Source organism: Acartia tonsa, chromosome 10 (assembly GCF_053477335.1).
Source record: "Acartia tonsa isolate MP-2025a chromosome 10, ASM5347733v1, whole genome shotgun sequence".
In the NCBI taxonomy this organism is placed as follows: Eukaryota; Metazoa; Arthropoda; class Copepoda; order Calanoida; family Acartiidae; genus Acartia; species Acartia tonsa.
Genome location: NC_137269.1, coordinates 46,458,931 through 46,747,288, shown reverse-complemented (window position 1 = coordinate 46,747,288; position 288,358 = coordinate 46,458,931). Strand labels below are relative to the sequence as shown.

The 288,358-nt window shown below is 33.5% G+C and overlaps 10 protein-coding genes and 1 long non-coding RNA gene across 20 annotated transcripts in view; 2 read left to right on the top strand and 9 right to left on the bottom strand.

Moving 5' to 3' along the window:
- Window positions 1-21,091: 21,091 nt before the first annotated feature.
- On the bottom strand, window positions 21,092-22,677 carry LOC145330836 (uncharacterized). Its single transcript, XM_080175500.1, has 3 exons — window positions 22,522-22,677; window positions 21,622-21,956; window positions 21,092-21,446 (listed from the first exon to the last, which is right to left on the bottom strand). The coding sequence occupies exons 1-3, from the start codon at window positions 22,675-22,677 to the stop codon at window positions 21,092-21,094; spliced, it is 846 nt and encodes a 281-aa protein (XP_080031626.1).
- Window positions 22,678-48,828: 26,151 nt separating this feature from the next.
- Window positions 48,829-107,564, top strand: LOC145330181 (lysyl oxidase homolog 2-like). Of its 3 annotated transcripts, none has more exons than XM_080174779.1 (28): window positions 48,829-48,930; window positions 49,110-49,178; window positions 51,529-51,585; window positions 52,692-52,751; window positions 53,957-54,055; window positions 54,190-54,252; window positions 55,913-55,958; window positions 56,404-56,498; window positions 58,303-58,432; window positions 61,467-61,517; window positions 72,134-72,235; window positions 73,435-73,474; window positions 73,831-73,921; window positions 85,944-86,013; window positions 89,706-89,746; window positions 90,687-90,764; window positions 91,261-91,306; window positions 91,886-92,003; window positions 92,428-92,514; window positions 93,900-93,977; window positions 96,645-96,745; window positions 99,275-99,366; window positions 99,631-99,718; window positions 102,035-102,112; window positions 103,223-103,297; window positions 104,023-104,101; window positions 105,045-105,138; window positions 106,257-107,564. In XM_080174779.1, the coding sequence occupies exons 1-28, from the start codon at window positions 48,851-48,853 to the stop codon at window positions 106,300-106,302; spliced, it is 2,154 nt and encodes a 717-aa protein (XP_080030905.1). In that variant the 5' UTR covers window positions 48,829-48,850; the 3' UTR covers window positions 106,303-107,564. The 3 variants fall into 3 exon arrangements, with proteins under 3 accessions (XP_080030905.1, XP_080030903.1, XP_080030906.1); XM_080174777.1 differs by having other exon boundaries at window positions 58,303-58,433; window positions 61,462-61,517; XM_080174780.1 differs by lacking the exon at window positions 51,529-51,585 and having other exon boundaries at window positions 58,303-58,433; window positions 61,462-61,517.
- Window positions 107,565-123,606: 16,042 nt separating this feature from the next.
- On the bottom strand, window positions 123,607-125,011 carry LOC145330180 (uncharacterized). The gene is made up of 2 exons (XR_013883295.1): window positions 124,807-125,011; window positions 123,607-123,711 (listed from the first exon to the last, which is right to left on the bottom strand). It is a non-coding gene; the product is annotated as an uncharacterized LOC145330180 (long non-coding RNA).
- Window positions 125,012-126,034: 1,023 nt separating this feature from the next.
- mats (MOB kinase activator-like 1) lies at window positions 126,035-155,946 on the bottom strand. 7 transcript variants are annotated; one of them, XR_013883289.1, is made up of 10 exons: window positions 155,878-155,946; window positions 142,666-142,862; window positions 141,694-141,779; window positions 141,241-141,321; window positions 140,680-140,766; window positions 132,937-133,014; window positions 132,507-132,563; window positions 132,265-132,333; window positions 126,561-127,299; window positions 126,035-126,409 (listed from the first exon to the last, which is right to left on the bottom strand). XR_013883289.1 is itself a non-coding variant. In XM_080174775.1 (9 exons), the coding sequence occupies exons 2-9, from the start codon at window positions 142,778-142,780 to the stop codon at window positions 127,222-127,224; spliced, it is 651 nt and encodes a 216-aa protein (XP_080030901.1). In that variant the 5' UTR covers window positions 142,781-142,862; window positions 155,878-155,946; the 3' UTR covers window positions 126,035-127,221. The 7 variants fall into 7 exon arrangements, 1 of the variants encoding a protein (XP_080030901.1); XR_013883290.1 differs by having other exon boundaries at window positions 126,035-126,376; XR_013883292.1 differs by having other exon boundaries at window positions 126,583-127,299.
- Window positions 155,947-157,820: 1,874 nt separating this feature from the next.
- On the bottom strand, window positions 157,821-190,024 carry Eogt (EGF-domain O-GlcNAc transferase). Its single transcript, XM_080174774.1, has 18 exons — window positions 189,887-190,024; window positions 188,228-188,378; window positions 187,665-187,729; window positions 187,227-187,336; window positions 186,648-186,701; window positions 185,161-185,249; window positions 184,731-184,796; window positions 184,101-184,172; window positions 183,491-183,602; window positions 182,530-182,672; window positions 181,686-181,820; window positions 180,998-181,096; window positions 180,568-180,628; window positions 180,204-180,313; window positions 178,446-178,550; window positions 174,944-175,001; window positions 171,393-171,481; window positions 157,821-158,345 (listed from the first exon to the last, which is right to left on the bottom strand). The coding sequence occupies exons 1-17, from the start codon at window positions 189,939-189,941 to the stop codon at window positions 171,401-171,403; spliced, it is 1,566 nt and encodes a 521-aa protein (XP_080030900.1). The 5' UTR covers window positions 189,942-190,024; the 3' UTR covers window positions 157,821-158,345; window positions 171,393-171,400.
- LOC145330179 (partner of xrn-2 protein 1-like) lies at window positions 190,019-198,910 on the bottom strand. Its single transcript, XM_080174776.1, has 7 exons — window positions 198,877-198,910; window positions 198,191-198,268; window positions 196,234-196,266; window positions 195,426-195,482; window positions 194,782-194,875; window positions 191,297-191,711; window positions 190,019-191,147 (listed from the first exon to the last, which is right to left on the bottom strand). The coding sequence occupies exons 1-6, from the start codon at window positions 198,892-198,894 to the stop codon at window positions 191,674-191,676; spliced, it is 318 nt and encodes a 105-aa protein (XP_080030902.1). The 5' UTR covers window positions 198,895-198,910; the 3' UTR covers window positions 190,019-191,147; window positions 191,297-191,673.
- Window positions 198,894-223,612, bottom strand: LOC145330175 (lysosomal cholesterol signaling protein-like). Its single transcript, XM_080174771.1, has 22 exons — window positions 223,308-223,612; window positions 222,906-223,007; window positions 222,324-222,381; window positions 221,625-221,761; window positions 220,966-221,069; window positions 220,351-220,504; window positions 219,696-219,823; window positions 219,134-219,257; window positions 218,505-218,631; window positions 218,131-218,233; window positions 217,635-217,744; window positions 217,298-217,363; window positions 216,726-216,828; window positions 216,222-216,347; window positions 211,001-211,130; window positions 210,357-210,578; window positions 208,702-208,768; window positions 208,265-208,411; window positions 203,093-203,224; window positions 201,792-201,869; window positions 201,285-201,421; window positions 198,894-201,176 (listed from the first exon to the last, which is right to left on the bottom strand). The coding sequence occupies exons 1-22, from the start codon at window positions 223,513-223,515 to the stop codon at window positions 201,040-201,042; spliced, it is 2,700 nt and encodes an 899-aa protein (XP_080030897.1). The 5' UTR covers window positions 223,516-223,612; the 3' UTR covers window positions 198,894-201,039.
- On the bottom strand, window positions 223,607-252,528 carry Arp5 (Actin-related protein 5). The gene is made up of 24 exons (XM_080174772.1): window positions 252,431-252,528; window positions 252,071-252,147; window positions 251,378-251,467; window positions 251,008-251,063; window positions 250,493-250,567; window positions 249,775-249,880; window positions 249,466-249,574; window positions 247,797-247,887; window positions 247,437-247,518; window positions 246,783-246,869; window positions 246,008-246,099; window positions 234,675-234,778; window positions 234,457-234,496; window positions 234,132-234,219; window positions 233,547-233,667; window positions 232,005-232,121; window positions 230,365-230,469; window positions 229,859-229,903; window positions 228,078-228,168; window positions 227,113-227,167; window positions 226,060-226,124; window positions 225,875-225,936; window positions 224,493-224,569; window positions 223,607-224,128 (listed from the first exon to the last, which is right to left on the bottom strand). Exons 1-24 carry the CDS (start codon window positions 252,437-252,439, stop codon window positions 224,011-224,013), a joined length of 1,962 nt encoding a protein of 653 aa, XP_080030898.1. The 5' UTR covers window positions 252,440-252,528; the 3' UTR covers window positions 223,607-224,010.
- A 9,692-nt stretch (window positions 252,529-262,220) lies between these two features.
- Window positions 262,221-266,943, top strand: LOC145329270 (uncharacterized). The gene is made up of 9 exons (XM_080173326.1): window positions 262,221-262,312; window positions 262,633-262,705; window positions 263,309-263,403; window positions 263,909-264,014; window positions 264,279-264,387; window positions 264,897-264,956; window positions 265,547-265,625; window positions 266,024-266,094; window positions 266,505-266,943. The coding sequence occupies exons 1-9, from the start codon at window positions 262,222-262,224 to the stop codon at window positions 266,658-266,660; spliced, it is 840 nt and encodes a 279-aa protein (XP_080029452.1). The 5' UTR covers window position 262,221; the 3' UTR covers window positions 266,661-266,943.
- Window positions 266,944-267,870: 927 nt separating this feature from the next.
- LOC145330174 (myosin-4-like) lies at window positions 267,871-280,170 on the bottom strand. 2 transcript variants are annotated; one of them, XM_080174769.1, is made up of 12 exons: window positions 280,034-280,170; window positions 279,020-279,106; window positions 278,071-278,197; window positions 276,960-277,088; window positions 276,134-276,233; window positions 270,959-275,730; window positions 270,757-270,851; window positions 270,572-270,644; window positions 270,123-270,193; window positions 269,870-269,974; window positions 268,910-269,041; window positions 267,871-268,560 (listed from the first exon to the last, which is right to left on the bottom strand). In XM_080174769.1, exons 2-12 carry the CDS (start codon window positions 279,103-279,105, stop codon window positions 268,449-268,451), a joined length of 5,802 nt encoding a protein of 1,933 aa, XP_080030895.1. In that variant the 5' UTR covers window position 279,106; window positions 280,034-280,170; the 3' UTR covers window positions 267,871-268,448. The 2 variants fall into 2 exon arrangements, with proteins under 2 accessions (XP_080030895.1, XP_080030896.1); XM_080174770.1 differs by lacking the exon at window positions 280,034-280,170 and having other exon boundaries at window positions 278,904-279,043.
- A 6,641-nt stretch (window positions 280,171-286,811) lies between these two features.
- The window catches only part of LOC145330173 (uncharacterized), a 4,608-nt gene continuing 3,061 nt past the window's right edge, over window positions 286,812-288,358 (bottom strand). Inside the window, exons 5-6 of the mRNA XM_080174768.1 lie at window positions 287,924-287,995; window positions 286,812-286,959 (exon numbers count right to left, since the gene is read on the bottom strand). Coding sequence (XP_080030894.1) covers window positions 286,878-286,959; window positions 287,924-287,995 — 154 coding nt within the window. The 3' untranslated portion in view covers window positions 286,812-286,877. The remainder of the gene's footprint in view (window positions 286,960-287,923; window positions 287,996-288,358) is intronic.

The following is a 288,358-nucleotide window of genomic DNA, read 5'->3' as shown; positions in this document are numbered from 1 at the left end:
AGTTTATATAAAAAGCTTACATTTACACCTTGTTAGAAGCAAATCTACTCTGAACCTATGGTCGGTCTGTTCACCCTTCCATCCGTCAGTTTTACTGAATAGTTATTTGATCTGCTGTTATGAACGTTTTATTCTAACTTAGCTAAAGTAAATTCCACTAATAATTTAAAAACTTAAATAATTTATAACTTCATAATACATTTAACCGTTTTTTCTTCTTTCTATAATTTCTCAGCTTTTTCAATTAAAAATTACTAGCAGCTTCACCCCTAGCCTCTAGGGGCTTTGCTCCAAAAGATTTGATCAACCTAATTTTTGGTGTTTTAAATTTAAAAAGAAAAAGTAAAAAAAATGATTGGGGGAGAAATTTTTGTTTTATGGAGGGGGGGGGGGAATGTTAGTCGACCTCCTTTTTTTATTTTAGTTTTTTTTTTTTTTTGGGGGGGGGGTTTCATTTTTGGGGGGTTTGGGGTGTCCCAACTCCCAAGAAAATAGCTTAAAACTATCACAGGACCAGTAGGTATATTTCCTGAAGAGTAGAGCCCAATCGGTTCAGTGGTTACTGAAATCTTAAGCTTCAGACAGACGGACAGACAGACAGTCATCGTTCTACTTTGTAGATTACGTGATAGATACTTAAACTATTTTTGTTGTTTCACCATAAAACAGATAGGAGGTTCAAACAATTATTATGAAAGCAGAAACATAATCTATGGTTATGGTTTATCCCTGAATTTAATTAAACTGGAATTGTACAATAATACCAAGAGAGGCCAAAATGGATGGTAGATTACAAAAATTATATCGGCTATGCTGATATCATTAATTGAGGGGAAAATGAAATTGGATGGTTGATTATAAAGATCATATCGGCTATGATACTATCATTAACAAGAGAGGGGAAAATGGAATTATGCATTACCCTTTTTAGAGGGGCAAAACCGTAATCATAGATTATTTTTGGGCTTCTATAATAATTGTTTCAACCTCCTAACTGTAAAATGGCTGCTTTTCCAACTCCTTAACAATGTCTAAAATTGGTTTGCCTTTTTTATCCCTTTTAAAAATAATGATTTTGAAAATGAATTATTACCGTGTGTATTAGGTGTGTGTAAATATCTCATTTTCTAGATATTGAATAATCTAATCTTGGATTAGAGGATTTATACAGCTCAAGTTGTTTGTATTAGACGTTATATTACATTGTTTTTCATTATTCAAATTAAACTATTTTTTACAGATTTCAGTAATGTAAAAAAAATTCTCCAGATTAATAAAATTTTTCTTCTCTTAATACCGTACAAAAGCTTTTACATTTATAAGGGATTTTCGGGGGCGGCTTAGTATCTGAGGGATGGCCAAAGCAGCCGCCGTTTTATGTAATCTTATCATTGATGATACTTTGTGTCTATTACATAACTGTTAAACTTAAAATAATATTTTTCAAAAACTTTAAATTTTACCTGAATTCATCTGGATTTTAAGATTGTTCGTGTTTCCGCTAGAGTTGAATGGATTGATTCAGCAATTATTAACCAAAAGATGCCTGCTTGTTTCATTTTAAAAAATTCATCAAATTTGGAGATACGAAATTGTCATGTGTAAAGTCATACAAATACGTAAAATCCATTTCTTTTTTTAGGGGTTTCCTTTCCCACCTCACCTATCATCCTTCCTTTTTAGGAGTATTTTTATGACGTCACAAATAACACTTTTCGTATTTCCATCAAATTTTGTAACTTATATAGCTTTCATAAGTTACTATAAATATTTTCTTCTGTGATTAACCTCTTTGCTAAAGTCCAAAATACACCAAATGACCAATATACCCTACTGTAAGTTATAAGTTTATGCTGGTTTCTCAATAAATTGGTTTATAAATATCCAATTTTTCAATTTATCATTTAAATCTTTTTAAACAATTTGCAAAATTCTTTTTCCTACACTCTAAAACAACAGTATTTATAATTTACAGCAGTATTCTAAATGCAGATTTGAAAAACTTTACAATCGTAATTAATTTCGTATTTGACCAAAATTGGTTGCATTTATAAAAGGTTCAGAAATAATATTTGTTGACGATACTAAGGGAATAGACAATGGCTGATTAAAATATTTGTATCCATAATGATGATAGTTAAAGTTACCCAACCTGTAGATTTCAATTAGTGGTTGAAACGTTTTGACATTCAACTTAATGAACCAACCAATCAAAATTCTCCAAAGTACCCAAAGTTGTAAATAAGATAAAAATCATAGAATTAAGACAAGTTTGTAAGTCCCTACGGCCACACGAGAATAATAAAACTAGTTTTAATATTACAATTTTTCATTTTAATATCCACAGAAAGTTGTCTATAATACCATGCGTTAAATTACTTATTTTATGTTTCTTATCTTTTATGTATATTATCCTTTAAATTTAGAAAAACAACTCTGTAAAAATGGTGCAGATAAAAGTCTTATACACAGCTTTAGATTAAATCTTCGAAACCGGTTATTGTCCGCTGGATTAGAACCGGTTCTCAACCATACTTAAAAATCATGTATTGTATTACAGACAATTTTCAACGAATATTAGGAAATTATAAGGTTAATACCAGTTTTGTTAGCCTTTTACCATTAGGGACTAACAAAACTAGTTTCTAATTTTTCATTTTGATATACGAGGAAACCTGTCTATAATACTTTGCGACTATATTATATCTTCATATATTTTTAAACATTTAAACCCAAGACCCTGGAAAAATCGAATTCCCTTTCAATGTATGTAAAAAAAATTATTTGACGGATTTTAAATGTTTCAAAATTTTAAGATATTAATGAAAAATGTTTTCATTTGCAATACTGTTCTACACTTAATGTATGGTTTAGAAGATTAAAACAAAACATTGCAATATCAACATAAAACAAAAACAAATACAAAAATGCTGTAATCTAAACATATTTATTTTTTCATTTCCTCTATTTTATGTTAGCAAAGCTTTTCTATTTTTATCATGGTTGATCTTATTGTTGATAATACAGTATTGAGGACAGTTTATTTGCTTAAAGCAACCAAAATTAACATTAATTAGTCAATGGTACAAATATATTGAAAATAGAACAGTACACAGCAATAGTGGTGAAAAGAGACTATCCACAAAAAAAACACCCAGCTCAAAGGAGGAATATATATCGATCAGTTACATCTATTCCTTGTCAACCTTCACCTTAACAGGTATTTCTGTTACCAGTAAACGGCCTTCTGACATCAAAAAGTGATTTATTAACGTTACTATGTGTTTAGAACAAAAAAGGCATAACGAATGTGTTAAAAATTTTATAAATATTCTTAGATTTTCACAAAAGTTGCATATTTGGGGTATAGTCCTTTTCACGACATCCCTCCATAAGGGGCGATGATTTTCTATAGCTCCTTCAAGGAGCTATAGCATAGCCTCTCATCATATGGAGCGATGTGAAAGCCCCTTTTAAGGAGCGTTCATATCGCCCCTTATGATAAGAGGCTATGCTATAGCTCCTTCATGGCCTCTTAATAGCTCCTTTAAAGGGGCGTTCATATCGCCTCTTATGATAAGAGGCTATGTTATAGCCCCATGATGGCTCCTTCATAGCCTTTCCATCGCCCCTCCGTAGTCTCTTACCTTAATTTATATAACAACCCACTTGATGGCCCCTACATTGCTCCTCCATCGCCCCTTTATCGCTCCTTCTCCAAATTTATATTACATTGTACTTTGATGGCCCCTACATTGCTCCTACATCGCCCCTTCATCGCTCCTTCTCCAAATTTATATTACATTGTACTTTGATAGCCCCTACATCGCCAATCCATCGCTCCTACATCGCCCCTTCATCGCTCCTTCTACAAATTTATATTACATTGTACTTTGATGGCCCCTACATCGCTCCTACATCGCCCCTTCATCGCTCCTTCTCCAAATTTATATTACATTGTACTTTGATGGCCCCTACATTGCTCCTCCATCGCCCCTTCATCGCTCCTTCTCCAAATTTATATTACATTGTACTTTGATGGCCCCTACATCGCCCATCCATCGCTCCTACATCGCCCCTTCATCGCTCCTTCTCCAAATTTATTTTACATTGTACTTTGATGGCCCCTACATCGCTCCTACATCGCCCCTTCATCGCTCCTTCTCCAAATTTATATTACATGTACACTTTGATGGCCCCTACATCGCCCCTCCATCGCTCCTACATCGCCCCTTCATCGCTCCTTCTCCAAATTTATATTACATTGTACTTTGATGGCCCCTACATCGCTCCTCTATTGCCCCTTCATCGCTCCTACATCGCCCCTTCATCGCTCCTTCTCCAAATTTATATTACATTGTACTTTGATGGCTCCTACATCGCCCCTTTATCGCTCCTCCATCGCCCCTTCATCGCTCCTTCTCCAAATTTATATTACATTGCAACTTGATGGCCCCTACATCGCCCCTACATCGCTCCTCCATCGCTCCTTTATCGCCCCTTCATCACTCCTTCTCCAAATTTATATTACATTGCAACTTGATGGCCCCTACATCGCTCCTACATCGCCCCTACATCGCTCCTACATCGCTCCTCCATCGCCCCTTCATCGCTCCTTCTCCAAATTTATATTACATTGCAACTTGATGGCCCCTACATCACTCCTACATCGCTCTTCTCCAAATTTATATTACATTGCAACTTGATGGCCCCTACATCGCTCCTTCATCGCTCCTACATCGCCCCTTCATCGCTCCTTCTCCAAATTTATATTACATTGCAACTTGATGGCCCCTACATCGCTCCTACATCGCCCCTACATCGCTTCTCCATTGCCCCTTCGTCGCTCCTCCATCGCTCCTTCTCCAAATTTATATTGCCCCTTAATAGCCCCTTACCTTAATTTATATAACATAGCCTCTACATAGCCTCTCCATTGCCCCTTAATAGCCCCTTACCTTAATTTATATAACATAGCCCCTACATAGCCTCTCCATCGCCCCTTAATAGCCCCTTACCTTAATTTATATAGCATAGCCCCTACATAGCCTCTCCATCGCCCCTTAATAGCCCCTTACCTTAATTTATATAGCATAGCCCCTACATAGCCTCTCCATCGCCCCTTAATAGCCTCTTACCTTAATTTATATAACATAGCCCCTACAGAGCCTCTCCATCGCCCCTTAATAGCCCCTTACCTTGATTTATATAACATAGCTCCAACATAGCCTCTCCATCGCCCCTTAATAGCTCCTTACCTTAATATATATAACATAGCCCCTACATAGCCTCTCCATCGTCCCTAAATAGCCCCTTACCTTAATTTATATAACATAGTCCCTACATAGCCTCTCCATCGCCCCTTAATAGCCTCTTACCTTAATTTATATAACGTAGCCCCTACAAAGCATCTCCATCGCCCCTTAATAGCCCCTTACCTTAATTATATAACATAGCCCCTACATAGCCTCTCCATCGCCCCTTAATAGCCTCTTACCTTAATTTATATAACATAGGCCCTTTTTGGCTCCTGTACAGCCTCTGTAATGGTATTGCCCCTTCATTATAGAAGGTAGGGCATTAAGGTAAGGAAGGAATGTGACCCTCTACAGTTTTAAATTTAAGTTTTAAAAGGATGACAACATTTATAAAAGAAAAGCTCTGAAACGGTAGAATAAAGTTTAATGAACATTAACAATGTAGAGTGTCAGAACTGAATAGTCAGAACATAAATTTAAAATTCGAAACAAAATTGTAAGTAAATTTATTGAGAAATTGCTTACATGCAGGAAAATGCTTAAGGACGTACTCACATTTTTTGGACTTGATTATAGATATGATTCGCTTATAACATTCTATTTTGTTGTCCTAGGAATCAGTATCCCAGAAATCTTATTAATCGGATAATTTTGATACATAAAAATTTGTTGTAAGTTAATAATTAGTATGCTTAAAATGGACGTACGGATATTCTGATAATGATTATAGACTTTCTAAATCGTACCTTTCTACTACAGGAATCTCATGCCTAAATTAACGAAAAGATCTAACCGTTACGGACGTACGGACTGATCCTTATTATAGAAAAGCTTTGCTTTTAAACAGTTAAAAAGATTTTTTGAGGGGATGGGGTAATATTTTTCTTGGGGTGAATTTTCTGGGAGGGTGGAGATACCCTCCCTCAAAATAATTATAAACCCTCTATGAACTTAAAAGAAGCTTCACTGTAAAGGAGAACCATATAGGTTCAGTGGTTAGCTTTTCTACAGACAAAAAAGATTACTTTATATAATAGGTTATGAAAAAGGAAAAAAAAGCAAGATAACAAGGATAACAACATTCATAAAAGCAAAGCTCTAAAATCAGGAGGTCAAACATAAATTTTGTTAAAATTAGCGTAAATCTATAATACAAAGTAGAATGATGTCTGTCCGTCCGTCTGTCTGTCTGTCCGTCTGTCTGTTCGTCTGTCCCTTAAGATCTCAGTAACCACTGAACCGATTGGATTCTACTCTTCAGGGAATATACCTACTGGTCCTGTGGTGGTTTTAGGCTATTTTCTAGGGGGGTGGGACACCCCCAACCCCCCCAAAAACAAATAAAATCCCCCCCCATTTTTTTTTTTGCTGAAGATTTCCTTGGTCCTATTACGAATTTCGCAAAAAAAAACTTTTATCACCTCTTGGGGCAAAGCCCCTAGAGGCTAGGGGCGAATCCGCTAGTATAGAATATAGTAAAAGGGCATAATTTTATTTTTAGTATTTGATTATAATACTAAACCTTGTTGTCCTAAGAAACATTACTCCAAAACCCAGATGAATGGGACAATGATATTATACAAAAAAATGGACGTACATACTTTCTAGTAATGAATATAGTATTGTACCCAACTGTTATAGAAATCATTCTGCAAAGTTTGAAATCGATAGGATATTTATAACATGTCTAAATTAAAGAAAATGTCGTCTAACCGTTTGGACGTACGGACAAACCAATCCTTACTATAGAAAAGTTTCGCATTTAAAAAGGAAAATTATAATGAAAATATAATGAATTAATGAAATAAATATAAATAATATAATAACATAATGAAATAAAGAAAAAAAAATAAACTAAGAGAATGAAATTTTTTTGTTAAATAGAATATTGAATACGGATCATATAATGGACAAACAGACAAAGTAAGTTATAGAGCAGACTTTAAGAGAATATGCTATTACTCAAAGATTATCACGAAACCTAAGTCTTTTGAAGCATAATTGAGAGACAGACAAAATAATTTATAGACTGGATGTACATATGTCATGGGAATATTCACTAAAAATCTCAACAGTCTATCTTTAACAATAGCAGAGAAAACCACATTCTCAACTTAATGAGAAGAGCAATGACGAAAGGACTAACCCTAATTGTAGAAAAGTTTCTCTTTTAACAAAAAAAGTATTTTTTTTGGTCTGAAGCTTAAAAATTTCATAAACTGACTAAATTCTCCATTTAAGGGAAGCTTCACATAGATCATGGGATGGTTTTTTGCTTTTTCAATTTCAGATTTAAGCCCCTAATTGGTTTAGGCTATTTTTCTGCCTCCTTACATTAAAAAGGGCGCAGCTGCAAGTAAATAAGAAAAGAGAAATATAAAAGAAGAATACATATTATCCTATTATATAAAGTAGTAAAACATAAACAAACGTTGGAGTGGACAAACCTAGGAATGGGACGATCGTCGGAGTGGACATTGCTTATGTAAAACGCAGGAGTGTCTTTTATTTTATTTATAAGATAAAAATCTTTCAAAACAAAAAAATAAATCTTGAATATCTTTTCTCACAGACTGAAATTTTAAAATCAGTCTGACAGTTTTCCAAAGTAGGTAAGTTCTATCGAAAGGCAAAGGTTTGAAACAGATAGAACATTTCATTAAACTAAAACATATTTTTTTCTCACATTGTTTACAACTGTCAAATATGTTTTTTATATGCCTAACCCCTGCAGGGGGCTTATTTGTATATTTATATCTTAACCTAACCTAACCTGTGTAGAAATAACTAAACAAATGTTGTTGAAACCTAATTTTTAAGATATTATAGACACTTCTGCGTTTTACATATATAATGTCCACTCCGACATTTGTCCGAAATATCCTGCGTTTGTCCACGTTAGTAAGGCTTTCTGTTCTGAAACTTAAGATCTCAATAACTACTAAACAGATTGGGCTTTCTATTTCAGGTAAGCTTAATAAAATTTGTCTTGTAATGGCTTTAGGCTATTTTATTTTAAGTCGAGGGATGGTTTTAGGCTATTCTATTTTAAGTCCTGGGAAGGTTTTAGGCTTTTATTCATTCCCCTTTGAATACAGAGCCAATAGATGCTGGGGGCGTAGCCGCTAGTCGATATACAAAGTTTTTTTTGTCTGTAGCAAAGGATCTCGTTTGCTGAACGATATGATGTATGTCTGTCTGTCTATACCGTAGGATCTTGCTAACCGCTGAGTCCTGAGATGATTTTAAGATAGTTTATTTTTTTTCCTTATAATAAAATAACAGGATATTTGTCCATAAAAAGCGAAGCAATATCTTAATTTTTGTTGTTGAAACTGTTATTCAGTTGATTATACCAAGGATCTAAAGGAATAAGACAATGGCCGATAAATTTTTATCCATCCCTAATAACGATACACAAAATTGCAACACTACAACCAAAATATGACAAAAGTCCCCAAAGTTTTGAGCCAACGAATAAGAAAACTTCATTATAAAACTTTGGAGACTATTGTAAAAATTGCCTAATGTTTCCTTTCTCCCTGAGATTATACAGACTATCCTTAAACTAATATTTACATTAAAGTAACAGGATGTTTATCAGTATCAACTGAACCGATATGCTTCTCCTTTACATTGAAGCTTATTTTACTCGCAGGAAAAGTTTTCATTTTGGGGAGGGGACCAACACTTTCAGCCCCCGGAAGGTATCACTTCCCTTAAATTCTTAACCTCCCCCCCCCCCTCTCCACCACATCTATTCATTAAAGACTCCTAGGGTCATCTATGGGATTAGCCGTTAGTGACTTAAAAATAAGTTTAATTCAAGTGCAATGATATATTTACCAAATTAATATGATAATTTTGTATACATTTTTTATGAAAAAAAATTATTTTATCAAAGGCAGCCAAAAAATAAGCAGCAAATATTTCAAAAATGCTCTGATAATCAGAGATCTACAGGGATAAGACGATTGTCGATAAAATGATATATATACATATATACAGTGTGTTTTTTTATGAGAACTTTTTTGAAAGCAATTTTACCTTACTTATAGTTATCAGAATTTAATGATTAATGGCTTATTCTCTTCTTTTTTTATAACCATTAATAGAAAAGCAAAAAATATTTCAGTTTTTATTCAAAAAGTACAGTAAATTAAAAAATTTTAAACTTAGGTGTCAACATCTAAAAATGGTTTTAGCGCATTTTTCTTATAATCAAATCTTCTACCTTTGCAAGAATGTCTACAAAACGCTTCAAAGATGAGATATAGAGCTAAAAATTTATATAGATACTATTTGTGACATGTACTAGAACATTTTAAAATTTGAAGGCCATATCTCAACCAGGGAGGGAATACTGGCCCCCCAATGTACTCCCTCCATTCTTGGAAAGGGTAGAAGATTTGAGCATAAGAAAAATGCGCTAAAACCATTTCTCGTATTCATGCGAATCCGGTGGATAGGAACCGGTTCTCATCCATACGAAAAAACTTTGTCTAGCATCGTATTATATCCAGCTTTCTACGAATATAGATATGTACAATCAAAAGATTAAACCCAGTTTTTTTAGCCAGTGCCTTCGGCACCTCGGGGCTAAAAAAACTAGTTTTAATCTCATAATTGTACTTTCTATATCCGCGGAAAGCCGTTTATAATACGATGCGAGAAATAACTATTTTAGATGTTGACACCCATGTTTTGAAATTTTGAATTTACTGTACTTTTTAAATAAAAACTGAAATATTTTTTTGCTTTTCTGTTAATGGTTATAAAAAACGAAGAGAATAAGCCATTAATCATTAAATTCTGATAACTATAAGTAGGGTAAAATTGCTTTCAAAAATGTTCTCATAAAAAAAACACTGTATATATATGTATGTTTATATATTAATTATTCCCATTGATGATTCACAAAATTATCCCTTCTTTAGTTTAGAATTAGTGGTTGAAACATTTAGACACTCAACTTAATGAACTAAACAATCACAAAACAATAAAAGTCCCCAAGGTTGTTAATCTAACGAATAAGAAAACGGTATTATAAAACTTTGGAGACTAGACAGCACTCTTGGATAAGCCAACTTATAACACTTTGGGAACTATCCCAATCCTCCCTGGCGAAATGACAATGAGATTTATTGGTAAATTTGTGGCAAACTTTATTCTTAATAAATTAGCACTTGCCAAAATTATACTGGAGATATATTTCATTGAAGAATAAATCTTTTTTTTGCCCAAACTTTTCGTCAGCCAATAATAACAGATAAGTTAAACATTGTAAAAATAATATAGTAACTTAACTCGAGTTGTCAACGGCAGAAATTAGGTCCTGAGATGGTTATAGGCTAAGTCCTGGAAAGGTTTATAACTATTTTATCTGTATTTCTTAAAATAAATTAACAGAATCTTTGTCTGTATGTATGAATGTCTGTCTGTACCGAAGGATCTTGCTAACCGCTGAACCAATATGGTTCTCCTTTACAGTGAAGATTCCTATAGGTCCTGAGATCGTTCTCCTTAATATGGTAGCTTCTCATAGGTCCTGGGGAGGTTAATAACTATTTTATTTTAATCCTTATAATAAAGTAACAGGATCTTTGTCTGTATGTATGTCTGTCTGTACCTTGCTAACCACTGAACCGACATGGTTCTCCTTTACAGTGAAGCTTCCTATGGGTAATGAGATGGCTTTAGGCCATTTTATTTTTAATCCTTATAAAAAGTAACAGGATCATTGTCTGTATGTATCAAAGAAGATCGCTAACTGCAGAACCGATATGGTTCTCCTTTATAGGGTAGCTTCCAATAGATCCTGGGAAGGTGTATAACTGTTTTGAAGGAGGATATAAGGGGCTATTAAGGGGCGATGGAGAGGCTATGTAGAGGCTATGTTATATAAATTAAGGTAAGGGGCTTTTAAGGGGCTTTTAAGTGGCGATGGAGGGCTATTAAGGGGCGATGGAGAGGCTATGTTATATAAATTAAGGTAAGGAGCTATTAAGGGGCGATGGAGAGGCTATGTAGCGGCTATGTTATATAAATTGGCTATTAAGGGGCGATGGAGAGGCTATATAGGGGCTATTTTATATAAATTAAGGTAAGGGACTATTAAGGGGCGATGGAGAGGCTATGTAGGGGCTATTTTATATAAATTAAGGTAAGGGGCTATTAAGGGGCGATGGAGAGGCTATTTAGGGGCTATGTTATATAAATTCGGGTAAGGGGCTATTAAGGGGCGATGGAGAGGCTATGTAGGAGCTATGTTATATAATTAAGGTAAGGGGATATTAAGGGGCGATGGAGAGGCTATGTAGGGGCTATGTTACATAATTAAGGTAAGAGGCTATTATGGGGCGATGGAGAGGCTATGTAGGAGCTTTGTTATAGAGATTAAGGTAAGGGGCTATTAAGGGGCGATGGAGAGGCTTTGTAGGGGCTATGTTATATAGATTAAGGTAAGGGGCTATTAAGGTGCGATGGAGAGGCTATGTAGGGGCTATGTTATATAAATTAAGGTAAGAGGCTATTAAGGGGCGATTGAGAGGCTATGTAGGGGCTATGTTATACAAATTAAGGTAAGGGGCTATTAAGGGGCGATGGAGAGGCTATATAGGAGCTTTGTTATATAAATTTAGGTAAGGGGCTATTAAGGGGCGATGGAGAGGCTATGTAGGGGCTATGTTATATAATTAAATTAAGTGGCTATTAAGGGGCGATGGAGAGGCTATATAGGAGCTTTGTTATATAAATTAAGGTAAGGGGCTATTAAGGGGCGATGGAGGAGCGATGTAGGGGCCATCAAAGTGCAATGTAATATAAATTTGGAGAAGGAGCGATGAAGGGGCGATGGAGGAGCGATGTAGGGGCCATCAAGTTGCAATGTAATATAAATTTGGAGAAGGAGCGATGAAGGGGCGATGTAGGAGCGATGAAGGAGCGATGGAGGAGCGATGTAGGAGCGATGTAGGGGCCATCAAGTTGCGATGTAATATAAATTTGGAGAAGGAGTGATGAAGGAGCGATGAAGGAGCGATGTAGGAGCGATGTAGCAGCGATGTAGGGGCCATCAAGTTGCAATGTAATATAAATTTGGAGAAGGAGCGATGAAGGGGCGATGTAGGAGCGATGTAGGAGCGATGTAGGGGCGATGTAGGAGCGATGTAGGGGCCATCAAGTTGCAATGTAATATAAATTTGGAGAAGGAGCGATGAAGGGGCGATGGAGGAGCGATGAAGGGGCGATGTAGGAGCGATGTAGGGGCCATCAAAGTACAATGAAATATAAATTTGGAGAAGGAGCGATGAAGGGGCGCTAGAGGAGCGATGTAGGGGCCATCAAAGTACAATATAATATAAATTTGGAGAAGGGGCGATGTAGGAGCGATGGAGGGGCGATGTATGGGCCATCAAAGTACAATGTAATATAAATTTGGAGAAGGAGCGATGGAGGAGCGATGGAGGAGCGATGTAGGGGCGATGTAGGAGCGATGTAGGGGCCATCAAAGTACAATGTAATATAAATTTGGAGAAGGAGCGATGAAGGGGCGATGTAGGAGCGATGGAGGGGCGATGTAGGGGCCATCAAAGTACAATGTAATATAAATTTGGAGGAGCGATGAAGTGGCAATGTAGGAGCGATGTAGGGGCCATCAAGGGACTAAGATATATATAATAGTGAAGGGGCCATGAAGAGGCGATATTTAATTAAATAGCCCCTTGGGATAAGAGGACATATCATCTCCTCTTTAGAAGGGGCGATAAAGGAGCGATAAAGGATCATTTAATCGCCTCTTAGGGCAAGGGGCTATTAAATCGCTCCTTTCAAGGAGTCATAACATCGCCTCTTGTTATAAGGGGCTATTAAATCGCCCCTTTCAAGGAGCCATTATATCGCCCCATGTCATAAGAGGCGATCAATTAAAATAATCGCTCCTTATGGAGGGATGTCGTGAAAAGGACTATACCCCATATTTGTTCTAATTGAAAAGTCAGGAAATTTGTAACCGTACCTTTTACACAATAAAAAAAAAGAGGCAAAACACTTGGGGCTCATTAGATCCCCCCCCCCCCCCCCACTGACATCAGGCTAGATGAGTTGCATGGTATAAAGAAACGTAAAATACAGTAAATTAGGTAATTAAATGGTAGCAGTGCTGGTAACAATATTGAAAAGACACTTGGTCTTTAGAGAATACCCTAATCCTTTGAACTAGGCAAGCTTACAACAGGGAACAGTGATTAATATACTGACTAAAATATAAGAATTTAAATCCAACTTTAATGAATTAAAATTAAAGATTTTTAATGTACACAGTAGCAAAGTCTAAAGATTTTTATTTCTTCAGTTGACGGAAACTTTTGAAGACGAGGAATTGAAAACGTCCAAACGTTTTAACTAAGTACAGTAATCTACAGCAGGGGTAATTCTATGCAAATTTATTGGACATGTACACTTATTTTTCGGCCATTGTCTTATCCCTTTAGAACCCTGATGTAACATAGTTTAAAGCCAAGGGAATGCATGGGTGAAATTATGCATCATATAGCTGCACTAGGGATAAAGGTATCACTATATTTGCCAATGATTAAGGTATCACAGTAGTTATTATAGGGATTAGTTGTAGCTAGTGTAATATATCGGATATACACTTTATTTCAGGGAAGGTGTACAAAGGTCTATAAAAATTTACATGTCCAAAGACTAAAAAACATTTATTTGCCTGTACAGAAAAAGACTAATTTTATGCGTGTTTTCTACGGTCAAAATTTCCATGTGCATTTTAGGATCTTGACTATGCTAGATTATTTATAACGATGTGTTGTGCAAAACATGAACGTTCAGCCATTTGGAAGATAGCAGCCTGTAAAGTTCCTAGATTTTTTGGAGATAATCGATCCTAGGAACATTTGGGTATAGTCCCTTTCGTAACATCGCACCTTATGAGGCTATTCTTCGTATTTTTTTACAGTAGCTTTTCTCCTATTTCTAGCCCCTGCGAGGGGCTCTAACCCTGCGGGGCCAATTACCTAACCCTATGGGGCAATCACCTAACCAAATATAACCTAACCTAACCTAAAATAACCTATGAAAAGCCATTTTAAAAATACGACGAATCGCCCCGTATGGGTCGATGTTACGAAAGGGACTATTCCCGAACATTTTACTGTGAACTGTACCAGATCCAATTTAGTTACCCCAATTGTAAAACTATCAGTTTGGTTTTACTATGTCTAATAAAATAGTGCATCCTAATTCCCTTAAAATCATTCATGTAATTAAAGATGTTTTAAAGATGGAGAAGAAATTGAAGCAAATTTTATGTTTGATCTATTTAGACAACCATTTACCCTTGCCCTTTATGATATAATTTGTTACATATCTGAAGAACTTGCATTTATACATTAAATGTACCTAGATAGTAGTTTACTTCAATTTTAGATTGGGAGAAAATGACTAACATATTTTTATATCTTTTTATTTTAGTTTATAAATACTTTCCACTTATAAAAGTTACTCACCTTTTACTCATAAAATAACATTATTATACAAGGTCTCGAAAATCCTTAAAGTAACAGGTTGTCCTTCTGTTTTTCTGTCTTTCTGTGTGTCTGACTGCCTAAGTACCAAAGGATCTCATCAACCTCTGAACTGATATGTTTCTCCTTGGCAATATAGCTACTCATAGGTCCTGGGAATTTTTTGAACTATTTGGGGGAGTGTACTACCACCATCAAAGAAAAATCGACCCTACAGAAAACGGATTATTCTGCCCAGATATTTTCAATTATTTTATTTTATTTTTAAAACTAAGATTAAAAAGGGTGGTGGAGGTGTCGACTTCACCTCCCCCCCCCCCTCTCCTTTCAGCACAAGTGTCCCTAGAAGCCCCAGGTCCGATAGTTTTAAAATAAATAAGCAATTAATTTTTGACAATTTCTTATATTTATATCAAATTTCATCTTTCAAAAAGTAAAAATTTATAATTCTACTTTCTTCTGTGCTGCTAGCCCAAAAAAGATCAACTGAAAATTGATTTCCCATTTGTTTCCTAATTTCCGAAGTTTTACGATAGATAACCCAACTATTGCAAAAGCTATTTTCAGCTACATCATCATTAATTTGAAAATAAATAATAAGACGATTTATTATACATTTAAAATTTTTTTTTAATTTTTTTTTTTTTTTTTGAAGTTTGAAGCATTTTTTTAGCTAGTAGTAAATATTGAGATAGGAAGAGGGTAATACGTAAAAAATTGGAAACTAAAATTCAGCTGACCCCAAAAAGATAAGAGATAGGATAAAAAATGAAAAGTTGCAGTTACTGAGTTTTGCTTACGTTGGCAAAATATGATTGATCCTGATTAGAGAAGGTTTCTATGGACCTTTAAATCAAGGTTTGCCAGCCATTTTTAACCTTAGAAGACATTAAACTTTCTTTGATAATCAAAAGAATATTTGTTCTTAAAAACCACGTCTTACTTTGTAGGAAAACAAACATTAAATAATTTTCAAACAATTGTTTTTCTTTTGTGGCAAGGCCTATTATAAATTATATGAATAAAGAATTTTTTTATAAACTTTATATCAAATTCAATTGGTATCAATATTACTGAAGTAGGGAATGCTTAAACACATTTTCATAATAAGATGCTTATGAATGATGTTCGAACCATCATTATAATAGAGTTACTACACTTTCGAAATTGTATCTCATTGATACAGTTTGAAATTAATAAAATGGTTCTAACATTAGCATTTGAATATTTATATTCATTTTTACGGAAGCAAATAAAAAAATAATAAAGGTAAAAGCTACAGACTACAAATATGTCCTTTTAATCAATATAATCCTTTTTGCAAATGTTTTTTTAAATCACCTAAAAATGCATTTGAAATTGGCAAATGGTTTAAATGCAACAGTTTTTCTCATTCGGTGGCTAGAAAATTCCCAATTCCTAACTAATTTAGACCAAGGCAATTGTATAAAAGTTGTCTGATCTCGTTTTCCACTGTCAAAATATTTCATACAGAACAGAACATGTTGACTAAGTCCCTGAATGATTCATCCACAGGGTTTACCCCACCACAACATTTATTTTGTTTTGAAAAAATAATTCCGTTTGGAGATTTTTTCTCAGCTTTGCCTATTTGGGGATCGTAAACCCGCGACCGTGGCTCAACACGTAGCGCATCCGCTCGTCGTCGGGAAGGTGATAGGTTCGAATCTCGGCCCGACACCGCGTCATAACTAAAGACGTTAAAAATTGTTCCCACTGCTACTATGTCAGATGCGCGACGTAAATAGTTAGAGTGGGGGGAATGCCTTGGCCCAAAACAGGCGCAACTCGCTACCGTGCACAGTTGGGACTTCTCAGACAAAGGTCGTGCATCTCAGAGAGTTGGTTGTCTGATGGGTGAATGGACGCTTTACACCGCAATCATTGCAATTGCAAGTATGTTCCAAGGTGCGTGGAGATATAGGTCTAGTACCCGAAGCGACACCTAGCCCCCTAGAGTCTTAACTCTCTTATTTGGGGATCGTCATCGCATAACCGCTGATTCAATATAGTTCTCTCTACAGGGTAGCTTATTATAGGTCCTGGGAAGGTTTATAACTATTTGGGGGAGGGTATTACAACCCTCCACAGAGAAATCGCACCTAAAAATAAAAATCCCCCACCCCTTTCAAGCGCCCCTAGAGGCCTTTAGAGTCGTAGCCGCTAGTAGAATATAATTCAAAAATCCTTCCATAATCAAATATGAAAGCTAACCTAAACAAGCCTGGAATCTCTATTATTATTTAACAACTTTGTTACAATAATTTTGCATAAATTGTGTAAGATAAAGTGGGCAGGATAAAAATAAATACAAAACACTGGCGGCACACACACACGCACACACACATACACACAAACACACGTACACACACACATCCTGGAAAATATTTGAAGTTTAAAGCATGTAAAATATCCAATATGGACTGAAAATATTGCAATATTGAATTCCTTCCCAGAAAAAAAAGGATTTGTACATCGAATTATTGGGAGGTGGAGAGAGAGTTAACCATACAATTTCATCCCATTATATTAAGTAGTAAGCTTTTATTGTCTGTAGCGAAGAATTTCGCTGACTGCTGAACTGATATGGATCCTTCACTGAGAAGCTTACAGGTCCTGAGATGGTTTTATGCTATTTTATTTTTATATGAATAAGTCCGGGTATGGTTTTAGGCTATTTTTCTACTCTTCTATATTACTCCCAACTTAGATCCCCTAGATACTAGGGGCACTGCCTTATATCCTTATATTTCTGATTACGACCCAATACCTTCACTTTACATCTTATAAAATTTCAATAATTTGGGGTTAACATTTTGTCACACAAAAGTCTAGTGAAAAAAAACAATAAATCTGCTAATATTATAAGAATTATATCAAATAAACCTTTTTACATTTGAATAAATTCAGTATTTCAAAGTAAAATTTTAACCTTTATTTGTCCTAAAAATGATACTATTAAATATTTGACATACTTATTTATCATTCATTCTTATTTGATACATAACACATTTCCTCTTAAATTTTCCTTCATATTTCAGTAGGGCAGACAAAAATTGTCTGTCAAAGTAAATTCATTGAAGTGTTAAAATGGGGTGATAAGACAATGGCCGATAAATTGGTGTATATCCCCTATGAGGATACACAAAATTACCCCTTCTCTAAATTACAATTAGTAGTTGAAACGTTTGGACATTCAACTAAATGAACCAACTAAATCAAATTCAATAAAAGTCCCCAAGGTTGTTAAGCCAACAAATAAGAAAACGTTATTGAGACTTTGGGGATTAGTGTAATAAACACTAAACAGCCCAATGCCCCCTTCCAACCTGCCTAGATCAAGTAACCGTAGTTATTTGTAATATGAATTGAGGATCATGAAAGAGATTTTTATAACTATTATTAAAAAATCTCCGGTCCGAAAGAAGGTTGCGTGATTAGTACTGTTGCATTTGCCTTTTTTTATTTGGACTTTTAGAGTGAAAATGGATGGACAGACAGATTAAGTTTTTATTTGTCGTATGGGTGAGTAGCGCCTGTACTGTCAACTTGTCAACTCAAGGCTAAACTCTTGTCATACCCGCGGTACAGTACATAGAAAACAAACAACTCTTTAATTGCACGACCTTTGCCTGAAGTCTTAACTGTGCATGGTAATAAGTTGTGCCTGTTAGGAACTATCTTTTAATGTTTATAGTTTTGACCCGATGTTAAGCCCAGATTTGAACCTTTCGCACCCGACGATGAGCCACGATGATATTAACATATCAAGTTTTGATTTACCTGACTCGTTTTATCAAATGTTATGCTAAAGTCTAACTGCTACAAAAACATTCCCATTTCCTTGGAAAAATGTGTGTGTACACATTTACAACCTGGGCAAAAAAACAACAACAACCGTAGTGGCAACTACAAGTTTGCAATTTTTAAAATAACAATAATATGCTTTGCACCAAGAGAATGTTGTGAAACATTTGAATTTAAATAATTTCTTAGTAAAGGAGGGATGGTAGTTTAGATGCCGGGGCCTATGCTTAGGCTAAAGTCTCGGGTAACATATTAATTTAAATTTTCATGGAAAATTGTCTGTAGTTGATGACATACGTAATTTTTTTTTTTGATAGGCTGCTCCATTCTGATACTTGCTTTTATTAGTAACATGACCTTTGACTGAAGTGTTCGACCTGTGACCTAATTTGTATAAAAATAGAATATGCCTTCACATAGAAAGGGCACAGTTGGTTAATTCTATATTGTGATATTTTAGACTTTCTTCTTTACTTTAATTTAAAAACATGATAAATTTTTTTTCACTAGCCTCTACGCCCTATGCCTCATAAAGCACTTGGATATTCCATATTTTAAATTTTAGATTTAATAAGAAAAAGTAAAAAAAATAGGTTTTTTTTGGAGGGGGGGAGGGATCGACCACCACCACCTAATTATTTCTTTATTTATTACAAATTTTAATTTTTTGGGGGGTGGTGTATAATTTATCTTGGAAGGGTATTTTTATATACCTCAAAAAAAGTTATAAATCTTCCCAGGATCTATAAGAATCTACCCTGTAAAAGAGAACCATAAGGGTTCACCAGTTAGCGTGATCCTTTAGTACAAACAAACATCCTGTTACTTTATTATAAGACCATTTAAGAATATGCAATATTTAAGTTGTGCTATGTGGGCTGGGAGAGGTAATTGAGTGACTGTTTACGATGTTATTGTCATATTTATGGTGAAGTCTTCTCCCTTAAGAGTTGGATATCAAGAGGATTTACTTACAAGTTACAATTATCAATTTAATATTAGCTTTTAATTTATGATGGATTCTTTTTGCGTCCGAAATGTTATTTTTAGGTCTGTGATAGTAAGGATTTCTGAACAAGATTAGTTTGACGATTTAAATAACATATAATGTTTGGCTAAAAAACCGCGAATGTGGCTCATCACGTAGAGCATGCACTTGTCGTCGGGAGGTAATGTCGAATCTCGGTCCAATACCACGTCATAACTAAAAAACATCAAAAACGGTGTCAACGGCTTCTATATAAGGTGCAACTGATTACCATGTACATTTAGTACTTCCTAGACAAAGATTGTGCAATCAAAAGGTTAGTTGTCTGTTGTTAGTTGTTACTTATCCTACAGTGGACTTTAGAGTATTGTATCCAAATGGATGATGCCCTTAGGTTCTCTAGATGATGAAAGTGAAGGAGAGGTAAAAGTAATTATTTTAAAACCTGTAAGTAAACAATCTCTGTTGAAATTGGGGCCTGTTATGTTTGCTTTTATCATTAGGATTTTGACAAAAAAAGTTACCGGTTTGTCACAAATAAACGTTTCAAAAAAATATTATCTAATAACAAAATGTTTATAAAACTAAATTATCTAGGAATTTTGTCAATTTTGAATTTTTAATAACTTCTTATAACACACAGTTAGTGTTGTAGAAAAGAGGAGTCACATTGGTCAGGGATCTAAAGAGATAAGACAATGACCAATAAATTTATGTAAATTCCCAATGGTGATACACAAAATTACCCCTTCTATTATTACAATTAATTAGTTGAAACGTTGGCACACTTATTTTAAAGAACCAGCCAATCAAAGTCCCCAAAGTTGTTAAGTTAACGAATTACAAATGTTATTATAAAACTTTGAGGAAAAGTAAACGAAACAGCTTAATATCCTATCTCCTTCCCAACAGTTTCGTAAAAAAAATTAATAACATCCATGAAAGAGAAACTCAAAAATGCAGAGAAACAAATATTAACACTTGTAGAGTGTCAGCCTTTTGAATTAAAATTGAAAAAAAAATTTAAACCTTTTAGTGCTTTGTGTATTTATGTTTAATTATTTTCTATTATGGAATTTATAGAGCAATACTCTTTTATTAAAACATTTATTAGGTGATAAATAGAAACTGTGCATACATAAATAGAAAAAGAAAAACTTTAATAATACATTTCATTAGATACAGAATTTTTTTTATATGTTGAACATTAAAATGTAAGACTTTTAAAACCATAGATTTAAGCTTAATGTATGATTAAATTTCAAACACATATATAGTCAGAATTAGATAAACATTGAACTTTAAGAGTTAATCAACATAACTACAAGATAAAAACAAAATAGTTCTCGTTAAGTTCTGTCGCTCATGTATTGGTCTCTCTCCATAACCTTAATGATTGTTCAATTATTTAATCATTATCTTATTAGCTATTAACATTTTATACTTTTTACAGAAAATATTTTATTATTACTTACCTATCCAAGAAAGCCTCTTAAATTTTCAGCAGCGTCCCATCCATAATCAAACAAATCAGGAACAGAAAGACCAATGAAAAGACCAACCCAACCACCAAATTCTCCAATGAAACTCCAGAAGTCATAGATCGGATTAGACTTGGTCAGCTTGTTTACAGGGTTAATCATGAATGTAAAAGTTCTAGTTGTATTCTCACTGGGAACAGCAGGAATGTGGTCCATGGTTAAAAAAGTGAACTGACATGGCACTAGACAATCATCTTGTTGGCGCAAGATTGTTGATGTAATGTTTAATAAATGCTGTCCAGCTTTATTAAACTCCTTTCTAGGGCAAATGTCTACTCCTTCAAGATCTCTAAATAACAGATAGTATACTGTGCAAGTATATATGATACATACTCAATGATTGTTTTAAACAGCCAAGAAAGTTTATAAGATATGGAGCTAGTGCTCAGTAAAGCTTAGCTCGGAATATGATCAAGACAGGAAAAAAAACCTCAGATAAATAAAATTTACTGAACTATACTAACCTTTTAAATGGGTATGCACATCCCATAGTTTTGTTGTATTCTTCTAAGATCTTAGAAAATTTGCATTCATCATAATTGATATCAGCAGCACATGGTACGTCAGGACTAGCAGAAAGTTCATATGATTCTATCTTCAGTTTAGCGTAACCATCATTGAACTGATGAAATATGTTGTTTGGATACTGTATGATAAATTCTTTAGCAGCAATCATGTTTCCTGGATGAATGAAGAGATGAAAGTTTTTGTTCAAATCAATTGCATCATGCTTTACCTCTATACTTTCAATTTTTAGTTGTGGCAACTTGAATTCTCTGCAAAGATAGGGTTCTGGTAGCTGTATTATAAAGTTGAAGTTAACTGGCTCATTTTCCAATTTCAAATAAAGTGTTGAATCATTGGTTTGAAGTTTAATCTCTTTCAAATGTTTAATATCTTGTTGAAAAAGTCTACCATTGGAATTTTGATTCAGGTTGTAGACAACTTCACAAAATGTAAATGAGATAGAAACATCATGTGTATCTATTATATCTAAACTTGCTCCTGTTGGCTTACTCAAGTATTTTTCCAGACACACATTAGATTGCCAAATGACACATCCATAGCAAAATCCATATATTCCAACTTTTAGAATTAATTTCAAAATTTGCTTTTTTTGTAGATATCCTGTCAGTGTGTTAAATTCCAGTGCACTAAAATACATTTGTATTACCTTAAACATAATGCTTAACTAGAATATATTTTTTTACCTCATGCCAATTAGAATTCCTACCCATCCTCCAAATTCAGAAAATAGTGAGGTAAGAGGATAGGCCAAATATGACTATAGAAAAAATTTGTTAACTTTAAATACTTTTATTAATAGTTTTAATGGTGCCTAAAATTAGATATTATATACTTACTTTTACAATTTTAGTAAATCTTGGAATGTTGAAAATTAATTTAGGCTTATTTCTTTGTTTTTCAAGCTCAAGATCTTCAGTGTACACAAAGTCAAAGTTTCCAAACTCTCTGTTGATTTTCAGGTTTCTTTTTTCTCTCATCATAGCTGGAATCATTTCATTCTTTATGGTTTCTGATGGATCTATGCAGAAATCATTAGAATAAGACATTACATCATAGATATGTTTTATATTGGAAATATTAAAAGGCAATATTCCAAATAGGTTTGAGCTATTTGCACTGGATTCAACAGAAGATTGTACCACATAATCTTTAATTGATGCAGATTTATCTACAGGCAAATTCAACACACAGTCATCATATGAAACTTTGTTATTATCAGGTAAGCCAATATACCTTTCCATCATAAAATTTACACTTAGATCATGCCATAGGACTTGTGTACTGTGAGGTTTAATTATCAATTTTGAAGAAGAAGAAATTATATTCTTTTCATCACGCCAAACATAGAAGAATTGTCCAGGACTATGAAGATATACATTGACTTCAGCTAGATATGTCATACTTATACTTTTGAGTTCAATTTCTTTGGGTAAATTTAGAGTAAAGCAACTATCTAGTGTATAGTTAGATGATGGAACTGCATAAACTTTAACATTATTAGCATTAAATAGCTCATCTTTCATGATATTTACTTGTTTAAAACCAAAATCCAGCTCTAGAGAATCTACTACAAGGGATATATTCTTCATATCATTCCAGAATCTTGATGTATTCAAATGATTGACCATACTGAATCCTGAAAAATGTGGAATTTTTAATAACATCATTTGGTTTATATCTTAAACTGCTCAAGAAAATACCTTTAAGATCACCCAAACTTCCTCCTCTTAAGAAGCCCACCAAAAATTTGGATGAACAAATTGTCATATCAAATTCAATCTTTGTATTTTTGAAATCTACCATGACTCCCTGAGGCTTGTTTACAAATTTCACTGTGCAAGTGTAGACAAGATACAACAAATAGAATAGTGATAATATCTTAACTACATTTGTTAGACTTTTTTGATCGATCTTTATTGAAGATACCCAAGAAAATAAAGATGTTATAATTCCAACAATCCAAAGTACAGAGGCCCCAACAAATATTCCTGACCATCCAGCAAATTCAGCAACATAAGATATAAAACCATAATCATAGCTTATAGATGTAAGACTAGCTGTAGAAGGAATGTTGATGTAATATCCTGGTGTCATTTTTGATACTTGCAACAATCCTACTTTAAAATTTTCATTTCTACTTAGAACTCCATAATTTTGAGGAATTTCCTCAATTCTTATATCTACTACTTGACAAGATGGCTTGCATTTGCTTGTCAGTTTAGACAATTCTTTCATGACTTTGTATCCTTCCTCATCAGTCTTGTAAATGGTATTATCATTGACATCAGTTTCAAATGGTACTTGACATGAAGTATTTAGCTCTTTTCTTTTAGTCTGGAGACAAGTTTCAAAAGAATCATAGCTGCAAGGATATTGAATCGATGGTTCTAACTTAGAGGACTTTACATGTATGTGCATATTGACCACATATATTAGTGGCTTCTCATACATTGGTTGAAGTGTAGGAATGTATTCACCAAGTTCTCCAGATGGATGGAAGGTATGGTATAGCCTGTCTTCAATGTAATTACATATTAATCTATATAACTCAATTATATAAGCACTAGCGGCTTCGCCCCTAGCCTCTAGGGGCTTTGCCCCAAGAGGTTTGATCAACCTAATTTTTAGTATTTTAGATTGAAAAAGAAAAAGTAAAAAAAAATATTTTTCATTTTTGGGGGAGTTGGGGGTGTCCCACCCCCCAATAAAATAGCTTAAAACCATCACAGGACCAGTAGGTATATTCCCTGAAGAGTAGAGCCCAATCGGTTCAGTGGTTACTGAGATCTTAAGCTTCAGAAGGACAGACAGACATCGATCTAATTTGTATTATAGATATTGTTTGCATTTGTTATACTTAACACACGTTATATACAGAACTTGTAAAATCAACTTTATTTGACAAAGTTTATCATGCATGAAATTGCGAAGAAAAAAAAATAAATTCAAAATTCCTGCTAAAAATACCAACTTACCATCCACACCACCACTTGTCAGTAAAATTCTAATTTCATCCATCAATTTGTTTTGAAGTGTATAGCAAATCAAGGTAGAATTAGAAGTTAAGACATAAGTTCCACTTCTAAAATAAATATCTCACATCTGTATTGGCATCAAAAAAGTCTTTTGTTTAAATCTCTTATGAAATTATTTGTGGTATTTAATATATAAATATTATTGAAAATCCAATTTATAGTTAATATATGTTTAACGCTTCTTTTTAATATTGCCATATGTTCATGTCAATAACCTAACTTTTGCTCAACTTTCACCCAATAAGGGCTTAGCTAGATGTTCAGTGTTCAAACATGAGTAATTCACCTGTGTGCAGTTTTGTTTCCTTTCCTTTTCTTACTTAAATTAAAGCTTACTTTTACTTTGGACAGTGGACTGCGTACATATAATTATCAATCTTCCTTGTGACTGGAGCAAAACGAGGAGAATATTTATTTTTATATTTCAAAGATTCTTTAAATTTAAGCAGATATTAAATTGATTTTCACCTCCTATTTTTTAAGTGAACACATTTTGTTGTTTTAATTGCATTTGCCTTTAGCGAATGAAATGGTAGTCTGTTTTGGGCACAAGTTATACTTGTGTTATTTTTTGTATTCGTTGAATTAATAATTTGAATTAGGGTTGGCAATCTGGATCCGGAATCTGGATATGGAATCCGCCCAATTTTTGGCCAATTTTGGAATCCGGATCTGGAATCTGTTTTTTAATAGCAGATTCCGGATTCTTATTTAGTAGGCTAAAATTAGCGTCTTGAGTTTTTTCTTCGATTCTCGGAAGTGAATTATAGAAAACACCAAGAACATTGAATTTTAGGACATATGTAGCACTTAATTTTTAAATTTTTTAAAAAATCCTTTTAAGATATTGCTAGAATCTGGAATCCGAATCCAGAATCCGCCAAAAATAAGAATCCGGAATCCACAAGGAATCCGCCACTTTTTTTGACGGATTCTTTAAGAATCTGGAATTCAAATCCGGCCCAAAAATTCAACAGATTGCCATCACTAATTTGAATCATATCATAAGTAATTGAATTATATAGACAATTTAAATTTTTTATTCATTTGTTGTTGCAAACACTAACGCTTAGCTTCCTTATAAGTTGAAATCTCATAAACAATTTTCTTGATTATGTTTTGTATAGAAATGTATGATATTTTTGATGATTTATTAATTATGTTTATTATTTTCAGCCTATCGATTTCAAGGTTAACACTTTTGATTAATAAAGTAATCCTTAAGAATCAGGTTTTTGTTTTTATTTTGATAACAGATTAGGTCATTTAAAGTTAAGTCGTCTAGCCCAGCTGGGCCTAATCAGACAACATCTTTAATTATTTGAATATTTAAACTTAACTATTTGATTAATTCAGCTACCTGAAAATATTTATATTGTCAGACATTTCTGTTCCATTGGCATACTTTAAAACATAAATTGGATCCCATGTAAAAGATGATCGGTTCCAAATATCAATTTCAGCAATAAAGCTAGTTATTCTATAATACTGGCTTCTTTCTGTTAGTTTATTCCAGAAGAAAGATGTTGTGTTAGAATGATTAGGGATTTGTTGATCATTATGATTGCACACATATTCAGTTTCAGTCTCATCATGTTCAGTATCAAATTCACCAAATAAACCACCAAAATCTCCACCACCATATCCATATTTGTCAAGAGGAGTATCTGTACAAGCCTTTACTACAAACTGTTTACAAATAGACCACTGTAGAGGGGGCAATTCATTTAATGGTACAGTTTCATCATTTACTGTTGCAGGATTAGACAGAAATTTTTCAGTACAACCATAGCCATGATAAACAGTTATGGATATACAGATGCTTACAACTCCAAGCCTATTAAATAAGCTAGTTAATTTTTAATACTATTTTGTTGGTAAACTTTCTTCATATTTCCAAATTGTACAGAACAACTGATTACCTTATGATGTTTCTAATATCTGCATGAAACCTTACTTTTTCCTTTTCTTTCATTATTCAGGAAATGGTCCTGAATATATGATAAAATGTTTAACTCTAAATAAGTATTTTAAATAGTTTAAAAGGCATTTTTAAATTCAACTGATTTTGAAAAATAAACATTTTCTCATCCTTGATAACTCATGATAAGAAAATTTTGCTCTTTTTTGTAATGAATTTTTATGGAAAACAAAGTATATAATAGATTCCAGGTTAAAGATTCTGCCTGGCAAGCCTGAAATAAGATTGGAACTTTTGAAAGACCCAAAAGGTACTATGGCATTTAGTAAAATCTCATGAATTCAGAAATAATTTAAATGTAATATTCAACATAAATGTCTTTTTTTGATAATTTAATTAAGCTATAGGACCTAGCATTTGGAAATCCAAAATGGATTTAAACTTTATATTATGTGCTAAGCCACAAAAAGATTTAATTTAAGACGTGAATTTTGTAAATATATAGATATATGAATAAAAGATTAAGGGAATAGTAGCTTAGGCAATAATCTGTAAAATTGTGAGCATTAAGTCAACATTAAGAACTGTTAGACTTAATAAGCGCATTTGACTGAAGCATTGCTCACGATGATTATTGCGTAATCTACTATTAATATTTGATCATTATATGTACATTTTATGATATCATAATTTGAAATAATTTCTTCATGAATGTGTATTCTAAACAATTTCTTAGAAAAATTGATATCTTATATTCATACAAATGGAATTTTTGCATATAGCACAATTATGTACTTTTATACAAATTTGTAGCTATGCCCATAAGGGCCCATACAAGCACTTGAGATGGGGGTAGGGGGAATATACTGACCCTTAACAATTTTGATTATGGTCAATTATACTTATCAGAACATTATACATGAGAAATCATAAAATGTGTCTTCTAGTTGTGTTAGACGACCAAGCAAATATTGCATATTTCACTTCTTTTAAAGGTGAGTATTAGCTGTGGATTTCTTAATCAGTCAATTCATTTTTCATGATTATAGAGTGCCCATTGATTATTGAGAATAAATTAGATGTATAGAATTAATAAAACTCTAATTTTTATATGAACTTTTAATGTAAATGCTTAAGGGTAATACATATATTTATCAGATTTAGAAACAAATCAAAATTTTCTTTTTGTCTAACCAGTCAATGTGATTTGTACTTTGGTATAATATTCTTTACTGCGCAAGTTTATCTTTCTTTCAAATTTCCAAGAAATATTTATTTATGATTTTCTATTTTATACTTTATCTTCTTTGTGAATTTTCTGGAAATATCTACTACCTATATGAGTACTAAAAAAAATCCAGAATTGTATTCTGTTTCCAAGACAGAGGGGAAAAAAGGTTTTTTAACTGTGGTTTAAAATTTTCATAAAACAAGAACAATATATCACATAGTGTTTAGGCTTTTTATTGAATTGAATCTTGGAATGATAAATTGAAACATTTTGCTAATTAGAGAAGAAAAAACAAAAAACAAAAACTTTTTGAAAAAATGTACAGAGAATTCGAAAATAAAGTTTTGATATTTTTTCTATTTTTTCTCAAAAGCTGCTAAATTAAATTTTGAATCTTTAACATTTTTGTTTAACTTTCATATATTTTCATTCAATAATATTTTGTAGCTTTCTTTGACAATAGAAATGGGAGTTTAGAAAATTTGTACCATTCAAAAAAGCAAATTGTTTACAGATTTGTACTTTCAAAGAAAATTTACAGAAAACAGTGGAAACTCTTGAAAAATACAATATGCTTTGTTGAGGTCACATCAATCAAAATCATAATCAAAAATCATTTTTTTATTCTAGTTTTAAAAGCATCAACAAAATAAACCTCTAATTGGCAATTTTTGCACCAAAAAAGTCTGTGGATGATTTCTTTAAATTAGAAACAATTTATTTAAATTTCACTTGAACAAAAAAAACATTTTTGCTCCTAATAATAAACCCATTTCCAAAATAATAGATATTAATGGTTCTTGTGATACTTAATATAAAAAGTGTATTCTGCCTACCTCTCTGTTTGCATGGGGTCGGAGTCCAATGATTATTAAATAACTGTGGGTACTTTAGGCATTACTCAAAACTCATACTTAATTGTGTTTACAAATTAACTGGTGCTGATACATAAGTTACAACAAAGAAATTAAAATTCAAAACTAGTATTCTATTTTTAAATTGTTTACATATATTCTTATTTTTTTATATTGACAGGTGATGTTTGGGACGAACTTTTCAAATTTTATCAATGTATTATCAATTTAAATATTAAAAGATATTTTTGTTCTAGTGCTTTCATGTTTCTACCATTTTACATAGAAAAATACTCTACAATTCATTTTGAATTTGTAATAAGTTTAATGTAGTAAAGTGTAATGTAATAACTATTAGAACAATCGAAGCTAACAATTCATATTTTAAATGTTTGGATATAAATCGCAAATTGCTGCTAAAAATTTATTAATTTTCTAGCAGCAGAAAAAGAGGTTAATCTTTCTGTTATCATTCAATGCGCTTAATAAGTCAAACTTTACTGAATTTCATCCATATAATTAATTACCCCCTTAAAATCTGTTGGCAGGGGTAAATTTTTTTTACTCCCCCCCCAAAAAAAAAAATTAACCCCGGGGTAAAATATTGGGGGGGGGGGGTAATTTAGTAATGTAAAAAAGTACCTACCTAATTATGAAATACTAATAAATATGTAGTAGTAAAAAATTGCTAGGGATTATTTGGTTTTTTTTGGGGGGGGGGGATTTACTCCCCCAAAATTGTTTGGAGGGGGTAAATGCCCCCTCCTAAATGATTTGTAGGGGTAAGTTTTAAATTGGGTGGGTAAAATGAAAAAAAATTTGGAGGACATGGCTATATTAGGAAAATAATATATAGTCTGGAAAGTTCGTCGCTAGTCATATTGAAATGAAACAAAAAGTTGGATGAATTATTGTGTCTGACAGAACATTTAGAATAATAATTCTATTTCATATTATTTGATATTTAATTCATCAAGAAAGCAAACATTCACTTGACGTAAGAAAACATCAAACAAAAATCAAGCTATTTAAAATATTATGTAAACTAGTTGTGAGGGCTTACATTATGAGAAGGAGAAGAACTGACAGACTTGATTAAGTAACATTTAACTTCACTACTAAATATAGATAGTTGTAATTCATAATTGGTAATAATCATTGAATTATAATTACAAAACTTAATGAACCAAACCAATTATATTATTATTTATTAACAAAAAAAATGCTTTAATTGTCGTGTAAAAGAATGTGCTAAAACTGTCAAATTAAAAAAAAAGTTCAATACATGCATTTAACAGTTATCAAAATTGACCGACTAAACCTAGTTAATTGTATAATAGATTCAATAATAAAAAAATTACATTATTTGCTTTTGTACCTATATAACTTATTAATTTAAAGTATTTACTCTTGTTTGATAAAGTATTCAAAAGTCGATAAGCTTAATGAACATTCTAATAGCAATGTCAATACTTTATATTCCATTACAATGTTTAATCATTCCAAAAATGAAATATTGAAACTCCTCTGAAAGTTTTTGTTGCCATGTGTCTACAATACCTTATTTTTCATCTAATATGGTTTATATTTACCAGTTGCTTCGCTAATAGCCTCTATGGATGCGCACTCTTTTTGTTCTGTGTGTTTTAATGTGCGTAGTTATCTTTCATACCTGTATTTGTGACAACTTTTACTTCAAAAAAACAGCAAATGTTCAATAATTACAAAAGGTTGCCCTCACTTTTTATTTTTGTAGAATGTTAGAGTTGTCCTATCAATTTCAAACTTTGCATGCTGATTAGGTACAATTTATAAACAGTTAAATCATGTTGATTTTTAACTTTTTTGACAAAAATTTTAAAAGTAATTTACCTAATTATCCTTTATATCTGATTTTTTAATTACTTATTCCAAGGACAACAAAGTACAATATTATTGGCAAAGCATCTATTATAATCAAGTCCAAAAATCTAAGTATGTCCTTTAAACAGTATTCTGTATTTAATTGTTTTGCAACAAATTTACATAAAATTTTGGTAATATGTATATTCTGCTTCTTATTTAGTTATGACACTCTACAAGAGTTAATGTTTGTTTGTCCTACCGTTATAGAGCTTCGCTTTTTTTGATGTTGTCACTATTGTTTAATGGCATCTTCATTATGAAACATTCTTTTTAAATATAATCTTGTTTTTTCTAAAGCAGATGAACATACATATGTAAATGTAAGTAAAGTAAGTAAATTAGAAAAGTTTATTCTAAAAGTTGTTTGTATGTGTATCTGTATTTGTCTGTGTGTAAATAAATGCTGGTACTTTCTTTCTAAATTAGCCTCATTAGATTTAATCTAAAACTTCACGTTAAATAAGAAAAGTTTATATACAACTAAATATCTGTTTGAAAAGGTTTTTATTTTATAGGTTTAGATTTAGGACTAGGATTTAGGATAAATGTATGTAAACCTATTATTATACAATACATTGGAAATTTACATTAGATTTATTAATAAGCCTGAAATTGGAAAATAACCAAACTTTTGAGATACATTTTGATACTTTTCTGTAGATTAAGTGTAAGATATGATAAAAAATATACAGGTGCTGGAAAAAAAAATTAAAATAATATGGTTCATAAAAAGTTTTTTAATAAATCACCAGCCAATTAATAGCCAAAACCTAGATCTATTATTTGAATTGAATTTAGATAATGTTAGATTTTTAAAAGGATTTATTTAATATCCTGGAGATTGTTGAACCCCCCTTTAAACTAATTGGTCAAGTAGTAAGTAAAATACTTTGCTTTAGAAAGGAACAAATAGATCAACAATAATTAACAAATTGAATGCTTTTTTTTGTCAAAAATATTGCAAGTAATAGTATTTACTTTTTAATTAAAATCGTCGTGATTCGGTTAGAATGTCATTTTAAAAAATTGTCAAATTGTAGATGTCCCATCCACAATATGTAAGCAACTTGGTTTTATCTCTCTGGTATTAAACAGAATCTTCTTTTCAAATTGTTAAAAAGAAACAGATTATTTGTACCTTAGCTATTTAAAAAAAAACTTAGCATAGGTCCCTTTTTCTAGTATTTAATAGTTACTTGTTTTTGTGTGTTTACCAGGGAGGGAGGGGACATCGGGCTGTTTATTACATTAGCCCCCAAAGTTTTATAATAGCGTGTTCTTATTCGTTGGACAAACAACTTTAGGGACTCTTTTTTACTTTTGATTTGTTGGTTTATTAAGTTGAGTGCCAAACGTTTCAACCAGTAATTGTAATTTACAGTGGAGATAATTTTGTATATCGTATTGGGGATGTTCATTAATTTATTGGGCTTTGTATTATCCCTTCAGATCCCTGAGGTGGATTCTTAAAAAAAATTGCCCCATTAATCGGTTAGTGGGGCAAAATTGTTTTCGTGAAAAATCCTCCAAAATCACATAAAAAATCTACAAAAATTTTAAAAAATCTTATGTTAATATCCCTTCTGTGATTTTGTTTAACTTTTGTAGATTTTTAATGTGATATTGGTGGATTTTTCACGAAAAAATTTTGCCCCACAAAGCGATTAGTGGGGCAAATTTTTTTTAAGAATCCACCTCTGATGTTTTCCCGTTTTAATTTTCTGTTTGTACATTGCAAACAATTTCTTTTCATTAAATTTGTTTAACTGTTTGCCTTGTAGTTCATTTTTCTTGTTCAATACTATTTCATTAAAACTATTAAATTAAAAATTAAAACTTTATAGATCCTCTGGATAAAAACCTTGTTTATGACTTTAAAGAATTAAAAGTTAATAAACTTCTATAGGTAATATCCTCATTTGGATCTCAAGCATGATTCTGCAAAATCTGATCATTCAGATCTCCAGAACGGCTTCTGTAGCATCTCTTTAAAATTGTATTTTGAACAAGAATTTCAGTCGTTCAAAGTTCTAACATTATTCGTTTCAAACCCTCGACATGGATAACACTATAAAATATAGAAAACATGAAATAAAAAATAGGGTTTTCACAGTTATTCATAATGCATAGAATATATCTAAGTGAGGATAATTACATTTACAGGTGAGTCAAAACAATCATTATTTATAGCTTGAATATTAAATGCAGGCAATGCAGAATACTTTTAGCATTTAAACATTACTAGGAGATTATAATACTGAATCTGATTACCTGTCAATGGCTTTTATATGTACTTTCAAATAAACCTGAATTCTTGAAGACCCCTGTGTCTGCAAGATAGGATGAACCCAGATATTTTTCACCAAAATGAATGCAATTTGAAAAAGTACGAGCATTTTGTAGCTGTGTCTTCGGGCAACAAAGTTAATGCTTAATAAGCCTTAAATATCTCCCCGCTCCATTCCTTCACACACAAAAAAATACATTTTGTTCAGAAACATTGGCACAACCCTATTGAATTTGAAACTAACTAACCCGCCCAAAGGTTTCCGATATTTGTGTCTATTATTGTATCCGTTAATTTCGTAGACAAACATGTTAAATTTAAGTCAATATATAAAACAAAATTAGATATAACACGTAAAGTTTATGTGATGTAAGCAAAAGCGAAAATAAGTTATGAAATTTATATTTTCTATGTTTGACGAATTTTATTATAAAGGTTTAATATAAATTTAATTGGGGCAAGTCTTTTGCCATTTACAAAAGACATGGCCAGAGCCCAGAGGAAAATATAACCTTAAATGCCCAGGCTAACAAAAGTGGTAAAAATTTATATTTTTTTATTCTTGGAAAATTGTATGTGATTCGATGCTATACATGATTTTTCAGTATAGCTAAGAACCGGTTCCAATCGAGCGGATTTTAATCAGTTTTAAAACAATACATATGTAGTTTTCAGTTTTGTTATCTTTGAATCATAAACATTAAACGTAATAGGGCCACGTTTAAATTTAGAAATAAATTATAAAGTGAAATTTCTAAAATTAACACGTCAACTCATTGAAACAAAAATTTGCAAAATTTGGGGTATGTCTAAAATGCAGCGTACTTTTACAATGTCGAAAGTGCACCTGCTTTTTAATAGAGTTTGTCGGTAAGTAGACACAATAATTACGTCTTATTTGTTAAACTATTCTATTTGCCAATGTCTTACGCTTGCATGCATATATACTTAAGATCTTGAAAATGGCTGGACTGATCGAACAGCAATTTTTTATGCAAGTTAGGTATAGGTCAGTAACAGGTTTATACCTATTCAGAGGGTTGTTGAATCACCCACCCCCCAACCCTCTTGAAGATATGGCTATTGAGACTAGAGCCGAAGCCCTAATAAGCAGTTCAATATTTCTGCACTACTTATGAAAAAGGCAATGGGATGTAGTTCAGATTGTAACGTACTTTTCAAGTTTTAGCAGCACAAAACAAAAATTCTAAATTTTAGTTTAGAAATTTAGAATTATTATGTCTTATAATGCTAAAAAGCCTCTAGAATCCATAAACCCTCCCATTTTTAATTTTAGTTTTAAAAAGGAACATGAAAATGTTTTGGGGGGGGGGAGGAGGGGGGGTAAAATTTTTCTAGGGTCGAATTCTCTTCTGAATGTGGTGTTACCCACCCCTAAATATAGTTATTATCATTTTCTAGCTACATTGTAAAGGAGAACTAAATCGGTTTAGCGATTACTGATATTACTTAGTACATCAATTATGTTAATCATTATTAGTTCATTTCCTATGGGCAAAATTGATCTTGTTTTGAATGACAATGTTTAGAAATGTCATGTTGAGTTATTTGATTGCAGGCGATAGGTGAAGATCCTAATACAAGCTAATCTATAAAACAATATGTCTGTCTCAAAAAAGGAATTGACATATTTGGGTTAGGTTTAGACTTCCAGCTGATTTATAAAATTGTAAAAGGATGATTTCCCTGAGGCTTACAGGCGGTTGTCGATCCCTGCGTTCTAGTCTTGTTTGCACTCTGTAGCACTTACTTTTTTCTAATTATTTCCTTTTATTTATTGATTACAGAAGGCCGAGGATATCCATCACATGTCTAAAAGTATAAGTTAAGGGGTAACAAACACTAAAATATCGCTTTAATGGGATAAATTAATATTGGGGTTTAAAAACATTTTTGTTTTATACATTTTGTAAAATTAACTGAGTGTACAAAATAGGACCTTGAATTTTGAATGTAAATTAAAGAATTATAAAAAGATTTATAAAAATCAAATCCCCTATTACCCCATCTTTTGCACCCCTATGAGTTGTAAACAGTGGCGTTCACGGGTTTTGCCAGGGGTGCAGACCTAACATTTTTAACCACCCTAAACCTAAATGGAGAGGGGTGTGAGCTTTGGGGGTGTGTAATACAGAGGGGTGTTATTTTATTGTCAAGCGGGTGTTTACCTATCTGTCAAAAGCACAAGATTTTTTATTACACCCCCCTTAAATTTTTATTTCCTTAATTTTTCCAGTGGGGTGGATACACCCCCGTGGCGTATGCCTCTGCTTGTTTAGATTTATTTTGACAAATTTATGATTTTTTAAGGAAAGGGGGAATTTTTTAAGTTCTTGCTTCCTTTCAGGATAATACTAGAAAGTACAAGTTTTGCCTTAACCTAAAAAAATATAAAGAAAACATTTTTTGCAGAAAAGCTTCTCTACAAGTTGATCACAATATCGATCTTTTTAATACATTCCTCTGTTTGTTTATAATTATTTTATTTTTGCTTATAATTCTTTTTATTAGCTTTAAACCTGACCTAAAATAACCTATCAAAAGCCATTTTGGGGCTAGAAATAGGAGAAAAGCAACTGTGAAACTACGATGAAACGCTTCTTAAGGGGCGTTGCCTCGAAAGGGACTATACCAAATTTTTCATACATTTGACTTTAATCTTCAAAAAGCATCACTCATATTTGGACAATAGAGAAGCAAAATCAGTCATGTGACGTCATAAAAATGAGGGATGGGAGGAGAAGTGGAGAAGAAGACCCCTAAAAAAGAAATGGATAATCTCTGCTTTTTGAAGAATAAAATAAAGCTTCGACAATTTATTGTTTTTAAAAGCGAAACTTTTATATAATTAGGGTCGGTCCGCGTACGTCCGTCCGTCCGAGATAGATAGCTTTTATTCGTTAATTTAGGCATGTTAGAATTGTCCTATCGATTTCAAACTTAGCATGATTATTCCTGTAGTAGTTAGGTACGATTTATAAAACGTAGCAACTCTATAATCATTACCAGAATGTCCGTACGTCCATTTTAAACATGTTGATTTTTCTACTTTTTTAACAACAAATTTTTAAGTGATCTAATTATCCGTTTGATCTGATTTTTGGTACATTGATTCCTGGGACAACAAAAAACAATAGTATAAGCAAAGCAACTCTATAATAAAGTCCTAAAAATGTAAGTATGTCCAAAACATTATACTGTATCAAGCAGTTTTTCAACAAATTTACTTACAATTTTGATTCGACTTTTTCGATACTTTTTTATTCTGATTATTTAGTTCAGACACTATACAAGTGTTAATGTCCGTTTGTCCTACCGCTTCAGTGTTTCGCTTTTATGGATGTTGTCATCCTTGTTATTTAACTTTTGTGTGTTAGAATAAACAATAGGTTTTGTTGAGATTTATATACATCAACTAGCGGCTTCGCATCAAGCCTCTAGGGGCTTTGCCCAAGAGGTGATAAAAAAAAATTTGGCGAAATTCGTAAAAGGACCAAGGAAATCTTCTACAGAAAAAAAAGGACCAAGGAAATCCTCTACAGAAAAAAATGCGGGGGGATTTTTTGGTTTTTGGGAGGGTTGGGGGTGTCCCATCCCCGAAGAATATAGCCTAAAACCACCACAAGACCAGTAGGTATATTCCCTGAAGAGTAGAATCCGATCGGTTCAGTGGTTACCGAGATCTTAAGCTTCAGACGGACGGACGGACACACATCAAGCTACTTTGTATTATAGATATCAAGAACATTTTGTTCCTTACAAGACAATAATAATTTGATACGATTAAATCCAATACAACAAGGATGACAACATCCATAAAAGCGAAGCACTGAAACGGTAGGACAAACGGACATTAACACTTGTATAGTGTCTAAACTGAATTATCAGAATATAAAAGTATAAGAGTCGAAGCAAAATTGTAAGTAAATTTGTTGAAAAACTGCTTGATACAGGATAATGTTTATTGAGTTTATGGACATACTTACATTTTTAGGATTTGATTATAGAGTTGCTTCGCTTAAAATATTGTTCTTTGTTGTCCCAGGAATCAATATACCAAAAATCAGATCAAACGGATAATTAGATCACATAAAAATTTGCTGTTAAAAAAATTAGAAAAATCAACATGTTTAAAATAGACTTACGGACATTCTAATTCGTACCTAACTACTACAGGAATCATCATGCAAAGTTTGATATTGATAGGACAATTCTAACATGCCTAAATTAACGAATAAAAGCTATCTATCTCGGACGGACGGACGTACGGACGGACGTACGGACGGACCGACCCTAATTATAGAAAAGCTTCGCTTTTAAAAAGCAAGCAATGAAAAACATATATCAATTAACGTCTGATAAGTATTTGAAATTTAAATGAACTTTTAAATTAAATTCTGACAAAACTATACTGTAGCTCCGCTGCTAACAATGAACGTTAACAAAGGTTATAACGTATCTATGGCGCAATAACTTAAAATAGAATTTACAATACGTGATATAATTTTAGTTATTACAAAATGAAAAGAAAAAGAGACCGATGAATAGAAACAAAGAAAGAGAGAGAGAGAGAGAGAGAGAGAGAGAGAGAGAGAGAGAGAGAGAGAGAGAGATTGAGGGAAAGAAGGAGAATTGAAAGAAAAAGTAAAAGAAGAAAGGAGGAGAGAGAGAGAGAGAGATTTAGTATTACAGAAGCAACCTTGTCAATTTTAGGGCAACACGATGGGAAACAATTAAAAATCTGGGACAAAACTTTTTATTGTGTATTTTAATTTGTTACAGTTTCATTTTTCCAATAATGGCAGTATTTATAAGTAGCAAAGCACAAAAAATCATGCTTGAATAACGGACAAAGTTAGTTATATAATATGTATTCTTATAATAAAGTAACAGGATGTCTTTTTGTCTTACTGTTTGTACCGAAGTTTATCGCCTACGCTAACTTTTGAAGGGGAGGTTGAACCCCCGTAAAAAATCTTTTTTAATCTAAAATAAAAAATGAGTTCTATAATTCAACCCCCCCCCCCCCCTCTCCTAAAAAAACTGCATTTTCTTTTGACCAAATTTTCCTTATTTTATCCCATAGTAGACAGGAGAATATATGTAAGTTTAGTTTGTGTTGACCCATTGTTTGAAAAGCATGGGCTGGTGAGCGTGCAGATAGTGTTTATATATTGCAGTTTAATACTTTCTTTCTTCAATTCTTTAAAAAACTTTATAGTTTAAATAATAAATTGTTTATCTTTATTTTTCTATTTACAAATTCCCAACGTATTTTTTTAATATTAAATTATTAAATTAAGTATTTTTATACTATTTCACATGAAATATATTAGCTTTTCGTCCAAAAAAAAATTAAGCTTTTAAACAAAAATAAATATGATTAATAATATAACAAGGATGACAACATCCATAAAAGCGAAGCACTGAAACGGACATCAACACTTGTATAGTGACAGAACTGAATATTTAGAATATAAATATATATGAGTCGAAGCAAAATTGCAAGTAAATTTGTTGAAAAACTCCTTGATACAGGATAATGTTTATGGACATACATACATTTATTGACATGATTATAGAGTTGCTTTGCTTATAATTTTTTACTTTGTTGTCCAAGGAATCAATATACGAAAAATCAGATCATTTGGATAATTAGATCACATTAAAATTTGTTGTTGAAATAGTACAAAAAATCAACAAGTTTAAAATGGTCGTACGGACATTCTGGTAATGATTATAGAGTTGCTACGCATTTTAAATCGTACCTAACTACTACAGGAATCACCATGCAAAGTTTTAAATCGATAGGAAAATTCTAACATGCCTAAACTAGCGAAAAAAGGTAGCTGCTCCGAACGGACGGACGTACGGACGGAACGACCCTAATTATAGAAAAACTTCGCTTTAAAAAATATAAAAAACGTAAAAAGATATATAGAAATATTTAAATCGATATAATCAATAATTATCTCATAGTAAACAGATAGGTATTTAGTTTAGAAAGTTACTTCATATTTGAAGAGTACATATATACTGTACAAATAAATCCTATTATATAAAATACTAGCGGCTTTGCCCCAAGAGGGGATAAAAAAATTAAGGTGAAATTCGTAAAAGGACCAAGGAAATCTCCTGCAAAAAAAAAATACAGGACCAAGGAAATCTTCTGCAATAAAAAGAAAAATAAATGAGAGGGAATTTTTTTGTTTTTAGAGGGGTTGGGGGTGTCCAACCCCCCAAGAAAATAGCTTAAAACCATCACAGGACCAGTATGTATAATCTCTGAAAAAAAGAGCCCAATCGGTTCAGCGGTTACAGAGATCTTAAGCTTCAGACGGACAGACATCGTTCTACTTTGTATTATAGATTAAGGTTTTTTGTCGGATGGTTAAAATTGCAATAATTCCTGAATTGAATGAGTTTTCCTTTCTAGTGGAGCTTCTCATGGGTCCCGGGAGGGTTTTAGGCTATTTCATTATTAGATTTAATCCTAAGGATGGATTTAGGCTACTTTTATGCCCAATTCTTACCTCTTGAATATAGATCCTTTAGGTACTAGGGTATGTGTGGTATTCGGCGACCCTGAGCCATGTTATGTGGCAACCCTGACCTTGGTTCGGAGAAGGGCCGAGGGCCCTCCCCCGAGTACCGGGGAAGGGGTCAGCCTGACCCCTCCCCATGCTTTAGAATTAATGATAGATTTTGACAGCCGTATTATGGCTAAGCTGCATTGTTTGGTTCCCCCACCCCTTTCCAGAGATGGGGGATCATTGTTGCCCATTTTGATTAATGTATATATAGTTATATTGATTTTGCTCTAGTATTATTTATTCCAATCTGTGTATTTATTATTTGTTGTATTATAAAGTAGTAACCTTTAGACCCTGAATAAAGTAACATCTGAATAGACTCTGTTTGTTATTTAGTGATAGCTAGAGAAGCCCAGCTTCTCTATAATTATACGTGTCCACGTCTGTTCGCACTGCCGTAGTCATTTGAACTTGGGTAACGGCCATTTAACCGAGGCGGTTACCACATATGCACTGATGCAGCCGCTAGTAAAAAATAAATTAATTAAAAATGTTTTTTTCTGTAACAAAGAAACACTAAATGAGATTAATGCTATTTTTATTGTTTATAAAAGCAGATAAAACTTTTATGAATCATAGACTATTATATCTAATCTAAGCTGAACTTTCTTTAATTATTCATTTTAAGGCCTTTAATAGATTCCTTTAATGATGAGGTATGATTTTAGAAACCCTTATATTTGTTTTGATTATTGATTATTTTAATTTTCATTTTTTTTAAAGAAGGTGTTCTAGCTTTTTGATATTATTTTAAACAGCTAGTCGGTGCTTTCAGTGATTAGTAGATGTAAAATGATTCATAGAATTTAAATATGCAATGGTTTTTTTGTAGACCTCTCATTTTTGAAGTAATTTTAAAAAATTAAGTTGGTTTTAAGGAACTAAAATGCAACAAAGAAAGAATCCAATTGCCATTATGAACAAAAATACTTTTTGAATTCTGTCGGGTAATTATTGAGAAAGAACAAATTACTTTTAAAAAAAGAGGTCTACAATAAAAAATAACGATTGCATATCTAAATTCTATGGATCATTTTGCATCTACTAATCACTGAAAGCACCAACTAGCTGTTTTAACAAAATATCAAAAAAGTTAGGACACCTTCTTTTAACCTTTTTATTTTTCTGTTTATAAACAAGATTTAACTCAATGTGTAGTAATTATCAAAGAAGATTAAAATACTATTAAAGATTAAATATTTATAATATTAGGCAAAAAAGCAATTACCCTAAAAATTTTGTATCTTTTTCACCATAACCAATAATATTGTGGGTAGAATGAGGTTTTATTAGCATATTAGCAGTAACAAATGGTTAGGCAAAATATATAATAGTTATTTATCGCATCATATTATGAATAATTGTATATTCCGCGGAAATGAATTTACAATTATAAGATTAAAACCCTTTTTGTCAGCCTCGAGATACCGATTTTAAAAAATTGATGTAATCCTGTTTGGTTAAAATTTTTCGTTCATCATACTTTAATATCAATTCTTCGTAATACCTCGATATGTCTTGTATGTGGTGTAGTATACCACTTCTTGTTATGGAGTAGCTGCGCTACTAAAAAGGATGTATTTACCTCATGAAACTGGAAACCTACCTACCTTACCTTATACGGGCGAGGATGCTGTCCATGACACTCAAACGTCAGGTCCAACAACCCATGATAACTAAGGGGAGCCATGTGTCTCATTTTCTGTCCAAACACCCTGGGTATTAGGTCAAGTAACACTCAACAGAATTGATTGCACGACCTTTGTCTGATAAGTCCTAACTGTGCATGGTAATGAGTTGTGCCTGTTTTGGGCCAAGGTATTCCCCCCACTCTAACTATATATGTCGCCCATCTGACAAAAAAGTGTACATAATAAATGTTTCTGTAGCTCAACTATCTTTTCCTTTATCCATGCATGATATTAGTGTAGCATATGTTGTTAACTGTATATATCAGAAAAGATAAAAGATTACCATATATACCTACATTTTTTTACACGTTTACAGGTAATTTATTAAATTATTATTATAGAAACTAGCGGCTACGCCCCTAGAGCATTTTGGGGGGGTGGGAAAATATATTTTTTTTTTGGGGGGGGGGGGGGTGGCCCCCACCTCATTTTTAATTTCAGTTATTTTTTTCTAAGGGTGATTTCTTTTGGGAGGGTGGTGGTACCCTCCCCCAAAATAGTTATAAACCTTCCCGGGACCTATGAGAAGCAACCCTGTAAAGGAGAACCCGATCGGTTCAGCGGTTAGCGAGATCCTTTGATACAGACTAACAGACAGACATCCTGTTACTTTATTATAAGGATTAATTGTACTAAAATACTTTGTAAGTTTCAAAAATAAATTAAACATCTTTAGAAAGAAAGATTATAATACTCTTGTATTTTCTTTTTCTTCTTTAAACTAAAATTTAAAGTTGGAGGATAGAATCCTCCACCCCCCTCTCCCAACTTTAAAAGCCCTTAAAGGCCTCTAGAAGCATAGCCGCTAGTAATATGAAAACTAGTAAAGGACTGAAAAGCAGGTTGCACAAAGACATAGCTTCTCACAACGTAATAAACATATAGAACATAAGACTTCATAAACATTCGAACTATAACTCAGTCATTTAAAAATAACAGCAACTGAATATTTTTAGCATATATTCTCTATTTTTATGAAATTATAGTTTATGATTTATAGTTACTTTTCTGCTTTTACTTGTTTTTCAGTAATGCCGGGGTTAGTTACAGAGAAGCTATGCATATTAAGCTTCAGAGCAAAAAATGTATACTGCACATAACAAATGAATGGATGGCATTATTTTCTTGTTTTAAACAGTCTAGATACAAAGTATTTTTTAGAAGGTTTGATAAAACAAGGATGACAACATCCATAAAAGCGAAGCTCTGAAAAGGAAGGACAAACGAACATTAACACGTGTATAGTGTCAGAACTGAATAAATAGAATATTAATGCTTAGGACTAAACAAAATTCTAAGTAAATTTGATGAAATGGAAGTACGGACTTTCTGGTAAAGAGTATAGAGTTTCTACTCTTTTTAAGTCGTACCCAACTGTTATAGGAATCATCATACAAAGTTTGAAATCCATAGACCAATTCTAACCTGTTTAAATTAACGAAAAAGCTAACCGTTACGGACGGACGTACCGACCCTAATTATAGAAAACTTCGCTTAAAACAAAACAGGAATAAAGTTATTTCAGACATGTACAATTAATTTTATGTTAAGTTTATTTAACCCCAGTTCAATTACATGTTATAGATAATAGAAATTAGCTTGATGTCTGTTCGTCTGAAGCTTAAGATCTCTGTATTTTTTTTATGATATCTCCATGGCTGTAAGAACGATTCTACAGAGAAAGAGGGGTTCCCAATTCCTCTTGGGGCGAAAAAAATTGTCTCAAATTATGAGTAAAAAGAAATCTAAAAGTTGAATACCCATTATAAAAGTTATTTATAAAAAAAGTAATTGTAAATTGAAGTAAGCAAAACTGGTATTCTTATGTTACCCATACCTATGTCTGTGAAAATCTGTGTCATATTGATCCTTCTATATAAAGCCTAATCCTATATCTAACCCCTCTATAATCTATTAGACAAAAGGGATGCCAAAATATATTTTTCTTTTTGTCAGGCTATTTTTAAGGAAAGGTCCAAAAGTATGTAATTCATTATAATAGCTATTTCTCGCATTGTATTATAAACAGCTTTTTAGCCCCGAGATGCCAAATCGTAGAAAATTTTATATACCACGGTGCTAGACAAAATTTTCAGTATGGCTGAGAACCGGTTCTAATCCACTGGATATTAATCGGTTTCGAGGCGATACGGGAAAAGACATTCTCTGTTTTATTTTAAGGATAACTTAACGAATCTTAATTTTCGATAGAAGGTTTTTCGTAGGGCTGTAAGCCTCGGGGAATTCAACCAATTACAATTTTAAGAAACAGTTGAAAGTCCAAACCTGACCTCTCTTTGGAAAAATATGTTTTAAGAATCTAAACTAGTTTAAATTTGAGTCTGATGCGGGGCTGCCGGGCCCTGGTTGTGCGACCAGCACACAAAAAAGTTTAAAAGCTTCGATTTAATTTTTTTAAATATGGAAACCATGTATGACGTCACTTTTATGTGCAAAAAAAAAACAATTTGGTTTGAAGATAAATTATTTTATCATTCTCCCTTCTTCATCGTTTAAGGGTTGATTGGTTTTTATATTAATTATAGACTTTCTAAAAAAGCTGCGCCCCTAAGCTCAATAAGGCGCGGGGGAAAGTATAAAAGGAAGAAAAAACATGATATTAAATGTTTATGGCTTGGGGATGATTTAACAAGGTAGAAAATAAGAAAAGGAGAACCTTACCGGTCCATCAGTTTGCAAGATTTTAATGAACAGGCAAAAAGAATTGTTAATTCTCTCATCATATTACAGACAGCTTTCCGAGGATATTAAAATGAAAAATAAAAAGATTAAAACCAGTTTTTAAAGCTTCGTGGGGCCGAAATCCAGGGCTAACAAAAATGTTTTTAATCTTATGATTTTTGAAAACTTGAAAATAATACGATGCCTTATGTGATTTTTCAGAAAACCGGTTATAATCCAGTGGATATTAAACGGTTATATTTTTATCAAACGCTTTACTAAAGTTAAACTGCTTATAACAAATAACATTTTATTTTTTTAAAACCAATGCTCCAAAAGGTTTTTTTATTGGCTTGTATTTTTTAATGTTTGTTCTTTATAATAAGATATTTATTTCTGTTTCAAGCAATATTATTTAAATTATTGTAAAAATCATGTTTACTGTCTTTTGGTGAAGTTGCATTTTTATTTTCATTTTAGAAAAAAAAATTTGTACTTTAAATTCTTAAAGTTAAGCATATTTAAGACAATAGTATAAAGATCGTAGATTATAGTCAATTTTTTAAGCCTAGAACGAAGTATTGAATTAAGTTCTATAGATTCTTTATGTGTGAAAAACATAATCTTTCTTCAAATGTACTATCCCGGAAAATATTTTGCCCTAAGGGTTGCGCAACTTGTTGCATCGTTGCAGTTTAGGAATTAGAGAGAGAGGGAGAGAGAGAAAGAGAGAGAGAGAGAAAGAGTTTAGGAATTAGAGAATAGCAACTGCACAACAAGAGAGAGAGAGAGAGAGATGGAGAGGGAGAGAGTAAGAGAGAGAGAAAGAGAAAGAGAGAGAGAAGGAGAGAGAGGGAGAGAGAGTTTAGGAAATAGAGAATAGCAACTGTACAACAAGAACGATTACGTCCAATTAGAGTACTAAAAGGAGAAAGAAGAGAGAGAGAGAGAGAGAGAGAGAGAGAGAGAGAGAGAGAGAGAGAGAGAGAGAGAGAGAGAAATCGAAGGAAACTAGCAGATACAATGAAAAGCTTTCTTGAAAAGTACAACTGAGCCGGATCAGTCATTTCTCTGATCTTTGGCTATAGACAAAAACCTTGCTACTTATAAAAATGAAAATAGAAAATTATTTATCAGTATATTCCATCTTTTATGTCGTGCATTTGGTAAAGGGATATAACCACCTCCTTAAAATTAAATTTTACATGATAAATCTTATTATTTAAAAATAATCAAAAAGCTAATTTATTCATAAAAAAAATATTAGAACACAAAAAATATACAATAAACTTTTTGAGTTAAAAATATATACTTTTATCACTGAAGATAAGGCAGAAAACTACAAATTTTTGCAACTATCTCTTGTTGAATCGAAAACATAAATTTTTTGAGTCAGGAAATTCTAGAAAATTCTTATTTTTGATGAAAAGATAATTAACATTTACGTATTTTGTTGTTGTTTTCGCATTCCTAAAATGTTTTTGGATTTGATAAAATAGGTGGGGTATTTCTTTTGTTAAAATCGAAGCTCTAAAATTCTAAAATTTGGGTCTGTCCGTTCGTCACACTTAGCTGTTTTAATTAATTAAGGCATGTTAGAATTGTCCTATCTATTTTAACTTTTGGAGATGATTTCTGACACTATTAGTACGAAAGCGTTTCAACTTAATAATCGTTACCAGAAAGTCCGCACGTCCTTTTAAAACATGTATTTACATACTTTGGACTTTCGCTTTTGTGGACGTGGTCAACCTTGTTTTTAGTACAAAGAAAGTCTTTTGTAATATTTTTAGCCATTAAATTATAATTAATAAGAATGATTATATCCATGAAAGCGAAATTTAGCAGATTAGACGGTCAAAAAAACGAACACATAAAGAGTATTTATACAATTTAAATATAACATTCTTTAGTGGAAGGCTAAACTAAATTCAGTACAAATCTATTACAATCAGGGAAAAAAACACAGATGCTTTTGTTGCAATATAGGGACATACTTACATTTTAAGACTTAGTTATAGATATTCATCGCTTATAAAATAGTGCCTTATCGTCCTAGTAATACATATATATATGTATATATTAGGGTGGGTCGATTTTGGACATTTTTTTTCTGAGGCCAAAGCGGGGATCTGCACTCCATTTATATAGATATAATACACCTCTGGATGATTTAAAATTTACCCTAAGTATTAAAACCGCTGACGACCAGACATTCAATTGTATAGCTATTTGTAAATGGGAGTCAAAAATTTATTGAATCAGAACTATGGCTTCATGGTGCTCCCTGGAAATGCCTTGAGGAGCTGAGTCAGGAACTTTTGTCCGTTTCAAAAATTCTCGTTCCTAGCCTGAGAAAATCTAAAAAACCTCTACAAATTGGACAATTCTCAATAAACCTTAAATTTTTTTGGTTTTTTAGTGATTTCTAAGGCTAGGAACGAGATATTTTGAAACGGACAAAAGTTCCTGATTCAGCTCCTCAAGGCCTTTCCAGGGAGCACCATGAAGCCATAGTACTGATTCAAAAAAAAATTTGAATGTCGTCTTTGCATACTAATAAGTAATGAATTATATTTTCAAGTGGTCGTGTTCTAAAACTCAATTTTTTAAAATTCTTTTTCGGTCAGAAATGTTTTTAAGGTTAATTTTATCTGTTGCATATCCCCGCTTTGTCTAATTCCGATATGAACCCACCCTAGTATATATTCCCAAAATCAAGTGACTGTGTCTAAAAAACGTCTTACTATTAAAAACATCTCTGGGAAAAAATGTCATTAATTGGCCTATCTCTGAAATTCTGACTTTATAAACAAACAAAAAACGTTCTTTTCACTTTATGTGCAACTTTTAGAATTACAAACAATCGCTCACACACACACACAAACTTACACGTATTAAACCAAACTTTTTGAATTTAAAAATATAAAGTTTTACTTGTATCATGATCCTTGAACTTTTTACTCCTAAGAGCCTTTTTGTTTTCTTTGGAGGGGGCTAATTTTTTTCTAGGGGCGATTTATATTGGGAGGGTGGTGGTACCCTCCCTAAAAACAGTTCTAAACCTTCCTAGGACTACCAGAAGCTACCCTTTAAAGAATATACATTCTGATTCAGCGCTTAGCGAGATATTTAGGTACAAACAGACATCATTTTACTTTATGATAATGTTACTATTAACTACATATATCATGTATCTATAAATGTATGCTCAATAATATCTCATCAACGAGTATTTAGCGGAGAAAACTCAGTCTTTGGAAGAAAAAAACCTAGCCTGCCCATTTTTTTTCTTTAAACAAAATAATGTAGTTTTAAACTTCTACCCTTACACACTCCACCTCCCCCCCCCCCCCCCACAACCAATCAACTTTTGGCCAAGAAAGGAATTATTAGATATTTTCTATACAAACTAAAGTTTTATTTATGTGTGCAGATGTGTTAATAAAGTATGTATCTAAAATCAGAATTCAGATATCGTAATTCTAAGACCATAGAAAAATTTTGTAATTGAGGAAAGTTGAGTTTTGGAGTTAGGGGGGGGGGGGAGGGAAGTCAGAGCTGAGATTTGGATTGGTACACACTAACAGTGTCCAAACTCTGAAACCAATATTTTCAAGATGAAGATGGGTAATTTTGTTTATCATAATTGAGGGTAAATCATTGTCTTATTCTTTAAGGTACCTGGGTCATGTAATATCTGGTTGGGAGGGGTAACACTCCCTAATTTAAATGAATTATGATAAAGTATGGTTGTTCTTTTTACTAAAGTTAAGTATATCCCATGTATACTCTGTACCGAAACAGCGTTAAGTGCCTCCAAAAAAAAGACGTCTTACAATAAAATGACCAATGATAGGCCAGTAAACATTGTAATTGGCAAATAGTAAATTTATACTGGCCTCTCATTTGGTCATTTCATTGTATTCATTCGCTTTTATTAAAACACAAATACCCTTTCGTTTTAACTTTTTTTCAAAATAAAAAGTGTAGGGTTATCTGATCGACTAGCCACTTTGAGGGAAACCACCGTATTAGATTCGTAGGATGAAACATTTTTTGATGGAAAAAAGCTACCTGACTTTTCATCTTTATTAGTCTGTGTCTCAGCCTTTTCACAACCTTTTGCGTAAAGTTTTATTTTGCACTTCCTTTTTGTGGAGAGTTGGAATAACTCCGCAATAGTTTACAATTTATATGGGTTGTGCGATTAACTCTGCAAAAAAAATGTTATGTCAAAATTTTTCTCCCATATTTTTAATTTTCAATCCTCATATGAAAGTAATAGGAGATCTATCTGTGTACAAAAGGATCAAGTCAACCGCTCAGCATTTTAGCTTTGCATATGTTCTGAAATAGAAAGGTACGACCAAGATATTGGGTAAGTATCCGGCATGTTTTGGTGTGCTAGAAAAAAAATAGGTAATGATTATCAATAAGAAAAAGACAATTATTGAAAAAAATAACCCAATTTGGCAGAAATTTTCATTATATTAGTCATCTTTTTTTCATTTGTACTTATAACCAGATTTTGCTACTTTATCCCCACACACCCTTCAGATGTATGCCATACGATAATAGAATATAAACATTATCAATAAAGCATAAAAAATCAACCAAACTATTTTTATATTTTATATTAATTCTTTCCTTTTTTTCCTTTAGAGAGTCAAAGCATAAAATGGTAATTTTGTTTTGTTTTTAACTCGAAAGCTATTGCTTACATAGAAAACAAGGTCAAAATGACCACAAAATTCTCAATTCAGTTGCTTTAAGCTGCAGGCGCCTTTTAAGATTTAAAAGCTGCATAAAAGCATTACTGTCTAATCTTTATTTGCTGTCTTTTTTGTGCATGATATTTATTATTATTATGTTGTTTACTTATTTAATTACAAAAAGGTGACTCAAATTAATTAAAATTCATTTCAGATTATTATAATAAAAAATGTTAAATTGTCGAACAGTTATAAGTATACTATTAGTGATTGATAACTTTAATAACATTCTAGCTAATCGATCAAGCAGGTATTTAAAAGTTTTTACCAGTATGGCTTCAAACCGATTAGAACCTATTTTCAGACATACTAAAAATCATGTATAGCATCGTATTATTGACAATTTCTACGAACAATAAATTAAAATCTAATATCAATTTTGTTAGTCCTGGTTTGGTTGCTCTGAATTTTTCCCCAATTTTTATTTAGACGACAACAAATCCAGTCCTTGTTAAATTCCCACCAACAGACTCTAACAGCTTCAGATACTAGATCAAGGTGGGTACATTTTAATCGATATATTTATATTTTCATGGTTTGAAAACTTTTGGTACTTTTAATTAATTTTGATACACAGTGAGATCTTTTGACAAAAATCGGGACATACAAAAAATTTCAAATCAATTTTTATCTATCCTATGATTTATAATGGCTGTAAGTAGACAGCTAGAAAAAAAAACAATTTTGAATATTAATTTTTGGCGGATTTATGCCATTTTTAAAAAAAGGTAGTGAAAAACTTGTTGTCAGTTTTCATGATTTTCCAGATTATTATACCCATTTTTTTCAAAGCAACAAAAAATACATTTATATTTAGCTTATGCAAATAACTTTTGATTGGTGTACTTTTCAGATACCTGTAAAAATATTTTTTTGGGGGGTGTAAAATTACTTTTTGTGAAAAAATTTCACCAAAAATATTAAGATTTTTAACCCAAAAAAATCAGTTTTCTTTATAAACAAACTGACCAATAAATGAAGGCCATGTTAGCAAATTAAATTGAAGACTACTTTTCCCCTGTCAATATTCTATATCGATTGTATAGTTTTAGCCATCTATCGCGCAAAATACGCAGGAATAATATTGAAATCATTATAAATAAAATTTCATTGTAATAAAAACTAGTAAATTACCAATAAGATGCTCTAATTACACCCGTACCCAAAGTGTAATAACAAAGTCATCTTATTTGTTGGCTTGAAAACTTTGGGTACTTTTAACGAATTTTGATTGGTTGGTTCCAAACTAGTAGTAACCAAATTTTGAGGTAATTTTTTTTAGATTAACCATTGTAATTTTCCTTAGGATTTTAAAAATTTAATGTAACAAATCTAAAGAAACAAAATAGGTCCAAGCAATTTGAAATTAAGGGAAAAAAATAGTATCCGCACTACAATAAAAAAAAACAGTCTACATATTCTATAAATATTACCTGTTAAATAAAAAATCATTTTGTTGACATACAAAGCTAGTTTTTGTCGACAGTACTGAGGCTGAAGTTATTTTACTTCTAGCTGGCTTAACGATTATTTATATTGGATGAACAAACTGACCAATAAATGAGTTCCCAATTAGCAAGTTAAATTGACGAAAATACTTTTTCCTGTCATAGTTATATTCTATTTGCATTCTAAAGTAGTCCCTAAAGTTGTTAAGCCAACAAAAAGAAAACGATACTAAAAAACTTTGGGGACTAGTGTAATAAACAGTTCATTGTCCCTTCCCTCTCTGATTATCATATTGCATAGTCATTCTAAACTTTTCTCTCTTCAAATTTGAACAGAATCAATATGTCAAAAACTTTTAACAAAATTTATGCATTTAAAGGAGTCTCTGGATTTTAATTTTTAATAAAAATAAATATAAATTTAGAAATTAGAGGGGATTTTAAACCAATTAATAAACTTTTTTGTAGATTCTTTATTCCCAACCCCTAAAGGGATGCCTAACTCTGTGGGGCTATCCTTAACCCACCTCTACCTAACCTATTAGATTGAGAGAAGCTCAACAAATTTTACAATCGAACAAGCAATAGAGAGTAATGAAAAAATTCTAAAGGTTTCCTTTTAAGATTTATTTTCTAACTTAGATTTGATAATATACCCAGTTCTTAAACTTTAAATTTAGCATACATTCAAACATTATGAAATCTACACTTTTATAAAGCAATAAAGATAGTAAAAGATTGTATCAACAAGGTTGATAACATCCTTGAAAGTTAAGCTCTAAAATCAGATACTAGGACAAACGAACATTAACACAATTAAAGCGTCAGAACATGATAAGTAGAATACTCATTTATAAGGCTAAACATAATATACTGTTTAAGGAAGTACTTACATTTTTAGGACTTATTTTTCCTATGCTTTTTAATACTAATAATACTAATACTTTCTAATACAGAAAAAAATTTATTTGATAAGACAATTCTTACATGCCTAAATTAACGAGCTATTCGCTACGGAGAGACGGGTCAGCCCTGATTATAGAAAAGTTTCTATTGTAAAAATATTTTTTTATCTTTATTGCAACATTTGATGCTATTTTTGCATTTCTGATGTACTGACAAACAAAGTTGTCATGTTGTGTAGCATTGCTTATAAATTATTTTGTAGCGAAGCTACTCTTCAAGCATTTGTATCTGTCTGTCTGGAACTTAACCTTTTCTGCAACTCCCCATCTATTCTCCGTACATTACATTGCCTTCGCCAAACCCTATATGAAACAAATAGTTAATTTAAATAATGTTTGATTGTTTATTTTGACGTTATTGGACGTTATTATTCTTGTTCAGAAATCAAAATTGTAAACAATATTCTCAAGGCATTTAATTTAAATTTTACTCAGATGGAGTTTTGAGAATCGACGGCCTACTCTTCCACCAGTTTTTAATACTTGGATGAGGTAATCAATACAAGAAATAAACACACGACTGGACAATGAAAACTACTCGTGTTATTACACTTAAAAATCACTTGTGGGTTTGAAAAATTTCTCATACACACATACTAATTTATACTACAAAAAATGATTGCCCAATGAAAAGACCTTGCTAATATTTTTAGGGAACGTTATACTGGGCAGTTTATATAGGGTTGGGCCGGATACTTTTATGGCCGGATACCGGATATCCGGCTTCTGTATAATGCCGGATATCCGGTTACGGCCGGATAATTTGCCAACGTTCGATATCCGGCAAATTACCGGATATCCGGCGTCAAAAATCAGCCGGATATCATGTAATCGGATAGTTTTATATCCGGTATCCGGCCCAACCCTAGTTTATAACTTAACTTTTGTGTGTGGTGGGGGATGGAAACAGGGGGTTTAGCACCCACTATAAAAAATTAAAGATACAGGAGGAGCATTCAACCCACCCAAAATAATTGCTTTCAAAAATGTTTGATTTTTGATGTTTATCTTGAATGCTTTGGTAAAGTCAAGCTAACTTAAATTTCTTTCATGCATATTAACATAATTTAATAAATGAGTGCTTATATAATTGTTACTTATCTTGCACCAGAATATCATGTATTCTAATAAAGTGAAACCTGTAGAAGACTAAAATAACAATCCACTTAACACCCCTCCCCCCCTTCCCTCCAACTGGATAAACGAACTGACCAATAAATAGCAACCGTAATTTTTTCCTGTCATAATATCCTCGTATATTATATCCATTGTGCTGATATTGATTTTTAGACAAAGCCCATTTTATGTTGTGTTTGCTTCTACATTTAATCAAAACTTATTATTATATAAATTACATTATTACTTTTTTAATATTCTTTTTTGTCGGTTGTACAGTTTACGTGTTTTAAATTAGCAGATTGTTTTTGTCAGTTATGGTTGTATTAATGGCAGTATACTTATTCTGCCATATGTATATTTGAAGTTAATTTAACAACGGAGATTTAATTTACCCAAAAATTAATTATATTTTTTAATGTAATGGCAGAAATGTTTGAATTTAGTCTCTCATTTCTTATTCTATTTTTTTTGTTTTTAAGATGGGATCCGAACTTGTTACCCAACACAACAACGACCACAACCGAAGCCCCTGTTATAAAGTAAGCATTTTTAAAAAAAAAAAGGTAGTTTCATTTTTTTTCCAGAAGTTGGTTTTTGAGTAGAGTCAAAGAATTATTCAGGAGATCATGTATACGTCATTAGCATCTTTGTTTGACTGAACATAGAGATTTTTTAATTATTTCATTTGGGTTTTTCATTTTAGGTAATTATGAATTATGCTATGGGGTGGTATTCAGCAATCTTTAAGCATTAAGGCCGTATAGATTCTAGAAACGAAGCAAAAAACTACATAAAAAAAAAACTAGACATATACTTACACTACATTTGGATGTAGTCAAGTCATCCTAGTTTTTATTTAACAAGGATGACAACATCCATAAAAGCAAAGCACTGAAACGGTAGGACATACGTACATTAACACTTGTATAGTGTCAGAAATGAATAATCAGAATATAAAAGTATAAGAGTCGAAGCAAAATTGTAAGTAAATCTGTTGAAAAACTGCTTGATATAGGATAATGTTTATGGACATACTTACATTTCTAGGACTTGATTATAGAGTTGCTACGCTTATGATATTGTACTTTGTTATCCAAGGAATCTTTATACTAAAAATCAGATCAAATGGATAATTAGATCACACAAAAATTTGTTGTTAAAAAAGTAAAAAAAATCAACATGTTTAAAATGGACGTACGGACATTCTGGTAATGATTATAGAGTTGCTAGGCTTTCTAAATCGTAACAAATTACTACAGGAATGACCTTGCAAAGTTTTAAATCGATAGGACAATTATAACATGCCTAAATTAACGAAAAAAGCTATCTATCTCGGACGGGCGGACCGACCCTAATTATAGAAAAGCTTCGCTTTTAACAATATTCAAAATAATGCATAAAGATATACACTGATACTGATATCTCTCTCATCTGTAATCCTGAATAAAAGTATAAAAGTAACAGTATGTCTCTCTGTCTGTGTGTACCGAAGAATCCCACTAACCGCTTAACTGATTTGGTTCTTTTTTACAATGAAGCTTTCCATAGATCCAGTGAAGATTTATAACTATTTTAGGGAAGACTACCAACACCCTCCCAAGATGAATAGCATAGAAAAATGCTCCTCCTCCTACTTTTTCTTCTTGAAATTACAAGTGGAATGTCCCCCTCCCACCTTTCCCTTTGCGTGCCCCTAGAGGCCTCTGGGTGATTATCCGCTATTAATAATATATACAATATTTAGTATTTATGATGAATGGTATTATCAAGATGACATGGAATATATACAGGGTCCTTTTTCTTCGGATACCATGCTGGAATGGTATAAAGCTGGATATTTCAGGTATAAAAGTGCAATTTTTATTAAAAATAAGCATTTTTTAAAAATAAATTGAACTTTTACTATAAACGATGGAGATTTCAAATCTTGCATCTGAAGTTATTTAATCTTTTGAATTATTTTTTTTTCTTTTTAAGGAACACATTAATGATAAGAAGAGAGGCAGATAATGTTTTTAATACTCTTGCCTTCTATCAAAGGTAGGTTTTTAATTTATAAATACTAATTTGATTCTATACTTTTGGCGGACAAGTGGATATGATACTATACATGTTTTTTTCAGCATGGCTCAGATCTCAGATTATAGCATATCAAAGTAGATAAGTTATTTTGATAAACCAGCGGGAGGTTGCCCCACGAATAAGGAATTGTAGCATCCCCTACTATTTATGGGGTTGATTAGAATTTATATTTATAAAATAATCAAATTTCGAATATTTACATAAGATCTTTCTTCATTAAAATTGTATAACCTTCTCCTATGTTTAGAAAGCAAACTTTAGCTTTAAAAAGGATTTTTTCATTATTGGTTAAAATTATGAAAGTTTTGGTACGTTTACACAAAATAACAATTAGCAGTAATAGCAAATAAGTAAATTTTATCATTTTGGTAATCCGTAAATAAAAAGGAAGTTAATCTCTTATTTAGATTTATAAATCTCATTAAAATTTACAGGGCTCTCCAGCCCCGATTCACCCGCATTTGAGCCTAAGGGGAATCAACCTTTTACAACATTAAAAATCAGCTGGAAGTCTATATCTGACCCAAATATGGCAATTTTTATTTTCAAACTATTTTCTAAAGCATCATAAATGGGTTTAAATTGTACGCTTATTCTCGGCTGCCGAGCCCTATAATTACTATTTTCTGAAAGAAGTATTCTAAAATACCTATCTGAGGCATTAAAATAAGATACCCTTGTGTGATTAACTACTATTTTTGAACAAAAACCTTTTGACTTTGTTAATTAAAATTATATCTAGATTTGAGAGCAGCACTACTTATGGTTAAATGCAGTTTATGTATGAATATGTATAATGAATAAAACTTTTACTTCTTACAGAAATCAAAGTATTAGTAAATTTCTTGATGAACAGACGTACTAACGTTTTAAGGAAGAAGACCAAACTGCATAACTTTTGCACCACTTTTGACGTCAAATTCTCCATCTCTTTTTTAGGGATTTTCTTTTCCACTTATCCTCTCATCTTTCTCATTATATGACGCCACAGGAATTATTAGTGACACAAAAGTTATGCAGTTTGGTCTTCGTCGTTATAAGTTTCATAACACCTTCTCTTTACTAGAAAAAGAGGATGACAACAGCCTTAAAAGCTAAGCTTTAAAACAAGACGGTATGACAGATGAACAAAACCACTTGTAGAGTGTCAGAACTTAATAAGCAGAATATTTATTTTTAGGTCTAAACAAATTGAATGTAAATGTGATAAAAAGTTGCTTAAATACAGGATGCTGTTTAAGAACGTACTTGCATTCATAAGTGAAGAAATCATCATGCAAATTCTAACATGCTTAAATAAATGATTAGAGCTAAACGTTTCATACTGAAGGACAGAACTATGGGGATACTCTAATTATAGAAAAGTTATTCTTTTAAATAGGTCGTCGGGATCAGATAAATGCCTTTAATACAACAACAAAAAGATAAAATCGCTGTAAAGTGTCATGTATGACGTCAGAAAAATACGTCTAAAATGAAGGGATGACTGAAGAAGAGGAAAAGAAACTTTTTAAAAGAGATGGATTTAGACGTCTTTTTATGACGTCACACATGAAACTTTTATGCCCTTCTAAAAATTTTCATGTTTTTACCTTTACCTTGATTTGTGTATGTTCAGGTTATATGGTCGGATACCCTTCACCAAGGTTGGTGGATACCCACAGGCAAACACCACAAAATACATTCAAACTTTTTTGTAGCATAGCTTCTCTATAATTTACTTTATTGGATGTCAGTATGTTTGTAAATCAGTAATAATAAGCCAAAAGGAATTATAATCATTAATAAACAAGGATGACTGTCAAACAGATGGACAGACAAAAGTAATACAGCAAGTGAATATTCATGATTATAGAATTGCCTATTCTTGTATAAGAGAAACAGTGTGGTAAAACTTTATGCAACACAACTTTTAATCCTTTTAAAAATAGTTTTACAAGAACAGCAAGGCACAAATCATTAATTAAATTGAGAAATGTACACATTATAGGCCTTGATTAACATATATTTACTTGTTTGACTTATGTAATATGTATATCTAAAAAGCCTTTGATGACTTTGAAACAGACTATTTTTGTTGAATAAATGTATTATATTTGTGGCTTGTAGGCAATATTAGTTGCTCCTCCAACAACAACTATCACAACCACCACTACAACAACAACTACTACAACAACCACAACAACTACAACTACTACTACAAGGTAAGAATATTAGTTGCTCCTTAAACAACAACTACTACAATAACCACTACAACCACAACTACTACAAAAAGGTAAGAATATTAGTTGCTACCCTAACAACAACTACCACAACCACCACTACAACAACAACTACTAAAACAACCACAACTACTACACCAAGGTAAGAATATTAGTCGCTCATCCAACAACAACTACCACAACAACCACTATAACTACAACTAATACTACAAGGTAAGAATATTAGATGCTCCTCGCAACAACAAATACCACAACTAAGACTACAACAACAACTACTACAACAAGGTAAGAATATTAGTTGCTCCTCCAACAACAACTACCACAACCACCACTACAACAACATCAACTACAACAATCACAACAACTACAACTACTAAAAGATAATTAAAATTATCTTTTTTGATTTGTTAAAACATAGATACAAAATGATATTTTTATTAATATTTGTTTTTTTCTAATTTATGAATTAAATAGATTTTTCTATGAATAGAACATTTTCTCTTACAGTTACATAAAAAATATATATTTTCATTATTGTAATGTAAAAATCGCATGATATTTAAATTCCTACGTCTTTTCTTCCAATATTGGATAAAATGTTTTAGTTATAAGGAAAAAATTGCTCTGAATTTTCTTTCATATATTGCGGCAGTCAGGGTTTAAGGTATTACTATTAAACAAAACAATGACAATCATGTCTAAAAAGTAGCGTAGTGAAAACATAAATGTAAAATGTAATTTTCGTTCTATGGTACCTATTTAGGCAGTAGATAATAACATATTGCAGGCTTATATTGTAAACTATTGCTGGCAACATAACCTTTAAATCCAAGGTCTTTGTCTGGAAGTCCTAAATCTAAATGGGACTACATCTATTTAGGCATTTTCCTGCTCTTTCTAATGTTATCGACCATCTTACATAGCAGCATTAAGAACAACGTTTAAACGTTTGAAAAGACTATAATTTAGAATATCTGCACTAATAAGAAACTACAAAGATGTGACGTATCATATTTAAACTAAGATTATAATAACAAGAATTTTCTTATGGTTTCTCAGGGGTTTAAAATTTTTTTCCAATTCTTTTTTCCATGTCGGTATGCGAGGAATTTATATTATTTAAAGCTGATCTATCTACCTACACAATGTTCAAACAAGAAATAATTTACCAAAATAAATTTTATAGTTGCCAGCAAGTTTGAAAATTTATTCAAAATAATTGCTCATTTTATAACATGTAATTTTAAAGACATTTTTAAAATTTGAATGTATTTTACTTTTTGGTGTAGAATTTCTCCGGCAGTTTAAAACTCTAATGCAATGGGGAGAATATGATTGTAATTAATTTATATTATATCTAAAAAAATTGATGTCTAAACCATTAAACTTAAAATACTGATCCTAGTATTTTTTCCTATTCTATGATATCATATGCAAATGAATTTATAAAGCAGATAGTTGAAGGAATTTAAAATTTATGAAGAATTGAATATTATAATTTTGTGATATATGTATCTTTCAAAGGTGTAATATTTCCTGCAAAAGAGAAAGGCAAAGGTTTTTATGGAGCCATATTGTTTGCTATTAACTTAGCTATGAAATATACTAGGAAATGGAAAACAGTATTCTTGTGATATATGTCTGTATTCATTTTCTGAATGGTAACCCTAACAAATTACAATCACAAATTAGACATTTTAGGTATTCTATTAAATATTTTACGGTTCCTACTCCAAATACCTCAACTTGGTAAATGCCCTTTTGCAATTATCCCTTTTACTTTCAGGCCTCCACACGTGAACTTTGAACTGTACCTGGACCAAGTGAATAATCGTGTTGGCGGCCAGGAACAGGTACAGACACCTGCTGGACTCTCCAGGACAACTAGACCTCCAACGGACAACTCAAGAAACCAGGCAAAATTGTCTACAAAAATTTAGTTAAAATTCAATATTTCACTTAAAACACTTTTAATTAAATGATTGAACTAAGAGCAGATATTTTTAAAACATTTACATTTTAAATATCATATCTTTATTACTTATTTATTTATTCTTAACCCAATGGTGATTAACAAAATAATTGTAATTTTGAATTACTGGTTGAAAAGTTTAGACACTTTTATTTAATAAACCAACCAAATAAGATTTAATAAAATAAACTAGGTAAAGATGATATAATTGGGTACAAGTGTAATTTACAGTCCAATATCCCCTCCCTCCATCCATTCATGCAAAATTTATAAAACTTATTATTCTCTTTCTTTCTTTTTATAGCAATAGATCATTGTAAATACTAAGGCTAAATCTATGCCAAGGATAAAGGATAATAAAACTTTCATGGAAAAAGGAAGATCTATAAAAAAAACTACATTTTTTCTAGACAGACATAAAATAAGTTTAGACTTAATTGAACTGAAATCGAAAAAAAAATATTTTAAATGAATGGATTGTAATCTTTTAGAAGTTTATCCTTATAACAAAGTAACAGGATGTGTGTTGTTCTGTGTGTCTGTTTGTCTGTACCGAAGGATCTCGCTAACCGCTGAACCGATCGGGTTCTCCTTAACAGGGTAGCTTCTTATAGGTCCCGGGAAGGCTATTTTGGGGGAGGGTACAATCGATTTTTTTAGCGTAGAGACTTAAACGCAACATAGAAATGTTATGTATTATTTTAAAAAGAAAACATTTGAAGTGCTACTAGAGGTCTCTAGGGGCGTAGCCACTAGTTAATACTAAATTTTTATCAAATAATTAAATGAATCAACAAATATAAGTAAAAATAGTTTATTCTTATTTGATTTCAGATTAACCACGTTCTAAATGATTTTAATATGATTTTAACATGCCTCATTTTATTACAGACTTAAGGACAGGCGGAAATACAAAAGCATTAGCCCTTATGTAATTATTAGCTTTTAATAAGATATTGATATTCTCGAAATTCCCCCCTCCAAAACATTTAAATCAATTAAAAAATCTTTTAAAAGACAGAATTTGTACCGAAATGACATTTAAGTGGGTTAACTTATTTTATTTTTTATTCACCTATCCCTGTAACCCTGAATTTTATTATGAAGAAATATAAAAAGATAGTTGTAAAGTTGAAATATATTTAAGCAAAAACAGACATTCAAAATTGATATACATGCACAGTTATACACAAATACATTGTAAACACATAAAAGAACAAGAATGGCAACACATATTGAAGCGAATTATAGTACATCAAATTTTAGATCAAGAATTCGAATTATCGCTAATTCGTTTTCTTACCATGATCCAAAATTTAGAAATTAACATGTTTCAAATGGGACATATGGACTTTCTGGTACCAATGATATAGTTCCTACGCTTTCTAAATCGTGCCTAACTGTTATAGGAATCACATTGCCAAGTTTTTAAATAGACTGGTTAATTCTAAAGGGTGAGCAAAAAAAATGCGTACCTTTTTAAAATTCAAATTGCACGGCTTGTGTTAATGGTAGAAAAATGTTATGCATATCGTTAGAACCGCTTTGAACTCTATTTTTTGGAAATATAAGAACGATTCCTCTGCTACGTATAGTTAGGGAGCTACGTGTTAAAATGTCCTAACTGATGTCAAACTTGACTTGCGAGTAAATTTTAAAATATTTCTAAAAATTAGAGAAGATATTTTGCAAAAAGAGATGCCTACATTTTTAAATTTCAAATTGCGCAGCTTGTGTTAATAGTAGGAAAATGTTACGCATACCGTTAGAACCGCTATGAACTCTATTTTTTGGAAATATAAGAACGGTTCCTGTGCTACGCATAGTTTAGGAGCCAGATGGTAAAATGTCCCAAAATTTACTCGCAAGCCAAGTTTTAAGTCAGTTGGGACATTTTAACACGTAGCTCCTAAACTATGCGTAGCACAAGAATCGTTTTTTATTAGCGGTTCTAACGATATGCATAACATTTTTCTACTATTAACACAAGCCGTGCAATTTCAATTTTAAAAAGGTACGCATTTTTTTGCTCACCCTTTAACATGCCTAAATTATCGATAGGAGCTATTCGTTATGTACATGAGGACAGATTATAATTATAGAAAATCTTCTCTGTTGAAAACTTACAATTTACTCTTTATTTAAATTTGATCTGATTTTCTACCACTCATATGTTTTTTAAGACGCACAAATAAGGTAGGGTGGGGGATATATTACACTGTAAATTAAAGTTCCCAAAGATTTCTAGATACGTTTTCTCATTCATAAGCTTTAAAACTTTGGAAACTTTAAATAAATCTTGTTTGGGTTGTACTATATTAAAAACTAGCGGCTGTGCTCCTAGCATTTAGGACCTCTGTATTCGAAGGAGTAAGAAAAAATAGGCAAATAGTCTAAAACTAAACTTAAATATAATAATTAGATAGACTAAAATGCTAGGGGCGCAGCCGCTAGTAACTATTATAAGATATAAAACCTAAAGTGTTTGAGAGTAAACAAAAGCTGCTAAATATCACCAATAAAACTTTTGTTTGCACAGGATAAATTTTTACAAAATATTTTAGTAGGGCAAACAATTTATTCTAAATGATTTTCAATCAATTTTGAACATTTAACAGATTTACTCTTAAGCATACACTCGGTGCTTTCCCTCAAAGTGCCTAGTATGCACAGAAACCATTCCCCCTATATTTTTTCAATTAAATTAAAGATTAAGGGAGGTAATATTTTCTTTATGTCTAAACTCTGCGGGAGGCATAACCCTTTGGGCCTATTTGTTCGGTGTCCTGAGCCTACGGTGCTACCCTTTACTCAATATAACCTCACCTAGGTAAAAACACTGAAATGCAGAACATCCAAGCTTTTTTGAGGGGCGTAAATTGATGGGTTTTAAAGTCTATTTTTAAATAAGAAGAGATTCAAGGGCCGCTGTTTGAAAAAAATGTAAATAGACAATTTCACCGTTAATGAATGGGCAGGTGGTTCGTGGAGATGGAGTAGAAATTGAAGATTATTCAAATGACGAAGAGGTGAGTGGACATTAGAATTATTCATCATGCTGGTGCCTAATGTTTTATAAAGATAGTCGCTCATTCGTTGGCTTCAAAACATTGGATACACTTTTACAACATCTTGAATTGTTCGGTTCAGACTCTATTGTCCAAACTTTTTAACCAAAATATGTTTAAGTTGTAATTTTGTTTATCAAAATCTGTAAGTCATTCTGCGAATGCAGCAACGGATTTTGATAGCTTGTATGCTTTAAGGCGAAATAATCACTATTTTTCAATCTAGTTATATTTAATGTTATTCATAGATTTAAGGTAAATCAGGTATAATCTCTTAAATAATGTCGACCTAATCTATTAAAAATGTATGTCAATAAAAGTTCAATTTGTTTGACAGGAAAGCTATAAGATGAATGGTTATAAAGTTTATGTTTTTATTTGTTATGCATTCTTAGAATCAGGGTTGTGCAGGAGGGGGTTTAAGCAGGGATCGGAAGCCGCGCGTAAGCCGCGTGTAAGCCTCAGTGAAATCGTCATTTTATCACTATAAAATTTAGCTGGATGTATAAAACTGTATCTTTAGTAGACAATCCTTCTTTCAAAAAAAAAAATTCTGCTCACAAGCAGGTTTAAAACTGAGGCTTATGCGCGGCTTCCGAACCCTGGGTTTAAGTAAAGTTTAACACCCCTGCACATCACCTAAAATAGCTTTACACACCACATATGAAACGATCTCTAACCCTTAACGGTCGGGGGGGGGGGGATGGGGCGTTCAACGGTTTTTTCTATAGCATTTTCTGTGTGTGACAGATAAAGAGCCTAAACTGCGTGACTTATTAAGTATGGATATGACACATAACTGAGAGTTGGAATTTTTTGAATATCTCCATCCTGGCGAGCACAGTTTGCCAGCAAACTGTGCCTAGTCATCCAAATAAAGAGCAAAAACATTTTTTTTGACTTAAACAAAGCATTTTATCTTACCAAAATACTAAAATATCCTCTAGTAGTACATCCTCATATTAAATACAGGTGTTCAAGTCAATTTCAGGTTCCAGGTATGATCCTGCAGGTCCTGATCTTTAAAAGGCTACTGTGGCCGCAATTTTTGACTTAAAGGACCTAAAAACAAAGGTTGTTAAATAAAAGGGTGAAGGAAGCGAAAATTGACTTTGACTTACTTAAGGTCGGAAATTCATTATCATACAGGGGACTTGCGTTGAAGGCCCCCCCCCCCCCCCCTCCGACCGATTAAGGTGCGGCAAAGGGCCCGACTGTTCAGGGTTAAAATCTTCAGTTAGCTCGGACACAAAGTTCATTATTTACAGTAGCGAAGCTACTCTATAATTCACGTTGTCTGTCTTTCCATCTGCTGCGCTATGGGGAAATTTGATTTTCTATCATTTAAAATATCATTCGTATTTCACTTTGCTTTGTTCGTCAATTCATGATTTTTTGTGTCTTTTTACTGATGGATGTTGGCATCCTTGTTATTTTCTAAACACTTCACATATTATTGCATCTTCATAAAAAATCTCATTATTCTGGATTTAGGAGGGGCTTAAAAATATTCCTTCTGTAAAAATCCGGTGCACGCACTTGTTTAAAATGCATCCATAAACATTGCATATAAGTCAAAAACTACAACATTAAAATTTGAAATATTACTTCCATCACATAAATAATCTGTATCTTTTCAATTGACATAGCGTTTCATAGTTCCTCACTTTCTGTATTTATTTTAGTTCTATTTAGATACTGTCATATTCTCTATATTTCTAAAAGTCATAGAACACTTAAATTTTTATGGTCAAAATAAATCAGTTACTAACTATACACTAGACTGGGCCAAAAAAACACGAATTTTTAAATCTTTACCATATCAATTTGCTGATACCTTGAAGTTGTTACCAACTCAAAAGTAGACCTATTAGTGAAAACTGACCTCGACATTTCAATCTTTAGCTTTTTATCAAAAACTTCATATTTTCATGATTTTAACTAAGAAATAATTAAAGAACTGGCAACCTAAAATAATATAACAAGAGTTCAAATATGAGGCAATTATAAAAAGTAGACAGAACAGCCATTCCTTCCTAATAATTCCGAAAAACGTCTCAAAACATTTTTTTATTTAAACTGATAATTTGTGTAAGAAATTGAACTAAAACAGTAGGTATTAGTCTTATTAGAAGAGAAATAATGAAAAACTCTAAAAAATCTACGTTTTAAAGACATAAAAAAGGAAAAAGTGTTTTTAATAAATTTCATGTCTCAACAGAAATTTTCGCCAATAAAGAGACAGTTTATGTAAATAAAAAAATAAATGAAGATAAAAAAATATGTATTATACTTCTTTTTATATTCAACTTTTAAAAAAAGGATACTAATAAAAAATTAATATTGCAAAAATTAATTTGATTGTTTATTATTAAACCAGGAATAAAGAGTAAGGCATATCTTTAATTATTTTTCTTCAATGATTTTGCATTATGAATTAGCTTTCCCAAATTATTGTAATTGTTCATAAATATATTTTTATACTTTCTTTCTTCATATGTTTATTCCTGGTGATTTTAATATTTAATTTCAATGTTTGTAAACAAACAGACAGAAAATTTGATGTTTTGATTTATACCTTGTGTAAGACTTTCTTAATTTGGGGAAGAAAAGGTGAAAAAAAATTCATTTACAAGGTAGCGATAGATTTTCTTTTAAAATCAATTATAGGGCTAAAATCTACAAACAATGCATAACCTATTTTAACTTTCAGTGCATTGAAAAGCGATTTAGACCTTCATTTGGGCCACACTACTATGCATATGTATCTATTGACCCCCCCCCCCCCCATGCTATATGTCAAAAAAACGCCTTTCACTAGGGGGGATAGTCTCTTATCATTTGGGTCCTCTATATCAATTTTAGATTTATTTTTTTTTGTTTGAATAAATTTACCCTATATACAGCAACCCATATATGCTAGCAACCCATGTCCCTATTTTATAGGGGTCTAGATACAATCTAGGGTTATCCGAATCATGCGATGCCAACCAAGACTTTTTTTCGAGATGGGGGGGAAATCTCTCTATCTTAAGATATGCTCTTATTCTATACCTATATGAGTGACAACTTTTTCAATTTTTTACCTTATGAAATATTTTTGACTGATTTTTTATAAAACAGCATGCTATATTGCATCATGATCCATGACAGATCTATATAGGAAATAAACGTCTATAAATGAGCTCGAGTCTTTCAATAGCAGAGGATTTAATACTCAAAGTGCTCTAATAATCCTCATTAAACTCTCATTGACCAAAGCGAAAAGGCCTTTATTTTATTTGTTTATGGAATGAATTAAGTTTTTCACTTCATGTTGATGTTTGAATTACATTAAAGTATTTAATCTTAATTTGATAACCAAAAAATATACATTCATAATATGGTAAATGGAAGAAAACTTTTTTTAAAAAGAATTTGATTGTGGCAACACTGTTCAAATATTTAAACTAAAATTTTAATCATATTAAACTGATTTTAACCTATTTTTATAACATATATCAAAAATATACTATGACACCAGTAGAATCAAACTGCAGAGCCTAAATTTGAATTAAGTCCCCAATAAACTTTTTTGGGGGGATTTAAAAATTAATTTTTACTGTTGCTGTGGTCCTTTTTGATCAGAGCAAAAGGTCTTTTTTAATTTGGTTAAAATTCATAGCTTTTAGAGTGTTTTGATTCATTATTATTGTATTCTGGTATAGAGTAAAATTAGGCCTTTTGATTTCATCTAAATTAATTCATTAAAAAGTTGATTCTTTACAACATATCAATGAATTAACATTATCATGTTTGTTTTCTATCACTTATTTAAAACATATAAAATAGGCTGTAAAGGGTTAAATAATGTAAGATGACAACAAACGTTTATGCAATATAACAAATTTATTTTTGTTACATATACAAATATGATATAATATAAGATTATTCAAACTTATTTTTTTTAATATTTTTAAAAAGTATGTATCTTTTATGTGTATGGTTTTCATTCTTTTCATTTTAATTAAATAAAAATTATTTAACATTGGAAATAAGTCACTTTGTGAAAACACTCTTTTTTTTAAATGTAAAGAATTGAAATGAAAGAAGACTTCTTATTGGTTCAGACTTCAGAAATATAAGTTTTATTGTATATGTTATATTTTTCAATGAAATTAATTGTTTTAGAAAAAAAAATATTTCCATTGAACAGAGTAATGTTTTTTTTATTGTGTCAATATAAAGTGAATTATATAAATTGTTCTAAAAGCCACAATATTACCCCAAGTAAAAAAGACCTTTTGCTCTAGTCAAAATGACCAGAGCAACATTAAGAATTAATCTTTAAATCCCCCAAAAAAAGTTTATGGGGGACTTAATTCAAATTTTGGCTCTGCAGTCTGATTCTATAGGTGCCCTAGTATATTTTTGACCATCCATTCAAAAATAGGTTAAAAACAGTTTAACACTTTGGTGATGGTAATGTGAAAAAAATAGAATTGAAAAAAATCTTTTAAAAATCAATTAAATTATTAAATATTTACTTCTTTCTTTTAGAAAGTAATGGCGGGGGAGGAAAATTGATTTATTGAGAAATAGATAAATAGATATGTACTTATAGAAAACTAGCCAATAGCAAGATAGTTATATCGAGCCAACTCTAGTGGTTCTATAATCTTGACATTACATAAATGAAAACGTACTTTTAAATATAATAAAGTTTATTTTATGTTTACATATTTGAAAACTTTTTTTGTCCCAACTAGTTTTAATTTGTCGGAAAGTTTGCACAAAGCATTTCTAAATTGAAAAAGAGAATATTTTATTCACATATTTTTGGTAGCGAAGTTGCTCTACAAGTATGTTTTTTTTAGTATTAGAGTAAAACAATAGAGGGAGAAGGGGTTAAATAACTATATCTCCCCATTGCAACCGTATTGTGCACCCTTCCTATTGGGGCATTGAAAATCAACCGATGGTATCGCTTATATTAACACAGCCAAGTAGCAGAAAATTATTTAGAAGCAGACGAAAGAGGTCTTTGAAAAATGAAGGTAGTTGTCTGTATACACATCTATACTTAGATCTGTAGTTTTAGTAAAGCTGTGCAACAAACAACACGCCTATACCACTCCCCTCCCCCCCCCCCCCCACCCACTTCTTTACCTTTAAAATAAATCATCACGGGCCTGGGGGTATTTTGTTGATTTATTATTTTAGGTCAAGTTAGGTTAGGTTATATTGGGTACTGCGTTGTATAGGAACCCCATTACCTCTAATTTTTAATTTATTTAAAACTAAGGGGCGGGGTTGTGTAAGTGCCGAACAGGCATTTTATGTAACGCCCATTTTTATTTTTAAACAACTCCACCTATTTTTAACCTACCCTTGCTTGTTAAGGGTTAAATTAAAACGGAAAATGTACATACATACATACATGCAACACAATTTTTTGTGATTTTTCATGAATGTTTTAACTTATTAACTTTTATGTGCATTATTCATTAAATTAGTAGATGAATTCTAAAAATATGTATATAGTTTTCCAGTGTGGCTTCGAAACCATTAATATCTGGATTAGAACCTGTTCTCTGCCATATTAAAAATCATGCATAGCATCGTATTCGAGAATAGTTATTTCTCGCATCGTTTTATAAACGGCTTTCCGCGGATATAGAAAGTACAAATATGATATTAAAACTAGTTTTTTTAGCCCCGTGGTGCCGAAGGCACCGGCTAAAAAAACTGGTTTTAATCTTATGATTGTACATTTCTATATTCGTAGAAAGCTGGATATAATACGATGCTAGACATAGTTTTTTCGTATGGATGAGAACCGGTTCCTATCCACCGGATTCGAATGATGCGAGAAAATTGTTTCCACGAATATACAAATAAAAATAATAAAATTGATATCAGTTTAAATCTTATAATTTTCACTTTAAAAAAACGCTAAAAGCTGTTTATAATACGATGTGATAATAACTATTCTACGCGGAAAGCTGTTTATAATACGATGCGAGAAATAACTATTATAGTATTTTTCCTAATTTGGGGGAGAGATAATCTATCGGCCATTGTCCTATTTCTATCCTATTGGTATAGTATAAAAGATACTAAAATAACAGGATGTTTGTCTGTGTGTCTGTACCGAAAGATCTCGCTAACCGGTAAACCGATCGGGTTCTCCTTAACAGGGTAGCTTCTCATAGGTCCTGGTAAGGTTTATATCTATTTTGGGGGAGGGTACCACCACCCTCCCAAGAATAATCACAATAAAATTGAAAAAAAAATTAAATATTTTCGCCGCATAGTGTCGCTAGCGTAGTCGCGCTGCGTAGAGACATGAATTTAACAGCTGATAACACAGACTAATTATTTCTCAAATTAGATATTTAAAATAAAAAATAACATTTAATTGCCACTAGAGGCCTCTAGGGGCGTATCCGCTAGTAAAAGATATTTTAGTAGGTCAATATAACGGAAATGGTTCGATGATTAACGTTTAAATTGCCTGAATGGCCTATCTAAAGTTATTTGTAATTGTTAAACAATATTTCCCAGTTCATAGTTATTTATCGTATCGTATTATAGACATCTTTCCGCGGATAGCAATGTATAAGAATAATTCCAGTTTTGTTATGATATTTCATGTTATTATCCGTAATACGATAATAATAATAATAACATACAATACATGATTTTTCAGAATGCATGATTCAAAACCGGTAACAGTTTTTCCTCTGTCTTTGTACAAAGCAGATTTATCTGTCAATAAGTTTAATAGAAAATAATATTGAAAATAATTTCTTCCATAACAATATCCCTGCCATGTGAATGAGTGAGTGAAAGAAAAGTAAACTCGCGGGTTGTGATTTGCATACCAAATTTTTATCCATCAAGGAGGTCCATATATTAGGTTAGAAAAAGACATGTTTTTTTGTGATGAGGGGATATTGGGCTGTTTATTACACTGGTCACCAAAGTTTTATAGTAACGTTTTCTTATTAGTTGGCTCAACAACATTGAACTTTAATTAGTTGGATCAATAAGTTGAATGTTTAAGCGTTTCAACCACTAATTGTAATCTACAGAAGGTGGGTAATTTTGAGTATCATCATTGGGCATGTATATCAATTTATCGGCCATTGTCTCATCCCTTTAGATCCCTGACTAAATGATGAAGGTTCAAAATTTTGTGAAATGATTTATTTGACTTGCATTTAAATTTTTTTTGCAATTTTACAGCTTATTATTATAAGTTAGAAATTTATTTTTGGTTATTCATATCATGAAAAAAGGATAATGAAACAAAAAAAATCTCTAAACCCAAAATTTGCAACTAGTCAGTAACTTATCCTTTTTCATACAAACACATTGTACTTTCTTCCAGGGATCTAATGGAATAAGACAATGACCAAGAAATTGATGTGCATCCTCAATGATGATACACAAAATTACCCTTTCTGTAGATCAAGATTAGTGGTTGAAACTTTGAACACTCAACTTAATTATCCAACCAATCAAAGTTCCCTGAAGTCCCCAAACTTGTTAAGCCAAAAAATAAGAAAACGTTATAATAGGAGTTTGGGGACTAGTGTTGTAGACAGCCCATTGTCTCTGACTTTCTTCACAAATGTAATGTAAGTTGTAAATCTCTAAACAGAACTACCAGATATAACTCTTAGATTTGCCTAGCACTTTTATTTCACTTTATTAGTATGTTTTGATTTGTAAATTTTCAGGCTATCCAGTGTAGATTAAAGGAATAGTACAGAAAACTAACCAATAAAGAAAAAATATAAAAATACACATTTTCATATCCGTGGACAACTCTGAACAACGCAATACATATCTGAAAATAAATGTTGGTTGTTTTATAAATCTAGGTTAAGGACGGTTTCTACAGAAAGTCATTTACATTGTTATCACAGTATTAGTTAACAAAACAGATCTTTAGTATAGATGTATATACAGACAACTACCTTTCCTTTCTTTTTCAAAGACCTCCTTCGTCTGCTTCTAAGTTATTTTCTGTTACTTGGCTGTGTTAATATAAGCGACACCATTGGTTGATTTTCAATGACCCTATAGAAGGGTTGCATAAGGGATGACAGTAGTTCGAAATCTCGGATTTTTTAAAACTTGTTTTGTTCCCCCCCCCTTATTTTTGTGCATTAACTGGTGTTTATACAAATGCGCCAATTTTAAATCCCCTACCTAAAATTTTTTTATAATATTTTTTATTAAAACTCAAATTAAAAAGTAGAAAGGCGGTTGACTTATCCCCCTCCCACTTTAATAATACCTAAAGGATTCTTGGGGGCGTTGCCCCTCGTCTATCTTAAAATAAAAGCTATATCTTGCATTATTTTTTTTTAATTAGGTGTTTGAACACGAATTTCATATAGTAAAAATATTTTTCTTTTTTAATTGTTATCCTAATAAGATAAAAGTTATACTTAAAAATTGTTTTAATAGTTATCATTATATTTAGCGTTTTAAAAAAACACCAAAATTGACCAAAATATGCGTATATATTTTGTACTCACTTGCGTCATTTATATTTCAGATTTTATTTACCCGTCATCGCATAAGGTGGTTGTGATGAGGAGATACAATTATTTAACCCTTTCTCCGTCGAGTGTTTTACTCTTATGTTAACAGTATGAAACATTACACTATTTTGGTCTTACAAAATGAAGCATCTTAAAGATATTAGGATTAAGCATATTTAAATTTTAGATAACAGGGCATATTAGTCAGTCTATCTCAATTTGTTGTATATATAATATATATATATATATATATATATTATTTTGATCCAATATAAAGTTTTCTATTTAATTAACTATTGAGAATAAATTTGTTGTTACAGTGAGGTAATAGGTATATTAGAATCCTGATATTTTAGTGTTCAAACACTTCCACAAAAGATTTTTCATATCACATTATCCAAATAGTCAGCCCGTCAGAATCATTAAATTTCTTTTGAAGATTATATTGAGAATCTCATGTAAATATTATTTTCTTTGGTGTTGTTAAAGAAATTTCTCAAGGAGATTCCTGTAACAAAATGGCATCTCCAGTGTAAGAATAGTTATTCTTCGCATCGTATTTAAGTCAGCTTTCTGATATTAAAATTTAAAATCATAAGACTAAACTAGATTTAGCCCCAATTGTCTGAAGTCCAGGCTAACAAAACTGCTATCAATTTTATGATTTTAATATTCGTGGAAAGTTGTCTGATATTCGATACCATACATGATTTTTCAGAATTGCTGAGAACCGGTCCTAATCCTGCAGATATTAATGGGATTCGAAGCTATAGTTTTCCCTACATTAGGCTAAAAAGCCAGACCTGGATCAGAGTAGCCGTTGCCGTGGCCTTGGTCGTAGCTGTAGCCGTAGCCGTAGCCATCACCACTTCCAGTGCTGCCAATAAAACATGGATTTTTAAATGTTAGAAGTTTTTACGTATTATTATTGTCATTTTCTTTTCATATTTTTACTGAAAATTCAAAATGTGTTTGTGATTTAGGATTTGAAGCCATGGCCACGCGTAGCCACTTTGATTTAAAGAACGCTATTAGGTTAGTGGCTGTACCTCTGGAGCGGCAACGGCAGCGGCTATACATTTAAAGATCCAGCTCAGAAGTTCCATATTTCATGTGAACATTTCTATATCCTATAAGAATTTAATCCAACTCACTGTCTATGAATAATATTTTCCATTGATAAATTGGTTCATATTATCCTGTGGAATAATGAACTGACCAATAAGTGAACTCCATGATAGCAACCTAAATTGACGCATCCACTTATGTACTATTTCCATACTGGCATCACACATTGCGCGGCAGTGATTATTCACCTTTTGTGTCGGCTAGTCACGTACAACACATTTTCAATCCACCACATTTTATTTATTTACTTTCTTTCTGTCTTATTAATGGAATAGTTATTTATCGCATCGTATAGAAACAGCTTTCCGCGGATATAACTATGTACAATTATGATATTAAAGCCAGTTTTTTTTCTGCTTCCTATCAAGGCTCACTCGGACTTTAAAAAACTGGTTTTACTCTTATGATTGTACATTTTTATATTCGTAGAAAACTGGATATAATACGATGCAATACATAATTTTTCAGCAATAAATAACTATTATTGTCTGTACTGGTATTTTAATATTTTAGTATAATACAAAGAATAATGTACCAAGGTGCAGCAAAATTCTATGCTATCAGCCATTTGGTCGCTATATAGCCAACGTCAAAATAATGATTTTCATTGATGGAATGTTTTATCAAATTCGGGTGGCCACGAAATAAGTTTGGATAACAGATATATGGTATAGATGTATAAACAGACAACTACCTCTCTTCCTTTTTTCAAAGACCTCTTTCGTCTGCTTCTAAATTATTTTCTGCTACTTGGCTGTGTTAATATAAGCCACACTATTGGTTGATTTTCAATGGCCCAATAGAAGGGTTGCACAAGGCGGCTGCGATGGGGAGATACAGTTATTTCACCCTTTCTCCCTCTAGTGTTTTACTCTAATGTTTGGATAAATGCAAAAAAATTTGTTTTAGGAGAATGAGATCAGCAACAGCATTGATTGTGGGGAGGATGATTGTAGACCCTCCCTTCCTGATGGTTCCATACGTCTTGTGGGGGGTAGGGAGCATAGTGAGGTACACAGATAGATAGATAGATATATAGATAGGTACAAAGATAGATAGATAGATAGACAGACGGACAGATTATGGGGAGGATGATTGTAGACCGTCCCTTCCTGATGGCTCCATCCGTCTTGTGGGGGGTAGGGAGCACAGTAAGGTACACAGATAGATAGATAGATAGGTACATCGATAGATAGATAGATAGATAGATAGATATATAGATAGATAGATAGATAGACAGACAGACAGACAGACAGACAGATAGATAGATAGATAGATAGATAGATAGATAGATAGATAGATAGATAGATAGATAGATAGATAGATAGATAGATAGATAGATAGATAGATAGATAGATAGATAGATAGATAGATAGATAGATAGATAGATAGATAGATAGATAGATAGATAGATAGATAGATAGATAGATAGATAGATAGATAGATAGATAGATAGATAGATAGATAGATAGATAGATAGATAGATAGATAGATAGATAGATAGATAGATAGATAGATAGATAGATAGATAGATAGATAGATAGATAGATAGATAGATAGATAGATAGATAGATAGATAGATAGATAGATAGATAGATAGATAGATAGATAGATAGATAGATAGATAGATAGATAGATAGATAGATAGATAGATAGATAGATAGATAGATAGATAGATAGATAGATAGATAGATAGATAGATAGATAGATAGATAGATAGATAGATAGATAGATAGATAGATAGATAGATAGATAGATAGATAGATAGATAGATAGATAGATAGATAGATAGATAGATAGATAGATAGATAGATAGATAGATAGATAGATAGATAGATAGATAGATAGATAGATAGATAGATAGATAGATAGATAGATAGATAGATAGATAGATAGATAGATAGATAGATAGATAGATAGATAGATAGATAGATAGATAGATAGATAGATAGATAGATAGATAGATAGATAGATAGATAGATAGATAGATAGATAGATAGATAGATAGATAGATAGATAGATAGATAGATAGATAGATAGATAGATAGATAGATAGATAGATAGATAGATAGATAGATAGATAGACAGATAGACAGACAGACAGACAGACAGACAGACAGATAGACACACAGGTAGACACACAGAAAGACAGACAGGCAGACAGATAGATAGATAAAAACAATTAATTATTAACAAACATTTATATTTAGGGAAATCTTGAAATTTATCATCTTGGTATTTGGGGCTCAGGTAAACTTTCCTGTGTGTTTTTCTAGGGGGGACCAGATCAGCTATGAAGACAATAGTAAAACATAAAATTAGTTTTTTTGTTTGTCCATTGATTTTTCGCTAATCACTGAATTGGTAGAGTTCTTCATTTTGGAAAATTTTCTTATAGTTTCTGGGATGATTTCACTAACCTCCCACCCCTAGATATTAAAGGGGTTTTAAAAGCATTGTTAAACTATAAACGAATGTTTTGTTCTGGTTATTGATAATCGATTGTATCATACACGAAAATGATCACCCAGATTCCTAACATATTCAAATCTTACTTGTTAACTCTCAAATTTATAAATTTAATCATTTTTTTGTTTTTTAATTAGTATGTGACGATGAATGGGACAAAAGTGAAGCCGAGATAATCTGTAAGAAATTAGGATTTCCTGGAGCTATTGCTGCTACACATGGATCCAGGTTAAATATTTCCTAAAGCTATTGCTGCTACACATGGATCCAGGTACATTATTTCCTGGAACTATTGCTGCTACACATGGATCCAGGTTAAATATTTCCTAAAGCTATTGCTGCTACACATGGATCCAGGTTAAATATTTCCTAAAGCTATTGCTGCTACACATGGATCCAGGTTAAATATTTCCTAAAGCTATTGCTGCTACACATGGATCCAGGTAAATATTTCCTGTAGCTATCGCTGCTACACATGGATCCAGATGCAATATTTCCTGAAGCTATTGCTGCTACACATGGATCCAGGTTAAATATTTCCTAAAGCTATTGCTGCTACATATGGATCCAGGTACAATATTTCCTGTAGCTATCGCTGCTACACATGGATCCAGATGCAATATTTCCTGAAGCTATTGCTGCTACACATGGATCCAGGTTAAATATTTCCTAAAGCTATTGCTGCTACACATGGATCCAGGTTAAATATTTCCTAAAGCTATTGCTGCTACACATGGATCCAGGTTAAATATTTCCTAAAGCTATTGCTGCTACACATGGATCCAGGTTAAATATTTCCTAAAGCTATTGCTGCTACACATGGATCCAGGTTAAATATTTCCTAAAGCTATTGCTGCTACACATGGATCCAATTCCAGGTTAAATATTTCTTAAATCTATTGCTGCTACACATGGATCCAGGTACAATATATTCTTTAGCTATTGCTACTACACATGGATCCAGATGCAATATTTCCTGAAGCTATTGCTGCTACACATGGATCCAGGTTAAATATTTCCTAAAGCTATTGCTGCTACACATGGATCCAGGTTAAATATTTCCTAAAGCTATTGCTGCTACACATGGATCCAGGTTAAATATTTCCTAAAGCTATTGCTGCTACACATGGATCCAGGTTAAATATTTCCTAAAGCTATTGCTGCTACACATGGATTCAGGTTAAATATTTCCTAAAGCTATTGCTGCTACACATGGATCCAGGTACAATATTTCCAGGGGCTAATGCTGCTACACATGGATCCAGGTTAAATATTTCCTAAAGCTATTGCTGCTACACATGGATCCAGGTACAATATTTCCTAGAGATATTGCTGCTACACATAGATCCAAATACAATATTTCCTGGAGCTATTACTTCTACACGTGGATCCAGATACAATATTTCCTGGAGCTACTGCTACTACAGGAAACTAAGTCATCACACATGTAATGGAGGGGGGGGGGGTAAAGGGGTGATTTCCAGCATAACTTACATTTTTTCATATTCCTTAAAAAAATCTTTGAAACCTCTCTAAATATATCCTTTTTAACTTTTGCCATGGTTTAAAACCTTGGCTTCTAGTTTTTACAAATCAAGTAATTTGAAACATTTTAAAATCAAAATGTAATTTTTTACCTCTAAACCCCCCCTCCCCTCCCTAAAAAAATATATATACATACATGTATATATGAAGCTTGCACGACCTTGATGGCATTATGACCATTTGCTTGATATAAAAACTAGAGCATATTTAGGGAAGGCTTTAGGGTTAACAAGATACATAAATGCCTTTCCTGAAAAGCGGAACTCAATAGGCTCTTTAGCAGTGCTTAAGATATTGTCTTAACCTCTTTTCGAGGAAGCTTTGTGTTTATCAAGATCGAAATTAATTCCTTATTCATTATCCCAAATTAAGCACAAATGTCGTCTTTGTTTGACTTTCCTTTTCTAAAGAAACGCGGCATGGTGTTGTTTATGTTTTGATGCGTCCACGTTCTTTACTTTTGAATAATATGTGAGTGAGTGAAGATATCGGAGAATAAAGTTGGGCCTATCATTGGTCTCATAGTGCGTGAACGACCCTAGTATACCAGGGGCTTTAAACCATAAGAACTTCAGGTAGAATTTGTTTATTTTATTAAAATTGAATGGCGTATAGGACGATTTTATTTAGTTTAAAAGGCTTTAGCCAGCTAAACATGAAACTTTATTATGATTAAATTATTATGTTTTAGTAATTTTTTATGTGCCTTTATTTTTGCATTTAACAATGATTTATTAAACCAAGTAATTTTCCTTTGAAGCCAAAGTACCCAAAGATTCTTTAACCAAAATTTTAAAAGATTTTTTTTAGTGCTCAAAGTTTTAAGTTAACGTATAATATTTTATTCTGTTTATTAATTGATCTTGTAATTTCAGGACTTTGAAATAGTTTGCCTCAATAAATCTATAATCAAACCTGCTGTTGAAACTTGATGGTTCCTGGTATTGGGGGTTTGTGTGTACGTCAAACAAGATCTCTAGAACTTCCCGCTAATTCGGAAGTCACACTCAACCAAAGTGTCATGGTTGAGACAATTTCAAAGTATCTGAAGAATAGGCGTTAGCATTCTTCAAGAGATCAATAGCATCCAGTGATTATTGATGCAAAAAAACTGTGACAATTTTTTCTGTGAAACCTCTCTAAATATATCCTTTTTAACTTTTGCCATGGTTTAAAACCTTGGCTTCTAGTTTTTACAAATCAAGTAATTTGAAACATTTTAAAATCAAAATGTAATTTTTTACCTCTAAACCCCCCCTCCCCTCCCTAAAAAAATATATATACATACATGTATATATGAAGCTTGCACGACCTTGATGGCATTATGACCATTTGCTTGATATAAAAACTAGGGTTGGGCCGGATATTTTTTTGGCCGGATACCGGATACCGGATATCCGGCTGATTTCAAATGCCGGATATCCGGTATCCGGTAAACGCCGGATATCCGGTTATCCGGCCAAATCACCGGATATCCGGCCGGATAACCGGCCAAATTACTACATATTAAAGTATCAAAAAAGAATATAGTCCCTTTCGTGGCAACGCACCTTAAGGGGCGATTCGTTGTATTTTTAAAATTGCTTTTAATAGGTTATTTTAGGTAAGGTTAGGTGATTGCCCCGCAGGGTTAAGCAATTGGCCCCGCAAGGTTAGAGTCATCCGCAAGGGCCTAGAAATAGGAGGAAAGCTAATGTGAAAAATGTGAATAATCGCTCCTTAAGGGGCGTTGCCATGAAAGGGACTATACCCGCAAAAAAAATTCTTCATAAACTGGTGTTTTATATTAAATTAAATAACTTAAAACCTTACAACGACTTTTTTTTATAAAAACTAAACAGCTTAAAACCACCCTGGGACCTATAAGAAACTTCACTCTAAAGGAGAACCATATCGGTTCATCGGTTAGCAAGATCCTTCGATACAGACAAAAGAAGCTTACTACTTTATATAATAGGAGAAAATTAAAACTTAAAAATTAAGTAACTATTAAATGATCTTTCTTCTTAGCAAATAAATCTAATGAACTATTACTACCATCAATCTGTAATATCAACCCCTAACGGTTGGAGGATGGGCGGGGATGTGGCGTTGAATGCCTGCCCCCCCCCCCCCATCTATTCTATCCCATCTTCTGTGTATAAAAGGTAGAGGGCTATAACTGAGTGACTTTCGAAATATGTGTATTACACATAACTGAGAGTTGAAATTGTTTTTAATAACTCCTTCCTGGCGGGCACAGGATGCCAGCAAATCTCGTAAGGTCATTCAGGTAAAAAGTAAAAATAATTTTTACTTATACAAAGCATTTCATGTTATCTAATACTAAAATATCCTATAGTCGTACATCGTCATATGTAATATAAGTGTTCAAGTGGATATCAGGTTCCAGGTATAATCCTGCAAGTCCTGAACCTCCAGGTCTCCAAAAATCTTTAAACGGTTCCTGTGACCGCAATTTTTTACTTGAAGATTTCAAATTTTATATTTTTTATATATCTTCATGACATATTACAATTTCATAAAATCCGTCGGTTTGCGTCTGGCAGGTACTGCTGCAACCGCCAAAATTTATGTTTTGAGATTTCTAATATAAAATTTACTTAAAGATAAACATATTTAGAAAAAAAATTGTTCTTCTAGCTTCAATAATAAGAAAATTACAGCCATTTCAGATAAAAAACAGAGATTTTTGTTGTAAAATATAAAATATTATATTGCCGGATATCCGGCCGGATAGTTTCAATATCCGGTATCCGGCCGGATATTGAAAATGGCCGGATATCCGGCCGGATATCCGGCCGCACCGGATATCCGGCCCAACCCTAATAAAAACTAGAGCATATTTAGGGAAGGCTTTAGGGTTAACAAGATACATAAATGCCTTTCCTGAAAAGCGGAACTCAATAGGCTCTTTAGCAGTGCTTAAGATATTGTCTTAACCTCTTTTCGAGGAAGCTTTGTGTTTATCAAGATCGAAATTAATTCCTTATTCATTATCCCAAATTAAGCACAAATGTCGTCTTTGTTTGACTTTCCTTTTCTAAAGAAACGTGGCATGGTGTTGTTTATGTTTTGATGCATCCACGTTCTTTACTTTTGAATAATATGTGAGTGAGTGAAGATTTCGGAGAATAAAGTTGGGCCTATCATTGGTCTCATAGTGCGTGAACGACCCTAGTATACCAGGGGCTTTAAACCATAAGAACTTCAGGTAGAATTTGTTTATTTTATTAAAATTGAATGGCGTATAGGACGATTTTATTTAGTTTAAAAGGCTTTAGCCAGCTAAACATGAAACTTTATTATGATTAAATTATTATGTTTTAGTAATTTTTTATGTGCCTTTATTTTTGCATTTAACAATGATTTATTAAACCAAGTAATTTTCCTTTGAAGCCAAAGTACCCAAAGATTCTTTAACCAAAAGATAAAAAGATTTTTTTTAGTGCTCAAAGTTTTAAGTTAACGTATAATATTTTATTCTGTTTATTAATTGATCTTGTAATTTCAGGACTTTGAAATAGTTTGCCTCAATAAATCTATAATCAAACCTGCTGTTGAAACTTGATGGTTCCTGGTATTGGGGGTTTGTGTGTACGTCAAACAAGATCTCTAGAACTTTCCGCTAATTCGGAAGTCACACTCAACCAAAGTGTCATGGTTGAGACAATTTCTAAGTATCTGAAGAATAGGCGCTAGCATTCTTCAAGAGATCAATAGCATCCAGTGATTATTGATGCAAAAAAACTGTGACAATTTTTTCTGTGAAATAAGTACCTAGTGAATCAATATGCCACTAACCAAAAAGCAGAAAATTGAGCGTGCTATCGCTATTGGCAGTGAAAGGCTAGAAGTGTTTGATGAACAGTTAAAAGTGTTTTATGACAATCTAAAAGCCTGCCAAAGTTTTAGTTCATGTGAAAATGTGAATTTAAAATCAATTCGTGACATTTTTAGTGAGGTCAAGGACCAATCTGACCTAATAAAAAGTCTAAAACCTGCCGTGGAGACTAGTGAGTTGCGCGAGTTCAAGCGTGATTTGGATGAAGCTAGTGAACAGAAAACTGTTGCAGATAAAGTTTATGCGTCGTTGGAGCAGTGTACGAAAATTCTTCACTGGCTTGACAATGATTCAGACAACGCGAGGTCGAGCACTGTCGCCAGGAACCTCGACGTCATTGAGAAGGTGATGATGGATATGGGAGTGCTCAAGATTTCCATGGAGTTGCGCCAAGAAGTACGTGATATGTACTGAAGGCTTAGAGAGATGGAACGTCGTTCATCTAACTTGGATGAGAGTGGGACACCTGCCATACTCTCCAGAAGTATGTCTGCCGTGGATATTCGGAGTTCCAACCCGCAGTATGGGCGCTGGGACAACAGTTTGTTGCCGTCCTTTGACGGTACTGACATGGATTACTCCAACTTTAAACAGGTCTTTAAAGATCTGTGCGCTGGTTACATGGAGAAGGTGATAACCAACCCGGAGCTACGCAAGCAAGTGTCAGCGATTAGAGATCATAATGAACAATGGTTGTTTTTGGATCAGATGTTTTTATCAAACACCCGCCGGTTCATGAAGATTTTAACTAAGCTAAACAAGATGAAACCTGTGGATAAACCTGTGGACGTGGTCAGTGCAATTGCTACATTAAAGAGCACCATGCAGGAAGTAGAAGCCATTGTTGGTTCTGAAGCTAAGGATTACCACCACCTAACTCTTATTCATATTTTCAAAGACAAATGTCCAGATGCCCTGAGAGAGAAAATTATGATGGAGCTAGGTAGCATGAACCTACCAGACATCAAGAAGATTGTAGAACTGCTGGAGAGGACAAGGGGAGCAATGTTGGCTGGTGATATGTCCTATGACACTAGCGCCGGCAAGAGAAATCATGACAGAGCTGCCGCCGCGCAAGTATCTGGCCGCAGCGACAATAAAAATGGAAAGGCTGGAAAGGACAAGACTTCCAAGTGGAACAGTACATGTCCTGTTGAAAGCTGCAAGGAGAAACATCCGATTTTCTGTTGCCTCACGTTTAAGAAGATGGATGTGGTTGACCGAAAAAAAGTTGTCCAGCAGAAGAAGTTGTGTGAACTCTGCCTGTGTGATGGCCATGCTGCTGACAAGTGTAATAAATCGGATAAGCTTGGTGTTTGTGGCACCAATAATTGCGACAGATATCATAGCAGGTTGCTCCATGTGGCTAGTGCTGGTGTGAATACAGTCTACAAGTAAAGTTCTGCACCCAGCCCCTGTACCTTCTTACTTCAGTTAGTTCCTGTTGTAGCACCTGGCGGCGGCGCCTGCCACGCCACCGTCATGTTTGACTCCGGTGCAAATTTGCCACTTGTGTATACCTATGATATGTATGTGCAGGTATTCAATGACGCCATCGCCAGAGGCGTTTTTCAAAAAGCAACGCCTGAAGAATTGAAGTATGAAGGGCCTAAGTCTTGTTCATCAATAGTGGTTGCTTTCAAGGAGGATTCAAGTTCCACACCCATGAGATTGTGTGCAAATAGTTCTCTGACGTTCAAGGGTACCAGTTTTAATCACATAATGCTGGGAGGTCCGCCGCCAATGCAGAAGATTTTTTATCATTTGTTGCTTTTCCGCAGTTATAAGGTTGGTTTAACCGCAGACATTTCCAAGTTTTATAACTCCATCCTGGCCACAGAGTTTGACAGCCAGATGAAGAGAGTCTTATTTTCCCCGACGCCAGACGGTCCACTTGAAATTTACCTGACTAAAGTGGTGAATTTTGGCGAGCTGGCCGCCGGGAATCTGGCAGTTACAGCCCTGAAGTTGACGTCCCGCCTGTTTGGCGGACAGAGTGAAGCAGAGGTCAAGGAGATGTATGGAGAGGGACAGATAAATGGTAGTGATATTGTTGCAAAACCTGAATTATGGAAGGAGCCAGAAATACCTACCTACCCCGAGGAAAATTTCAAGTTACCTCAGATTCCAGTTGCAGTCAAGCTTGAGAAGCACAGCTTCATAGATGATGTTATTTTGGGGGCAGGATCTGTGCCAGAAGCCAAGGAGATGATGAAAGAAGCCGACAGAATTATCAGCAAAGGTAGTTTTTCCTTCAAACAAGTCATTTATTCTGGTGATGATTGCCAGCCAACCAAGGTTCTTGGGCTGATATGGAAGCCAGCCACTGATGTGTTATCCATCGCCACGAGAGTCAACCAAGATGGTAAAGTCAAGGGAAAGAAGGTGAAAGAGGATGCTGATTTGTACAACCTCCAGGGCGCCTTGGACGAGAATCTGACAAAGAAGATGGTCCACAGGTTCGCCGCCCAGACCTTCGACCCGCTCGGGCTTTGCAGCCCTATCCTGTTGAGAATTAAACTTGTCCTGCGGAAAACATGTTTGCTGAATTTGGGCTGGCAAGATTTCATTCCAAAAAGTCTACGGGATGAACTTGTTAAGTCACTGGAGGACAGAGCTGAGGTCACTAAATTGGAGTTTGACCGTTGTGTGGTCCCGGAGGAACCAACTGGCCTTCCATCCTTGATGATGTTTTCGGATGGGTCATCAGAGGCCTATGCATGTATGGCATATTTGAGGTGGCCTACTAGGCAAGGGTTTGAAACGTTCCTGCTAGCCACCAAGTCAAGAGTTGCGCCGGTCAAGACTGAATCAATTCCACGCCTTGAATTGATGAGTTGCCAGATGTCCACCAGGTTGTCAAAGTCCATCAGAGATGCCCTGCCCTTTGATGTTATCAGAGTGATGTATTTTACTGATTCATCGTGTGTTCTATCACAAATTGTTTCCAACAGTGCCATGTTGAACACATTTAATTCTCATCGCATTGGAGAAATCCAATCTGCAACCAACAAGGATGACTGGAGGTGGATCCCTGGGACACACAATGTTGCAGATTTGGGCACCAGAAGCACCTGCAAGGTATCAGATTTGGGTCCAGGTTCCAGGTACAGATTGGACCCAGAATGGTTGCGCCAGGATGAAAGTGCGTGGCCGGTGAAAACTGCCGAGCAAGTCAAGCAGGATTTACCACCAGAGGAGTTAAATACCAAGATGGTTAAGTTGTGTTCAATGAAAGTTACCGGAGAAGCCGCTAAAGATGTCTTTAGGTTCAAGCACAGGAGGTCATTCGGACAGGCCAAGCGTATTATGGCAGCTGTCCTGCAAGTGTCGAATACCTGGTTGAAGAAGCTGAAGAGCAGACAAGAAGGCAAGACTACAGCCGCTGGTAGTCATGTAGCAGCCGCAGATTCTGTGTACAAGCCGTGTTTGTACAATTTTATGGCGGCGGCGGAACTTTTCATTGTGTCATGTAGCCAACAGGATGAATGGACAAATGACGCTAAAGGCAATTATTCGTCATTGAATCCATTGGTGCATGAAGTATCCTTGACCTGGCCTGTCGTTGGTCCCGGAGGTAAATATGTGACCAGGGAGATGCGTATTCTGAAAATGGTTGGTCGTGGCGAGCCCGTCATTGACGCCATTACTGGTGGCCGTAAAATGCTCTTTGAAGACATGCCAGGTTTAGTAATTTTGGAGCCTGGTAATTGGTTAGCTTCTGTCATTATGAGAGAGGCGCATGTTGAGCTTCATTCTGGTGTCTGTGGAACGTTAGCTGAGAGCCGCCGTTGGTGCTGGATTGTGAAGGCAAGAAGGTTGTCCATCATGGAAGTGAAGAAGTGTTGGCCCTGCAGTGTTGAGAGGGCCAAGGAATGTCGTACTACCATGAAGGATGTTTTACCTGACAAGTTGGTTCCGAGCAGGCCATTTGAAGCTGTGCAAGTTGACCTTATGGGACTGCTGGTTATGAGGAGAGCTACCGCCAAAACGAGGAGTCAGACAGCAACGAAGAAGGTGTGGGTGTTCGTGGTAGTCTGCAGGTTCTCGGGAGCGCTGTGGCTGGATGCCTTGGAGAAGTATGATACCAGCAGTATCCTGTTGTCCCTGCGCAAGTTGGAGGCTGTTCATTGTCTGCCGAAGGTTATAGTAAGTGACATGGGCACACAATTATCCGCTGCTCGCAAGGTTTTAGAGCAGAAGTTGGGCAGCCAGGTAGAGTTTTCTTGGTCCCAGATTCCAGCCCGTGCCCACCATTTTATTGGGCAAGCTGAGAAAATGGTGGGATTAACCAAGAGATTGCTGTCCAAGAAGTTGGTGAATAGTTCTGTTAATTTTAATGAGCTCCTGGTGCTGTTGGCAGAGGTTAGCAAGTTAATGAATAGCAGACCATTGACGATAAAAGCTGCGAATGACGTGGAGAATTGGCGGCTGATTACCCCTGGCCAGCTGCTGGGAAATGTAGACCGCCAGCGGTTGTGCAATGTAGCGATGAAACCAGAGGACCAAATTTCCTCCAGGTTGAAGTTGTTAGAAGATTTGTCTGCCCAGTTTTGGACTTCCTACTGCCAGGAGATTTTGCCGAAGATATTAAGGATGTCCAAGTGGAAAGATGAAATGGCGGAGCCGCTAGCTGACGAAGATGTAGTGCTGGTTACGAGTACAAATCCGTTGATGAGATGTCTGCGGATGGGCCGTGTGACGAGGATTGAGGATGGGAGAAAGACTGCAAGAGTCTTGTTCAGGCTGACAGATAAATCTCCCCTGGAAGAACATGCTGTATCAGTCAGGCAGTTATTAAAAATTATGATTAATAATTGATTCTTATTTTATGGAAATTGAGATTTTTTTTTAGTAAAAAAGCCACATTTTCATATGCCTATTTTTTTTGCCTGAAATAAGAATCAAGCAAAATGCGATTAATTTTTATTCTATTTCATATGCTCAAATTTAATTTTATTGAGTTTAATTTCTTTTCAAAAGTACAATTCATTATAAAACTTACCTGAAAAGTTTACCAAAAAAGAATAAATGTGTCGAGGTTGCGTGATTCGATATTTATTCTAAGAAAAAATCAAGTTTTTTTTTAGCAGATTTTTTTTAAAATTACATATGAATTTCAATCAAGTAAAACATTTTTATTCAGATCAAGGAATGATTGAAAATTCATATTTAAATTCTCATTTTTTTTACAAAGAAAAATTGGTATTTTTTTCATAATTTTGATGAAAATTCTAACAAAATATTATTATTATTTTGCTATTATCTAAGTATTGAAAAGTTTTATTGTTGATTAAGATAGTTACAGTTCTTATTCATTAAGTTTGAAAAACTTTCTGCCCAAGGATTTTGAAAATTTTTTCTTACTACTCTTTTGATGCTTAACAAATTTAGTTTTAAGTACCTATAAATCTTAATTTTCTTGTCTAAGATTTATTTCGTTTTATATTCTTACCATTATTTGTTTACATTTCAACCAGATTTCGTAGGTACTTATTGATTTATTAAATGATTTATTACCTATTGATTATGAAATGATTATTTACCAGTATAAGTTGTTATATTATAACATCATGATTAATAGGATTATCCATTTTAGGATTTGTGTATGTGATCTTGTGAGTGTCATGTGCCTGGAATATTGTATGGTACAAACCAATCCCCATCCTTCTATCCTAAAATGTGAGGTATTATGAGTCCTAGTGAGGAGTATAATATTGTGTATGCATTTCACGGGGTTTCATTTAGTTAGGAGCAAAAATTGTCATGTTTTTCGGGATGTGGCCATTCTCATGTGATTATGGTGAGTTGAGTTTAGTGAGAAATGTTGCTAGTGCTCAGCGCAAAAAAACCTTGAATCTCGTTAAGGAAGTTAATTTGACTTTCAAACGGGGGGTGTGTCTTAACCTCTTTTCGAGGAAGCTTTGTGTTTATCAAGATCGAAATTAATTCCTTATTCATTATCCCAAATTAAGCGCAAATGTCATCTTTGTTTGACTTTCCTTTTCTAAAGAAACGCGGCATGGTGTTGTTTATGTTTTGATGCGTCCACGTTCTTTACTTTTGAATAATATGTGAGTGAGTGAAGATTTCGGAGAATAAAGTTGGGCCTATCATTGGTCTCATAGTGCGTGAACGACCCTAGTATACCAGGGGCTTTAAACCATAAGAACTTCAGGTAGAATTTGTTTATTTTATTAAAATTGAATGGTGTATAGGACGATTTTATTTAGTTTAAAAGGCTTTAGCCAGCTAAACATGAAACTTTATTATGATTAAATTATTATGTTTTAGTAATTTTTTATGTGCCTTTATTTTTGCATTTAACAATGATTTATTAAACCAAGTAATTTTCCTTTGAAGCCAAAGTACCCAAAGATTCTTTAACCAAAAGATAAAAAGATTTTTTTTAGTGCTCAAAGTTTTAAGTTAACGTATAATATTTTATTCTGTTTATTAATTGATCTTGTAATTTCAGGACTTTGAAATAGTTTGCCTCAATAAATCTATAATCAAACCTGCTGTTGAAACTTGATGGTTCCTGGTATTGGGGGTTTGTGTGTACGTCAAACAAGATCTCTAGAACTTCCTGCTAATTCGGAAGTCACACTCAACCAAAGTGTCATGGTTGAGACAGAAATTATGATAATTAAATGGGAAGATTTACTTAATATATATTTTGTGCGTAAATAAGAAATCATTCATAAAATATATCTCATATTTTATTAAAAAACTAATAAAATATTAATAGATAGTTTTCTATGTAATAAAAGGAAAGTTTAGTTTATGATTAAATTATAAGTAAAATATGATTATGATTTTTCGCAATATTTAAAATTTTATTTTATTTTATTGTTTTAGATATGGTTATGGACTATCAACTACGTGGATGGATAATGTTTACTGTTATGGAACTGAAAAGCATATTACAGTAAGCATTTGTTTCAAAGCGCAGCTTCTTTATAATTAGGGTCTATGTACATCTATTCGTTTAAAGTTATCTTTTTTAATAGGTCTATTAGGAAAGTAAAAAAATGGTTGCAAGTTTTTTTTTAAATTTTATTTGTTATAGAAGTAATATGTTCTTGCTAACCAGTAAACTGATGTGGTTCTCTTTTGTAGTGTAGCTTCATATAGGTCCGGGAAGGTTCATAACTATACCGGGGGTCGGTTACCACAAACCTTCCTAGAGAAATCTCCCTTAGAAAGTCCTTCTCCCCCGAAATTGAATAAAAATTTTACGTGGTTGGGGGGTTGAACTTCCCCCCAACCCACGTCTAATGCCTCTAGAGGCCTCTTTAATTTAGGACCTATTTGAAGTTTCTATTAAGTGTAATTGCAGAACTCAGTCGGTTCAGTGGTTAGCGAAATTTAACCCACAAACCACAAACAAACAAAAACCTTAAACCTTTTATTTATAGGATAGTATTTTAAAAACATATATAATCAATCATTTTAACGTATGAGTTTTTTTTGTAAATATTCGTATGAAAAATAAAATAGAAAAATTTTGTAAGAAGCCATTTCAATATTTAAAATTCTAATAAATATATCCTTACATAATTCCAATTTTCTTATGGATTCAGTATTCTCATATTTTCAAATACGCAAAACTAGGATGATTTTTTACATGGGTAGCAAATCAATATTACAAATTTTGTGTAGAACTATAGTTACACAAGGAAGGTACATTCTCACACTGAGAAATAGTAATGTGTAGTTATGTAGAAATTATCGTATTTTTTATTTTATCCAGAAAATCTTAAAATTGACAAACTTCCACGGTAAAAATTGGGGAACTTCTTTTCGAGGATGTTTTACCTTTTTTTCTAAACATTTTCTTCTAGCCTCCATAGGAAATATTTTATCTTACAAAAAAAATCTACACAATTCATAAAACAGTTTATAATACCAAACCCAAAGCCGAACAGTATCTGTTCATTTCCGTTAAGAAACTTAGACCGGCGGACGTAGGAACTTGGAAACGGACGTACGACCAGACTCTAATTGAAGAATTGCTGCGCAATTAAAAAATCTAGCCTCTGGGAAATATAACATTTTATGAAAATTGTAACTAATGGAGTTTATAAAATAGAGTTTTTTTGTGTGTAAATCATTCTAGCGTCCTGATTTTACATTTAACTGAATTTTTTTTTGTAATTCAGCAGGTAATCTATTTATAGGCTTTTACTAATTTTTGGTGATATAGTTTAAATCAAATATTGCTTTACTTTATTTTAAGATAGTAATCAAAGGGGCTCTTTATTCGAAGGAGTAGGTAGGGGGTTCAATTAACCACCAAAGACCTAAATTAGAAATAAAATAGCCTTAAACCATCCTGACACCAATGTGAAGTTTCCTAAAAATGGAGAACTCAAACGGTTAAGTGGTTATTGAAATCTTAACTTCTAAGAATCCTTACTACTTTTTATAATAAGATTTTTGAAACGACAAATATAATTTCAGAAGAAACTTTTCTCGTATTCATTCGAATCCGGTGGATAGGAACCGGTTCTCATCCATTCGAAAAAACTATGTCTAGCATCGTATTATATCCAGTTTTCTACAAAAATAATAAATATGCACAAGTTTTTAATGCCTTAACCTTAATCTTGGGGCTAAAAAACTGGTTTCATTTTTATATTCGCAGAAAACTGATTATAATACGATGCGATATAACTATTTTCTCTCCATATTTATTACTCCAAGTAAAATTTTGCCGTCAAAACAGTTTATAAGTTATTCATGTGGTATGAAACTGAGTATTTTATGTTTTCGTCAGGGTTCGGCAGCTGTTGCAGCAGTTTGTATGGGTACAGGATAGGAGCGCTGGAAAGTGTCATGTGTGACGTCATAAAAATAAGTCAAAAAGGAGGGATGAGAGGAGAAATAGGAAAGGAAACCCCTAAATAAGAGGTGGATTTAGATATATTTTTATGACGTCACATATGACACTTTCCAACGCCTCTGCATCGGAAAACAATCTCCTCTAAGAGGAGGAAGGGGGTTATTGTGGTTGCTTATCAATTTAAAGGAATCACCATCTTCAGTTATTTTATGACACTCCGCCGACCATTTGTCATTTTTTTCATTCAGTCGACATTTTTATCAATTGGCCGAAATGATCTACCTAACTAAAGAAAAAAACAGTATTTATCAATTTTCCATCAGTCAATCGTCCTTGGAAAAATCTTTAGGTTCTGACACTTGCTCTTTACATGGACGGCTGCCGAGCCCGGTTTTCCATGTTACAATCATGAAATAAGAAATAACTTTCATCTTGTAATAGTTTCAATGACGTAGGACTAGTTTCATATATTTTATACTCAAAATATCACTTGGAATTATTAACTAACAAGGATAAAACCTTAATTCCATAAGTACCGAAGCACATAAAATTCAGTGATTTACAAACAGACAAAGTGAATTATAAAGAAAATGTGCAGTGGGTATTAAAAGAGCGAAAAAAAAACAAGAAATATGAATAGAAGATAGAAAATGATAGAAAATCACAAAACCTTCATAAAAGTATTTATAGTATAAAGTTGCATTAGTGACGAATAGGCAGTCTAAGTAAATTGAATATTGGATGCTCTATGGGAAAGGGTATCTGCACACAAAAATATACAATAAATCTTAAATAACAGCCGATTGGCCGAGTAAATGTTTCCAAAGTATTACGGACTGATGGATAGACTAACAGACAGGCGGACAAAAATGAATTTATAATAACAAATTACAGGCCTTCTACAAAATCTGATTTTGAAAGATATAGCTATAAATATATTTATATCTTTTCAAATAGAGGCCCTTAATATACCAATGATTAATCCACATTAAAAATATTATTTTCATTTATTACTCAAGATTAAAATCAACCATTAAGTAATGGTAATAATCTGTCAAAAATTGATAGATACAATTTAAAGCGACCATGTTTTTCTGTCCTCTTAGAATAGCTTTTTTGATTTAATAATTACGAGCGGCTGCGCCCCTAGCATCTAGGGGCTCTATATTTTAAGGGATATGGAAGATCAGAAGAAAAAAAACTTAAAACCATACCCATACTTGTTTGTATAAATTAAAAAGCATAAAACTATCTTAGAACCTTTAAGAAGCTTCACTGTGAAGGAGAACCAATTTGGTTGAGCGGTTAGCGATCTTCTACGCTACAGACAAAAAAGCTTTCTACTTTTGTTAGTTTAACATTAGCAACGCATTTAATATTAACTTCTGATCATGATAAAAATCAGATTTAAACGAATAAATGAAAATTTTCTTGTCCTATAAAAAGTTTAAATGTTCATTCATTGGAATTTTCAATATTGAACACAGTAGCAAGAAAAGTTTTGAAATAACGTTTACTTTAGATAAAAGGATAAAAGTGTTTTAGCAGGGCTCGGCAGCAGCTTCTAAACCTCAAATTTAAACCTGTTTGAATGCTTTAAAATATTTTTGAAAAGAAAGTTGCAATATTTAGGTCAGGTTTAGACTTTCAGTTGTTTTTCTGAATTTTATAAGGTTGATTTCTCTGAGGCATACAGGCGGCTGCCGAGCCCTGGTTTTTAGCATCGTTGCTACTCTATTATTTTCATTGTCGGTATGTAATGCATTTTTATTTAGGACTGTAGATTTGACGGTTGGGGTATCCACGATTGTGACAGGTAATTTAATTGTTTGTGTATGTCTGTCTATTGTTTGGCCTATCTATAAATATAATCTTGTCCGATTTTAATTAGTAGTTCAGATAACTAATTTTCCATTGGCTACGAAACCGATTAATTTCTGCTAGAATAGATACAGTTCTGAGTCATACTGATAAACCTTGTATCGTATTGTATTAAGTTCAATTTTTCTACGATAATAATATTTTTTTTTATTTTCCGAGTTTTTTCTTTTTAATCTGCGGAAATCTGCCTATAATACGATGCGATATATGTAATGCGGATCTTGGACAAAGTAGTCCCGGACAAAGTAGCTTCAAACAAAGTGGCCTCAGACAAAGTAGCTTCTAGGACAAAGAAGCCTCGGACAAAGTAGCCTCTACTGTTAATAAAGGACATGGCCGCAGTGCTCGGCCCCCTGGCCTGCCTAGTCGCGGGCGCTAGGCCCCCTAGCCTAGAACCTAACATTACCTAACCTAAAAATTGTAAAAATCTACCAACCACTTTTTTTTTGTAAAATATACGAATATCTAAACCACCTATGTATTAACAGTTGAGGCTATTTTTCTTAAGTAAATGTCCTGAGGCTAATATAGGTTAGGTTAGGTTATAGGCTAGGTGACCGAGCGCCTGCGGATAGGCAGGCCAGTGGGCCGAGCGCTGCGGCCATGACCTATATTAACAGTGGAGGCTACTTGCCTTAGAAGACTAATTTAAGTAAATGTCCCAAGGCTACTTTCTCCAGAAGCTACTTTGTCCGAGGCTACTTTATCCAAGATCCTGTAATACTATTCCTCAGTTGTTTTACTTAACTTTTTAAAAAAATGTTCTAGATTAAGCTTTAAAATGAAGTACCATTTTGAAGCATTTAGATTTAATCACTCTATTTTGATCAATCACCCTCTATATGATTTAAGGGTCAAAATGTTTATATAATTAGGAGTGAAGCTGCTGGTGTGAGATGTAAGCCACTGCCTCCACCCACAACTACTACCACTACAACCACACCGAGACCAAAGTAAGAGAAAATCGCTGGAAAGTGTCATGTGTGACGTCATAAAAATACGTTTAAAATGGAGGGATGAGAGAAGTAGGAAAGGAAATCCCTAAACAAGAGATGTATTTTGACGTACTTTTGTGACGTCTCACATAACACTTTTCAGTAATAGATTGTAAAAGACAAGGACAATCTTATTACATGAAGTAATAAGGATTATTTGTTCTCTGTTAAGATATATGTGACCAGTGAACCAATCGTGTTCTTAATCTCAGGAAGATGCATATGTCTATGGGGATGGTTTTAGTGAGGCAATCCTAAATATAAATTTCTGAACGATTTCAAACTAATTGTTTTTATGGCCTTTGAAGAGCCCTTGTGTGCGAGAGGGGCAAAGGCACTAGTTACGTAAATAGCAGAGAACAGAAAATTATAAAACCAACCAAAATTCTTAATTTCAAGCTTAATTTGTTTTAATCTAAAATGACACATTGGCCTAAATGTGAAAAATGTTTAGGTTTCCGATTGATAGTGTTGCAAAAGATGTAAATATCAGACTTGTGGTAAGTTTTTTTTTGCAATTTTTATTCTTGTTTATTTAACTAGCGGCTTAGCCCCTATCTTCTAGGGGTTTTGCCCCAAGCGGTAATTTTAAAAAATAATGAAAATAAAAATTAAATAAAAATAAAAAATTTTAGGTGTGCTCACTAATTTTTTTTAAAATCAAATTGAGGGGGATTTTTTTGTTTTTTGGGGGGTTGGGGGTGTCCCACCCCCCAAGAAAATAGCCTAAAACCACCACAGGACCAGTAGGTATATTGTCTGAAGAGTTTAATCCGATCGGTTCAGTGGTTACCGAGATATTAAGGGACAGACGGACATCATTCTGCTTTGTATCATAGATTGCGAGTTTAATATGCCACTAAAGCGAGTATGTATAAGTTAGATGCCTTAGTGAGAGGGTAGTCAAGACTAAAAGTCGATATCTCATATCTCCCACGGTGGCACTCTAAAGTCAAACCGAAAAAGGGCGATAGGGGCGGTGTTTCCAAACCAACTATAGCCTAAAAATATTCTTATAGCTTATTATAGCTGAACATTTAAAATAAATTTTTTTTAAATATTTCAAAAATTCAATTTAGGGAGGTAGAATACCCGAGGAGGGTCGTCTTGAGCTGAGTTTTGATGGGGGCGAGTGGGGCGTCATCTGTGGAGATGGGTGGGGGGTCAGAGAAGCCATGGTGGCCTGCAGACAACTAGGTAATTATTATCAGACAAGCATCCTGCTACTTTCATATAAGGATAATATTTTTAAAACAAGCATGAAAAACAACAATAAAATCAGACGGTAGCACAAACTAACATTAACAACTATAGTATAAACAAAATTGTATGTAAATTTGTTGCAAATTTTTTAAATAAAGGAAACTATTTAAGGACATTATTACATTATTAAGACATCATTGCAGAGATGCTTCGCTTATATTATTGTACCTTGTTGTCTTAGATGAATAGGATAATTATATCATAAAAATTTATTAAAAAATTTTGTACGGACTTTCTGGAAACAATCACAGAGTTCCTACAATTACCTTAATGTCAAGTTTGAAATTGATAGGACAATACTTCCTTCTGAAGCATTAAAATGCACTAATAGCATAAGATAAATTTTTCAATGTTTTAGGAATGAATTATTTAGCCTCTGCCTTTGCTACAGATATTTTTGGAGGATCCAACATGACCAGAGTTATTAGTGGAATCCAATGCAAAGGTAAACTAATCCAAAAGTGTTCAATTTACCAAAATTTACCTCAAACGTTCGTCTGTCCGTCAATTAGAAACGGTTTGATGGAAATGTAAGTTTCTTGGCTGCTATTCAAGATAGATGGATTAGAACACATAAATTTTTCTACAAATATAAAAATTTATAATCATAATCTTAAAACCAGTTTTATTAGACCTTACCTTCGGCATCTCGGGGCTAACAAAACTAGTTTTATTCTTGCACATTTTCTCGTACTCATTCGAATCCGGTGGATAGGAACCAGTTCTTATCCATACGAAAAAACTATTTCTAGCATCGAATTATATCCAGCTTTCTACGAATATAAAAATATACAATCATAAGATTAAAACCAGTTTTTTTAGACGGTGCCTTCGGCACCTCGGGTCTAAAAAACTGGTTTTAATCTCATAATTGTACATTCTATATCCGTGGAAAGCCGTTTATAATACGATGCGAGAAATAACTATTATAATACGAGGCGATAAATAACTATTATCATATTTTTTTATTAGATTGATACTTTTAAATCCAACTACCCTGCGTCCAAATGAGCCATTCAAAATGTTTATCTTAATTTTTATTACAGGTACAGAAGAGAGCCTGATAGAATGTGAGCATGAGATGTTTACTTGTTATAATATTTATTACAGGTACAGAAGAGAGTCTCATAGAATGTGAGCATGACCAGCTTGGAGATGTTTACTTATTATAATATTTATTACAGGTACAGAAGAGAGTCTGATAGAATTTAAGCATTACCAGTTTGGAGATGTTTGCTTATTATAATATTTATTAAAGGTACAGAAGAGAGCCTCATAGAATGTGAGCATGACCAGTTTGGAGATGTTTACTTATTATAATATTTATTACAGGTACAGAAGAGAGTCTCATAGAATGTGAGCATGACATGTTCGGAAATGTTTACTTATTATAATATTTATTACAGGAATAGAAGAGAGCCTCATAGAATGTGAGTATGACCAGTTTGGAGATGTTTGCTTATTATAATATTTATTACAGGTACAGAAGAGAGTCTCATAGATTGTGAGCATGACATGTTCGGAAATGTTTACTTATTATGATATTTATTACAGGAATAGAAGAGAGCCTCATAGAATGTGAGCATGACCAATTTTGAGATGTTTAATTATTATAATATTTATTACAGGTACAGAAGAGAGCCTTATAGAATGTGAGCATGAGATGTTTACTTATTATAATATTTATTACAGGTACAGAAGAGAGCCTCATAGAATGTGAGCATGACCAATTTGGAGATGTTTAATTATTATAATATTTATTACAGGTACAGAAGAGAGCCTCATAGAATGTGAGCATGAGATGTTTACTTATTATAATATTTATTACAGGTACAGAAGAGAGCCTCATAGAATGTGAGCATGACCAGTTTGGAGATGTTTACTGTCCTGGAGAGGGAACTGAGATAGGCAGGCACTAAGAATTATGACAAATTTTGTGTATATCCTTATAAGTAGCACAGCAACATCAATTTTATAAAATTGCAGATGGAATAAATTTTCTAAAATAGATTTTGCATAATTTTTTAATGCTAAGCAATTTTCTTATTTAGAATATTTCTTTTTTGGTGTATTAGAAATGTCTTATGAAATTTAAACCTTGTTAAAGACAATTGTTGTAATCCGTAAGATTAATATACAGAAAGCTCAAATTTAAACATATTTAAAAAAAATTTTAAATTTAAAAATTTGATCTAAATAAGGTCAATGTGCAATAAATGGTTAAAATATTCCATCAAATACGCAACATAAATAAAGTGTTTTTAAATTAGATTAAGCCAAGTTTATATAGGTTGATTTTCTTATATGTTTGTTTGTCCATTTATCCCTAAATTGAAAACAAAGTTTGGAGACACGGGAATTTAATTTCTGCTCTTCATACAATATAAAATAGAAATACAGAAAATTTTTAATGACTATAGCAGAAAAAAAAACCTGTTATATTGCAAAGGCCTTATCAAATTTTATTGTTCAAATCGCTATTGCTCTTGAGATGAAAAAGAAAGGTATTTTTTAAAATTGTATATAGTCCCCTCCCTCCCTGCCATATATAAAGAATTCAAAGATATTGGCTCTTTTCTTTCTATGAACTTCCAATTTATAAAGGGAATAAATAGTAGCTTTCGCAATATTCCATAAAATTGTGAGCAAGCTTCAAGTCAAATGCGCTTTTTAAGTCTTACTGTTCCTAATGTTGACCAAACGCTTAGTATAATTAAACGTATATTTAGATATAGTTTGACTTAATAAGCGCATTTGACTGGAATCTTACTGACAACTTTTTTCGAAAGCTACTATTCTCTTTATCAATTCCGCTCCAGGCTAACCAACTAATTTCTTCACAGTTTAGATTTGTCGCGCCTTTTCCTTTATTTTTGTCTAAATATAGTTTCTTAAAAGTTGGACTCAATTGCCTAGACGAGCAAAAAACTCACCCCCCCCCCCCCCTCATAAATTGAAAATAAAGTGTGGAGGGATTTTTTGTTTGTTTTCTTAAGTCAGTCAGGCTATAATAAATAAAAGATTTATTAACATTTATCCCCGCCCTAAAATTGTTGTCAATCTGGTTGATAATGAAAAAAAGAAAACATGAGAAAAGCTAAGCTCCATAAAATAAGCATGCTAAAAAAATAAGTTAACCATCATATTTTTCTGATAAATGATTTTATGAAAGCGTTTTATAAATTTCTAATAAAGCTTGAAATTAGATTATATCCATATTTTATAATTTTAGGAGATATGTATAAGAGGGGTTAAAATTTAAATGTTTGAATGTGAAGTTTTGAAGCGCCTGTTTCATTATAACTTTGTTCCCAGCCGTGAAATCTGATACTTTTATTTAATTTTGTATTAAACTTCGTGGAAGAATCCGTTTATTGCCAGAGAGTTAACCCTCCCCCCTCCCCTTATCATACTTTCTTTGCAATATAGTTACCCTCATCCCTAACTTTTTATTTGTCAGATTTCCAGACAGCTACTTTAATTTAATAGGTAATTTAAAGTGTATTCTTGTGTTTTTCTGGGCCTAACCTAATATTTAAGGATCATTTTTAAAATTTCCAAAGGAAAACCAAAGTAGGGGGATGGTTTAAGAGATTTTGCAGTTTTCTCCCCATTTATATACTTTTGTGTATATGTCTTTCTTACAAAATAAACTGAAAAGTAACAAAGCCATAAGTTATGTATAATTAATATTTCAAAAAAAATTTTAATTGTAGTGTATGTTTTAGTAGCGAAACTACTCTATGATTCTGTCATTCCGTTCCTAACGCTATGGGGGAAATTGGATTTACTCAGCTGCTATTAAAGCTAGATCTCTGTTTTTTCTTGTCTTAATATGCATATTATTTTCAAAAATTAAACATATCACTTAATTTAGATTTTTTAAATATCTTTTTGAATTGTTTTATTTATTTCAAATTCCATGTTTTATAGAGAAGAGAAACAGAAAAGAAAAAAATTAGTTTGTATGAAAGTTTCAGAAGATTTTAAGTCTTAATTCTACACAAATATCGTCCAAAATTACGAAAATCCTTCTATTTTTATATATAATAAAAGGTTCTTTTTTGTTGTCTTTTCTTGAAGAAAGATGTATAATCTATAATACAAAGTAGGGTTCCAGGACAAGCGCAGGAGTCCCAAACGTCGGAGTGGACAAACGCAGTAGTGTTAAAATATTAATTTATGTAAGTATTTCTATACAGGTTAGGTTAGGTTAAGATATTAATATACAAATAAGCCCCCCGCAGAGGTTAGGCATTTAAAAACCTAAAATATGGTTTAAAATAGGTTAGGTAGAGACCACTCCGACGTTTGGGACTTTTGAGTTTGTCCTAGGACTCAAAGAAGTACTGGTCGTGCTCCCCAAAAAAAATGAAATAGGACGCCCCATTTTTTTTAAACGCAAACAAAAAGGGGTGATATGTGGTGCAACTTGCTCAATCTTTCGTGTAAAGAAGCCCTGGAGGCTAGGGTCGTAGTCACTAGTTATTAATAATTCAAGGTCCGATTTATTAAGCACATATTGCCATGATAAAAATAAAAAAATATGGTGTCATAATTTATTTTGTGTGTCAGCTGGATTAACCTGTACTGACAGCCAGGCAGATTTGGAGCCAGATCTTTACCAGCTTATGACCTCGGCATACCTGGAGGATAAACAACTTTTTCTACTTCAGGTAATTAAAGATAAAAAAAGACAATTAAAAACTATTGACGGAGTCCTAAGAAGAGTCTCGAGGCTAATTGCACTTATCTAAATATCAGGGTTCAGCAGCAGCTTGTCAGCCTCAGAGAAATCGACCTCTTACAACTTTTAAAATAAGCTGGAAGGTTAAATCTGACCCAATTATGACCAAAAAATGTTTTCGAAGCAAACGTGTTTAAATTTTAGCATATTATGAAATTTTTTATCTATATTTTTAGAAGGTGTATTTTTTACCCCCCCCCCCCCAAAAAAAAAAAAAAAAAAAAAAAAAGAGAGTTTCAGCTTATATGAAAAAAAAATAATCAGTCAATTTTGTAAAATTAACTAACAGACGTCAACTTTTTAAGATTTATTAAACATTAATCTTTAAAATAAATCTAACTCTTAGAAAAGCTATTTTTTTCTTGAAAACCTTACGTAAGAAAATGAATTTTAAAAAAGAAAATCATCCATAAAATAAACAAAACATTAAATTCTTAATAAAAACACTGTCACGCAAATCATGTTTTATTGAAAGCGTATTTTTAGTAGCGAAGTTACTCTTTAATATTCTTTGTCTGTCCGAACTTCTGTTCGTCATTCCATATTTTAATAAAGGTCTCACAAAACTATATTTCCTTACATTTCTCCTTATTTCTCTCTCGAAAATCTCACGAAAAATCCATGATTTTTTTGTGCTTCGCTACTAATTGGTTTTGTTATCCTTGTTTAAAAACTAAACAAGGAAAATTGATATAAATTTCAAATGACTTAAAGTTATACAGAATCACAGCAAAAACTTTTTATTTTCACATTACTTAGTAGTGTAAGATAAAGCTTTGATTTTAGGGCTAAAAAGCATTTTATAAACAATTATATTGTAAATAGAATTTAAATGTTATTTGCTGATCAAATTTTGCTGGTCCGAAATCACACCTCCTAAAATTTCTTCCGGTCTAGACTAAGCTTTATTGGTGGTGTGGGTTTAAAATACATGAAAATTGATATTTTGTGCCAAATTTACTTTTTTAGAATAAATTTTTATACTACTAATACTAATGATTTTAGGAACCTTTTTTTGTTTTCTTTGATTCATTTTTGTCAGTTGTTTTTCATTGATTATACTTCTCTAAGTTATTATTAATTTTGGGGGGACTTTTAATTTCTTTGTCTTAATTAAATAATCAGTATATAATGACATATATAAGAACATAATAAGATATCTTTGCATTTAAAAATGTGCCTGCTAAATATTTCTTGCTAGATTTTTTCTCTAGGTATCATTTTACACAATAATATCGCCCTTGAAATTTTATATTCTAAACATTAACTTTTTAAATAGGTCCATTAGCTTTATAATTAATTTAATTAAAACTACAAGGTTTAATCTTGATTTTATTATAATTTGTATTATAACAAAACAAACAAATATTGAAATTTCAAAATATAATAGACTAAAGTTAGTATTTAAAAAATACTTATTTGACAATATTTATAATACTTTCTAAACCCTATTACACCTAACCTTACCAAACCTGACACAAAAAGTTACCCTACTTAACCTAACCTAACCTATTGGAAAAGAAATGCATGGCACAGCAATCCTATATAGAACAAGTTACCCAACTTAACCTAACCTAATATTTAGTGTGATATGCTTTCTCCCGATAACTGCCTGGCACAACAAGCCTATATATAAAAAGCTACCCTACTTAACCTAACCTAATATTTAGTGTGCTATGGAAGAGAACTGCTGGCCCAGCAAGCCAATATAGAACAATTCACAATACTTAACCTAACCTAATATTTAGTGTGCTATGGAAGAGAACTGCCTGGCCTAGCAAGCCTACATAGAACAAGTTACCCAACTTAACCTAACCGTATATTTAGTGTGCTATGGAAGAGAACTGCCTAGCACAGCAAGCCTACATAGAACAAGTTACCCAACTTAACCTAACCTTATATTTAGTGTGCTATGGAAGAGAACTGCCTGGCACAGCAAGCCTACATAGAACAAGTTACCCAACTTAACCTAACCTAATATTTAGTGTGCTATGGAAGAGAACTGCCTAGCACAGCAAGCCTACATAGAACAAGTTACCTAACTTAACCTAACCTAATATTTAGTGTGCTATGGAAGAGAACTGCCTGGCCTAGCAAGCCTACATAGAACAAACTACCCAACTTAACCTAACCTAATATTTAGTAAGCTATGGAAGAGAACTGCCTGGCACAGCAAGCCTATATATAAAAAGCTACCCTACTTAACCTAACCTAATATTTAGTGTGCTATGTAAGAGAACTGCCTGGCACAGCAAGCCTACATAGAACAAGCTAACCTACTTAACCTAACCTAATATTTAGTGTGCTATGTAAGAGAATGCCTGGCCCAGCAAGCCTATATAGAACAAGCTACCCTACTTAACCTAACCTAATATTTAGTGTGCTATGGAAGAGAACTGCTTGACCCAGCAAGCCTACATAGAACAAGTTACCCAACTTAACCTAACCTAATATTTAGTGTGCTATGGAAGAGAACTGCCTGGCACAGCAAGCCTACATAGAACAAGCCACAAACCCTCATTGGCAAATGTTAACGAGAAGATTACTTAGGAATATCATTATTAAAAAACTTAATTATATTTTTTATGTTCAATCAAAATATAAGAATGATTTCTCGTCATTTGGATGGCCCTAAGGACCTACAAATCAGTGGTCTTCGAAAAATTAAGTCAGTGTTTTTTTTTCATTTTAACATGGCATTTGATTTTTTTTAAATTATCTGAATTTGTTGTAATATTACAGACATTCAAACCCTTGATTTCACAATCTTTGTCTGTAAGTGCTAACTGTTAATGATGATATTACCAAAGCTAGATTTACAACAGCCATAGCTAACATTGGAACTGCAGATTTTAGACCCTTCATACCCAAAAGCGCCTGGGATTGGCATGCTTGTCATCAGGTACTAACAGTTAGAGTTCCATTAGAGTCATATTTGACATTATGTTTGCCTATACTTGAATTAGTTACAATTGAAGCTTTTCATATACTATAAACAATTGGAGCTCTTTTCATTGAAATCACCTGGTTTGATTTCCTATAAAAACATTTGTATATAACTCTATGTATTAAAAAATGTATAGGATTATAACGAAATCATAGGTACACCTATCTTAGGGTGCAACGTGATCTATGTACCAGTTGGGTAAAGAAATATGATTTTCTAAAATAAAAATACAGTAAATAAATTTAGAATAGTATTAAAAAGGTTTAAATATGTTTTATTAAAAAAAATTATTTTCGAGACAAGGCACTTTTCAGGAAATTCGCCTTCATATTTTTTCCAAATCCCAGCAAAGTTATACAATTAACCCCCCCCCCCCTTCCCCCATGAAATACCGACAAACCGACCCATTTCTAATCAACTAACCAACATATTGAACCATTTCAAAATTTTTGTCTTTATCTAAAGATTATGAATAGAAAGGTATAATTTAGAAAGATAATGCAGGTTTCATCACAAGAGAATAATTTATGCACCAATTCAGACCTTCCCTTCATCAGTTTAATAATGGGACACTCCTATTTTGGTTTCTATGTTATACAGAAAATAAAAGAGAAATTGACAAATCAAGACAATTATGGATGGACTAACTAACAAAATGAGATGAGTTTGATATTCGAAAATCACAAAACCTTTACACATCAATAATAATATGTGATTTTTTTATTGCATGGTCGACAGACCGAAGAAAATAAAAACAAATTGCATAGAAGCAAAATACAATAGACAGAATGAAATGAGTGAAAGAAAATTTAAAACAATAAATTTGATATTTTTTGAATGTTATAAAATACAACACTACTTTATATTCCGAAGAAGAATAACAAAATAATATAAAATGTGGAAGTTCCTATGAAAAGGATTGAGAAATTCACACAAATATTATTTTCTCTCTTTGATCAGGATCACACTGAATGCTTCAGATAAAGGGATAGAGTATGATCCCAAAAATTCAGTTTCAAATAAATATTAAACATGGATATGGAACATTAGAGTAAAACACTATAGGGAGATAGCCGTCTTAAACAACCTTTCTATTGGGTCATTAAAAATCAACCAATGGTATCGCTTATATCACACAGCCAAGTAGCAGAAAATAATTTAGAAGCAGACGAAAGAGGTCTTTGAAAATTGTAGGAAGGTAGTTGTCTGTATATACACCTATACTATAGATCTGTTTATGGGACAATGATTTGGTAGTCTTGGACTCTGGGTACTAGAGCCAACAATGCTTATAACTTTTTGGCAAATTTTGAAGACAAACCCAAAAAAAAGGCCTTCTCGATAACATTTATTTTCTCACTGATTGAAACTCAAATGTGGCTTTAAAATAGCTAAAAACCTGCCTGTACAGATGCAATATTAGAAGGACTAGAGGGTAAATTGAACTGTAAATTGTATTTGTACCCAAAGTTTGTTACAAGTTAGTCCAAAAACTTTGGAGACTCATCAAATCCTAATTGGTTGGTACAAGTTTGTAGTGTCCAAACATTTCCATTTATAAATAAAATCTAAAGAGGGGGGTAATTAGGTTTATCATATTAAAGTCTTTTTAAATAATCCTATTTCCCCTAAAAAGATCAAATATATGGAAAAGGAAATTTTGGTGTCAGAAATTCTTTAGTCAAATACTGAAAATTAGACATTAGGAATAGAAAATGATATATGTGTGTGTTCAAGAAAATGAAAATAATTTGAATTTAATATCAATTGTAATTGATTGAATATTTATAGATAATCTAAATTCATAGTTACCCAAATAATCTTTTTTTAGCAGTGCAGGTTTTCCAAAAGTTTTGGAAAATAAGTTTGATGTAACATGAAAGTAAAAGGCTTTCAAAGTTTAGTGATTTTTTAGTATCTTATTTCACAGTTCTTTGGATTGTTTTGTATTTTTCATCCCAGATATTGTTGATTCCATATTGTTCTACCTATAGACAATATGTTGTCCTTTTTTATACCTTAACATGAGTTGGGATGGGGGGAGTTGCAACCCACACACTTTTAATTTTAGTTTTGAAAAGAAAATAAATAAAAAATTTTGGGGATGATTTTTTTCTAGGGGCGATTTCTCTTGAGAGGGTGGTGGTACCCTTCCCCAGGACCTATGAGAAGCCACATTAACCATATCAATTTAGTTGACAATTAGAATGTTTGGTACACACAGACTTCCTGTTACTTTTATGTTAGGATTATTTGAATTATTTGTTCTAGCATTACCACTCAATGGAGACCTTTGCACATTTTGAAATATTGGATCTCAGAGGTAACAGAGCAGCAGAAGGGCATAAGGTAAATGTAATTTTACAGTAGCAAAGCTACCTAATAAGTGGTAACTTTACAAAGTATCTCAAAAACCAGCCATGTGACGTCATAAAAATGAAGGAGATGAGAGGAGAAGTGGGAAAGAAAATCCCTAAAAAAGAGATGGATAATTCCTCATTTTTATGACGTCACATGGCTGGTTTTTGAGACACTTTGTAAAGTTACCTACAAGTGTTTTTGATTGTCTGTCTGTCAATCGGTCTCTCTGATTCATTGTCCTTCTGTAGTGCCAGGGTGGCAGATTCATTTTCCTTAAATGTTAAATTTGACTTTTCACAAATTACAGTATGGTTCGAAAGGAAAAAGCAGAGTGACGTCATTTCAACCCTTTCTCAGATAAAGTTATCTTTCTTTCTATTTATCTATAACTAACGGCTACGCGCCTAGAGGCCTCTAGGGGCATTTGAGGAGGGGCGGGTCGAATTTGATAACCCAATTTCTTATTTTAATTTTCAAAAGAAATAGCAAAAAAAAATTTTGGGGGGGAGGATGTGTTCTCTCTTCCCCCATTTTTAATTATAGTTAAAGAAAATTTTAACATTTTTTGGGGGGGAGGGGGAGTAATTTTTTTCTAGGGGCGATTTCTCTTGGAACGGTGGTGGTACCTTCCCCCAAAATAGTTTTAAACCTTCCCGGGACCTATGAGAAGCTACCCTGTTAAGGAGGACCCGATCGGTTCAGTTGTTAGCGAGATCCTTTGGTACAGACACACAGACAGACAAACACACATCCTGTTACTTTATTATAAGGACTATATGAAGCAATAAGATTTTTTGGTCTGAAGCGATTGGGTTCTGTATTTTAGGTAAGCTTTACAGAGGTCCTCTGATGGTTTTAGGCTTGTTTTGTTTTTTTATTTAGGTCTTGGGATAGTTTTATGCAATTGTTTTAGCCCATCTCTTCCCCTTCGCATACAGATCCCCTAGATGCTATGGGCGTAGCCACTAGTTTTTCAAATTGCATTCTCGGAAAACAATTATGATTTTATCCTCAGTTCCAAAGCTAATCCTAAAAAAATAATCTCATTATTGCACATAAAATGATCCAGTACCCAAAATGTAATTGTTTACTGTTTAGGCCTCATTCTGTCTGGAAGATAATGATTGTGTTGGTGTTGATCCTCACTTTGATTGTGAAAATTATGGAGATCAGGTAGAATTTAGGGTCATCTTAAAAAACGCCTATCTAAGAAAATGTTCATCTCAAAAAAAAGCTTACCTCAAATACACCTATAAAGAAAATGCCTGCCACATAGATTTATGAGATATGCATATTTGAGATGAGCGTTTACTGAGATAGGAGTGTTTGAGTCAAGCATCTTCTCAAATAGGCGTTTTTTTGAGTATAGCCATAATTTAATGGTCTGTTGGTTGATAAGCAATGCTCATATTATCTGCAAGACAAATTTATAAAAATGTGAGGATAAAAATGATCCTTTGAAACGATAACTGAAACCACATAAAATCCTTTGAGAAAAAAAACTTAACTATTTCCATCGTTGAAAAAAATGTTTCCTGCCCCTGCGCGACTTATAAAACAAGCAGGGCGAAGCTAGTAAAAGTGGCTGACTTAGATTATGACGTCAAAAAAATCAACCAATGAGAGACAAGTATACACTGTAATTGACCAATGGTAAAATTTATAGTGGACTCTCATTGGTTAATTTTTTTGACGTCATAATCTGAGTCAGCTACTTTTACTAGCTTCAGCAAGGTCCTAGTTCATGTAACTAGTTACTAATTAGTTTACTTTTTTCAATTGTTAATCTCGTTCAACGTTTTTAAAACAATTGCAACTATTCTGTTTGTAAAATTATTAAATCTAAAATAACATTTTATATTCTTGCTAAAAACTTATAGAATATTTCTTTTTTTCAGGGAATTACTCCTGGTTGTAAGGATATTTATTATTACAATATTGACTGCCAGTGGATAGATGTTACAGAATTAGAACTAGGTAATTACAACTTAATATCCTATTATATAAAGTAGTAGGCGTTTTTTGTCTGGCCCTAAGGATCTCGCTAACCGCTGAACCGATATTGTTCTCCTTTACAATAATGCTTCTTATAGATCCTGGGAAGGGTTTAAACTATTTTTTGGGGAAGGTGTCTTCACCCCCTACCCCCCCAAAAAATTTACTCTTTTGAAACTCAAATTTAAAATGGGATGAGGTCCACTTTTCCCCCTCCTACCTCAAGTGCCCCTAGAGCTCTAGGGGCGTAGCCGATAGTAATTTTAATAGTTTTGAATAAAACTTGCTGTTTTAATAAAAATTTTGATAGCTTGCACGATTTTGACTTGAATTAATTAACTATTTGTTTCTCCTCTTTTGCTAATAACATATTAGTTCAATCATCAAATTAATCATAATCAAAAGCGCAAGAACATGACGTTTAGTTTTCACATTTAAGAGTTCGCGTATTTTTAACTTTAGGAAAGTATTTGATAGCAAAGAAGTAATGTTATCAATTCTTTTTCAAGTATGACTTCAAACCGGTTAATTTCTACTGGATTAGAACCGGTTTACAGCCATACTGAAAAATCATATATCGAAGGACAGGCAATTTTCCACGAATATTAAAATAAAAATCACAAGTTTATACCAGTTTTATTAGCTCTGATTATGAATTTATTTTGATATTCACGGAAAGTTGTCTAAAATACAATGCGATGAAAAAATATTATTGATTTTTTATTTTGATATCCGCGAAAAGCTGTTTATATTACTATGCGATAAATAACTATTATCGTATTATAAACGATGATGTTTCAATTACATAATAATTTTTAATACTGTAATTCAGACACTCTACAAATGTTAGCTGTACCTACCGTTTAAGAGCTTTGCTTTTTTTACATGTTGTCATCCTTGTTTAATTTTAAATTGATTTTTTTAGGTACCTACGTGTTCAAGATGTCTATAAACCCCGAGTATAAAGTTCCAGAAATTACATTTGAAAACAATGCTGCCATTTGTACTTTATATTATAGGTTTGTATGTTTATTTTTTTTAAAGCGAAGCAACTCTATAATCAAGTCCTAAAAATGTAAGTATGTCCTTAAACATTACCTGCATCAAGTAATTTTTCAAGAAATTTACTTACAATTTTGCTTGGACTCTTATACATTTGTATTCTGATTATTCAGTTCTGACACTCTACAAGTGTTAATGTCCTTTTGTCCTACCGTTTCAGAGCTTCGCTTTTATGGATGTGTTGTCATCCTTGTTATCTTTTATCGATTGCGACAACGCCAAATATAACCGTTTTCCTAGGGATTAAAAGTACAAAAAGTTGTTAAGCCAACAAATAAGAATTTTTTTTTTTAATCTTTGGGTATCATTATATTTTTTTTATATTTAATCAAACCTAAAGAAATAAACATACCAACAAAAATCCACCCTTCCCTCCGTATTTTGAATTTATTGTTAAATAGGGGGGGTAGGGTTCTTTCTATGCTCGACTAGGCAAAATTAGGAAAACCACCCCTTTTCTTTTTCTTTTTATCTCTTCCATTTTATCATCATATTTATTTATCTTTTTTTTTATCAAAGGTAACAATTAAATTTCTTATGATTCTTTGTTTGTTCTACATCTTGAATAAGTAATAAGAAATTAAGAATTCTAGAAAGGTACCTACAAAATAAGTTAATTTAGTACGTGTTTTCATTTTTAAAACAACAAACTATTTCAATATTTATGTCTTATAGAGCAGAAAATTAAAATTTAAATTTATGTATTGTTGTGTAAAATTGAAAAAACGTCATTTTATTGAAATATATCTTTTTTATGCATTGAAAAAAAAAAACAATTTATCCCATTTTGTTGGAAGATTTTTTTATATTATCTTACAACAAAATGATATTGGAAAGGTTCAAGTTTCGGCAGCTGCAAATTCTGCAGGCGGCCTGAATGTTAATTATTTACTATGTGACGAATTCGCATCCATAGTTGAATATTGGGCATTCTACGATTTTTGCAGTTATCTGCAGGGAGGGAGGGGACATTGGGCTAACATGGGAAACTGGTTTTAATCTTATAATTGTTCATTTAATTCGCGGAAACCTTTTTTTAATACGATGCGAAAGATAACAATTTTTTTTATTTTAGTCAAATGAGCGCGGTAATCAACAACTGTACCTTCATCAGACCATAATTATACAATCAAATATATAATCCTAGCATTGTTTTTAATATTAGCGAATACGCCCCTAGAGGCCTCTAGTGACACTTTAAATTTCTAATTTGACAAATTATTTTTCTAGGTTAAGGTTTCTTTTTCATGTTTCTACAACACTGGTGCCGCCTGGTACCCTCCCCCAAAATAGTCATTAACCTTCACAAAACCTTTTAGAAGCTACATTGTAAAGGAGAACCATATCGGTTCAGCGATTATCAAGATCCTCCAACACAGACACACAGATATCCTGTTACTATTTCATAATGATTAAAAAAAAGGATTTCGAGAAAAAATGTTGTAAGAAAATAATGTGCATCTGTCTAAGCAACAAAGGTCTGAAAAGGATGTCTGTGTGTGTAGTAAAGGATCTTGTTCAACGCTGGACCGATAAGGTTCTCCTTTCCAGTAAAGCTTCGTATAGGTCTAGGGAAGGGTTATAACGATAAAATAGAGGGTTACTTCATCCATAAAAAAAACCTCCCTAAAAATATCTGATAATTCGTTTAAGGCTAAAATTACGAGTAAAGAAATTATCCCCTTTCCCTACTTACCTTAATTTTCCAAGAGGGCTCTAGGGCGTAGCCGCTAGGTAATATAAATAGTAACAAAGAGTAATATGCCAAAGCATTAAGTATTTATACAAAACGACCAAAAAAACTGAGAAATAGATGCAAATGTGAAAACGCTTTGCCAAATATGATGCATGGGTTAATTCATATTCTTTGATTCCATTAATATAAAAATTATATCTTGTATTTGGCATCTTTTTTTGCTTGCCTTTCAAAATGAAAAGTATTTTATTATTGTATTTATTAAAATGTATATAATTAATAAGATCCTAGGACAGGAGTAACAAACGTCAGAGTGGACCTAACCTAACCTATTTTAAACCATTCTATAGGTTTTTAAAATTTTTAACCACTGTGGGCGGCTTTTTTGAATATTCATATCTTAACCTAACCTAAACTGTATAGAAATAATTAATTAACTTAATATTTTAGACACTCTGACGTTTGTCACTCTTGAGTTTGTCCTGGAACCGTTAAAACTAACTTTAGTTTGAATTTCTAAACTAATTGTCTTTCTGTATTAAAATTTTAAACAAATAAAATAATATTTATAGATTAAAAATGTAATATTATAAAAAAAAAGAACAACATTATTCATTAAATTTAAGAGATATTTTAAATAAATTATCTAATAATATTGTAAATTAAAATATAAGTTTAAATATTAAACTGTGTTTTCTTAATAATTTAAAAGACACACTTATTGAAATTTCTTGCGGCTACCATATAACTCGAATTATGTCCTTTAGCTCCGTCCATCCGTCTGTCTGTAATTTAAAGCTGTACAACTTAAAGATTTAAAAATGTTTTAGACGCTCAAACCCCCCGCCCTCCCCCTCCCCCCATCCTAAAAGTCTAATGACATAATTTTCTGCTAATTAAAAAAAGGTATTATGAATTTAAATTTTTTAGTCGATTGAAGAATTTCATCAAATGATAAAACTATTTTAGACACTTACTAGACCAATTAAATATTTTGTTTTGAGCTAAATAAATAATTTGTATGCAACGCACACAAATCAATGCAAGCAAAAGTAAAAACTTGAAAAAAAATATAAGGAAAAAGCCAGGTCTGTCTGGAGACTTTGATCAGTCAGGCAAAACTAAAGTTATTGTACTGAAACTCATTGATAGGCGTTTACTGTTCTTATCCTCATAATAAAGTTACAGGATGTATGTCTGTCTGTTTGTTTGGTTGTACCGAAGGATCTCGTTAACCGCTGAACCGAAAGGATTCTCCTTTACATTGGAGCTTCTCATATTTCCAAGGAAGGTTTTTTTAATACTATTTTAGGAGAGGGTATCAAATTTAACTCCTCCCTCCTTAAATGCCACTAGAGGCCTGTAGGGGTGTAGCTGCTAGTAATTTTGTATTGTATTGAATTATTATCTATTATCCTATCACTGTATCTCTGATACAAGATACAGAACACACAAAGCTCCTAACTTTGTATTGTATTGAATTATTATCTATTATCCTATCACTGTATCTCTGATACAAGATACAGAACACACAAAGCTCCTAACTTTGTATTGTATTGAATTATTATCTATTATCCTATCACTGTATCTCTGATACAAGATACAGAACACACAAAGCTCCTAACTTTGTATTGTATTGAATTATTATCTATTATCCTATCACTGTATCTCTGATACAAGATACAGAACACACAAAGCTCCTAACTTTGTATTGTATTGAATTATTATCTATTATCCTATCACTGTATCTCTGATACAAGATACAGAACACACAAAGCTCCTAACTTTGTATTGTATTGAATTATTATCTATTATCCTATCACTGTATCTCTGATACAAGATACAGAACACACAAAGCTCCTAACTTTGTATTGTATTGAATTATTATCTATTATCCTATCACTGTATCTCTGATACAAGATACAGAACACACAAAGCTCCTAACTTTGTATTGTATTGAATTATTATCTATTATCCTATCACTGTATCTCTGATACAAGATACAGAACACACAAAGCTCCTAACTTTGTATTGTATTGAATTACCTACTTTATCCAATTTGTTTTACCACCCCCTCCCCCCTCTCACTTAGACAAGTTGTTTTAGAAGGGAGCTTCTAAATAATTGCTTTCAATTGCCAGTATAACATCCAATACAGTTTTGTGACTTTTAGAGTCCAAAATGACAACATCAAATGCTTTAGAAATTAAATATTAAAACTTGTACAAGTATATTTCAGACGAAAGTCTTTTGACGTCAAGAAAAATGAGGGATTATTCATCTCCTTTTAGGGTTTTCTTTCTCACTCCTCCTCTCCTAATCTCTCACTTTTATGACGTCAGAATTTTTTTGAGGAACTTTCTTCGTCTTCATTTATTCAAACTTTTAAATTGAAGATTAGATGGTCTGCGTTATCAATGATTCCTAATTCATAGGTTGCCCTTATAATGCCCAATTTTGCAGGATATAGACTTAATTCAAAATGAAATTTGTGATTAGCCTTTTGTTCAAAAATAAGTTATGTAGATGCGCTCCTAACCCGCGGCATTAGCGTAAATGGTACGTGCTGTCAGGTTCGTGTCACATTAGGGACGTTAAAAATGGTATACACTGCTGATATCACTGGCATGTAACACTAATAGGGAATGAAATTGTCATAAACAGACGCAACTAATTACCATACACAGATCCACATACAAAAGTCGTGCAATCAAAAGGTTTGATGTCTGTTTGGATGTTACCCTAAAAAACATTTTTGCATCCCATTACAAGTAAATGATGCTCTGACTTCCAGATAATCGTATATCGAATATCGCCCAAATAAGGAAATAAAGGGTAAGATGCGCTGCTAAAAATGACATAATTGTTCAGTCGTGTTGTAGTTGGCCCAGAGTTACATGGAATTCTTCTTTTGTTAGCGCAAACGTCCACAAAACTTTAGATATATTCAGAAATTCTTGAAACCAGAATTGGCTTCTTCTTAATGTACAAAAGAAAAAGTACAGTACAGAAAGTAAAATAAAACAAGGTCATTTAGGTCATTCGATTAACAATAGCAAGCTAATAGCCGTTTACCAGCAAAGAGCCTAGTTGAGCAACAACTACCCCTCCCCTACCCCTTATGTTCAAATGAAATTGAAAGACAAAGACCAAATTGTGTCAAAAATTATCCATGTGACGTCATAAAACAGGGGGAATGAGAGGAGAAGTGGGAAAGAAAACCCCTAAAAAAGAGATGGATAATCCCTCATTTTTATGACATCACATGGATCATTTTTGACACAATTTGGGCTTCGCAATTGAAAGAAAGTAGGGTGGGTGTTTTTTGTTCTAGTTAAGGTTAAGGTAAGGTTTTAGGTTATAATGGGAACTGGATAGCCCCGAAGGATTAAGGTACCACAGGAATTGGACATACTGGAAACACTCTCGACCCCTTAGTTTTTTCTAATTTATTTTTTTAGTATTGGGGGTTGGAGGGGGTGGGGGGAATAGGTTAAGATTTTTGTTTATTACTTTAGGTCAGGTTAGGTTAGGTTACACTGGGTACTGGGGCTACCGCGGGAATTAGAAAAAAAACTCCCAACCCTATTTTTTTTATTAATATAAAAAATAAGTTGTGTGAGGGTTTAGTTTTTAGACACTAGCTAATCACATTAACATATGGAAAAGTTTTCGTTGGACGATATTCTAAAGGGAAAAACCTAATTTATAAATTGAAATTAGATTTTATTGTCACATTTTTTGTATTATCAAATGCTTTGGTAAGTTTAAACTGATTAAATATAACAATTTTATTACTTAAGTTAAATTGAGTAATCAATAATTATAACGTTTTGATTTTAGCTACAATTAGCAATTTTTATTATATTTCACTATTTATAAACATCATATTACAATAAAAACAAAAAGAAGTAAAACATAAAGTAAAACTCTTTGTTGTTATTTTTTGTTGCAGATTTTGTATTGTAATGTAAGATAATATTTTTGGATTTGTTTGATGTTCTTATTTCCCCTTCAAATGTTTAGCTTTATATAGCTGCAGTAAATTATACAGGGATCTGAAGGGATAAGACAATGAACGACAAATTGAAGTTTGTCTTTTGTTGATGATAAACAAAATCAGATCACTCTACATCAAAATTATTGACAGAGATAGTTTGAACCAACCAATCAAGATTAAAGAAAAGTATTTTAGTTCAGCTATTAGCGAGATCCTTCGGAACATACACACAGACAGACAATGTTCTTGTTACTTTTATATATAATGTCTTCTCCCTCCCTGGAATTGTAAGTTTGTCCTAAACAGCGAGGCAAAAAATGAAATAACAAGGATTACAACATCCATAAAAGCGAAGCTCTAAAATGAAAGGACAAATGGGCATTAACTTTGTAGAGTGTAAGAACTGAATAAACTGAATATTAATGCATATGTCTATGCAAAATTATAAGTAAATTTGATGCAAAACTGATTAAATACATGTTACTGTTTAAGGACATACTGGCGTATTTAGGACTTGATTATAGAGATGCTTCGCTTACAACACTATACCTTGTTGTAATAGGAATCAGTATTAAAAAAAACAGATGAATAGAATGATTTAAACATTTAAAAATTTGCTGTCAAAAAAGTAAAAAATCAGCTTGTTTTTAATGGTCGGACCGAACTTTCTGGTAACGATTATAGAGTTGCTGAGCTTTCTAAGTCATGCCTGACTGTTATAGGAATCAGCATGCAAATTTTGAAATCTATATCACAATTCTAACCTGTTTAAATTAACGAAAAGAGCCAACTGTAACGTACGGACCGACCCTAATTATAGAAAAGCTTCGCTTTTAAAAATTACGTTCGAATGGAATGAAGACCATATCATTCTGTGGTATTCGGCAACCGTGAGCCATGCCTATGGCAACCCTGACCTGGGTTCGGGGAAGGGCCGAGGGCCCTCCCCCGAGTCCTGGGGAAGAGGTCTGCCGACCCCCTCCCTATACCTAAAATTAATGATAGATTTTGACAGCCTTATTATGGTTAAGCTGTATTGTTAATTCCCCCCACCCTTTCCAGGGATGGGGGATCATTATTGCCCAAACTGACTATTGTATATGTATTATATTGATTCTGTTTATGATTACTTATTCCTATCTGTGTATTTATAGTTTGTTGTATATAACTTTAGTAAACCTTAGACCCTGAATAAAGGAACAACTGAATAGACTCTGTTTATTATTTAGTGATTGCTAGAGAAGCGTAGCTTCTCTATAGTATAGGTGTCCACGTCTGTTCGCACTGCCGTAGTCATTTGAACTCTGGTGTCTGCCATTTAACCTAGGCGGATACCACAACTTTTGGTGACAGCTGTGTGAGATTATGGCAAACCACAAGTGTAGAGCAGACGCGCAGCTGAGGCTAAGGTACTCCCAGCAGTGAAACTGGCAAAACTGACACAAGCAACCTGAATTACCCACCCTGGATAGCAAGGTCTAACTCTGTATCCGGCAGTTGTGGAAGCGAAACCTAGCGAAAGACCACTAAGTGTGGCGGAACCCGAGCTGCGGAGAGTAGCGAAATCGGACGAGAGACTGCGGAGAGCAGCGAAACTTGACTTGATTGAGCGCTCAAGGGCTGAAACAGGCCTGCGGATGGGCTGAAACAGGCCAAATAAGTGCAAACGGCTGAAAATAGGCCAACATTTACTGCAAGAGATAGCAGGATCCGAACCAGCGGCGCTGCAGGAAGGGACATTCCCTGCCGCCACCAGCCGGATTCGGATACACGGCGCTGCAGGACGGGACATTCCCTGCCGCCGACAGGCTGAAACAAGCCAAATAGCTGCGAGCTGTGAGCGAAAATACGAGTGTAGTGTACCAAGCAGAAGAAAAACTACGTTAACTCCAAGTATCCTGAGAGGCTACAGCGCAGCCACCCATCTAGAAAACAGATATTATATCACATTTTAGGGATTACCACCCTAGTGTGAAAGCTGAACAATAGATTTATGAGCAAGGCTTGGTAAACAAATTTGTTGTGTATTGTGATAAAGCCAAAAATAGAACCTAGATGTAATATAACAATGCATTGATAAACAATCTAACCCCCCAAGCCTTCAGCACAACAAATACACCCCTTACCCCAACGGAAGGGGAGGGGCCCACCATAAATTGAAGCAAATACAATTGAGGTGACATAACAATAAGCTCAGGATTAAGGAAAAGGCACAATTACCTCACCACCCAGTTACTTCAAACCTACAGCACCCCCCCTCTTCATAGGGGGGAACGGACGGTTTTACCCTGTCCCCTCACGCGCTCCCCCTCCTACCCACACTTGAATAAGTCCGCCCACGGTGTGGAGATAGCGACCGGGAGAACAGAGCGCCATTTACGGGTCGCGCAGCAGAGCTTGGGACGCACAAAAAATTCAACGGACGAATAAGACAAAGCGGACCAATGAGAGAGCAGATTGAGGGATAGGTGCGCGTTTTACCTGTGTGCGCAAATCTGACGGCGCGTAGGCGCGTTGCAAGGAAAGGAGATTTCACACACACACACACGCAGGAGCGGAGCTACTCCATAGCATCCAACAGAGATATTTTTAGAAAAAAAGACTTGCAAGCTCCTCCCTCCTATCTATAGTGTGATAAGGAAAACCAAATCAGTTCCTGACAGCAGTTCAGACCCTCAACAACTATCTACACCTACCAGCCTACTCTACAACTCAGAAGCTAGTGACAAGTACTCTAGGTACACCTAATTTAAATCTTTGTAGTTAAACTACCAACCTAGTGATAAACAGTGTTGGCTGCTAGGCTAGAAAGCCTCAAGTGTAAACCACTTATAGTATTGACTTAAAACTTCGTGTCCCGCCGCTGAACCTCTGACCCGATGGAGCAGCCACAAGCGCAAGGAGGCGACCAGCTCCAAGGATGGCTCCAGGATGATCCCCAGCCGGCTCCAGCCGAGTACCGCAAGCTGATGCTGAGTAACCTGCCGGAGTACCGAGGACCGCCCAAGCAATCCGAGATTAGAAAAGTCATGGGCGGCTTACCGTGTGCCCCCCCATGACACACTAAATCGCCGCAACGCCCTTTTACTATCCCTGGCGGGGCAAGCGGCGGAGATGGCCTCTCATCTGTTTGGCGAGGCAGGCCAAGCCTTGACATACGAACAAGTCAAGGCCGAGTGTGAAATGTTATTTCGTCCAGCCTATGAATCTCAGACCCTGAAGCAAGCCTTCAGAGATTATAGGCAGCACTCGACAGAACCTATACAAGCATACATATCCACAAAGTGTGCATTGTATAGGGAGGCCTATAGCCACGAGGACCTTGAGTTATTGATAGACGAATTAAATCGTGGCATTCGTAACGCTAATGTGAAACGTGAAATGATGGGTCATGAGATCGCCTCGGTACCTGAGTACACGAGGCGAGCCATGTTTACCGTGACCATGATCACCAAGCAGCTGAAGGAGGGTGTGTGCCTAGTGGACGCCACCGACGGGCTCACGGGATCGGCCAGCGTCCAGTTGCCCCAATATGATGAGTCGGAGCCAATGGAGATTGGCGCCTTGGCTCCGGGTCTCCACCAGATGGGGAAGGTCGCCCCAGATGACAAGATTCCAGGCCGCTGCTATCGCTGCCATGGGAAGGGCCACCGAGTCCGAGACTGTCCTACGCCTATGGAGGTCAGCCTAGAAGAGAGACGCACCCAGCCACGCCGTGACCGTCCTGCCAAATGTGACCGTTGCCATTACGCAGGCCATACGGCGGCCGAGTGCAAGGCTGACTGGGACCAGGTAGCCGGCCGGAGACGCGTCGCTGACAAGGGCGCTCCCTCAGGAAAGCCCAGCAGAGTAGCCAACATGGAAGGGAGCGCGCCCCCAGCAACACTCCAGCAAGCAGCCGCCCCCAACGCAACGGGCCGAGCCGAAGGAATGCCGCAGTTTGGAACCATCCCAGCTAGGATCAACGTGCTGGGAGGAGCGGCTGAACCCAACCGGGTTGGCCTGGGCTTCAGCCTCAACCACTTGGGACCGGAGTTCGTGCAGCCCACCAACATTGCAGAGCCAGAAGTCCTGAGGCCTCAACCCTTCAGCCTCAACATGATGGGGCCTGCCAGACTGAGTCTACCCAGCAAGAGTGGAGGGGCGCTACCCAGCGCCACTGAGACAGTGTACGGGGAGGCCCTGGCGGCCGCTGAGCGAGAGAGGCAAGAGGCGCTAGCCAGCGCATCGGAGTCGATGTATGGGGCGCCATCCGGCGCCGCCACCTGGGAAGGACGAGAGGTGCGCCCCCGCACCCCCAAGCTGATGTCTGGGGCGGCAACCGCCGCCGCCACCTGCGATGACTGGGGGGTGCTATCCAGCGCCCCCACCCTGGTGCCTGGGGCGACAACCGTCGCCGCCACCGAGATACCTGGATCCTGGAACGAGCCAGCAGCCCCAGAGGGAGGGGTGACATCCGTCACCCCCAGTCAGCCAGCGCCACCAGCCCGCAGGGAGGGTCCAGCTATCCATCAGCCAGCGCCACCAGCCAGCAGGGAGAGCCCAGCCATACACCATCCAGCGCCCCCTGCCAGCAGAGGGAACCCAGCTGCCCACCATTCCCAACTGAGCCAGGATAAGTTAAATTTGACAAATGTATTGTATCCAAAGTATTGTAACCCTCCAGCCTTGCCTGTGCCTCCCGCACCAGAGGCTGGGGAGATTGAAATTTGGGATTATAAGGACTTGCCTGTGCCACATGCACCTGAGTTCCTAGGGCAGGGGAGGGATGTAATACAGGGCGAGCCTGTGCCACACGCACTCCAGCCCCATGCCACTGGGCATGCCATGGACAAGGGAAGGGACCCCTGGGGGCTAGGGGAGCCGACACCCAGGCAGGCGCCAGTCGCCTGTCAGTCTGTCATTGGGGAGGGTATCGGGATGCCCCGGGCACCCAAAGATAACGCTCAATGGAAATTTATATCTAGCCAGGAGCAGCCTAGCAGTGTCCAGCCCCAAGAAGCAGCCGTGGCCCGAGCCGAGGATCCCCAGATGCGTGCACGAGGTTGATGGCTGTCTGGTAGATTCTCACACTGGTGGATGGTCCTGTGGGGCCTACTGCTCGCAGCTGTGTGGCCTACAACTAGCTATGTCCTCGTAGGGTGGGACTGTGCCAACCCCACCCATGTCACCGCCTACAACAAGGAGCAGATGTGTAGCAAGGAGCCGCTACACCAGGAGGTGCCCTTGGGCCATGAGATACATGTCCTGCAGCAAGTCAAGATTAGGGAGACAACGGGATATAGCTGTCAACTCACAGTGTCCCAGTGGACATTTAGGTGTGGAGTATGGGGCCACCTCAAGGTGACCTCGGTCCCCACCCTCATGCGGCCAACCAAGATTGATCCAGAAACGTGCCGAGACCTGGCCAGGAACCGAGTCTACACTCTGCCAGGCAAGACCCAGCCATTGACGTTTCAGCTGAACCATCCCCTGTTCTTCACCCTCGATATGGTGGGCGCCTTGGTCAACAGCCCCGAGGGGGTGGGTTGTGAAGGGGAGGACGTCCATTTCGAGGGCCAGCTGTACAGCAATGAATTAGTACTCCAGGAGCGACGGCTGCTGGTCAAGGAAGAGACCTATGTAGTCGAGAATGGACGGGTGGAGTCCCAGTCTGACCACCTGACCCTAGAGTGTCCCCATTCCGAGCTGTCCTGCATCACTGGAGAGGCCACCTACGTGTGGGACCACCTGGGGAGAGATTGCCCCTTGAGGCTGATCCGCAGCCTCCAGCCTAGCCTGGTGATGGATGCGTTTCTGGTTGACCATCAAGCCCAATTCTTCATCAACATGACTACCCCCACCTCAATAGTGAACTGCGACTTTGAGGCCCATGCCACCAACCACCCAGCATTGTTCGTGGCAGCCGACCCGGCCGCGGCAGCGCTGCCCAGAGTATCGGCCAGGGACGTGGATGTCCCCCTGCAGGCCCAGATACATGCAGGTTACATCGGATTTGCCCTGGAAACTCGAATGAGAAGCACCGCAGCAGAAGAAGTAGCGGCCAATTGCTGGAAGCTCCAGCAGCTAGACCTGGCCCATCCGGTGCGTGTCCAGGGGAGCACGTTCTCTGTGTTGAGGGGGGATGTATTGCTCCAGCTTACCTGCCAACGCAATAAATATGTTGTCAGGGAGAGCAATGAATGTTGGGACAAGGTGCCGGTGGAGCCCACAGGATTTGTAGATGCCGTGACAAAGGTGTATAGCGGCCACGCCACCAAAATTCCCTGCTCCTCCACCTACCCCCTAACTGTACACACTGAGGAAGGATGGATAGAGCTAACCCCCGCACCTAAGAAGAGGCCGCCCCCGCTGGATACACCCAAGCAGCTGCTGACAGAGCCCTTGGATGACTTCAGTTCGGGAGGCTTGTATTCGCAGGCTGAGCTGAACGACTGGCAGCAGCTGCTAGCGTTCCCAGCGTATAAGGCCGCCATGCTGACCGGCCTGTCGCATGGTTCATGCGTCCAGCAAGGTAGCTGTTCAGCCACCAGAGACCATGGGATCGTGTCCTATGATATTGACCGACTGGCGGAGGAAGGAGAAGCAACCCTGGATGTCTGGGCTGGGTTCAGACAGGCTATTCACGAGTGGGGAGATGGCGCAGCCATACTGTGTCTGCTGTTGTTGATCCTCAAGCTGCTGGGAGACTTAACCATCATTTCCCTGGCAGCCGCACAAGGAGGTGTACGGGCCGCCATGAACGCGATGTCACAAGTATTCCTGTACCACCCAACCTTGTATCGCAAGGCCTTGGCCAGAGCCAGGCTCACCCATGCCAAGTCCCGGGACTTTTCAGTAGACTGGGATGCCATTCCTATCAGCTGGGAAGCAGCCGAGGAAATGGTATCCATGCAATCAGCCGATAGTGGGAATGACCGCCCAGGCAGGCCTGGGCCACACTCTGGAAAGCCCCGCGGCCCCTCGGGAGGCCAGGCTGTTGCCCAGACGGTCAACCTGGTAGCCAGTGCCCCAGCCGCTGCCAACAACAACCAGAATGCCCCGTTACTGACCGGCCCCGCAGCGGCTGTGCCCCACGCCAACCTGACACCTGCTGGCGCCGAGCTACGTGTCCAACAAAAGCCAGCCTCTACCTTCTATCCCACGTTGGGGGCCCATCAGCCCTGAAAATCACCACTAGGATTCCATTGAATCATTATCGCTTGTATATAAATTAGCCCTAAGGAGCGGGCCGAAGGCCTCAACCACTGTCGGAAGTTGGCAGGGAAACCCCCTCCCAGCCTTCCGAGGGGAGAGTTGTGGTATTCGGCAACCGTGAGCCATGCCTATGGCAACCCTGACCTGGGTTCGGGGAAGGGCCGAGGGCCCTCCCCCGAGTCCTGGGGAAGGGGTCTGCCGACCCCCTCCCTATACCTAAAATTAATGATAGATTTTGACAGCCTTATTATGGTTAAGCTGTATTGTTAATTCCCCCCACCCTTTCCAGGGATGGGGGATCATTATTGCCCAAACTGACTATTGTATATGTATTATATTGATTCTGTTTATGATTACTTATTCCTATCTGTGTATTTATTGTTTGTTGTATATAACTTTAGTAAACCTTAGACCCTGAATAAAGGAACAACTGAATAGACTCTGTTTATTATTTAGTGATTGCTAGAGAAGCGTAGCTTCTCTATAGTATAGGTGTCCACGTCTGTTCGCACTGCCGTAGTCATTTGAACTCTGGTGTCTGCCATTTAACCTAGGCGGATACCACAATTCTATTATATAAAAATTTAAGGTTTTTGTTTGTCTCTATGATCTCAAGGACCACTGCAACGGTTTTAGGCTATTTTTTAAAACGTAAGTAGGTGGTTATCAATGACACATAATTGACGTCACAATATTGAAATAGCATCAAGACTATTTCATCCTATCTATAACACAAAGTCTGTCCGTCTGAAGCTTAGGATCTCGGTAACCACTGAACCAATTGGATTCTACTCTGCAGGGAATAAATCTACTAGTCCTGTGGTGGTTTTAAGCTATTAGCCCCCCCCCCCCAAACACAAAAAAATCTCCCCCACAATTTTTTAAAAATCATTTGAAATTAGTGGTAGCAGCTTTTTTTTAATTACCTCTTGGGGGAAAAGCCCCTAGAGGCCAGGGTCGAATCCGCTAGTTATATGTATAAAGTAGTATGGCTTTGGTTTGTAACTTGCCACACAGCCGATTGAGTTCTCCATTTCCGGGAAGCATTATGTAAATAAACTGAATGGAATTTTTAAGCAACATGGTATGACCACTGCATAGCTGTAAAAGAATCAATGTCATATCAAAGGATCATTCTTTCATTTAAGCATTGATGCTATATATTTGGATCTAGATCTACTAAATAGATGCTCAAATTTCAGGTTATAAAAGTATTGTATTTTTCATCGCGGCTCCGTTACCGCTGGATTCACACTGGTCCTAAAAACAGTTTATCAGGTTTATCAAATAAATGTCAAAGTAACTCATTGTTTGTCTTACACGAAAAAAAAATAAAATTGAGCTCTTTCTTTTTAGACTGGGCCTTTTGTCTCTTGGGGCCAACAGGAAGGAATTTTACACTATTCTTTTTTATTTTACTATCCGCGGACAATACGATAATTATACAATATACTAAATATTATCTAAATTAATCTTGTATAAAAGCCGCTATTATTATTGAAAAACATTTAAAAGCTTATTTATTTAATTGTACTATATTTTCTTGATTAAACTACTTTCTGTTTTTAAAATTAAGCTATTGTTAACATTCAATGCTGCGCTTCTTATGAACAGCCTTGTCCTTGTTTGTGAATCATTTCATAGGTTTTCTAAAATAGCTTTAAACCTTCTCTGGAACTCTAGGAAGGATCATATAGGATAACCTTTTAGGTCCAGCGGTTAGTAAGATCTTTCGCTGCAAACAGAGAAAGACAACCGGTTACTTTTTTATAGGGATTTATAGTTAGAGGAGAGCTGGCAATGGACTGTTTATTACTATAGTATATAGTTTTATGATAGTTATCTTAATCATTGTCTTGACAACTTTGGAGACTTAAGTGAATTTTAATTGGTTGATTCATTAAGTTCGTTGTTTAAACGTTTCAACCACCAATTTTAATCTCTATGAGGGGTAATTCAGTGTATCAACACAACAATGTAAAACAATTTATAGGCCATTGTCTTATCCCTTTAGATCCCTGATCTATAGTTGGTCCAATCATTTATCCAGTAAACTGTAAACCATTTTATTTTTGGGCTGTAATTTATTTATTCTTTCATCTAGCTTATGCTGTGGGTCATTATTTTTACACTAAAATGTATAAATGGCCAATAGAGAAGATTCTACTAGTTTTGAAAAGAGAAGTTTTTTTGAAACGGAACCTACTCTAAAATTCACTTTTTCTGTCCGTCAGTCCGTAACGCTTTGCGGGGAAATCCTATTTCGACTGATATTGAAGATATATGACACACCATTTTAGTGATTTTCCTTGAGTTTTTGCAGATATTATCTTTCTTTTCTTTATGAAACTGAACATGTGCTTTAATGATTTTTTTTGTGCTTAACTACTTATGTATGATGTCATCCTTGTTTACATATAGGTTCGATCAATAATTTCCGCTTAGCTCTGTACTTTAGGCATGTTCGAATTATCTTTAAAATCTGAATTAGGATTCCTATAACAACAAGATACAAGTTAAAAAGCAATAGCAACCCTTTAAGTATCTTGAGAAAGTCTACACGTCCTTTGGTACTAGTCTTACTTAATCATATATGTATGTATATAAGATTTTTAAATGATGATTTCTAAGACAATATGATTTAATTTAATAAGCGAAGCAACTCTGTTATAAAGAATTTACAATTTGATCATCATGTGTTTAAGAATTCTAGCGAATAAATAGAATTAGACTTATAAGATTTTAGTGGCTTTGTTTGTATTTTTCCTTGTAAAAATAGGTTTAAACATAAATATATCCTTGGCCCGTTTATATGAATGATGCATTCGATTCATTCATTGCCACGTGGGGGATGTTCCATACAAAGAAAAAAAAATTGCCAAGAATAATAGAATTCTAAACAGTGGCGTGCACCGGGTTTTGTAAGAGGGGAAATTTTTGACACCCTTCTGGTCCAGATCGAGGGGGTGTATTACAGAAAACAAAAGGGTGCATTTTTAGAGTCAGGGGGTCGAATCCCCCCTGAAATGTCCACCTAACCACTCAAAAGTCAAACAATTGGTCAAAAACGTGCGAACACGCAATTTTTTAACACCACTCTTAAGCATTGATAACCCCCTCCCCTTGTTTCAGTGATAATACGAGTTTAAAATATCGATTACTTTCAGGCCTAACATAACTTCTTTGAATATTTGAATGAAAAAGCCGCCAAATAATCACAGTAAAATAGTTTTCTTCCAATAGCATATCCCTTCTTAGTCAGATTCATTGTTAAGTTCCTAAAAGGCTAAACGCTTTTTGTGCTAATAAGAGGTTAAATAGTTACCAAACTACTTTTCTTTTCTAGTGTGTTAGTTCGGATAAACTTAATGATCGAAAGAAAAAAAGGCTTTTGTAGAATATACGTGGATATTATGACAGGGGAGAAATCGCAAATAAGGTTGCAACTTCCCCGGTCATTTATTGGTCAGATCGTTTATCCAGTAGGAGTGAAGGGGATGGGGTAAAAAGAGTGGAAGTAGAAATCGTTATTTTAACCCACTGCGTGTTTCACTTTAATAGAAAACATTAAAATCTGTTGTAAGATCCAAGAAATAATATATCCATTTCTGTAGAGGTCAAGTGTTTAAAAACGTGAAAGCAAAGAAAATATAGAATTAGTCCATATCCGCAAGATATCACACAATGTCTGCAATTCTTTTCTATTAACCGAATGAAAAAATCCTCTAATTAATTTGATAAGTAATTAGAGGATTTAATGATAATACCAGCTCCTGAAACAAAAAATCTGAAGCCCCTACACTTGAAATACTTTTCTAGCCTATATACAGCGCGCAGATATAAATTTGTCTAATGAATATGAGATTAGAGTAAAACCCTAGAGGGAGAAAGGGTTAAATAACTGTATCTTCCCCATCGCAACCGTCTTGTGCAACCATTCTATTGGGTAATTTAAAGTCAACCAATGCAATCAGGGAGTAAGGGAGGGGACAATGAACAACTAATTCAATTTAAGAGTTTTAGCTGAAAAGCAATGAAAACCAGATTCATCCAAAAAATATGACCAAAATTGTAAAGGGATCATGGTAATATAATTTGAAACAAAATTAGTTCTAAGAAAAAATAATTTACTTGAAAATTAAATTATCAATACATCACAATGTAGTAAACATTCTGTAATTAATCACTAGAAAAATCTTGTTTAGAAATTTGTCAACCCTTCTCATATATTTTTAACTGCTACCTAAATTCTAGGGGTTCTTAGATTTTTAATACATAAATATCACAGTAGAGTTTCTATACATGAAATGACATTTTCTTGGGAAAAAATATTTGTTAAAACCAGCCATCAATAACAAATTTTTCTGTCTGCAATATTCAAAATTAACTCAGCTAGTTAGCGGGGCATTGATGCGCTAGTACCCAAAGTCAGTCAGAACCCGCTGAATTCGTGCACATTCCCTTTACGCCAGTACCCAAAGCCTGAGACTCTTAAAAATTGAATATTTGATCCAATGTCCCCTCCCTTACTCCCTGAATGCAATGGTGTCGCTTATATTAACACAGCCAAGTAGCAAAAAATAATTTAGAAGCAAACGAAAGAGGTCTGTTAATACGAGAATAGTTATGCATCGCATTGTATTATGGACAGCTTTCCGTGGATATAACATGAAAAAATTATATTATCGAAACCTGTTTTGTTAACCCGAAGGACCGGGCGCAAACAAAATTGGCATTATCTTTAATTTCATTTAAATATTCGTGGTAAATTGTCTGTAATACGATGCTATACATGTTTTTTTTAATTTTTACCGTCAAATAATCTATCGTTGGGGAATATATCTTCAATGAGGAAATATTATCAGAAAATAAATTGGACTGGAAATTACAATGGCCTATAAGTTTCTAAGCTCGCTCTCTCATTGGTTGGCTTAGATAAATTGACTAACAGTGTCCAAACATTTAAAACAATATTTTTATCATAATTGAAGAAATACATCATTCATTGTCTTATCCCAATTAGGATCCCTAGAAATAACAGACTTTACTTTTTTCCTAACAGATTAAATAATTGTCGAATTAATGAAGAGTAGGGGCGTCGTAGCTCAGTCAGTTGTAACGCACTGAGTTACGGTGATGAGAGTTCGAGTTCTAGTCCCCATGTGGCAACTCGAATTTCTCAGTTGAATAAATTTACGCAACTTCCCCTGGTTGTGAAAGAAGGGGATTATTGAGTAAGTAGGGATACTCAATAGTCACGTACATAATATCAGTACTACCCATATCCCAGGCTCCTCTGCGGTGAGCATCATTCATTACGGTGACTTAATTTAGGACACCTGCCATACTCAACGAGGGTGAGGTAATAATAAATAGCTCTCATGAGATAGCGGTTCAAGTCATAATGTGTTTGAACGTGGAGCTTGATAGCCCTAGTGGCTATACACAAGTGTTTCAGCCTACTCCATGACTACTTAGGTCCAAACCCTAAGAAACTATGGCTAATGAATCAATCAATTAATAAAGAGTAAATACGAAAATAACACTTTATTTGCTTATGATTAGAATCTATGGATTTAAATATCTATAATCATACATTACAAACATACCATGCCAAGTAATGGCGCTACACAATACCTAGAGAAAAAAAAATAATTGATATCCCGCGCACATGATAACAAAATTCATAAAATTTTTGTTAATATGCATGCACAGTAAGATATATAAGTTGGTAAGAATTTTAATGTTAGAGGGAGATTTGAAATCATCATCAAATTTTACGCATTTTTTATAAAAGTAGTTTTTTATATAATTCTTTGTCTAAAAGCGAAAATACAATTTAAGTTAATTAATTTTGACCAATAGGATAGGTGAATTGAAAGCTACATGCGCTCTAATTGGTTGAATGATGTACGACACTTAAGCTTCTCCAATAAAGGTACTAAGAAAGAGAGGGAATGTCTGATTGAGCCAATAGGAGAATCGCATCGGTACATACATTTAATTTCATTGGTTGAAATTTTGTACACATCTTGTCACGAATGCATGTTTTTTTTCATTTCATACATAGTTAAAAGTCAGCTGTAAACAGTATATTTTCTTTGTAGAAAGCTTTGCGGAATCAGCATTAATTGCCCAAAAATTTCGTTTAAATTTGAAAGCTTCGAAACGAGGTGGATTCTTAAAAAACAAGTTAGGCTGGCTACTCGCTGGTGAGGCAAAATTATTTTTGTGAAAAATCCTCCAAAATCGTATAAAAAAATTTACAAAAATTAAATGAAATATTAAAGGGTTATTAACATATGATTTTGTTTAATTTTTGTAGATTTTTAATGTGCTTTTGGATGATTTTTCACAACAATAATTTTGCCTCACTATCGAGTAGCGAGTCTATAATTTTTTAAGAATCCACATCAGCTTGAGTCGATAGTAAACAATACTTTTGTCTGCTAGAAATGTTCCTTCTTAGATTTGACGAAAAAGGGGTTCAGAATATGCTTCTATTCTTCTATTTCTATTGCTTCTCCAATCAGAGCGAAGATAGTTTTCAATCCACCAATCACAGTTGTCAAAATTGATTAACTTAAATTGTATTTCCGCTTTTAGATAAAGAATTATACAAAAAACGAATTTTATAAAAATCCTTAAAATTTGATACAGATTTCAAATCTCCCCCTAACATTAAAATTCTTTCCAACATATATATCTTAATGAACAGGATTTAATTATAACTTAGTTCTAGAAACAACAATCTACTGCAATTAATTGAAATTAGAAAATATGTTCAAAATGTGTTAATTTGTCAAAAAATATATTTTATCTTTTTCTAAATGCCAAATTATACTAGGACGGACAATTTATGACTTTTAAAATTAAAATAACCTACTTAAAATCTCATTTTTTTCGATGTGCTAAACAAATAATGGTGATTTCCCATAAAGTGCAATGTGGAACACTGAAACCCTTCACCTCCTAATTTTAAAATATTTTGTATAAAGGGTTAAGGGTAATTTTTCGGTTTTGTCTATATTTAGGTACTTAAGGTCGTGTTAGGTTAGGTTATATTGGGTACTGGGTAGCCCCGCATCTCAGGTATAGGCTAGGAGGGCTAGGGCCCCACGTAGGGATAATGTTAGTTTCGGCGCTCGATAAGCACTTTGAGGGAAAGCACAAAAATAAGTATGAGTTTAAAATGATAACTGTTATTTTCTATTTCAACTGATGTTTACCTAGATAGGTAAATTGTTTAAGGGGGGGGGGGGGAAGTTCTGACACATTTGCGTAAACCTGGTATATAGGCTTTATCTTTGGACTGAGAGGATAGGTTATAAATGATAAAATCATTCTTATAGGATGAATTTTCCCAAGTTTTAAGATATTTTTGATATGCCTCCAGGTTCCGGACCTCCAGGCCTTCAGGTGGTCTCTGTACTTAAAACTTGGGAAAATTCATCATATAAGAATGACTTTATTTTTTATAACCTATCCTCTCAGTCCAAAGATAAAGCCTATATACCAGGTTTACGCAAATGTGTCAGAACTCCCCCCCCCCCCCCTGTTAACAAATGAAAGGAAGAACTAATTTAAATATCACTTCTTAATATTTAACCTATCAATTACTCAACTTTGTAATTTAAGTAAAACTAGCAGCTACTCCCCAAAAGGCTTCTAGTGGAACTAGAGGTGGAGCAAGGTATCCCCCCCCCCCCAATATTAGTTTTAATTGAAAAAGAAAAATTGTGGGTAAATTTTTCTTCTTGCGTTAAGAGGGTTGTGGTACCCTCTTAAAAAATAATCATAATAATAATAATAAACCTACAAGAAGCTACACTATAAGTGAGAACCATATCGGTTCAGTAGTTAGATCCTTTAGTACACACACACAGACAGACACAGATCCTGTTACATTTATATAGGGATTAAAATTCATTTTTGTTAAGTTCAAATTTTAGAAACATTATATAAAGTTTTTTTTTAAATGTGATAAAATATTTTAAAAAATAACACAAGTGGGTCACCCTACTTCCCCTCCCCCCCCCCCCCCCCTTTAAATTGCTTAATATTTTGAAAAATATATTGAAAATGCTTCTTTTAGAATATTTTGTTCTGTTCAGAAAATTGGAAATTATGGGATGTGGGGTTTTGGATGATCCATTGTTTAGTATTCTTAAGATTCCAGTTTTGTAATGTTATAAATAAATGTTCAGTATGAGAATTATAAATATTTTTATAAAGAAAAATGATAATATTAATAATCACATGTAAAAATTAAAAGCATTCCTCTTAGTGTGTATCATAACACCTTAGATTTAATAAAACGGAGAAGAGAAATTTCCTTTACGCGATGTGCCAAAAATGATTAAAATAAAATTGTTGGCAGAAAGTTTAAAGACCGATTTACAGGCCAAGATTGTTAAATTTCAAACAATAAACACTTGCCTACATGCCAAAAATTAATTTTAATTTGTAACAATTTTGTCACACACGTAAATAAATTTCTCCAGTCACCAAAATAAAATTAATAATCACATTTGTTCACAAATAACAGATAAATATACTTTGGAGTGCTATAATAATAGTTTAAAGAAAAGTAACTTTCTTTCATAAAAATATGTTGTATATGTAACATTTGAAAACAATTTTGAACACTTACTAAGCCACGTTTGACCCTTTAATGGTTAATTTTTAACAACAGGCAACAAAATATTAATTCATATTGGCACCAGAATTTTTATATGCACTTGATATAATTTAATGTACAAGTTATAGACTTCGAAAAAATACTGAAATTTAAGATTTAATGTTGTTTAGCAGCTCTGCAAAGTGCAAACCAACCTATCAAATTAAAATCCATAATTTCAGTTCCAAGATATCAACAAAACACGGTTTATGATAAGTTAATAATATCTATTTTCATTACTGCACTTTGTTCTAGAGAGGTTTCATTGTTTACAATATTTTTTTCTGGCTCGCCAATGGCTGCATTTGTTTACTATAATACGATTGGTTTATCATTAAAAGATTCTGGCTTGATATTGGCAAAATAAATTTGCTATTCTGTGATTGGTTGTTCTATTGTAGAATGCTGGCCAGTCATTGGTTAATAAGATTTGCTATCTGTTCTATGATTAGTTGTTGTGGATTTTTTCAAGGCTTACCATTGGTCAGCCTATCTATCAATTCTTGCAGTGGCGCCAGCTCTTTCCGGTCAATCAGTTCAAATTCCTACAAAATAATAATTATCTAGAAATGCTGTAAAAACTATTTTCAAATTTTATTTTGCATTGTTATCGTTCATGAATTAATGTATATGCATACAAATTCCTCTCCGTTTGAAAATAATTTCTGATAATTTCAGTAAAAAATGAAAATCTGATGATAGGGCCAAGAAAGGCAAAATGTCATATAGAAAGACAAACATGCATTTTACTACCTACTTTAACCAATAGACATCCAAATACATCATAGAACGATTGTAATGATATGTTGAGAGCATTGTTATATCTAAGGTCATACATATGATGAGAAAGCATCAAAATTATCATTTGAATTATTATTTTTGCTATTATCTTTTTAGTGTTTTTAGGAAGGGTAGGTTTCTGGTAAAATCCGTAAAGGTTATGTGTTATAAGTAAAAAACAGTAGTAGAACGATAAAAATTTATGTTAACTTTTAACAAATTTTTTTGTCTATAGTTCTTTTTAACAAGAAATACACATATTTAGTGAATATTATCGTTCTACTACTATTTTTAAGCCTTAAAACACACACATTTACGGATTCTACCAGAAACCTACCCCTCTCTTTTAAGATTTTTATGATGTTTTTTTATTTATAAATATATAATAAACTTTGTTAGGTATACATGATCTAAAATAAATATGGGGAGTAAATTGCTTTAAAAAATATTAACTAAAATAACAATAAAAATATAATGAAAGCTAGATAACGAATCAAGACTATAGCTGAATCTTTGGGGGAAGAATAAATGTAATTATCTGACCAATAAAAAGGTCAGAGGGGAATTAGTGAATAGAAAGAAGAGATAAAAATATACTGAACATTATTGCTTGGTCAGAGGCGTATTAATATTTCCTGTTTAGGGTAAATTTTTTGTTGGGGTCAAGGCAATGATTACCAACCATATTATATTCTATTTCCTCGCAAGACTTTTAAGTATCAGAACACTAATTCTTGGGAGTTAGGGCAGTGCCCTAACTCCCAAGATTAAGAACGTATTTAAACCCACGTATTATTTACAGTTAATGCAAAGCGGACAGGCAGACAGGCATTGTTTCCACTCTAGTGTTTTCCTCTAATATTGAGATTTACTAAATATTAATATTCCTATCTCTACGACCTTCTTCCTGCTTTGGAAAATTTTAAACAAGACAGGATGCAAAGTTTACCCAATTAATCCTCAGAGCAAAACTTACTAAATCTTGTTTCTGCTAGCAGACTATTCAACTCCCCCCTTCATAGAAAAGAGGGGGTTATACCCAAATAAAGGACGAGAGCAAAAGTATGGATAACACCAGGGAAATAAGGACATAGTAAAATTTCAAGATTTGAAATAATTTAAGGGAAATTGGGCTTAAAATAAGTGAAGTCATCTAAGAGTTAAGACCCTAGGAGGCTAGGTGTCGCTTCGGGTACTAGACCTCTTTCCACGCACCTTTTTACATACATACAATACTTATGATTGCGATGTAAAGCGTCCATTCACTTATCAGACAACCAACTCTCTTCTAGATGCACGACCTTAGTCTGAAAAGTCCCAACGGTGTATGGTAGCGAGTTGCGCCTGTTTTGGGCCAAGGCATTCACCCCAATCTAACTATTTACGTCGCGCATCTGACATAGTAGCAGTAGGAACCATTTTTAACGTCTTTAGTTATGACGCGGTGTCGGAACGAGATTCGAACCTATCACCTTCCCGACGACGAGCGGATGCGCTACGTGTTGAGTTAGTGAAGTCATCTAGGTAGGTTATGGCTTATGAACCATAATGATTATTATTAACATTAGAACGTCCCATCTCCCAATCTTCTACCCCTACTCAAACACCTAAAAAGTTTACCAAAGAATAACAATTAACTTATAATTTGTATTCTAACGGGAAGAAAAACCCAAGGTTCAGGGGTCAAACGTGTAATCCTCAAAACAGAAAATTTCCGTCAAACTTAACAAACTAATTTCTTTCATAAATCAAACAAAAGATCTAAATTAAGAAGTTTTTTTCATGAATGGAAAAATGTTGAATGAATGCTTTGTCCTGGTTAAAGTTGCATATAAAAAAATACAATGAAAATAATATTTAACACAACAAAATGAAAACTTTTTTCTAATAGTAGAAAATTTAGTGAAGATTATTTTGTAAAAAACATTTTTGGAAGCAGTTGCCCTAAAACTACAGTGTGTTTTTTTTTATGAGAACTTTTTGGAAAGCAATTTTACCCCACTTATACAGCATGACCCTCAAAAAAGTATTTTTAAGCATCTGCAGCCCTTATTTCTCAATGAATTATAAAAAAATGCATATGTCCTTGTTCTCCATAGTATTCCACATAAGTAGATATAAAAATATTTTTTTTACCTCCATTAACACCGGAGATTTTTAGAGCTAAAGTTTTGAAAAAGTGACTGAGAAAAAGAATTTTTTTTTGTTTCTCTTATTTTTTGGATGGTTATATTATGTTTTTCTGGCAACTGAATAATGAGACACAAAGAAAAACAAGTTAACTAATTATTTCTTTTTTATTCCACCAAAAAATATAAATTTTTAATGGCAAAAAATACTACTGAATGAATTGATTATTTGCAAATTTTAGGTTATTTATTAACCCTTATTTGAGAAAAGGATTAATTATGACAGTTGCTCCGCCTACTTTTCTGACATCTCAATAATTTAATAGGGGGTTAATTAAGCTTTTTACAGTTAGGGAGTTGAATCCATTTTTATAGAAGCAGAACTATAATCTATGATTATGGTTTGGACTCTCTAAAACTGTAATCTACCCTTCCACTTTCCCCTCTCTTGGTGAAGATATCTTCAACGCCGATACGAGTTTTGAAATATAAGATTCCACTTTTGTCTCTCTTGTTGAAGATATCTTCACCAAGAGAGGCAAAAGTGGAATCTTAAATTTTAAAAATCGTATTGGCGTTGAAGATATCTTCACCAAGAGAGGGGAATGTGGAATCTTACATTTCAAAAATCGTATCGGCGTTGAAGATATCTTCACCAAGAGAAGGGAAAGTAGAATCTTACATTTCAAAAATCGTATCGGCGTTGAAGATATCTTCACCAAGAGAGGGGAAAGTGGAAAGGTAGATTACAGTTTTATAGGGTCCAAACCATAATCATAGATTATAGTTCTGCTTCTATAAAAATGGATTCAACTCCCTAACTGTTTTAGACAAAAAAATCATTATGTTTTAATTTTATTTTCTTCATAACTTTTTTGTTATTAAAGTTAGGATTGTGAAACAAAAACAATTTTCCTGCTATATTCATAAAGATTTATTTGTTTTTTTTAATCTTGAAAAATTTTGCCTAATAAGTAAGTTTTTCAAAATATCATTAAACTAAAAAGACTCAAAAAATATGTGTAAAAAAATGCTTTTTACTCAAAAACTAAATTTTTTATTTCATTTTTGTATAAAGTTTCTGCTAGTAACAAAAATAAAAGGATTTCTACCTTAATTTTGCTAAAAAAGTCGTTTCATGTTAAAAGTTACTTTTTCCTCAGTCACTTTTTCAAAACTTTAGCTCTAAAAATCTCCGGTGTTAATGGAGGTAAAAAAAATATTTTTATATCTACTTATGTGGAATACTATGGAGAACAAGGACATATGCATTTTTTTATAATTCATTGAGAAATAAGGGCTGCAGATGCTTAAAAATACTTTTTTGAGGGTCATGCTGTAGTTATCAGAATTTAATGATTAATGGCTTATTTTCTTTGTTTTTTAAGGGAAATTATGAAACAACAAAAAAAATTACAGTTTTTGTTGAAAAAGTACAGTAAAGTTGAAAATTAAAACTTAGGTGTCAACATATAAAAATGGTTTTAGCGCATTTTTCTTAAAAAAATGGATTTTCTGTAGTCGACTTTGGGGGGCCAGTACTCCCTCCCTGGTTGAGATATGACCTTCAAACTTTGATATGTTCTAGTACATGTCCCTAATAGTATCTGTATACATTTTAAGCTCTATATCTCAACTTTGAAGTGTTTCGCAGCCATTCTTGCAAAAGGTTGATTATTTGAGCATAAAAAAGTACATTTCTATTACAACATGCAATTCTGATATATAGATAAAGATATACATATTACACCTATCATAATGAAAAAACGTCCCGATCCAATTAAAATATTTCCCAATTTTTTTTAATAACAAAGGGTAAATAAAATAAAATATGATCATTTTAAAACAGTTTAAACCTGCAGGTGTTTGTATAAAAATGAATAGATTTATGTTCCCTCCTAAACTAGAACAATTTTTCATAACAAAAACTTGGACATACCAATTTATTGTAGAAACTTTGTAAAACAATTTAATGATGAAAAGTAGGAAAATCTTGGAAAATATAGACGGACATAATTCTAAAATTAATTTCTTTTTGAATTTTTTTTTTAACAAATGCCTATTGGTTTTCTATGTGATAAATGGACAATAACTACCTGAATACTTTTGAAAATATATTTACTCAACAACATTCAACAACTTTTAGAAATATTCAGGTATTTTATATTTTTAATTGCAAATGTGTTCTAAATATCCTAATTTATCTAACAAAATATTATTTTCAAAAAACGCGGTGGTATAGAGTTCGACTACACACAAAGAGGCTTTTCCTGCTTCGAAATTTTATTGATACATTTATTATATTGTTTAATAGATATAAACCTGCCTAGAATCAAAATTATGCCGTTCCTAAAACATTACAGTACAGGCAGACATACATCATAACAAAGGGGTAATTTATTTCACATGTTTTCCGAAAATTATGTGTTACCCTTTAGTCAAACGTCCGTTTTTAATTTTTACCAAATGTGTCTACATGAAATGGCCATGATTAAGAACAGTTTGACTTAATAATCGTATTTGACTAAACGCTAACACACAACTTTACGGAAAATACGCGAAAACTTAACCTCTTTTTGTAAGTATATATTTGAAACCAACCTGTATGAAGTAGACAAAGTGTTTGAATGAAGTATTAAGATGTGCCTCTTCTCCCAATGATACTACCTCCTACAATTTATATTCATTAGTTTATCAAGAGTTTTTTTCCCAGTATTATTATCCACTGGATTAGAACCGGTTAGATTAGAAAAGTTATTATAAACTTTGGGTAATAGTGTAACAAACAGCCAAATATCCCCTCCCTCCCTGAACCAATATTCTTTTTTTAAAAAATTAATTACCTTGAAATGTTGATGGTAAATATGGGCGTACACACGAAATAACCTCTTTAGTATCGTCTACAAATAACAATCATTAATGCTTTAATTATTGAAGTACTTTATGTTAAGTAAGGGGAAGCCGAGGGGTATTGAACCCCAATCAGTGCCCCTAAAAAATTCAGTATCAAATCTGCCCTCAAATTGGAAGTTGTTTGTATCTCCATTGACAACCCCCCCCCCCCCCTACCTATACAAAAAATAAAAAACATAAAATGGATACCAATTTAATTTTTATTTATAGTGAACTGGTTTTCATCTTAGAATTTTTCAATATCCTGGAAAAGCTTTCTATATTACGATGAGAGGGCTCTAGGGCGGTAGCCACAAGTAAATTTAATACACTGTTATATAAACATAATCTTTAACGGTTATCAAAAATACAAAAGGTTACCTTTGCTATTGTAAGAAAGTTAGGTGGGAAAGGAACTCCAATTTTACTCGGAAACAAAGATTCGTCATCCAGTTGATCCTAAATATATATATTCCAATAAGGCTTCTAAATCGATTAATATCCGCTGGATTAGAACCGGATCTAAGCCATACTGAAAAAACATGTATTGTAACGTATTATATCCTACTTAAATACGTAGAGATTTAACTATTTATTTTGGAAATAAATAAAAATTACTGTTTCAAATATATTTTATATAAAATTGCTTCCAATAAAATCTAAAATAAAATATTTCCAGATAAATATGTCGTGTACATACATTGCATAAATTCAATTTAAAATAGGGAAAAAGAACTGTAAACTTATGAAAAAATGCCATAATATCATTGAGATTTCTGCATAAAATGTAACATTTTTCCAGGGTGGCTTCGAACCGATTAAAATCCGCTTGATCTGAACCAGTTCTCAGCCATACTTAAAAATCATGTATAGCATCGTATTACAGACAATATCCCACAAATATTAAAATAATAACCATAAAAGTAATATGGTAATATTTTATTTTTCTTTCTGTAAAAAGCTGTCAATAATACGATGAGATAAATAACCATTTGTTGGTTTAATGTTATTAGAAATGAAATATAGATCTACATATCCTTTGCTCCCTGAATATAAGTTGCACTCGTGTTTACAATAAATCCCATAAGTCCCTGTGTCAACCCGAGTTACTAATACATAAAAAGGGTAAGGAACCAGGGAGGGAGGGGACAACATTTCACTAGTCCCCAAAGTTTTATAAGACTGTTTCTTATTTGTTGGCTTAAAAACTTTGGGGATTTTAAACTTTGATTGGTTGGTTCATTAAGTTGAGTGTCCAACCACTAAATGTAATCTACAGAAGGGGTAATTTTGTGTTTCATCATTGAGAATGTACATCAATTTATCGGCTATTGTCTTATCCCTTTAGATCCCTGGTAGGGAACAAGCATAAAGAAATGTATACCTATTAATCTTAAGTTTTTTCATCTATGTCATAATGGGACGTTAACTGAATCAAAAATTTAATCTCTATATTAAAGAAAAAGAAAAAAAATGGAGTTATTATGAGTAAATGTCTTAATGCCTATTTATATTTTTTGTGTCTAAAGGGAAGAAGGCAAAGTGGATTGGACAAACTTGCAAGAAGAATAGATAAACTCAAAAAAAGCCCATTTAAAAATACGCAGAACTTTTTTGTAAGAAGTACACGCTAAATTTTTTTTATTGCATTTATCGCCGAATTAGGCAATTTGGAATCATTTGAGACCATGTTATTTTTTTCAAAAAATTTTCCCCTAATAACGCTCCCGCCGTCCACCGCCATTTTCCGCCGCCGCCAACAATTTTTTTTATTGCATTTCTCGCAGATAAACGAGAATTTGAGAAAAAAATGACTGTCCCCCCAGGGTTGGTTAAGGGGAAAAATTTTTGAAAAAAATAACATGGTCTCAAATGATTCCAAATTGCCTAATTCGGCGAGAAATGCAATAAAAAAATTTTTGGCGGCGGAAAACGGCGATACCGCCGCCATTTTTTATTCAAATATTTTTTACTGATCTACTGATAAAGGCAAATTATTTGTAAGCGAAAAATGAGATTAACTTAAAAGAAATGCAATGTGAAAGAAAAACTCTTATTTCTCCAAAGAAAAAAGAAAAACTTTCAGAAATTCAAATTTGTTCTCATCTTAAATCAATATTTCCTCTAATCATTGAAGTTGAATTATAGTTCTTAGAATAGTTATATAGAAATGCAGTTATTAATAGCAAAGCCGTTGTAACAGGTCGTCCTTCCTTTTAACAGGTTAAGAAGCTTAAGATTTCGATAACTACTGTTCATTTAGAGGTCTCCATTTTAGGCAAGCTTCACATAGGGCCCGGGATGTTTTTAGACTAATTTAATTTCAGATTTAAATCTTGAGATGGTTTTTGGCTATTTTAATGCTATTCCCTGAATCCCTATCTGTTCCTTCATAGATCCCAAGTGCGCTTTCACTAGTTAAATAAAAAGTTTTGCAACCATCTTGTAATCAACGCGCAAATAGCACTTAGAATCTGAATTTCAGGATGAAATTTTGAATGAGTAATCCTTGATAGGTCTATTTTCCCTAAATCGAATAAAAAGTAGGAAAAGTAACGGCTGGCGGCTCAGCCGTTAAGCCGGTTTTTGGCTATTTTCAGAGCAAATTCATCATTTATAACGGAGAAATCAACTTTGTGAATTATAGTTTTAAATCATTTGGTATAAAATGATAATCTTGGCATTTTATAGCTTCTACCAGCCTTTTTTAGTCGGTTCTAGCTGTTTAGCAGCTGGTACTAGAAATTTTAAAAAAGTTTATTGGTATCATTATCGATAATTTTGCCCTAAAAAAAGCCCAAAATCTGCTAAACGGCTGAGCCGGCACCCGTTATCCTTTATTTTTCCAACTTTTTATTCGATTTATGAAAAAATAGACCTACCAAGGATTACTCATACCAAATTTCATCCTGAACTTCGGATTCTAAGTGCTATTTGCGCATTGATTACGAGATGGTAGCATTAACCCCCCCCCCCTCACCTCAATTTTAATAAAATATTTTAAGTAGGTATTATCTTTTATTATAATTTTCGTTAGTTTTAGATAATTCATACAAGATGCCGAAAATTAAAAATAGAATGAGGACGGTTTTTGACAATATTTTGAAAAAAAAGATAATACTTTATGGTCACATATATAAACACAATAGAATTACTTAATTTAATCAGTATGGACCACAGTAATTTCGAAAGTATAGATTTGCTATATTTTACTAGACTACCGTTTTACAAAACTTTTAAGGCTTACAAATGATTAGAAACACCATACTATCAAGTTGGGGTAAATGGTAAAAAATTGAAAAGGCATAAACAATCTATCAGAAGCTTTTCTCATTAACAAACTAAACCGATATAATATTAGATAGTGTTGCTATATTTTACCAGGAATCCTTAGAATAAAGTAACAGGATGTTTGTTTGTCTGTGTGTCGGTCTGTATATAAGGATATCGCTAACCGCTGAACCGATCGGGTTCTCCGTAACAAGGTAGCTTCTCATAGGTCCCGGGAAAGTTTATAACTATCGATAAAGAGAAAAGACAGAGAATTCGACAAAAATAAAAAAGAATTAAAACACAGCCCTGCGGATATTTTTGCTATTTGCTAAACACATAACTAACACAATCTATCGGCGAAAAAAATATTTTGGTAAATAGCTAATTTTAAAATAGATTGAATGAAACAATTTTATGTGTCCCTAGAGGCCTCTAGGGGAGTAGCCGCTAGTTATAAAGAAACTATAATTATAAATTCTAAGAAAAAAAGAAAATAATCTAATCTAGCAAAGTTTTTGGTTTCATTATAGTGAAGAAAACTTGTTCCGACAAAGTGGAAAGTTTTTTTTTATCGGCGCAACTGCTTTCCACAAGGGCTAAATGTTAGATGGTCTATCTTTAATTAACCTAAAGTGGACTTTTTAATTGTATAGCTTAGCTTTAAAAAAGAAATATAGAAGTATTAAGTGATTGGAAAGGTTTTAAAAAGTAACCAGCAAATAGCCTAAAACTATCACTGAAAATAGAAAGAGGATAGATATAAATAAAATGAGCAATTGCACAAAAAAAAACACTAGGTAGGTACCATCGGATGTAATCATTCTTGTTTTGTAATAAATCTTTTTCTTTAATAGGTTTCTCAATACATATTTTAGCTTTTCCAATAGTTTTGGCTCAGGCTCATTATAGGCAGAAACAGAAATTATTCTTATGTATAGGAAAGATATACAGCCATGGCATGGATAGACGTGTAGAGAGGGGAGAGGGGTAAAGGGATGTTTACCCTCTCAAGCTCTGAAACCTCTCATTTTAACTCCTTTACTAATTTAGCCCCTTTATTTCAACCCCCTCAAAATAAAAGCTTGCGCATGGACGTCCCTATTGGCATGGTGTTTTGGTATATTCGATGGATAATTGAATACCATTACTATAAATTCTATTTTCACCTCTAGACGTACTCTAAAAACATTTGTAAGCTCTCATACACAGTAAATACATTTTTATCCAACTGATTTGATTGTTTTTCTGATAATATTTCTCTGTTCCTAATTACAATAAACGAGAAAATATGGCAAAACTAATATCTTGAAAGAATCGATATAGGAATTATGGGAATTACTTTTTAAGGGCAAAGCTTTTCTACAATCCTCAAGAGTTTATTCTTTATGTAACAACTATCAGGTTTTTTTTTTTTTTGGGGGGGGGGTAAATTTTTTTCTAGGGGCGATTTCTCTTGGGAGAATGGTGTTACCCTCCCCCAAAATAGTTATAAACCTTTATGGGACCAATGAGAAGCAACCCTGTTTTGGAGAACCCAATAGGTTCCGCAATTGGCGAAATCCTTTGGTACAAACAAACAAACACACAGACAAACATCATGTTACTTTATCCAATTATCCAATGGATCTTAAAACTTTTAATACCATTAACATTATGTTAAAAAAATGAGATTTCTAGACAATTAGTCGTTTGTCCTCAACTTTGTCTAAATACTTAAGCTTCACTTTTATGGATGTTGTCATCCTTGTTTAAGTGTGTTTTGTTATGATCTTCAATGAATCGAAAACACCTAAGTCAATGTTGATAATATGTCACAATCAAGGATAAAAAAGATTAGTTAACTGTTATGCAGTAACAAAATTTTAAATGTTTGTTATAAAAAACAAATATACTATTGATATGATAATAATCTAACTTAAATATATATATGATTTTTTTTGTGCATTTACGATAAAGTGTGTTTGTTCCTAAAAAAAAACAAATTAGTCTAAACGATAGTGGACAAAGTAATGCCACGTCTTGCGGTCGTAGCGGTCATGCGTCATATTGGAAGGGTGATGCAAATTTCATATCTCAGTTATCGCTATTTGATTTACTATTTTTCTCTATAAGATAAAAGCGATGCTTGCAAGATTATTTTATTCGCTAAAATATAAAGATAGTTTTTTTTCCAATCGTGAAATCTGGGATCTGAAATTTGCGTCACCCTTCCAACATGACGAAAAGTGGGGTAAGACCGGTTCCCATCGTTTCTAGTCCTTGAGTTAAACTCAATCAGTCTAAACTACCTTTCCTTCTCAGACCTCTTTTAACGACCCCGACCCCCTCCCCTTTCCCTATTTCATAGAAATTCCTACGCACGTACAGGGATCTTAAGGGATAAGAAAATAGCCGATAAATTGATGTACATCCTTAATGATGATATACAAAATTACTCCTTCTGTATATGAAACGTTTGAACACTCAACTTAATGAAACAACCGACCGAACTTCTACGATTAAAGTTGTTAAGCCAACTCACTATGTGCCCAGAATTCCAATATAAAACAAAAACTCATAGTTCTGTTAATTTTGCTTCAAATTGGGTAAAATCTTTTGGGTTGGGTCACTAATTACCCCAAGTTTTGGTATCTTTAAAAAAAACGGCGGCAGGATCGCCGTTAACCGCCATTTTCCGCCGCCAAAAAACAACATTATCTCAAATGATTCCAAATTGCCTAATTTGGCGAGAAATGCAAAAAAAAAATTTGGCGGCGGCGGCTGAAAACGGCGGGAGCGGCAGGCCCGCCGCCGTTTTTTTCAAAGATACATAAAATTGGGGTGATTAGTGACACCCTAAAAAGATTTGGATCCAATATCTTAAAAGCACAGGAGAAGCACTGAATTTAAGATATACCTTGATAAATGAGAATTTGAAAATGAAGATACCAAAACTTGGGGTGATTGGTGACACAACACAAAATATTTTACCCAATTATCTCTAAAACTAAGGGAGTAGCGCCCAAAATAAAATTGCTGGTATGTCGTGTTTCAAGTCACCACATTTTACCCCCCCCCCCCCCCCTTAAATAAATTATCAATGAAATACTTATAAATTTATATCAATTGATTTGTTTCAGGGAGGGAGGGGACATTGGGCTGTTTATTACACTAGTCCCCAAAGCTTTATAATAACGTTTTATTATCCATTGGTTTAGCAACTTTAGGGGCTTTTACTGAATTTTAATTGTTTTTTTTTTCAAATGTTAAATGTCCAAACGTTTAAACCACTAATTGTAATCTACAGAAGGGGTAATTTTGTGTATCATTGTAAGTTCATCAATTTATCGGCCATTAACTTATCCCAGGATTTGTTAACATTAATAACTATAAACAAGGAAACATGTTAATTCTTTTTCATTAAAAAATTGACCTATTATTATTGCTGCGCTACTTTTAGACAAAGCAATCCTTGTTTTAAAAATAAAAGCAAATATATCACAAATCACCCCAAAAGCACTAAAAACTTTAATCCAAAGGCCTTGCAATCAAAGGATTGATTGTCTGCAATAGGGCCTTTATCAGGAAGGAAGGGGACATTGGGCTGTTTATCACTCTAGTCCCCAAAGTTTTATAATAACATTTTCTTATTTGTTTATTAAGTTGAGTGTCATAACTTTTCAACCAATAATTGTAATCTACAGAAGGGTAAGTTTGTGTATCATTATTGGTAATGTACATCAATTTATCTGCCATTCTCTTATCCCTTTAGATCCCTAGGCCTTCATACATTTATTAACAAATTTGCTTAAATCTTTTAGTTTCTTTACAAGTTTGCTTAACTCCTTTAATTCATTAGGGCGTGCATATGAATTGGAATAGGTTTTAGTTTTATAAAATTGAAACATTTAAGATATTATTCATTTGATTTAAAGAATGGTAATTGATTAGAAGCAACAGGTTTGATTACATAGCTTAAATGAATATTTCTAGGCGTGTGCAGGGGGGGCCTCACCCCAAACTCCGGGGGTGAGGGGGGGGGGGCGAGGATATCCTTTAAAGACTTTAAGCAATAAAAATAAGGGATTGTATCAAAAAATTGCATCGAGAACTATAAATATCACGATAAAATTATTTGTAAAAAACAGGTATTTCATTTTAATTTGTGTAAAAATTGCTATAAAATGGGTCCGACCGCTCCTACAAAAATGCGGGAAAACAAATTCAGCTAACGATGCCGCCAGTGAAACCAACGGGATTCATTCACTGAGTGCCTTGGTTAAACATGTGTAAAGGTCTGATATGCGGCATCGTTAGCTGAAAAGAGATCAAACTATTTGAAGTTGAGAGTATCATTACAAAATATTATAATTCCTGATTCTTTAAGGGGGAATGCTTTGACATCAATTTTTTCATAAGTTTTATAGGTAACCGTATAAAAACTAATTTAAAATCGTATAGTATATTCAATAAGCTTTCAAAAAAGGTATAACATATTACTGTAGCTTAATTTTTGGTAGTTTGACGATAATTTAAAGTTTGCATATAAAATGTAATTTCAATAGCCAGGCTTTATTACAAAATCCTAAATATTTAGGTAGGCTACTTCTCGAAGCTGTAAAATTATAAGTAATTGATATTTTCACCTCTAGCTTTGGGAATCCTTCTCAAATATGACAAAGATTAACCTAAAACTTTAAAATTGGTCAATATTCAAAAGTGCATTTTTTGGAATCTTGGAGTTTTTGCATTGGCTGGGCACATAGTGCAACTAATAAAAAACGTTATTCAAAACTTTGTGGACTAGTGTAATAAACATCCCATTGTCCCCTCTCTCTCTCTGGTGCACGTACCTATATGAAATTATCTTACCTGAACCCAAGTCATTAGAAAGTCGATATATTTTGGGGCTGAACACTTGATTGGTTTCTTAACTTGATTTCCATCCGCCCAGTGGTACTAGAATAATAATCATAGAGTAGCTGTGCTAGATTTTGGTCTGTTAGTTATGTACTTAGACAAAAAAATGATAACTGTTATTTCATGTACAAGCACAAAACCACATAGATTTTCTACAAATATTTTAAGTATCGCTTCGAAACCGATTAATATCCGGTGGATTAGAACCGGTTCTCTGCCATCTTGAAAAATTATGTATAGTTGCTTATTATATCCAGTTTTCTACAAATATAAAAATGGTTTTAACCTTATAATTGTACATTTTTATATCAGCGGAAAGCTGTTTATAATTCGATGCGATTAATAACTATTTTCAAACTAATGAAAATTCGGTAGACAAAAAAATTAAATCCGATAAAATCGGCTAGGTAAGTTGTGCTAAACTCAAAAAGTGATGATGAAAGAAGTAAAAAAATATGCCTTAAGAAAAAAGGCAACTAATTTAAATCAAAGTTGTGAAAAAGCGTAGCTTACCTCATACTTGGGTCCAGCACTCATAACACTACAACTAGATTCTGTACAAAATTCTGTGATTGTACCGTAAAGCATGTTTATCTAAATAAAAAAAAAGTAAAAAGTTTTGTGAAGTGAGCAATTTAGGTATTAGATTTACAACCCGCTTTTCTCCAAAAGTTTAAGCTCTACCAATGCAATGAAAGAATTTTAAAAAAAGATCATAAATCTCTTTTAAAAATTCCTTTAGTAAAACCAAAAACATTTTTTAGTATTTTGTAAAATTTGTGTATATTTGACTTCAGTAAAATGTTTGATTACACACCGTACAATAATTTTTTAATGCTTCTAGAATTTCACTAACTTCAAAACCACGAAATTCAGTAAGCTAAAGTACTTTGACGTTGCGAAGTACGGACAGACCGACGGATATAACCTAGTGTAAGAGTAGCTGCGCTACAAATAGTACGGTACCTGGTTGAAAAAGTCTACCGTATTGACGGCCACCCACTCGTGTATATCCTCTCCCTCTGGTAGCATCACTGCAGACCGAAGATTGCCTGCAATTGGTAAATAATTATGGTACCTATACAGGGATAGGACAAAAAAAATAAATTTATTTTCCCATAATTTATTTTTCACTGCCCAATCAGATAAAAATAAATTATTAAAAGAAAAAGTTTTAAGGTAGGTATTAACTTGATATATTTAGTAATATCCTATTATACAGAAGAGAGTTTTTGTTTTCTGAAGCTTAAGATCTCAATAACTACTGAACTGATTGGGTTCTCTATTTTAGGTAAGCTTCACATTGATCCGGTGGTGGGTTTAGGTTTTTTTTTCATTTTCAGATTTAAGTCTTGGTTTGTTTTTAAGTTCTAGCAGCCCCTTTGAATAAAAACCCCCCTAGATGCTCGGGGCGTAGCCACTAGTATGTTTAAAACGTAATACAATCTGTCATGAAACAAAAAGTAAATTGAGATATGTGTCTTGAACGCATGGATATATTGAAGCGGACAGACCTAAACTAAAAATGGCTGCGCTCCCTCCAATAATAATGTATATCTATTTTAGTTAAACCATGATTTTAATTTTGTATATCTATTGTGTTGTTGATTCCTTCCCTAAAATTATATAATTTTCGGTTTTAACCCATCCTAATTTTGTAAATATTTCATTTATTACGTTGTTGATCACTTCCCCTAAAATATAAGGGGAATAAATCTATCATTATCGCATTAATCCTATTCTAATTTTGTAGATATTGACTTTAGTATTAAAACTGTGTATTATTAATCTCGTGAATAAAACCTGTGTGTTATTGGGGATAAAAGCGAAGCTTCTCTACAATTAAACTGAGTAACGCCAGTCTGTAGTGTTTTGTATATCGCGCTTGTTAAGCTAGGATATTAAAGTTGTGTACAAAAATGTAAGATGAATGCTAACCTGAGCCGAGGGTGGCAGCCGCGTGTTTCATCAACTCGTGCTGGTGCGACCCCTCTGGAATGTTTTTCTTGGGCTTGAAAGTTTTTGAGGATCTATTTCCAAATAGAAAGCTCATTGTGGTGCTTGGCGGGTTTTTTCTCCTTTCAGGGACTCTGGTGGATTACACAAGACGCTTACTTACTGTTTCTTTAATATAACTGAAATAAAAAGGTATTTTTATTTATCAATTTAATATGTAAAATAGCATATTGACAACTTCTAAAATTAATACACAAGTAATAAAGAAAAAACAATTAAGGAAAGACCTCTTTTTTATGCTCGTTTTAGGTTGATTAAGAAGGGCAAGAAAAGCCCTACAAGAAAAATACCCCATAAAGACAGGATCCTGCAGGGTTAGAGGCTTCAAATAAGTTTTTACACATTAGAAAGTTAGGATATGGGGAAAGTTTCAGTGGTCCAGAAATAGGTAGGTAGGAGTGAAATTACCGGAAAATAATATGAAAACTAATAAATATATATGACAAAGCAATTTTAATTGCTGTGCACACCACTAGAAGTATATAGCTTAATTTAAACAGTGTAGAACACATGCACTTTGAATGTTTAAAATGCAATATAAAGTCTGGAAAAAACCATAAAAATAAACAAAAGCTGAACTCTTGTTGTAAGTTGGTACATAAATAATAAAATATAATATATCTCAATTCTGGCTAAAGTTTTCTCGTATCAGGAATCAACGGCTGATTTCCTTATACAAAAGTAACAGGATGTCTGGGTGTGTGGTTATGTATTTGTCTGTACCAAAAAATATTATCTTGCTTACCGCTGAACCGATATGGTTCTTCTTTGCAATGTAGCTTATCTTAGTTCCTAGAAAGGTTCTCAACTTTCTGGGGGGAGGTTACCTCCCAAGATAAATCGCCCTTTAACAGACTAAGAAAAAAAGTTTTAACTCAAATATCAACTAAGCGAGAAACACCCTAAATATCCCCCCCCCCCCCCACCTGCTTATTTGATATGATGAACTCTAGGGGTCTTGGTGTCGCTTTGAGTTCTACACCTCTCCACGCACCATGAAACAAACCCCGCGTCTTATAATTGCAGTGTAAAGCGTCCATTCGCCCAATAGACAACTAACCCTTTGATTGCACGACCTTTATCTTAGAAGTCCTCACTGTCCCCTGCCCATTTACTTAACAATATTTAAAACTAAGTAGATCTACCCTTTTATTTCTGATAACTATGTGTGTGGTTGGTAAAAAGTTAATTTTCCACAACATTTGTTCCATTGAACCCGAACAAAAAAGTAAATACAAAATTTTTATAACATCATTTTAAACTCAACTTGAAAGCCCTTGCACAGTAAAGGACAATTATTGAATTTTGATTGATTATTTTAAGTTGCGAAGCTACTCTAAAATTCATTTTGTCTGTCCGTCTGTCAGCTAGTCCGTAACGCTATGGGGAATATGTGATTTTCTCAGCTGTTATTTAAGATACACTCTTTAGTCTTTTTTTGTAGATTCTCTGTATCAATTAGCATCCAATATCTAATTTTCTTTGTCCGTCGGTATGTCAGTATGTTGCTAAATATATACATCAAAACTATGATTGTGAGAAAGGTTTCGTGATTTTGATTTTAACAAATGCTCTTTAAATCTCCCTGTCCATATTCCAATCCGTGATTTTTTAGTGCTTTGCTACTTAGGGATGTTATTATCCTTGTATACTATATTATTGAGGAAAATTCCCAGTTTTTTTTACTGTTAAGTGCTCTCATAATATGCTTTGAAAAAAACCTTATTGCATGCAAAATGAAATTGTAAAACGTGAAAAAGGTGAACAAAATCTAGTAAAAAAAGGGACATTGTGTTGGCTACTCTCCTACAAAACTACGGATAACATTCCAACAGGGAAGGACCATTAAGTATATACCCTGACAAGTAGAATCCAATCGGTTCAGTGGTTACCGAGATCTTAAGGGACAGACGGACAGACAGACGTACGGACGGACAGACATCAAGCTACTTTGTATTATAGATATATTAGATAATACCTATAACCATAAGAAAGAGTAAATACTAATCCTATTATATAAAGTAGTAAGGTTTTTTGTCTGAAGCTTAAGATATCAAAAACTACTGAACTGGTTGTGTTCACCTTTAGGGGGAAGCTTAACGTTAACATAGGTATCAGGATGGTTTTAGGTTATTTTCCAACCCCTCTTCCTATCCATTTTAAGCTCCTAGATGCTAGGTGCGCAGCTACTAGTATAAAAATAAAGATTATTTTTAAAAATATTTATTTTGTGCACAAAAGTTGGTCAAAGTAAAAGCTAAATCTGATTTAAAGTAAACTTAATCGCTTCAAAGACATTTCTGGTAAATCTAATTGAAAATTACATTTCAAGTTAAATGTAGTATGTGAAGGAGAATTCGCATATTCCCTTTTATTACATGTGAACTATCCAACCCCCCAACCCCCATTTCATTTGCTCTAAATCTTACATTTACAACTAGCGGCTACGCCCCTAGAGGCCTCTAGGGGCACTTGAGACGAGAGTTGAATCCGAAAACCCAGTTTTTAAAATTTATCTAAACAACTCCATATTTCATCTAAGTTTTTTAAAGGATTGTATTTTTTTTGTAGAGGGGGGGGGTATTTTCTAGGGGCGATTTCTCTTTGGACCTACCCAGGACCTATGAGAAGCTTCCCTGTTAAGAAGAACCCGATCAGTTCAGCGGTTAGCGAAACCCTTCGGTAAAAATAGACAAACAAACAGACATCCTGTTACTTTATTATTAGGATTAGCTATAATGTTTCTTAGTGGTTTAATTTACTAAGTTATTGTTCAAAGATATTCTACAAAACCAGATTAATCTAGAAAAGTTACAAAAAATTCGACTTGACAATCGAATAATCAATAATGATAAAAAAACCTGTCTTAAAATGCTATTAATAGTCTGTAATTGATCTTAGGTAGGTATTACTTTAAAACTCTTCAAAACAGGATTTTATATAAAACTTCACTAAAAAATATAATCACAATAACCATATGAATTCAAGTTTTACTATTATACAGATTCCTTAGCCTCTGAATTAAATTACATATCTAATTGCAATGTTATGCTCTTCAGTGGAGATTAACATTACCTAAACTCATCCATGTCAAGTCAGCTATTTCATTGTCAGGGATACAGTGATTGGTCACAGTAATATATAGTGTTGCTATTTCTTTAGTGTATTTTGATAAATTAACACTCAACAGACAACAAACTCTGGGATTGGGTTCCAGGACAAACGCAGGAGTCCCAAACGTCAGAGTGGACAAACGTCGGAGTGTTTAAATATTAATTTTATTAAGTATTTCTATGCAGATTAGGTTAGGTTAAGATATGAAAGAACAAATAAGTCCCCCGCAGGGGTTAGGCATTAAAAAAAAAAAATAGGTTAGGTTAGGTTAAGTGTACATTCCGACGTTTTTCCACTCTGACGTTTGGGACTCCTGCGTTTGTCGTAGGACCACAGCTCAGGTGATCAAATGCCGTTGTGTAAAGAAGGTATCAGGTTCGAGTCTGGCCTTAAGTAAGATTAATGGATAACTCAACAACGTGCATGCATAGTTTAAACTTCCAGATAAAAGTAGTGCAATCCCAGGTCCAAGTTTTTGGTATCACGCCGTGTAGGCCAGACTCGAACCTGATACCTTCTTTACACAACGGCATTTGATCACTTATATCCTACCCTTTCACAAGTATTAGAGTTGTGGGGGGGGGGGGGTATCTTTCTTTGATTCAAAATATGTCTTTATGTAGTCTCAAACTTCTTTCATTTACATATCCATTTATCTCTTTGCATGCAGTGCATAGGATAGATTTAATACAAGGGGGGGGGGGGAAGTTCTGCCACTTTCGCGTAAACAGTGTGCAGTGGACTAGGTATTGATTTTAGATTATAGGTTATTTAGGATAAAAGTTTACTTTTGGGTATTAGTTCACGTATATTTAATCATTTTTTGAATAGGTCTCCAGGTTCAGGTGCTGCAGGCTGGAAGGTCGTTTCTGGACAGGTAAAAAAATTAAAAAATTTTTGTTTGAAGAGTTAGAGAGCAACTTATAAAACAAAATATATTTCTTTTTGAATGTTATTAACATATCTGCAGAAAAAATTAAATTCGGCCTCCAGGTTCAGGTGCTGCAGGCCTCCAGGTACACTCTGGACAGGTAAAAATTAAAAAAATTTATTTGAAGAGTTAGAGGTACACTTATTAAACCAAATATGCATCTTTTTGAATGTTATTACCATATTAGAAGAAAAAATGATCGGCCTCCAGGTTCAGGTGCTGCAGGCCTCCAGGTACACTCTGGACAGGTAAAAATTAAGTTTTCTTATTTGAAGAGTTAGAGGTACACTTATTTAACCAAATATGCATCTTTTTTGATGTTATTACCATATTTGAAGAAAAAATGACAATCGGCCTCCAGGTTCAGGTGCTGCAGGCCTCCAGGTACACTCTGGACCGGTAAAAATTAAAATTTCTTATTTGAAGAGTTTGATGTACACTTATTTAACCAAATATGCATCTTTTTGGATGTTATTACCATATTTGAAGAAAAAATGACAATCGGCCTCCAGGTTCAGGTGCTGCAGGCCTCCAGGTACACTCTGGACAGGTAAAAATCAAAATTTCTTATTTAAAGAGTTAGAGGTACACTTATAAAACAAAATATGCATCTTTTTGGATGTTATTACCATATTTGAAGGTAAATTGACAATCGGCCTCCAGGTTCAGGTGCTGCAGGCCTCCAGGTACATTCTGGACAGGTAAAAATTTTAAAAAAATTATTTAAAGAGTTAGAGGTAAACTTATTAAACCAAATATGCGTATTTTTGGATGTTATTGTCATATTTGAAGGTAAATTGATATTCGGCCTCCAGGTACAGGTGCTGCAGGCCTCCAGATCCATTCTAGACAGGTAAAAACTAAAAATTTAAAAAAATTATTTAAAGGGTTACAGGTACACTGCTTAAGTACATACTGACGTTTTTTAGGACTTGATTATAGAGATGCTTTGTTTATAACACTATACCTAGTGATAGGAATCAGTATTAAAAAAATAAGATGAATAAGATAATTTTAACATTCAAAATTTGTTGTCAAAAAATATAAAAAAAAACAGCTTGTTTTAAATGGCTGTACGGATTTCTTGTAACATTTATAGAGTTGCTGCGTTTTCTAAGTCGTACCTAACTGTTATAGAAATCAGCATGCAAAGTTTGAAATTGATAGAGCAATTTTAACCTGTTTGAATGAACAAAAAGAGCTAACTGTAACGGACAGACCATCCCTAATTACAGAAAAGCTTTGCTTTTACAAATTACCAGTGTATTTCTCCTGAATTTGAAAATTTTAGGGTGATTATTGGATTTTAAAGAGATCCTCTCAAACGTGCAAAGCAATCTGTCAAACTTATACTTCCAACTTTAAAATATATGAAAGAAAATTAAGTACCTGTACACAACTATATTCTTTACTGGAGTAGAAACATGGCCTCTTCTTTTCTTTCTCCTAAGACAAACAAAAAAAGATTTTTGAGATCTTTTTAGAATATATTAAAACAAAATCACAATTTTCTTTGAAGTCTTTAGACGTCATGACATTGTTGATAGACCAACAGACCAAGAAAATGCTTATTGGCATAGGGAATTTCCAACTAAAAAAAAGTAAGCATATTATCTTGAGTACCTAGTTGCCAAGAAATTTACATTTATTCCATAATATTTCTTACATATGCACAGACAAACAGTCGGCCATTTAGAATATCAGAGGAACTTTTAACAAATATAGAATATAAAAATAAATACAATTTTTGCCAGAAAGTGTCAGGAATTCCTGCCTTTTTCTTTAGACGTGGATTGAATATACAATCTAAGAATTTCTTTATATTTTACTAACCTGGATGGAGAATCTGTAGCTCTGAATGACATCTGGATAAAATTAACCTCTCTCAGTAATAATTTTAAAATTATTTCACTAGCATCTATACTTTATAATCTGAATCCTATTGAAATTGCATTCCCCATTCTGAGTATCTGTAATATTATATCTTAGACAGAATTATATTTTGCATATGTGTGGAAAACCATACATAAACAAAAAGTAATAAATACAGATCTATCTAGCTGGCTCCTGGAGGCCACCTTGACCCTATCTGGAGCACAACTCAAACCTTTCATCTAAATAAAACAAATTATAAAATTAATTTTTTAAACCTGTCCAGCAGGCTCCTGGAGGCTACCTAGAGCCTGCCTGGAACAAAAATAGAAGACTTACTTAATAAATTTTGTCATATTATTATATTTTAATAATTTTCTATTTAGAAACCTTTCCTCTAATATCAAATATTACCTTTATTGGAATTTACCTTGCCAGCGGCCACAAGCAGTCACCAGTGGTCACCAGGATCCAGGTAAGGTGTCCAAATCAAAAAGTATCAAAAAATATTATAACTGCCTGTCCAGAGTGTACCTGGAGGCCTGCAGCACCTGAACCTGGAGGCCGATTGTCAATTTACCTTCAAATATGGTAATAACATCCAATAAGTTGCAAATTTGGTTTAATAAGTGTATCTCTAACTCTTCAAATACGAAATTTTAATTTCTACCTGTCCAGAGTGTACCTGGAGGCCTGCAGCACCTAAACCTGGAGGCCGATTGTCAATTTACCTTCAAATATGGTAATAACATGCAAAAAGATGCATATTTTGTTTTATAAGTGTACCTCTAACTCTTCAAATACGAAATTTTAATTTCTACCTGTCCAGAGTGTACCTGGAGGCCTGCAGCACCTGAACCTGGAGGCCTATTGTCATTTTTTCTTCAAATATGGTAATAACATCCAAAAAGATGCATATTTGGTTAAATAAGTGTACATCAAACTCTTCAAATAAGAAATTTTAATTTTTACCTGTCCAGAGTGTACCTGGAGGCCTGCAGCACCTGAACCTGGAGGCCGATTGTCATTTTTTCTTCAAATATGGTAATAACATCAAAAAAGATGCATATTTGGTTAAATAAGTGTACATCAAACTGTTCAAATAAGAAATTTTAATTTTTACCTGTCCAGAGTGTACCTGGAGGCCTGCAGCACCTGAACCTGGAGGCCGATTTTAAATTTTTCTGCAAATATGATGATAACATCCATAAAGATGCATATTTGGTTAAATAAGTGTACCTCTAACTCTTCAAATAAGAAAACTTAATTTTTACCTGTCCAGAGTGTATCTGGAGGCCTGCAGCACCTGAACCTGGAGGCCGAATTTAATTTTTTCTGCAGATAAGTTAATAACATTCAAAAAGAAATATATTTTGTTTTATAAGTTGCTCTCTAACTCTTCAAACAAAATTTTTTTAATTTTTTTACCTGTCCAGAAACGACCTTCCAGCCTGCAGCACCTGAACCTGGAGACCTATTAAAAAAATGATTAAATATACGTGAACTAATACCCAAAAGTAAACTTTTATCCAAAATAACCTATAATCTAAAATCAATACCTAGTCCACTGCACACTGTTTACGCGAAAGTGGCAGAACTTCCCCCCCCCCCCCTTACATTCATTTGATCAGTTTATGTAAATTAACCCTTATAAGTCGGACCCCTTTATGTACCTTAATCGGTTTCCCCGACAATCAAGAGTTAAGGATGAAAAGTGAGGTAGGGTAAAGCGGGGCGAACTCAGTGTTTTTTTCGGTTTTTTGAACCTGCAAATCGTAAAAATTATTTTTTTTAAATGGGACCAAGACCAGTAGAAAGATCTCGGAAAAGTCGATCAGGTCCTAAAAGGACGTAAACCAAGGACTTTGGGAAGTTTGTCAAAATTGATCTTTAAAACGGCACCGACTTCGCCCCGCCTTGAGGCGAAGTCGGTAGGGCATTTTCAAGCTTCGAAAAATCGATGACGTATTGATTTTATTACAGCATGCCCAAAAGGTAAAAGTTGCTAAATGTAATAAAGAGTATGCACAAAATTTTTTATTAAGATAGGTCAATTTTTTCTACAAAAAAAAAAATTTCCGAAGTACGCGAAAGGGATAGTTTCACGAAGTGCATTTTAAAAAAAATAGTGAACTGTAAGTTTTTTCTATTTTAAATAACATATTAGTGCATAATATAAAGTTATTGATTAAAATTAAAAGATTTGACCAGGGATTTTCCTTAAAAAATGAGTTTTCATTTTTATTTTCAACTTCGTTACATGTTATATATGGCAAAAACTTTTTTGTCATCCGGAATCCGCCCAATTTCCGGCCAATTTTGGAATCCGAATCCGGATCCGGAATCCGTTTTTTATAGCGGATTCCGGATTCTAAATTGGTAGGCTAAATTTAATTTAAATAGGTTAGAAAATACCAAGCACATTTTTAGGACATACATAGCACTTAAATTTTTAAATTTACTAATGTGATGTAAATGTTTTAGTTATGCTGGAAGTCAACACTTTAAACAAATCAAGGCTTCAACCAAGTAACATAGTGATAAATTAACGAAAAAAGCTATCCCTCTGTGACGGACGGCCTTTTAAAATATTGATAGAATCCGGAATCCGAATCCGGAATCCGCCAAAAATAAGAATCCGGAATCCGCAAGAATCCGGCACTTTTTTTGACGGATTCCTTCAGAATCCGGAATCCGGCCCAAAAATTCGACGGATTCCCATCCCTAGTTAATACAACTTCAAACTTTTTATACAAGAAAATATACATAGCAACAAAGAATGACCAATAAAATATTTAGTATAGTACTTAGAGTAGTGATCTTTATATATGTCTTAGTAGAATATATTAGGCATTGGATAGATATGATTGTGATAAAGAATTTTAATATTGACCTGACCGAACTTTTTTTATTTGACAATATCTAAAAAAGTTAGTGATTTGCAACATAAATTACATGAGAATGGTCTTTTATATATATTATATATATATTATATGTAGTATGGTTAGTTGGTATTTCCGCGTGAGATTATGTGTATATTGTAAGTAATCCGGACGGTTTTCTTTATTTTTTTAAAAAGAATCTATAGAAAACCTGTCCTATAATGAATCGGACGTTATTTTTTATGTTTTTTAAGTAACTTGTCCCAAGGGGAACCCCTGTTCAATTTTTTTATAACTCTTGTGAAATATGTGGAAAAAGATTCACTCCTATTGGTGTTTTGGCTATACATATTTGGAAAAAAATAGACCATTCTCATGTAATTTATGTGGCAAATCACATTAACTTTTTTAGATATTGTTAAATAAAAAAAGTTTGGTCTGGTCAATGTTAAAAATTCTTTAACATATAATCATATCTATCCAATGCCTAATATATTCTACTAAGACATATAAAAGTTCACTACTCTAAGTACCTTAACTCTTTAAATACACTTCGTAGAACTATCCCTTTGACTTTTTTTTCGAAATTTTTTTTGATAAAAAACATAAAAATACTACTAGAAAAAATACTTTTCATGACTTTTAAGGCCTGATCCTTAAAATTCAGGCAATTTTGAATAGATTTGGCCAAGAAAAAATTAGTTCTATTAGCAAAATTTCCTAAAAAAAATCAAGTTGAAAAAAAAGAAAAGTTTGGCAAAATCTGTGGTCGATTTTCCAGCTTCAAAAAAACTATGACATATTGATTTAATTACAGCATGCCCAAAAGGTTAAAGTTGCTAAATGTAATAAAGAGCATTCACAAAAAAATTTATGAAGATCGGAAAATTTCTTCTGCAAAAAAAAAAATTTTCAAAGTACGAGAAATTTGATTTATATAAAATTGAAAAAGTTAGTATAAAAAGTGAAAAAACCGAAATCACCCCGCTTCACTTTTAGTCGATTTAAGAAAAAACTATACAAGCTTTTTTAAAGTTTTAAACGGAAATTGGAAATTTGTAGGCAATTTAATAAGGAACAAATTTGATTTTATGTTTTTTTCTGTCAGTCGATTAGAACATGGAGAAAAATGTCATTTAATGAAGGTGGTCAAAAAAATACTGACTTCACCTCAAAACCGAGATCGCTCAAATTTACTTGAATTTATTTCAAATCTACTTGAATTTATATTTCAAATCTACTTGAATTTATTTCCTTTCAAAGAAAATTTTTGCTTAAAAACAAAAATTATAAATTAGGATATGAAAATTTAACAACATATCAATTCGACCCTGGATAAATGTCATACTTCGAATATAGAAAGAAAACTACCTGCAAATGAGGGCACTTCTAAAAGTGTTTGTTTTTTCAAATCCATATGTAATATATAATTCCTATACTTTACACTTACAACAAACACACCAAATCTTTAGACACACTTAAGTATTTCACCTCAACTTCATCTCACCTGTAGAGTTTACCTATAGGTGGGTAAAAAAAAAAAAAAAGAGATCGCCCCGCTTTACCCTAGCTTTTTAAATAAAATAGTAAAATTCAGATAAACATTCGAGAATTATTTTAGTATGATAAAAACTAAGTTTAGCAAGCCTTTCTCAATTCGATTATTAAGACTAGCGGCTACGCCCATAGAGGCCTCTAGTGGCACTTTAAATGTTTGGTTTCTTTGAAAAGTAATACGTTACCTATCTATGTTGCTTTCAAGTCTCTACGATACCTATCTATGTTGCCCTCAAGTCTCTGCGTAAATTTTTTTCTCTCGATTTTTTGTGATTTCTATTGGGAGGGTGGTTATAAACCTTCCCACGACCTATGAGAAGCTATCCTGTAAAGGAGAACCTGATCGGTTAAGCGGTTAGCGAGATCCTTCGGTACAAACATACAAACACACAGACAAACAGACAGACATCCTGTTACTTTAGTATAAGGATATCTAAGAAAACGAATAGAAGAAGTTTTATGTTTGCCTTTAAAGCCTCGATTTTAAATATTATTATATTCATTAAAGTTACTGCCAGATTAAGTAAGGGACTAAAATGCCTTTCATCTAATATTTAATTACATCTTAAAGCACATATTTCATATTGATTGTACATTTGATTGTTAAAGAGAAAAGGTTCCTTTAATCTAGGTATTAAACTCAACATAGATTAGAATGTATTACGATTAATTTACAAGGCCATACTTGCAATCAAAAACTAAACAACCTAAATCTAAATATGAAATTAATTTCATTTATAAATCAAACAAAATTAAGTTAAAGAACATATTTTGAATAAATGCAGGAGACTATCCGCAAAAAAAGTGTTAAACAAGTTGACAAAAATTAGATAGGTAGGTATAGAGTAAATACTAATTGGCCATTGGAATTTTGGACCAAAAGAATCAACTTTTATTTACTGACTGGCGTACTAACAGACATTGTTACCTAGTCATAGAATAGATTTGCTACTAAAGATAACTAAATACAAAACTAAACCATTTTTTTTATTTGCTTTGTAAAAGTAAGCTGAAGAAATAAGAAGGGAAATGTAAAAAAGTGAGATAAGAACATATGAGAAAGCAATTTCCTTCTTGAATACAAAGTATTTCTATCTACCTTCCCTCCGCCATTCAAGGTAAGCTATTTTAAGGTAAAGCATATTAGCTCGTTTGTCACAATTTACTTATGTAAATAGTTAAATTGATTCTATTGTTTAATTTTAATTTTACTTAATTATAGAAAAAATATTACTTTACTTTAATTATGAAAATAAATTTTTAAAAGACTTAGGTATTCCATATGACAAAGACAACAAGTTTCATTAGTTATTAAGTAAAAAAGGACATAAAAACGACATAAAAACAAAGGTTGCTAAAAAAAAGGGGGCGAAGGAAGCAAAATATGATTTTGTCTCCTGTATTGTCTAAAATTCTTTATCAGACAGGGAGGCTAAACAAAAATTTCTTACTCTTTTAAGACATTGAAACCCCCCCCCCCCCCCCAAGAAAGATCAAGGTCCATAAGGAAAGAGGGCCCTAAATTCTAAATGTTAAGGGTTAAAACTTAAAACCTTTTCACGGTTGAAATACCAAAAAGATTCGTTCCAACTTCCTACCCTCCTCAAGTTCCATTCAATCATCTGGGTAATTTTGACGAAATAAAATAATAAAATAAATAAAAAAAATCCAGAAGGCCTTATTTATTTGATAATGAAACTGAAGGTAAAATAAAAATGTAATACAGGTGCACAGACAATAGAAAATGTTCTTCACTCACTTATATTTCCAAATATAAAAGAAATCTAAAGTGCATTTTATTTTATTAGATACTAGCGGCTACGCCACTAGAGGCCTCCTGGGGAAGACCTCCCTCTACCCAATTTTAATACCTAAGTCATTTACCTATAAAACAAATTATAAAAAAATCTGTTGCTGTAGCAAATGTTTGATTTATTTAAAATCGATAATAGAATAAGCCTTCTTCAAACATTTGTTAAGTGTTTAAATTCTCGTTTATATATGACGGACAAGCTGCGATATTATTAGGAATTATATCTTCATACAATTGATTAAATTAATTGTTTAAGTAATACAATATACTTATCCTATTAATACTCCACACAACAAAAAATGATAGGTCAATTCTAGGTATCTTAAGAGATAGGACGAAAAAATGTACATCCGTGAAGAAAATAAATAAATTACCCATTACATAAATTAATATTAATGGTTAAAAAGTATATACACTGCGATTTTGAACCAACTATTCAAAAATTTTTAATAAGCACCAAAAGTTTTTAAGCCAACGAATAAGATAACATCTGAGTATCTCTCTTCGGTCAAACTAGATTACACGAGATGACTATTGATGCAGGTATACCATTCTGAAAAGGTGAAGTTAAAACAACTCAGCCTTATTACTGACCCTTGAGGCTAGAGGAGAATCCACAAGAAGCAAGATCATTTTTCTAAATCTTATGGACGGATGGGAAACCCTAATATTAGAATAGCTGCGCTATGCCAGTGAGAGAAGAGTCAATGGGGTGTTTATTACACAAGTCCTCAAAGTTTTACAATAATGTTTCATTATTCGTTGGCTTCACAACTTTGGGGACTTTCACTAAATATCAATTGTTAAGTGTAATAAGTTGAGTGTTGAACCGTTTCAACCACTAATTTCAATCTTCAGAAGGAGTAATTTTGTGTGTCATCATTGGGGATGTACATAAATTTATCGGCCATTGTCTTATCCCTTTAGATCCCTGGCGCTATGCTACTGATAATAAAATTACTAACCTGGTTGGGAGGAAAAATAAAGAAAATAATATCGGAGAAAAACAACTTCTCACATTATTTATACATCTGAAATTATATTAATAATGTTATTTCTAATAAAGTTATTAAAAAAGTTTTAAAATATTCTTGATTAGACTTCTAATTTTTGAGAAAAAGCGGGATTTGTATTTCAATGGTATTTTTTCAGTATCTTTTGCTATACTATAGTATTATAAAATTTAAATTTTTTATCGAGGAAAAAATCCAAAATATCAAAAATTACATTATCATTAGTAAAAAAGTAATAAAGAAAGATTAAAACTATATAAATAAAATACTGAACTGGTAAAAATAACACAAACAATGTGTCAAGAATTTAATTTTATGTAAATGGCAAGTAATTTCTCTTCAAATTCATTTCTATCTCAGACAGAATAATGCAATTTAGAGTTTGTGTACAAATGTTCCGCAATTTAAATTTTTAATTATTTTTTATGAAAATTAAATTTAAATGCATATTATTAGATTAATGAGAAAAAATAGAAAAGATGACAAAGCATCAATAGATTTTTATAGAAACAAGGATGATGACATTCATAAAAGCGAAGCTCTGAAACGGTAGGACAAACGAATATTAACACTCGTAGGGTGTCGGAACTGAATAAACACCTATAATATAAATTTATAAATATAAACAAAATTGTAAGTAAATTTGTTGCAAAACTGCAAATAACGATGAGACTTATCCGTTCTAGACGGACGTACCGACCATAATTATAGAAAAGCTTCGCTTGTAAAAGTATCGTATTTGAGAGCAGACATTTTTAAATTCAGAAATATCACTGCTTAAAAGGTAAATATAATTTTTTTAGGTTAACTTCATTAAGCTTTTAAAATTGATCAAAAAACTAGAAGGTTTTATTAATTTTTTTCTTCTCATTATAAGGCAGTTTAAAATATAAGTCTTTGTCTGTGTTAGAAATAAATTGTAAATGTTGTTATTATCACTATGTTAGAGTATATTAATATCACAGTTATGTATTAAAGCTAAATTATTATTATAATTAGGGCAAGATATTTAGGTTTTAAACCAAAAATCAACGTCATTTCTTTCTTCAATACTTTGAATTTATCGATCAAACAAATTGCTGTGTCGCAAGAAATAAGACAGTCAAGGGGTGCTTACCCCCCCCCCCCCTAATTTTTTTAAACCCCTTATCTAACCACCCTAAAAATTCTTTAAAAATACATAAGATTATCCCCCCTTCAACCTTTAAAACCCTATCAAAAAAGCTTAGACGTCCTTGACAGCAAGACTAACAAATAGTTTTGAAATGAAAAATGAGGTAAGGCCTAATGGTATATGCTGCTATCCCAGAGGCTGCTTGACCCCAGTTGTTTGTCCGCTAACAAAAGTCGAATTATTTTTTAGAAAGAAGAGACGGTGTATTTTCATCTAAATCCTGATTAAATTTTAGTTCATATAAAATAAAGATTAATAATTTTAATGAAATTTCCTTTACCCTGAAGTATACTAATACCAGAGAGGATTATTTTATAAAGAAAAAACTATTATGCCTCCAAATTTCTTCCTAACCAATAATAAAATTTACTTAAAAGTAACTATCCTGTTATTTCTATATTTGAAAAAGATTACATTATTGTGCTTTTTAGCAATAATGAACATCAAAAAAAGATGGAGGAAAAATTTAATTTAAACCTTATAAAATATGACTCCCTGATTCTAAGGTGAGGTAGATTAATAATAATTGTCATTTGTTTATAAGAATAAATGTATAAGGGAAGAGAAGCTATCACAATATTGCGTTAAGTTGTTTGTGAGTAAGATTCCAGTCAAAGGCGCTTATTAGGTCAAACTGTTTTTGAATATACGTTTAACTCAGGGCCGGGGTAGCCAGTCTAACCAACAATTCTACAAAAAAAATCACAAAATCTTGTGGGGTATTTGGTGGTTTGTTTTTGTCATGTAACTGAAGAAGAGTGGGAAAGAAGGGGAGGAAAAGGGGAAAGGGGTTGTGGAGAAATTTTCCTTTACAGTTGTTGTCAGAATATCATTTCCTGGTCCCTGCGTTTAACTATACTATACGTTTGGTCAAAATTAAGAACATTTAGACTTAATAAGCGCATTTGACTGAAAGCTTGCTCACAATTTTACGCATTATTGCGTAAGCTTCTATTCCCTTTAATAAACTTTACTACCTATGCATTACTATAATAAAATGGCAGTATAAAATCTAATCTATTTAAAATACTTTTAATCTAATGCGAAAACAAAATAAAGTCTTTTATCTATTTCGAAATGCAAATCTAATAACTTATATTAAACTTTTAACTTTGGTTAATTTCATTTAGAAGTTGAAATAAAAATTTTCTTTTGTGACTAATTTTCTTTGGAAGTTATGGAAGGCAAGAATAGAAAATTCCACTCAACAAATCTGTTTCTTTTCTTTTATTTCTTTCTTGAAATCCTAAAAAAACATATATTATATAAATATAATGTTACAAGGATAACACAATTAATTATAAATTAATTTTGAAAGCAATTTCATTATTTGCTGTTTAGTGGTCATCAAATGCTACCCGAAAGTCAAAAATACACTAATAAATGAAAGATGCTCTTCCAAATGTAAACAAGGATGACAAAATCCATGAAGCAAAGACAAATAATGGATGAGAATACGGAAAAGGTGATTTAAAAAGCAGATGCTTAAATCAAGAATGAATTAATTGAAAAAATCACGAAGCCTTTTACATATATTTTTTTAGCCTGACTGACATACTGATGGACCAAGTAAATAACATACTGGACACAGGATATCATAACAAAAACCATTCATCTTGAATAGCAACCGAGAAATTCATATTTCTCCCGAAGCGTTACTAACTACAAACGGACGGACAGACAAAGAGAATCATTGAGTAGTTCGCTACTAAAAAAAGTTTTATCACAAATACTTTTACAGCATGGCATATCGACCTTTTCAGACCAATATTCATAACGGAATTCAATTCTTTTGTGCATAATTTGCTTTGCCTTTAAGAGACTATTTTATAACAAACTCTCCCCCCCCCCCCTTCCATCAGCAAATAAACTTTACTGTAACAAATTCTCTGCTATCTGTATATCAAGGTGTGCAATCACTTCCCCAAAAGACCTAATGGCAAACTGCAGTTTGTTTGTGCTGAGGTAATAATTTGTGGAGTGTTTCGGTATGTATTTCTTGTATTCCCTGGCAAGTTCGAACCCATTAATCCCTTTGTCCTTACACCAAATTTCCCCAGAGAATGAGTGTGTTACGCGGCATTCCTAACTATCTCTGCGCGGCGCGTGGCTTGTAAACGAACAAAAGAGACGCGCACTTTTCCTTTGATAAGTCCCACGTGAGGAGCTACGTGAATGAAAATAATGTATTGCTTGAATATACATGCGCTCTGATGTGTGGAATATCTCAAATAAGCCTTCCTGCTTAGTTTGACATCATATGTGGTAAGAATTTATCTTTTAATTCTTGAAAATAAGCGTAGAATGGTACAATTTTATGAAGAAATTTAAATCATTAATTTTTCAACAAATAGACCATTTAACTGCTAAGTTTTGATATACGAATATTTACTTTTATATTATTGATCATTTTATTCTAAAATTATCAATTTCTGATGCGATTTAATATGATTCGTGCCAATTTAAAGTTTTTTAGAAAATTCATATTTTTTATTAAATTTAAATCACGCAACCTCGATGTTACAAAAATAATAACTATTAATTTTATGTAATTAATTCTTATATTTTTGTTTTAGACTTACTGTTTTCATGGTAATAAATACACATTCGTAAACTTCACTATGTTGGTCATTCGGAGGGCTTCGAGATAAGATTTCGAGAACGGCTAGGCATTGCGTTCCGAAACAATGAAAACAAGACAGAACAGATGCAGCTAAGAAGAATCTGTGAAGTTTTTGTGAATGTGTTGGTTGTGATACCTTAACACACATTATTATAGTCGTAATCAGTACAGTTAACTTTAGTGACAATCATGGGTCCTAAAAAGAATAAAGGTGAACAATTGAGTAAGCGGCTGCGTCCAGCCGTTGATGCCCTAACCAGTGAGCTAAGTAGAGTGATGAAGTTGGTCAGTGATACTTCAGAACTTGATGTTAGACATCTCACTAAGGAGTCAATCCTTGTCCACGACAAGTTCGAAACGTTCGACAGCATCATGGGCGGTTTTAGCAAGCTTGGGTTGAGAATCCAAGAGCTTGATGAGTTTAGTGACATTTATTCTGATATAGTTACTGTGCAAAAAGACTATAGTGCCTTGAAAGATGCTCTTGATGCTATAGAAGAGCTTAGTGACATTCAAAGTGTTGTTGATGTAGTTGGTGATAATTTGCCTAACCATCAGGCTGAACTATATGATCGATGCTTAAAGATCGTGAAAGTTATTAAAGGGCCATATTTTCCCTTGCCTGATTCAATTATAAACACTTTGTCTGCATTGATGAAAAAATTGGCTGAGGTTAAGCTTGAACCTGTGAAGCCACCCACGACGACGGCGGGTGCCTCGACAGCATCGCCATTTGTGTCACCGTTTGGCACACCACAGTTCGGCGCCGGTTCTATGTTCACGCCAGGATATATGAATCGTGTCGACGAACGTCTTCTTCCCAGCTTTGACGGCCAAGAAGCAGCCTACGTAAGTTTCAAAGACAATTTTAAAAAGCTTACTGTAGGACAGGACCCGTCATATTTACAGTTATTGTTGAGCAGTGAGAAGGTCTGTAAAAATAAAGAGCTGAGACTTCAATTGATTCAGATTCAATCGCATGAATCTCAGTGGGCTTACCTTGACGCGCGTTTCAAGTCGAAGACACGTCAGATGCTCTGCCTTTTCAACCAATGGGAGAAGAAGTCTAAACCGTCGGACTCCAACCAGATTGTGACTGTGTTAGCAGAGTTTGGTGGTGCAGTTAGCCAGCTGGAGCAGCTGACTAAAGATGATGAAGATGATGAGGTTACCACAAGCCAGTGGTTGACCGTGATACTTCTGGAGATGTTATCCAAGAAGTTGCCCCGAGATTTTCAAGATAAGCTTAATTTAGCATTGGGCTCGATGGATGTCCCAAATCTGCCAAAGTTGATGCAGATTATCGAGGAGCAGAGGGGCGCTATTTTAATGAGGTGTTCAACTGATATGGACACCCCCTCTAAGAAGAAGGGTAATCCTGCGACAGCAGCTGCCGCCGTAGGTAAACCTGGTAAATCTAAGATGAAGCAGTCATGTTTTGTTAATGGCTGTGATGACATGCACTTACTTTACAAGTGCCCAAAATTTCATGACCTGTCAGTGCCAGACAGGAAGAGTGTTGTGGAGAGTGCTGGATGCTGTTGGCTTTGTTTGCAGAAAGGGCATAAATTTGTGGATTGCCCGAAGGCAGATGTAATAGGCGGATGCAAAGTGGATAATTGTGGTATGACCCATAACAACCTTCTCCATGAGAGTGTTGATATGGCTGCCGCCGTCTATGAAGCACATACTTCCCCTGAGGCGAACCTAATGTTAATGTTACAACAATTAGACGTCGTTAATATTAATCGCCAGAAGGTCCCAGTGACCGCCATGTGGGATACTGGTTTAACTACCTCAATGGTAACCCAGTCACTTGTTAATAAACTTCAGTTACCTTTTACTGGACGTTCAGCAAGAATTTCTCTAGCTGACGGTGAAGTTAAATGTCTCCCGACGGTCAAGCTATGTTTAGTTGATCGACACAAGAAGTATCACATGTTAGAACCTGTGGTAGTGCCTCTCATTGGTCCAAAAGAGGCGATCTGCTCCATGAATCCTGTGGAGGCAGCTGTTTTGTTTGATATGAAACCTGAAGATTTTACTTTGGTTAATGGGCAGGTGGATTTGCTCATTGGGCACCTCTGCCCGTCGATGTTTCCCTACTCTGAACGCTCAGTAGGTGAAACCATGCTTTACTCCAGCCTGTTTGGATCTGGATATTTTGCTGTTAGTGCTAATGGATTAGCAAAGAGTAGGTATGTTGTCTGCTCAGATTTCGAGTTGGAAAGTGAAGCTATAGGGTTTTTAAAACCAGAAAGCTCAGATGTTCAGCCGCAGCCGACTGTTGGTGCTGCTTGTGATGCTATTATTGAACCTGTTGGTTCTGCTTATAACGCTGCTGATGAACCTTTTGGTTCTGCTAGTGCTGCAGCCGTTGACAACATGGCTACGGCGGGTGTTGCCGTAGTTATTACTGATAATGATGTTAGTTGTGCTGCAGTTAATCCTGATGAGATTGGTAACGATACTGTAGCCGTTGATAACACTGTTACGGCGGGTGTTGAGCCGTTGAATGATTCGGTTCCAGCCGGACAAGAGCCGACGGGAGTTTCGGTTCCGGCTGGACAAGAGCCGATCAGAGTTTTGGTTCCAGCTGGACAAGAGCCGACGGGAGTTTCGGTTCCAGCTGGTACAAAATTGAAAAAAATTGAAAAAAAAATTTCTAAGAGGATAACGCCTTGTAAGCAAATCTAAGATTTTCTTTCATTCCGGAGGCAGAGATTTTTAACAATTCATGTACAAAAGTTTTTCTTTCACTCCGGGAGCTGGGATTCCTATTAATCCACGCGTAAAGATTTTTTTCATTCCGAGAGCAGAGATTCGTAGTAATATACGTACCTAGCGATTTCGGACAATTTTAAACCTTGAGAAAATACTTTTAGCAATTATTTTCCTAGGTACATATATTTTCGTTCATGTTTAAGCATTTATAATAATGAACACGATGTATGGTATTATTAAAATATTGATTATTATTTTATGTAAATGCCACAGAATTAATTTAAGATAAACTATGCATATTTTAAATTAACTCTAACTTCATTTTTATCGCATATATTAAAATTGAAGCAGTATTTTTTTTTAAAAAATGGGTAATTTCACCATTTCTTAAGATTTATAAGTAACGCAATTGTTGATACAATTTCGTTTAAACTTTCAAATCTATGCAAGATTTTTTTCATTTGAAATGCAAACTTAAGTTTTTTATACGTTTACGCAAGTTCTTTCAATGATTTAAGTCTTTCCGGGACCAGGGATTTTTTTTCGCGAAAAATTTCCTAGGTACCTACGCAGATATAAACATTCTTATCCTTGTTGGATTGAAATTTGATATGATAAGAAATTAACAAAATGAGATTTTTACATCATTTAAATATTTCTTTATGATTTATTACAATCACATAAATAATTTAATATTACATGCATATTAAAATTATTACTATTTACCTTTTAACCGATGTACCTAAAGAAAAAATGCAGATTTTTTTCGCCTTGAATTAAGTAGATTCTTTGAGTATCGTAGAATTAAGCTTAATAAGACCGCTTTACGGCGTACCTTAGCTCTGTTTCCTCGGCCAGGCATGCCGCAAAACGGCAAAACTAAAGCATAAGATAATTTATTTTAATTTCGATGTGCTTTGATTGATGATTTTAAAAGTTTCTTTGAATTATTTCATGATTCTTTTTATTTTAATTTGATTTAAACATCACTAATTATGTTTATTTTCAGTTGATGCAGCCCTGCGCCAGAAATCCTGTTGGAAATTATGCAGTATCAAAAGTTGTGATGGAAAGACATAACGTCCGACAGGATAGCTGGAACATGGCATTTATTAATATTTGATGGATTTGTTAGTTTGTATCTTGAGGGATTCATTCTGACTGAGGCCCCAAATTGCCTTAATTATGACTGTTTGAATATGTATAAGTTGCTTTCTTCTTAAAACAGAGAGAAATTGCAAATTCAGCATTTAGAGAAGTTCCTTTCTTATATTGAGCTTTTGTTTTATTTTGGTAAATTTAATTTGCATATTTCAATTGCAATTTTAATTTTACGCAATTTTGATTCACGAAGATTTAAAATTATGAAATTTTAATTTTCCGAAGTTTGATGATTTTTTTTACAGTCATATTTTATTTAGATTTAAGTATCTATTTTATTAAAACATGTTTAGATTTAAGGATCTTACTTATCTTATCTGAAAAATGTTTAGATGTAAGCAAGTATTTTTCCGTCGGAGAAAAATTCTAATTATTGAGAAGTTTTTTATGCAATTTTACTTTTCTTTTCTAGCAAAAAGATTTAGTAGAAAAAATGTCATTATTTAATCTTTCTTTCTTTTGATGAAAAAAGTTTGAGTTGATTATTTAATTATTGATGCGATTTTTAGTTTAAAAATCATTTACCTATTTTATTATGTAGGTACCTAATTGAAGTTTAGGTACTATTGATTATTAATTCATGTATTCGCAATTACATGGTCTGTAATTCTAATTTTATCTGAGATTATGAGGCCATGATATAATGAGATGTGTGAGTGGAAAATGTGCAATTCATGAATGTTGAATGCTTTTCCCATTCCTTATTCCTATCCTTATGTGGTAGTGGAGTCGGTTTGAGTTATTGTGGTATTCGTAAGTTACCATAACCAATTTTAGGCCTTATGGCCATGACATTTTAAACTCTTGTGGTTTATGTGTTGTGAGATTATGATTTCGTGGACACTGTCTGCACGCATATTGCAATGATGAGGTATTGTGTTCGATTCCCAGTGAATAGATGGGTGTGTTTCGGTATGTATTTCTTGTATTCCCTGGCAAGTTCGAACCCATTAATCCCTTTGTCCTTACACCAAATTTCCCCAGAGAATGAGTGTGTTACGCGGCATTCCTAACTATCTCCGCGCGGCGCGTGGCTTGTAAACGAACAAAAGAGACGCGCACTTTTCCTTTGATAAGTCCCACGTGAGGAGCTACGTGAATGAAAATAATGTATTGCTTGAATATACATGCGCTCTGATGTGTGGAATATCTCAAATAAGCCTTCCTGCTTAGTTTGACATCATATGTGGTAAGAATTTATCTTTTAATTCTTGAAAATAAGCGTAGAATGGTACAATTTTATGAAGAAATTTAAATCATTAATTTTTCAACAAATAGACCATTTAACTGCTAAGTTTTGATATACGAATATTTACTTTTATATTATTGATCATTTTATTCTAAAATTATCAATTTCTGATGCGATTTAATATGATTCGTGCCAATTTAAAGTTTTTTAGAAAATTCATATTTTTTATTAAATTTAAATCACGCAACCTCGATGTTACAAAAATAATAACTATTAATTTTATGTAATTAATTCTTATATTTTTGTTTTAGACTTACTGTTTTCATGGTAATAAATACACATTCGTAAACTTCACTATGTTGGTCATTCGGAGGGCTTCGAGATAAGATTTCGAGAACGGCTAGGCATTGCGTTCCGAAACATGGAGGTAAGCGCAAACATTAGGGTAAAACAATAGAGGAAGAAGTGGTTAAATAACTGTATGTCCCCACCCCGAGGACCCTTTGGCGACTTTAAATTGGGTCTTTAAAAATCAACCAATACTGTCGGTAATATAAACACAGCCAAGTCGCTACAAAAGAGCAGAAGAGATAAAATCAACCTTATTCGACGTTCACTCAAAGCCCCAAAAATAATGGACTTAAAAGTGTATTAAACTGTATATAAGACATTTGCGAATATATTGATACCATTAATTTGCCTCTTAAATCAAAAAAAGTATGTTTTTTTAATATTTTTCTCTTGCTACAAATCAAATTTCAAATTTGAGTCACCAAAAATCCTAAACTAATTTTTGCTCTAGAAGAATCAATTTTTGGAGTTAGAAAGTGCTTAATACCTCATTTTAATTGCCTGGCATTGCTTTATAATATATAGGAAATAACTTGGTTGTTTATAGAACAGCTGACTAAAAAATCGAGGTTTTGTGATAAACCCACTTTAGTTGTTGCTCCATAAATGATATTTTTTTCCCCAATTTTTTTGGCTGTAAAGAAGCTTTATATATTCATATAACAGCCACCTAAATTTGACTTTTGGTATTTTATTTGTAACATCACCAGAGGGAATTGAATTTTGGAAAAAAATATCAATTTATATTTTACACTGCTATGCATTGTTCTTGTTCTTGTTTCTAAAAAATATTTATATTATTAAAAAGAGAATTATTTAACGCTTCTATAGGTATGTTTATCATTTTTCTAGGCTAAATATAACTATAATTACACTATTTTAAAGTTAGACATCATAACATATTAACACAATTATTGAATTGGTCTGTATTATTAAGCTGGCAACCCTTAAAACAGCTGCATTTCATTATCCTATTATATAAAGTAGTAAGCTTTCTTGTCTTCAGCTTAAGATTTTGACAATTACAGTACCTATTGAGTTCTCTGTTTTATGGAAGCTTCTTATAGGTCCCTCGATAGTTTTGGAATTTTGAAAAAAATATCAATTTATATTTTACACTGCTATGCATTGTTCTCGTTCTTGATTCTAAAAAATATTTTATAATTAAAAAGAGAATTATTTAATGCTTCTATAGGTATGTTTATCATTTTTCTAGTCTAAATATAACTATAATTTCAGTATTTTTTAAATATCATTATATTCAAGTTATTGTAATTTTAAATAAAATATCAATATCAAGAACTATTGGAACAATTTTTACCTTGCAAAACAAGGTGTTATAAAGTGTAGGATCCCTCACAATACCTATCTGCCTGTCTATAATGCATTACACATGTAATGCTAATAGAGAGGATGCTATAAGAGTGCTATTATAATGTGAACTTCTCATAATTGAATGGGCTTCCTGAAACCAGAGACCATGAAGTTGGCCTAGTCACTACAAGGGGGAGTGCAGGAATATCCAGGGGGAGGTGCTTGTAAAAAGGGTAATTTTTTTAGGGATGGGGGTAATCACCCCCTGTAATATATTATGGGGGGTATAAACCCAGCCTTTTAAATTTTTTTTAATAGAAGTAAAAAATCCTGAAAACTTAAAAATCTAGGAATCAAACTAGCACCCCAACCAATAATCGGTTCCATGCCAAATGTAGGAGTGGAAAAACATTGGAGGGACAAATGCATGAGTCCCAAACGTCAGAGTGGAACAAACGCAGGAGTGGGACAAACATTGGAGTGGACAAATGCAGGAGTCCCAAACATCAGAGTGGACAAACGTCAGAGTGGACAAACATTGAGGTGGACAAACGTCGGAGTAAAAAACATTGGAGTGGACATTGCTTAAATAAAACCTAGGAGTGACTGCTATTTTAATAATATTACAATTTTGAAATTTTTTATACCTCTGTCTACAAAATAATGACTATGGCTGCAGCGCTCGGCTGGGTTTATACCCCCCATAATATATTATAGGGGGTGATTACCCCCATCCCTAAAAAAATTACCCTTTTGCAAGCACCTCCCCCTGGATATTCCTGCACTCCCCCTTGTAGTGACTAGGCCAACTTCATGGTCTCTGGTTTCAGGAAGCCCATTCAATTATGAGAAGTTCTCATTATAATAGCACTCTTATAGCATCCTCTTTATTAGCATTACATGTGTAATGCATTATAGACAGACAGATAGGTATTGTGAGGGATCCTACACTTTATAACACCTTGTTTTGCAAGGTAAAAATTGTTCCAATAGTTCTTGATATTGATATTTTATTTAAAATTACAATAACTTGAATATAATGATGTTTTAAAAATACTGAAATTATAGTTATATTTAGACTAGAAAAATGATAAACATACCTATAGAAGCATTAACCCTTACAGCTCGGGCCCCTATTCCCACCTTAATAGATCGGAAGGGGGGGGGGGGGGCTCTAAGAGCCACCCCCCTCTATCTCGGTGGTTCATGTGTATTTTTAGAGAAAATTACTTTTTCTAGTCATAGCAGCCAGGCCGCTCCTAGCAGCTGTAGAGCGGCCAATTTTGCAGCTAGGATGACCAAATTTTAGGACGAACTTTTATTTTTCATATCAAAAAAATTACTTTTTCTGATCATTGCCAAAAAACGGAAACCGCCATTTTCCGCGGTTACGGCGGTAAAACGGCGGTTGGCGGCGCCGATTAATATTTTTATCTGTTTGATGTTGCTCAAGGATTTACCAAAAAATTTATAGGACTCTAGTTGTAATAGAAGCCATGATATTCATGATATATGTCTGTAGTAAAAGCCGGACAAAAATCGGTCATAAAGTCGGTCAGGGAGGGGTCAAACAGTCATAACACATTTTTTCTCAGAAGGTCATTGATATCTAAGTATTCACCAAAAAAATTTTAGGTTTCTCCTTATACACAAAAGTCATAATGTAGAAATTAAGATTTTTTTAGAATTTGTTTCTAATTTTGGTGCTACCCAACCGACTTTGACCGGACACCACGACCGACACAGACCAGATATCCTAATAAAATCAACTCTTGCTGACGTATAATTACTAAACTTAAAAAGTCATAAAGTCACAGCACTCCATCTTACCTACAAAAAAAATGAGATCGAAAAAACTACAGGGGGGGGCTCTTGGAGCCCCCCCCCCCCCAATCTGTAAGGGTTAAATAATTCTCTTTTTAATTATAAAATATTTTTTAGAAACAAGAACGAGAACAATGCATAGCAGTGTAAAATATAAATTGATATTTTTTTCAAAATTCCAAAACTATTGAGGGACCTATAAGAAGCTTCCATAAAACAGAGAACTCAATAGGTACTGTAATTGTCAAAATCTTAAGCTGAAGACAAGAAAGCTTACTACTTTATATAATAGGATAATGAAATGCAGCTGTTTTAAGGGTTGCCAGCTTAATAATACAGACCGATTCAATAATTGTGTTAATATGTTATGATGTCTAACTTTAAAATGGTGTAATTATAGATATATTTAGCCTAGAAAAATGATAAACATACCTATAGAAGCGTTAAATATTCTCTTTTTAATAATATAAATATTTTTTAGAAACAAGAACAAGAACAATGCATAGCAGTGTAAACTATAAATTGATACTTTTTTCCGGCGTTATCCTCTTAAATTTTTTTTTCTTCAATTTTTTTCAATTTTGTACCCCCCCCCCGACTACTGACGAACAGCTATTTTAGATAGGCTAGGCAGGCAAGGGGGCCGAGCGCTGCGGCTAGGCAGGCAAGGGGGCCGAGCGCTGCGGCTAGGCAGGCTAGGAAGCCGAGCGTTGCGGCCAGAGTTCATAGTTCGCTGTCGGGGGGGGGGGGGGAGTACTCAAATTTTCAACATTGAAAAAAAAATTTCTAAGAGGATAATACCTTTTTTCCAAAATTCAATTCCCTCTAGTGATGTTATAAATAAAATACCAAAAGTCAAATTTAGGTGGGTGTTATATGAATATATAAAGCTTCTTTACAGCCAAAAAAATTGGGAAAAAAAATATCATTTATGGAGCAACAACTAAAGTGGGTTTATCACAAAACCTCGATTTTTTAGTCAGCTGTTCTATAAACAACCAAGTTATTTCCTATATATTATAAAGCAATGCCAGGCGATTAAAATGAGGTATTAAGCACTTTCTAACTCCAAAAATTGATTCTTCTAGAGCAAAAATTAGTTTAGGATTTTTGGTGACTCAGATTTGAAATTTGATTTGTAGCAAGAGAAAAATATTAAAAAAACATACTTTTTTCTATTTAAGAGGCAAATTAATGGTATCAATATATTTGCAAATGTCTTATATACAGTTTAATACACTTTTAAGTCCATTATTTTTGGGGCTTTGAGTGAACGTTGAATAAGGTTGATTTTATCTCAGAAAGCAATATGCTAGCAGAAAAAAAGGTCCCCAACAGGGGGATCCAGGTAGTTGTCTGGCTATACATCTATTTCTTTAGATTTATTGTGTACACCATATTGTGATCAATTTGCGGCAGTGAAGCTACACCATTTATCTATCAACTAAAATTGGCGATTTCAAAATTTGAAGGCTTCATTTAATGTGCAAAATGGATCTTCTATTTCAACAAAACAACACAAATGAATACAATTCAAATATTGATAAGAATGAAATCTTTGTTTCATTTTTACTTGTGGTTTAATAACTAATTAAAATTGAATGTAGACTAGTTGTTTGAATATTCAGTATATGAATGACATTATTTAACTTAAAAATTCAAATGAAATATTGGATTATAGATAAAACTTTTGTGTCTAAAATGGAAAATGATGTAGTATACCTAACTTTTTATATTTATTAATATTTGGCCATAATCTATTATACGAAAAATATGTTGGATTCGCTTCAATGAAATCCTTTTGGAGCCGAGCCCTGTTTATTTAGAAAAATTAATCTTATTGTTTCTAATCTAAAATCTTTAAAAATTAGCTGTTTTTATGAGCAATATTTTTCTCTGTGTTGAGTGGGCACTCTGTGAAGTCTGATAGGAAAAGTTTATAAAAGATGAAACAAGAAACCTGTCTCAAGTTTTACCAACTACAAAATTTAGATGGCGGGGATACAAAAAGAACAAACGTTGGCTTTTTTAAGGAATGAAAGTAATAAGATTATAAATTTTTATAAAAAAGTAACAGGATCTTTGTCTGTACTGAAGGATCTTGGTAATCGCTGAACCGATATGGTTCTCCTTTAGCTTTACAAGGTCCTTAAAAGGTTTATAACTATTTGGGGGAGAGTACATCCATCCTCCCAAGAGAAATTGACCTTTGAAAAAGGTCCCACACCTCAATTATTTTTAGAATAAAAAACATACAATTTCGAACAATATCATAAAATTCTACATATCCAGGAAGTTAAACTACAACAAAAAATTTACAAAGGGGGATGTAAGTTGTGCTAAAATTCCGTAAATATGTGAGTTTTAAGAATCTAAAAGAGAAGTAGAACTCTAAAATTTGGCATGGCAGTTACTTTAATGGGGTATAACGTGGATATGTACTATATTGTACTATATTATAGCAACTGCAGTACAAAATTTAAGAGTTCTACTCCTATTTTGAAGTCTCAGACATTTACGGAATTTTAGCACATTTACGGAATTTTAGCACAACCTAACTCCCCCTTTTTCTATGTTCAGTCTCCATTTATTTGAATTAAGCTTTCCTGAAAATAAAAATTACGCCCCAAAACTACATGTGATGTGCAGCTTCTAGCTTAAGATGGTAAAGGTGTCTTTTATGTATCAACACCAGAAATTCTGCAGTATTTGAGATAATATCCCAGTCCAATAGCCAGCCTATCCTATCCTACTTTTTGTGGACTTAACTAAAAACTTTTATAGATATACTTTTTATTGATTATCCTTTGACTGTGATGGAAGAATATATTTACTTTTCTTAAATCGGTCACTAAAGTTAGGTTGTTCTCTTAGAATATATTAGAATAGAATAGTTGTTTGTAGCAAAGACTTATAGACAGCGTTCCGCGGATACGACACATGATTTTACTGTATGGCTCAGAACCAGTTCTAATCCAGCCGGATATTAATCGGTTTCAAAGCCATACTGGATGTCAATCAATTTTATTAAAATGATTTCAATGTCTGTTGATTAGACAAAAAAAACAATGTCAAATGAAGTTCTAATTTTTTAGTTTTAAAATTACCTCCTTTTTTATAATTCATCTTTTATCTCTTTCTTTCCTTCTCCTTCAGTATTTTCTATTGCATTCTTGTATCTTTCGTCTGTTTGGATCTACATGATCATTATTTTGTGTAAAAATATAATTAGGGTTGGGACGGATACTTTTTTGGCCGGATACCAGATACGGATATCCGGCTGAAAATTGAAAATGGCCCGATATCCGGCAAATTACCGGATATTCGGCCGGATAACCAGATATACGGCATTAGAAATCAGCCTGATATCCGGGATCCGAAAGTATATCCGGCCATACCGGGTATCCGGTCCAACCCTAAATATAATAAAATTAAGAATCTATTCGTAAAATCGTTTATTTTTATTATTGACTGTTTTCAACATAGGTCCTATATTCAGAGATTTAAAGGGATAAGCCGGTAAATTTATGTACATCCCCAATGATGATACACAAAATTATCCCTTCTATAAATCAAAATTAGTGGATGATACATTTAGAAACTGGACTTAAAGAACCAACCAATCAAACTTTGGGGACTAGTTTAATGTCCCCTACCTCCCTGTCCTATATTAGTAGTTTGAACCCTTATTGCAAAATGTCAATGTTACGCTACAACGGATAAAATTAATCTTGTTTGAGCTCTAAATTAAAATATATTACATGTAATATTTGAGGTTAAATCCATTACTCATGTGATTTATGAATTTAAAATGCGTTGGCCACAGCAAACATTTTCAATTTGGAGCTTTTTATGGGTTTAGTCCCTTTCGTGGCAATGCCCTTTAAGGGGCATTTTGTCGTATTTTAACAGTAGCTTTCCGCCTATTTCTAGCCCCTGCGGGGGGCTTCCAACCCTGCGGGGCAATCACCTAACCTAAACTAAAATAACATATGAAAAAGCTACTGTGAAAAAACGAGAGAAGAAACGAAGAAACGCCCCTTAAGAGGCGTTGCCACGAAATGGACTTTACCCCAGTTTATAAAATGGCGAAGTCAAAAAACACGTTATATTACGCAAAAGACACTGAATGTCCAGGTATAAAAAGATCAGACAATGGTCGATAAGTTGAAGTACATCCCCAATTATGATGCACAAATTTTTATTTAACCTTTCTATAGATTAAAACTTTCAATCAATCAAACTAAATTTACTAAAAGGTCCTCAGATTGTTAGGTCAACGAATAAGATAAATGTCATTCAAATCACTAGTAAAATATAGGTTTTTTAGCCAAAAAGATGAATACTCTAGAAATTTGACCAGATATCATTTATTTATACCTATATAGAAAGCGCCACGTTTTTATTTAAATCATAAGTGCATGGCCTAAAGAATAAAATGCATTTGAACTTGAGTGTATTTTTTCTTGAAAAAAAGCTGTAAAATTATGTTTTTTAACTATAAAATTCATTGAAAAAAATCCGCAAGTTAAAAAATGAAAAATCCGGGAAGCTTTTTAGTAATAAAATTCATTCTTATTGTGATTTATTCTCGAATAACAAAGATGCCATAGTTTGCAATAGATCATTGAAGATATCCAAAATAATTTGTGTTGCTTGTGAAAGAAAAGGCAAAATGCCAAGATATGGAGAAAAATGAAACATTGTTCGTTCTTGTAAATCAAGTGCAAATGAAGGAACAAACAGGTCTTTGTAATACTTGTAAAACATATTTATTAACATATTTTTAATTATGAATTATAAATTCAAAGTTATTTGTCATTAAAAGCAAAACTTTTCTGAAAATAGTGTCGGTCTGTTCGTCCGTCTGGATAGTTTTTTTCCGTTAACTTGGGCATCTTAGAATTGTCTTAATGATTTTAAACTTTGCAGGGTGATTCCTGTAGTAGTTAAGTATTTATGATTTAGAAAACGTAGCAACTGTATAATCGTTCCAAGAATGTCCGTACTCAGTTTTTCAACAAATTTACTCCAATTTTGTTTTGACATTTAGAATATTTACATATATTATGATTATTCTATAAGTGTTAATGTTCGTTCGTCCTAGTGACCTATTCCAGTATGAGAAACTGAATTGCTATAATATTTTTTTTGAAATCTTTATATACTTTGAAATTTATTTTAAATTTTGAATGTCATCTTAGTTAATTAATTTATTTCTATACAAAAAAACAAATATTTTTGTGGATTTAAAAGAACTTCATATAAAATAAATCAAGGGGGCGCCGTAGCTCTGTGGTAACGCACTGAGTTACGGTGATGAGAATTCGAGTTCAATCCCACTCGTGTTGCAATCACAACATGTTGTCTCAAATTCTCTAAAGTGGATTCACGCAACCTCCCCCAGTTGCGTTGGAAGGGAGATTGTTAGGTAGTTTGGAAGCCAAATAATCATGTGTAAAATAGCAACACATCCCTTAATTCCAGGCTCCTCTGAGGAGTGTCATTCATTACGGTGACTTAATCTGGAACACCTGCCATACTCAAAAATCGGCGAGGGTGAGGTAATAACGAGGAGCTCTCATGAGACAGCGTGTCAAGTCATACTTGAACGTGGAGCTTGAGCTGGCCCTGGTGGCTATACAAAAGTGTCTCAACATACTCCAGGGGTCTTAGATCCAAACTCTAAGAAACTATGGCTAATCAAACAAACAATATAAAATAAATGAATAAAACTTGTTGAAATGATGTTAGATCTTTGGAAAATAGAGGGTTTTATTATAAAATATGAAAAAAAGTTAGGCCATGCACTTAGAATTTAAATAAAGACGTGGGGCTCTCTATATAGGCATAAATAAATGATATCTGGTCGAATTTTCAGAGTATTCATCTTTTTGGCTAAAAAACCTATATTTTACTAGAGTCAAAACTTTGGGGACTAGTGTAATGAACAGCCATTGCCCCCCCCCCCCTCTCTCTCTCCTTAATTCCGTTTTCAATAAGTCAAATTAAAATGAATTTTTTTTTATTATATAAACTAAGTTTCTATGTTGATTAGCTGAACCAATATTTGAATCTTGCAATAATAAATTGATTTTTTGATGAACACTGAACTATTTATACAGAAATACGTACTACTCAATATTTAAATTATCATTTTAGAATCCAAAACTGTGCTTGAATTAAGACACAAAAAATAAACTAAGTCTCACTCGGACAATTATGTCAAATAGTAGAGTAACAATGTGACATATCTAAAAGAGAGGGGTAGGTTTCTGGTAGAATCCGTAAAGGTGTGTGATTTAAGGCTTAAAAATAGTAGTAGAATGGTAATATTCACTAAATATGTATATTTCTTATTGAAAAGAACTATAGACAATTTTTTTTAAGTTAACACAAATTTTTATCTTTCTACTACTGTTTTTAACTTATAACCTTTACGGATTCTACCAGAAATCTACCCCTCTCTTTATAAACTACTAAAATAAACGAAGGTCAAGACCTTAGAGCCATAACACCTATTAAATTGAACTAAAAAGAAATACTGGAAAATTGATCCAACCACATTTTAACTTTAAAATCCATATGTTTCCTTATGGATATGATCAAACGGTTTTTACAAATATTTTTTTAATGATAAAATGCAACAAAAAATTACCTTAAAAGCTAACTCGTCGACAATTCTTCTAAATTCTTTCACATTAAATCTGTAATTCCTGAAATTATAATAAATCACTTGATTTTTTTAAAACTATGCACTATCATGAACAAAACATCATAAAAATCTAACATAAAACTTATCTAACTGAAAACAAGCAGAAGAAATAGTTTTCCCCTATTACTCACACCTTACTGAATTTTGGTTGTCATAGATTAAGTATCCATTACACAAAGGGACTGCTATCAAAGGGTTGGTATCTTTTATATTCGAGATATAGAGCATATTATTATGGGTTAGTTTTTCTCTCTTAAAATTATAGCAAACTTTAAACATATCTTTTCTTTAAATTATCAATCCATATTAAAGTTAGAAAAAGCTACTTCTCAGTCTATAAACCTAGTAATCTATGTTGTCATTGTGAGAAAATTTAGTCCAAGCTACCTCAGTCAATCACTCTAGTAATCTATGGTGTCATTTGATAAAATTAAGAACAAGAACCTTACTCTATAACTCTAGTAATCTATTTTGTCTTTGTGAGAAAATTTAGAACAAGCTACCTCACTCTTAACTCTAGTAATCTATGTTGTCGTTTGAGAAAATTTAGAACAAGCTACCTAACTCTATAACTCTACCTAGTAATTTATGCTGTCATTGTGAAAAAATGTAGAACAAGCTACCTCACTCTGTAACTCTAGTAATCTATGTTGTCATTGTGAGAAAATTTAGAACAAGCTACCTCACATCTATAACTCTAGTAATCTCTGTTGTCATTGTAAGAAAATTTAAAACAAGCTACCTCACAGTCTATAACTCTAGTTATCTTTGTTGTCGCTGTCATTGTGAGAAAATTTATAACAAGCTACCTCACATTCTATAACTCTAGTAATCTATGGTGTCATTGTGAGAAAATTAAGAACAAGCTACCTCACATTCTATAACTCTAGTAATCTATGGTGTCATTTTAGAAAATTTAGAATAAGCTACCTCACCGTCTATCACTATAGTATTCTATGTTGTCATTGTGAGAAAATTTATGAGCACAAAGGTTGAAAAAATAAGGTAATCATTGGTTTGCATTTTCACCTTCAATAGAATAGAATAACAATTTTTTCCAGGAATTAAAGGATGTGTTAACGCATTTCAAATAGTTATTTATCGCATCATATTATAGATAGCTTTCTGTTGGTATTAAAATGAAAAATTATAACATTAAAACCAGTTTTAATAGACCCGAGGAGCCGAAGGACCGGGAGAACAAAACTAGTATTAATATGATTTTTATTTTAATATTTGTGAAAAATTGTCTAATTCGATGATTTTTTTTATGGCCAAGAACCGGTTTCGAAGCCATACTGAAAATATATTTAATTTTGTATTTCTTCCACCAATTGCAATTAATGATTTCTTTTTTAAATTAAAGTCGAACAATTAAAATCTGAGACAATGATGTCTATCAATCTGTCCTACTCTAAGATATTACCAACTGCTGAACATTACATGGTTTGCTATATTATCATATAGAATATGTCAACCTACTGGTTTTAACCGTTTTTCTTATAGAGGTTTTTAACTTAGAAAAAGATTTTCAACGATACAATAGACTTATTAAGATTTTATGGAAGGATCATATTCAGGGTGGCCACAGACTTTTTTTCGTCAAAATGGTATAAAATAAATAGTATATAAATAGTATGCAGAAAAAAAGTAATTACCTAGTATGCAATAGTATGTAAAAATTTCAAAAAAATTAAATGCAGGGAGGGGAGGGGGAATTAGGGGCTTCAGGTGTTGGTTCTTGCTTATGCTTCTAACAGCTTTAGTTAAAAAAAAACTCAGAATGACTTCTAGACTAAAAGATGGTTGATACCAATAAAAGCCAAAATATCTGCATGGTAAATTAAGGGATTCTAGGTCATTTTTAGGGTTTTATGAAGCCTTGGAAGGCTAGGGGAGAAGGCTGGGTTTTGCTTTTTACTTAAACTATAGCTCAAGCCTCTGATAGCTTAAATTTAAAGAAAATCTGCCCTTCTAATCATATTGTTTATGAAACAATTAAAGTTCATTTTCAGGTTTTTTATTAAATGGGCATAGATGGGCAGAAATATAGCTTAAAACCATACAAAAACTTTAATCTCAAAATAAAATAGCCTTAAACCATACCAAGGCTTTAATATAAAAAACAATAGCTTAAAACCATTCCAGAACCTATATCATATGAAAACCCCCAAAAAACACTTAATGCTTTATATAATAGGATGGACAGATTATTACTTTTCTTTCGTAAAACAGGTGTTTTAAAATCCCTTTAAAGTATTCCTTTATCTCTGAATGGAATTGTGCAATGTGGATGCATAAGTGTATACATATGTACATATACTTGAATATATATGCATGCAGCTAAGGTATGTGTACAAACACAAGGATCTATAGGGATAAGACAACGGCCGATAAACTAATGTATATCCCCAATAATGATACACAGAAGTACCCAATTTGTAAAGCTTGGACACTCAACTTAATAAACCAACCAATCAAAATCCATCGAAAGCCCCCAAAGTTGTTAAGCCAACGAATCAAAAACATTATTATAAAACTTTGAGGACTAGCGTAATAAACTGCCAATTGTCCCCTTTCCCTTTGTTACATACATATGTATGCAAAGAGAGATTGCAATTGTACTTACTTATGTTCTAAACTAGGACAAAAAAGTTAGAGGTATCATAGATGGATATATATTTGCTGATAAAAGATAAACATAATTAAATATAATTTTAGTCTTGAATTTTCCCTGATTTTTAAGACCAGCCAGTGCCAGGTCAGGATAAGACATTGATGCGGACAACCCTATGATTGGGGGAACTTTGTCTAAAAGTCCTTACTAGACATAACAGTTTAAATAACAAAAACAGCATTAAGAGAAACAAACACATACTAACAAGAAAAATAAGATCTGATACTTCAATTTACCTCTGTTAGATAAAATGATAACATTACATTGGTTAAGGTTAAAATGTGGGGAAATGAATAAGAAATTCAGTCTTTGTTGTAAAATCGAGTTTAGGTACTTTTAAAACTTTATTTTTAGTATAAGTAAAAGTGGGAAAATATTTCAGAAGTTATAGGTTAGGAATAGAATTTAGAAGTCTTAAAGAACATACATACCAATGCATTTTAATGTATATACTTATATCAAATAGTAAAATAGGTATTAGTTAATTCATTTATATATTTTGACATTCATAATCCATTGTTATTAAATACCTAGTCATTAAGACAAAATATATAATAAATTATTCACTTCCTTTTCAAGTTAGACTCGTTGAAAAAGATAATGCAAATTGAAACAATAATATAGTGAGATTATTCCTACAATTTGTTTGCATTAGTCAATTTTACTGATAATGGATCTAGATCTACACTACAATGTTTATTACCTATTATTTCCATTAAAAAAAATATCTTTATTTAAAGAGTAGCCAGCGAACCAAATTTTCTGTACCTGAACTTATGATGGGCAGGCCCACTGTAGGGTTGATGCGGGTTAGCTTCTTCAGGATATAATAAAGCTTCATTCTCCCAAGTCATGTAGTGTAAACCTCGCAACCTCAAATATATGGATACATATTAGCATGGGAGGGTTAGCTTCTTCAGAATATAATAAAGCTTCATTCTCCCAAGTCATATAGTGTAAACCTCGCAACCTCAAATATATGGATACATATTAGCATGAGAGGGTTAGCTTCTTCAGGATATAATAAGGATTCATTATCACAAGTCATGTAGTGTAAACCTCGCAACCTCAAATATAAGGATACATATTAGCATGAGAGGGTTAGCTTCTTCAGGATATAATAAGGATTCATTATCACAAGTCATGTAGTGTAAACCTCGCAACCTCAAATATAAGGATACATATTAGCATGAGAGGGTTAGCTTCTTCAGGATATAATAAGGATTCATTATCACAAGTCATGTAGTGTAAACCTCGCAACCTCAAATATAAGGATACATATTAGCATGAGAGGGTTAGCTTCTTCAGGATATAATAAGGATTCATTATCACAAGTCATGTAGTGTAAACCTCGCAACCTCAAATATAAGGATACATATTAGCATGAGAGGGTTAGCTTCTTCAGGATATAATAAGGATTCATTATCACAAGTCATGTAGTGTAAACCTCGCAACCTCAAATATAAGGATACATATTAGCATGAGAGGGTTAGCTTCTTCAGGATATAATAAAGCTTCATTATCTTAATCCATATAGTGTAAACCTCGCAATCTTAAATATATGGATACATATTAGCATGAGAGGGTTAGCTTCTTCAGGATATAATAAAGCTTCATTCTCCCAAGTTGTGTAGTGTAAACCTCGCAACCTCAAATATATAAATACATATTAGCATGAGAGGGCACCATAGCTCTATTGTAATGCACTGAGATACGGTGATGAGAAATCGAGTTTAAACCCATTCGTGTTGATATCACAACATGTTGTCTCAAATTCTCCAATCATTCAGGCAAACTCCCTCTTGTTACGGCAGAAGGGATAATACTAGAGAGGGAACAATGGGCTGCTTATTACACAAGTCCCCAAAGTTTTATAATAACGCTTCCTTATTCGGTGGCTTAACAACTTTAGGGACTTCAGTGAATTTTGATTAGTTGATGCATTAAGTTGAGTGTTTAAACGTTTCAACCAATAATTTTAATCTACAGAAGGTATAATTTTGTGTATTATTGGGGATGTACATCAATTTATCGGCCTTTGTCTTATCCATTTAGATCCCTGGATAACACGTCTTTGGCCCTTCTGGATGGGGGATCTGTGCGCAAGTGGCGACGGCACAGATTATCTGCCATTGAAATGCACAAGACCCGTCTTATATAAATAAATAAAAAAATGTAAGCCAACATTGTATTTGTAAGATTTTCCTGCTTTGTCTTTATAACTACCTACATACTATTGACCAATGACCATTACAGTCATATCAATCACTTATATGATCACTGAACAAATGGAGGTGCTGCCACTTCTACGACTAGCAAAAGAAAAGCCACTGTGTTTTTGAGAAATAAGTGGGTGTGTTTTTGTCAATTTCATTTTATGTTGTATTTTGGCAATATTTTTTACCCACAGTAAAAAATTACTCTTTTACCCCCGTCAAAAACATAGTTTATTGTCATTTTCACACCCATGAAATTCAATGAGGCTGTCAAACTCACAGTTTTCATGACAAAATTGGTATCACCTACCTGGCAAGGTCACTATAACAACCAGGATCATTACAGTTGTACAGCTCAAAAACGCCAGCCCAATCTGGAAGGAAGAGCATATGTGTCAACCCAGCTCCGTGCATACCAATCTAAAACAAGGAACAAAACTTAGGAACAAACTTACCTTAAATTGTATGAAGGTAATGAATTTATCTTTAGTAACCGTAAACATTTTCTAGTTTCATGTGTTATAAGCTGTTGTTAGAACTAGTTTTCTCTAACTTGTTTTTTTTATATTAGGGCACGATGTTTGCCCAGACCAAGAAAAACTAAGCGTTCAATAAAAAGTCTTTAGGATAATTTGTAGTATACAAAAATTCTCAAAACATCGGTTTAAACCTACCAACATATCAGAATTTCGAATGACTTCTAGTTGATGCTCAAATCTAGTTCGATGGTCAAACCTAAAGAAATAATAGTTGACTAAATAGGCATTCCTTAAAAAATCTTCTTTTCTATTGACTTCATGGACATATTTATTAATTTAATGGAAACCATTTCCTTTAATGAAATTCCATTTTATAATGATATACAAATCTAATTGTCCTTAGTTTGTGATCTTGCTAACCATTGAACCGTTATGGTTCTCCTTTACAGTGAAGTTTCTTGTAAGTCCAGGGAAGCTATTTTTTTTGGGAAGGGTACCTCCACATCCTTGGGGAAATCGACCTTAAAAATCCACCCCCCCCCCTTCCCCCAACACAGAAAGTATAGGGTCGACTTCCTCCCCCCCCCCCTCCTCTAGAGGCATAGAATTATATTAAAATGTCTACCTTGCAATATTGACAGTGTACTTCTCCTTTAAAGATTCTATCAACTGATATTCGTTCAAAACTGCTCTATACTTGGTCTTTCGTAATAACAGGGTTATCCTAAAAATCATACACAATTTAGATTTTTACGCAGGGAGAAGACTATGACCATTTTCTCTGTAATATACCACCTTTTAACAAAGACTTTTAATTGAATCTCCAATTATTTTTTTCTATTATTCTTCATAACAATAGTATAGGTAATTAGAATTATTTATTCTTTATTGTAATTCTCTCTAAAACAGAGTTTGTGATTTAGAAAAGTTTTAATTAATTATTATTTTTTTCCTTTGAAATATCAATATAATACATAGATACTAGTATTTTATTAAACATAAATATTTCTAGCTGTGATGTCAAACTTTGCTATCAACTAATAAACCTGATCTAAATACTGTGGTGTGGAAATTTTTTAAATTGTACATTACATTGTACATCCCCAACGATGATACACAAAAATTGCCCCTACTGTAGTGGTTGAAATAATTGGACTTTCAACTTAATGAACCAAACAATCAATTTAAAAAAAAGTCTCTTTAGTTGTTAAAAAAAAAAGAATACGATAACGTTATCATAAAACTTTGGGGATCAGTGTAATAAACAGCCTATTGTCTCCTCCCTCTCTGACCATAACAAATATGAAACTAACCTCAGTTTATTATCTCTGATCTTATGTAGAGGAATGTTTAGCCTATGCAGTATGAACTGAGAGAATGCCTTGAAAAGTCCAGAATCTTCACAGCCAGGTATAAGTGGAGTATTATAGTACAGGCCGTACATCATTCTAAATTGAGATACAGTAATAGTTATTTATCGTATTGTAGTATAGACAGCTTTTCGCGGATTTCAAAATGAAAATTATAAGATTAAAAACAGCTTTGTTAGCCCCGAGAAACAAAACTGGTATTAATTTTATGGTTTTTATTTTAATATTCGTGGGAAATTATCTGTAATTCGATGCAAAACCAAGGTAAAAAAAAATAGTTCTTCATGATATTATTTTAATCTTTGAAATAAAAATAATATATTTTTGCATCTGTAAAAACAATATAATGAAATGTAAGAAAATATCTTTAACTTATATTGTACGTGCATATTTTACGGATAATTTTTTGCCTGTTTAGTTTAGGTAATTAACAAGAGGTATAAAATAAGAACATAAGTGTTAGTTTGCAAATAAAACATCTTTATAATGGATGACCCCTTTTCAGATAAATTATTTAGCATTTAGGAGATCTATATTTGAAAGGGAAGGGAAGATAATAGCCTAGAACTACCCCAGGATCAATGAGAAGCAAACCTAACATGGAGAACTCAATTTGTTCAATAGTTATCAAAATCTTAACCTACAGACAAATATATTACTATTATAGTAGGATTAGGTACCAAGTAAATCAGGACTTAGATACGTGATTCCTATCATTATTTATTGACTCTCCATCAACTAATTGTAAAAAGATTCATATGGATAAATTATACATGAATTTTTATACCTGGGAAGAAGAGGAAAAGTGATTTTGCTGGCGCAGACCCGTTTGCCAGCAACTGTCTCCAGGTTCATCAGAGGGTTGGAGGTAAAGGCTTTCCAGGCTGGAGCAAAGTTGGAGTCATATCTGTAGTTCTCCCAGATTAACACCTTAGACATTTGAAAGATATAGAAGATTTAGATGGCCAATCCAAACCACAATCAGTCAAACTTAAAAGGTATTAGCATCTTACGAATGTATCTAGATCCTCCGTAATTATTACATGTACAAGTAAAATACATCGCAATAAAAATAGGGTTCAAATGGGCAAATGCGGCTATATCGATCTGTTTAAAATCTATTTTTGTTGCAAGAATATTTCTTCTTTAGTTTAAGGCTTCTTTCCGAAATAAATTCTTTCCATTAAACTTCCGAAATAAATTCTTTCTATTAAACTTCCGAAATAAATTCTTTTCATTTAACTTCCGAAATAAATTCTTTTCATTAAACTTCCGAAATAAATTCTTTCCATTAAACTTCCGAAAAAAATTCTTTCCATTAAACTTCCGAAATAAATTCTTTCTATTTAACTTCCGAAATAAATTATTTCAATTAATCTTCCGAAATAAATTCTTTCCATTAAACTTCCGGAATAAATTCTTTCCATTTAACTTCCGAAATAAATTATTTCAATTAAACTTCCGAAATAAATTCTTACCATTAAACTTCCGAAATAAATTCTTTCCATTAAACTCCACAAACACAAAGTTCCATTCAATGTTCCCCTAATTATCAGAGAGCGCGCGAGCAATGGGCTGTTTATTTTTACTGGTCCCCAAAGTTTTATGATAACGTTTTCTAATTCGTTGGATATAGAGCTTTGTGGACTTTAGTGAATACTGATTGGTTGATTTATTAAGTTGAGTGTTAAAACGTATCAACCACTATCCCTTTTTATCGCTGCCTAATTCTAGAGTTGCTCTGCTACCTGATTATCCGTATCAAAAACAGTAGTTCCATCCTGGGTAGGTCTGACAAACAGGGAGGCATACAGGTTGAAAAAATCACAGAAATGGTGGTACATATTTACATAAGCATCTGATCAGTATATATGCCAAGTTTATTAAAGATTAATTTAGAAGATTTCTCTTTTAATTGGGATCAAGAATATGTGTAATGTATTCTGAAGCTTTTTATAGGTCCTGGGAAGATTGAATTTATTTTGGGGAAAGGCCACTAGAAAAAATTACCCCCCTCCCCCAACTTTTTAAAACCTAAACTTTAATATATAGTGGTTAGAACTCCCCTCCCTCTTTTGAAGGCCCCGTTGAGGTCAATAGGTTGGCGTAGTCGCTAATCAAGAATAATCTAGGTATAATTTCAAACAATAATATAATTTATCGCATCGTGTTATAGACAGCTTATATGAAAATTATAAGATTTAAACCAGCCAAAGGCCCGAGCCAACAAAATGAAAATATATTTTCTGTAACGAGAACTTAACAGAAATGAAGACAAATCCTAATGAAAGATTATTAAGCGCTATTTAAAAAAAACTAAGTTTAATATTACAAATAAGTATAATTGGCAATATTCCTAATTTGATGACTATCAAAGGTTTGTTTATAACAATATCACAATTATTTTCGTCCAGGTTTTCTGTCGTTTCTCTGAATTTTAAGATAGAAAATAGGATATCAGTTACAAGATATTCTTTTAACTTAAAATGATTGGATATCTATCATACAATCACATAACACCCGCTATCTATAATACAGAGATTTTCTGACGTTAACATTGTGATTATGAATAAACCTATAATATAAAGTAGTAAGTTTTTTTGTTGTTGTCTGAAGCTTAAGATTTCAATAACTACTTCTGCTAATGGAAGCTTCAAACGCCTCCTAACCCTTCATATCCTAGATGAAGGAGCGCAGCAATATCCTATTCTGTAAAGTAATAAGATTTTTTCCCCATAGATTTCGATAACTAAGTATACAATCAATAGAGTTCTCCCTTTCATGGAAGCTGCTTATAGGTTCCTGGGCGGTTCAAGGCTATTTAATTCTTGTATCAAAGTTTGGTTTAGGCTATTTTTCTACTTTACTTACTCATTTGAATACAAAGCTCCTGGATGCTAGGAGCGCAGCGCTATTATATAATATCCTGATAAAAAAGTCCTAACCTTCAAAAATTACTTATTTGATTTAATTTTTATCTATCTTTGCCTGATATTTCTTAGTTCAGGTGCCCAGGACTGGAGAGGTGACATATAGTCCAATTCTTTTGAAAACCTAGAAAATACAAAGGATCTAAAGGGATAAGACAATGGACGAAAAATTTATATAAATCTTTAATACCTACTGATAAGCAAAATTATTAAAAGTTTGGACAATACTAGTCTGGAACCAACCAATCAAAATTCAATAAGAGTACCCAAAGTTTTTAAGCCACGGAATAAGATGATATGATTATTTACAGTCCAATGTCTCCTCCCTCCCTAAGCTAATATAAGAATCTGATATTTGGAATGAATATCAATTGACAAATATTCCATAAAATATGAAAGAATTGTTATCGTTCATATAACCCAAATCATTTAGATCAATTCATTTTCAAAAATAAAAATATTTTAAACATTATAAAGATTAGTCTTACTTTTCTAAATCTATTTCGCAGTCTATCTTGATATCCCCGGGGCTAAGTACATCCATCTTGTAACGCATATTTTCAGTTCTAACTTTATCCTAGAAAAAAAATCTTAAATGTTGAGTATCATTATGTTTTGTAGTTTTGGTGGTTATATATTCCCTATTAATTGGAAGAATATACAATGTAAATTCTGTTCATATTTACGACGTGAATAAATATGCCTTTTGCTGCTATATCAGAGACTAGCGGCTTCGCCCCTAGCCTCTAGGGGCATTGCCCCAAGAGGTTTAATTTAACCAATTTTTTGTACTTTAGATTTAAAAGAAAAATTTAAAAAAAAGCGAGATCCTTCGCTACAAACAAACAGACAAACAGACACACAGACAAACAGACACACAGACACACAGACACACAGACACACAGACAAACAGACACACAGACAAACAAACAGACAGACATCGTTCTTCTTTGTATTATAGATTGATACTTATAGATACATTAAAGGTAATGCCTTGGCTTTAAAAGTTGCAACTTATTACTATGTAAGTTTAGATAAGACTCACTTTTAAGGCAAAAGTCAATTAAGCAATCAAAGAGTTGACTGAATGCAAAATATTGGAATAGAGTTGACTGGGAATATACAAACAATAAAAGACTATAAATAAATACGATAAAATAGAGAACAACTTGATTTTTTTATATGGGTACGGTAAAGCTGCATAAACAATCGAACAAAATCCAAAGACATTGTTTTTTTTCTCTCCACATATTTCAGTTTTAAAAAAATATTATATTTCTTTAGGCTCTACTTTTTCCAATGTGTTTTTACAGTATAAAATATCAAAATATATCATATTTTGATATTTGAAAAATATATTTTTAAAACAAAGCTTTTCTACATTATCTATTTTAACATATGAATATAACTGAGTGCTCTGAACGTATATTTATAAGTGTTATCCTATAGCTAATATGAAACCTTAGTTTTGCAGATTAATAGGTATGGAAGTATTTAAGTAAGCTAAAGCAGAAAAATTAAATAAACAACAAAGATTTATCTTTAATATTAAAATCAGCTGCTATTCAATGTTATTAAGGGGGGAGGAGGTTGTGACACTTTTTTAAACCAAAACTAAAAGTCAAAGAAACACAACTAAAAAAAGAGTTACAGCACTGAAATTTGGTATGGCAGTTGCTTTAAAGAGGTACAATTTGGAACTGTGAAGAAACGGCGGACCGCCGCTTATGCCGAATTGTTTTTAGGAGGTAAACGGCGGTAGCGGCGTTTTCACTAACTTTTCTTCAGAGTTCCACAATGTACCTCTTTAAAGCGACTGTCATTCTAAATTTCAGTGCTGTAACTCTTTTTTAAGTTGAATTCCTGTAGTTTTGGTTTGTTTCAAAAAGTGTCACAACCGCCCCCTCCCTTCTGTCTCATTTGTTGATCTCCGCTTTTATGGATATTGTATAATAAGTTCAAAAATATCTTTTACCTTAATACTATTGAAATCAAAAACCATATTTCTTCCTTCACAAAACTGTAGATGCTAAAAAAAATAAGTTTAAAGTCAAAACAACTTCATTAGTAGAAATTATTTTATTATTATTTGTTATTGAGTATGTAATGTGATTTTGATATAATTTTAGTTTAATAAATGAGTAGGTAATAATATTCACCCTTCTGTAAATATTTGTGAGGGGGGAGGGGGGAAGAGTTGTACCTAACCTGCCATTGAGTCCTCCCTCCTCGAGAAAATGGAAGAATAATCGTGACTTCGCCTCTTAAGGGGCGTTTCGTCATATTTTCACAGTATGTTTTGATAGGTTATTTTAAGTTAGGCTAGGTGATTGCCCTGAGGGTTAGAGCCCCGGCCATGCAGGTACTAGAAATGGGAAAAAAGCTACTGTGAAAGTACGACAAAACGCCTCTTAAGAGGCGATGTCACGAAAGGAACTATACTCGAATAATCTAGCTATATAAGAATAAGATCCTGTCCTGTACTACTGAATAATATTTGCATATAAGGAAAAATCTTTCTTTGTCTATACATGTTATCCCCAATTTATTTTACCTTTGTACATCTAAGAGAAGATAGGCTTTTAATTTTGTCTTTATTCGTGTTTTCTTTGCAATATTCTGTTAGCTCACGTCGTCTATCTCTTACATATCCAAAGTCTGCCTCTAAAAAAAACATTTTTTAATTACTGTTTGTTAATTTTATCAGATTTCTTATTATTTATTCGGGTAGGTATTGATTTTTTAATATATTTTGAACAAGGGTGTAAATTTTCAAACCAAGTTGATTTCACCCACCTGGTCCCCCCCCCCCCCATTCTCTATTTCTTTCCCGGCCCCAATTCACACAGTAAAATCACCGGATATTTCCTAATTTTAGAAATTATACACCCCTGCTTTTGATAAAAAGAGATTTGATGTCAATTATCGCTCACTACAATACTAAATTCAATATTAAACTTGTATAACAACTACCTAACAATAAGCTACCTACCAGAATAGAACATTCTTTCAGCCTGAGCTTGCGTTTCTGCCCATCCGGAGTAGTTTCCATTACATCTAAAAGTATTTTATAAAAATCATTTCAAGCATAAAACCTACCTATAAAAACTTACTTAATAAATATGATTCCTATTCATTTAGAAACAAGGTCAATAATTCTTTGAGATAGCTCTATTTATTTGAATATAATAGAGATCAGACTGCGTAGACACCTTTCTTAAGGAGGAATGGGATTTTTTATTATAAATTATACTGGTTCCCAAAGTTACATACTAGTCTATACACCTTCACTCACTCATTGGCCGACAAACTTTGAGGACTTTTAATCATGATTGAATCGTACAAACTAACAGTGTTCAAACTTTTCAATTAATACCTAATTTTAATCTACAGTTGGATAATTTTCTTTGTGTTAATTAAATTAGGAGCTATTAACTTATCCCTTAACGAACCATGCTTTAGGAGCACAGCTGATAGAAAAAGTCCGTTCACTTATTTTGGAGGACCTGCGCTTCAAGGAAATAAATATTAAGCATACGGTAAATAAAGATTTACCTCGGATTAGAAAAAGGTTGCCTGCAGTTATTCTCAAAGCCCCAGCAGTCTGGTGTAAACTTGAAATCAGCTGGGGCCAGCCGGGGAAATTGGTTGTAAAAGTATTGTAGGTGTTCAGCTGGTAGATCTGGAGAAAAAGCTAAAATGTTCCCTGAAAAATTAACTGGATATAATCTGTCAGCAAAATGTTGCTAAATGAGTAAATATATATCAATTGATAAATTATTATTTGGATGTTTACACTATTTTCATGTACTATAATGAAGAAAAAAAATGCCTATACCCTCCATTACCCTACCCCCCCCTTCTACTGGTTAGATGAACTGACCAATAAAAGAGACCCACATTAGCAAGATAAATTAAAGACAAATTTTCTCCTGTCAATACATACAGGGTGAGTCAGAAAAAACTGAGTTTTTCGATTTTCAGAAACAACCAGACAGAATACAGAAAAAATAATTATATGTCCTTGTTCTCTGTACAAAAGCACATCAAACTTGTGAAAGGTGTTTTTCATTATCTCTAAACATGCGGCCTCTATGATAGGTGTATGGTGTCAAAAAATGCCTTGTGTGAAAAATGTTGATCAAGAAAAATTAAAATAACTCATCTATTTTGTATAAAAAAATCTTAAAATTCTAATATTTATTTAGAAAAAGGTCTAAGAAAAGTACTTTAATGAGTTTTAAAGGTGAAATGCTTTTTGGCTCCTCACAAAAGCATTTTTAGAATACTGCAATATGTCATTTTTTCATATTTATTGATTGTGATGCATGTGGTTTAAAAGAATCTTCTATAATAATGTAGCTTACAGTAAAAAGAAGAAAAACCTTTTTATTTAACAAAAAAATCTCTTAAGATAAAAAAGTTATCAAGGTTTGAATTTTAAAAATAAAAATGCCTTTTAGAAACCCTACCCTATTTAAATGAAGTTATTATGATGGATTATAACACACAAGTATAATTTGTCAAAAGGGGGCGGAGATTTTGGAGATTAAATCCAGTCTTGCACCAAATATAGAGGAAATGAGGGGGGAGGAATTTAGGTAACAAGATGAAATATTTCTGGTCATGGGGTATTATATCTTAACAATAGATTATAACAAAACGTTTGATTTATAATGTGATAATTTAATTCAAATAAATTATATTTTTAAGATGTTAAATATTTACAATCTGTTGAATAAAAGTAATCAAAAAATATGTTTGTTTATCTTTTTAGAATGGTAGACATTTTTTATTATAAGTAAATCTACCTAAAAAGTACAAAATAATGGCCGAAAAAGTCATCACACACACTTTTTGAAATCTTTATGCTCTAAAAAGCGCCGTTGTTTTCAGAGATATTCAAAAACACCTTTTCTAAGTTTAATGTATATTTTTATAGAGAACAAGAACCTATAATTGTTTTTTCCATATTCCTACTGGTTGTATCAGAAAATCGGAAAACTCAGTTTTTTCTGACTCACCCTGTATATGTAAGCTATATCCTAAATTATTTATTATCTCAGAATTTTACGTGTCCCTGTAATGCTTGAAACAGCAGAATTAAGTAGGCAACATTGAAATGCTATTTTAATGGAACTAAATTAAAACGAAGGTTGCTAGGTAGATTTTTATTATTACTTACCTACTATTTTAATGTGAACAGTATCATACCTGAGGCTGTAACACAAAGGAAGATGGACAGATGACAAATAAGAAATTGATCCATTTTAAATTTTTAAACAAATATTTTGACTTAAGTCAATTTAACTCTGAATTAAACATCCCATCGAAACATTTTGTAAATTTTCTGAAAAAAATATAAGGTTCTGATGATTTCAAAATCAGTTTACAAACATATTTCTAAGTATAAAAAAACACTTAACCATTTTCCATGTAATAAAAAACTACTTAAAAACAAATAAAAGCAATAATTACCAATTGATGTAGAGAAATGAAAATAGCAATAAGCATTACAGTTGCAAACAATGTTAAGGTAATGCCAGGGAAGAAGAGGACATGGACTGTTTATTACAAAAGTCCCCAAAGTTTTATATTTATTTTTTCTTATTCCTTGAGTTAACAACTTTGGGGACTTTTTATTGAATTTTGATTTTTAGGTTAGTTGAGTGTCATAACATTTTAACCACTAATTGTAATCTATAAAGGTAATTTTTTGTATCATCATTGGAGAAGTACATCAATTTTATTTATCAGCCATTGTTATCCCTTTAGATCCCCGGGTATTACATAAATGCAATCTTTTCATGGATATGATAATGAATGATAATTTAATTCTTCCTCCAATTCATAGTGTGTAAAATTATTCCTTAGGAAAACAAATGTTTGCAAATTTAATCACCGCATTTCTCCATGAAACTTACTTATTAAAAAATTTAAGTTATTTTCAACAAAGGTTTTTAGGGATCTAAAGGGATAAGACAATGGACAATTAATTGATGTACAACATCCCCAATGATGAAACACAAAATTACCCTTTAAGTAGATGAAAATTGGTGGTTAAAAAGTTTGAACACTCAACTTAATAAACCAACCAATCATAATTCAGTATAAGTCCCCAAACTTTGGGGACTGGTGTAATTAACAGCCCAATGTCCCCTCTCTCCCTGATAGGTTTGACATTTAGAGGTGTGAGTACTCCCTTTTAATTTCAACTTTGAGTGAAACCATGAATATTTAATACTTCAATACTTTTTAATACCAATAAAAGTCAAACTTAAAAAAACAATAAAGTAACATATAACAAAAGTTAATAAATAAAAAGAAAAAAATAACAATGTTTAAAAAACAATTTCATCTCGTTCAAATATTATAAATTATTCATGAAACTGTTTAGTTTCAGTTCAATTTAACTTGAGTTGTATATTCGCATATGTAAAAGTACAAAAAATGAAGAAAAAAAATGGCAACATCGCTTAAATCGTCGTCAGTAAAATATTCTCCCCCCCCCCCTCCCCCTCTTGATAAACTTAATATATTTTATTGCTTTGTTTTCTTTAGGGTTATTGAGCTCATAATTTAAGCGTGAAAAAGAGGTGTGGGGAGGGGGGGGGGTTAACCTACTGGCAACAAGAGTAAATTCGATTATAAGATACATATTATTCAATTCAATATCAAATGTGATTTTTAGAGGCTGATAAAGAACAATGACAAATATATCAGTATTTCAAATTGCAGAGAATAGGAGTTTTTTTCATTACAAAATATTTACGGCGGAAAAATTGTTTGAGACAAAAGTAAAATAGTTAGTTAAAGTTGTTGAAAAAGCCGTATAAATTGAAACTAATTATTAGCTATGTCTCTATCCCTGGTTACATACAGGTACAAAGTGAAAAGCAGAAACAGAAAGAATCATATTTGGTATTTGTAATATGAAGAAGGAAGTACACAGCGCACAAACCACGGGCCCGGGTAATTCCATTTCCTGGTTGAGGGAGATTCTATTTCCGGTTTACCTTCCTGTTGGCAGCATCAGCACCTGCAAAATTTCAACAGATATCATGTAGGCTCCAGGCAGAAAGGATGAGGTTGATGAGAAAAAGATTGGATCATGAAAAGAAAATAAAGTAAAAAATGGTTTCGTCGTATTTTCACAGTAGCTTTTGATAGGTTATTTTAAATTAGGTAAATGTTAATGAGTAGGAGAAATTGTATTTTGAAAATACGACGAAACCCGCTACTTGGTTTTCTTTCCATGATCCAAAAGATTACATTTCAAGGGAGTAGGATGAAGGTGAGTAGTAAAATCGCTTACAGTTTAAGCGTAAGATGGTTTGAGTATACCAACAGGCAACACAGTATAATAGTTATTTATCGCATCGTATTTTAGACAGCATTCCGCAGATAGTAAGGTGAAATTAGAGATTAATTATAGTTTTGTTATACCCGATTGGCCGAAGGCATGGACTGACAAAAATGGTGTTATGTTTTCTTATTTTATTATTCGTATAAAATTGTACATACTACGATAGGATACATAATTTCTCAGTATGGCTTAGAAGATTTTTTGAGTATAGTGGCAACGCACCTTAAGGGGTGATTCTTCGTATTTTTCACAGTAGCTTTTCTCATATTTCTAGCCCCTGATGGGCCAATTGCCTTACCCTGTGGGGCAATCACCTAACCCAATATAACCTAACCTAACCTAAAATAACCTATAAAAAGTAATTTCATAAATACGACGAATCGCCCCTTAAGAGGCGTTGCCACGAAAGGGACTATTACCGATTTTTTGTATAAATATCCTTTTATTCCTATTATTTTAAAGATGAATATTTTCTTCCTATATGTTTACTTTTGAATAATTTGAATAATACATCTTCTACAAAATAACATCTTCACATTTAAAAAAAAACATGGATAACAACATCCAAAAAAGCGAAGCTCTGAAATGGTATAACAGACGAACATTAACGCTAGTAGAGTGTTAGCTAGTAGCTATCCGTCACGGACGGACGTACGGACGGATGAACGTACGGACCGACTCTAATTATAGAAAAGTTTCTTTTCTAAAAATAGTCATTAAACTGTAAAAAATGCTTCAAACAATGAAAATATCATTACTTAGATGTTACACCATCTTTTCATGCTCTCTAATAAATTGAAATTTGCATCAGGCTTAAATGACAATAAAAATATTAATGTTTTCGCATATATTGAAATCATTAGAAGGTGCCTGACAAAGTAGCAGTAAAGAAAATACTCTAACTCTCCCCTTCCCCAATAGCAATAGTGGTAGCTGTAACAAAATATTCTACGTTTTGATGTGTTATTAATAATATTAAACAAAATGATAAGTTTGTACTTTACCTTATGTATTTTATTTTAGAGAATATTTGTTTAGGTAAAATAATGAAATTTTGACAATTTCAACATGAAAGAAAAATATTAAAACATTATTGGAAAAATAAAAACGTGCAATTTTTAGACAAAAACTTAAGGTCTGGCTGGACCATGAATTCTTTAAAAAATATCAGAGGGGATAATTTTGCCTCACTAAAACTTTAGTGAGGCAAAAGTTTTTTTAAGAATTCACCTCAGAAGTAGCGCGACAATAGAAATAATAAAATTATTTAAAGTTTAAACATAATTGTAGCAGTAAAATGACACGCTAATAAATAACAGAATTGCTCAATGACTGGAATAAAAAGGACTAATAATAAATATGTGTAGATACTAAAAGTAATTTGATTTTTGTGGGTAAATCCAATAAATCACTAATAAAATATTTTCTTATATAGTTTTTTTTTAATTTCAAGAATCAGAAAGATGTTCCATTTGAGAAAAAAAAATACTTTAGTCTTGTGACGTAAATATGGATGGAAGGACGTACGTACATACCCTAGTTACTGAGTAACTACACAGCTTAAGTATTCTCACAATACTTTGAACTTGAAAAATATGAAAATCAATGTTCACAAGATGAGGAAAAATGCGGGAAAATCACTGCGTTAGGAAATCTACTGGTTGCATAAAAATTTGGGGATAAAGGGAGGAGTTTTAAAATATCTGTGATAGGAATCATATTTATGAATATCATTAAAATGACCAGACTGTTTGAAAGGCTTTTACTTAGTGCTAAATATTTAACTAAAATATCATATCAAAGAATAGGAATTATTACATTCTTTTTGTTTGAACGCAGAATTTACTTTCCCCATCATCAGCCCCCAAAATGTTATATATTTGAAATCTTTTTTTGTCAGCGTTGCTACAAAAGACCAATTCTACAAAAGACCAACTAGGCGTTGCTACAAAAGACCAACATTTAGAAAATCGTAATACTAGAAGGTCTAAAGCTGCAAATGGTCTAACATTATATCTGTATTTATCAAATGAATAAAATGATTTCTTTAAATAGATTATAATTTATAAACGACACAATTACGAGAATAAGCAGAAAATTAATTTTTTTGTAAAAATGTAATGAAATAATTGCATGAAAGTCTTCCAATTTTTATGATAAAAATCTTAAATCTTCTAATTTTAATGATAAAAATCTTCCAATTAAACAAAAGTGCTCATAAAAAAAATAGAAGACGAAACACCTTGCCTTGAAGGTGTGACGTGCCACAAGTTACTACTGAAAGTTATAATCCAAGAACCAGAGTAGCATACAAGACAAACATAATCCCATCCAAAACTAAATACCAATTAGGTACTAATAAGTATCGGATCATGGAAAGAAAACGAAGAAGCGTGTTTTGTCATATTTTTTACAGTGGATTTTCTCCAATTTCTAGTACCCGCGGGAGGCTCTAACCCTGCGGGGCAATCATTAGCATTTACCTAACCTATCAAAAGCTAGTTTAAATTCCGCTACTTCATTTTCTGTCCATGATCTTAAGTATCATCAGGGGTAGCTACTAGCTATTCTAACAATCAATTCTACAAAAAATCACGAAAGTAAGGTGGAAGTATGTTTTGTTTTTTCATGTAATTGAAGAATAAGAAGGGGAGGAAAAGGGGAAGGGGGTTGTGGGGAAATTTTCCATTAGAATTGTTTGTCAGAATCACATTCCCTTTTCCCTGAGTATCATATAACTAACCTGATACGAAGGTCCTCTGTAATTTTCCTTTCTGTTTCTCTCTGAAGTCAATGAGAAGACCTGTGCTCAATTCTTGTAATAAGTCCATTGTATCCTGAACAAATAAAATATTGATAAATAATTTGGAAACACAAAAAAAGACCTTTTATGGGGTGCTGCTAGTGGCTAAACTGCTGAAAAATCAGCAAAAGTTTCTAGATCTTTATAAACGTTTTAAGAACGCCTACAAAAAACAGACAGTAGCGAAAATTTAATAATGAACAGTAACTCGCAGTACACGCAAATGCGCGAAAACGAAATATTAATATAATTATTGGCTATTTTAGAATTAAAGCAGGATTGTTATTTGTCTTTAAAATGACTCAAAGGCCCCAAAAGACAACAATAAATGTATTGTAACAAATACTTTAACTTATAACATTGATTAAAATATTCAGAAGTTATATTTTAAATATGCACTCCACGAGGGGTTGGAAAATTTCATTTTTAAACATTTCACACATCTTAGGTCAATAGGTAATTGGACTGGCCAAAAAATTGTGGTAAATTAAAAGATTTAATTGTTTTTAATCGTATAGAAAAAAGAACCAACTGTAAGACACCATCTGAAAAATGAGATATAAAGAAATGGATAAAATATTCACCTGAGGATATTGGCAGCCCATAAACTCAACATTTCCTAGGGTCTGTGCCAAACAAGCCTTAACATATTAAGAAATTAATAGATTTATAATAAAAAAAAATTCGGATCATGAAAAGAAAACAAAGTAGCGGGTTTCGTAGTATTGTCACAGTAGCTTTAAATATTTTGGTTAGGTAAATATTAATGATTGTCCCGTAGGGTGAAAGCCCTCCGCAGGGGCTAAATATAGGAGAAAAGCTACTTTGAAAATACAAAGAAACCAGCTACTTCGGTTTCTTTCCATGAACCAAAATTCCATAGTATAAAGTACAAGGAACGACCTACATTTCATTTGAATAGATTTTGAAAAAATTATCTTATTTTCATTTCTTTTATCATACTGACCATAAATTTTCAATTTACATTTGTACTATTATAAGCAGTTGGATCATAGAAAGAAAATAAAGTATCGGGTTAAGTCGTTTTTTTACAATAGCTTTTGATAATTTATCTTAGGTTAGGTTATGTAAATGTTAGTGATTGCCCTTCAGGGTATGGAAATTGGCTTCGTATGGCTAGAGCCCCCCACAGGGACAAGAAATAGGAAAAAAGCTACTGTGAAAATACAACGAGACTCACTACTTCGTTTTCTTTCCATAATCCAGCGTGTTTAATTTACCATATATTATAAATTATTTATTTTTAAAAAATATCGTCTCATTGTCTTTATTACCTTATGATATTCGCTTTTAAAAATATATCCTTGTTAAAAAATTGAATTCGGTGTAAAAATTAAACTTAGCAACCTCCAAATATTTATAAAATCTTACCATCTGCTGTTCGTCGTACTTGTCTTTGTTTCTATTCAAAAGAAAAGATAATCAATACCTTCAGTATTTTCAGGAAGTAAGGGAGGGGACAATGGATCGAATATTCAATTTTTAGGAGTCTCAGACTTAAAGGGAATGTGCAAGAATTCAGCCGGTTCTGACCGACTTTGGGCACTAGCGCATCATTGCCACTAACTCGCTGAGTTAGTTTTGAATATAGCAGACAGAAACATTTGTTATGAGAAGGCTGGTTTTAAAAATTAGGAATATGGGGTAAACGAGTTCCAGGGACGATTTTTCTAGTAATTAATTACAGAATGGTCACCTAATGTACTGGTAATCTATTTTTCAAATGAATGTTTTTTTCTTAGAACTTTTTTCTTGTTTCATAGTTTTTTAAATTTAATTAACATACCCTTTACAATTTTCTTCAAATTTTCTGGATAAATCTGGATTTCATGGCCTTTCAGCGAAAACTTTTTAAACGAATTAATTGCCCATTGTACCCTCCCTTACTCCCTGAGTATTTTTAAACAAAGCATATCAATAGTTAATGTTATGGTAAGTCAGTAAGTACGTCAAAACCGGATTTTATGTTTTGTGATTATACAACATGATACTTTCATCATACTGAATTGAAAGTTTAGACATAAAGCAATTCAATAATTGAAGACAAAAAAAATATTTTTAAGTTGTGCTGAAAAAATTAGAATGAATTCTATGAATGTTGTCATCCATGTTTTAGATTTAAAAATTCTATAAAAATATTTGCTCTCGAAGAGGATGCGATTTCATAACAATGTACGGAATTCTTGAATTTTGATGACCTAAGAATTAAAATCTTTTCATTATATGTTAATCTAAATCTATTAAAATTAACCCTTACAGCTCGGGCCCCAATTCCCACCTTAATAGATCGGGGGGGGGGGCTCCAAGAGCCCCCCCCTCTATCTCGGCTCCTGTTACAGATAAAGACGTAAAATTTTTTTCTGGTGGTTCATGTGTATTTTTAGAGAAAATTACTTTTTCTAGTCATAGCAGCCAGGCCGCTCCTTAGCCGCTTTTTAGCGGCCAGCCGCTAAATTTTAAAACAGCTGTAGAGCGGCCAATTTTGCAGCTAGGATGACCAAATTTTAGGACGAACTTTTATTTTTCATAACAAAAAAAAATACTTTTTCTGATCATCGCCAAAAAACGGCAAATAACGGAAACCGCCATTTTCGGCGGTTACGGCGGTAAAACGGCGGTTGGCGGCGCCGATTAATATTTTTATCTGTTTGATGTTGCTCAAGGATTTACCAAAAAAATTTATAGGACTCTAGCTGTAATAGAAGCCACGATATTCATGATATATGTCTGTAGTAAAAGCCGGACAAAAATCGGTCATAAAGTCGGTCAGGGAGCGGTCAAACAGTCATAACACATTTTTTCTCAGAAGGTCATTGATATCTAAGTATTCACCAAAAAAATTTTAGGTTTCTCCTTATACACAAAAGTCATAATGTAGAAATTAAGATTTTTTAAGAATTTTTTTCTAATTTTGGTGCTACCCAACCGACTTTGACCGGACACCACGACCGACACAGACCAGATATCCTAATAAAATCAACTCTTGCCGACGTATAATTACTAAACTTAAAAAGTCATGAAGTCACAGCACTCCATCTTACCTACAAAAAAAATGAGATTGAAAAAACTAGAGGGGGGGGCTCTTGGAGCCCCCCCCCCGATCTGTAAGGGTTAAATAATTCATAATAACTCAGAGAAATGCTAATGAAATCAAAATAAACACTTTAAAAAATAGTAGCTTTAAAAATATCAGCCATCTTTTCTCCACCTAAACTTAGACTCATTTTTACAAGAAATATTTATCTTATTAAGTTAATATGCATGTTGAAGTTAATTTGTTATACCTAGTCCTCTATGGCATTCAAATCAAAGGTATTGAAAAATTCCTGAGCATGAATTCTTTCTTTAATTCCCAATGATGAGCAGGCTCGTGAGGGCTGTGGTACTTCTCTATATCCCAATCAGACTACAAATATAAAAAAAATTAATCTAACCCACTTACCCCCGACAGAAATTAACCTATAATATTATTTCTAATAAAAAAACTCTCCGGTCCAATGGAGAAAAGCTAATATTAATGTTTAGATCTGTCAGAGGTGGGTTCAATTAAACAAAAAATTAAATTGATCTATCATACATAATATAAATCAATGTTTAAAAGAGATAGGTGTAATATATAATATAGTAAATGTTTAAACAAAAGCATTGAATATAATTTTGTATCAGGCAAAAAATTACCACGAATAATGCCGGTTCATTATTACAATCTGCAAGACTAAGCCGTCTTTTATAAAAGAAATAAGAAAATAGGAGAATTAAAGAATGGAAACGGCATTTGCATTTAAAGTACACTAGTAAGCCCTGATAACCCAATCCCCCCCCTTATTTTGAAATAAATTTAAAATAAGGTGGGGGAGGGGGGGGGGAGGTTATAGACTATAGTTAACCCGCACGTTTAGACTAAAAAAACTAACTACATATTGTGAAGGGCAAGTTATCAGTGCTCAACCGGCAGTTTGTGTGAAAGTATCTGTGAAATTAGAATAAAAACTAATCATAATCAAATAAACTTACTAAGCTCTCTCCCGCCATTTTGTCTGAAATATGCAATTTAAATGAAATTTTGGCAATAACAAATTATGATGAACATAATTAGTCATAAATATATACATATTATATTGATTAACATTATATAAACTAGGTTACATTTTTATAATAAGGCGATTTTATTTTTATAGGTATATATAATATAAGATAAATATCAGATACATTTATTATACATGGTATGGTTAGTTCCAAGAAGGGCATGACAAAATAGTTTTATGTGTAATACCTGTGTGTGAGTGTGTAATCACAGTAACCTAGTGTTTGGTCCTAAGAAGTCATGGAGTAGGACAAGATCCTTAATGTAATTCCACTAGTGCCAGCACAGGCTCTACTTTCAAGCACATAATGCCTTTATATGCTGAGCTAAACTTTTGTACCTATCCCTAAATAAGTGTGGCAGGTGTCCCAATTCTTAAGTAATGCTTACTGTAAATATTATCAAATGGTAATATCTACAATCCTCAAAAACAACGAGGTAAATGTTTGTTGTTTTACATTATTCTTATAACTAACATATGTTATAATTACCAGGTTCTATATATAAAAAAAAACTGAATGACAATTAGTTACCTATTCTTCATATGCACTTTATGGAACTATCCCATTAAGCATTATTATTATAAATTCAGAAACTGGTTTCAAAAATCCGCATATTTTAAATTGAATATCCTTTAAAATTAAAATAATTTTCAAAAAGTATAGATATGCGTTCACCGGTTAAGTGTAATTTAGGAAACTGTGACTAAATAAAGCTCAAATATTAGAAAGTTTAAGTTTGTGACTAAATATTACAAGTTACAAATATATCTGCACTATGCAATTTACAGAATATATCATCTACAAAAAAATATAACTATGTTGTCTTTAAATTCTAAAATTTTGTAAATGCAAAATTTTACAATGTTCTAGATCTATTTGGGAGTGTTACTCTATCTACAAAAATAGATTATTATGCCTTCAGTCAAAATTTTTTTCTTCTTTAACTAAGCAGGATCTTTAAATCATTTTAGTGGTGAGCCAGATCGGGGTGAGCCGAATTTCAGCTAATCACAGCGCGGCATTTCATAAAATGCTGTGCTTTCATTGGTGAAAAGTTGGCTCACCCCGATCTGGCTCAGCTCTAAAATGATTTAAAGATCCAGCTCTGATCTAATATTTTAAAGTAAATTTTTATGATTATAAAAGCTGAAGTCAGATGCAAAAACCTCTCCTTATTTTTTTAAAAATATTATGAATAAAAATGTTTTCATTAATCTTTTTACTATGGTATATAAAACAGTTATAACTAGATAATTTAATTATATCAAGCATAATAGAAAAAAAATATATAAAGTAGATATTTTGTAAGTAATCCAAAACTGTATTTTAAAGAAAGTCATATAAATTTGAGACAAGATTTTTGAAACTTTATATACATGATACATCTATACAGCAACAATAAAGTTAAATTTTTATCCTTATAACTATAAGGCAAGTGCATGATATTAATTCGTTTTCACATCAATAAACTCAGAACAAGTTAAAATAATATAATTTTCAATAATTATCAACATATTTTTTTCTTTAAAACAGAAAAATATAAAATCAACAAAAAATCACAATTATGATTGCAAATTTATTTTTGGTACAATTCTTTTTCTGTAAATGAAAATTACTAATATATTTTTGGCCTCCATTGGTTTTAATCATTTAATACATGAAATTATCTTTTGAGCAAGAAAAAAAAAATAATACATTTCCTAAAATTAGTTTATAGACGTCCTTTCGTCCAAGGAACTGAGTGGGGGAGTAATGTAAAGGAATATTCTCACCCCTTCCCAGCTCCCGCAAACCTTTGAAACTTTTATTAAACACCTATAAACAAAAGCTTGGACGTCCTTGTTCATTGTTATATTTTGATATAATATCATCAAAGTTATATAAAAAAAATGTGGCAAGGTATTAGTAAAAAGTCTTTTCATAATTCACACCCAAATAATTATTTATTTAATTATGTCTCTTTTCCTAAAGATATCCCAAATAAAATAAATATAATCATTTATAAAAAATACTTTTTTTGTGCAATTTAAAATCTATTCATTTAAACATACATTTTTTTATTTTATTTTTAAACATATAATGTATTTCATTCTATGTGCTTCTTAGTCTCGCATTCTCAGGGAGAAAGGTATATACAAACTTGCCATCATAGAAGTCAATATGATCATCTACATGCCTTATAACCCTGCCACGCAGCAGATGTCTACCAAGTTTAACAGCATCCTGTTCATATGAACAACGTTCATTTTAAGGATTTGTACATTTTAAATAACAAAAAATATTGATTTTTTCGCCCTAATTGTACAAACTTTAAAATCAACGTTATCATTCCTGTTTGGTATGAGCCAACCCATATTCTACCAGCCAGTCCACTAACTCTGACCCAAAGAAAGCTGCACTGTGCCGCCTAATTCCCTGGTTGATATCATGCAAGATTTCTTCCATACAGGTCTCAATGTGATGCTTGATAAACCTGACAAATATAAGAGTTTTAAATGAAGAAAATTACAATTTAATATTGATTTGATTACCCCCCCCCCCCACTCCTCATCCTATTTTCAATACTTGTCCAATCTTGTGGACAAACCCCATTGGTTTTAAAACTTTTGTACATCCCCAATGATGATACTCAAAATTAACCCTACTGTAGAGCAAAATTAGTGGTTGAAATGTTTGACCACTCAACTTAATAAAACAACCAATCAAATTTCAGTAAAAGTCCCACTCTCCAAAGTTGTTAAGCCAACGAATAAGAAAACATTTCTGTAAACCTTTGTGGACTAGTGTAATAAACAGTGCATTGCCCCGCCCCCTCTCTCTCTCTCTGAATGAAACAGCTATACCTGGCAGAAACATCCCTGTCCTCTGCGTCCAAGTCCTCCCAAGGGGGAAGGGTTATCTGCTCACTTCCATACACCAATCTAAATCAAGGACAATATTCCTATAATCAGCGCAGCTATAACTTGGACACTTAACTAACTCTAATACAAAGCAGCTTGATGTCTGTCCGTCTTTCCGACTGAAGCTTAAGATTGGCCTCTACTCTTACTTGAAAGGAAACCATTGACGAATAAGAACAGCACATTTCAAACTCGACTATGTTATACATACTTACATTTTGTATTGCATCTAAAAAAAACTTATTCATAAAAACAAATGTAAATTGATAATTAATCTTTTATTTTTAAAGATTCAAATTAACATAAAGGTTGTCATCTTAAAGTTCTTCACATAAATATCACCAATTCTAAAATAATAACATTTATTATAAGATTGGTTTTCATAAAAACTGATGCCTTTTTAAAATATATAAAACAAGGATGACAACATCCATAAAAGCGAAGCACTGAAACGGTAGGACAAACGGACATTAACACTTGTATAGTATCTGAACTGAAAAATCGGAACATAAATGTATAAATGTCGAATCAAAATTGTAGGTAAATTTGTTGAAAAACTGCTTAAAAACAGGATAATGTTTATGGACATACTTACATTTTTGGACTTGATTATAGAGTTGCTTCGCTTATAATATTGTTCTTTGTTGTCCCAGGAATCAATATACCAAAAATCAGATCAAACGGATAATTAAAACACTTGAAAATTTGTTGTTAAAAAAGTAGAAAAATCAACATGTTTAAAATGGACGTACGGACATTCTTGTAATGATTATAGAGTTGCTACGCTTTCTAAATCGTACCCAACTACTACAGGAATCATCATGCAAAGTTTGAAATCGATAGGACAATTCTAACATGCCTAAATTAACGAATAAAAGCTATCTATCTCGGACGGACGGACGGACGTACGGACGGACGGACGTACGGACGGACGGACCGACCCTAATTATAGAAAAGCTTCGCTTTTAAAAATACCGTCTTTTCTTACCAAGGAGACTCAGACATCCCTGTAACATCCCAATGTATGATTGACAATTACACACACAAAATTAATATTTTTTAGAGACTACTGTTTTGGAGGTCCCAAGGGTTATACAAATGACGATAAAGCATCAAAAAAATTTAAATTGGTGGAAGAATGAAAACTATAGATATGCCATTTTTTTCAACAAAAAAAACTGTGAGAAATGACTCCTTTTATCATAATTTTACTTACGGGCTTTCAATAAAAATCAACAATTCACCTTCTAATACATCTCCTAACAGTAAGCTGAAGTCCCTTGACATTGATGGCAAACAGGACCAGGGAAAATATGCTCTGGCCAAAGTTGAGGAAACCATCAATAAACACCAGCTCAAGATAGATACCACTCATACTAAAATAAACAATTTGTCTATAAAAGATTGCTAAAGATAATTAAAATAAAATAAAATTAGGCTTTAACCAAGAATACAAAATTTAAAACAAATATTCAATAAACACTGTTAGCTTTTTTAAAGTTGTAAAAAAACAACGATTTTAATAAATAAATTACAATTGGAATGGATAGGTAATTACCTAAAATCTTAGAATTTCTACCACAAACAGGTACCTATAGGTACTTTTTATAAAAATTGTAATATTCTTTATGCGTTCCACAAACCTAGGCGAAATTGCACTATATTTATTAGTATATACAGCATGACCCTCGAAAAAGTATTTTTAAGCATCTGCAGCCCTTATTTCTCAATGAATTATAAAAAAGTGCATATGTCCTTGTTCTCCATAGTATTCCACATAAGTAGATATAAATTTTTTTTTTACCTCCATTAACACCGGAGATTTTTAGAGCTAAAGTTTTGAAAAAGTGACTGAGGAAAAAGTAACTTTTAACATGAAACGACTTTTTTAGCAAAATTAAGGTTGAAATCCTTTTATTTTTGTTACTAGCAGAAACTTTATACAAAAATGAAATAAAAAATTTAGTTTTTGAGTAAAAAGCATTTTTTTACACATATTTTTTGAGTCTTTTTAGTTTAATGATATTTTGAAAAACTTACTTATTAGGCAAAATTGTTTAAGGTTAAAAAACCAAATAAATCTTTATGAATATAGCAGGAAAATTGTTTTTGTTTCACAATCCTAACTTTAATAACAAAAAAGTTATAAAGAAAATAAAATTAAAACATAATGATTTTTTTGTCTAAAAAGCTTAATTAACCCCCTATTAAATTATTGAGATGTCAGAAAAGTAGGCGGAGCAACTGTCATAATTAATCCTTTTCTCAAATAAGGGTTAATAAATAACCTAAAATTTGCAAATAATCAATTCATTCAGTAGTATTTTTTGCCATTAAAAATTTATATTTTTTGGTGGAATAAAAAAGAAATAATTAGTTAACTTGTTTTTCTTTGTGTCTCATTATTCAGTTGCCAGAAAAACATAATATAACCATCCAAAAAATAAGAGAAACAAAAAAAAATTCGTTTTCTCAGTCACTTTTTCAAAACTTTAGCTCTAAAAATCTCCGGTGTTAATGGAGGTAAAAAAAATATTTTTATATCTACTTATGTGGAATACTATGGAGAATAAGGACATAAGCATTTTTTTATAATTCATTGAGAAATAAGGGCTGCAGATGCTTAAAAATACTTTTTCGAGGGTCATGCTGTATAGATAAGAAACATTTTTGTTCTAGTTTTCTAAATACTGTTTTATAAGGCAGTTTTATTTGTCTGATGCTAAAGATTTAAATAACTACTGAACCGATTGGGTTATCTATTTTAGGAAAGCTTCAAATAAATTCTGCAAATGTTTTGGACTATTTTTAATTTTCAGATTTAAGTATTGAGAGGCTATTTTTCTAGTCCCTTTGAATACTAAGCTCCTAGATTCTAGGGGCATATCCACTACTTAGTATTTTTTATTTACCTTTATAATTTAAGTTTTATACATAAAATGTAATATAACAGATAGAAAGGAAATAGTTTTCATTTTACCTGGTTTGTTTACAATATACAGACTGGTATATGTGTATCTTTATTTAGTTTTCCTTCAGGCAGTTTAAGTTTAGTATATCTTTCAGTTCTTCATAAGAATTTAGACAAACAAAATATATTTTTTAAAACTCATATTTATGTAGGTATATATTATGTTTATTATAGTATGTATGATTTGAATTTTGAAGTAAAATACCTAAATATGTTCGTCAGTTTGTACATCCAAATATGCAGTTTCAAATAAATTGAACTTGTTTACTGTGGAAATAGTGGTTTAGTCTCTAGCTTTAAGAGACTTCACCCTTAGATGATAATCTAGCCCCTATCCTCATATTAAGTTTTTAAATTACTGGGAAGAGTTTGGAGTTTTCTAAGGGAGGGAGGAGACATTAGACTTTTTAACTATAATAGTACCCAAATTTATATAAACATGATCTCTTATTCATAGGCTTAAAACTTTGAAACTTTATTAAATCTTAATTGGTTAGTTATAACTAGAAGTATTAAAACTTTTCAAACAAAAATTTAATTTACAGAAATAGAAATTTAGTTAATCATCATTTGATTGTAAACCCCGAACCACTTCATTATGCAATCCACATTTTCCTGGATATTTTGTCTACGGTAGACCATAAGTGTACAGCTTTACAGTACATTGTTTCTATTTGCTTAAGCAACACGTATGATAAAAGAAAAAGATTCTGTTTAAAGTAAAATGCTTATATTTCAATCAAAATCTATATTTTTGTATTTTTTACCGATCCACTTCATTATGCAAATCAAAAGAAAATCAATAAGAAAACGTTTGTTTTGCCCTTTTCTCCACTTTTAAAAAAGATTCTAATAAAATAACAATTTTTTAAGGGATTTATGCATTAATTATAATGAAAAACAGTTTAAGGTAGATTTTAATGATTTTTCTAAATAAGAAATAATTGAAAAAAGAAATTCTATCCCTATCACTTTAGAGGACAGCTGCCGACCCCCAGTCTTATGGATGAAGCTAAATACATGTAAAAAATAAAAATTTGTCTGAAAAGTATACAAAAATGTTTTTTGATGTGTTAAAAAAATCCATTTTAAAATCTTGATTTTGAGGATGATGGCCTTTAAGATGCTCTTACTGGTGGTGATGGTGAGCTAAATGTTATCAAAGTGCATGCCCATGATGAAAACTTATATATTGAACTATGGTCCAATTTTTGTAGTCATAGCAGCCTCCAGCCAAGCAATATTAAAAAAGAAAAAAAATGCAAGTTTAATTACTAAAATTCATAAAGTATATAATGTAGTTTTTAGATAATGGTTATATTTCATGTCGAGAGGCTCCACTGGAGGCTGCTATGACTACAAAAAATGGTACATAGGTTAATAGACAAGTTATTGTAATGGTCATGTACTTAGATAACATTTAGCTCACCTTCACCACCAGTAAGAGCATCTTAAAGGCCATCATCCTCAAAATCAAGATTTTAAAATGGATTTTTTTAACACATCAAAAAACATTTTTGTATACTTTTCAAAGTAATTTTTATCTTTAACGTGTATTTAGCTTCATCCATAAGACTGGGGGTCAGCAGCTGTCCTCTAAAGTGATAAGGATAGAATTTCTTTTTTTCAATTATTTCTTATTAAGAAAAATCATTAAAATTTACCTTAAACTGTTTTTCATTATAATTAATGCATAAATCCCTTAAAAAATTGTTATTTTATCAGAATCTTTTTTTAGAAGTGGAGAAAAGTGCAAAACAAACGTTTTCTCATTGATTTTCTTTTGATTTGCATAATGACGTGGATCGGTAAAAAATAAAACAAGGATGACAACATCCATAAGTAGCGAAGCACAAAAAATTGTGGATGGGAGTACGTAGAAGTAGATTTAAAGTGTATTTATTAAAATCAAGAATAGATTTATTGGAGAAAATAAACACGAAACCTTGTTTGTATTTGCATGATGAAAACGGTTAAGGTAAATTACATACTAGATGCACATAACAATGAGAAAAAATTCTTTGAAACTGTTAATGCAAAAAAGTTTTAAAATTAAACCAAAAATACCAAAGATATGGGGAAATGTGTCAAACATATAAAAATAGCCAAAAACCTGCTAAAAGGCAGTTTGGCCGCCATTGTTTCTTTACTTAAAACGCCAGAAATTTAATTTTAATATTTTTAACTGAAAATTTTTTGAAAATTGGACCATAAACACCAAAGATATGGGGGAAAATGTGAAAAATATAAAAATAGCCAAAAACCTGCAAAAAGGAAGTCTGACCTTCATTGTTGTTTTCTTAAAATGACAGGAAATTTAATTTTGATATCTATAAGTGAAAAAATTTCGAAAATTGGACCATAAACACCAAAGATATGGGGGAAAATGTAAAAAATATAAAAATAGCCAAAAACCTGCAAAAAGGAAGCCTGACCGTCATTGTTGTTTTCTTCAAATGACGGGAAATTTAATTTTGATATCTTTAACTGAAAAAATTTTGAAAATCGGACCACAAACACCCAATTTATGAGGAAAATTTGAAAAAATATAAAAATAGCCTAAAACCTGCTAAAAAGCGGTCCGACCGCCATTGATGTTTTATAGTTAATTGTGCTCCTTAATGATGGGAATGTTGTCAAAAAATTTCAGCTCTCTATCTTTTATAGGAGCCGAGAAAATCACGTTTCCCCAATTCATTAATTACGGACAGACGGACGGACGGACGGACAGACGGACGGACAGACGGACGGACGGACATTGTGAATTATAGAGTAGCTTCGCTACTAAAAATATAGATTTTGATTGAAATATAAGCATTTAACTTTAAAAAGAATCTTTTTCTTTTATCATACGTGTTGCTTTAACAAATAGAAACAATGTACTGTAAAGCTGTACACTTATGGACTACCGTATACAAGATATCCAGGAAAATGTAGATTGTATAATGAAGTGGTTCGGGGTTTATATCAATTTGTCTATTTTCTTATCACTTTAGATCCTTCTAGAGACATTATATTTCTAGGAGGATTTACCTATCATCCCTACAAATAGCCTAATATCTGCCCACTCCCAGGTACTACTGTAAGATTCCTTTCTTTTCTTTCTGTAAGATTCCTTGTTCTAAGGGTTTAGATCTTGTTAAAATATAAAAAAAATCTAGCTTTTTCAGTATTGCATACTGGCGGATCGTCCCTAGATGCATCTAGAGGCACTTGAGGTATGAGAGGGAGCCGATTCTTAACTTTTTTTGAGGTGATTATAGTTGTACAACTTTCTAGGACCTATGAGAAGCTACATTGTAAAGGAGAACCGTATCAGTTGATTAGTGACCGTGATCCTTCGGTACACAAAAAGAGGCAGAAAAACACGCAGACAGAGAGACTCAAAATTACCTATCGTGTTACTTTTATATACGGATTTTCCCATTGAATAAAGAAATTGTACCTTTCCATAAAGAGTGTCCAGATACAAAGAGCACCACCAACAAACATTGACAGGCACAACAAGATCAGTAGAATCTTATGTCTTGTTAGTTGTAGGGGGTCCTCGTTTCTGTCAAAACCAGTTTGCAGTCCACTTGGTTGTGTGTTCCTGAACATTAAGAGATTAGTTTCAGAGTAAATGTATAATTTTTTTCAACTAACTTCGCAATTCTTCCGTATGGGATTTTTTATATCCGTTTTTTTTATTTTAAGTAGTGTATTTGCATTAATTATGCCTTTTGGTGATAAAACGCTCGTGTAAAAATTTGAATAACTAACATAAAAAAGTCAGATAAAAAATTAAATCCCGTTATTCTCCCTACTCCCTATATAAGTTAAAATACTGCTATTGGACGTAATTGTCCTGATTTATTTCTAAGTTCTTTGAGGATAATCTACCTGGCAAAAATATTATCAGGACTTAAGGCATCTTCTCCAGGCGGCACTTCATATCTGCTCATTAATCCTGCAAAAAAAACATAATTTTAATCCTTTTTTTTTAATTCAACATATTTATTTTTATTTTTAATTTTTGTGTCCATTCTTATGCTACAAAGATAAGTCAATGGACGATAAATGTTACCACCCAATAAAATATTCATATGTGGAATTCTGACTTTGTTAGGTAGTTTTTTTCAATAAATATAGTTCTAAGGAAAACATTTTCAATTTTACTTGTCCAGAATCAACCTGGAGGCCTGTAGTACCAGAACTTGGAGCAAGATTAAATCTTTTTTTGTAGGCAATTAATAGGGAACAAATTTTATTTTATGTTTTTTTTCTGTCAGTAGATTAGAACATGGAGAAAAATGTCATTTAATGAAAGTGTGTCAAAATTGCCTCGACACAGAAATCGCCCCGCCTTACCCCATTCAATATCAAGTGGAAAGAAAGTTCTGTAAACATATAATGATTCGTCCATATTTGATAATATTCGAACTATCATTTCAAAAATACAATTAAAAGAAAAAAGTTTACTATAACATAATCATAATATATAAAATAACATGATTTTCTTGTCTGAAGCTTAAGATTTCAATAACTTCTGATCTGATAAGAGTTCTTCATTTTATTGAACTGCCACATAGGTCCCAAGATGGGTTTAGGCTACTTTAGTTTTAGAATTAAGTATTAAGATGTTTTTACGCTATTTTTAAAATCTTAAAAAAACAGAGTGTCTAGATACTAACAGGGTTGTCATTTTGGGCGGGCGGTTTTGGGCCGCCCAATATAAGGTCCTTTTGGGCAGATTTGGGCACCCCCCTTTTAGGGAGAGAGAAAAAGGGGAGGGGGTTAAAAAAGAGGGGGGGGGCCTATTTTTTGGGTGATATCCTTATACTAAAGTAACAGGATGTGTGTCTGTGTGTTTGTACCGAAGGATCTCGCTAACCGCTGAACCGATCGGGTTCTCCTTAACAGGGTAGCTTCTCATAGGTTCTGGGAAGGTTTATAACTATTTTTGGGGAGGTTACCACCACTCTCCTAAGAGAAATCGCCCCTAGAAAAAAATTACACTCCCCCAAAAACTTTTTTTAAAACTAAAAATAAAAAATGGGGGGAGGACACCCCCCCCCCAAAAAAAATTCTCCCCCCCCCCCAAAAAAAAATCCCCCCCCAAATTTTTTCACTTTTTCTTTTTAAATCTAATTGGATTATCAAATTTGACTCTCCCCTCCTCAAGTGCCCCTAGAGGCCTCTAGGGCCGTAGCCGCTAGTTAACTATAAAAATTAGTAAGCTTTTTTGTATCTAGAGAAGGATTTTGCTAACTGCTGAACCGATATGGTTCTCCCTTCCAGTGGAGCCTTTATAGGTCCTGAGATGGTTTTAGGCTATTTTATTTCTAATAATAAGTCTAGGTATGGTTTTAGGCTATTTTATATTCTTTTTATATGCTTTTTACGACATTTGCCCAAAAAGGGTGCCCAAAACCACTTTTGGGCGCCCAAAACCCGCCTAAAACCCTTTTGGGCAATTGGGCCGCCCAATATAAAAAAAAGTGCCCAATTCGACAACCCTGGATACTAGGGCCACTAATAAATTCAATCAACAGTACCTGTACAATATTCCCTGTGAGTAGAATCACATCTGTACCTCCTTCCATTGGCACCTGCTCCACCACCATTACCATTGGCCAACCTGGCCGCCTGGCAGGCACTCACAGGTCCTGGTCCACCTGCCTGCTGGCTGTTACCGGCCGAAGGACCGACCATGTCCTCAACATCAATTAGTTTGTTGACAGGACAGGCTCCTAAAGGACCACCGCATTCTTGTAAATCTAAATAAATAGTAAAAAAAATAGGATTATTCCTAAGAGTGTTGGTTTTAGGCTATAGCGCTAGATTGTTAAAATCTAAATCATTTACTTGAGGATACTTGATCAAAAGAATGACTGTTTTTCCTCAAATACTTTTGCTATTCCAAATTAATACTTTGGTCCGATAATGATATATAGACATGTATGTAGAATACATTTGGATATATAATTGTCGTCAATTTAGATTTCTATTTTCCCTATCTTTTATTGGTCAGTTCGTTTATCCAGTAGAATATGAGGGGATAAAGGGAGGGATCAATATTTTAGCCCGCTACAAGTTTCACTAAATTAGAGTACATGATAATCTTGTGTAAGAGCTAAGTAATAATGAATCCATTATTATAGACAATTTAATATAGAAAATTAGGCCATTATTAACCCACCTTGATCTTGTCTGATGGAGGGGGAGGGGGGTGCAGACATTACAGAGTTAGGAGTTAATAATCCACTAGAGCTGGCACTAGGAGAGGACTGCAGCAATCTTTGTCTTTCCATAGTTTCTCTATCCCTAACCTGAATATTTTAAAAGTTGTGTGATTAAATGGTCAATAGCGACAACCTGGAGGCCAAATAATTCAAACCTGAAATTCTGAAAGACATGGAAAACAAGTTTTCATGGCATATCTAAGTTTCTTATGAACATAATTTAACAAAATCTGCTATAATCTTATTTACAATTCAATTTACACGGCATCTCAAATATAAGGGGGGGGGGGGGGGTTTTAATGCAACCATCTCGTAATCAGTGATTAAATGGCACTTAGAATTCGAATTTTGATCTGAAATTTTGCATGAATAATCCTTGGTAGGTCTATTTTCCCTAAATCGAACAAAAAGTTGGAAAAGTAGCGGCTGGCGGCTGGCAGCTCAGCCGTTTAGCCGTTTTTTGCCTATTTTCAGGGCAAATTCATCATTAATTACGTAGGAATCAACTTTTAAAAACTTATTTTTGGTTTAATTCATGGTAAATGATAGCAATAACCATTTTTTAAATTTCTAGTACCAGCTGCTAAAAGGCTAGAACCGGCTGAAAACGGCTGGGAGCTGCCAAGAGTATGAAGGGTAGATATGGCTTGTGACGTGTCTATGGGTAGGTTTTTATGGCTGCTGAGCTCAAAAATACTTCCAAAAATAGTGGCGGCTTATCCATATGGCAGCTGGGTAACAGCTGCAGCTCAGCTGGGAGCGGCCAAGAGTAGAATGAGTATATAAGGCTTGTGACGTGTCTAGGGTTAGGTTTTTATGGGTGCTAAGCTTAAAAATACTACCAAAAATAGTGGCGGCCCATCCATATGGCAGCTGGGTAACAGCTGCAGGTCTGCTGGGAGCGGCCAAGAGTAGAATGAGTAGATAGGGCATGTGATGTGTCTAGAGGTAGGTTTTTATGCTACCTAAAAACTTATTTTTGGTTTAATTCATAGTAAATGATAGCAATAAACATTTTTAAAATTTCTAGTACCAGCTGCTAAACAGCTAGAACCGGCTGAAAACGGCTGGGAGCTGTTAAGAGTATGAAGGGTAGATATGGCTTGTGACGTGTGTAGGGGTAGGTTTTTATGGCTGCTGAGCTCAAAAATACTTCCTAAAATAGTGGCGGCTCATCCATATGGCAGCTGGGTAACAGCTGCAGCTCAGCTGGGAGCGGCCAAGAGTAGAATGAGTAGATAGGGCTTGTGACGTGTCTAGGGGTAGGTTTTTAAGGGTGCTGAGCTCAAAAATACTACCAAAAATAGTGGCGGCCCATCCATATGGCAGCTGGGTAACAGCTGCAGCTCAGCTGGGAGCGGACAAGAGTAGAATCAGTACATAGGGCTTGTGACATGTCTAGGGTTAGGTTTTTATGGGTGCTGAGCTCAAAAATGCTACCTAAAATAGTTGCAGCCCATCCATATGGCAGCTGGGTAACAGCGGCAGTTAAGCTGGGAGACCATGAGTAAAATGAGTACATAGGGCTTGTGACGTGTCTAGAGGTAGGTTTTTATGGTTGCTGAGCTCAAAAATGCTACCTAAAATAGTTGCGGCCCATCCATATGGCAGCTGGGTAACAGCGGCAGTTAAGCTGGGAGACCATGAGTAAAATGAGTACATAGGGCTTGTGACGTGTCTAGAGGTAGGTTTTTATGGCTGCTGAGCTCAAAAATACTTCCAAAAATAGTGGCGGCTCATCCATATGGCAGCTGGGTAACAGCTGCAACTCAGCTGGGAGCGACCAAGAGTAGAATGAGTAGATAGGGCTTGTGACGTGTCTAGGGGTAGTTTTTTATGAATGCTGAGCTCAAAATTACTACCAAAAATAGTGGTGGTCCATCCATATGGTTGCTGAGTAACAGGGGTAGGTCTGAGCTCAAAAATACTACCAAAAATAGTGGCGGCCCATCCATATTGCAGCTTGGTGGTAACAGCTGGGACCAGCCAAGAGTAAAATGAGTACATAGGGCTTGTGACGTGTGAAGAATATCAAAAAATATACCTATTATTTCAGTAAAATTAAACTTCTCCTAATTAACATTATAACTTTATTTCATGGACAATATATTACTAGTAACACTTTTTAAATTCTGAAAACAGTTATCAACAGCCAAAAGTATATGTTGTAGATATAGCATGTGACATTTCTAGGGGTAGGTTTTTAACTTATTATGGGGGTGTTGAGCTCTAAAATACTACCAATAATAGTGAGGCCCATCCATATGGCCGCTGGGTAACAGCTACAGCTGAGCAGCAGCCGTTACCCTGATGCATATGGATGGGCCTTACTATTTTTGGGGAGTATTAATATGCTTGACACCTATAAAAATTTACCCCACACATCACAAGCTACCTATGTCTTAAACTTTTACTTTTTTTTGTTGATAACTGTTCTTAGCCAATTACAGCTGTTTAACAACTAAATCAATACTGAAATATTCAATATTTGGTTAACCTTTAATAGTCCCAAAAAGTGCTAACAGCTGAGTCTTAAACAACGGTTTACTGCACAGCTGCAACTGTTACCCAGCAACCATATGGATAGGCCACCACTATTTTTGGTAGTTTTTTTTTGAGCTTAGCACCCATTAAAACCTACCCTTTGACACTTCACAAGCCCTCTATGTACTCATTTTATTCTTGGCTGCTCCCAGCTGAGCTGCAGCTGTTACCAAGCTGCAATATGGATTATGGATGGGCCGCCACTATTTTTGATAGTATTTTTGAGCCCGGACAAACCCCTGTTACCCAGCAACCATATGGATAGACCACCACTATTTTTGGTAGTAATTTGAGCTCAGCATTCATAAAACCTGCCCAGACACATCACAAGCCCTATCTATTCATTCTACCTTTGGCCACTCCCAGCTGAGCTGCAGCTGTTACCCGGCTGCCATATGGATGGGCCGCCACTTTTTTTGGTAGTTTTTTTTGAGCTTAGCACCCATAAAAACCTACCCATAGACACCTCACAATCCCTATCTATTCTTTCTACTCTTGGCTGCTTCCAGCTGCCATATGGATGGGCCGCCACTATTTTTGGTAGTATTTTTGAGCTCAGCACCCTTAAAAACCTACCCCTAGATACGTCACAAGCCCTATCTACTCATTCTACTCTTGGCCGCTCCCAGCTGACCTGCAGCTGTTACCCAGCCGCCATATGGATTGGCCGCCACTATTTTTGGTAGGTAGTATTTTTGAGCTTAGCACCCATAAAAACCTACCCCTAGACACGCCACAAGCCCTATCTACTCATTCTACTCTTGGCCGCTCCCAGCTGAGCTGCAGCTGTTACCCAGCTGCCATATGGATGGGCCGCCACTATTTTTGGTAGTATTTTTGAGCTCAGCACCCTTAAAAACCTACCCCTAGACACGTCACAAGCCCTATCTACTCATTCTACTCTTGGCCGCTCCCAGCTGAGCTGCAGCTGTTACCCAGCTGCCATATGGATGGGCCGCCACTATTTTTGGTAGTATTTTTGAGCTCAGCAGCCATAAAAACCTACCCCTAGATACGTCACAAGCCCTATCTATTCATTCTACCTTTGGCCACTCCCAGCTGAGCTGCAGCTGTTACCCGGCTGCCATATGGATGGGCCGCCACTATTTTTGGTAGTTTTTTTTTGAGCTTAGCACCCATAAAAACCTACCCATAGACACCTCACAATCCCTATCTATTCTTTCTACTCTTGGCTGCTTCCAGCTGCCATATGGATGGGCCGCCACTATTTTTGGTAGTATTTTTGAGCTCAGCACCCTTAAAAACCTACCCCTAGACACGTCACAAGCCCTATCTACTCATTCTACTCGTCTCTTGGCCGCTCCCAGCTGACCTGCAGCTGTTACCCAGCCGCCATATGGATTGGCCGCCACTATTTTTGGTAGGTAGTATTTTTGAGCTTAGCACCCATAAAAACCTACCCCTAGACACGTCACAAGCCCTATCTACTCATTCTACTCTTGGCCGCTCCCAGCTGAGCTGCAGCTGTTACCCAGCTGCCATATGGATGGGCCGCCACTATTTTTGGTAGTATTTTTGAGCTCAGCACCCTTAAAAACCTACCCCTAGACACGTCACAAGCCCTATCTACTCATTCTACTCTTGGCCGCTCCCAGCTGAGCTGCAGCTGTTACCCAGCTGCCATATGGATGGGCCGCCACTATTTTTGGTAGTATTTTTGAGCTCAGCAGCCATAAAAACCATGGTTATTGCTATCATTTACCATGAATTAAACCCAAAATATGTTTTTAAAAGTTGATTCCTACGTAATTAATGATGAATTTGCCCTGAAAATAGGCAAAAAACGGCTAAACGGCTGAGCTGCCAGCCGCCAGCCGTTATTTTTCCAACTTTTTGTTCGATTTAGGGAAAATAGACCTACCAAGGATTACTCATGCAAAATTTCAGATCGAAATTCGAATTCTAAGTGCCATTTAATCACTGATTACGAGATGGTTGCATTAAAAAACCCCCCCTTTGTCTTACCCTTTACTCATTTTCTATTAAATTAATCAATTTTACGTGATTAACTTGTGTTTTTTTGGTTTGGTTGTATTCTTGTTTTTTTATTATTCATGAAAATAAAATTCGAAATAAAAAAAAATACGAGCATATTGTTTAGTTGAACTATGGAATTCAACAAAAAAATGAATTTTTTATTCCACTGCGCTGAGCAGAGAGCATAATGCATCATATTTAAAAAAAAATGCTTTTAAACATTCAATTTGTAAAACAGTTATTTAAGTATAATAACAGATCAAAGGATAAGAACATAGTAGGAGAAATATAATATTTTTTACAGGAAAAGGGTATATCTTCTGGTGTGTTTCTTTAAAAAAATGAAGTACTCAAGCAGTAAAGATTTTTTGGCTCAATAGTAGTTAAATATCCACGTGGATTAAATAAATGACAAAGTGGCAGCTAGAGAATACCTTCAATAACAAGTGTTCGGATCATTTAAAAAAACGAAGTAGCAGGTATCGTCGTATTTTCACAGTAGCTTTTAATATTTAGGTTAGGTTAGGTGACTTCCCGCATTGGCTAGAAATTAGGGAAAATCTACTGTAAAAATACAAAGAAAACCCGCTACGTCGTTTTCTTTCCAGGATACAAGAAGTGTTCTTCTAACAATACCTGTTGAGGCTTGACTAGATTTCTTTGGTGTAATATCAGGCATATAACAGTTGTTAGCATGGACAGGATGAGAATAACCAGAGCTGTTACAGCCTGGGTTATCCCGTACTGAAAGTTTGGCTCCACCTAAAATAAAACTTCTTATCGGAAAAGTGAAAAGTCACAGTGATTAAATGATATTGCAACTGGAGTGGTGATTTCTAAATAGTGTATTTTTTGTCATAGCGTGGATTTTAATTAGTATTTGCCAGGAATCTAAAAGGAATAAGACAATACTCAACTTAATGAACCAACCAAAATTAAATAAAAATTTCCTAAGTTGTTAAGCCATTGAACAAGAAAACGTTATTATTAAACTTTGGGGACTATTGTAATAAACGCCCCCTTCCTCCCTGATAATTCGCAGAAATCTTCAATACTGCATAATCATTTGCTCTTATTTTTGCAAACTCACTCACCAGATACCATAACAGTAAAATTTTATAACTACGCATACGCAATCACCTTATTTCCATGTGGTTTAGTTTCCATAGCCACAACTAGTGTAAGTGATGCCACCAGGATAAGTGGAAATATCAAGGCAGTCCCAAGTATGTATTTCTTGTACCTGAAAATATAAAAATGAATTTTAAAATGATTTTACAAACTAATCATTTTGTGTAGCATTTTAAAATAACTGTAAATGCTATTTTTTAATGTTTACTTTGGAAATTTGGACAAGCTGTGCAGTTTATCTGTTACCTAATACTTGTATAAGTACACTTTTTATTTTATTATTATCATATCCTATGTATAGAGTAGAAATTTTGCTAGAAGCTTTAGATTTCAATAAATACTACAATTATTGAGCTCTTCCTTTTATGGGAGCTTCAAATAGGCCCACAGGATGGTTTCAGGCTATTCTATTTTTAAATACGAGTCTTTTAATGGTTTTAGGCTATTTTCTGCCACCTTATCCCTTTGAATACAGTCTCATTTAAACCCTAGATGGTAAGGGTGCAGCCAAAAAGTACCAAACAACTGGTAAAATAGCCTCACTATAAAAAAAAACTTCTCTAAAACTTATTCTACTGTACCTGGTAACAGACTGAGTTGAAATTGATTGCAGATACAAGCATAGTGACAATAATGCTGTACAAATCCTATAAAAAATATATATTTCAACGCAATTCTTTAAATCTTCCACGCCCGATGGTGACTCAAGAAGGTTTACAGCACACATAATACCCTATAGGTACCTAGTCATAAAGTATTACTACCTAACATTTTTTTTCGGTCCAAGTTTTGAGAAAATCGATTTTTTGTCTAATATTGAAAACTTTATGACATTTTTTCTAAATTTGACAGTCAACCAAAGACCCAACAAAGCAGCAGACATATAGAATATTATATAGATAGAAGCTAAGGTATAACCTGGCACCAAAAACTCCATAGCCCCAGATGATAAACTGAACATAAAGCCTCCATCCATGCCTGCAGTCCAGGAAAGACCAGAGTATAGCTCCAGCACAAGCAACTCCCTGTACGTGTACAAAGTGAACTTAGTTTTAACTTTCAATTAAATATCAATAATCAAATATATTAAGAGATAAAATTTTGTTCGATAAATTGATGTAATTTCAACCTTATATTCTTACAAATGAATCTAATTAAATTAATTCGTTTTTTTTTCAAATCTTAGTATATGATCATGCAAAGGTTCTTTTCTCAAATGGTTTAAGATAAAAAAAAATTTTGATTGGGACTGAAATTTATATTATACTTAACCTTTTCACTTTCTTAACGTTGTAAATGTATAAATATGTCATTATATCCAGTTATTTTTATTGAAGTTTAGAGGATTTTTTTTACAAAAATTACTTTCATTCTTACAATATATAATGTAAAAAATTAAAACAAAGTTTTCCTGAAAAATAGTGAGAACTAGCGTCATCTGGTGAGGCATTGAGTAGCCTCGTTTTGTTATCACAAGGACAAATATCACCCAAAGAGCGGCTATAACTCCAATTACACTAAAAAAATTAACAAGTTAATAGAAAGTTAAATTAACTATGTAATATACAAACATAGCATGCAAAACATAAATCACAAGAATTAAATCCAATAATAAGTCGCGTATTTTTAGTTCGAACATTCTTATTAATTCTTTTCCAGATTTCTCTGTAATTTTTTTAATATTGCCATTTCAATCCTCCCCCCCCCCCCCCACAAACAAATTATTACTATGACTTAATTACAAGCATATGTGTGTTATAAGTCATGCAACAGCAATATTTTACCTACCTGATGTCAAGAAGAAACAGATCTATTTGTTGGATATAATCGTCAGGATCTATGTTTTTAAGCATCATCATTTTGGCTGAGATATACATGAGGGGAGCTGCTAGGAAGGTCGAGGCTGTTATGGCACCTTAAAAAAGCAGGGGTGATTACCTAATAAAACTAGGTAATTTATTTGATTTGATGTAAGAAAAAAATGGTTTTGAGTGTTGACAAATCGGCACAATAAGCTCCATGACACCAATTTAGCTTGAAAATAATAACGGTGTATGGTCCTTTCTATTACAAAAAAAAAAAGGAAGATGAAGTACTAAATTGGTCAAAAATTCAGAGATGGCAATCCAAGCTAAGCAGATTGTGATTTATCCAAAAACAAAATTGGATTGGCATACCCTGGTCAAAAAAAAGAGAACATTTGCTGAATATGTTACAAGATTTAGGTTTTAAAATCATAATTTTTTGGTAGAGGAAAACAAGTTTTCTGGGCGAAAAAAAACTTCTTTTGTAAAACCATTCTAACAGTAACCAACCGTTCATTCGAGATCTTGATCTTAGGGGATAGATAAACAGACACAGTAAAACTATATAATATATATGATCTTAAAAACAAGTGTGTAAGAAGAAGATCTTACCTGCAAAAAGCTCTGGCTCAAGGTTATAAGAAGAGGCATACACAAATACACTTGGTGCTGTGGGAATAGTTCCATACAGAAAGCCATAGTTTGACAAGGCATCCGTACTGTTACTTGTATCCATCTAATTGAAATAAGGTCACAATTTTGATTAAAAAATAAACGGTTGTTTATTAAAATTCTTCAAATTTTATTTCTTTGCTTTTTAACATATACCAAAATCAATTCTTAAACCAACAACATATGAGATTAGAAACTAAATAACACTCAAGAAGTTATTTCTTTTTGATAATCTTTAGATTGACATGACTTTAGATGAATGGATCTAAAGGGATAAGACAAGGGACGATAAATTGATGTACAAAAATAACCCCTTCTGTTGATTGAAACGCGTGTACACTCAACTGAAAGAACAAACCAATCAAAGTCCCTTAATTGGTTGAAGCAACGAATCACAATGTTATTATAAATGTTCACCTCCCTCCCTGCTTTAGACTAGCAAGCAACTAATAGAAAAAACTTGAGATTTTGACTTCTATTAAATAAAAATTTATATTTTGACCTGTGAAACTATTTCTCTTGTGACCAGGGGAAGAACCAAACTTTTGACCATTATCAGAAGAAAAGTGAGCAGATGGGATTTTAGACCTTTGCCAGCTCCAGACCCAGATTGATCCACCATTCTTAGACCTGAATAGTTATCAAACATTACAACAATTCAACTTTAATTTTATAAAATAATTTCTTTAATTGAAAAGGTGTAAAATGTTCCTTGTGTTCTTTTTATTTGGCTTAAAACACATACCTACCTACTTACTTAATTAAATCATTTTTACTCTTTCTAGGAGTTTTAATTATCGTTACTTCAGGGGTGTATATTCTGCACAAGATTCATTTTGTTTCCCCTGCTGCAAAATTATTTTTTTTCCTCCTAGTTTTATCCAGCAAGGAAGAGGAAAAAATAAAAAAATATTTTCAGTACTTTTTATTTTATTAATATTATCCCCCCTCCAACATTTTCTTTTAGTTTTTTCACCTAGGAGGGAAGAAAAATGGCAAAAACAAATCTAAGTTCTCTTAATTTTTTCATTTATTTTCCTTCCAACCAAATATCCCCCCCCCCCCTCATCAGGGTCAAATTTGCAGAATATATACCCCTACGTTACTTTATCATTTCACGCGTCCTCAGCAAACTCAAATAATTGAAAATTACAAACCTAACAAGAACAAAGCAGAGCCCGAGAAAGCGGAGCCCAGGGTTGCCATAAACTCGTGAATTATAGCAGGCATAGCTGAGTGGAAGAGTAGGTTGCCAATTATACCAAAAAAGGTCATCACTATCAGCGGGTTTGTCATGATGGACTTGGTCACCTAGAAAAATAGGACAAGTCAGTTTTAGTGTTAAAACCATGTATGTTACCTACCTAAGAAGATTAAAAAGAATTTAGATTTATGATATTTTGTTTTCTATGTCTTATTCAGAATTTCAACCACCTTGTTTAATGAATATAGGTCGCGAGTCAGGAATATTTATGACAACATGTGTAAAGTAGTTTCACATGACTTGTCACCAACAATATCACATACTTCAGGTAAATGGGTATGATATACGTTGACTGTACGTACATTATAACAGGGGAAATTTTATCATTCATTTGGAAAATTACTACAAAAGTACTTATTTATTGGTCAGCACGTGCCTCCAGTAGAAGGGTATAGGGTTGGGATAAAAGGGGTGGATGGAGGGTCTCGTTATATCAACTACCTATAAGTACCAAGTCAAATTCTAGTGCAATATCCAAGTAATAATATATCGATTTTTTGGTACCTACCTTTCTAAATATTTTCCATCCTGATTTGTTATTCTCATTTCTACTCTTTCCAATTTCTATGATGATGAAACCAATAGGGTTCAGAAAGGCCAAAGAAACAGGAGCTAAAATAAAATATTTGTAAAGCATTGTTTTTCGTTGGAAAATTTTACACAATTAAAAAGTATGCTTTGATTCATTTTATTGTTAACTATCTAGGTACCTAGTCCCAAACAAACCACAATAATCTGAAAAGAAAAACCTTAAAAAATCACGAAACACTGTAAGGTAACGTATTCATAACTCATACTTATACGAACAGACATATCAAAATAGGGTTACGCTAATACCAGCGTTGTGGAGCCGGAGCCGGGAGCCGTGGAGCCGCCATACTTTGCTGTAGCTGTAATTTACGTTAAAAAACGGCTCCGACTTAGCTAAATAAAGATATCTTTATTAATTATAATTAGGTAACTCTGTTGTGTCGTGTGCAAATACCCCAAGTTTTTCAAGTCCATTTTTATCAAAAATTGAACTTAAACCTTCAAAAGTCAAAAATAGACTTGGTAAAAAAAAATATGTTGAGTTTGTCTTGTATTTAGGTCAGAGTCAAATCCGAAGCCGCACTAAAATCTAACGGCCCCGCAACGCTGGTAAAAAGTTAAAATAAAATGACTTACCTAGCAAATACAAATACATAGGATACTCTGGGTGTGACTCTCCATACAAAGCGCTAAGCACAGGATAGCCGAGGGCAAAATCATTGGACTGAGTACAAAATATGGCACATAAGGCGGAGACAGATAGTTGAGATCCTGATTACGTTAAAATTCATTATTCATTTCAAACCTAATACACAAATAATAAAAGACTATCTAACCAAATGATTTTTAAAGAATACTGGTGCTTTCCCTCAAAGTGTCTATTGAGCTCAGTACCCCACCCTCACTTATTTTTAGAATAAATTTCAAATAGGGGGATGGTGTCTTAAATACTGCGTGGCATATACCAGCATAGCCATCGGGGGAACTTCCTCACCTATTATAAGATAACCAAGGTTATTTTTAATTAAAAATAAGGAGGGGGCGGTTTATCAGCTAACTAGTATAAGCAATTTGAGGGAAACCGCCAAAATATATGTGTGTCTCCAAAGGCAAACAAATATTTTTGACCAGACAGGTGGAAAGCATCAATCTGCAAGTCTATTTTTATTCAAATAATTAAAAAAAAACAGTTTTATAATCATAGAAAACTGGATATTATACGATGCTCTATACATAATTTTTCAGTATAACTGAGAACCGGTTGTAATCCATCGGATAGTAATCGGTTTCGAAGCCATACTGGAAAAAACACTAAATTGTTAATAATGAATTCCTTTGCTGACAGCACCGATGAAAAGAACTCCAAAGAAGACCAGAGATTTGGCGATTGACACTGAAATAAAAATTTTAAAAATAAAAGATTTTAAGATCCAAAAAAAAGTTTTTTTTAGTTTAATTTTTTAATTTGTCCTTTGAACCTCAGTTTGAAAAAAACATCAGGTATTGTAAATTTAGAAGTTTTGTCATGCATACATTTGGTTAATTTCGATGGTAGTTTTTGGAGGAGTTGGTATGGAATATGAATATGATATATCCAGTAGTAGATGGTTCAACTTTATCTATAACATCATAAAGATGTCAGGATTTGAATTCAGTATATGCCTTACTGCATAGTTCCAAACGATAGATCACCTTCCATACTCAAGGTTGGGTTAAGATTATAATTAGTGAATTATAAATTTGAAGGCAGGTCTTATACAATGAAATGAATTATCAATCATATTTACAGATGCAAAGCTTAAACCACATCCATTCCTTGCTTTCTTATAGCTGTAATGTATATTTTTTCTTGAGAACCCTATGCTATGCAGTCAATACAACAATATATTTTAATAAGCAGATCGCAGACAAAGTTACCTGCTGCTAGGAAGTTCCAGTTGACCGCTGTGAGGTTGAGCTGACAAAGTGAGACAAATATGAGGGCTGGCAGGGAAAACTTTCCAACAAATATTCCCAGTCCTGAAATAAAATATAAAATTCATTTAGGTATAATTTGACCTTTTTTATTTGCAAAATGATAGGAAGTTCAAAATACCCACCCATTTAAATCAAAAGTTTGTAGAGTAGGTAAGGAAATCATTTTTGGAGTTGGGGTAAATTTTGTTCTCTACCTAACAATGAGATCGCTACCCCCCCTTTCCCCTTCAAAAAGCATAAATCCTTTACTGGACAATTTCGAACTTCTTTAAAAATTGATTTAGTGGACAATGGACATAAATACAGACAGAGATAGATCCTGTTACTTATTTTATGATATACCTTTAGCTTCAACATCATTGATGAGAGAAAACTTGCCAGCAATATAACCCAACAAAATAATTCCAAAACACTCCACTAGGGCGGGATACAGATTCTCTAAATTATCACTGCCCCCGCCGTCGCCGCCGCCAATATCACTGGCGTTATCGGCGGAACCGCCGAGGCGGGTGAGAACGTGGCGATGACTAAACATATAGTGAGGGTCCATTTGTTAGCTTGTTTTTTATTTATACTATCACAATTTTTTATATTTTTCTTTTTTTTTGCTCAATCGCTTTCCAACAAGAAAATCATTGTGATTCTGAAATTTTAGACATTAAAATGAAGGTTAAGAATTTTCACTATTGCATTTCAATTTAACTTATTAGGTGGAGTAAGATTTTAGCAAACAAAAAGGGTATTTTTTGAGAATATGGTATGAAAATCCTTCTGCAAGATTTTAAATGACTAGAAATTTAATACTATAACTATGACACACTTCACAGCCTTTAGGAATTTTCAACATTAGATTAAAAGAACCTTAAAAAATCTTCAAAAAGCTAAATTATTTTGAGAATATATGAACCAAGTACGAAGGTAATTAAATTATTTTCCTTATAGTGGACACTTTCTTTCTCTTTCCATTAATAATCTTCAGATAAGACCTACCCGCAGTCAATTCTCAAAATGATATCAAATTATCAAAGCTTCTTTCATTTTAGTCTCAAGTTATTGGATCTTGAATTTTACTAGGCGTTGGTGTATAGATATTTGATGCAAAATGTTCTTTAAAATATCCATCTCCCTTTTCTTCATATTCCTCTTTGCTCATAAATCCATAACTAAAAGATATATAAAACTATAAAACATTGTATTTAAGGCTAAAGATTAACTAAATGTCGGAAGCGGATGAGACACTTATTGTAACCAAACACAAAACACAAAGAAAATTAACTCCCTTAGCTGTTGTAGTCTTATAGAGGGGTTGTATTATGGGGGTGAAAACCTCTATCAGTATCAAGAGGGGTGTAAAGGTATGAACCTTTATAAATGTGTACACACCCCCCCCCCCCTCCCTTTTTGCAATGGGCGTTAATACAACTTCTTTTTGAAGGCACGCTTCAACTTCAAGTGTATACTCTTAAGTAGTTTATTTTTAAAAAATACTGCATAACCTTAAATGAATATCATTATTTATTTTTATACCTCATATTTTTAGGTTTAGAAGCCCAATCACTAGCTCCTCGCCAGCTACTTAATACTGGATCCTCGGAAATTCGGACCTGAAACATAAAACAAATTTCTGACCTCCAAACCTTAGACTTTAACATATTTTTGAAAGGTATATCAAAATATACTCTGATACCTGTAGAATCATACTGCAAAGCTTAAAATGACAACAATAGCCCACATTGATTTTTATTAGGATTTTAAAGTTTATTTTTTACTACTGAATCGTGATGTTTCTTTCCTTTGAAGGTAAAATTCTTAGCTTTTGGAGTGTTTTGCTTCATAAATGTTGTATGCTAGAATAGAGTGAAGTTAGGTCTTTTGATTTCATCTATCAAAACTAATTAAAAATTAATTCTTTACAATATATCAATGAATTAACATAAAAATGTTTCCGTTCTATTATCCATTTAAAACACATAAAAGTCGGCTGTAGAAGGCTAAATTTGAACAATAATAATAAATGTATTATGCAATACAACAAATTAATCTTTATCACATTAACAAATATGATATAAAATAAGATTATTCAAACTTATTCTTAAAAATATTTTTTAAAAGTATGTATCTTTATTTATTAACTAGCGGCTACGCCCCTAGAGGCCTCTAGTGGCACTTTAAATGTTTTTGTTTGTTAAAGTTAATTTTTTATGTACGACAACACCTTATTTGACGTTGAAGTCTCCCAGATTTTAAGAAAATTTTCAATTTTTTTGTCATTTCTTTTGGGAGGGTGGTAGTACCCTCCCCCAAAATAGTTAAAAACCTTCCCAGGACATATGAGAATCTACCCTGTTAAGGAGAACCCGATCGGTTTAGCGGTTAGCGAGATCCTTCGGTACACACAGACAGACAGACAAACATCCTGTTACTTTAGTATAAGGATTATATTGGAAATGAGTCACTTTGTGAAAACACTATATCTAAAATTTAAAGATTTTTGGTTTTGTCATTGGTTAATGCTGAATCCTCATAGTTTTTATGTTAATTCAAAGATATATCCTACATCTTTAACTTTTAATGAATTACTATAAATACAAAATCAAAAGCGCTATTTTTTTTAACTATCTTTATCTTTTAATCATATTATGAAAAAAATGCTTTGTAAGCAAGAATTTTACCCAAAAAGAAAAAAAAAGATTCAGCAAAATTTACTCAATCCATAGTAAAAAATAAACTTTAAAATCCTAATCAAAAATGATTTGGGCTATTATTCTCATTTTTTAGCTCTGCAGTATGATTCTAAAGGTGTCAGAGTATATTTTTGATATACCTTTCAAAAATAGGTTAAGAAATAAAGAGGGAAAGGAGAGTCTCAGTAATTTCAAAAGGCTTAAGTTATTTTTCTGGTAACATACCTCAAATGTTGCTTGAAATGGCAGCATTTGTTGAAGTTCTAACTCAAGCCTTTCTTTCAAGCCTAAAAAAAATATGTTTAAATTAACGTAGAAATATAAATATCTTAGAGCAGTTACACTTTTAAAAAATCTAGTAGACTAAGAAATACAATTTTTTCTAAAAGGAACTATAATTGATATGTCACCTTTGATATTAGCAAGTCCACCTGTTATAAACACATTGTTCGCAAGTCTCTCCACCTCTTCGCCACTAAATAGTTTACAAAGTGCACTTTTAAGCAGAGAGAAAGGGGGCAATTGGCTGTTTATTACACTAGTCCCCAAAGTTTTATAATAACGTTTCTTATTCGTTGGATTAACAAATTTGGGAACTACAGTGAATTTTGATTAACTGATTCACTAAGTTGAGTTTTCAAACGTTTCAAACAAAATTTTGATCTCAAGAAGGGGTAATTTTGGGTATCATCATTGGGGATGAACACAAATTAATCGGCCATTAATCTTAACCCTTTATATCCTTGACTTTTTATCAAAGGCTTCTTATTATAAAAAAGAACAAATTTAGAGAAAAGCTTTTTGAAGATTCTACAAAGAGGATGTGGGCGTTTTAGATTAATAAATCTGTAGAATTAGATACTCTAAAATGCATAACTTATGTACACTGCGCAATGGGCATAGAACGTATTCTGCACGACCTTTCTGCAGACCAATTATAGGAAGTACTGACGTAGTATTATAATATCTTAGGTAATTAATTTCTTCAAATTATTTCAAATATTTTTTTAACTGTATGAAGTACATACAGTTAATATATATTACAAGAATTTTATTTTTTTAAATATATATCCTTTTAATGTGATAAGATGCTAACATTGTTATTTCACTTGATAATATTGTTTTATTTTTGAAGACTCCATAAAATCAAACAAATCTTTAACAATAACTGCAGTGAATACTCTTTGTAAAAAATACAAGTGTGTAAAGTGAAGTTTTTATTTATAAAGTATAAGTAAACATCATCATAAGTAATTTTTTGCTATTTCCTTTTATTTGTTGACATAATCAAGTGTCAAAAAAGACATGATCTTTTTTTAAGCACAGCATTAATAAAGGAAAAATATATTTTTGTTGACTTAAAATTGTAGAAGAACATCAGTTCTCATTGCTTTATTTTTCATAAATCAACTTTAAATTAAATTTTTGTCCTTCTACATTTTTTCTTGTAAAAATAAACAAACCTGAATTTTGAAAAAATAAACTGAATGGTTTCGGCCAAACCTGCTTGATCCAAACCTATAACAAGATAGAAATTATTCATAAAAGTAAAGACCATTAGCTTTAATGTAATATAAAACTGGATATAATACGATGCAACACATAATTTTTTCGTATGGATGAGAACAGGTTCTAATCCACCAGATATTATCGGTTTCGAATAAATACGACAAAAAGGGGAGGGGCGGATATGCCACTTTTTTAAACCAAAAGTAAAATACGCATGATCTCAGCCCATAAAATAGTTACAGCTCTAAAATTCGGCACAACAGTTGCTTTTTTGCGGCGGTTTTCGGCGGGGGCGACGGTACCCATTCCTTAGCTCCCTCCCTGCATAGAATAATATTAAATGCTTTACTCCATTTGATTCTGATTAAATAAACTATTATTTTTTTTTAAATTAAATAAATATGAATACGGATTGCAATAATAATCTGATTACATCCTTATTTATTATATCAAATAACTCTGAGTAATGTAAAAATGAAAATGTGTTTATATTTACGTCATACTATAACAAAAGATATGGAAAACCAACTTCTTATTTACAAATAAGATTTTCATAATTTATTAAATGTCTGAAGAAACTATATTAAAAATTCTTTTTAGTTTTTCATTAACAAAGACTATTCCAAATCCTCCCGCCCCCCCCCCCCCCCCCTTATTGAAAATGTAAGTAGTTTTCATTTGAATTTCTACGGTATTATGTAGACCATATACACGTCAAAAAATTTAAAATAGGTTTGGGTTAGCAAAATTTATTAGCCTCTTGGCCTTAGGGATAGTACACCGTCGAATAGAGCCCTCCAGGGGTTTAAAATATATTTTTGAAAGAAAAAAATTATGGAATGGGGAGTAAGGGCCCAAGAGTGTTAATTGGTTCAAAAATAAGTTTGAGCAAAAGGACTGAAAAAAGAAATGTACTGACCTATAATGCTTGGTTGAAAGATAATTTCAGGTACCATAATAAGCTCTGTACTCAGGTGGATTCTATGCCATTCAACTGAATTTCTATGCAGCTAAAAACAACAAATTTTTACTATATTTCCATACTAGCGGCTACGCCCCTAGAGGCCTCTAGGAGTCTAGGGGGACTTAAATTTTATTTAAAAATATAATTAAATTGAAGAGAAAAACTTTTTTTGGGGGGGGAGTATTTTTTTCTAGGGCCTATTCTCTTGGTAGGGTGGTGGTACCCTCCCCCAATATAATTATAAACCATGAACTACGAGAAGCTACCCTGTAAAGGAGAACCTGATCGAGATCCTTCGATACAAACATACAAACACACAGAATACCTGTTACTTCATTATAAGGATGAACAGTGGCGCGCACAGCAATTAGTTATTGGGGTTAAAAATGGAAAAGGCCATCCCAATTTAAAGGGATAGTACCACGAAGTGTATTTAAAGAGTTAAGGTACTTAGAGTAGTGAACTTTTATATGTCTCAGTAGAATATATTAGGCATTGGATAGATATGATTGTGTTAACGAATTTTTAACATTGACCTGACCGAACATTTTTTATTTGACAATATCTAAAAAGGTTTAAGTGATTTGCCACATAAATTACATGAGAATGGTCTATCTATTTCCTAATATGTATAGCCAAAACACCAGTATTAGAGAATGAATTGCCGCATATTTTACCTAAGTTATAAAAAAATTGAACAGGGGTTCCCCTTGGGGCAAGTTACTTAAAAAACATAAAAAATAACGTCCGGTTCTTCATAGGACAGGTTTTCTATAGATACTTTTTAATAAAAATAAAAAAAACCGTTCGGTTTACTTACGATATACCTACACATTATCTTACGCGGAAATACCAACTAACAATACAACATATATATATATTTAAAAAATAGACCATTCTCGTGTAATTTATGTGGCAAATCACTAGTTTTTATAGATATTGTCAAAAAAAAAAAAGTTCGGTCAGGTCAATGTTAAAATTCTTTATCACATAACAGGGGTGTATATTCTGCATGGGATCCCCGGCTCAGGGGGGGGGGGGAAATAAAAAATAAGTGGTTGGAGGGAAAAAAAATGTAAAAATTAAGAAAACTGAAAACATTTTTTCCATTTCGCCCCCCTCCTTGGTTAAAAAAAAAACTAAAAAATGTGTGGTAGGAGGGATAAAATAAATAGTATATAGAATTCTTTAAATATTTTTCTATTTCCCCCCCTACTTTTTAAGAAAAATCTAGGGGGGAAAAAAATAAAAAATTTTGTAGCAGGGGAAAAAAATAAATCTTGTGCAGAATATACACCCCTGTCACATAATCATATCTATTCAATGCCTAATATATTCTACTAAGACATATAAACAGTTCACTACTCTAAGTACCATGCTGTATATTTTATTGGTCATTCTTTGTTATGTGTATTTTGTTGCATAAAAAGTTTGTAGTTCTATTAACTAGTAAATGCTATCTAAAGTTGTATTTTTGACAAAAAAGTTTTCGCCATATATAACATGTAACGAAGTTGAAAATAAAAATGAAAAACTCATTTTTTGAGAAAATCCCTGGTCAAATCTTTTAATTTTAATCAATAACTTTATACTATGCATTACTAATTATTTAAAATAGAAATAACTTACAGTTCACTATTTTTTTTAAATGCACTTCGTGAAACTATCCCTTTGATGTGGATGTTAATGTTAATTGCTCTTGTTTAGGAAATAAATTTAAATTTTTAATATTTAACCTGGTCTTCTCCTTGGTTATGTTCTCTTAGTACAGATTCATACTCCTAAATCAAAATTAAACATCACTATTTTAAAGGGCGTGAGTAACACTATACAAGAGTGTATATTCTGCACAATATTTATTTTTTCCCAAGTTCCCCCTCCTAGCTCCCCCCCCCCCCCAAGAAGGGGGAAAAATTTAAAAACAGTTTCAGTAGGTACTCTTTATTCATTCATTATTTTTCCATTCCACATATTTTTCTCTAAGGAGGTGAAAAAAAATGAAATTCCTTGGCCCAAAACAGGAGCAACTCATTACTAAGTTAGTACTTATCAGACAAAGGTCGTGCAATCAAAGAGTTGGTTGTCTGATGGTTGTTACTTAATCTAATACCCCGGGTACTTTGACAGAAAAGGAGAAATTTGCCCCCCTTAGTTAGTTTGGGTTGTTGGACCTGGCGTTTGAGTGTCATGGATGGACTGACTGACAGCATCCCCACCTACATAAGGTAACTGATCATTATACCTGAGCTTTCAATGTTTCCTCTTCCGAATCAGATTCTTCTGCATCCCTTGATATTTGTTTGTAAACATCCCAATCTGAATCATTTAGACCAAATGTGTCCTCCTCCTTAATTAAGAAATATATGTCACTTTTGATCTTACAAACCGAGGCAATGGCTTATCATATTCGTATAATCAGGAAGAATATGAAAAGAAACTAAAATATGTCAAGCTATTTTTGAGATCTTAATCTAAATACCGGTGTTGCGGATCCGCATTGATTGTATGCGGATCCGGATCCTCCAAATTTGGCCAGTGCTGATCCGGATCCGGATCCGACTCCGGATCCTTGACAATAAAAATAAAATCACCAAATTTTTCAAAAAATATTTATTCCTTAATCTCGAAGTCAAAAATACTTTTAATTTTTAGGTCTGAACCTAAACCTTAAAGATTGGCTCTCATCACGAGAATGTCTTTGTAAGTGACTATTTTATATAAATTTGGGTAGATTTTTCCATAAATTTATACCCCAGGATCCGGATCCTTGGACTCAAAAAATGTGGATCCTTGCGGATCCGGATCCACAACACTGCTAAATACAAAACCATAAGGAAAAAGGATAAGAGGATGAATACTCACCCCTTTTTCATGGTAAAATACTACTTCCCCATCCCTAAATTTAGAAGCAGACGAAAATCAAAACCCGCCCAGGGCTTTTTGTAAGTCAATCATAAATAATAATGTGAATAAAAAGAAAAGCGATATTTAGCAAACAGCCGTGGGCGGTCAGAATCAGCTGAATGTTCATTATGAAAAAAATTTCCCCCTTTTTAGAAATAGAAGGATTCATCTTTCATGAACAAATTTTTTTAAATAAAAATAAAATTCTATGTAATTTTTAATTAAAACATTAAAACGAAAATATCTAATCTAATATTCTTGCCCTAAATATGGAAATAGTAAAAAGTAAAAAAATATTTTTTTAAATAATTTTTAATCCTCCCATTTGAAAAGTAGTGGAATAGCAATAAATTTTAGCGCGGCAACAGCGCTGAGTAGGCCTCTAGGCCCACTGCCTATTTTCATCTTCTAGTTGCTTCGATTCCTCTCTTTTATTTTTTTCTCTATGTACAAAACAAAAATTAAAACGATTTTTATACAGATTGCATAAAGATCAGAACAAAATATAACGTATCATAAAGCAACTTTTACATTGAAATTAATATTTGATTACATCATATACTATTTAGCCAGCAAAATTTCTGTAAGTCAAAAAGGAACGAAATTAAGAGAAGTTATAATATTTTTTGTACGCTTATTTACAACACTATTATACTGTATAGATATAATTTTGGTCATGGAAAGAAAACGAAGTTGAGAGTTTCATCGTATTTTCACAGTAGCTTTTGAGAGTTTATATTAGGTTAAGTAAATGTTAATGAATAATGATTGCCCCGCAGGGCCAAGAAATGGGAGAAAAGCTACTGTGAAAATACCACGAAACCGGCAACTTCGTTTTATTTCCATGACCAAATTTTTGCAAATGAAATAAACCTCCTTTTATTACAAACAAGTAGGTATCCTATCCTATTGTTTTCCCACCAAGCTAAATAATGATTAAATCAACCACTTGAGTGATCTTTATCTACGTATACTAACCTTATTATTTCTAGCAAGCTGGTTAATGATCCTCATTCTCTCCTGCGACGCAGCTGTTCTCCTTTTAGCCAGCTGTTTTCGCCTCGCAGCACGAGCAGCTTTTCGCTCTCGGATTTCCTTAAGATGTTTTAAAATAAAAAGTGTACTTATCTAAGTATAATACCTATGTATGTACCTATAGCTTTTCAGAAATTAAAATTTTTATTAATATTTTAATAGATATGTGTGGGATAATTACAGTCAACTTGAATTTTAGTGTTGGATTTAGGGAAGGTTGTTCTACCACACTCCCCCCCTCCCTTTACAAACATACACAGTTTCACAAATAGTTTTGAATTACCTTTATATAAAAATATAAACTAATTTGCGAGATTTTTTGTTTTATAGGTACATAAGACTAAATCTGACTGTATAGATAGTAAGATACCACCTCTTACTTATCAGGATTTATTTGATAAAATTTTAGTAAGAGATTATCCAATACTTAGGATCATTATTAATAAAAGATAGGTTGAATAATATCAAATTGGAAGAAAAGACATTGTATATCTCGATAGTCCAACTAACCCCATTTTTCGTCAAAATTAAAAAAGGAATTTATGCAGACATAACTTTTGTTTACATTTTGTTATGTACTAAATACGGCGTCGAAATTTTAGACGAATTCATTCGAAGATACATATAATTTTTAGAAAGCTAACTTTATTATAATAATTTTATGAATAACTTTGATTTATTAAAATCTGTAAAAAGAATTAAATATCTTAAAATTATATACCTAACAAAAGCAATAATAAATAAGCACAACACTAATAGAATAACAACATCTATAATACAAAGTAGAACGATGTCTGTCTGTTTGTTTGTGTGTTTGTTTGTCTGTTTGTAGCGAAGAATCTCGCTAACCGCTGAACCGATCGGGTTCTCCTTTACAGGGTAGCTTCTCATAGGTCCCGAAAAGGTTTATAACTATTTTCTTGGGGGGTGGGACACCCCAACCCCCCCCCCCCAAAAAAAAAATTTAAAAATACCCCCCTCAATTTTTTTTTAAATTTTTTTTTTAAATCTAAATTATGAAAAATTGGTTTGATCAAACCTCTTGGGGCAAAGCCCCTAGAGGCTAGGGGCGAAGCCGCTAGTAATATAATAAAGTAAAACAATAAAGAATTGAAGACAAAACTGATAAAAGAATTCTCAACGATTAAACCACGTTTTAATTGAAAATTAGTAGGTATATGTTTTGCCAAATGCTCCAAATTATACGAGTGAAGAATTTTCTACACGAACCAATTCACCCAAGAAAAGCTTAATCCTAAAATATGCGACAATTTACAGCTGACTCATAATACGAACGAAATGAAAAAAAATATGTTCTCAAGTAACAAAGGGTTTACACAATTGCAACCAATGAGATCTCTTGTATAATTCTTTAGTATTCTCCTATTGGTGGAATCAGACAGTATGTCTCTTGAGTAACTATATTATTGGAAGGAATTAAACTTTTCTATACAAATAATAACAAAGAAAAATAAAGTATAATACCTGTAATTTAGTTTGAATATCCTTGATCCAAACATCGAACTCCAAGCGCTCTGTCTGTCCCATATCCTCTCTTCTTTTCTTGACTTCTGGCTCCCCTCCTCCTTGTGCTCCTTGTTCTTGTCTAGATGGGAAACTTTATTTTCATTGCAACAAGGGTGACAACATTCGCAAAGCGCATCGACACAAATATTAAAGTTAGAAAACAATACCAATCCGCTTATAAAAGTAATAGGATGTATTTCTATATGTTTGTGTACAGCTTAGACCGATATATTTCTCCTTAACAATCAAGTTTCTTATAGGTCCTGGTAAGGTTTTTAACTATTTTGGGGAAAAATCACACCGGGAAAAAACTCCGCCCCTAAACTTTTATTAAAAAATACTTTTCTTTGAAAAAATAGCAAGTAGAGAGTCAACCTAACCTCCACCTCTCTTCCCTTATTTGTCTTTAGAGGCCTCTAGGGACGTAGCCGTTAGTAAAAAATATTACTTTTTTTGCAATTAATTAAAAACAGACTATTTAACTAAAAATAATCCACTATTAGTACGAAATTGTTTACATAAAGCAACGGCATTCTTCTTTACCTTTGGGCGTCTCTAAGTTTTGCCTCTTCTGCCTTTTGTATCCACGCTCTTGTTTTATCTATTAGAGATTCCAATTCTGATATATCCTACAATCATGGTTCACACTATTGTTTGAATCTTTAATTAGAAACCCTAAAAGAATCTAACCATGCAAGGACTGTTACTGACCTTTCTGGAACCAAACCAATATAAATATTTTTTTAACTTCAGGCAAAAAACTAAATCATAAGTTCAAAAATGTTTTGTTTTTATAAATTTTCAATTGCATATATAAAATAAATAATTCGCTGAGAATTATTTTAATAATATAATGTGAATCATTCCTTTAGTCGCAGCTTATCCAAGGATTTTCTGAATTTGCTCTCCTGAAATTTAAAAATACATTAACTAGGTCCTATGATAAAAAGTTAAATTAAAGATTGATAATTTTCCTAAAAACATATTATATTATTTAAAACTGAAAGTTATACCTAAGTGATATGACGTATATACTCTATACTTACTAGGTTTAATTCCACAATGAAAAATAATTAAAGGCACTACCTGATTTTTTAATCCATGCACAACTTGTAGATGGCTAAGAAAAGCATTGTTTTCTGTTAGTTTGGCTTCTCTTTTCTTCGCATTTATCTCAATTAACCTCCTGCCTAAAAAAATCATACCCATTATATTGTATTAGTTGTTTGACATTGATGGCAGGGGGCGTGGTGACGCTTAGTTAGGGTACAAGTCCTCTCCACGTCACCTTTGAACATACTCTGCATTTTGAATTGGAATGTTACGCGCTCAATCGCCTAGGGTAACCAACACCCATCAGACAACCAACTCTTTAATTGCACGACTTTTGTCTGAGAAGTACTAACTGTGGATTGTAATGAGTTGCGCCTATTTTTGGTCCAAGGCATTCCCACTAACTATTAATGTCGCGCATCTGACATAGCAGCAGTAAGAATTTTAACGTCTTTATTATGACGCGGTGTCGGACCGATATTCGAACCTATCACCTTCCCGACGACGAGCGGATGCGCTACGTGTTAAGCCACGGTCGAGGGTTCAGTTGTGTGACATTACTAACATATGATATGTTGTTGTTTGTTGTTGGAGTGGGTTGTAGTGTTGTTCCCCCCCCCCCCCCCCCCCGATCTCCTAATGCTAATAGCAAAGTCACTGGTGTGCCTTAAAAAGAACAGTGTCATAAGAAGAGAAGCAATAACAAAAAAATAAATTTTCAAAATAAAAATAACAATTAAGTATTATTCAGAAACTATGTCGGAAGAATATTTGACCTTTTTTGTAGACATTGTCAATAAATCACGGATGACATTTGATTTAGTTTGGATAGCATTCTATTTCAAAATTATTAGTAAAAGGACTAATTTATGGACATAACCTAGTTTTAGAGTAGCAGGACTATAATAGCCATTAATAAGAAATAAATGAATGTATAATGACGTATTTACAAATAATTGTAATCTAATTCTAGATGTAATCAGAGTTTCTAACGCAATTCAGTCATCTATATTAAATTGTAGCTTAGTAAATCCTTTTTCTTGGGCCTTAACTAAATGATGGACTAACATATATTGTGAACAGATTAACATTAACATTATTAATGGGAATTATTATAAAGAATTATAATAAAAAAATTATTATAAAAGAATTATAAAGAAAAATAGGCATTACATGCTGATCGACATGGATGTTTATATAATATATTTGCTACTCATATATGTAACTTTATTTTATTTGTTTGTCTCTAATGTATGTATTTGAATTTAGATTTTATACAGGGATCCTAAGGGATAAGACAATGGCCGATAAATTGATGTACAACCCCAATGACGTTACAAAAAATTATCTCTTCTGAAGATTATAATTAATAGTTGAAACGATCAAATACTCAACTTAATGAGCCAAACAATTCAAAATTCACTAAAGTCCCCAAAGTTGTTAAGCCAACGAATAAGAAAGCGTTATTATAAAACATTGGGGACTAGTGCAATGAACAGCCCATTGTCCCTTCTCTCTCTCTGGATTTGATGTGAGTAAATATGAATGTAAGTGTTTATGAATGAAAGAGTAATGTAAAACTGAATAATAGTAATGAATAGAGGATAAGTTTCATATCGTCTGCAAAAAAGGTTGTACCACAAAAATGATTCAATACTAATATCAATATTACAACAAAAAAAAAAACTTTTTATTTAAAAATTTTGTGAACATGAAATCTCTTGATATTGTGATTTTGTTTTGCTAATGTAACAAAAAAATATATCTTTCTAGGAGAAATGATAGAGCACCAAGGATATGAGTTGATCTTATCAATGTGCTTTATATTATGACGACAAGTAAAACAAGGACAATTGTTAGCCAAACATAAACATGTTAAAACACTGTTTAACATAAAAATCTTAGTTTGTGTTCACTGCATGAGTGTCAATGTTGTGTTTGTAGTTATCCTTACATCAAAGTAACAGTATGTCTGTCTCTCTGTGTGTTTTTACCGAAATGGTTCTCCTTGACAGTGAAGCTTCTTTTAGGTACAAGGAAGGTCCATTTATATGGAGGAAGGTGCTACAAACCTCTCAAGAGAAATCGTCTTTAGATAAATACCCCCCCCCCGCCCCTCCCCCCCCCCCCACTAGGCGCAGCGGCAATTGCTATGTTATTATCGTAACTTGCGTAGAGACTGTAATTGTAACTTTCCAGCATATACTTACAAACATTCTCTTTATAGAGTAGCTACGCAACTACAAAATATTCTATTTATTACATTCCAATCCTATGAAAGTGTGAGAGCCTTCAATAAAGAAAATATTTATTTGGTATGCCATACGACGCACAGCAAGAAAGGGTTATGAAATTACTGAGTTTTGTTCATTTAGATCTCGACAACGGCTATCTGATTTTCCAAGTTTATCAAAACATTTCAAATTATTGGAATCTTCATAGAACAATTGTCTCAACCATGACACTTTGGTTGAGCTTGACTTCCGAATTAGCGGGAAGTTCACGAGATCAGTTGGCGAACATACAAACCCCCAATACCAGGAACCATCAAGTTTCAACAGCAGGTTTGAATATAGATTTATTGATGAAATTATTTCAAAGACCTGAAATTACAATATCAATTAGTTCAAAATTCCAGTTATTTATAACCACGTAATCTTATTTGCTTTTTAAAATCATTTTTCTCTACGGTAAAAATCTTTGGAAACTTTGGCTTTAAAGGAAAATTATTTGGTTTAATAAATCATTGTTAAATGCAAAAATAAAGGCACATAAAAATTACTAAAACATATATTAATCATAATTAAGTTTCATGCTTAGCTGGCTAAAGCCTTTTTTTAAAACTACATATAATCGTCCTATACACCATTCTTCCCAATAAAATTAACAAATTCTACCTGAAGCTCTTATGGTTTCAAATCCCTGATATACTAGGGTTGTTCACACACTATGAGACCAATGATAGGCCCAATTTTGTTCTCCGCAATCTTCACACTCTCATATCTCATTCAAAAGTAAAGAACGTGCGCTTCAAAATAAACAAACAATCTATGCCGCGCCACATTATGAAAGGAAAGCCAAAAAAGACGACATTTGCGCTTAGTTTTTGGTTAATGATAAGGAATTTAATTTCGAACTTGATAAACACAAAGCTTCCTCGAAAAGAGGTTAAGACACACCCCCCGTTTGAAAGTCAAATTAACTTCCTTAACGAGATTCAAGGTTTTTTCGCGCTGAGCACTAGCAACATTTCTCACTAAACTCAACTCACCATAATCACATGAGAATGGCCACATCCCGAAAACGTGACAATTTTGCTCCTAACTAAATGAAACCCCGTGAAATGCATACACAATATTATACTCCTCACTAGGACTCATAATACCTCACATTTTAGGATAGAAGGATGGGGATTGGTTTGTACCATACAACATTCCATGCACATGACAATCACAAATCACATACACAAATCCTAAAATAGATAATCCTATTAATCATGATGTTGTAAATATAACAACTATACTAATAATAATCATTTCATAATCAATAGGTAATAAATCATTATTAATAAATCAATAAGTACCTACGAAGTCAGGTTGAAATGTAAATGTAAACAAATAATGGTAAAATAAAACGAAATAAATCTTAGACAAGAAAATTAAGATTTATAGGTACTTAAAACTAAATTTGTTAAGCATCAAAAAGAGTAGTAAGAAAAAATTTTTCAAAATCCTTGGGCAGAAAGTTTTTCAAACCTAATGAATAAGAACTGTAATATCTTAATCAACAATAAAACTTTTTAATACTTAAAGAATAGCAAAATAATAATATCTTCGTTAGAATTTTCATTGAAATTATGAAAAAAATACCAATTTTTCTTTGTAAAAAATATGAGACTTTAAATATGAATTTTCAATCATTCCTTGATCTGAATAAAAATGTTTTACTTGATTGAAATTCATATATAATTTTAAAAAAAATCTGCTAAAAAAATACTTGATTTTTTCTTAGAATAAATATCGAATCACGCAACCTCGACACATTTATTCCTTTTTGTTAAACTTTTCAGGTAAGTTTTAAAATGAATTGTACTTTTGAAAAGAAATTAAACTCAATAAAATTAAATTTGAGCATATGAAATAGAAGAATATTTAATCGCATTTCATTTGATTCTTATTTTAGGCATAAAAATAGGCATATGAAAAATGTGGCTTTTTTACTAAAAAAAAAAACTCAATTTCCATAAAATAAGAATCAATTATTAATCATAATTTTTAACAACTGCCTGACTGATACAGCATGTTCTTCTAGGGGAGATTTATCTGTCAGCCTGAACAAGACTCTTGCCGTCTTTCTTCCATCCTCAATTCTCGTCACTCGGCCCATCCTCAAACATCTCATCAGCGGATTGGTACTCGTAACCAGAACTATATCTCCATCAGTTAGTGGCTCCGCCATCTCATCCTTCCACTTGGACATCCGTAATATCTTCGGTAGGATCTCCTGGCGGTAGGCAGTCCAAAACTGGGCAGATAAATCTTCTAACAACTTCAACCTGGAGGAAATTTGGTCCTCCGGTTTCATCGCCACATTGCACAACGGCTGGCGGTCAACATTTCCCAGCAGCTGGCCAGGGGTAATCAGCCGCCAATTCTCCACGTCGTTCGCAGCTTCAATCGTCAATGGTCTGCTATTCATCAACTTGCTAACCTCCGCCAACAGCACCAGGAGCTCGTTGAAATTAACAGAACTATTCACCAACTTCTTGGACAGCAATCTCTTGGTCAATCCCACCATTTTCTCAGCTTGCCCAATGAAATGGTGGGCTCGGGCAGGGATCTGAGACCAAGAAAACTCTACCTGGCTGCCCAACTTCTGCTCTAAAACCTTGCGAGCACCGGATAATTGTGTGCCCATGTCGCTTACTATGATCTTCGGCAGACAATGAACAGCTTCCAACTTGCGCAGGGACAACAGGATACTGCTGGTATCATACTTTTCCAAGGCATCCAACCATAACGCCCCTGAGAACCTGCAGACCACCACGAACACCCACACCTTCTTCGTTGCTGTCTGACTCCTCGTTTTGGCGGCAGCTCTCCTCGTAACCAGCGGACCCATCAGGTCGACCTGCACAGCTTCAAAAGGCCTGCTCGGAACCAACTTGTCTGGTAACACGTCCTTCATGGTAGTACGACATTCCTTAGCCCTCTCAACACTGCAGGGCCAACATTTCTTCACTTCCATGATGGCCAACCTCCTTGCCTTCACAATCCAGCACCAACGGCGGCTCTCAGCTAAAGTTCCACGGACACCAGAGTGAAGCTCAACATGCGCTTCTCTCATAAAAACAGCAGCTAACCAATTACCAGGCTCCAAAATTATTAAACCTGGCATGTCTTCAAATATCATTTTACGGCCACCAGTAATGGCGTCAATGACTGGCTGTCCACGACCAACCATTTTAAGAATCCTCATCTCCCTGGTCACATAATTTCCACCGGGACCAACGACAGGCCAGGTCAATGATACTTCATGCACTAATGGATTTAATGACGCATAATTGCCTTTAGCGTCATTTATCCACTCATCCTCTTGGCTTCGTGACACAATGAAAAGTTCCGCCGCCGCCATATAATTGTACAAAGACGGCTTGTACACAGAATCTGCGGCTGCTACATGACTACCAGCGGCTGTAGTCTTACCTTCTTGTCTGCTCTTTAGCTTCTTCAACCAGGTGTTCGCAACTTGCAGGACAGCTGCCATAATACGTTTGGCCTGTCCAAATGATCTCCTGTGCTTAAACCTAAAGACATCTTCAGCGGCTTCTCCGGCAACTTTCATTGAACATAACTTAACCATTTTGGTATTCAACTCCTCTGGGGGTAAAACCTGCTTGACTTCTTCGGCAGTTTTCACCGGCCACGCACTTTCATCCTGGCGCAACCATTCTGGGCCCAATCTGTACCTGGAACCTGGTCCCAAATCTGATACCTTGCAGGTGCTTCTGGTGCCCAAATCTGCAACGTTGTGCGTCCCCGGGACCCACCTCCAGTCATCCTTGTTGGTTGCAGATTGAATTTCTCCAATACGATGAGAATTAAATGTGTTCAGCATAGCACTGTTGGAAACTATTTGTGATAAAACACACGATGAATCAGTAAAGTACATCACTCTGATAATATCAAAGGGCAGGGCATCTCTGACGGACTTTGCCAACCTTGTGGACATCTGGCACCCCATCAACTCAAGGCGTGGAATTGATTCACACTTGACCGGCGCAACTCTTGACTTGGTGGCTAGCAGAAACGTTTCAAATCCTTGTCTAGTTGGCCACCTCAAATATGCATTAGATGCATAAGCCTCTGATGACCCATCCGAAAACATCATCAAGGATGGAAGGCCAGTTGGTTCATCCGGGACCACACAACGGTCAAACTCCAATTTAGCGACCTCAGCTCTGTCCTCCAGCGACTGAACAAGTTCATCCCGTAGACTTTTTGGAATGAAATCTTGCCAGCCCAAATTCAGCAAACATGTTTTCCGCAGGACAAGTTTAATTCTCAACAGAATAGGGCTGCAAAGCCCGATCGGGTCGAAGGTTTGGGCGGCGAACCTGTGGACCATCTTCTTTGTCAGATTCTCGTCCAAGGCGTCCTGGAGGTTGTACAAATCAGCATCCTCTTTCACCTTCCTTCCCTTGACCTTACCATCTTGGTTGACTCTTGTGGCGATGGACAACACATCGGTGGCTGGCTTCCATATCAGCCCGAGAACCTTGGTAGGCTGGCAATCATCTCCAGAATAAATGACTTGTTTGAAGGAAAAACTACCTTTGCCGATAATTCTGTCGGCCTCTTTCATCATCTCCTTGGCTTCTGGCTTCGATCCTGCTCCCGAAATAACGTCATCTATGAAGCTGTGCTTCTCAAGCTTGACTGCAACTGGAATCTGAGGTAACTTGAATTCCTCATCAGGGTAGGTAGGTATTTGTGGCTCCTTCCATAATTCAGGTTTAGCAACAATTTCACTACCGTTTATCTGTCCCTCTCCATACATCTCCTTGACCTCTGCTTCACTCTTTCCGCCGAACAGGCGGGACGTCAACTTCAGGGCTGTAACTGCCAAATTTCCCGCGGCTAACTCGCCGAAATTCACAACTTTGGTCAGGTAAATTTCAAGTGGACCATCTGGCGTCGGGGAAAATAAAACTCTCTTCATCTGGCTGTCGAACTCTGTGGCCAGGATGGAGTTATAAAACTTGGAGATATCCGCGGTTATACCAACCTTGTAACCGCGGAAAAGCATCAAATGATAAAAAATCTTCTGCATTGGCGGCGGGCCTCCCAGCATTATGTTATTAAAACTGGTACCCTTGAACGTCAGAGAACTATTTGCACACAATCGCATGGGTGTGGAACTTGAATCCTCCTTGAAAGCAACCACTATTGATGAACAAGACTTAGGTCCTTCATACTGCAATTCTTCAGGCGTGGCTTTTTGAAAAACGCCTCTTCTTATGGCGTCGTTGAATACCTCCACATACATTCCATAGGTACCTTCCTTGACCATCCTGGCACGATCCTTTTCAGCAATTTTGCGGGCTAAACTCTCATTGTAGGGTAAAGTGTGAGGATCTTCAATATAAGCATATTGACCTGTCCACTTGTTGGACTGCAAGTCTAGTGTTAAACCTGCCTCAATTATCCTCTGCCTCTCACGCTGGTCCCAGGTAGTGCCGTCGGCCATAGCCTTGCACTCTTGACAAGCAGTACATCCTGGACAAAGTGCCTGCGGCTGTATGCCAAACGATTCAGACGTCAGAAAGTCTGGCAAAGTGCCTCCACTGACACTGACAGCCTTATAAGCCGACTTTTGATCTCCAGCTCCACCATCAGCACTCGTACAGATAAAACCACTACCAAAAATGGTTCGCCACAACATAGACTGGCCCACTTTCTGGTAAGTTGAAGGAAACACGTCAGGATGTGTATTTCCAATGATGATATCTAAGCCTCCACTAATATATGTAAACCTTTCTGGCGGCATTTTAAATATCTCGGCGGCAGTTTCGGGGTGGACCGAGCGCATCTCGTTGGCCCCGCCGAGGGTAGGCATGACAGCTGCCTCAAACTCCCTCAAATTGCCGTCCCTATCCTTCAGATAAAACACAACATTGCGGCAGGAAGACTCACTGCCATCAGCTACAGAAATAGTTGTATATCTGCCGGTAGATTTCAGCTTCAACTTGTTGGATAACTTCTCAGACACAAGTGGCAAATTTGCCCCGGAGTCAAACATTACCGTGGCGTGGCAGGTGCCGCCGCCAGGTGCTACAACAGGAACTAACTGAAGTAAGAAGGTACAGGGGCTGGGTGCAGAACTTGACTTGTAAACTGTATTCACACCAGCACTAGCCTCATGGAGTAACCGGGAATGGTATCTGTCGCAATTATTGGTACCACAAACACCAAGCTTATCCGATTTATTACATTTGTCAGCAGTATGGCCGTCACATAGGCAAAGTTCACATAATTTCTTCTGCTGGACAACTTTCTTTCGGTCAACCACATCCATCTTCTTAAACGTGAGGCAACGGAAAATCGGGTGTTTCTCCTTGCAGCTCTCCACAGGACATGCACTGTTCCACTTGGAAGCCTTGTCCTTTCCAGCCTTTCCATTCTTATTGTCGTTGCGGCCAGATACTTGCGCGGCGGCAGCTCTGTCACGATTTCTCTTGCCGGCGCCAGTGTCATAGGACATATCACCGGCCAACATGGCACCCCTGGTCCTCTCCAGCAGTTCTACAATCTTCGGGATGTTTGGTTGGTTCATGCTACCTAGCTCCATCATAATTTTGTCTCTCAAATTTTCAGGGCACTTGTCTTTAAAAATATGAATAAGAGTTAGGTGGTTGTAATCCTTAGCTGCAGAACCAACGATGGCTTCTACCTCCTGCATCATGCTCTTGAAGGTAGCAATTGCGCTAACCACGTCCACAGGTTTATCCACAGGTTTCATCTTGTTCAACTTAGTTAAAATCCTCATGAACCGGCGAGTGTTTGATAAAAACATCTGATCAAGAAACGCCCATTGTTCATTATGATCTCTAATCGCTGACACTTGCTTGCGTAGTTCCGGGTTGGTTATCACCTTCTCCATACACAACATCAGACTTAACCTCTGGTCAGCAAATCCATAACCAGAACATAGATCTTTAAAGACCTGTTTAAAGTTTGGGTAATCCGTGTCAGTACCGTCGAACGACGGCAACAAACTGTTGTCCCAGCGCCCATACTGCGGGTTGGAACTCCGAATATCCACGGCAGACATACTTCTGGAGAGCATGGCAGGTGTCCCACTCTCATCCAGGTTAGATGAACGACGTTCCATCTCTCTAAGCCTTCGGTACATATCACGTACTTCTTGGCGCAACTCCACGGAAATTTTAAGCACTCCCATGTCCATCTTCACCTTCTCAATGACGTCGAGGTTCCTGGCGACAGTGCTTGACCTCGCGTCATCTGAATCATTGTCAAGCCAGTACAGAATTTTTGTACACTGCTCCAACGACGCATAAACTTTATCTGCAACAGTTTTCTGCTCACTAGCTTCATCCAAATCACGCTTAAACTCGCGCAGCTCACTAGTCTCCACGGCAGGTTTTAGACTTTTTATTAGGTCAGATTGGTCCTTGACCTCACTAAAAATGTCACGAATTGATTTTACAGTCACATTTTCACATGAACTAAAACTTTGGCAGGCTTTTAGATTGTCATAAAACACTTTTAACTGTTCATCAAAAACTTCTAGCCTTTCACTGCCAATAGCGATAGCTCGCTCAATTTTCTGCTTTTTGGTTAGTGGCATATTGATTCACTAGGTAATTATTTCACAGAAAAATTGTCACAGTTTATTGCATCAATAATTCACTGGATGCTATTGATCTCTTGATGAATGCTAACGCCTATTCATCAGATACTTTGAAATTGTCTCAACCATGACACTTTGGTTGAGCTTGACTTCCGAATTAGCGGGAAGTTCACGAGATCAGTTGGCGAACATACAAACCCCCAATACCAGGAACCATCAAGTTTCAACAGCAGGTTTGAATATAGATTTATTGATGAAATTATTTCAAAGACCTGAAATTACAATATCAATTAGTTCAAAATTCCAGTTATTTATAACCACGTAATCTTATTTGCTTTTTAAAATCATTTTTCTCTACGGTAAAAATCTTTGGAAACTTTGGCTTTAAAGGAAAATTATTTGGTTTAATAAATCATTGTTAAATGCAAAAATAAAGGCACATAAAAATTACTAAAACATATATTAATCATAATTAAGTTTCATGCTTAGCTGGCTAAAGCCTTTTTTTAAAACTACATATAATCGTCCTATACACCATTCTTCCCAATAAAATTAACAAATTCTACCTGAAGCTCTTATGGTTTCAAATCCCTGATATACTAGGGTCGTTCACACACTATGAGACCAATGATAGGCCCAATTTTGTTCTCCGCAATCTTCACACTCTCATATCTCATTCAAAAGTAAAGAACGTGCGCTTCAAAATAAACAAACAATCTATGCCGCGCCACATTATGAAAGGAAAGCCAAAAAAGACGACATTTGCGCTTAGTTTTTGGTTAATGATAAGGAATTTAATTTCGAACTTGATAAACACAAAGCTTCCTCGAAAAGAGGTTAAGACAACAATATATAATCTATAATATAATATTTCGTGAAAGATTTTTTTATCACCTCTTGGGGCAAAGCCCCTAGAGGCTAGGGGCGAAGCCGCTAGTAACAATACATAACAATATAACATCCTAAAGTTTCCACCAAATCGCATATATAATATCCTTTTCATAACTATTTATGGGGAGGGTACCACACCCTCCCAAGAGATATCGCAAAAATAAACAAATCTAGCGGCGAAAACATATTTTTGATAAAGATAGAATAGAAAACATTTACGTGCCCCTAGAGGCCTCTAGTGGCGGAGCCGCTTGTGTACATATAAGTAACATGATTTCTGTGTGTCTGTCTGTCTCTGTGTACCGAAGGATCTCGCTAATCACCGAACCGATATGGTTCTTCTTTACAATGTATCCTATTATATCTATTTTGGGGGAGGGTGCAATCATCCTTTCCTAAGAGAAATCGGCCATATAAAAAGTGACTCCGACAAATTTGTACCTTTATTTTTCTTTCTAAAACTAAAATTAAAAGTGTAAGGGGTGCTGCTAGATTATTTATATCATGCAAGTAACATAAAACTTGTAAAGTGTATTTTATAGATGACTAAAACTAAATATAGAGTAGCTCCTCTACAGCTATGTCTAAACCTAATCACTTACCTAACTCTTGTCTGCGGGCTTTCAAAACCTCTGGATCAGCTGGTGGGGGCTTGCACACAGGTACAAAGGGAAACTGAATCTTCAACTCATTTCTGTATAAATAAAAACATTCGGATAAAGTCCCTTTTGTGACAACACCTCTTAAAAGGCGTTTTCGTCGTATTTTCACACTAGATGAATACTTGAAACATAACACAACATTTTCAAAAATAAATTTAGAACACATTTAAAAACATTTTGAATTGGAATAGTATGAACGCTTAATATCATTAATGATGTTCCATATTTTAGGCAGTGACATTACAAGATTACACAAACAGTATAAAAATATTACATATATAGAAACTTTAAAAGCCAAAGATTACAGCTGCCAACATATAAATGCCAGGAAGACGTACATAATAAGTCAGCTGATTTGTGTCTATGTGACGTTATAATGGACTGGGTGTATCACAGCGAACTAATCCATCTTCCTGCTTTCAGAACTAGCTTTTATAATGCGAGATGAGTAAGTTTTGCCATATTAGTTAATGGAACGTTTTGCAATAAAATCGTCAAAGAAAACTAAAAGACAATAATTTTTATTTGATTATTTATAGCTTATTAATAGTTATTTCTCGCATCGTATTATAAACGGCTTTCCGCGGATATAGAAAGTACAATTAGGAGATTAAAACTATTTTTTTAGCGCCGAGGTGCCGAAGGCACCGGCAAAAAAAACTGGATGAGAACCGGTTCCTATCCACCGGATTCGAATGAATACGAGAAAACTTACTTCTCATAATAGTTAGGATCCTTCCATTTCTTAAGCTCTGTGAAAAAATCATCGCTGATACTTGATAACCCAAACATTTCTTCTACCCTGAAAAAATACTTATGAGTGAATTAGCCGGAAACATCCAGCAAATTTACAGTGGATGTATTTTAGCCAGTGCAATGAATGTAATTATGGCAAACTGAATTTTGACTGTATAAATGACAATGAAATCGATTCTCTTGGCAAACTTACATCTAACATAATATATACATATACTGTCAAAAATACATCCATGACCGGCAACAATGCATCTGCCAATTTAAACACTTGTAAAATATACATCCAACACTGGCATTAATACATCCATAGAAATTTAATGTAAAATAATAAGAAAATAACACACTTATATATTATTTGATTTAAAAAATATATTTGTCAGGTTAAAAATAAAAAGCATTATAAAGATTTAAATTATGTAATGGATTATTGTAATGATCGATTTTTAACATATGCATAAAAATAATGGATATATTTTTGACTTGAGACAAACGAAGAAAACATTTTGCCAAAAAATACATCCACTGTAAATTTGCTGGATGTGTAAGTGCCATAGCCCTGTATCAAAATATCCTAAATATTTATAACTGCGCAACAAAAACTAAATTCTCATACCTAGTCATTGTAATATTATTCGTATGACTTGGATATCTTAATTGTAGAATTCTCTGCATATAGTTGTACAACTGAAGGCCTCCTAAGAATATAAAAAAATTAACAAAACAAATTTCGTCTAAACAAAGCTAAAACAAATTTTAAAGGATTTATCGATTTTAAAAGGCTAGGTCATTTTCGAAATACCTATCAGATTTTTAAAATGAAATATTCAACAGGCAGCTACGATATTTACAGAAAATTTCAAAACTTTTCCGAAAGTCACAATTAAATGCATTTAATCAATTCTAGTTTACCAAAATAGAAAATAAAATGGTTATACAATACATGATACCAAAATTTAGGAATGTTTTAAAACACCTAGATTAATTCTTCTAGCTTGATATAGGCAAGGCTTACCATCCAGAACTGGTATTATATGAATAGTCTGATGACCCATGCTTATAACTAACATAACATACAGTTATTCATTCAGAAAAGTGGTCACTTGTGCTTATAAAGTCAAAACTATACATATGATAAAATGATTATTGAAGACAATTAAAACATATATTTTGTGTTAGTGTACAGAGACCGAGCTCTTGTTCAAGCAATGAGTCAAAACATTATAATAGAAAAGTTAAAGCACATATTTAAAAATCATACCTAGTTATATAGAAAACTATTTGTATGTATTTTTTTAATGCATAAAAACTATTGCAGACTATTAACTCCATTTTTTGCATAATCTTTTTTTCAAAGCGTAAACAAAATACCGTAAAGAATTATGGAACTTGTTGAAGCACTAACTTTTGTACTTATTTTTTACATATCTGACACAACAGCTGTTTCTTTAATGTGTTTGTCATATAAATGCTTCTTTATTACTAAATTGCTATTAATATTATTCTAAAGCAGCTCTGAACAAATACTTAAAGAAACTATTTGCTACTTTTAAATGATAACAACCCCTGTGAAAAAAAATATTCTTACAGAATCTGAACGATCCTAAATAAATTAAATATAATATGAAGAGAGGGGTAGGTTTCTGGTAGAATCCGTAAAGGTGTGTGTTTTAAGGCTTAAAAATAGTAGTAGAACGATAATATTCACTAAATATGTGTATTTCTTATTGAAAAGAACTAAAGACAAATTTTTATCGTTCTACTACTGTTTTTTACTTATAAAACTAACCTTTACGGATTTTACCAGAAACCTGCCCCTCCCTTTGACTTTAGTTAGCTTGTGGTTATCGCCTGCGCGATTACATCTTTGGATGATCTACCTAAAGACTAGGTGGAAAGCCACTGGTAGAATTAAAGACTTAGTAAAAGTGGGTTAAATCTAGGCTGTTTTCTATAAGTGGGACATTGTAATAGTGAGCGTAAAAAGAAAGTGCCGAGAAAATTATAATTGGAATAACTCAAATTCCACACATAAATATTTGTGCAGAAAATAGTTAGAACCGCAGCTACTTTTTAACTATAGCAAGTCCATACGTTAGAACGTATGTGCAATGTAAAATAATACGACTAACTTCGTGGAAAATTCAATTTCATTTGTATTTCTGACTGTACAAATTCTCAATCTATTATTAACAACAAAAATTGTTTTTGTATACTGTTCTTATTTATCTACAATGTGGTAAGTGTTATAGATAAATTATCCTTATATAATATTAAAGGCACTTTTATATAATGTGTGTAGTAATCAGCGTTGTGGAGCCGGACACGGGAGCCGTTATTTTCGTTCATAAACAGCTCCGGATCCGGGTTAGCTAAAAAACGAGATTTTTTACTAAATATAATTTGGTAACTCTGTTGTGTCGTGTATAAATGCTTCTTTTTAGTCCATTTTTATCAAAAATTGAACTTTTAAAACCTTCAATGTCAAAAATAGACTTGGCGAAAAAAATATGTTTTGTTAGAGTTTTTCTTGATTTTGATTTTTTTTTATTTCTAACAAAACTATTATAAAAATACTTAACTATGCTATCGAGCATTAAAATTATAAACATTTTTTGAAAAAATAAAATAACTGATATTCCTAAAGAATCTTGATTGAAATGTTGATGATTTTGAAGGCTAAATAAACTATCAATTCCAAAGGCAACGCTTGGTACTTTATACAGCTCAAACAAAATCTCGGTCAGGTTGCATCTAAATAATGAATAAACAATGGAATGACAATGGACAATAAAAATGTGTACATCCCCTATAATGAAAGAACAAAATTACCCCTTTTGTATATAAAACTATTGGTTGAAAAGCTTGAACACTGCTTGTTTCAACCATTCACTGAAGATTTATTAAAGTATCTATCAATGAAGCATAACCATAAGAATGATTATAATAATAACCTGGAATTGTTTGGATTAGCTGGGCCTTCAGTAAAGCAAAGAGGATGAAGAAACTCGCCATTAGAATCCAACCCGAGCCTGCTGAATCCATAATCCATGACAGTTTCTTTAAAGAAAAATTATTGTTAAGAGTGCAATTCTACCAACTTTAACTGTTCTACTAGAAAACAAGGATAACAACATCTATAAAAGCGCAGCTCTGAAATGGGCAAACGGAGATTAACACTTGTATAGTGTCCGAACTGAATAATCAGAATATAAATGAATAAGAGTCAAAGCAAAATTGTGAGTAAATTTTTTGAAAAACTTCTTGATACAGGATAATGTTTATGGACATAGATACATTTTTAGGACTTGATTATAGAGTTGCTTTGCTTTGCTTATAATATTGTACTTCGTTGTCCCAGGTGTGTGTCAGTATTCCAAAAATCAGAACAATCGGATAATTAGATCACATAAAAATTTGTTGTAAAAAAATAAAAATTAACATGTTTAAAATGGACATTCAGGTAATGACTATACAGTTTCTACGCTTTCTAAATCGTAAAACCGAACTACTACAGATATCACAATGCAAAGTTTGAAATTGATAGGACAATTCTAACATGCTAAAATTAACGAAAAAAGCTATCCGTCTCGAACGGCCGGACGGACCAACCCTAATTTTAGAAAAGCTTTGCTTTAAAAAGGTATCTAGAAAAAGAAAAATTATTCTTACCAAAAGCTTCAAAATGTGTAATAACATTCCTATCAAATGGTGTTTTCAATGACTGTCGCACAGCTTCAATATTTCCTTAAAAAATCAATATTGAATTAAAATGCATGCAATAGTAAAAGGGTTACTTAAACGTTTTATTATATAGGAAACCAGGAAAATTATATCCATAAAAAGTGTAGTTCAAAAAATCTCATTAGATGCCTACACAAGAAAGTTATTCTGTCTTGCATTAGCTAGTCTTGATTAAACATATGGACAGACGTACTAACACACTATAATGACAGAGAAATTTCACTTTTAAAAAAATCAAAAGGAAAAGTGTGGTAATATATGTATTATAGATATACCTATAAAAGACATACCTACCTATTACGTAAAAAATTAAACAATCCAAACTGAAATAACTTAACTTATTTTTATCATGAAATTTTTCTATTTTTAAAGCATATTTTTCTCATTTAAACAGCTTTAGTTAAAAATTGAATAAAAATCAAATAATCTAATTTAATACATACCTATTGTATTTCCCACAAGAATTTCAGAATCTTTCCTCGACTTGGCAATTGCATTCCTAAATAATAAAACTGCTAGTTCTTATATTATAGTTATTATATTTTCAAATAAATGTCTAGGTAAGGAAACTTGTGGCCATACCTATAGGTAGCTTATTCAAGTCTTTTATGCTTTTATCGGTTTTTACAAAAGTGTTGTTCATTTATTATAGGTATACGTGTTACATTAGGATATATTTGGTTCTTGTGAGTCCCGCAGGGATAAGGCACCGAAGGGGGTTAGGCATAGGAAAAAACTACCTCACTCCCCTTATTTTCTTATTTAAAAACTTTTCTGAATTTTTTTTAATTATCAAATGTTTAATTTCCTTACCTAAATGTTATTCTGGGTTCCTTTTCGCCAGCCCATCCGAGCCTACAGTTTGAAGAGCCAAAGTCAACAACTATTGGGACTTTGTTTTCCCTAAAATAATAGTATAATATAACTTAGAAGACAGTCAAACAATATGAAAATAGTTTGCTTGCTAACAATTCTCAAGGATAGAAGATTCGAGTCTAGTCTTGGAAAGTAAAAATATATTTAAAATGCTTTATTCACGATGGTGGTGTACCTACAGATTTTCCACCTTCTTCGTTTTATTTTCCGACCAGGTAAAGATTTTATGAGAAACTCCGGTAGGGTAGGTATTTTTCATAAAATTATCATTAAACAAAAAATGTAAAGCTCATCAAAAATACCACCTTTCCTACTGTACTTAAATCTCATTCGTAAGAAACATGAAAATATTACAGTGATACTAATATTTTCCTAATATAACTATACGATTAGAAATCATGTATATAAGAAAACAAAGGGAGAGGTAGGTTGTGCTAAAATTCCATAAAAGTGTTAGATTTAAGAATTTAAAATAGAAGTAGAACTCTAAATTTTATATGACAGTTGCTTTAATATAGTACAATAAAGTACATATCCACGTTAAACCCCATAAAAGCAACTGCCATGCCAAAATTTAGAGTTCTAATTCTATTCTAAATTCTTTTTGTACTAAGAAAAATTTATATCAACCTAAGGTGTGGCTCATAAGTAGCAATAGCATCAGTTGGAATGGTTGGACCAACAAAATGATACACGCCTTCTTCGTCCTTAAAAGATCGAACATGATAAAATATTTAAAAACATTAATCTAATGCCTTAAGTTATAGAAAGAAACAAAATAAAGTTTATGTAAATAGGATTAGTTTTTTGTCATAAATAAGTTAGCAATTTGTTTTTATTAACAGTGGTTTTTGAGCTTATGTAATGGTTGAAATTGTTAATTTTGTTGGAGTGAATTTCAACATCTATTGTACCAAGGAAAAATTTAATAAAGTTCATTTTACTGTGTTGCTTAACTTTATTAATATTATGAATACCTAATAATAATACCTTTTTCATTTTAACTTTTAACTGAGTTGATCATGCGCTCAAAATAATTGACATCATTATTTTCTGAAATTTGTTTTACATAACATCAATAAACATCTAAAAAATAAAAGATTATTAGGTAAATAATAATGTTTATGTTCAGCAGAAGAATTGAGCAACAATGAATTACACAAAATATCAATAAAGGGGGAGGGGGATGTGGTGACTCGTACGTGCCACGACATACCAGCGCAATTTTATTTTGGTAGCTACTCCCCTGTTTCATATGTTTTTACGATGAATTGCGTGTTTATGTATGCATTTGCCCGGTGATATCTCGTAAACCCAACAAAGTTCCATAGTAAATTTTCATTAAAATTTGTTGATATTGGTCGAAATTTTTTGATTAAATTAACCCCACCCGGGACGAGACAACAAATTATAAGTATCAGAAATAAATGCACCTTAAGATCGATCTTGCAAACAGCTAAGCCCTACTAAATTTTCATTTCCGAAAAGCTCGATAATATACCATAAGTAAATCATCCTTTTCTTTAACAATTAATTAGATATGTACATATGTTACTTTAAACGTTCATTGACAATAACATCTAAAACATTAAATCATATAAAAATATTAAAAACTAATTTGAAATACTTTTAAAAAAAACACTTCATTAAAATTACATATTTTTTAACTTTATTTCTTCTTGATTTTCCTGTAAAATATTTTTCACAGAAAGCAACTTGTTGTGTTGACAATTAGGAACTGAAAAACATGGAGAAAATAGAAAAGGGAAACAAAAAAGGGAAAGGAGGAAGGGAAAAAAGGGGAGGAAGCAGCTTAGCGCAAGAATACCGCGTAATATTATACACTGCCCAATTGTCGTATAAGATTCGTATAAGACTTCATTATAATTTATTATCATTATTATATAACTCTTTATAACTTTTTATATATATTTTTTTACATTGATTTATATATTTTAAAACGTTCAATTTTTTACATTTTTTAATGCTTGTAAATATTTCTTTGCCATTACACTGTGGGCTACAATTGAATCAAGACAAAAGTAAGTGCCGAGCCCTGGGACCTATGTAGGGTGAAAATAGACATAAATGATTCCAGGTGGAGACAAAATATTTTAGCGGGGTCTTTTGGTTTTTTTTCAATTTAAAGTTCTGAAAAAAAATTGAAAAAAATATGAAAATCTTTAATAAAAAACAAACAAAAAATAATTTTCAATATTTTTTTTTACTAAAAGATACAAACAACTTATATAAATACTATAAGCTTTAAAAAAATCACAATTTTTAAATTTAGACTTTCAATATAAAGATTTGTAGAAAAAACCTAACAACAAATTCTAACATATTTCTGATCAACATAGCAATAAAACGTCTTTTGCAAAATCTTTATAATCAAAAATAAATAGCACTTACTAAAGACTTTTTTTCATTTAAACTTATACTTTTCATATTATTTAACTTTAAAGATTGATTTTTTCTAAAAGAAAGGTTGCGTGATTTTTTTATTCAAAATTAATTGCCTAATTTTGAGATTCAGATAAAAAACTTTACTACTTTATATTACTAGATAATCTTATAGCAGCGGCTACGCCTCTAGAGGCATATGAGGCCCTTGGGTTGGGGGGGAAGTCGACCCCCCTTACAATTACAGTTTTTTTTTAATGAATAAGTCAAAAACATTTATTTTGGAGAGTTAATTCTCTTGGGATAGTGGTGGTACCCTTTCCTAAAATAGTTATAAACCTTACCAGGACATATGAAAAGCTACCATGAAAAAGGAGAACCATAGTTCACAAAGACTCACATAGAACCTGTTACTTTATTATAAAGATACATATATACACAGAAACTCTACAATCAGAGTATGTCTGTTTGTTCATCCGTCTGAATAAAAACAATACAAAACATATTTATTTTGCTATAGCGGCTATGCCCTTAGAGGCCTTTAGGGGCACTTAAGAGGTGAAGAAGGGGTTGAATTCAACAACTATATTTTTATTTTAGGCTTAAAAAGAAAAAGGTTTTTTTGTGTGTTGTGGTCCTTTTTTAAGGGGCGATTTCTCTTCTCTTTCTCAAAAGAAGTTATAAACCTTCCAAGGACCAATGAGAAGCTACATAGTAAAGTAAAAAAAGAACCATATCAGTTCTTAAGCATCAGAAAGATGGACAAACAGACATCAATCTATTTTGTATCATAAATAGTGCTTTAAAGCAGGGAGAGAAATATCATCTGGAAAAAAAAAAATTTCCTATGGTTTAAAAGTTATATCCCTGTAAAAAAAGATAGGATGTCCGTGTGTTTTTTCTGTCTGTGCCTAAAGTTCTTGCTAACCGCTGGACCAATTTGGTTCTTCTTTATTGACCTATCTTTTAGACTGATAATAGGATCAACATATTAAGGAGTAGTTTAGTGTCTATTAATCCTTATATAAAAGTAACAGTTTCTGTGTCTGTCTGTTTGTGTGTGTGTGTGTGTGAGGGTGTCTGTCGGTACCGAAGATTCTTTGTAACCGCTTAACTGATATAGTTCTTCTTGGTTCAAGTTTTTCATGGTCCTGAGAAGTTTTGAGTTTAGAAAAAATTAGTTCCTATCCAACATTTAAAAAAAACTTTTTCTTTTACATACTAAAACTGAAAGTAGGGAAGGGGTCAACTTCCCCCCACTTGTCAAGGGCCCCTAGATGCATCTAGGGGCAAAACCGCTAGTGATAAAATAATTTTTATCTTGAATTATAATTAAATTGTTCTTTTTCCATTTAATAAAATATAATTGTAATTATCAACCTCAAAGAATATCCAGAATTAGGTAATTGGATTTAACAAGGGAAAAAGACAACATCCATAATTAGTGAAGCTCTGAAGTTTAAAAGAATACAAATAAAGAAAATATCAAGTGTAACATACAGATACAAAAATATATTAATCAGAGCGAGATGGGACAATGGGCTGTTTATTAGACTAGTCCCCATAGTTCAATATAGGAATTTGTTATTCGTTGGCTTAACTACTTAGGGGACCTGTTGCTATTTTTGTTTGGTTGGATTATTAAATTAAGTGCCCAACATTTCAACCATTAACTGAAACATACAGAAGGGTTATCCATGTATCATATTTGGGAATGTAAATCAATTTAGCAGTCATTGTCTTATCCCTTTAGATCCCTGAATAGTAATTAAAAATGATCAATGGTTCTTTTTTTTCTATGTAGCTTCTCATTGGTTCTTGGGAGGTTTATAACTTATTTTGGGAGGGTATCTCCACCATCCTAGGAGAAATCAACCCCTAAAAAAGGACCCCATTTCACACACAAAAAATAACTTTTTCTTTTTAAGTCTAAAATAAAAATCTAGTTGTAGAATTCAACCACTTCTTCCCCTCTCAAGTGCCCCTAAAGGCCTCTAGGGGCGTAGCCGCTAGTACCAAATAAATATATTCTGTAATGTTTTCATACAGACAGATGAACAAACAGACATACTCTGATTGTAGAGTTTCTGTGTATATATGTATATTTATAATAAAGTAACACGTTCTATGTGAGTCTTTGTGCACCAAGGGATCTCACTAACCACTGAACCAATATGGTTCTCCTTTACATGGTAGCTTCTTATATGTCCTGGTAAGGTTTATAACTATTTTGGGGAAGGGTAACATCACTATCCCAAGAGAATCAACTCCAAAAATAAATGTTTTTAACTTTTTCATTAAAAAAAACTGTAATTGTAAGGGGGGGTTCGTCTTCCCCCCCAACCTAAGGGTCCCTATATGCCTCTAGAGGCGTAGCCGCTGCTAGTAGAGTATCCAATGATATAAAGCAGTAAGGTTTTTTTATCTGAATCTCAGAATTAGGCAATTAATTATGAATAAAAAAAATCACGCAACCTTTCTTTTAGAAAAAATCAATCTTTTAAGTTAATTAATGTGAAAAGTATAAGTTTAAATGAAAAAAGTCTTTAGTAATTGCTATTTATTTTTGATGATAAAGATTTTGCAAAAGACGTTTTATTGCTATGTTGATCAGAAATATGTTAGAATTTGTTGTTAGGTTTTTTCTACAAATCTTTATATTGAAAGTCTAAATTTGAAAATTGTGATTTTTTAAAGCTTATAGTATTTATATAAGTTGTTTGTATCTTTTAGTAAAAAAAAATATTGAAAATTATTTTTTGTTTGTTTTTTATTAAAGATTTTCATATTTTTTTCTATTTTTTTTCAGAACTTTAAATTGAAAAAAAACCAAAAGACCCCGCTAAAATATTTTGTCTCCACCTGGAATCATCAAGGATTTATGTCTATTTTCACCCTACATAGGTCCCAGGGCTCGGCACTTACTTTTGTCTTGATTCAATTGTAGCCCACAGTGATTAGCCTTTTTGGAGCTTCGCCTCTACAGGAGAAGGAAGGTTTTACAATTTTTGTGAAATTGATAAAAAAAACAAGGATAACAACTATAAAAGCGAAGCTCTGAAACGGTAGGACAAACGGACAATAACACTTGTATAGTTTCAGAACTGAATAATCAGAATATAATTGTATATGAGTCGAATCAATGTACCAAAAATCATATAAATCAGATAATTAGATCATATAAAATTTATTGTTAAAAAAAATTAAAAATCAACATGTTAAAATGGACGTACGGACATTCTGGTAATGATTATAGAGTTGCTACGCTTACTAAATTGTACCTGACTACTAAAGAAAACACCATGCAAAGTTTAAAATCGATAGAACAATTCTAACATGCCTAAATCAACGAAGAAAGCAATCCTTCACGGACGGACGGACAGACCCTAATTATAGAAAAGCTTTGCTTTTAAAAAGGTTTAAAAAAGAAAAGAAATTAAAAAAGAAGGAAAAAGATTTAAAATATAAAAAATAGGTATAAAAAAATATATACATAAAAAAATATACCTAAAAAATCATAAAAATAGAAAAAAGAGAAAAAAAGAGAGAAAAAATTTGGGGGGGGGGGGGAATTTTCATTTTTAAGGGGTTTGTTGGTGTCCCACAGTCCCATCCCCCAATAAAATATGTTGTTGGGCGGTCAAACTTGATGAGTCAGCTGTAGAATTGATTAGAATTGTATTTGTACTGGTTAGCGGGCGGTCAAAACTGAAAAAAGCTTAAAACCACCACAGGACCAATAGGTATATTTCCAGAAGAATAGAATCCAATCGGTTCAGTCGTTACCGACATCTTAAGGGACGGACAGACAGACTAACGGACGTACAGTCATCAAGCTACTTTGTATTATAGATTATTTTAACCAACAAGCAAAAAAATCTAAAATAATATTTTGGGGGCAAATGGAAGATCGTCAATTTTACTATTTTATACCCCCCCCCCACTAACAAAAGCTGAAAATATGTATAGGTTTCGTGATTTTTTTCGAATTAATTTCGTTGATTATATAAACGATTATAACTAGGGTTCCGTCATAATTTCATAACTACCTGAACCAATACCCAAAGAGAAAGCTCGCAAGGAAAATCGCGAGAGAAATATGCTAAATTTTCGCCAAAATCGAATTTAAGATTTTATAGAAAAAAATTTAAAAATTCGCTAGGGATTAATTCGAACTTGTAGTAAAAATCGTGGAAACCTCGATTGGGCTACGATTGGGCTCGATTGTCAACACACACTTACAAACAGATACACAACCAACCAACATATAATCAATTTATTGTATGAGAAATTAGTTTATAAATTGGCTGCTAGAACTTTTTTATTTTTACCTCCTCCAAATAAAAAACGTGGACGTCCTTGCTTTTACCCAATCCTCCCCATTTGTGCGCGAAGCGCATATATTTTTTTTCACTTGAAATAATTTTTTTTGGTTAAGTATTTGATGTTTACAAATGATTTTATAGAAATAGCAAGAAAATATATCTATAATACAAAGTAGAATGATGTCTGTCTGTCCGTCCGTCCGTCTGAAACTTAAGATCTTGGTAACCACTGAACCGATTGGATTCTACTCTTCAGGGTATATACCTATTGGTCCTGTGGTGGTTTTAAGCTATTTTCTTGGGGGGTGGGACACCCCCTACCCCCCCCAAAAATGAAAATCCCCCCCCCAAAAAAAAAAAAATTTCATATTTTTTCTAATTTAATGTTTTTTATGTTTTTATATACTTTTATATTTTTTTATACTTTTTTATATTTTTTATACTTTTTTATATTTTTTATACTTTTTTATATTTTTTTACATTTTCAATTATTTTCTTTTTTTTAAATTTCTTTTCTTATTTAAACTTTGTTTTATCAAATTCATAAAGATTGTGCAACCTTCCTTCTCCTGTAGGGGCGAAGCCCCAAAAAGGCTAATGGCAAAGAAATTTTAAAAAAAAAGAAAAAAAGAAAAAAATCAAAGGTTTTAGATAATATAAATCAATATAAATAAATATAAAAAGTTATAAAGAGTTATCTATAATATAAAATGTTATAAAGGGTTATAAAATGTTATAAAAGGTTATAAAATGTTAAAAAATACAGAAAATATCTAAAAAAAAATGTAAAGAAAATTATAAAAATTCTCCCCTGAACCTTCAGAAAAAAGCCCCTAGAGGCTAGGGGCTAAGCCGCTAGTATGATATAACAAGGATGACAAAATCCAAAATTACTAAAGCTCAAAAGTTATGGATGGACATATAAAAAAAAATTAACTATTGAGCAGTGTCATAAACAACAGACAGGCATCGTTCTACTTTGTATTTTATATATATATATATATATAGTAAGATTAATAGCAAGTTATAGTACTGTGTTATACTTAGTAACGACGCCTTAGTTATAGAGAAGCTGCACTGTTGACTATTTTAGACTAATCGATTTATACCTGGATGTTGCACCATATTTTCGCCTACTCTAATAAGATAGTGCTTCCAGCTGGCTAGCTAATATGACGATATTCCTCATCCCCTTCTATTGAAGGAAAGTAGTGATTGATAAATGAGGACTAGAGTAGCAACCTAAGTTTACCCTGTCATAATATCCAAGTTTATTATATCCACTCCTACACGCATGATACCCAACACAGATCAATTGAAAATTGATTTCCCATTTGTTCGCTAATTTTTTAAGTTGTACGACAGATAACCCAACTATTGCAAAAGCTATTTTCAGTTATAGCATCATTAATTTACAAATAGATAATAAGACGACTTGTTATACATTAAAAATTTTAATTTTTCATATTTAGATTTTTTTAAGCTTGAAGCGTTTTTAGCTAGTAGTCAATATTGAGATAGGATGAGAGTGATGTGTACAAAATCGGAAACTAAAATTGAGCTGACCCCAACACAACATAAGTTTATACTATAAAAGTGTGTGTTTGGAAAGTGACCAAATCTTTTGTTGTATCCTAAAGTAAGGGCGCATTTAGAAGAAAAAAAACATGCTTATTATACAAAGCAGAAAATGTCTAACTTATGGGCTCAGGAACAAGGTATAACCAACAAGAGAAAAATAATCTAAAATTATATTTGGGGTGCAGAATCAAATGTAGAAATTGTTGACCCCCAACGACAGCTGAAATTTCAAATAGGTTTCGTGATTTTTTTCAAATTTCGTTTTTGGTGTAAGCTGCTACGGGCTTCTTTATTTCGAAGCAGCTTAAAGTTCCTAATTTAAAAAAATGATGTCATACAATACAAATGACCAATGACAGGCCCGTATACATTATAATTGACAATAGGTAAAATGTATACTGGCCTATCATTGGTAATTTGTTTTTTATGACGTCATTTTTTCTGAGGCACTTTATGCTGCTTCTTTATTTCGATTGGATACCTTTTTTTGTTAAAAAAGATATAAAAAACATCCCAGGCCTATAAAAAAATTTCCTGAAAACGAAATATCTTTTTTTACAGACAGACAAAAAATCTAAAAAGAATAACTTATGTATTAATAATTTTTTTTGCTACTAATTTTCTTTAAAATTTAAGCCAACATTATATGTTCTATGAACAGCTTTTCTTGGAAAGTAGTTTTATACTACTTACCTAAAGGCAATGTTTAAACAATTGACCCTATGACACGCTGTTGTTTTAAGGAGAAAGTCTCTAAATTCCTATGTATGTTGCATATACAATCTTTTAGTACAGCTTAGTTACATTAGTTTCTTTTTCAATGTCATATTGTTAGTTTTATCTTAGTGTGTTATTATAAAATGATTTTTTAACTTATACATAGTTATAGTTATAGTGGTGAATATAAAAGTAAGAGGATTTTATCTTTCTGTCTGTACCAATGGATTTTGTTCACCACTGACCATGAACCGATAAGGTTCTTCTTTACATTGTAGCTTCTCCTGAGAAGCGTTGTAACTATTTTGGGAAGGGATCACCCCTAGAAAGAAATGACACTCAACCAAATTTTTGTTACTTTTCTTTCAAACTAATATTGAATAGGTAGAGGGTTCGACTACCTCCCCTTCGTACCTATATAAATCTTTATCATGCTTTTTATTTTTAACCTGACAAATATATTATAACACTAATAATATACAACTATGATTCTTTTTATTATTTGACATTAAAATTCTATGGATGTAAAAATGCTAGAATTGGATGTATATTGGACATGTGTTAAGATTATGCATATTTTTGCCAGTCATGGATGTATTATAGACAAATATAATTCAGTTTGCCATAAAATCCATATTTTTAAATTGCAATGGCGAAAATGCATCTACTGTTCTTATGCCGGATATTTAAAAGGCAGAGCCTCCCCCATGTAAAGACAGAATTAGTAATTTTTTCTAATTATTGTTTCTTAGACTTTTGCAAAGCCTTTGATATACAAATATTTTTCATTGCATATGCATTATTTTAAAGAACACAGTAATAGTGTCTGACTGATTATGACGTAACAAAAAAAATTAGCCAATGAGAGGCCACTATAAATTTTACCATTGGTCAATAACGGCCTCTTATTGGCTAATTTATTTTTGTTACGTCATAATCAGTCAGACACTATTACTGTGTTCTATTTTAAATATTAGCGCAGCTACTTTTTTTATTAACTCTTAGGTTGCTATTTATGTGCATCTTTTGAACAAGGTTCTTGTTACTTTTTAAAATACCAGTGGCTGCGCCCCTTTAGTTTATGTGCTCTGTATTTAATGAGGTAAAAGGCATGAAGCTTCCTTTTAAAGGAGAACTTCAATCAGATCAGTGGTTTTTTTAAATTTTAAACTTCAGACTTAGAACCCTTCCTACTTTATATCATAGGATTTAAAATATTAAAATGTAGTTTGATACAAAAAATTTAGGAAAACATTTCAAGATGTAATTCACTTTTACTTTTGTTTTCCGTTGAAAACAAGTTTGGAATGTTCTAATGGCGTTTAGGTATGTTAGGCATTAATATGTATTTTTGATAGCAAATCTTTTCTTAATGTATGTCTTTCTGTCTGTAATACGTAAAGTTATAATTGTAATATACGCCCTATAGACTAAAATCTTGTCGGAAGATGCTTGAGGCAATAAGTTTTTCATCCAGTATGGTTTCGAAACTGATTAATATCCAATAGATTAGAAACATATGTTAGAGTTACTCAATGAAAACACTTTTGTATATTAAAACGACATCTTAAAAAAAACATTTTTAGACGTTTATTAAAGATATACAGTTTTGTAATTATTCTTATTAGATTTACAATACAAAAATGCGCTAATTGGTAAAAAAAGTACATACGGACTGACGGAAGCTTTTACAAAGCTTTTTTGGTAAGGGTTTAAATGTCTATAGTTAAAATGATTTACTAATTTTCAGAGAAAATGTTTCAAGCAAAGGGTTGCACTGTATTCGGGTCTACAGATAAGAATGTTGCTCCCCTCCTAGAAAAATTAGACAAAGAAAAAACATTAGGAAAAGAACATAATAAATCTAAAATTATAATTATGTCCATTAGAAATGCAATGCGAATTTTCTAAACTTTACCATATAAATTTATCGTCCATTGTCTTACCTCTTGAGATAGCTGATAAGTAGTAATATTTGAAGCAGCTGTATATCAAGTGGCCAATTGATTATTAAAATAGGTGGACAACTGAAATCTTTAGTGAAAATAATTTTTATATACGCGCATCTATTTTATATAGTGTTTTGTCCGTTTGTCTGTCAGTCATACTTTAATAGACAAAAACCTTGCTTTTTTTAAAGGTTTCGTGATTATGTTTTGTTGTCAGTGTACAACCTGACAAAAGATGGCGTTAATGGAGGAGTTTTGACACAAGTTGATCTTTCTTTAGACAAATTCAGGATAAAAATCATTCATTATTTTAAAAATTTCTTTTTAAAATATATGGAACGGGTATAACGATTGGCTTTTACGTTACAAGAAAGTTTTATAGTTTTTCTCTATATGTATGTACTTCTGGTGCCATGTATACCTGTCAACAGCTGTACAAAGTACAAAAAGTGACTTATTATCAGTGTTACTTTATGTTTTGAGCAAGAAAAGTTATAAAGAATGTGATTGAAACGGTATTTTTACAATTTTAATTGGATAAACAAGGATTTTGGATAGTTCATGTGTCCACCAGGATGGATGAATTAAAAATTAAAATAACCAGAAGTAGCAGATTAGTAAATGTAACGTTCACAAAACTAAAATAAGAGATAGCGTAAAGAGGCACCAAAAAATTGCCGTCATACAATAAATTTAACCAATGAGAGGCTGTTATATACACTGTTATTGACCAAGGGTAAAATTTATACTGGCCTCTTATTGATTATTTTATCGTATGACGTCATTTTTTAGTGCCACTTTACGCTATCTCCTAAAATTAGCGGCAACCCTGTGGGGTCTTTATATCCCTTACCTCTATAAAAGAGTTAACTAAGAATGATTGTCCATAACAGTGAAGGTGTAGATCAAATCATCTCCTCCCTGATGAAAGCAGATGATCATACCCTTTCTCTGTTCGTTGCTGATACACAAGCTGAAGCTATCTCAGGTTTCATTTGTTATACAAGAAAAGTTTGGGACAATGTACTGTGTGACGTCATAAAAATATGTTTAAAGTGGAAGGATGAGAGGAGAATTGGGAAAGGAAACCTCTAAAAAGGGGATGGATAATAGACTTAATTTTATGACGTCACACATGACACTTTCCGCTGTCCCGAAATTTTTTAATTTGTCAAAATATTTCTGCCATAATAACAGCAAAAAATATGGCTTGACAAGCGGATAAAGTTAATTTTCAATCAGATGTTTAGTGATCATAAAATGAAAGAAGAAATGAAAGAAAGAGTGATCGATATAGATATTCATAATTTTTATTGCCTATCAGACAGATACACAAATTACATGCTGGATTCTCATTACAGACTGTCAGATAGACAAACAGACATTTCAAATTATAGAGTAGCTTTGCTATCTAAAAGAAATACAAAGACATCTATTTAGGTTATATAATATTTTTTTCTTTTTGATTTTACTCTATTTTAATTATATTTTAGGAATGGTGATTGCGTGTGCCGTACGTTCCGTACAAACTATCGTGAAAATGAGGGCAATGGTTGACGAAGGAATCACAGAGAAAGATTGGACCCTTGCTCTTATCAAGTAAATATCTTTTATTCAGTATGGGGTTGTTCCAGCGTAATCTTAACAGATCTATAGCATAGATGTTTACTATAGAAAGATAACTACCTCCCCTCTTTTTCAATGACCTTTTACGTCTGCTAGAAAATTGTTTTCTGATACTTGGCTGTGTCGATATTCCCGTTACCATTGCATTGGTTGATTTTCAAAGACCTAAATTTAAATTGGATTAAAAATAAGTAACTGCCCAATGCTAAAATATACTGTTTATTTCTTTATTTTTAGAAAAACATTTGAAACGCCAGTGAATGATAAAATTGACTGTTATGATGTGGTGAATAACATTGTCAGCAAGCTTCCTTCAGGTGAACTGGGCAAGATCATGGCAGATTTGGTAAGCATTTTTATTCAGGGATGTAACATATGATCTGTTTGTCTGTCAGAAATCAGGGAGGGAGGGGATATTGGGCTGTTTATTACTTTAGTCCACAATGGTTTTTAATAACTTTAGTGAATTTTTAATCATTTTTATTAATAGTCCCTTTTGTGGCAACGCCCCTTAAAGGGCTATTCGTCGTATTTTAGTTAAGCTGTTAGGTTATATTGGGTTAGTTGATTGCCCCACAGGGTTAGGCAATACGCCAAGCAGGGGCTAGAAATAGGAGAAGAGAAAAGCTACTGTGAAAAAACAAAGAATCGCCCCTTATGGAGCGTTGCCACGAAAGGGCATTTAGTTGAATTAAATCAAACTGATATGATTTGATTAAGCTGGTGGATTAAAAAAATATTTTTTTTTTACTGTTTTCTTATTACTTGTATCTTTCCTAATTTTAAGTATTTTAAGTAATATGTTAGAGCAAGACGACTTATTATTTTATCAATTATATAATTTCTTTTTTTAAGCTTGTAGACCTATGTGGAGATAAGGCTGTGAATATCAGGGACAACATTAAAGTTCTAAAGTTAAGTATTATGGTAGCTGTGTTTATTGCCCTAGGAAAATGGGGATAAATGTCACCGCCTTTGGACTACCTATTCAATTGACGTCATAGTAGAGGGAAAGAAAAAAGGGAAGGGGAAAGGAGATGTGGTAGGGGGTATTTCCTAACGTCAATAGAAAAGGTAGGCCAAAAGCAGTGATATCATCCCCATTCTGCCAGGGCACTATAGACAGCTATGTATTATGGATATATTTTTTCAGATTTATTTAAAACCCAGGAAAGAGTAAATGTCCATTAGCAACCTAAACGCAGAACACATAAGGCACCAGATAAGTGTCAGCTGCAGCTGCCAAATTTTTATTCAGCTACCACTCGGCTATTCTTATCAAGCTGCCCGTGGCTCTTTTAAGAAGCTGCAGCCGCATTTATTTGTGCAGCCTAGAAAAAGCAACATTCATAAATTTATATAACTGATTTTGGTTAGCATGCACTATTTCATTAATAAGGGGATCTGCAGTCGAGCGTCAGTCAGTCGTTTGGATGTTTTGAAAATTCTGTTGAAAAGACTAATAATTGCTAAGGAATCGTGTTTAGTTACAACATTTATTTTAGGAAAAGTTTGATAAATCCGGAGAGTCCTTTGATGTTAAGGTAGAAACTGTTCAAATGCTGGAAAGATATTTTAATGCAGGTAAGTGGAAGCATGCATAAGAGGGGTGTGGTGGATGTATACTCCCCCCCCCCCCCTCCCTTGTTGGATATGTCCAACTGTATGACTGTTTGAATGAATCACTGAACTAAAATGTAAAAGTGACGAAACGACGTTGACTGTTAAAGTAAAATAATAGAGGGGGCATGAGCTGTCCCGATTTTGTATTGGTTCTTTGAAATCAGCTAATGATGTCCAAAATATGAAGAAATCCGAGTCCTTACATAAGATCAGAAAACAATTTTCTAGCAGACGAAAGGAGTCTTCCTTACTTGGGCCAGTTAGTTGTCTGGATTATACATCTATACTTATTCATGTAGTGTTTGACTCCTGAGAACTCCAATGTTCAAAATTAGTTTTATCCTTGTTGATGTTTTTAGTTTGTGTGTGTAGCTACATCAGAGCCGAAGGAGAAGGATGCTACAAGAAATCATTTTCAGATTGGTGTAAAGTATGAATTTTTTGGTTAATTTATGTAAAGGTATAAACTCAGAACTGACTTAGAATACAATAGTTCGTGATTTCAGCAGTACATCATGGGGGGGTGGGGGGGGGGGGGGTTGGCTTAGTATATACATTAGAGTAAAACAATAAAATTACTGTATGTCCCAACCTCGGGAACCCTGTGCCCACTATCAATGGGTCTTTGGATATCGGCTAAAAGTGTCGGGGATTTTAACACAGCAAAAGTGCAGAAAGATTTTTGCTAGTATACGAAAAGGTTATAAACAAGGATCCAGTTAGTTATCTGGTTTTTTAAGCCAATGAATGGTAAATCATATTAATAAACGTTGGGTAAAATTATAATATTATACAGTCCAATGTCCTCTCCTTCCCTGGTTATAGCATATAATATTTCAGGATATGGAATGTGTGCAAAGCTCCAAGGAGAACGGTATAAGATTCTGGAGAGATATGACCTTCTTCTCTCTGGCTCCTGTGGCCGCAGCAGCTGCGCCTGCTCCCTCTGCCACCGAGGCTCCCGCTGCTAACGCTCCTGTTACTGCCGCAGCTTAGAATTGAACATTTTTGGAAAAATTTGCTTATGTATGGCACCGTTTGATTTTGAGGATTTTTGCTCAGATATTTTTTTTTCAACTTCTTTTTTACGTTAGATCTAAACCTTGGAGTATAGAATTCCAACAAAAATATTTAGATATTGAGCACGACATTTTTTGCATAACAATTTTTGCCGTGATTTCATGTTGCACATAATAGTAAAATTACCCTAAAAAAATAAAACTGTATCCTTAGAAAAATACTTATTGTAAATTGTACATAAATAAAATAATATTATTAATTTAATTTTTTCATCATTTTTGATATTCTTAATTTCTATGATGAACAAGGATGACAACATCCATAAAAGCGAATCTCTGGGCGGTAGGACAAACGAACATTAACACTTGAAGAGTATCAGAACTTTATAAGCAGAATAGGAATGTATGAGTCTAAACAAAATTGTAAATTTTATTTGCTAAACTGCTTAAATCCAGGATATTGTTTAAGGACATACTTACATTTTTAGGACTATATTATAGAGATGCTTCACTTATATTATTATACCTTGATATAAATGAATTACTATTTCAAAAATCTGATGAATAAAGATAATAAAACACTTAAAAATTGATGTTAATCAGATTAATAAATTTTAAAGGAACGTACGGACTTTCTAATAACCAAAGATAAGTGGAAATATGTAAAATATAAATAGCCAAAAATCTGCTAAAAGACAGTCTGACCGTCATGGATGTTTTATAGTTGGTTATGCTCCTTGATAATAGGAATGTTGTCAAAAGTTGCCTTCTATCTTTTATAGGAGCTGAAAAAATCATGTAACCTCCATATCCATGTCTAACTTTTTCTACATTAGTTTTAAAAAATATTGGTCATAATTGGGAATTTCCAAATATTGTAAGATTAATTGAATAATAAGTTTGTAATTGGTGCGAAGCGCCAACAAATTTTTTGATTATTCTTGATCTTTTGGAAACATTAGGAGGACAGTTTTGCTTTTTGGAGAGGGGAGGGGGCATTTTTCTTTACCAGGGGGGGGGGGGCAAAAAGGGGCATTTTCAACATTAGGGGGGATGGGAGCTTTGGCTAGATGGGGGCGTTTTGGGCACGCCACTGCACTTGTTTGTACATTTTGCAACAAAATAAGATGTGCGGCAGACATTAAAAACTTGTAGAGAAGCTGTGCTACAAAACACAACACAAAGTCTAAACTTTTATAAGATATATTATTAACTAACTAAAGACTTGTTAGTTCATGTGCAAGAAGAATTATTTTTGGTACAACAGGGTACATAACAAGGGTACAAATTTAATCAAAATGGTACATTTTGTGAACATCATGAGAGTACATTTTTTTTATATTTGATACTTATACATGGTAATGATTTCAAATAATAGCTGAAATCTTTATGTATTAATATCAGTTTGTAAGTTTTAACAATTTTAAAAAATCAACTCGTGATAACTTTGTTTCATATTTTTTTTTTTTTTTTTTGATTTGCTAAAAATGATAAAATAATCGAAAACAACTTAAACATTAGTCTTTTTCCGTTGGGCAATTTCGTTTATCAAATTCGTTTCAAAGGTCGCCTTCAGGTTTAAATTTTAAATGGATTTATGGATTTTTAATTAAAATTATCAAATTATAAATGAACTTTTAAGCCTTTTAAAAAATACATATTTTAAATTATTTTTAGAAAAAAGTTTTTCCTTTTACGCTTTTAATTAAAAAAAAAAGATTTTTAAAGAACATTAGGTTTTCTCGATTTTTTTTTATTTAAGAATCTAATAATCTCTCGCCATAGACTGACTTCTCTCCCTAGCTCTGAACTTGGCGCATGCTTGTTCGTTCAGATCAGCACGCTCGCAGGCTTCGGTCAACTCCATCTGAGATTTCCTGGAAATAAAGGTTGTTGATTACATTTTATCAAAACACTTTGTTTAAGACTATTTTTTTTATAGATTTTTCACATGGATATCATCTTGATACATTGAGACCCAATCTATTAATCCTGTATTTGGATTGCTATAAGAGGGTGAGGTTAGTTATTTATCGCATCGTATTATAGACAGAATTCCGCGGATATTAAAATTGAAAATTTAAAGATTAATGCTTTTTTGGATATGAACATTGATCGGTTTTTTCTTCTTTAGGGTAGCCTCATATTAGTCCAACACATGCATTAATCTATTCTTGATGTCTATCGGTATACTGCAAATCATCCCCTCCAAGAAAAGTCATTTACCTGAACTTGGTCAAGTTAAGAGCAGCAATCTCTTCCGCCTCCTCAATCTGTTTCTTGTAAGTCTTGATCTGGTGCTGAAGTTTGTCAACCAGATCTCTCATCCTCTCACTGTTCTTCCTGTCCTCTTCAGCTCTAAATATATTAACATTGATATTTTTAGAAGCGAAGCTTTTCTATAATTAGGGTAGGTCCGTCCGTAACGGATAGCTTTTTTAGTTAATTTAGGCATGTTAGAATTGTCCTATCGATTTCAAACTTTGCATGGTGATTCCTGTAGTAGTTAGGTACGATTTAGAAAGCGTAGCAACTCTATAATCACTACCAGAATGTCCGTACGTCCATTTTAAACATGTTGATTTTTTACTTTTTTAACAACAAATTTTTATGTTATCTAATTATCCGATTGGTCTGATTTTTGGTATGCTGATTCCTGGGACAAAAAGTACAATATTATAAGCGGAGCAACTCTATAATCAAGTATGTCCATTAACATTATCCTGTATAAAGCCGTTTTTCAACAAATATACTTAAAATTTTGCTTCGACTCTTACACATTTATATTCTGATTATTCACTTCAGACACTATACAAGCCTCAATGTCCGTTTGTCCTTCCATTATAGAGCTTCGCTTTTATGGATGTTGTCATCCTTGTTAGAAGATCAATGAGAGGAAGAATCTTCCTATATATTGTTAACCTTACATCATATATGAGGATTGCTATAACCCTATCAATTCTAAAGTCAATATCAGAACATCTACATATGTTTATTTTGAAATTAGGTCAATTTGGTTTTAGCTAATTTGACACAAACTTTTAACATGATAAATTAATATTTTCTTATGTTTAAAAGTTTTATGTCTTGAACAATTAGGCATATTATATTTTTACTTAACATTGCTTTATTGATATTGCCATACTAACTATCTAACACTACTTATAATGTTCCTGGTTCCCTAACCTGAAAGTGTACTCCTTGATGCCTCTCTCTGCCTTCCTGAGGTTCTTATGAGCATCACCAGAGCGTCTCTGCTCAGCATCAATCTCAGCCTCCAGCTCTCTGCACCTGTACAACAAAATCAAATTTTAAAAACAACTTGAGTTGGAAGATTTAAGATCTAGAATACTGACATTAAAGGTAAAAACTGAATACTGTTTGTCTACATAATCAATAAATTAAAATTTATGAAAACTAAAATCAAAATTGTACGTACCTTGCCTCCATCTTGGCCACCATCTTTCTGCCCCACTTGATGGCGTTGGCTTCAGCATCATCCAGTTGAATCTAAATACAAATTAACATTCATATTTATCTTTTAAGCACAAATAGACTATTTATAGAATTTGTTTTTGGTAGCAATGATCATGGATATTAAGGGATAAGACTATGGTTGATAAATCTATTTACAACCTAATGATGATAAACACAATTACCCCTTCTGAAGATATAAAATTATTTGTTGAAAAGTTTGGACACACTAGTTTGAAACCAACTAATCAGAATTCAATAAAAGTACACAAAATTTTTTAAACCAACGAATAAGTTATAAAACTTTGGGTACCAGCCAAATGTCCCCTTTGTAGGTGAGCACAAGTAATTAGGTAACCCATATCACTTAGTATACTTGTTTCTATGCTATTCAGCTAGATTGCTGTTCTTTACCTGAACATCCTTAGCTTTGGCCTCCATCTCTCTCTTCTCTCTCTCAAGGATCTGGGCAGCCTCTTGCTCAGATCTAAAAAAAATATTTTATAGGAACAATTACAATAATATTAAATAATCAAAAAACTTCTAACTTAGCAATTTATCCAATATAACAGATAGTATCAATCACACTAATGATTAACCTGAGTTCTTCAGCAAGCTTGGCAGCATCCAACATAAATCTCTTGGCCTTTTCATCAGTCTCTCTGGCCTCTGCAGCTGCTTCATCTGCCTCTCCCTGCGTATTTTGATTGTTATTGTTATTGTTATGAATGATTTTTATTGAATAAATAAGTGATTTCAAAAATTGAAGATGCATTTTAATTTTTAGGAAATAAATGTTACCTTTAGATCTGACAGATCACTCTCAAGCTTGCGCTTGGCACTGCAAAGACCTTGATTTTGAACAGTAAGATCAGCCAGTTGTTCATTGGTGTCACACAGCTCCTGTTCAGCCTGTCTTCTGGACCTATCAGACTGGTCAAGCATAGTCTTTGTCTCCTCAAGAGCATTCTGGACACTGTGGGCCTTGCGCTCAGCATTAAGCATGTAATCTCTAGCCTTGTCCTTGGCAATCTGCTCAGCCTCAAACTGCATGGTCTTCTCCCTAACTCTTTCCTGGTAAAGCTTGATGCTCTTTTGGAGCTCCATATTGGCCATGTTGGCATGTTCAAGAGCAGATTCAAGTTCATTGATGTCAAGCTCAAGCTTCTTTCTCATTCTCATGGCCTCAGCCTTAGACTTGCTCTCTTGCTCAATAGCACACTGCATCTGTTCCATAACCTTAGCATGATTTCTTCTGGTGCCTTCAAACTCTTCCTCCTTCTCTTGCAGCCTCTTTTCAATGTCAGCTTTGACTTGGTTGACCTCCAAAGAAAGACGTAGGAATTTGTTTTCTTCTTGCTCAAGAGTAGTTTCAGCATCACCCAGGGCAGCCTCAAGTTCATTCTTCTCACCCTCCAACTTCTTTCTCTGCTTCTCAATCTCATGGATGGATCTTCCACCTTCACTGATCTGTTCCATCAAGTCCTTGATCTCATCACTAAGAGCTCTGTTCTCTCTCCTAACATCATCCAGCTGGGAAGCAGCTTCATCATATCCATTCTTAACTCTAAAGAGTTCAGCAGAAGCATTCCTGCACTCCTTTTGAGAGTTGTTAAGCTCAAGGGACACATTATCAGCCTTGGTCTTCCATTCAGCAATGACCTTGTCCATAAGCTTGACCCTCTTTTCAGCCTGGTTGTAGATTATGTTGACTTGGTCACATCTGTGTGCCATTTCTTCAATATCCTTTTGGACCTGAAGCTTAGCCTTCTCAAGAGCAACAAGCTTGGAGTTGAGATTTTCAACAGTAGATTCACTTTCAGCCAGCCTAGCTTGCAGCTTCAGTTTGGAGTTTTCTAACTCTTCAATCTTGCCAAGAGCATCATTCTCATACTTGCAGCGCCACATGTTAGCATCAGCATTGACCTTCTGAAGGTGTCTGGCAGCTTCATTCTTCTGTTGCATCTCATCATCAAAATGCTCCTTAACACCATCATATTCGTGCTCAAGAGTTCTAAATCTTCCCAATAAGGATTGTCTCTCCTTAGCTTCATCATCACACATCCTCTTAACATCATCCAGCTGGCTGTTCAAGGTGATCTTGATCTTTTGCATCATAGAGACATTATTCATGATCTCTTCAAGCTTGCTGTACAGGTTGGAGTTTTCACCCATCAATCTCTTATTGGCAGCATCATACTCACCAAGTACAACATTACTCTCCTCAATCTTCTTCATGAAAGTTTGAAGCTGGGCATTCAGAGCCTTTAGATTCTTATCAGCAACAGCCTTTTCATGGATTACATGTTCAGTGGCAGCCTTCAAATCATCAAGTTGCATCTTGACAGCAGTTTTGTCCTTTTCAATCTTAGTCTTGATCTTGCCAAGCTGATCACATTGCTCAGACATTTCAGTGACAGCATCCTGGTGCTTCTTTCTGAGACTAAGCAGAGTAGATTCTTGCTGAATATTGCATTCCTCAATATCCTTTCTAAGCTTCATGATTTCAGACTCTCTCTTCTTATTCAACTCAATTTGAGCAGCTGTAGTGACACAGGACTCATCCAGTCTTTCAGTGAGTTCGTCAAATTCTCTGGACAAATCTGCCTTTTGTCTTTCAGCCTTGGACCTTGATTGTCTTTCAGCTTCAAGCTCTTCTTCCATCTCTTCAACTCTAGCCTGCAACTCCTTAATAGTTCTCTGAGTTCTGCCAACACCTCCTTGTTCATCATCTAACTTGCCCATCATACTGTTTAGTTCAGTTTCCTTCCTCATTATAGCTTGTTCAAGTTCCCTCTTGGACCTCTCAAAGTCCATGACAGTCTCTTGGCACATCTTCAGATCACCCTCCAGCTTTCTTCTCTCCTTTTCAGTGTTATACTTAGCTCTCTTTTCTTTCTCATGAGAACCTTCAAGGGCATCAAGAGTCTTCTCCAGCTTGGACTTAATTTCACTCAGATGGTTGACCTTGTCCTCAGCATTGTTTAAATCTTCAGTTGCCTTTGCAACAGTCTCTTGGATGTACTTCTTCTCCTTGTTCATTTTCGATATAGTTTCATCATGATAAAGAACATCATCATTAAGACCTCTGAGCACCTGATCTCTCTTTGCCTTCTCATTGTTGATCTTCTCATAAGTAGATTGCAAGTCTTGATATTCTCTTTTCATGTTGTTGAAGTCTCTTTCAGCATTTTTCTTATCATCATCAGCACTCATCTTGCTTCTCTCCTCAGCTGCAAGCTTAGATTCACACTCTTGCAGCTGAACCTCAAGATCAGCTTTTTGGGTTGACAATTTTGCAGCCTTCTCCTGGTAAACAGTCAAATCACCCTGTTCAGCATTGAGTTTAGCCTTCAGTTGACCAATCTCATCAGCAAGACAGGAGTTCTCCTCTTCAAGGCGTTTCTTGGTGTTCAGTTGTTCTTCATATGCACCATAAGCAGATTTAGCTTTCTCTTCAAGAACTCTAAGCTCCTCTTCGGGGTTAGGTACTCCAATAAGTGGCTTAGTCTTGTTGATGATAATAAACCATGCCCAGTCCCTGTTCTTGATGTAGTTTCTAAACTGCCTTTGGATGACCTTGATCATGTTTCTCTGGTTATATTTCTTATCATACCTAGCTTTACCAAGTCTGGCATAAATTGTGCCCTGCAGATATCTGATAAGTTGAGTAACAATATCATCTCTCTTCTCCTCAAGCAAGGCAAGTGCACCAGCCCTAAAGAATACTTTGGTGTTACCAAGTCTATACTTCTCAGCCTCAAATCCCTTGGTGTTTTCCAAGATGATTCCGGCAGCTTTCTTTTCTTCAGTAGATTTGTCTACCTTAGCTCCGGCCAGAATAGCATATCTTTGCTTGAAGTCAGGATACAGAATTCTGTTAGGGAAACCTCTCATACAAATTCTAATACCCTCAAGCACACCATTACAGGTCAGCTGGTGCATAATGAGAGGTGGTTCAACAGCACCAGGCTGTTTGTGAGTGTTAGGCACAATGCAACGGATAAAGTGAGGCTCTGTGCTATGTAGGGTGGTCATCAAAGAAGTCAGCTGTACAAGGTAGACAGAGGAAACAGTTTTGCCACCACCTCCCTTTTTCTTCTTGCCCTTTCCTTCTTCCTTGGGGACAGTAGTGGGTTGTCCAGGGTGATCCTCCCAGAGTTTTACAAGCAGCTTAGTAGAAGCAGTAGACTTAAAGATCTCAACAACAGTGTCATTGACAGGATCCTTATTCTTCTCCAGCCATCCAGTAACATTGTAAGACACAATGCCAGCATAATGGGAGATAGCAAAGTGAGCATTCTTGTCAGTTTTAGATTGGGGCTTCAGGAAGATTGGAAGCTTACCAAGGGAAGCCTTCAACTTCTCCTCAAATGACTTGTCAGTTGCTTTTGGGAAAAGAGATTCTTCTTCAAGAATTGCCCAAAGACCCATAGGTTTCTCAAACATGATTATACAAGCTTGCAAATCCATACCAAAGTCAACCATGACCCAGTCAATTCCTTCAGAAACATACTCTTGCTGTTCAACAACGAACATATGGTGATTGAAAAATTGTTGCAGCTTTTCATTGACAAAGTTGATAGAAATCTGTTCAAATCCATTGTACTCAAAGATCTCAAAACCAGCGATATCAAGTACAGCTACAAAGTTAACTTTTTTCATGGTAGGATCAATTAGAGTGTCATTACACTTGATGATCAACCACTTAAAGAGGCGGTCAAATAAACCTCTAGCAATACCACCAACAGCATTCATTGACTGTTCAATGTTCTGACCTTTGGTGACCCACTCAGTACCAACTTTAATTCTTGGCTTGCAGAAGGCCTTCATCATTGACTCAGCATCAACACCAAAGTTAGTTGCAACCTTGTTGGCAATGTCCATAGCATCAGGCTCGCACTGTTCATCTCTACCCTTTTGTTTGAACTTCATCTCTCCCATGGTCATAACAGCAGCAGTTAGCTTGTAACAATCCCACTTCTCCTCAGAGGTAAATCCAAGAATATCGAAGGCACTGTCAGTGTACTCCAACTCCTCATTATCATCAATGGAAGCAACAGTAACCTTACCCTGGGAAACATAAGAGTAATCATAAATGTCATCGCCAAGATTACACTTTGACTTCAAGTCAGGAACAAATGGCTGCAACAGCTGGTAGAAAATGTGGTAGGATCTTTCAACCTCCTGCTGCTGAGTAATCCTAGACTTCTCAAGCAGATAGGACTCAATATCACAACCAGCCAGCTTACCAGCACCATTGAAGTGGATACGGATAAACTTACCAAATCTAGATGAGTTATCATTCCTAGAAGTCTTAGCATTACCATAAGACTCCAGAATGGGATTGGTTGCAACAATCTGATCCTCAAGGGAAACCTTCTTCTCAGACTTCTTACCGCTAGTGGCCACCATGGCCAGGTAAGAGATGACCTTCTTAGTGTTCTCAGTCTTACCAGCACCAGACTCACCAGTAATCAACATGGACTGGTTTTTGGAGTTCTGCAACATGTTCCTGTAGGCAGTTTCAGTAATGGCCCACAGATGGGGTGGTACCTCATTCCTTCTCTTACCTGAACATGATTAAAATATAATGAACATATTGCATTTCTGTACAATTTTTTTTTCAGTAACAGAAATAAACTTTAGAAATTATGGAAAAAAGGGTTTAAAAAGTAAATTTAATTGATTTTATGGTATCAATCATTCATTAGGATAACAATTATATGCATATTTCTTAGTACTTTCAAAAATAGAAGGATGTTTCAAAATTTATTCTTTTGGATTATATAGTATCTATGTAAGTATCTTAGGTTGAAAAGGATCTGTTCTATGTGCAATTTTGATAAGTGTAAATAAAACCACTACAAAATCAAATAACTCAAATTACTTTTATCTTGTGAAAGATTGACAGACAGGCATACTCTAATTATAGATTTGCTGTGCTACTTAAAAATCAATTTGCTATAAACCTACCAAGGTACATCTTGACCACAGTCTGAGTGTAGATGGGAAACCTCTTGTAAGGGTTCACAACAACACAGAAAAGACCAGAGTAGGTGTAGATCAACTTGGCCTAAATATTTTTTATTATCTTATTGCAAGTTAATGATATTGTAGCATTTTTTATGATATTAGTGTTTGCAACCCTAACATCTAGGGGCTCTATATTTGAATGAGTTAGTGATGGAAAAAGAATTTAGAAACCATACAAAGACTACAATCTAAAATTAAATACCCAAAAACCACCCGGGACCTGGTTCTCTAAAATGGAGAACTTAATCGGTTCAGTAGTAATTGTTTTCTTAAGCTACAGACTACAACAAGATACAAGGTTTTAAAAGTTTATTATGGGTAACAAAGAATAGCAGATTATTTTACCAGAAATTTTCTCCTACGTCTTGTAAACAATAATTTAAAAACAGAATTTGAAGACTTTTTACATTTTGGTCTAGCTAATTCATTAAAAGGGGGGGGGGGGGAGGGTAATCATAATATTGGAAGTAAAGATTAACTTCTTGCAGGAATAAGGTATCCAACAAGCAAAATAAATCTAAAATGATATTTGGGGGATAGATAATAGTTATTTCTCGCATCTGGATATAATACGATGCTAGACATAGTTTTTTCGTATGGATGAGAACCGGTTCTTATCCACCGGATTCAAATGAATACGAGAAAAAAGTTGTCAATTCTAATAAGTGTTGCCCCCCCCCCCTACGACAGCTGAAAATTATGTATAAGTTTCATGATTTTTTTCTCAAATTAATTTCTTTGTTGGTATAAGCTGAATTTCTTGTACCTGGTATCTAGTCTTGAGATTGTAGAAGACAGAGGCATCATTGAGGAAAGTCAAGTTGGCCATGTCCTCACATTTCTCAAACTTGGGAGGATTCACCTGGCCTACCTGCTCAGACTTGAACACTTTTTTCTAAAATAGAAAAAATTATATAAAATATTTGGATCATGAAAAGAAGTAGCGGGTTTCGTCGTATTTTTACAAAAGCTTTTGTCAGGTTATTTTAGATTCAAGTCTATCTCCTGGGCTAGCATAGAATTTTGCACATTATTTGTATTTTTAGCTAATATATTGCACATGGAAATATTTGATGTTTAAATATATACCAATGTTTGATGTATTTATGACAGTTTCTCTAAATGTGCCTAGTTTTTTTCCTTTTTATACTACTGGTTGTAAAAGTGGTATCGTCTTTTTAAAATTTATTAAACAATTTCCAGGAAGAAATAAAACAGACAGACCCCCAGCTATATAATATACCTAATACATAATATATGTTACTAAATCTTTATATTATTGTATTTGTACTCAAAAAACTATTATTTATTTTTAGCTAGATTAAACATTATCTAAAAGATCTTAAAATACTTTTAGGTTTCATGATTTTTCAGTTATGCTAAATAAAAAAAAGCATATGAGCTTGGTTTTCGCCCAATCGTCAAAGACGGGGAAGGTTAATAGTAGCTTTAAACGTCTGTTTTTCCTCTATAAATAGCCTAAAACCTTCGTAGGACCTTAGTGGATCTTCCTTAATATCGAGAATCCTTCCTATCTGTGTTTGACAAGATTTTAATTGGAAACAACAAAAATTAAAAAAGAATATTAGAATATAATATAAATATTGTCTTTTAGGTATACAAATACTGAAATATTTAGCAAAACATAACTAACTTTGCCCTTATAATTTTGAAATTTAATTAAATGAATTTATGATATATTTTACCCAGGTATAAGGTATAACCAACAAGTGAAATAAATCTAAAATAATATTAGATGGCAGATGTAGAGATCGTCAATTCTACGATGTGTTGACCCCCCAACGACAGATGAAACTGCTTATAAGTTTCGTGATTTTTTTATAACTATTTTGTTGTTGGTATAAGCTGTAATTTACCTCATGTCCAATCATGACAGTGGCCTTCTTGCCATCATCCTCCTGGAGCAGACACTCACTGAATCCTCCATCTCCGTCAGGACACCAGTATGACTTCTTAGAGTCATATGGCTTAGCCTGGGCCTCCCTGAAAATTAAAAAAAAATTATTCTGAAAAGATTTTTTGGGAATAGTCCCTTTCGTAACATCGCCCCATAAGGGGCGATTCGTCGTATTTTTAAAAAGGCTTTTTATAGGTTATTTTATGTTAGTTTAGGTTATATTGGGTTAGGTGATTGCCCCACAGGGTTAGGTAATTGGCCCCGCAGGGTTAGAGCCCCCCGCAGCGGTTAGAAATAGGAGAAAAGCTACTGTGAAAAATACGAAGAATCGCCCTATAAAGTGCGATGTTACGAAAGGGACTATACCCCATTTTTTTTGTCTGATTTTCACTTTTTTATATGAAAATCAGTAAAAAAAGAGAAAAAAATTGCAAAAATTCTTTTTCTTTATACAAACACTAGCGGCTACACTCCTAAAGGCCTTTAGGGAAACTTGATGCAGGGGGGGGGGGGTTAATTCGACAACCCAATTTTTCATTACAGATTTTAAAAATTAAAGTAATTTTTTTTATTGTAGTATTAAAAGGCAAAATTAAAAATTAAAAAAAAGTGAGAATTTTTCTCTTGGGCTGATTTCCCTTGGGAGGGTGGTGGTAACCTTCCCCAAAATAGTTATAACCCTTCCAATGAACTATGAGAAAGACCCTGTAATATAGAACCATGTCGGTTCAGTGCACAAAATGGACATAGATACCGCGAGGTATGGGGTTATATCATGGTTCCAACTCTTACCTTTTCATTTCCATAGAAACCACGAGGTATGGGGTTATATCATGGTTCCAACTCTTACCTTTTCATTTCCATAGAAACCACGAGGTATGGGGTTATATTATGGTCCCAACTCTTACCTTTTCATTTCCATAGAAACCACGAGGTATGGGGTTGGATCAGGATCCGGCTCCCCAGTCTTTCCTAGCTTCACGTGACCAGGCATTCTAGGCAAAAGAAAACTAATTTTATAAAGAATAAATCTTTAGTAGGTTTATTATTACAAAAGCTTCAAAATACAATTATTCTATGGATTTAACTAGTTGTTTCGCTCCAATTCTTGAGAACACAGGTGAGGTGAAAGAAAAAAGCCTAAAACTACCCTCAGACCATTATTAATCTCCTGATAAGAACAACAAATTTTACCATAATATTTTTTGAAAAAAAATCTTACTGCTTTATATTATAGGATGAAGGCAATATTTTTATCTAAAATGTTCAAGGTAATTATAAGGAGAAGTGTAAGAATTTGAACTTTTAGTTTTATGAATCTTTTTATCTGAGATTTATCTATGTATATTATGACTAGTATACCTTTATAAATGATTTCCCTAAGAGTACCTAGCAAGCATCTTTCTTATTATATAAATAAACTTTGCCCCAAGAGGTTTTATCAACCTAATTTTTCGTATTTTTGATATAAAAAGAAAAAGTACCTAAAAAAATTTAGGGGGAAGGTTTTTTTTTTATTTTTTTGGGTGTATTTTTCATTTTTTTGGGGGGTTTTTGGTGTCCCATCCCAAGAAAATAGCCTAAAATCATCACAGGACCAGTAGGTATATTCCCTGAAGAGTAGAGCCCAATCTGTTCAGTGGTTAATTAGATCTTAAGCTTAAGATAGACTGATAGACAGATGGACAGACAGACAGACATTATTCTATTTTGTATTATAGATTAAAAATAGGAGGAGGGAGACCAGGGGTGCCATAACCCTTATTGCTACCCTGTATCTAATATAACCTCAACTAACCTATCCAAAGGTAAAACACTAACACAGCCAAAAACTTCAAGAGCTCTATAGGCACTTTGAGAAAAAGCAACATAATTTTTTTGTAGTTTGAAAAATAGAATAGAAATAATAAATCTTAAACTACCTGAGAAATAAGTTTAGTTTGCAGACAAATGAAAGACAATGGTCCTCTGTTGAGGGAGGTTCTGAGAGGACTGCAGGGACACTCTCCACACAGCTACAAGGTTGCTTCCGGTCAGTTTAACAAGTCCTCGCATGTCTACTCTCCTCCCCCTTTTGAAAGCACATATACCCCCTTCTTTTATCATACATATCTCATTATTTTACACTTCCCCAATCCCCAGAGGCTGTTAAGTGTCCTCTTTAATGGGACACTCCTATGTTCAATACTTATATTTTATTTTATTTCAACATTTAGAGACTCTTTATTAAAAAACTAGCAGATTAAAACACAAAAAAGTTTTCATACCAATGAGAACTACATTGGAGGTAAACAAGATCTTAATGGATAAACAAATCCTTATATCAATTTATTTAATGGTTTATATTAGATTTAGCTTCTACTCCACAAGAGGCATCTCGGGGAACTTGAGGAGGTGAAAGGGGTGCGGTCAAAACCACTCTAACTTATAATTCTATCCTTTATGTCTGTTTGTCTGTGTGTTTGTGTGTCTGTTTGTACCGAAGGATCTCGCTAACCGCTAAACCGATCGGGTTCTCCTTAACAGGGTAGCTTCTCATAGGTCCCGGGAAGGTTTATAACTATTTTCTTGGGGGGTGGGACACCCCTAACCCCCCCAATTTTTTTTTTAACTTTTTCTTTTAAAATCTAAAATAAGAAATTGGGTTATCAAATTCGACTCCCACCTCCTCAAGTTCTCCTAGAGGCCTCTGGGGGGCGTAGCCGCTAGTCTTTAATAGGGACGAGTTATATTCGGAGGGTTGTGGTACTCTCCTCCATAATTGATGAAAACCTTCCCAGAAGAGACACTGTAAACATGCTTATAACATGCATATTGTATTAATTTATACAAGTTTCTAAAAGTAAATTCATTCCTAATCTAAAATATTGATTATTAATAAAGTATAATAGTGTCCTCTGAAGCCCTTTACATCCCCCTCACCTATCTCCCAGTCGCTGACCAAACTTATTGTTATCTTTTAGAATCCCCTAATTGTTTTCCCTCTACTCCCACATCCCCTTTGTTTTGATAGGACAGTTAGATACATGAATGGATAAATGAGTATTTTAAAGGCCCCTTTTCTATTATTGTTTTATTTTTCAGCTTTATACTATGAAAACAATGTATTGTACAATGTGATTCATCTTTGTATCTAACCATTTAATTATAAATCCCAATACACTAAAATTTATCTGTGTATCTAACCAAAGGATGACCGCTTTTCCCCTGTAGCTGATCTATTTGTAAGCAGAAAGGACTTTAAATGTCAGGCAAAAGGACGAACTACAAATCTGTCTAAATGTTTGGGAATTTAAGTTTGTGTGTGTGTATGTGTAAGTGTGTGTGTGTGTGTGTGTGTTTTTGTGTTTTTTGTGTGTGTGTGTGTGTGTTTGTGTGTGTGGAAGGATAGCAGTTTTCCCTCTAAGGGAACTTAAAAATGAAAATAGATAATTTAAAATGCACGGCAAAGTTATTTTAGGATTTACTTGGGTAAAGTTAACTAAAAATCGACTGCATTGTGGTATTAGAAACACTCAACAGACAACCAACTCAATGATTGCATGACCTTTGTCTGGAAGTCCCCACTGTGAATGATTTGCGCCTGTTCTAGGCCAAAGCATTGTCCCTACTCTGACACGCAACTGACATTGCAGCAGTTGCAACTATTTTTAACGTCTTTTGTTGTGATGCGGCGTTATGCCGAGATTCGAACCTATCACCTCCCCACGCGTTGAGCTTCGGTCGTAGGTTTTGGAATTTTGTAATAAACAACGACAAAAAGTTATTTTTGCAGTGTTTTGACATTAATACTAATGAGTCATTTGCCTTAAGTATCCAAGAAATAAAGATTTTAAATTTCAGCAGAAAGCCCTTCATTTAAAAATGAATATTCTTTTTGAAACAAGGATCACAGCCTTCGTATAACAAACTAAAAAATTAAAACAGCTAAATATCAAGAAAAACAGAACTTACGGACGGGCAAATTAAGTTTTAATGTAGATGCTCTATAATATAACTAGCGGCTTCGCCCCTAGCCTCTAGGGGCTTTGCCCCAAGAGGTGATAAAAAAAAAATTATTGCAAAAATCGTAAAGGACCATGGAAATCTCCTTCAAAAAAAAAAAAAAAAAAAAAAAAAAAAAATGGGGGGGATTTTTTGGTTTTTGGGGGGGTTGGGGGTGTCCCACCCCCCGAGAAAATAGCTTAAAACCACCACAGGACCAATAGGTAGATACCCTGAAGAATAGAATCCGATCGGTTCAGTGGTTACCGAGATCTTAAGGGACAGACAGACAGACGGACAGACGGTCAGACGGACAGACGGACAGACAGACATCGTTCTACTTTGTATTATAGATTATACCAGCGGCTACGCCCCTAGATGCCTCTAGGGGCACTTGAGGAGGTGGGAATTGAATTTGATAACCCAATTTCTTAATTTAGATTTTAAATGAAAAAGTAAAAATTTTTTTTTAGGAGGTGGAGAATATTTTTTTTTTGGAGGGGGGTGGGAAATTTTTTTCTAGGGCCGATTTCTGTTGCGAGGATGGTGGTACCCTCCCCCAAAATAGTTATAAACCTTCCCGGGACCTATGAAAAGCTACCCTGTTAAGGAGAACCCGATCCTTAGCTACAAACAAACAGACAGACAGACATCTTCTACTTAGAAAATAATATTTGAGAAGGTTAAATAATACATAGCCTCCTAATGAATAAATGTCCAGTAGATGCACAGCAATCAGGGAATCTTTCGAAACAAATTATCTCGTCTATCTTTAAAAGTAGCCCGGTTTTAATCACATTTAAGCTAATAACGTGTCACCCCAAAAAAACTACTATTTAATCAACTAGCGGCTTCGCTCCAAGAGGTAATTTAAAAAAAGCTAAGACCTTCACAGGACCAGTAGGTAAATACTCTGAATAGTAGAATTCGATCGGTTCAGTGGTTACTGAGATCTTGAGAACGGACAGACAGACAGACTAACGGACAGACATCAAGCTACTTTGTATTATAGATGGTCAAATTAATTATTACACGACATTTCCAGAAATTCATGTTTCCCCCCTAACAGTGAAAAAACGGACAGACAAATCGACATTTTGAATTTTAAAAATATTCGCTTCTAGCTAAAAGATTATGAAAAGGACCATATTCTCCTTTTAAATTCGAAGCTTTTCTATAATTAGGGTCGGTCTGTCCGTCCGGAACGGATAGCTTTTTTCGTTAATTAAGGCATGTTAGAATTGTCCTATCGATTTCAAACTTTGTAGGGTGATTCCTGTAGTAGTAGGGTACGATTTAGAAAGCGTAGAAACTCTATAATCATTACCAGAATGTCCGTACGTCCATTTTAAGCATGTTGATTTTTTACTTTTTTAACAGAAATTTTTTATGTGATAAATTTTTATTGATATCTGATTGTTTATATTTTTGATTTACTGATTCCTGGACAACAAAGTGCAAATAATAAGCAAAGCAACTCTATAATCAAGTCCGAAAAATGTGAGTATGTCCATAGACATTAACCTGTATTAAGTATTTATTTATTTTCTGATTATTCAGCTCTGACACTATACAAGTGTTAATGCCCGTTTGTCCTACCGTTTCAGAGCTTCGCTTCTATAGATGTTGTCATCCTTGTTATATACATACATACAGAATATAAAATAGATAAAGCTATAAAGCAAATTATCTAAATTTACTTTTACTTCCAAGTAAAATAGGAAGCTTTTTTTATCTATTCAGATCTCTGATTATTTCCTTTATTTTAGCAAAGCTTCACATTGGTTCCGGGATGGTTTAAGGCTATATATTATAATACGATTAAACTCTTGGGAGAGTTTAAAGCTATTAAACTACCTCTTTCTCCCTCTCCTGGATGCTAGGGATGCAGCCGCTTGTATTTTAAAAGCTAGAATTTTAAAAGAAACTGACCGTACAGCTATTTACCTTAAAATTTCCCTTGTTTTCCTTTCCTCTAGATATTTTTTTCTTTGTTTTTTTCTTTAAGCGAAGCTTTTCTATAATTAGGGTCGGTTCGTCCGAACGTTTGTCCGTACGTAAAGGATAGCTCCTTTCATTAATTTAGGCTTGTTAAAATTGTCGATTTCAAACTTTGCATGATGATTTCTATAGGAGTTAGAAATCAACTCTATAATCGTTACCAGAAAGTCCGTACGTCCATTTTAAACATGTTGTTTTTTAACTTTTTTTACATCAAACTTTAATGTGATAAAATTATCCGATTGGTCTGATTTTTAGAGTACTGATTCCTAGGGCAAAAAGTACATTGTTATAAGCGAAGCATCTCTATAATCAATTCCTAAAAATGTGTAAGTATGTCCTTAAACAATATCCTGTATTTAAGCAGTTTTTCAGCAGATTTACTTACAATTTAGTTTCTATTCTGATTATTTAGTTTTGACAGTATACAAGTATAAATGTTTGTTTGTCCTAACGTTTCAGAGCTTCACTTTTATGGATGATATCATACTTGTTTGAGTGAAGCTACTTAATAATATATATATTTTTTAAAAAATATTTCGCTAGTTTGTTTTAAAGGAAATATTTAAAAAAAATAATTAATTTCACTAAATTATCTGCAAACAATAAGTTCTTAATAACAACTATTTTCTAATGTTAACTTCACTTTTCTAACCATAGCTATTAAGATTAAAGAAGAAGATGATTAAAGTCCCTCAACAGATCATGACGTCATACCATAAAATAACTAATGAGAGGCCAGCATAAATTTTACCATTGGTCAATTACAGTGTATATTGGTCTCTCATTGGCTATTCTATGGTATGACGTCACAATCTGTTGAGGGACTTTAATCATCTTCTTAAAGAAAGAAGTTTGAAGCTATTAGCTAAATCAATTGTAAAGAAAATGAAAACTTGTTTCGCAGCCTCCCTCAATATGCCTAGCCCAGCACAGACTCCCACTTAAAATAAATAATAAATAAGTCAGGTTAGGTTATATCGTGTACAGTGTTGCCCCGCAGGGGTATGCAACTGAGTGAGGAATAACAAGAATACTCCCCCCCCCCCAATAAAGGGTTCTGTGCTCGCTAGGCACTTTAAGGGAATGCACGAAACGCTTTATGGTATTGCTATCAAACTTCATTGCTATTTTGAATATATTTATACTTGTTTAAGATATATTAAATATTCATATTATGTCCACTATGTTCGATCACATCCGCTAAGATGTAATACGTCTTTTTATGAGAGTGAGAGGGGACATGATTAGAGTAAAACACTAGAGGGAGAAAGGGTTAAATAACTCTATCTCCCCATCGCAATCGTCTTTTGCAACCTTCCTATTGGGTCATTGAAAATCAACAAATGGTATAGCTTGTATTAACACAGTTAAGTAGCAGAAAATTATTTAGAAGCAGACGAAAGAGGTCTTTGAAAAATGAAGGGAGGTAGTTGTCTGTATATACTGTATATACTATAGATCTGTTGGGACGTGTGCTGTTTATTACACTAGTCCCTAAACTTTATTATAAACGTTTACTTATTCGTTCGCTTAACAACTTTAGAGACTTTTGAATTTTCAGTGTTCAGACGTTTCAAAAGACTAATATTACGACCACTGTCTTATCCTTTCAGATATCTGATTTTTATTGATCGCTGGATATTTTCTCAAATGGTAACATTGTCCTTTTGTTAATCCAAGTATTCTTTGTCTATTTATGGATGTTGTCATTCTTGTTTTAAAATATTATTCTTGCAGAAGTTATCGTACAACTATTTAGTAGTGCAGTGATGATGCTTTCCAGGGATCTAAAGAGATAAGACAATGGCCGATAAATTGATGTACATCTCAAATGATGATATCTTTAACCTTCTGTTGATTATAATTAGTGGTTGAAACGTTTGAACACTCAACTTAATGAATCAACCAATCAAGATTCCCTGAAGTCCCCAAAGTCCAAAATAGGAAAACTTTGGGGACTAGAATGATAAACAGCCCATTGTCCCCTCTCTCTCTCTCTTTCTCTCTGGATGCTTTCCCTTCGCATGACATTTAAAGGCCCCTTGGCTTGGCCTGTACAACTCTGACAACGGCCACAAATATTTATTTTTCTAACAATCATGAGAGGAGACGAGGCTTTTAAAATTCATACACTAATTCTAACATAGATCAGAAGCAAAATTGTGTAGTTTTGAATATTGACAAGACATTAGAGTAAAACACTAGAGGGAGAAAGTTTTCAATAACTGTATCTCCCCATCGCAATGATCTTGCGCCGTCGCTCAATTGGGTCAATGAAAATCAACAAATTGTGTCGCTAATTTTCCCTGGTCGCTTATATTAACACAGCCAAGTAGCAGAAAACATTTTAGTAGCAGACGAAAGATGTCTTTGAAAAAGGAAGGGAGGTAGTAAGCTGTATATACATCTATACTATAGATATGTTGACAAGACCGAAAACGGTCATAGGAGCGTAGATATATATATGATTTAAAATAGAATGAACAACACATAAGATCCTCTTAACTAGTTTTTGTTGGCTACATTTTTTATTTGAAATAGTCATCCAATTTACAAAAAAAAATTTATTGCATCGTATTATAGACAGTTTTCCGCGGATATGAGAATAAAAATACTAAGATTGAAATTTTAAACTGGTATTTATTTTATGATATACCAAACAGGTCCTAATATATTGGTTTCGAAGCAAAACTGAAGATTTACTAACACAAATTTATTTATTTAAATTTTATTAGATATTTATATAATACATAGATATAATTATAATCATAAAAAAAATTAGGCCCCATCGTTTCTTGGAAATTCAATGTTGGGATTATACTTGGGGAATACGACAACTTTGCTATTCTCACACTCAGACCTGAAACAAGGATATAATTAATTTACGGTTGGGCCGAATACTTTTTTGGCCGCATACCGGATATCCGATTCAGGCCGGATATTTGTCCAACGTTCGATATTCGGCAAATAACCGCATATCCGGTATTAAAAATCTGCCGGATATCCGATATCCGGATAGTTTAAATATCCGGTATCCGGCCGGATATTGAAAATAGCCGGATATCCGGCACAACACTAATAATTATGCAGGGATCTAAAGGTATAAGACAAACACCGATAAATTGATGTACATCACTAATGATAAAACACAAATTTACTCCATCTTTAGATTAAAATTAGTGGTTGAAACGTTTGAACACTCAACTTAATGAACCAACCAATCAAAATTCACTATAGTCCCCAAAGTTGTTAAGCCAACGAATAAGAAAACTGTCCCCTCAATCTCTCTAATAACTATGCAGGGAGGTAGGGGACATTAGGCCATTTATTACACTAGTCCCAAACGATTTTGAATAACGTTTTCTTATTCGTTGGCTCGACAACTTGTTTATTAGGGATTCTTATTAAATTTTGGTAACTTGGTTGATTAATTTGAGTGTCCAGCCATTTCAACCACTAATTGTAATCTACAGGATGCTGCAATACTGATATATTGGCAATGATTATTTAGTTAATGTGCTATCCAAGTTAGGTGTAACAAGAACATGATTAAAGTTTAAAATTGATATATTGATATATATGATATATTGATAGTAGGTATAAGAGGGATGTAAAAAACAAAACTAAAAAAATAGAGCAGGGCTCGGCAACAGTGCGTTAGCCGTCTGAAAGCCTCGGGAAAATCAACCTTTTCAATTTTAAAAATCAGCTGGAAGTCTAAAACTAACCGTAAATGACAAACAATTCATCTTAAAAAAAGTTTTTGATGCTTAGTCGCGGCTGACGCGCAACTGCTCAGCCTTAAATAATAAAATATTTTTCACCTGAATTTTGACAGATCAAGATTTAAGAGACAACCGTTTGTTAATCTGGGATCTCCTCTGTATTTACCATCTCTGTAAAGAAACGTCAATAGAGATTAAAATTTGTAAGACAACTAGCGGCATAGCCTCTAGTCTATGGGCTTTAGGAAAATAGCCTGAAATTTTCCCGAAAAGTATAACAAAACTTTGCAGATTTTTTTTATTTATACAAAAAAACAACTGCCCTTACTTACCAATACTGTGGTCAGATTGATCCTGTGCTGTCACAAAAAAAATTAATTATACCCGCATAGGCGTCCAAGGGGGGGGGTAATGGGCCATTTGGCACCCCCAAACGATTTTGGGGGTGCCGTAGGCACCCCCAAAATTTTTTGAACAATACCCCCCCAAAAAAAAAATTACCCCTACCTTGGGGGTGCCGTAGGCACCCCCAAC

Excerpts from the sequence above, each read along its gene's own strand:
- LOC145330836 (XM_080175500.1), bottom strand. The coding sequence starts at position 22,677 with ATGATTCCAGCTATGATGAGAGAAAAAAGAAACCTGAAAATCAACAGA. Across the intron at positions 21,957-22,521 it reads GATTTACTAAAATTGTAAAA|CTACCAGAACCCTATCTTTG; the intron begins GTAAGTATATAA and ends TTTATAATACAG. Across the intron at positions 21,447-21,621 it reads TGTGCATACCCATTTAAAAG|AGATCTTGAAGGAGTAGACA; the intron begins GTTAGTATAGTT and ends TCTGTTATTTAG.
- LOC145330181 (XM_080174777.1), top strand. The coding sequence starts at position 48,851 with ATGTTAAATTGTCGAACAGTTATAAGTATACTATTAGTGATTGATAAC. Across the intron at positions 54,253-55,912 it reads ACTCTTGCCTTCTATCAAAG|GTTATATGGTCGGATACCCT; the intron begins GTAGGTTTTTAA and ends GTGTATGTTCAG. Across the intron at positions 86,014-89,705 it reads GAACTGAAAAGCATATTACA|GACTGTAGATTTGACGGTTG; the intron begins GTAAGCATTTGT and ends ATTTTTATTTAG.
- mats (XM_080174775.1), bottom strand. The coding sequence starts at position 142,780 with ATGAGCTTTCTATTTGGAAATAGATCCTCAAAAACTTTCAAGCCCAAG. Across the intron at positions 141,322-141,693 it reads CGGTAGACTTTTTCAACCAG|ATAAACATGCTTTACGGTAC; the intron begins GTACCGTACTAT and ends TTTTTTATTTAG. Across the intron at positions 140,767-141,240 it reads GTGCTGGACCCAAGTATGAG|TACCACTGGGCGGATGGAAA; the intron begins GTAAGCTACGCT and ends TTATTATTCTAG.
- Eogt (XM_080174774.1), bottom strand. The coding sequence starts at position 189,941 with ATGGATCAATTTCTTATTTGTCATCTGTCCATCTTCCTTTGTGTTACA. Across the intron at positions 188,379-189,886 it reads CCTTTGTGTTACAGCCTCAG|GGAACATTTTAGCTTTTTCT; the intron begins GTATGATACTGT and ends TTAATTTTTCAG. Across the intron at positions 181,821-182,529 it reads ACTTTTCCTCTTCTTCCCAG|AATGATGTACGGCCTGTACT; the intron begins GTATAAAAATTC and ends ATCTCAATTTAG.
- LOC145330179 (XM_080174776.1), bottom strand. Across the intron at positions 194,876-195,425 it reads TGGGCTGCCAATATCCTCAG|GATACAATGGACTTATTACA; the intron begins GTGAATATTTTA and ends TTATTTGTTCAG. Across the intron at positions 191,712-194,781 it reads ACAGAGGACCTTCGTATCAG|GTGCTGATGCTGCCAACAGG; the intron begins GTTAGTTATATG and ends GAAATTTTGCAG.
- LOC145330175 (XM_080174771.1), bottom strand. The coding sequence starts at position 223,515 with ATGGACCCTCACTATATGTTTAGTCATCGCCACGTTCTCACCCGCCTC. Across the intron at positions 216,829-217,297 it reads TCAACTCAGTCTGTTACCAG|GTACAAGAAATACATACTTG; the intron begins GTACAGTAGAAT and ends TTATATTTTCAG. Across the intron at positions 208,769-210,356 it reads TCACAGGGAATATTGTACAG|GATTAATGAGCAGATATGAA; the intron begins GTACTGTTGATT and ends TTTTTTTTGCAG.
- Arp5 (XM_080174772.1), bottom strand. Across the intron at positions 249,881-250,492 it reads TACACATTTTGAAGCTTTTG|AAACTGTCATGGATTATGGA; the intron begins GTAAGAATAATT and ends TTTTCTTTAAAG. Across the intron at positions 230,470-232,004 it reads AGCTTGCTAGAAATAATAAG|GAGGAGGACACATTTGGTCT; the intron begins GTTAGTATACGT and ends TTCTTAATTAAG.
- LOC145329270 (XM_080173326.1), top strand. The coding sequence starts at position 262,222 with ATGTTTCAAGCAAAGGGTTGCACTGTATTCGGGTCTACAGATAAGAAT. Across the intron at positions 264,015-264,278 it reads TGGACCCTTGCTCTTATCAA|AAAAACATTTGAAACGCCAG; the intron begins GTAAATATCTTT and ends CTTTATTTTTAG. Across the intron at positions 266,095-266,504 it reads CATTTTCAGATTGGTGTAAA|GATATGGAATGTGTGCAAAG; the intron begins GTATGAATTTTT and ends ATAATATTTCAG.
- LOC145330174 (XM_080174769.1), bottom strand. The coding sequence starts at position 279,105 with ATGCCTGGTCACGTGAAGCTAGGAAAGACTGGGGAGCCGGATCCTGAT. Across the intron at positions 277,089-278,070 it reads CTGTCATGATTGGACATGAG|AAAAAAGTGTTCAAGTCTGA; the intron begins GTAAATTACAGC and ends TTTCTATTTTAG. Across the intron at positions 270,852-270,958 it reads GTGATCTGTCAGATCTAAAG|GGAGAGGCAGATGAAGCAGC; the intron begins GTAACATTTATT and ends CAAAATACGCAG.